The sequence below is a fragment of the Balearica regulorum genome, chromosome 1 (assembly GCF_011004875.1).
Source record: "Balearica regulorum gibbericeps isolate bBalReg1 chromosome 1, bBalReg1.pri, whole genome shotgun sequence".
Lineage (NCBI taxonomy): Eukaryota > Metazoa > Chordata > Aves > Gruiformes > Gruidae > Balearica > Balearica regulorum.
Window position 1 is genome coordinate 65394105 of NC_046184.1, and position 288358 is coordinate 65682462.

General features: G+C 40.4%; 3 protein-coding genes and 1 long non-coding RNA gene across 4 annotated transcripts; 3 read left to right on the top strand and 1 right to left on the bottom strand.

Moving 5' to 3' along the window:
• The first annotated feature begins 14626 nt into the window (after positions 1-14626).
• LOC142602280 (uncharacterized) lies at positions 14627-74903 on the top strand. Its single transcript, XR_012835950.1, has 4 exons — positions 14627-14971; positions 19738-19838; positions 73582-73704; positions 74572-74903. It is a non-coding gene; the product is annotated as an uncharacterized LOC142602280 (long non-coding RNA).
• Positions 74904-81030: 6127 nt separating this feature from the next.
• Positions 81031-108397, top strand: FAM180A (family with sequence similarity 180 member A). Its single transcript, XM_010306753.2, has 3 exons — positions 81031-81318; positions 104361-104461; positions 105486-108397. Exons 1-3 carry the CDS (start codon positions 81243-81245, stop codon positions 105825-105827), a joined length of 519 nt encoding a protein of 172 aa, XP_010305055.1. The 5' UTR covers positions 81031-81242; the 3' UTR covers positions 105828-108397.
• A 2156-nt stretch (positions 108398-110553) lies between these two features.
• SLC13A4 (solute carrier family 13 member 4) lies at positions 110554-136797 on the top strand. The gene is made up of 16 exons (XM_075755776.1): positions 110554-110652; positions 116295-116423; positions 120146-120282; positions 120835-121016; positions 121764-121818; positions 122754-122793; positions 123488-123565; positions 125122-125312; positions 126557-126676; positions 129529-129630; positions 130772-130873; positions 132034-132131; positions 133280-133410; positions 134197-134358; positions 135879-136016; positions 136660-136797. The coding sequence occupies exons 1-16, from the start codon at positions 110554-110556 to the stop codon at positions 136795-136797; spliced, it is 1902 nt and encodes a 633-aa protein (XP_075611891.1).
• Positions 136798-146095: 9298 nt separating this feature from the next.
• Positions 146096-153081, bottom strand: STMP1 (short transmembrane mitochondrial protein 1). Its single transcript, XM_075755782.1, has 3 exons — positions 152940-153081; positions 148749-148802; positions 146096-146564 (listed from the first exon to the last, which is right to left on the bottom strand). Exons 1-3 carry the CDS (start codon positions 152952-152954, stop codon positions 146484-146486), a joined length of 150 nt encoding a protein of 49 aa, XP_075611897.1. The 5' UTR covers positions 152955-153081; the 3' UTR covers positions 146096-146483.
• Positions 153082-288358: the final 135277 nt, after the last annotated feature.

The following is a 288358-nucleotide window of genomic DNA, read 5'->3' on the forward strand; positions in this document are numbered from 1 at the left end:
GAAAAGTTTAAAAAAACAAACAAAAAAACCCCCCAACCCCCAAAACCCCCTACAAATAGAAAACCCCCAAACATTGTATTGTTTTGATACAATAGCATCAAGAAGGTCTCCTTATCTCTATACCTGGTAGAGATGGTATCATCTTAAATGGTAGCATCTTAAAACCGCGTTCCCCAAAGTTACGTAACTACAGCAGAGAAACATAAGATACTAGGTCTCAAAGGTTTGTGTATTAGCAAACTGCTCTCTATTTTCCACGCTGTCTTCAGGCAGATGTTTCCACGTGGCATTCTTTCAATGGATAGCCAGGCCAGGTGTCCACATGAGGCCAGGTCTTCTCAAACTTTGATCTTTTCTATTCTGTTTCAGGGAGATGTAGTGCTTCCCTTTCTTCAGAAATATTAGGGGAAAATATTAGGGAGGGTGTTAAAAAGTTTCACTGTCTTCATCTGTGGCGTTCAGCTTTTGTAAAGCTAAAGTTGACCTTTGAGTTTTGTTCTTGCAACAAGTTATTTTTGCAGTAAAGGAACTCGGGCTGATACAGCATAGCTAAGCAATATTTTTTGGGAAAAAAATAATTTGGTTGATTTTTGGTTCTCCAACATATAAATAAACTAAGTCTGTGCATTCTTCAGTTTCATGCTTATTTAGCAAGTCACCCCTTGAAAACATTGGGCTTGACCTTGCCAATTATAATTTCCCTCTGTAAAGAGAGGATCAAAAGCAGGACATACAAGTCTAAGCACAGTTAACCTGTATAGTATAGCTGCCCAGGATATTGCTATGAAGTTGAAGAATTCTGAATTTGTCATGCTTGCATGCCAAGAAATGGTATTTGGCTGGAAAATAAAACGTGGTTAAACAGTGGAGCCAGTGGCAGGGAGGAATTTTAAAGAAACTGAAGACAAGAAGCTGAAAAAGCACACAAGATCACATGCAATGCCTGTGGCGATACTGTCAAAGTAGCTGCAGTTTGTAGGTGGTGATATCACTTTTTCATGACTTGTAACTCTTGTCACTGAGAGTAAATGTCCTTCCAGAACTAAGGATTGTAATGGGACTGCAGTCATTCAGCTGTATTCATTGTACCTGCTAAACAAGGAAGAAAAATGCAGGATTGAATGAAACTGAGTCTTGCTCAGACCACTGAGAACTAGGAACACAGAAATAAACGTGGTTGTCCTGGCTTTGGGAAAGGGTCCAAACCATTTATTTCTCTTTGATTATGAATTAATGAATTTTTTGGAGGAAATGACATTGGAAAGTGACAGCTGCAGAGAAGATCTCTAAAGTTAATAAATAAGAGGAGTAAAGCAGGAATTTTTTAGGGTTATTAGGGAGCATAGAAAATTATCAGGCAACACAAAGAGCAAAAAGTAGTGCATTGCAACAACACTTGGGAAAAGTACAGAATGGCAAAATATGGGCATTTTCATTTAGTTTTCTTTTTGTTTTACTTTAGTTGTGATTTTAAATACATGAAAGCTGAATTAGTGAATGTTGCAGCTTTGAAGTTCTTTGGCTCAGTATTTGCTTTCTAAATGGTGCCATTATTTAATCTTGAACTGTAAACCCACTATATTCTGCAGAGTTGAAATAACATTGTGAAATAGTGTTGCAAGAAGCACAGGAAAGCAGTTGTAATGTTTATTTCTGAAATAGACAAGCACAGTGGCCCTTCTAAAATGCAAAAGTCTGTAAATATTGGCAGTATGTGAGCAACAATTACCAATTTCCACAGGCTTTCTATACTTTCAGGGTCGTCTCTCTTCTCATTGGGAGTGACCAAGTTCCATTTATTTACTTATAGGTGGTTGGAAGTTGTGAAACTTTCTTCTGTTTTGATGTAGACTCCTTATACAGAAAAGTTTGAGAACCAGTCACTCAATCCAGTAAGCTTAATATAGAAATAACAAAGATAAATGTGTATTTCAACAAAATAAACAAGCACTGAACTCTTTCAATTTTGTAATAAGCAATCCCAACAAAGATTGGGAAGTAAGAATCTATTTGGCAGAAGGTTAGCTAATCCAGTGTGACAAAGCTTTGGGTTCTCCCGCTAGAGTCCTGTCCTTGCGGCAGCTCCTCGTCTTCTAGCTAGCAGTGGCAGGAGTGCCTGTGTAAGTCGGTTGCAAATGACTTCATTTTTCATAGCTGTCACCTCTAGATTTGCTTTAAGCACTGTTAAACAGCTTTTTAGTATATGATATTCCAGGCCTTGATTATTGAGCTTCTGTGAGCTACAGTGGAGAAGGAAGATGATCTCTATTCAAAGGGTAAGGTATTGGGGTCTGGTGTAAAGGATCCTTATGCAAGTGATGTGAGATAGTGGTGTGAGCTGTCGTGGCTTTTACAAGTGTGTTGCTGTCATTGCAGCAGTAGTGGGAGAATTACAGATATTCACAGCACAGAAAGACACAGTGGATTAGCCAGTAGATTATTGCTGTTCGTTGCTTTCCCCTGCTGAGAAGGATGTTCCAAATGATTAAGTGGCTGTCTCCAGATTCAGGAGAGCTGATTTCTTTGTGTGACAGATTTTGTTTGATCTTCGGACAAATAATTTATGCTGCAGTTTGATGGAACAGTTAAAGTAGCAAATGCTGCTGAAAAAGCAGATTTCCCCCCACCCACCCACCCACTCGTCTTGGGCTGAGCCCCAGCTTCTTTTCCTGCATTAGCACTAATGCTCACCTGGTCCTGAAGAGAGCTGAAACAGCAGAAAATGTACTCTAACAGCAATAACAAAAATATGATAAGCCTGAGACAATACTTTAGCTGTTCCTAGAGAGAAGTAGTAAATTTTTCTTTCTTAATTTCTAGCAGTGACAAAAATTGTACATAGCTATCTGTGGATTCATTGCATCTGGCATATTCCCCAGGCTTGCTAGGTCTTTCCAAAGTTTCTTGTAATCCTCACTGGTCACAAGAATCTAGAATAATCAGGGAGATATAGTCACCTTGCTGTTCACCTTTCCTTTCAGTTCATTAATACATGGGTTGAATGTCCTCGGTCTAGTCCTAAGGCTGGTCCCTAGGTCAGTCCAGTATTAACCTCTGTCAACAGTGAGAAATAGCTACTTATGTCTAATTCTCTCTTACTCAGGTTTTCAACTGTGCCGTGACTTTTCCCTGTGCTGGTTGCCAGGTTTCTTCAATAGCTTCTTGTGAAGGAGGTTGTAAAAAGTCTTTGGAAAGTTTAAATATTTTCTCTCTAGAAGTTTCTCTATTTAAAATCAAATGTATACGAGGGGTGGGAGAGGGCAATAGAGAACAAACAATGTAGGCAATTTTTTTTAGAAAGCAGATTCCCTTAACCATCAGTAATTATCTTGTAACTTTACCATCCTTCAGGGCTCTGGACTCTAACTTCAAAGGAAACAGAGGATGGAAGCATCCCTAACACATAAATAGACAGGCAATTAAAATCCAGCCAGGAGTTTTATTTTTCCCTAAAGTCCTTGTGAAGCATCCTGCTCTATAAACTGGTCTTTACAAGGGTAAACATATGCTTAGGGGAGTAATCGATTCCTTTTCTGAATGAATTAATCGATTCCCTGCCTCTTGTAACAAACAACAAATTACCAGCTACTGTTAAGGCAACCTCAATACATGACTTCATCTCCATCTAAACTAAGTTTGAACAGATCGTTAATAATGCAGGCCCAGGAACGGAGCATGAACTTTCATCTCGGCAATATTTTTCAGAAATCTATTGCAACTGAAAATCTAAGGTTTGCCAGCAGCCTAACAGTTCAAACAGCTTATGACAAGCCATCAGACTGTCATGTATTTCAATTATTTATCATCACTCTGTGAATATACTAGACAGTCCTTTAGAATTTCAATGAACACTTTCAATTATGTGTAATCTTTGTAGAGTTCACCACTACAGTGATAGCATGGGCAAACAGCTGAAAAAATATAATTAGTAATGCCTGGTTCTTATGCACCATTTTGCATGTGGGAGGTTTTGCAGAGGAAGCAGACACTTTGAGATAAAAGCATCATGGTCAAGGACAGAAATGGAAGAAAAATTCACGTCTCCAAATTCTCAGTCTGAAGCTCCACAGGAGCTTGCTGCTACCAAATTTATTTAATGCATTATGGGAGAGTCCAGAAGCCCCAGCCAAAGACTGCCGTCTCTCTTGTTCTGTAATACAAGGCAAACAGGTAAAAAGGCTGTAGCAAGTTAATGTTTTACATCTTCTGCTACTTCAAATGTCTCTGAGAGATCAAGAGTCTTGAATTTCAGTGACAGAAACTCTGAACATTCTTCACACAAATAGAGGAGAGCAGCAAGAATGATCAAAGGTCCAGAAAACAGACGTGGTAACAGACCTTCTGATACGTAAAACACTCTTGCAAAGAGGAAAGGAAGTTGACTTTCTCCATGTGGTAGACAAGATAAAATGGGTATAAGCTACAGCAAGGAGTCTCACATCAAGAAATAATGAACTTCTGGAGCTGATTTCTGCAGAAGTCTATGGAATCTCCATCAATAAATGCTTTTAAAAATGAAGGAATTTTTGTTGTTGCTGCTGTTCAGAAATTACTTACATAAACCTATGGGACAAGGTGAGGTCTAGATCACTGTTTCCAAACTCCTCCTAGGCCTGCAATTTTGTGAAGTTTCATCTACTTGAGAGGTATATATATTTAATACAGGTAAGTATATCTAAAAAACCATTTAAATACATGTCTAACAAAAATGCATATGAGGAATACATATTTATGCAATTTATATGGATTTAAACATTTTTAGTCATATTGAGAATGATTAGTTAGGTTATCTTTCTGGGTGATTTAAAAGATGAATTTGGATTTGGTGTCCTCTGAAACAGAGTCATTCAGTGTACTTCATAGGTGTTTTCACCAGATATTGTGCTCATTGAAGGCAACCTCTCTGTACAGCTTATTGAAAAATAATGGACTTTGGTAAAAATAACAAAGGCTTGAAACTCTAAAAAGAAAATTCTAAAAAAACTTTGGGGATTTTTTTCCTTTTTCAAAGTACACATCACCTGCAACTCTTTATTGATCCTAACACTGATTACTCTGCAGGATCCCACTGAGTCAGTGTGACAGCTTGGTCTATGAAAAAGAGATGGCAAATAGCCTGAAAAACATTTTTAAAATGGCTCCAAGAGCCATGTTGCATGTTGAACAGTGTCAAAATCACAAAGCTGTTCAAACAATCGAAGTCCAGTACTGATGCCTTACATAGGCACAGGCTACATGCTAGTGTAATTAATTCAGTTAAAAGTGTACTTTTTTCTCTTTATTTGCATTCACACCAGCTGTATTAGCACTCTAGTGTGAAAATAGTTTATAGCAGTACCGTTATAGTTCCATTCCCACTTAGAAATTATGTCTGCCATCACAAGTCCCTTTTCACTAGTTCAGTATTTAACTGCATCCACAGTACTAAGGTTGTGCTTCTGTAATTATACTGCTCTACATAGGGCTATTTTTTTTTTAATAGATTTAAGTTTCATTCATGATGTAGCATTGCTGATTAATGGAGCTTTAGTCCCAGGAAAATTGATTTTCTAAAAAAAGAAAATGCTTACCAACTGGCTTTAGAAATTTCCACCATTCATTTTAGTTAATTGAAATTATGAAAATTCTGCAGCTTCTTAATCAGAGATTTCTCTGCAGATTGCCACTTCTGGCAATGGTTCACAGCTGTATATGACTTCAGCAGATACAAATAAGATATATCAAGAAAAGTGTGTTTACAGGCCCCATTAATTTGAAATAACATGGCCTGGGGTATTGAAGTATACCTTGATAAACACATTTGAGTTGTAGTACACTTTTCCCTCTCTGCTATGAGGCTATTGTTCCCTGACTTCCAAAAATATCATTTCAGGATAATTTATCTTTTATTATTTGTTTGTGCTTAAGGTACAAATCCAATAATGTTATTGTCTTTTTATTTGTAACAAATGATGAGCAAATAAAAGAAAAACATCATGGTCTGCATGTGAACTTTAAATTTTTCAAATGTGAAACTAGATGATAATTTTAGTTGCAGGACATGTCTACATTACCAGGGCTACTAGTGTCCTATACTAGTAAAATGCTGCAAAAGTGAATACAGCTACAATAGGAAAGAGATCCTATCAGTCTAGCCATTGCCCTGAGGGCGGCTGAAAAAAAAAATCAAAAAAAATCTGGTATGGCAAGACTTACGTCAGCTTTGATGGCCAAATAGGTCCATGAGAGATCACATCCTGTCTGCTTGTAAAGCCGCATCTGTATCTGCTTGGAGGTTGGACTAGGTCTCCTGAGTGCCTTAGACCCATAGGATAATTCAGATTACATGTTGCATTTTGAGGGAATGCTAACATTTCATCCATTTATAGTTTGAATTCATACACACAGAAAAGAAATAATTAGTAGTATTCTTCCTGATTATCCTAGGTTTTTCTTCATATGTTGTAGGATGGTATACTTTCCCTGCAGGTCTTCAAGTCAAATGTAGGCTATAATCATGATTAGAGGACAATCCTACTGTTACAGCTGAGAAAGCAGTCCTTTGTAAATGGGCTACAATGGTGTAAATCGTGCTCAGTCAGTCAAACACGTGCTTCCAGTTTTAATCCAGGTTGTCCATTTTACAGGTCAAACGATCACAGCAATTACTTTTAATAGCACTTTGCAACTGTAAGTGGCCAGGACCCCACTGTAGTCTGCTTTTATAGCTCAGCTACTGAACAGGGCTTTTGCAAACCACAGTGGCTTGGCTGGCTGCAGTCACCTGCCTAATTCTGCAGAGTGACCAGACATTTGTTTAAGGGGTTTTACAATTTCTTTTCAAATATTATGTTCCAAGACCCATATAAAAATGTAAGAGGGGGCAAAAAAGGCAGAGGCAAAAGAGGCTTGGAAAAGCGTCTGTTTTTCCATGGTGCATGGGAAGATGGATGTGGACACTCTGTATCAGTGTTATCCAGGTACTCCCAGGAGAAGAGCAAATATACAGTGTACGCATTCTGGAGACTGGGGCTGCAAATTATTTGCAGAGTTATGCTGGGAATTAAAGCCAGTAACCCCAGAGGAACTGTAGGCGGCATGGGGAGCAAACAGGAGGTACCAGATGTCAGCGAGTAGTTGCAGAGCTATGATCTCACTGGGATCACAGGGATGTGCTGCAGTGGATGGGTACTGGCTTTTTAGGAAGAACAGACCAGCATGGTGAGACATTATCTTGCCTTTTATGTGAGAGCACCTTGGGAATGCATGCAGCTATACCACAGGATGGGTGATGAGCCAGTCAAGAGCTTATGGGTCACGATTAGAGATCAACATGGGCAATGTTGTGGTGGGTGTCTGCTGCAGCTTATCTGATCAGGAAGAAGTAGGTGAGGCCTTCTTCAGGAAGCTGGAAGAAACCTCGTGATTGAGACCTTGATCCTCGTGGGAGACTTCAGCAACCCCATTGTCTGCTGGAGGGACAAGGCAGCAGGCTGCAAGCAATCTAGGAAGTTTCTGGATATTTTGCTTCTTAAATAATAAAACAATATAAGAACTTGAAGAGCAACCATAAAAGTGGCTTCCTTGAACTATTCTGACATTATTAGGGAGAAAAAGATGAGCTGTGAAGAATCAGAAAGGTCATTTCTCCTGTACTTGCAACAAAATACCAGTTAATCCTTAACTTTATTGTGTTGCAAGCAAATCCACACTTCTTGTGCTATACTTACTAGGTTTTTATTAAGTTACAAAATAGAAATAATTACAGCTCTAGGAATGCCTGGAAACATGATAAAGCTTTGACTCTGCAAGACTTTTAACTGTACTTAATTTTAAGCTCGCTTGTCAACTGATAACACATAAAACACTTGTTTCAAAAGCTAACAGCATCATTGCTATAACATATTCCTTCCTAGAATAATGATCTTCTGTGCTGTACTTGCCTGTGACAACTGTAATTTTTTGATGTGATAAAATGCAGCTTTTTAGTGTACATGTTCCATGCCACACATGATACAAAGCGAGTTATCTGAATCATCTAGCTCTCCGTGTCATTTTTATTACAGATTTCTTCATTCTGAGGCTGACAAAGGATATGAGAATCAATGGAGAGACAGGGGAAAAAAAGAGAGGAAAAGAGAAAAATGGGAAACCAATTTCCCATAACCTGGGAAAAATGGTTATGAGGCTCTAGATATACACATAGAGTCTTCAGTGAGCTGAGAGCATTTTGGCCTTTGACAGCAGACCTGTAACTCAGTGGTTGATCTGTGTAAGAGAATATTTTTTCCAGTATTCTTGGTTTGGTATCTTGAGAAGTTATTTCATCATTTATTGAACTGTTCCATATATTCTCATGATGAATAGTTAATGCTGTGATATTAAATGTCTGATGGCTCTGAAATGAAAGTTCTCTCTTTCAGTTACTATGAGATATGCCCGTTTCATTTTTAGAGAGCCCTCTTAAAAACACAGACAGAAAATCTCTAGGTACCTTGTTTATCCCAAGCTAGGCTTTTTGCTTCCTGTTAGCTTGGACACACTTAGTTTGGTTTTGCAGAAGGCCTCTGGGGGGGCGCTGAAAGATGTCAAATAAGGCTGAAACTGAAGAAGGAACTTTCTGTACCTCCAGGGCAAAAATCTCACTTGGTTAACAGGCTTTAGGGGAAGATAAACTGTCCTACCTGCTGAATGGACATTTTTGATATAACTAAGATTAAAAGAACCAAATGAATTAAAAGAAACAAGTGGGGAGGGGGGGAAGGCAAGGGGAGAATTTAGAATACCTCAAAGCTTTTTGATTTCTTGCTTTTAAAAAGTTACAATATTGAAAAATCCATTATTATATTATTATTAATAATTATTATTTATTATTATTATTATTTCCCCAGGTGTTCCATTAATAATTTATATTCCTATAGGTGAAAGAAGTCTGGATTACTTCTCAAAATGTCTGAGAAATCTCATACCCATGGTTACCAAAATAAGGAAAACAAAAACTGACTTTAAGATTTTACTTTATTTCTACAACTCTGTTAGGTGTGGGGAAAAAACTACATGGGCTCTTTTAAAAACTTACATTTAAAGTAACTCATAGTTTGATCTGGAGAGGAATCTCTATATTTGCAGTGCCAGGTATTTTTCTATGCAAGGTGGATCTTGAGTTATCTTTTCATGAAGTTTCACCACTGCCATGGTTTTGAGTAAAAATATCTGACAATGAGTAAACTTTGTTAGGTTTGGATATTACATTTAAGTAATGTTCTCAAAAGCTGAATCTGACTTCAATCTTTACCTGAACTTACTGAGAACAATGTTGCTTGGTAACTTTTGGTTTCCAGGTATTTTTGGCTTGGCTAGAAATAGTGTAGCTTATTTTATATATATTTCAGCACTTCTTATTTCAGCCAGGACTAGAAATAAGCAGTGCAGGAACGACCAGCAATGATTAAAAAAGTTATTTAAAAATTAACCAGCTTCATTTTACTGTCTCCTTGCTTTGCTTTTTGGAATAGTGGATAAAGCTCCTTTTGAGCGTAGCCATTGTCATCAGTTACAATGTTAAATGTTTGTGAATGACTTAAAAGCCAGTTTCAAAACATTTTAGGTAACCTGGCTGTCCCTTTTCATGAGTCAGTCGTACCTAGGAGCTTCAGGATACGTCATGAAAGACTGAAATGGAAGGAGACAGAACTTTCAAAGGTAAAACCTTAAAATAGTCTTGTTTAGGGCTCCAGTATTCTCCTTTCCCTGCCCCAAGTTGTCTAGGCCTGCTCCCTTCTCTGGTCAGACATTGGTGCTTGTGTGACAGATGGAGGAGAAGACTATAAAGCTGCTGAGCATCTGAGCCTGTCAAAACTCTTGACTTTTGGGGGAAGATGCCAGGCAACACTGTTGGCTCCTGATGGCTGAGACACCAGGGCAGTTGTGAAGGAGTGGGTTGGACTGTGTGACTCGGGGCGACAGCTCCAAAATGGATCACGTGAAGCCTCTATGCAGGTGCAAAATGAATTATTTAAGTGCTATTATTAAAGTGGTTGCAGGCTAAGTATGGATTAGAGACAATACTTGGATCCAGCAAACAGGCATGATATTTAGATAATCACAGTCCCTAAACATAGCATTAAAGAACATTGTTAAAGTACTCAAAAATTAGGACAGATAAGGATTAAGGTGCAACTTGAATTCAGTTTCCTATTGCATTATTTTGTAGTTTTGCATAAAATAATTTGGATCATTTGGAGAATTAACAGCTCTCTAACACAAAGTCCTGTGCTAGGTCAGACAACCACAGGTGCATGATCTAGTTCAGGGTTGAGGTTTTTTTGCTTTTGATGTTTTTTATCTCATTTTAATTTGCAACAAACAGTTGCAAAGAGGGCTTTAGTCTTAGGAAAGACCTTCCCTTAAACAGCGTTTTGAATGACACCATTTATTTGTCTAGTGAAGATTTCAGGCAAGTACTGCACTTTTCAAAGACACAGACCCTCTGGCAGCATCTCAGCTCTGCAGCAGCTCTTTCCAGTCGCAGGTTCCACACTTTTCATGGCTGTCTGGGTGACAGTATGTGCCACATCCCACGTGAATCAGTGATGATAAGGAAAAGCAAGAGGGTGCTTCGCTGCACACTTTGTGTTGGACATCTGGAAGGTCCATGGCTGGGGAGCTATGTACTGGCTGCTGGAGAGCTCTAGTAATTTCATCGTGACTTATAGACCAGGAAAGTGAACCTCATTAAAGACCTGACCTGCAGATGAATACAAATCTTGTCTCTCATTACGAACGACATCTGTGAAATGCAGCTTTTCTTCCTAGCAGGAGAAGGAACACTCCAGCTCAATACTAATTCAGCAGCCCCATCCTGTCCTGTGGCGCACAGTGATCAATTGCTCATTCTTCTGCTGCTGTAAATGTAACATATCTTCCTCGAGCTGGGAAACACTTTAGTCTAATGTGTGGATTTAATTTTCCCATCATTCTTTCTGCTCTGTAGAATATGTGTCTGAGCTATGGCAAAGAAATTTAAATTTTTCCAGGAGGCTTTGGCTGGGAGGAATGATTGAGAAGTGGACAGCTGTAAAGAGCTCATAGCATTAATTGCTTAATGTCCTGTTCAAGTTATTCTTTCTGATGTTCTGTGACATGTAAGAATTATTTCCATGTTATGAAGTCAGAGGCTGGGTGCAACATGAAAACCCTATTCTCTCCTGATTCAGAATCTACCTCTGGTGGTGCTGGAAGATATTATGCACTGACTGGTATTAGTGGGGATTAGGTCAACCTATGACTGCCCCTTTTCCTGAAGGATAGCTGGTTCCTCCCTAACATGGATTTAGTAAATTATGAGTCACATTTGCCTGTTACTCTTTCTGGAGAAAGCTTTGATGTTTTTTAGAGAATGCCAAACAAGAAATTCTCTTCCATGTAAGTATAAAACTCAGTAATTTGGCTAGATGGGACCATTTAAAGTAAAAACAAAAATAGAGGTCAGTTAAAAAGCATAGAAAAGCAGTTCTACAGGTTGTCTTTTATGAAGACCAGCCAGAGCTAGCTTCTAAACTTAAGTTTCATTATTACTCAGTAGAGAGTTTGCACAGGCTTGCAGAGGGCAGCTTGACTTTCTGCAAGCCTGTCAAAATTATCATACATAGGGGAGTGGCCCCTTTTAAGAGAAAAAATGTCCTCAGCTTTAGAAGGGAAGCGTGCAGGTGGGGTTTCCTTTGTGGTCACATACCTCATTGCCTTGATCTAAAAATAACAAATGATAGCAGATTTTGTTGTAGTTGGCAACTTAATTCTCAAGTTCAGGCAATTTGCTTGTGCTTCAGAAGTGATGGGATGCACTTTGAACTGCATCACCTGGCATCTGTCTTGCAAACACATTCTCCCTCAGGGCTGGAAAGCTGGGCAGAAACTGAAAGCAAGGGTTAATTAGGAAAGAAAGGATAATTATCTGGGGTTTCCTTCCCCCCCCCCCGCTCTGTTGCAACCTTCACTGATCTATGGCTACTGTTAGTTCATTTCCCATTCTGCACAATACCTCTGTGCATTTCAAACGGCTTTGCCCATTGTCTCCCTGCTTAAATGAAACCCTGAGGATTCTTCAGCCTTTAAAGAAAATTACAAAAGCTTTTGCATATTGTGCAGTTACCTCTCCCATTCTTTTCCTAAAAAATGGATTCAGCACCTCCTTGGTAGGACACCAGAATTAGCATATCAATACCACAACATCTCTCTGTGGGAGTAAAGTTGTGTATGTAACATCTTGCTCCAAGGTTATACTTTTATAGGTGAAACCACATTAAAATGAGTTGTTTGCACTATTACCTTCAGGGGCTGTAAACAGTGAGTAGGTGGTTCATTCCTGTCCTGACTGCACAATCTGTTACAGGCATTAACAATTGTGATTTAGGTTGAGAGGTTTTAGAAGAGGCAACCTCATTGCCTCTCCAACACCCTACCCACTGCTGCTCCCCAGAGTCCTTTCACCTAAGACACCCTCTTCTGCACCTTTAACATTACCTGGAAACTGATATCCCTCTTCCAGCTTGGCCTTAAGCAGTGGGGCCCTAGCAATGACATCCTCATTTTCTACTCATTTTTTAGCATTTGCATCTTCCCTAATGAATGCTTTTCCTGGCATATATACAGGGTGTAGCTAGTGCATCCCTTCTAAGAATAAAAGTGTGTGTGTGTATATATATATATGTAACTTCAAAACCACATGTAATTCTGGGAAATATCTTAGGACAATGATATGACATTGATATAATGGTGTTTTTGAAGGTTAAATGTTCTAATTAAGGCCTGTCTCCAGTTCTGAATCAACTAACTTGCACTAGAAGTCAGAAATGTGTCTGTATTTTTCAGCTTGCATACCGGAAAAAAAATTAAGAACACTATTTTTTTGAAAGCTCTGATCCTGTTTATACACCTGCATATACTGCCAGAGTAGATAACACTCTTCTGATAAGACGTAGGTGAAACCAAACAACCAGTACAATAGAGACTAGCAACACCCAGAATCTGGTGAAAGAACAGTTTGCACCAAGCAGACCTCTCTCTCTAAGCTCTCCATCTCTAACCTCTAAGCCACAACTCTGCAGGGAGATCAGGACAAGCTGGGGAATTCCTATGTCAATAGCATTGCTGCAGACTAAAACCATGGACTAAATGAAAACACCTCACCTTCCATTTCTCTTCAAAATTGTTAAATTCAAAATCATAACAAGACTATCTCTTAGCAGGATTGCACTCCGCCCCTTCTCAGCTGATGTAGAAGCATTAGCTCTGTTTCTGACCTGGTTGGAAATTTCTGTGTCCCAGATCTTATTTTTTTCCTTTCTTAACGCACGCAGTTGATTTTAGAAAACATTTTACCCATCCCTTCAAACTGTACCTTTCAGAAAAGATTAGCCGTACTGATGACGTTTTAGTTTTTGTTGCTGATGAACTAACTGAAGGGAGTTTGGGTTGTGCGTGCCTAACCCTGAACAGCATGGTTCTCTCCTTTGTGTGTACGAGAGAATAGAAGCAGCTTGAGCGAGCCTGTTGCTGGATCAGGCTGCATATTTGGCCCGGCCATCTCTCTTGCTTGTGCCTCAGTTTCCTCATCTGTAAACTGGGAATAATTATTCCAACGTCCTCTTCACAGTACCTTAAAGAAAAGAATTACAGAGAGCTACTCAGCTCGAGCTCAACAGGGCCTGTGCAAGAAGTCTGGGCACCCAGTTCAGAGACCTGCTCTGGGAGCATCACGAAGTTACGTTTTGGTACCCCAAACTTTTTTCCAGGCCTAGATCTGCATGTCCTCAGGAGATCTTAGAGCCTTATCCACTTCAGTTGCTGTTGATTTGCTTGGTCATTCTTCTTCTTCCTTCTTTCTCTGCTAAGAACATGTAAAGATTAAAGTTCATTTATCCCTAAACATGTTTTCCCCCCTGCTTTGGTATTAACAGCTTCAGAGGATCCTCAGCCTCAGCAACATCCCACCACCACAGCTGCCGGACTTGCTGCCGCTGAAGGGAACCAGAACGTTCAAACCAACATACTTGGTTACAGCAGCTCCTGGGGGCTTTCCCGGAGGCAGAGGGACCCTGACTGCTGCTAGACATGGTTCAGGAGCAGAATGAGAGCATGGGTGTCCATGCACCTAAAAGTTTACAGCCTAACCAGGCAAATCAAATCACATGATGACAGAAGTATGCCAGCAGCCATCTCCAGATAGCAGACAGAGACACAGGAAAATAATGTGATTTGCCAAGGACAGAGCTATACAGTGATATACACAGAGCTGTATATCACTGTACCTCCTGGGGGAGAGCTGGGTATGTACAGAAGCCCATGTACGCTCTTTCTGGATGAACAGATACTTTGGATTTTGAAGTGGGTTTTTTCCTCCCCCAACCCTTCCCTTTCAGTCTCTTTACCCCTTTCATTCTTTTTTTCTCTTTATTTTTTTCCAGCCTGCTCTTCATATCTGTATATTTGATTATGTTCTCCAGGGATAACTGCTTCTTCTTCACTAAACACCTGCTGCTTTTTTTGTGAATAAGTGGAGGACAGAAATGCAGCAAGGCAGAAATGGAGGGAAGCCAGTGCCCAGAGAGTTACAGCCGAGTGCCCAAGGAGTGCCCTGGCGAGCCTTCTTGACTAGAAGACAGAACAGCATCGTTTTTTTCTTCATTTCAGAGAGAGGGAGGTGCGTGGGACTGCAAGTCTTCAAAGCCTATGGTCTGTGGTCCAAGAGCTAAAAACAGTCACAAACTTCTCCACCATCTGGATGAAAAATTACAGCTCATCTTGCTACTGTTTCTTCTTCAGCAGTAAGAAAAATAGTCATTTTTAATAGGGTTTATCTATTTAATTTTTTTCTCTGCCCATAACAGGAAAGAAGCTAAAAAACCACAGTGGGATCACAGAGTTAGACTAGCTACCAGATTAACAGTCCTGAGAAATGTTCACACAACTGCGTGATGTATCACTCAAATATGTAAGTAAGTTTTCTGTGGGGAGCTCTCAGACTCTGCCTCAGAGGAAGAGTTTTGCTTAAATAAGCACAGACCAGCTTTGTTGTTGCAATTTTATGGAGCTTGTCCCTTCAGGCTGCTAGTCCCAAAAGCTGTGCAAATCCTGGCCAGGCTCGCTGATGAGCTAGCAAATGTGTTCAGCTACAGACATTACCTTTCTAGCCCTGCCCAGCTCTGCTAGAGGCTGCCGCTGCCCTTTGCTAATAATAGAGCACTTGTATTTTTTCAGGGAAGGGACATAGGATGTCTGGGTTGTGCACAGTGAGGGCGATTCTCAAATGCATTTTTCATGGAACTAAATTATAGTAATCCAGCTTTTTGGCTTGCTTAGAAGTTAGTGCAGTCATGCTATGACAGTTGTGGTTCCTTTTCTTACCAAAAATACAATGCAAGTTGTCCCTTAAAATGACAATTCCTGCTTCTCTCCAGCAGCCCCCTTTCTGACAGAGAACAGTAGCATCATTTTGCCATTATTTTTGATAACTCTTCCACCTATGCCTATTTCTTTAAAACAGGGACTTGGAGATCTTCTGTGCCAGCATCAAGAACTAGATTCAAGGGTAGAATTCAAAATTTTAGATAAATTATCTTCAGAATATTTTAGAAGCAGATTCAGCTCAAGAGATCCAGAGAAAATAGGAAAAACTAGTCTTGTATTGAATAAAAAGGAGGATAAGGCATAAGAACAGCAGACAAGGTAGGAGCAGGAGAGAGGGAAGAGAAACTGGATGAAATCAGGATATAAAAGTTTATAAATCTATTTTAATGTAAAAAAAATGCCAAATCCTAAAATACAACACATTCCTGGCAATGGTTATATTTTTAAGAAGTTTGCCTTTTGGGGCAAAAGGGGTGGATATGCTGAGTGGCATTATTCTGCCCTTATACTCGAGATATCTCTTCTTCTACGCCCATTTCAAGCAAGAGCTATTACAAGCCACGCATAGGCGCACACACAAAAAAACTAGGAAAATGGAAGTAGGCATTATTTCAGACAATGAAAACAGAGCAAGTTTTGCATGCAGATGGCCGCCTTTGCAATCTGGCTTGCTTTCAACACATGTCAGCACGGCTATATATCTTTCTGAGTTACTGTGACAAGAGCTGAGAATGGATGGATGGCTGTTTTACTGCAGTTTTTGATAACAATTTTCGGAGATTAGGACTGTTTTGGAAAGACAAGTTTTAGAGTCTACTTTCAGTATGTGCTTGAGATTAGCAAGTAACTTTAGCTACTCCGATATCTCCTTCAAAGATGATAGAGGTTGAAGGAAAATCAGTCATAAAGGAGAACTGAATTTGGTTTCTTATCACATTGTGCTTGTTTAGGGAGGGCTTTTTCAGAGGTTTATCAGAGCCAACTTCATAGCATGCATTTCAAAAACGAGAAAGGACTGTGATCAAGGGAATAAACACACCGCTGAGCGACACATCTGCACCGGCATAGCATGTGGCCTCTTGCATTGGTTGGAAAGAAATAGGATCAGCAGGCAATAAAATAGGCAAATTGTCTTTGACTGTGCTTATACTAATTATTTGCATTTTAACTTTCTTTTTCTTCTAATTTTTTGTTCCCCTTGTTGGCTTGCTACTGTCCCAGATTTACCTTCTGATCTCAGTCATTAGTCTCCCTGCCCCAGTGGGAAGTCACTTCATTCAGCCAATGTGGTAAATGTGTGGCTGCTTTCACAGAAAAATTATAATGACTGCTGTTAGTATTAATCACTGTATTCTTGAATTAGTTTTGTAAGGCACTGTCTGGAGAAAGGAGAAGAATCATATGCATCTGACAAACTGCCATAATTCTAGCAAACTGCAAAGAGAAGGGCTGCTTAGCTTAGCACTGACTGGGGTCTCTTATTCCATTTAAGAATACATTTCTCTTCCTTCTGACATCCACATCTGCTTTATATGAAGTAAAATTATGCTTTCTGTCAAACTTGGGTCACATCTACTGAACCCAGTGGTAAATGAGGGAGTGAAACTATAAAAGATGTGTTCCTTAAACACTGCTGAGGAGGGAAAAGTTAGTGTGTCCATCAGCAGTTCCTATCTTTCTCTTGTGCTATTCACTAGTGGTACAGGAACTTCCCCAGGCCTCACCCTTTCAATAATTTAATTGTGTTGTAACTCTTTATGGTAGATAACCACAAAACAGGATTTTCAGGAAATCAAGATCGGTAGCGAGAGGCAGCATCTTTTACTAGCCTTGCTGATATATTTGGAAAAATCAGATGTGCTGTCAGGTTCTGAGATCCTGCAGGTGACTCTGTGCTTAAAAATGTTTTATATCTTCTCTGGAGAATGATGTTAGCTCTGCTCTAAGCCTCACTTTCTCTGGCTACCACAGCTACACCACCACTGCTATTAAAAAACACACAGAGGATCGTTCTTTCACTCCAGGCTTCCATAGGATAGAAAAATGATTAATTATTGTATGTCCCTTAAGATGTTGGGAGGGAAGAAGCAATGTTTTCTGTGTCAGTGGGCAACCCTTTCTCTCCAGCTGTTTTCTGCTGTTGTCCTTTGATCACTCCAATCCATCCTGCTTCACAGCAGTTGTGATACCTCAGTGCCAAAGTTGGGCACTGAATCCTCCCACTCGCTTCTGGATACAGCCCACACACAACCCACCATCAGACCAACAGTTTCTGCTCTGTTTAGACCAACAATTCAGACACACATTTCATAACCATTAACTTCTGGTATCAGCTTTTATAGATGTATAAAATAGCTTTCCTTCCCCCAGCATCCATATGCTGAACTGCCAGATTACACAGATGCCCTTTTTTAAAGTTCTAATTTGAGTTTAATTCTCATTAAATTAAAAATTAACAGCAAATTGAGAATTAAATCACTTATCTGTCTTAAGCAATGCTATGCTGCTATGCAAACCGTTTTGTAGGACTTTGACAAGTCGTTTTAAGGCTGGGTTTACCCTGGGTAGTGCCTGGTTGTGAATCTGTGAATCCTTGACCCAAAATTCAGTTTTCAGTTACACGGAACTAAACGCCCACATGGACTTTCAGAGGAATCTTTGTGCTTAACTTCTGCACCTTTGATCGTATACCTTAGGTTCTGAAGAGAAACAGAAGACAGGAGAGACAACAGAGGCTGGAGAAAGGCCCAAGGTCAAAGAGAAGGTGGGAGCCAGGGCAGAGCTGCCCCGTCTGAGCTCCAGCCATGTGCGCCACGTGCGGGTAGGGAGCTGCTTCCCTCCCTGGTATTTTCTAACAGTGATTTACTGTGGCTTTGCAAGCTGGCTGCCTGTGCTTCTGCAGGGTGGGGATATTTGAAAAGGAGAATACAGGATGGTGTATTTTTTTCACTGTAAGCTATAAGAATGGAGTTTTTTCTTGGATTTATTTTTATTCATGACAATTTTTCCAGGATGATGTTATATATTAAATGCAAATATTTATACTAATGCACTTTCATAGTTCCCCTTACACCAGGAAGATGAAGAACGTTTAAGAAATCTGTTAGGTGGCTGTGACTGTTAAGGGTTGCTACAGTGAATTGTAATATTCATTTAAATACCAGCAGCTTCCCATCTAAGACAGGCTGGCATCCTGACTTCACTGACCTGCTGTTCACACAAAAATCGATCAGTGTATGTGGGCCTTGCTATATTTGCACTTAACCTAGATACAGCTATGCTGCTGGAAGAGAAGTGTGACACAGCTTAAAATGATTTTGGTCAGTGCTATGCCAACCTATATCAGCATGCATATACATATAACTTCTTGATGTTTTGATCAGTGTGGTTATAGCTATTCCAGAGCAAAGAAATGGTACAAAAATCACACGCAAGCACAAATTTACCAAAGCCGATATTTGTAACGTGGGCCAAATTTTATTGACTTTAAACTGTGTTAATTAACAACAAACAAGCTAGCACATCTGCTCTATGTTTCATTTCTCTTTAGAAAGAAAGCACTCAAAAATCTCAGGTTTGGGTATGTCCCCATTTCTTGTGCTTGATTAGCTGCCCTGTGTGTGGACCCTGTGAGTTTTACAATCTATCACAGTAACAGCAATACAGGATGGCTTCATTCACACAAACATGAGTTTGTGTGAGCAGAGACTCTTTATTTCTTGGGCTTTCTTCAGTTTAAACATTCAAGTTTGTGCAGTTTTTAGCTGTGTTTGTATGTCTGAAGAAAAAGAAAGTAACATCTGTGAACAACACATTCTTTTGCTGACCTTGTCTTCATCCCAAGTTGAGGAGCTTTTTTACTGATTGGCCACCATATTTCCATGTCTGGATTAGACACATCAAGTTAGGGCAGAAGCCTCGTCCAGATCAAGACTATCTCCAGGTAGAGCCATCTGTTTTCAGTCTGTAAGATTTCAAAAGTTAAAATGGATTCATCTCTGAGTACTCCTTGGATGATGTTTCGTGGTAGCGTTATGAAAGTATGACTCAGAGCATGTAATTAATCCCTAAAACATTTCATTCTTTGACAAGTTTTGCAACAAATGAGACTTCACAATAATGATGAAATAATTTTATTTCCAAAATGGCAAAATGAGTTCAGCTGTAACATTTCTGCTGGGGCTATAGCAACATGGTTATTTCTGTGCTCAGGAAAAAAAAAATCCAATAAAGATGGATATATTCCACTTTAAAGCAAGGAAAGAATTGTGATATACAAGAATATCTGTGTCTATATATAAGTTTATTATAGACTTCTGTAGTTAAATTTCTTCATGATTTGTTAAACAGGGAGAAGAACTGGAAGATCTATTACCTTAATGATTACTTAATGGGAGAAGACTACTGAAGTTCTGGGACAGTGTTCACAGAATTATCTACACTGCTTGAAGGTAACTATCCATATTGCTTTTAAAGTCTGATTTATTGAATATAAGAATGTCAGTGCAGCATCAGAATAAAGATTAATTTAGGTAATTTGCTGTCTAGGGCCAGTAGCAGATGCACCAGTTTATGGTTTCATAATACGGCTTGAGCTGAGATAACAGCTTGCTACCGCCAAGAGGGAAAGGTCCTGCTCTTTCTTTTCTGCACCCCCAGCTCCTGGATTTGTAAACCCCACCTTGCCTATGCATTTCAGGTGCTCGTCCAGACACACAGTAAGCCAATTCACTGAAATGGCATGAAACTCACTTTAATAATAATAAAAAGAAGTGATTTTGTCTTTGGTGAGTTGAGCTGCCTTGCCTTATGATCAGTCATGTAGCAGAGCAGACAGAGGGTCACGTACTTGGGATCAGTGAATGTGGGAGGAGAGAGCAGGGAAGGCTGGATAGGAGGAGGAACGAAGGAAAGAACTAAGAAGGGCGGTAGGGGGGAGTCAAGCCTCCCACTTGTGTCAGCAGTGAGACGTTTATTTGGCTGAACCATGTATTTTTGCCTACTGGAAAATCCAGCTGATCTTCCCAGAGAAGCATTTACAGTGGGTGGAAGAGCTCTTTCCTGCATGGAAATAAACAATTTATCAACAAGTCTGTACAGGGTTGTGGCGTTTTGGTGGGGTTTTTTTCCACATGTGCATTATTTTACATTCATTGTCCTTGAGTTTCATCGGTAATTTTATTGCTTGGTCATTCAACATCATGCCATGTAAACCGCACTAGATCTTAGTATCCGGAAACTGTTGAAAACTTTGTCGTATCACTTTTTAGTCTTTTTCATGTTATTTATTTATATCTTGAAGAATACAGATCCCAGCACTGAACCTAGGAGGATCATGACAACAACTGCCTTTCCACTGTGAAAACTGACTGCATGTAGTTCAGTGCTCTTTTTCCTACTTTTCAAGCAGTTACCAGTCCTTGAGGGAATCTTTCCTTCCCAACTGAGAGGGCTGAAGGGCTTTCGATAAGGAGTATTGTTGCCACTTTTTTGGAAGGTGACAAGCTGACCACTTGAGCATTGATTCTGTCCATATGATGGATGACTTCCCTGAACAAAAGTCATGTTGATATATATATATATCATATTTACTATTCATTCTCTTCTTTGTTTCTATCACTACCTCTTATGGAGGTTAGGATTTTTTTCTGTTATTTTCACCAGAGGCAGAGAGCCTTTGTTAAAGATTGGTGCCATATTGCCACCTTTCCTTCCTCTAGCACTTTGTCCGTGCTAAGCTATAGATCACATGTCATGGCACTTCCATAGCTGAGGTACTTTAAACTCTTGAATAAATATCATCTGTTCCGGGTAGTTTTTCACTGTTAGGTTTCTCAATTTGTTCCAAGTTACCCAGTATTCATTCGTTGAGGCGCTTCTTTATAGTGAAGAATGTCTCCATTGTAGGAAGTTCATGGACGCTTTTATGGCCATTAGATACTTCTGAAAATCTCTGAGGTTCTTTCATAGCTTAGCAATATGTCCAATCAGAAACATTAAGTAAATAGTCACTGTAGTAGGCAAAAGAAATCCCCTGTGAATGCTGATAGGCAGCAGATAATTTGTGTGCATCTGTGAGATGAATATCTGAACATCCCAGCTGGAGAAAGATCTCAGAAACGGGGGAGATCAATAGAGACAAATGCCAGGGGTTGCCCAGGAACCTTGGCTGGTAACGCGGGAGACTGACAGCCGCAAGCAGCCGCGCAGCAGGAACCAGCCTGATGTGCAGCCTGACCTTCCCAGGCCAGGAGGGATCTCCCATCTGGGGACAGAAATTAAGACCTAGGGAAGATAGCGCTGGTGGGTCAGCAAGCGAGCATGTGAAATAATCAGGTAGGGTAAAAGATGCAATCTTGTTGGTTCTTAAATAGAAGTCAGCACCCAGATCCACTACGGGTTGTTGTTTGCTCCATCTCACTCATGACAGGCATGAGTCAGGCCCACTGTATCTTTTTTTTTTTCATTTATTCTATAACAGTAAGTGGAGGCTTCTTTTTGTCCTTTACATTTTGAGTCTTGAAATGAACTGTAATCATGTTTTCAACTGTTGCTTCTCAGTTAGAAATATAAGAAATCTACTATTATTTTGGGGAAATGTTGTATGTTCCCATATTTACCTGATTCTCATAACTGGAGAATAAATGAAAAGCTTCATTGTTATTCATGTTGCCATAAAAGCTGAAGAACTGTCAATACGAGACAAATAATACAACTATATATGCAGTCAGATCTGGCCCTATTATTATTTAAGCTGAAAGTGATTTCCTGGGGTAAGAGTACATTTAATTGATCTTCATTTTAAATTCATTATGTTTTATTCTGCGCAGTTAACTCTCAACTTGTAAGCCGAACTTATGTTTATTCTACTGCAAAACTAGTCTTTAGAAAAACAGTACTGCTTTTTCCTGACCTGAAATATCTAGCATAATAGAAGATAGCAGATAGAAGTTTAATATAGTAACCTGGTTTTTAATTAAGATTTCACTTTGTGGAATGTTTGCAAGAGTTCATTATCTTTTTCAAGTGCTGCCCATTAGATTACCTACTTAATGATATTTTTTAAAAAGTGCCTCTGAAATTTGTACCCCAAATGCTTATTTAGATATACAAGGCTACATGACATGGAAAAGCAATGAACATTTACCAGCTTCTGTTGCCTTTCAGACTTTTTTCTGTAACTCAAAGCACTTTTCTTGTATTTTAACAAACAGTTTTACCCAGTGCTGAAAGCAGGACTATTTCATTACTACCTCTAATCTAAGTCAGGTGCTGTCAATGCTCTGAGCTATTCAGCATGCCAATGAAGGTAGGTCACCTTCCTTAGACAGCTGGCTTCAGGGCAAGGAGTCTTCTACCCCAGAAGCCTTCACTTTGAGGTGCTGCTCCTGAGACTGATAGGTGCCTGACTTCCTTCTTAGATTAATGGTGAGTACCCAGACTCATAGGCAGTTTCACAGCATTAGCTATTATGTTCTGATAAAGCTAAACTGGAATGACGCTTTCATTTGTTAGTTAATTACCAGTATTTTCCTTTTTTTTTTTTTTTTCTTGGAACATTTTTGGGGTTTGATTCCTATTCACCTACAGAAACTGCATACTCGCTTGTTTATCTCCTAGTTTTCTTCCAGTCAGGAACACAATGACTAGCAGCCAGCATCATTCTAACAGTATTACAGATATCTCCAAACTTGATACCAAGCCATATATTAAGATTTTGAAATCAGAATTTTATAAGAATAGCATTCTTCAGTTTTTGGATTGAGATGTAATAAGAATCAATATCTGGGAGCTAAATCTAGGCAAGTTCAGGCTAGTGATAACATACTGAGTTTAATGGTGAGAATGATTGGTCATGGAAACAAATTATTTGCTGATTGGAGTGGATACCCTGCAAACTAAAAAAAATTCAAATCAAGGTTGCAGAGATTTTTGGAAGGACGTACTTGCTTCAACCTCAACAAAAACTATTACAGTAGAGAGTAATGGTAGGGATCAGATAATATTACCCCAGTTTTCTCTTTTGGTCTTAAAACTCTATTAATTTTATTTCTTGGACTAGAAAACTTTTCCTTCTGAATTATTTACCAGTTTACATTTTTATCATCTTTCTTCACATCTTCCCTAGTATAGTAAAAGAATAAGTAAGCAAAAGATTTTCTGGCGGGCAGAAAAAATCCACAACTTTCAAGTCACGGTCAGCTTCCCCTCTTCTTTCAATTCCTATTAGTCACTGATAAGGACAGATATATATTCCTTTCCCTCTCCCTAAGCAGGTGCTGAGCTCAGATATTCCACGTCTTATAGCTATCTCTGGAGATAACTGTTGTATGCCTAAGCACACAGTGGAAAGGACTGGATTTTTATTGTATTGAGTATTTTTCCTGCATAGCAGGATTGGTGGAAAGGGTAGCAAAACAAAGAAAATTAGTATGAACCCTAAGGTCGAAATAACATCACCCAGCAGACTGAACATCTTTGCTATAAGAGTTTTTTTCCTCTTCAGGTCTCTTTCAGTTGTGGGCAGGGATGCTGAAGTCCAAGTAATGGCTCTAGGACTTTTAACATACTCAGACAATTTTACCTCTGTGTCATTACTTTGAACCTATGGCTAGTTCAGTGATTCACTGAAGGAAATGCTTTTTACTAGGAACTGAACTGAAACTAGCATATACCCACCTCACACTGCCAGGTATCACAACGGGTTAGCTCCCTTACCTTTGATCTCTCCAAACACCCCCCAACTCTTGCTGTTCCATGGAAAGCTTTGCTTCAGACTGAAAAGTGATCTCTATAAGGGTTTACTTGAGTGTACAGGATACTGCTTCTGTACTTGTTTTGTGGGTGTTTTTGATACCATTAAATGCTCCCTTTTCCACTAATTTTATATTTACAGTGGTCAGCTCTTTGTCTTCCAGGTGTAAGGCAGCTCCTGGAAGGCAGCACACAGCATGGCAAACACCACCTTGACATGCTAGCTTGGTTCTAGCTCAGGCAAAGAGTCTAAGTTCCTACCAGGATTCTCTAAAGAACTGTGGTTTTCACTGGTTGGTGTCATTTGATTGACTCTAATTAAGGTTATATCCTAATATGTTCTTGTTTCAGCCAAGTTTTCCTGGTCAGAATGCAAGATTTAATAGGTTCAGTGTTAAGAATGTGCTGTCTCTCTTTTGGCCCAGGAGACTAATCAAAAGATGTGTCACACTACACTTCCAGTGGCAATAAATGTTTTTTCACATACTGAATAAAAAATGAGGAAGTGTGCATGTATGCATGTTTTCATGCAGGTGGTTTCTGACAGCCTGGGTCTCTAACCAGCTGTTTCTTCTGTTCCCTTCTTGTGGCTTTGCAGCAGACGTGTTATTCTGAAGAGTAAGATTTTGATGAGTGAAAATGGGAAGTCCCTAAATCATTGTTTTCCTGCAGCCTGCATGGCTGATTGGGGAGCGTGAGATGTGCATACTTGACATCTTAGTGTAAAGGGGTAGAACTAACCAATTTCTTGTCCACTGACAGCTGAAAACCTCTAGTCCCTTTCCTGCCTTCCTAGTCTATGCTTCTGATTGCAGGGGTCACTGCAAACTAGCTCCAACTGGTTGCTAACAGCTGTGCTGCTAATTACTTTACTGACCATCACAGATCACAGCAGATACCATTTTTGTTTGATTTTCTATCTCTCATTTACATTTCTCCATGTCCCTGCAGTGGGAATCAAAAATTTTCCCAATGTAAGAGGTGAATGCTTAGAATAAAAATGTATTTAATTGCAAAGGGAGGTTTGAAGGGAAACAAAGCGTGCTGCTCTCAGGCATGCTTTGGTGGTTCTTTTTGAATTACAGCCTAAAAGAAGGCATTTCTTCACCTATTTCTTCTGCAAAGCATCATAGTCAGAGGGCGGGATCACGGTGTGGCCTGGACTTGTCTGGTTTATACTGATTACTGCCTTCCATCTCCTAGAAAGCCAAATTTTATAGGGTTAAATAGCTATAAAATGAAATATTATAGGCTTGTTACAGGGACAAGTCCATGACTTATAGGAGGTGTATGGTATAAAAGCAGATATAAAACAAGATTATAACTTTAAGGCATTCATTCACTTGAATGGATCTGATTGAAGTACAGTAATGTCAGGGCTTGCACTAAACATGCCTTCACTGTGTTGTTAGCCCAAACACCACCTTAATTTTCTCCCCAGTTCTACTATCTACATAGAAAAATCTTGTACCAGTGAGTCAATACATGCTCCCCAGCGAGGCAGGGGGTGGCTACCCTCTAGGCTGCAGGTGGAAGCTATCTAGAAACCAGTTAGGAAGCAACAAGGACACAGTTCTTCAATGACCTTCCTACAAGTCCCCCAGAAACAATGATAGCCTTTCACCCAATTAATAAGTATTAGATCTATGTCTGGGGTTGTAGGAGCTTAATTCCGAAGTGCAAAGGCCAGCTACTCAGGAAGGGTTTTGCAAAGAGTATGTTTCTTGCCTGTATTCTACTACTGAGGGTGCTGGACATCTGTGCTAACACTGGTTGTAGATTTCTGCTTGAGATACCAGCCCCTTTCTAAAGCTTCTATTCTCTTCTCTAGAAGCATATAACTTAACTATTATCTAAATAAAATGACTGAGATATTTTGCAAAGGAAACTTTAAAAAGAAAAAAAAAGAACTACATGTATTAGTAAAAAACTGAAACTAATAGCTCAGAGTGGCAGCCACCCTCTTCTGGTATTCTGCAAGGCAAATTCCTTCCCAAACAAGAAAAAGGGACTATTGAGGAACCCAGCAGAGCCTCCTGCTATCTCCATGCTCTGCTGAAGTAAAGTTAAAATTTTCCAGAAGCACTAAAAAAGAAATTAAACTATGTTTCCTGAGAATGAGTGGGATTTCTTAACAAGACTGTTTAAACAACTTTAATTGCTCTGAGAAAGATGGTGATAAAAATTCTGGCAAAATTCATTGCTAAAAATGTTCTTAAAAGTATAACAAAACATAAGAATAATTTGTCTGGTTGTTAAATATGCTCGGACAGCTAACCCAGTCAGTGTGGGGCTCTAGGTAGTGTACAGAGGACCAGGCGTGGATTTGGGAAATGATACAACTCAGCTGCCTGGGCTGCTGTCACAGAATGAAGCGTGCTCCGGGAGAGCCACTTGTCCCTCCCCACTGATGGTTGTTGGTGACTAAGTGAGACCAGCCCACCTAGGTTTTGGAGAGCTGAGAGGCAGTCAAAATGACCCCTATCTTGACTTGTTCACAGGTAAATAAGACTTGTCCATTTCTGCACTGTTATTTGCAACTCTATGTATATTGGAAAGGCTTTATCAAAGTAGGGGAAATCGGAGTATGTGGATTTTGGATTGGTCAAAGTATCTCCTACAAGCTCATTCCAGGAGACAATATCAAAGGTTTACTAAAAATGCAGATATAACTTCCAGTCCCAATGGGCCTATTTTCAAGCACAGGAAGACTTTAAAGACAAAATTTTCATCTATATTTGTCTTTCTTTTAATCTAAATGTCTGCTACTGGACTCTGTCAGAAAAAGAATAGTGAGGTACACTGCCCGATGTGCTTGTACTTCCTGCTGATGTAGGTGAACCATGCAACGACCACAACTTTCTATGCTCTCTCCTTTTCTGCCTCACAGAAACAGTCACTGAAACCAGTCATTTGCTAGAACAGAAAAATGGGGAAATGATTGAGCTTTGAAGTGTCTGTCTGCTCTGCTTCCCCCTTGCTTTGTCATTCTACTAATTACAGGAGGAGTTCTGTGTAGGAGAGTCCATACCACCCACAAAAGAAAGCAGGGAAGTATATTGATTGCTGAATAGCATCTCTAGGGGCATGAGGACCAGTGGAGGAGCAGAGTCAACAACAAAATGATGATGGAGAGCACAGTCTTTCTCTCTTTAAATCTTGTTTTACTAGCTGCTTTAGCAAATATTGAACTTTAAATATGAAATATCCTATTGAAACCAATGTAGAATCCTGAAATGGGACCTTTGTCAACAGAGCTATTTACGTAAGAAAGCTTTCCAAAGAGTGCAAGTGAGTTACTGCATGCAGTAAAACAGATGAGCTGGTAGCTTCTGGCTCCCAGAGGGGAATAACTTACAATCACTGCATGAGTCATGGAGACAGGCAGATACAAATGGTCTTGTTAGTGCAAAGTAAAAAAAAAAAAAAAAAAAAAAAAAAAGTTCTGCTGTTGGAGATCAGCATTCCCATCAGGCCACCACCCTGCCATATCTTGTACACATTCCTAGCTCAAAGCAAATAAATAGGTCATTGGGGAACAATGGACTCCAAAGAATTACAAAACTGCAGTAAAGGGCATACACTGCCACACTACTGATTTTTCTCATTACCTTGAAAGACTCTGTTCAAAGGTTTGGATTTAGATTTAAATATACTATGTCTAATTCAAAGTAGAAATTCTACGGTAATGTAATCGCAGCCTTGTGAAGGGTTGCACATCCTTTCACACACAGCTGAGTGTGCAGAGCCATTCAGGCTAAGAATTGCTTGTTCTTTTTTTCTTGTTCTCTGAAAGGAAGTCTTTTTGACTTCTCAGAGTGAAGGCTAAGGTTCCTGTCAGGGTGGAGAGCAGAGAGAAGAAACAGGAAAAGACTGCTTAGAATATTCTTCTGTGAATTTGTTTCTGTAATCTGCATATACCTTTGACCTCCTGAGCTTCCAAAGGCAGAGCTTTCTACAGTGCAGTATGAGGGTCTTCCTTTTTCATACTGCCAAAAAAAATTTAAAAAAAATCAAAAAAATCATTTTAAAGATTGTGGAGATGTGTTTACTTATGGTAATGTTCATGCAGCTCTCCTGTTACATAGCAATGTTTAACAATGGATGGATTCAACTATTTGGACATGGCAAATGCTAAATAGTGAATCATTCTAGCTGGTTACCTGAGTTATGTATCTGTGAACATTTGAAATATAATGCATACAGAGAAGAGGAACTGATATGAAGTACAACAGTACAGTCACAGGCAGGGAAATAGGAGAAAGAAATCAGTAAAACAAAAGGAGTTATTTCTCCAGAGTGTTAGTTCCCAGAATCTTTGACTGTCAGCAGAAGTAGCCAGATGCTCCTACCTCTACTCTGTTTGCAGGTTACAAGGAGCATAGGGAAATGCTCCGGGCTAAAATCAGAAATAAGACAACAATAATGATAGTCCTGACACATACCTTCCAGGTGGCTTTTATGGGAACCAGTAGTTTATGAACATGAATAGCACTCAGTATCTTTCCTTCCTTCACCACTGCCTCTTCAACAGTGAGAGAACATGACTACTTTTTTCTCCCCTAATGAGAGGGAATCACATCAGCAGCTCTTCTAAGATAAGATATATGGTGGGTACATTGAAGTACTCACTGTGGTGTCACCAGAGCTATGGGTTTGTTTGGAGGAAGAGTCTACCTCAGGTCACTGAAATATCCATTTCTTTCTTACATTTTGTACATGGCATTCATATGCGCACCTATCGTATGGCTTGTGAGATGTTGCAGCATTACTTCTAAGTAAGGTTAAGAGGTACATCAGAAATACTTTAAGTTTATTCTCTGATGTTTGGTCTGACTATTTTGCAATTGCTGTAAGTAAAATTGTACAAATAACTAACAGATTACAACAGTATCTTAAACTAAGACATTGTGTTGCTCTTTTCAAGTTTCTCTTTTCCTTTGGCCGTTCACATTTCGGAACCTACAGACACAAAATGTCATCTCGTTCAAGAAAAGCAGAATGCTGCTTCTTTTTTTCAATTCTTCTGTTTTTCTGGGACAAGGAACCGACTCTGCAATCAGTCGGTAGCTAACAAAAGTAAGGTACAGTAACATAACAGAAACAGTCTCTTGTGCTGTGCAATTTACTGTGTAATCCTTTAAGTACCATACAGAATATCTCAGACAGGCTGGCTTGCATTCCCTCTCTTCCCATATATCATATTTGCCCTAGAAATGTTCTGAGATTTACTGTTATACCACTGATAATGAGAAATGAATTGTGAGCTTGACTTTTACAGACTTAATATCGCTGACATTTTTTTCTCTTCTTTATAATCCTTATTTCTTTAAGGGATTTGCATGATTTTTCATGCTCCTCAAAAAGTGTGTGGCACTTTGCTAAATGAAATAACCAGGGCTTCTGTCCCTGGTAATGGCAAAATAAAATTAAATAAAACAAACCCTGCAATTCTGGCCATCCTCAATGAAAGCTTTCTCTGTACCATTTTCATATGCTGTTCATGGAAGGTAGTAGAGAAGTGGCAGTCAAGAACCACAGCATCCTTAAGTATCCTTGACTGTCATTAAATTCCAGGGAAAAGTTTCTCCATGACTTTCTCTGGACCAATAAGCTTCCAGTCTCATTTTCATGTTCATTTGTCTTTGCTGAACTGGCTGTAAAGAGAGGTGGATTTTCAACACTTACTTCAGCCTGAGCCAGGCAGAGGTTACTGTCTCTTTGAAATCCTTCTGACAGACATGAATTCTAATCAGGCACGGATGATTTTTCATTCACTAAGGACTTGAACCAAAAAGTGAGAGGTGACAAAGCTCAATCTTGCTAATCTCTTTCCTTACTTTGCTAAACTTAATTAGCAATTGGTGATGCTGACCTTTTTTTTCCTTGACATCAGGAAAAGGATGGTCTTACTGAATTCATCCCTTCCAGCCTGATGAGTAGGCTTACACTTCCAGTAAAGTGTAGGATGCAGATAAGGACATGCATTCCCTCTGTAATGAGCAAACACAGGTGACCCCATTGACACCAACTGTGAGGTGGACAAAAACCAGCAATCGAAATGCTGAAGCAGAAACGACGCGATCGTTACACTTGTGCAGATCCTTCCCTGCACCTCAGGGAAAGGGGGGGAAAACTTTGCAGATAAATACAGAATTAAATTACATTCTGGATGTTATGGACTTTATTTTCTCAGGCATGTTTTCAAACCTAAATGGAATGTGTGCATTTTTACAAATGAACTAGTACAGAATTTGGCCTGGTCATGTGTGATGTGATGATTCCAGAAGAACAGCATACACTAACATGTCACGTGTTAGTGATATAAAGCCCTGCTGACCTATAACCAGGAACCGCTGGTGACAGAAGAAAGCTCTTGTGACACATGGTGTGCAAAATGTTAAAATGTAAACTTAGAATTGGAATTAGTCTGACTTTCTGAAAAAATTAATTAGAATAACACATAAAACTTGGTATTCTGAGCTAATCCTGTATTCATAAGAGATTTGCTCTCAAATAAACATAAAGATATTTCATTACCCTTCTCTTGGATGCCTGGCAGCTACCTAAAAGACCACATACATTTGCATTCAAGAGGAAGCAAAATGCCTCTCAAAGATGGAAATGAAGACACCAGGATAAGATCTTACTCTTTAAGGCAATAACCTGGAGAAACAATGTTTTTGCATGAGATTTGTATGTGAGTCCAGCACAGTTGATCTCCCTCTGCTCCCACTCCCTAAAAGATATAAAAGCAAGCTGAACCAGGAGATTAAGCTATATGCTGAGTATGAGTGTTAGTAGGTTTGGTTTTCTCCTTTAAATGTATCTCTAGCTTTGTAAATGAGAACATTGAGACTCTGACTTCATAGTGACAGCAAATCTAAATAAAGACTTGTTGCAGGCAAAAAAAAAAGAAAAAAAAAAAAGTCTAGCAGGCGAAAATAGTTTTTCTTTTTAATTCGAGCAATTAGAAAGCACTGCCCATTAAACTCCAACTTGTTTTGGTAGCTGATGTTGCTAGGACCCAGGAAAAGTCTTCCTGACAGGTTTTATTTGTAACCATTCTACCCAGGAGCAACGGAGACAAGGCTACCAATAGCTGCAAGAGTAACCCTTGTTGATGCATCATGTTTCTATCAGGTCCAGGCATCTTTTGTGGGTTTTCATTTAAGTTGTTTACAGCATAGACATCTATGGCTGGGCTTTTTATCTAAGTTCCCTGGAAGGCTGAGAGAGAGAAAAAGACACTGACTAATTCACTTAAACTCAAGGGGATGTTTAAGAAGATCAAGACTATTTGTCCACTAAAAATATCAGTTTCTGTCCAGCAAGTATAAAAAGAGTCCAGGTATCTAGATCTATGCAAAATTAATCCCACCCTTCATGTCAGCAGCTGTTGCATAAATGAATAGATCACAGTCATAGGAATAATCAGATCATGTCCCTCATATGCCCCCAAATACTCTTGTGGCAAAACAGTGAAAATATTATTCCATAGTACAAGTATCTCTCCACGTTTATGCCAAGAAGTCCCCATTTGCTGATGCAGCCATAAAACAGCTTGCTGCTGCTGCAGAGGAGGAAGTCAACAGTTGCTGGATGTTTGCTGGCTGCTACGTTCTTTACTTGTGGCAGCAAACCAAATGGAGCACATAAACCCAACAGGTTTTTTTTGCTTGGAGTCAAACTATGAAATGGTCCTATAAGTTGGGCTGTAGCCAACTCTTCTTCTCATGTCAGGTATCCAGGGAAGAAATCGGTCAGGCCTGTTTTGTCTTACCTATTCTCATCCTCCTGAGGGCTAAGGCATTTTTCTTTCATCATTCTCTTAGCCACCTTTCCTACCCTGCTAATGTGTTTGGTTTTTTTTTCCCCTCATATAAATATATTAATTTATGTCCTTTCTCAAACATAGCATCAGTATTATTAGCATAGAAATTATATCAAGAAGTATATGAAAAAGCCATTTCCCTTACCCTTTCCTTGCAATTATGATTTAACTGCTTCAATTAACAACAAAATCATTCCTTGCACACATCATTACCATTGAAAAGATTAAAATAGTCTGGCTATCAGAAAGAAAGAAAAAAACAACCCACACAAAGAGGAGTAACTTCTGCATGCACCCATCCAACCCAAATTCCAGCATGAGGCCTCTCCTTGTTAAGTCAAGTCTCAGGATGCTGTTTCCCTCCCTCTGCCCAGCCAGCCCTGGAGATGCTGAAGAAAGAGGAAGGAAAGGAAAAAAGAGGTAATTAAAAAATGAACAAAAAACTAGCAGTGGGAAAGCTCTCTACCTATGACCTGCTTCCAGGCAGGAAAATCAAGCAGTATCTAATCTGATTTCCAGAACAAGGGAAGAGTCTAGGAAGGGCCAATACTTTAGTGTCTGAGCCATTTTTTAGTTCAGCTGTCCCTGTGTTATTGCACGTAAGAATGTGTTATGATTTGCACTGGGGAGTGCTAATTTATTATCCCAAAGAATGTGTTGGACAGCTTCATTACACAGACAATAGATTATTTTAGCTGGTGCCTGCCTTTTGTGAGGCAAGTTTTAAGAGCAGTCTATTGCTTCCTGTACATTTGATGAAAATACATTTAGACTGTTTACTCTAAACACAGGTTTATTTGATAGGTTCTATGTCCTAATTATAACATTTCACTGCACAGAAAATTGAACTCAAGAAAGAGCTATTATCCGTGGATTGTTCAGTGCTTGGTACAGGGAGGTGACTTTCCTGATTGAGGCCTCACTGCTCTATTATGATACAAATTATGTTAGAGTAAGAAAAGTATTTGTCATTGATTATGAAGTTTAAGCTATTTTGTAAGCAATACATGATAGTTTGCATCATGTCTTACACAGCTATACAGAGCACAACTGCAATAGTACCTATCTTATGCATAATGCTATACATAAAAATCACTACACATGGAAAGCTGCCCAGCGGAAAAGGACCTGAGGGTGTTGGTTGACAGCCAGCTGAATATGAGCCAGCAGTGTGCCCAGGTGGCCAAGGCAGCCAACAGCATCCTGGCATGTATCAGGAATAGTGTGGCCAGCAGGACTAGGGAAGTGATCGTCCCCCTGTACTCGGCACTGGTGAGGCTGCACCTCGAGTACTGTGATCAGTTTTGGGCCCCTCACTACAAGAAGGACATTGAGGTGCTGGAGCGTATCTAAATGAAGGGCAACAAACAAAGTTGTTGAGGGGTCTACAGAACAGGTCTTACGAGGTGTGGCTGAGGGAACTGGAATTGTTTAGTCTGGAGAAAAGGAGGCTGAGGAGAGACCTTATCGCTCTCTAAAACTACCTGAAAGGAATCATAGAATGGTTTGGGTTGGAAGGGACCTCAAAGATCATTTAGTTCCAACCCCCCTGCCATGGGCAGGGACACCCTCCACTAGACCAGGTTGCCCAAAGCCTCATCCAACCTGGTCTTAAACACTTCCAGGGATGGGGCATCCACAACCTCCCTGGGCAACCTGTTCCAGTGCCTCACTACCCTCACAGTAAAGAATTTCTTTCTAACATCTAATCTAAATCAACCCTCCTTCAGCTTAAACCCATTACCCCTTGTCCTGTCACTACACTCCCTGATAAACAGTCCCTCACCATCTTTCCTGCAGGCCCCTTCAGGTACTGGTAAGCCACAATGAGACCTCCCTGGAGCCTTCTTTTCTCCAGGCTGAACAATCCCAACTCTCTCAGCCTGTCCTCATAGGAGAGGTGCTCCAGCCCTCCAATCAGCTTCATGACCCTCCTCTGGACTTGCTCCAACAGCAAAGGAGGTTGTAGCCAGGTGGGTGTCAGTCTCTTCTGCCAAGTATCAAGCAATAGGACAAGAGGAAATGGCCTAAAATTTGCACCAGGGGAGGTTTAGGTTGGATATTAGGAAAAATTTCTTCACTGAAAGGGTTGTCAAGCATTGGAACAGGCTGCCCCGGGAAGTGGTTGAGTCAACACCCTTGGAGGTATTTAAAACATGTGTAGATGTGGTGCTTAGGGACATGGTTTAGTTGTTGGACTGGCAATGTTAAGTTAACGGTTGGACTTTGTCATCTTAAAGGTCTTTTCCAACCAAAACGATTCTGTGATTCTGTGACTCTGTAAGGCACGCTTTTTTTCTTGAGGCTGCTGTGTCTTTGTGTGTACATCTACATTGCATTATAAACGCTCATTTGCTAAAATAACCCTAGGTATGTCATCCAGAGCTATGTCCTTGGCAATCTCATGTTACTGCTGAAAGCTCTGAGTCTGTTCTGGCAATCTTTGATTTCACTCTATGAGTTTCTCAACTGGCAGAGAGGTTTCTAGCTAGCTGGCAAATTAGCTCCAGCAGCACTAACCAGAAAACCCAGGCTGCACACAAAAGAGTCCTCAGGTCTGCACGTCTGACCTTCGCTGGCCCAAGTGAAAGCCACACAGGCTCCAGCTGTTGGGACTGTCTGCTGTGTCTCACATTCTGTCTGCCTCTTTTTCTCTTCTTTTTTTTTTTTTCTTAAAGGCAGCAAGTTAGTGCAAAGAGATGGAAATTTTCCCCTGACCTCATTTGGATATCAAGGCCAGCCCTCATAACCTCAGGGAATAGGCAAGTATGTGGGCTGAACATGCTGCTTGACACAATTTGTCTTTATGAAAACACTTGACGTGTCAAAAGTAAACACTTGCAAGAAACTGTTTGTGCCTTCTATAATTCGAACACTCAACTGGCCCTATTAAGTGCATTATTAAAAAACTTAAGTTGTCCCCCATTATTGCACACTGCTTTTTTTTTGTAACGTGTCTTTCTTACACTGTTGTCCCAGTGTAGTCACAAATCCTGAAGTATTAGGAAACTCAACTATTAATGTGTTGGGATAGGCTAGGCTGGAAAAGTCACAAGGCTGCTTAAAGTTGTTTGTAGCTTCTTTTGACTTGGAGGTTTGAGGGCTTCTTTTTTCAGCATATTGGTAACTTGACACCTTTTTCTGTATTTAGAATGGTTTTGGGAAATGAAGATGAGCCACAAAGCTGAAGTTGGAAGGTTGGTTTCTCTGCTTAACCATCATGACCAGATTTGTTTACTCTCTGGTGACTGCAGAGTCTCTTATTATGGGTGAGGTTGTGTACGTCAGAAAGGATGTGATTTACAATTTACATCCGAGAGTAAATAGGGATTACTTTAAAGGCAATAGCTGCACAATGCCGTGTTTCCATCACTCTGCAGGTTTAGTTATGTCAGACTGATGTAAGAAACAGACACATGAACTGGATCATTCAGAATTTAAGGTGATTGTTCATCACCAAAGTGGTGATAAACACCACTGATTATGATAAAAGAGCTTCAATATTTGTGCTTCAAGAGGAGGTAAAAATATTTTCCAAGAAGGTATTTCTAAGGGAATGATACATTTTCCCTGAATAATGCTTTGAATAATACTTCTATACAGCTGGTTGAGTTAAAGTTTTTTAAATGTCTTACCTTATATTTCTATATGAAAATTTATTAACTTTTTAAATACAACTTACGCTCCGAACTTCCTGGGTCTGAGGAGAACTACAACAATAGTACAATTTATTTCCCAGCTTTTGGGTACTAGCTCATACCTTCAGTTCTAAATGAAATGTTATTCCTTCATATTGGAGAATTTCAAAAAGCTTCCCTTCTAAGAGCAGAAGCCCTTGGATAAGGCAAAGTCGATGGTACACGGTGGCCAGTGAAGGTGAGTTCCCAGCAGTATCTCATCATGTGGGGAGTGCAAGGCAGGCGGTGGTGGAGCTGCTGTGTAATTTGCAGTTGCTTTATTGTGTGAGTAGGGTATGTGGTGGGGTGTGATAGCACAGTCATTTCAGGAGTAGCTGCAGAGCTGTAAGAAATGACCCCATCTCTGCTCTTTAGCCTCTCAACATGAAGTTCCTTCCTCCTTCACACAGAAGATTTGCAAATGTCTCTAATCCAATTCACTGCAAAGTCACCTGGGTTATGACTTGCCCTTGCTAGTAATCTACCTGCTACTACTCTGAAATGCAATAGGAGTCCTTGTGTGATCCTTCACAGCATCTCATAATCTCCAGCCTGGTAATGTCTTAAACCATTGTGTCTAGACACAAAAAAAACTCCATCAGTTGAGACTACAGTATATAAATGAGGTCAAAAGAGCCCATATCCCAGACAACTCTGTGCTTTAAAAACTTCACTGTTCCTACCATAGCTCTGACAGTTCTACTTTATGCAACCAAATACCAGTTACATGAAAATTTTGTGATAATGTTGCGAAAGCTGCCAGAGCTCTGAGATGAGCTTTTGTACTAGTAACAACGAACAACACTGACAATGAACAACACTTTCTTTCTGTTAGGGAAAAAGAGCAACTCAGCATGGGCAACTTTGGAAAGAACAAGCCTCCACTGTGCCTAGCTTGGAGCAATTAAAGGTGCTTATGAGCTCTCCCTGTCCTCACCTAGGAGACACATTCAACAAGAAGTTAATGTTCCTCTGCCACTTTTCTCTTAGTGCCTCTCTGGTTCTGTTCCATCTAGAAGACAGAGGGGAGACAGGAGTACAGGTGTACTCGCATGGTCTCAAAGGTCACCATATAATAGAGTAATGCTGTGTAAAGGGACAATGAAGTTTTGTTATAGAGAAATCTCAGTTTATCAACATATCAGCAACTGATTGACTACTAAATACTTCGTAGTAGTCTTACCTTCAGCCTCTGCAAGAGCTGAGGACAGAGCAGGTTGCATCTGAAGAAGTCATCAGCATGCCTGACACCTGGAGTAAGCACCTATCACCTGGAAATTTTTCTGTTTAATTCTATGGACTTGGAGTAAAAGGTTTTAAGCTGCTCCCAACATCTAATCATTTCTCATTCCCCAGTAGCAATACTTACCTTTAATCAAAAACAATGCTGTGCTCTGCAATGAAGACTAAGAGACACCACTAACCACAATATAAAATATTGCTTCCCTTAGAAGGTCAGATCGTTTAGACCTGGCATCCTCAGGCATTAATGTAACACTGCTACAAAGCAAAGCTTATATATACCCAGTTACTGGCAGAAGAAAATAGCTGGGAAATGTGCCTTCTTTCTCTCTCTGGCCCTTAAATGGACAAAAGCAACAGGGAAGGTGCAAGCAGCCTCTTGAGAGTGAGACCCGAAGAGCCATATGTGGCTTTAAAGTCAACAGGTGCTGCTGTGACAATTAGTGATGGACCAGCAGACCTGGGTTGCATGGTGCTGGCTTGCAGTTGGCTCAGGACAGTAACTGAAACTCCTGTGTCTTAATGAAGATGGCTGTGGTTCTCAGAGTCACTTGGTCTCTCTCTCCCATCTTCTTCTGTGTAACACTCTGGACCACCGTAGCCCATCTTTCTGAGCAGCTTCCTCCAAACTCCTGTGCCCCCAGCCCCAGCAACCTGCACCTCCGTGGGTGCAGACGTTCTCTCATCCTGCTTTCTGTCCCCAGATTCCTCCCCCTGAAGGCCCAGCAACGTTGAATCTGGGTCTTCCTACCTGTTTCCTCTTCCCATTAGCCCCACATAAGCACTTTGCTTCTGGGAATTTGGGAATTTTCAAGGTGGAGACAAGAGTGAGTAAAGGCAAGTTGGAAGTCTCCTGGAGCTTCTCACCTTCCTACTCTCCGCTGCCAGGGATTCATCTTGAGCTGTTCTTCCTTTACATCTCACGTGCCTACTTGCTGACTTTACCGTACTGATCCAGTCATCCAGCCCCCTAATCAAACACTTCCAATCTCTTTACAGGTAAACTCTCAGGAGGCTGAGTCTCTCTCTGGATTCCCCTCTGCCAATGTCTGTAAGGCAGGTTTTCCCTGCCTTTCTGCTGTCCCGCTCCTCTGACATGCATCTTGTTGAACACTGTGCCCTGTTACAAACTTGAGGTGATAGGGAAAAATGATGAAATAATAATTAAAATAAGAGAGTTTTGAATTCCTTCTTAAAATGGTTTGACATGCAAAGGCCTCCCATTATTTAACTATCTCGCAAGATAAATCCTGCAGAAATCCGCTCAAGCTGTATCCCAGCAAAACAAGCTGTATCCAGAGCAGTGCAGCACAGGCTGTAGGAGGGAGTATCACTGCATGCACAGGCTATCTATGGATTTCTTTGCAGCTGCTCACTCCAGCAGACTCTGGTTTTTTTTACCTCAGGGCAGGATGACGGGGCAGACTGCTGGACTGAAGATGTGTGACTGAGATATGAATTAGCTTATGTAGCATTTCCTGAATACTTTTCTTCAAGAAGCAGGCATCGTACGTTACAGCAAGATATCAGTCTGGTGTGAAAATGCACTCATGGTCTTCACCCTTTGTAGAAGAGGGAGTTTCCTTAACCAGGCTTGGAAACAGCAAGTGCAATAACGCAGTGCTCTTTTGCCCTCCCAAAAGAAAGAAAGAGTGGTGATTGTGTATCCTTCCCTTCTAATTTAAGCCCATTTTGTGAAATTACCATAATGACTTGGGTATGCTGGGCTGTGCCTGACGATTGTTTTCAATTCTACTGCCTTTAACTAACTGTGCTTCGGTCGTGGCTCAGCTGTGTGTACCTTTATTAGGAGGCTTACTGGATCTGTGGTGCAATTCATACCTACCTCAGCCTATTCACAATTTTATCTGTTTCTCAGTGCTGCTAGTTACATATTTATTTAATATCGGTGCAGTAGTGATTACTGCAGTTCAAATTCCTATGCACTTTTTGTCTTCTGTCAGTCTATCTGTCACTCATTTTTTAGGGAGGACAGTAGCAGAGGTTATAATCAAATTATTTTTAATGCTTACTGACAGCCAGATTGGATTCCATCTCCTTTTGGAAGCAGAAGCATAAAGGTTACAGTGAAACACTCTAGAAACAGACAGAAAAAGTCTTCCTCTGCCTTTGTAGCCCTAGTTGTGTGATCTTTTCTCTCTTTCCAGCAGATTCATAACCTAAATTGATACCTACAAAATCTCAGCTCTGAGCCATGGGAACCTCTCCTGCTACACTGGCTGAGACCTTACTTGAATGTATCCATTCTAATTTGTGGCTTTGTAGGGAGCCATCACTCTCAGAGCGCCAGAAATCCTTGTCTTTGTGAATAACAACACCTCAAATAACTCACATTTGATTTTCCCAGTGTTAGTTTGCTGCAGATCCTTAGCGCAACTTCTGCCTATGTTTGTACTTCATTGGCAGTTCACTAGTTTGTCTCCACCAGTACAGAGCTGTGTTTTATAGTCAGGGTAGGCTGAAGAACTTTGAGTAATCATTTCACAGCACTCTTAAATAATTTCAAATCACGTCAAATGATGAAAAATAATTTCAAATCATGTCAGACATTTTTAGTGCTTTCTTTCTGCAAGTAGTCTACCTAGCAAATTTTCCTGTAGGAATATTTCTAGTCTCAAAGCATTTTATGCATTTTTTTATTTAATTTTCAGCAGGGACAAAAAGATATATTTTTCCTATGAGATACTTAAAGTGGTAACTGATGTAAAATAAAATCTTCATAAAGACAGTTCTGTCTGTAGGTGCCATTTGAGTTAGTAGATGAATGTTGGTATTTGGTAGGGGAAGATGTGGTTTAAAACCAGCCTATTAATTTCTGCGGTAATTATACATTGACTTGTCTTCACCTCATGTTACTTCCCACAGTCCAGATAGATAAGAATGTTGTTTGGGTTTTGTTTTCTTCTCTTTCCTCCTGAAAAGAAGACCTTATATTCTCCTTCTAGAGTTGTCTGAGGCCATGCAGTAGGTCAACAGCAAAGCTAGAGGTTATTCTTCTGGAGCATCCACCAGATTTGCTCGAAGCACATCAAAACAGGCAGCTCCTCCTTTAAAGAGATCTTAATGTAATCTTCTGGCATTCAGTATAGTGTCCTGTTAGCCTAAACCCTGTGAAGATGGTGAACGTTGAATTCTTCAAATACAGGTTTTCTTACCTGCATGAGCATTAATGAGTAAATACGTATACTGACCAAGCACCCAGCAGGACGTGGTGCACTTTTGTGGTCTCCTGTGATGATAAGGAAGGGGTGTAATTCAGTTGCCTACGCATACATGCCTGTTGACATTTGAGGGTCCACAGGATGCCACTTGGCCTCCAGTGACCTCTCCGTAAGGGCATAGGTTTGTTTGTGCTCCCATGCCATATCTGCCACCCTTGGGATGATGCCTCCAATACCCTAGAGCATTGAAAGCATATGTCTAGTCCCAGTGTCCAGATTTGCAATGAGCTTTCTGGGAAGCAGATCAGGAACTGCCAAAAAAATCCATGCTTTCCAAAATCATGCAGCAAGCTGTATATGCTAGAGAGTGATCAAGTCATCAGTCAGTGGTAGATGGCCTCCCTGATTCCTGAAACCATAGTGACTGCTGATCACTATGGTCTTATGCGCAGGAGCAGCATGCTTATTTCAGGGAAATGCTGTCCGTGCTGGAAGTAATGACTCCACTTGATGATTTGCCAGATTGAGGCCAAAATACTCAACACCTTTGAGATTGCCATTGTCCTTGTGTAATCCAGGTGGTTGCTGATTAAATCAAGGGTCTATTGCAATTATAATAAAACCCCAAATCTCTGATTTTGCACAAGGAAAGGTGGGAGCTGAACAAATATATAATAAACAATGAGGAGTCAGGTTTGGGATTAATTGCTCAGTTTTAAGTATATCCTTGAAAATTCTGGCTTTCAATTCCAGGTTACACATGTCCAAGAAGTATAACTGTTGCCTGTCAACACCACAGAGCCAGAAGAAATCGTGTTTTCCCTCCTATCCTATTACTCAGCAAAGGGCTACTCATAACTGCCTAAAATAAATGTGACTTTATAACGTAGGGCCTTCACTATGCCTTGTCATCCATCTCTCTTTCTGGATTATTTCATTATTTCCTTTTCTGCCTTCCTTCTTCTTCCAGTGCTCTGATTTTAAGTGACAGTGTCTAAGACTACATATTCATGTAAAATGGAAAATGCTTCAGACTCTTCTCTTACTTACTTAAAGTGAATGAGAAAATGCAAAATTATCAAATTTAAAACAATTATCAGAAACAAAAGCCGTCACCAAGAAAAAACAAAAATTCCAAACCCAAACACTGCTAATAGTCTCTTGCTAGCAGCACCATTATTAATCTTTGACCACAGTGGCAGAGGAAGGCAAGTGGTATAAACTCTCATCAAGGAAACAGAACCGGAAAAATACAGCCCTGGAGGTCAGACCTTGACTATTCAAGAAGGGTGTCAGAGGCAAACTGCAGTAACAAGTCTCTTTGCTCTAGTGTGTGCTCTGCAGGAGAGCACGGAGCTTGACTTCAATTCCATTTAAAAACAAACAAAAAAATTGTTTCTCCAGAATTTAAGAGAAATTTCCTTTTCCATAGGAAATTTCACAATGTATTTCATTTTGATGTGTAACTTTGTATGCCGAAAATTTTAAAATTACCATGGAACAGAAGTATGGAGTTTTTTACCATTGTGAGTCATGAAGCATAAAGTTGTTCATTGCTGTTTTATTCTCAGGCACAAAACTGACCTGAGTTTCAGGAATGAGAAAGTTGCAGACAGGACATTGATATATTTTGATATCCCACCTTACAGCAGCAGAGAGAGATAAATTGCTATGTTACCCTGGATATTTCTAATATAAAAAAGCACAAAAAGCAACAATTTCAAAGCCCAGAGCAACTTTACCTTCTTCAGCACATGAGATATTCTCCCTTTCATAAGATTTCCACCATGGTTTCTGTAATATTGCTAAATTTTCCCCACTGGGACAGTAAAAGACTGGATTAGCATTTGGGTTGTGGTCTAGATTATTACATTAGGGATGTTACAATGCAGAGTATTTGCTGCTACACCAAAATTTTTTTTTTTTCTTTTCCTTTTTGGTTGACTTGGTTCTAGAAAGATAACTTGAAAAAAAACAGATGGAATATATTCTCAAATGTAAAACTTAATTTAACTTCACTATAATCCTAGTTAAGGCAGTTCTCAGACTGAGCATCCTATGGGAACAATAAGAAGCTATATGGAAATGCATATTCCTCAGCCTATAGAGGGAAAGAGAAATCAGAAATGTGTACTCTTTAAAGGTAAAATCCACAGAGAGAAGTATTAGCATTTACATTATTCCAGTGCCCTTTACTTGAGATCCAAATTTATCTTACTAAATTACGATCTTTAGGCAATCTATTCTCTCTGCAGGCCAGAAAGTGCTGGGGTTTATGCCCGGTACAACATTGTTTAGCCATCAAAGTTCACAACAGTGTCAAAAAGTGATGACATAGTTATTATTTGACACAATTTTAGTCATCTTCCTCTCAAAGTTGGAGTCACATTGGAAAAATCAGGATGGAACTTGGGTGTGGTCTGTTTCACTCAGTATCTAAATGCCAAATAATAAACTTTATATAATGTTAACTTTATGCAACTCAACCCAGCACAACTGGCTTTTGCAAAAAATTCTTGAAGGTACATATCAACACATCTTCCTTCCAGAGAAACATAGCATTAATTATAATTAACAACTATCAGTAATGTATCACAAAGAGATTGTGATATCACAAAGATATCACAAAAGACCACCACAAGGTGGTCTGGAGGTTGGCTTCCCCCATCTGCAGGGAAATTACCAGGTCCAATGTCATAGATACAATTGATTGCTGCAAGAATTGAAGCTCCCACTACCCAAGTGTGGGATGAAAGCCTACAACTCTGTGTTTGGCATCCCTGAGGGCAGACATTAACAGTTGCTCCTTTCACCCTGCTCCTCCTCTTGAACTTGCTGGCTCATTTTGCCCATTGTTTCCTCCACTGGAGCTCGCATCAGTGATTCATCAGGAGAGCCCCTAGCCCAGCTCTGCTTCCCTGGCCGTGGTGGGAACCAGCCCAGGGAGCTGATGCAGCCTCTCAGGTGGAGTTGAGCTGCCTCTCACAGTCACCTTGGATGGCCAAGGGTTCACTGGAAAGGCAGGCTGGTAACCAGGCAAAAGGTGCTATGGAAAAGTGTGTTTCTTCACAGCAGCGAATGCTGCCTACTGCAAAGACCAGTCTTGCTGCTGGCTCTCCTGTAGTATCATCTGAGTCCTGCACAGTCTTTCTTTCCTTGGGCTTGAGTAGGTACAGAAAGAAATCAGGAAGGAGACTGCCGTGCAGCAGGCAAGGACTAGCAGTGTGTGCAGAGCTGAAGTCACAGAATCATAGAGTTGTTTTGGTTGGAAAAGACCTTTAAGATCATCAAGTCCAACTATTACCCTAGCACTGCCAAGTCCATCACTAAACCTAAGTGGTCCCTAAACACCACATCTACGCATGTTTTAAATACCTCCAAGGGTGTTGACTCAACCACTTCCTGGGGCAGCCTGTTCCAATGCTTGACAACCCTTTCAGTGAAGAAATTTTTCTTAATATCCAACCTAAGCCTCCCCTGGTGCAACTTGAGGCTTTTTCCTCTTGTCCTATCACTTGTTACTTGGCAGATAAGACTGACACCCACCTGGCTACAACCTCCTTTCAGGTAGTTGTAGAGAGCGATAAGGTCTCTCCTTAGCCTCCTTTTCTCCAGACTAAACAACCCCAGTTCCCTCAGCTGCTCCTCATAAGACTTGTGCTCTACACCCTTCACCAGCTTCATTTGTTGCTCTTCTTTGGACATGCTCCAGCACCTCAATGTCCTTCTTGTAGTAAGGGGCCCAGAGCTGAACACAGTACTGAAGGTGCAGCCTCACCAGTGCCGAGTACAGGGGGACGATCACTTCCCTAGTCCTGCTGGCCACACTATTCCTGATACAAGCCAGGATGCTGTTGGCTGCCTTAGCCACCTGGGCACACTGCTGGCTCATATTCAGCTGGCTGTCAACCAACACCCTCAGGTCCTTTTCTGCTGGGCAGCTTTCCAGCCACTCTTCTGGCTCAGGTATCCTGAAGAAAAGGTTATGTTTGGTCTGTGAGTAAATGCATAAGCCAAAGCCTTGCAACAGAAGAAAGGCTGGAACAAAGACAGACATGAAATTATTTGGTCAGTTATAGTCACCCAACAACTTAAGACAAAAACACCAGCAGGAAAATCTATAAAACTCCAAGAAAATACAAGCAGTGAGTCAGAAGATGGCAATTTAGGAAGACCAAGGATTAGACTGTTCTATGGAACAATCAACAAAGGCCAATGCTTCCCTGTCCCATTGACTTCTGCCTGGCTGGTAGACTTGTGAGGGTGACAAAGTGATGCTGCATCTCTCTTAGGCTGCTCAACAATTATCATTCACCTCAAAAAAATATTCAGGGCTTGTATGGTGGTGGTTCATGCCTATATAAGTGCCAGAGACTATTAAAACCTGGATTGCTGACATCATCTTATCATGTAGCTTTGCGCACAATCAGTTGGTGACTTTGATACTGTCTTACATATTTGACCCTCGGTAGCAGAGGGTTTGAACAGCAGGGCTTTTTAATAGTCCTTGCTTTGGTTTTGCTCAGAAGGTCCTTTTTCTATCTCATTCACACACTGACTCCCTTTGCCTATAGATAGACTAGACTGTGAATCACAATTTCCATTCCAGAGGAATTGCTGATATTTTATCTTTTTTTTTTTTTAATAATAATATTTTGGAAAGTTGACATATTTTGTTTTCACATTTTTGACTGAAATGAATAGTGTTGATGTTCTCATATTAGAATGTTTGGTTTGCTGAAATCAGCTGAAACTTTATTTGAAGTCATTTCAAAATGAACGTACCTCTGCCAACGGTGCTGCAGGTCCTTGGCTTGCCACTTGCTTTGAGATGAAGCTGCAGTGACCTAGGGGAAATACAGGGTGGGATAAAGGAGCTTGGCCTGTAATGAAGCATGAGAAATAAGTCACATGAATTCTGACATAACAGGATTTGAAGTGTTCAAGTAGAACGTATTTCCGAATAGATGGTTATGCCCCATAGTCATTCTGTCTGGGATACAGGATCCACTGGCGTGAGAGAGGCAAAGGAATGGGACATTTCCACCCAGAGAGGAATTGTGCTGAGTCTCTAACAATGAAACTTGTTGCAGCAGGTTGGCGTGTGTTTTGTTCCAAAAGGCATCCGTAGCAAACTTCAAGGAAGAAAAGACAAGCTCATGGTGTGCAAGAAAAAAGAAAACAAAAACTATGGTACAAATAGCCTGCTTTTCAGCCTCTGTTATCAGTTCTGAGGGAAAAAAGGCTTGCAGACAGTGGGAGAGTAGCTGATTAGCTGACTGCTTCTCCCAGGTCCTTCTCCTCCAGCTACTGAATAGATTGATTCAATGTACTTACGCACTGGGTAGGGTGCTGAAACATTAGCTCGCTCTTTCTCTCTCTCCTTCCATCTGATTTGGTTACTATAATCCTAGGTAGCAATTGCATAGATTTATTAGTGTGTTTATGATGCTGCAAGCATATGATAGAAAATATTTCAGCTAAGTTAATAAGGTAGGCTAGCAGCTTATTTTATGATTATTTCTATTAAATTGATATCAGTGAGGTCTGTCTTTATTTTCTCTGTACAACAGAATGAAACTGTAATGCCATTTGCCACATATTAAAAACAGAGATATATGCTCAGCATATAAGGAGTGTGTACAGTAGAAGCATACCTTGCATTATGTTTAATTACATAATATAAGCACAGAGCTATGCAGGAAAAAAAAGGTTGAGGCATGCTGGTTGGATACCTTCATTACATAAAAAAAAAAATTAAAAAGCAACCAAACCAACCCTCTACCTAAACATCTTAAGACTTCTTTTTAAGACTTAAGATAGACTTTAAGATCTAAGATAGTTCTTTCTCACTCAATGTAATTGACTAGTTTTGTCAGGAAAAATTAGTCTTGAGACTAAAGGAGGGGGAAAATGGAATAAACTGTTTATGTAAGTAGAGGGGACGGGGGATGTAATAGCTCACTCTTGAGTACTGACACTGTTGCAGGGTTCTGTAATTGCTGTAACAGGGCTACTCAATGTGCCTGACTTTGGTTAATAACTTGTCCAGAACAGTGTCAAAGATTCACTATGAAACATTCAGATGATTGTTTTTCTCCCATTCCAAAGTGAAAAACAGTTTCTGAAAGTTCCTGTAGATGTTTTCATGTCACTAGCGCAATGCTTATTTTTGAAATTCTTAAAACTAAGCTGAGCCAGGGATTTCACGCTGTGAAGTTCCTTCCTTGGCCACAACCCCTAGGACATCTAAGTTGCCTAGCACCCGGTCCAAAAGTTTATCTATGATGATACATCATAAGTTTTCTTCATGGAGTGGTTCAGAGTATTAAGCCAGAAAGAAACAACTCCAACAGATGCTTCATAACAGAAACTAAAAGTAATTTCAAATCTATTTTTGTTTAAAGTAGAGCATACCTCTAAAACAAATTCCAGTCCTGTCAACCAAACTGTGCATAGATCATTGGTAAAAATATTGGATGACACCACCCTTCTGTGCAGGTTGTAACTAATTTGTCAGTAAGCCTCGAGTATGTCAAGTTTGCCACAAATTGGCCACATTTGCCACATTGCCACAAATGGGAAATAAGGGATAACTGGTGGCATGTTTTGCACCAAAAAAACCCCACCCTGAAACAAACAAACAAACAAAACCAAAAAAACCCCAACAAACCCAGAAACTAACTCGAAATTTTCTAGACATATTTTGATGAGAAACTCCCTTGTCTCTGCTCTTCTGTGCTCAGCACGGGTCTCAGAGTATTCACTTCATTGAACACCAGAAACGGTTTGCCTACAAGATGAAATGGTCACCAAGCTAAAGGGCACAGTTCCCAAAACGTGTTCCTCAAGCATTGCACAGTGAAGTTCAAACCTGTGGGAAGCCTACCTTGTGATGGTACGGACGCAGGTCCTCTGAAGCTGAGGAAAGGAAGCAATGGGAGGAGAACAGGAAGTTAGGACAGAAGACGAATTTCTCTAAGGCAATTAGCTGGGGCAAATCAACTAATTATGAGCAAAATAAAGCAATGGTCTCTACAAAGTAAATTAATTTGCTGTATTACTGTCATAGGCAGAAAGAATCACTCTACAAGTTTTAGCATGCACTGTACTGTTATCATAAGAAAAGTGTGCCATCTTGTGGGAAAATGCAGAAAATATCAAACCATGCTTTCACATACATTTTGCATACATTATGCAAAATGAAATGCAGGTGCCTCCATGAAGAAATGTTTGAGGCAGTATTCAGGATGTCACTATCGAAAGGGAAGTCTCCAGCCTGAACACTGAAGGACCAAAACCTTCAACAGACAAGTTCAACTTTCTAAAGACTTACATGGGCTTTGTAGTTCTAAGATTGAGAAAATAAACTCAACCAGGAAATTTATTACTGAAAAATGCCAGACTGGAAGACTTCTCCCAGCCAGCTGTGGACTTCTACAGCAGGCTAACTCTTACCCAATATAAATCAGGATAGCCCAGCTAACTCATACCATCCTAATCTGTGTGCTTTTGAAAAAGAATATGCAGGCTGATCAAAAGAAACAGAAATGAAAATTAAGGGAAAAGGAAAAAATCAGAAATACTTGCAGAACAAAACTTGTATCACCAGGGCCTCAGTCTCTGTGATTCTTGGCAAAGACTTCATATCCAAGAGAATCCAGTTATATTAGCAGTACAAAATGAAATCTAGACAATAGAAACAAATGTCATGGTCAGAGATCAAATGCTGTACAGCTAATCCTTGGATTACTTATATAGTTTGGAAAAGTGTTGCTTTTCAAACAGACATTTGGACGTATTACTGGTCTGCTGTTGCTCAGGAGTCCTGCTGTGAGAGGCATCACGAGGCAGAGAAGATGAGAGAAGAGCAACATGCATGTGTGAGGACAGGGCATAGAGGCAGAGAAGAAAGGTGGGGAAGTTGTCTTATACCAAAGAAAAGAACAGGTAGTAGAAATTTGTGAGAGACAAGGGCCATGGTGCACCCTTTCCGCCCCCAGCAGCTGGAGTAGAGGACTAGTGAGCGCTATCTCCTTTGGTGGAGCTCACCCACAGCCCTACTGGTGTAGAGGGAGCTCAAAGCCACCTCTGGGCCCCTCTGCTCACAGCTGGCTCAGCAACTGTGGCACACAGCTCCTAAAGTATGGGGTTAATGAGCTCTGTACAGCCCAAGCTGCTCAAGCTTCACAGCTGGGCTTACCCTTTGACAGGAAGAAGTGTCAGATGTGTCTCATTAGCTGCTCTGCTTTCCCGTAGCCATTTAAATAATGCAAAATATGGAAGAAAATTCCACTGACTTGAATACAAGAGAGAAAAAAACAAACAAAAACACAGGTTAGGACAAGATGCATTGCCATAAAATCATATTTGGGACACACATGCTTTAAATTTAAAAAAATGACTGAGAGATACTAGACAGTGGAATGAAAAAGGATATTATAAAAAGAAAAAAAGAAAAAAAGACTGTCAGAAATCTTAATAAGCAACAAAAAAGGAAGTCTGAAAACTTGTCTTTTTTGCTGCTTGGAAAGCTTCCTTTGCTAACAGTCCCTTCAGATATAACAGTGTCCAATGTAGCTGGGAGAAAATTTTTATTCTGGTTTGTTATTTTTATATTAAGAACATTAGTTACAAAATAAGGAGAACATCCAATGTGAAAACATCAGCAAGTTCATGTGATATGTCCAGAGTGTTGGCAGAATCTATTCTGAGTGAGAGCAGGCCCATGGAGTGGGGCAAGATTCACACCACCGAACTTTAAGCTCAGATGCCGAAGTATGGAGCTTGTTGCATTCTGTTCCCTGGAAGTGAATAACGAGAGAGTGGCTCCAGAGAGAGAAGTTAAGGACTTCGATGTCTGAAGTTTGGCAGGTTGAATCAGGACTTTGCTGTGGCCGTATTCACATTAGGAGTGTTTGGTTCAGGACACCAGACTATATCTAATCCAAAATAAAACTGCATGTAGTATAGTTACAGTGCCCCCAGCAATGTATTCTTCAACCTATTGATCTGCCCTGATTGTGCCAAACTATTCCTCATGTAAACATTAGCGTGTGTTTGCTGATGCAGCACTCAACAGAGAAAGTTAGCCTGGACAGAGTGCTGGCAAGACACAGTTATGCTGTCCCCAGGCTAACTCATGCAGAGATAGCTCAGAAGATATTTTTTGAGGAGCATCTCCTTTGCCTGGAATTCCTGGGAAGAGCAGGGAATGCCAAACATCAGTCACACTGTCCCCTCAACTTAGCCAAAGCAGTTGTCCAACACCCTGACTTGTGGCACGCAGGCTTACCCACTGGCTGACATGCAGGAAAAGCAGGGCCAGCGTTGGCAACAAGGCGACCCACAGCTGCAGCCTTTATGCTCAGGGCAACCGTGAAGGCTGTTGCTTTTGCTGGTGCAGGAGAATGTCAGCCTCTCGCAGCAACAAGTCCATCACAGCAGAGTGCAGCAGGGCTTTGGTAAAGCAGATGGAAGGGAAAATGAGCCACAAAGCTGGGATCTGGCCTTGAGAAGAGCGAGAGAAAAGTAGCAAGGAGTCAACATCAGCACTGTGTTCCTGTGGGCTTTTTTGCATGTAAAGATGGACTGTGTAAACATATGCTGATCACATCATCCATTGGTGAGCTTCACTTGGGAAGGCTCAGGCTTTTAGTGTTATTAATTAGGGCTTCTTATGATGACAGCATCAAGTCCAGTGAAGGAAAGGGGACTGTATTTGAATAAAGGTCTAATCAGATCAGTAGCAACTTCATATTCTCACTGCTGAATGGCCTCTTTGTCAATTCAACACAGATGTTTGATTGTATTCTGGTTTCTTGCTTTCTTTTTTTATGCAGAGACTAACTGGTGTCATAAAAAAAATTGCAATAACATTCTTGCATATTTACTCTAAATTCCTCCCAGTTCCTTTTGATCTTTCTAAAAATATAACTTACATGTGAGTTTTGACTAAGGAACATTTTTAATACCTGTAGTGCCTGAGTAAAACAGGACATTGTGATCATTCACTGAACTTGGGGAGTCCATGACAAGAAAGCTCTTTGGAGGCAGCAGGATATTTACAGGATGGGAACCCATCCTTCATGCCATTAGCATAAACTGTCATGGGCCAGTAGGTGATGTGCACTGCCTACACCACGTACCTCTTGTTCTTCTTTGTTTCTCCTGGCAATAGACATTCTACTGGCCCCTTTCCCAGTCCAAGCTATTCAACTTGAGACAGCTCCAAACCACAAAATTGGATCCAATTTTAATTTCCCAGAGCTTGGGATAAGGTTTTCATCCCGTATCTAGTTAGAAGGTTGCTTTTCACAACAAAATAATTTCTGTCAAATATCTAGAACATACAAAATGTTGCTGACAAGTCCACATATGACATTATTTCAATGATTTTCCTTTGTTTTTTCTTCCATCTAGCCCAGACTCCCAAGAAGAACTGACATATAACTCCACTGATACTTGCCTCCTCTGACCTCCAGCCGGATTTATTACTTAATTTCCTCAGGAGCCTTGGAAACTCCCATCCATATGATTTTTAACAGGCTCACTTCTAAGGTAGATCATCTCTCCTCCTTGCCCCATCTCTCTAGGAAATCTCCCCTCTACTCTTTCTAGTGACAAGTTCTGCTTGCATTCCAGGTTGCTTAAAAAAACCCCCCAAAACAGCTGCCGCTGTTTTACATAGGATGCACTGTATTTTCCTCCTTGCACACCCATGCAATGAGGTGGAGGAGGGAGGATATGAGGCCTTCCTCATAGCCTTGGTCACAGTGCAGGGAAGCCAGTTAAGGTCCCAGAGAGTGGGTAAAGGTGTGTCACTAATTCTCTTGGGCCAGTATGAGCCTAGAGCAACCACCAGGAGATGAAGGAAAGAAGTTATTGTATGGTTTAAAACCAGTTCCTGGAGGTTTTAGATCAGAACTCCAAAACCTTGGCTGGCAATTTTTCATGATTTTTGTTATTTTCCAGAAAGAAAAAGTAGGTGACCTTATTTCAGTTCCTAAAAGTTTTCGCAAGCCACAGCACATTGTGTAAGAAAGCTTTTCCCTGCTCTGCACTGGTGACAGCATCTGTTTTCTGAACCTGGATCTAGTTGGTGCTAGGCTGTGTTATGGATGAATCGCACAGGCAGTTTTCTGTCTCTGTCCTTAAAACCGCATTGTTTTTAAGAAGTAGCCCACAGTATTTTTTTTGGCTGGAGTTTGCCAGACTGTCTTGAGATTTTAGTTTAGCCAGATATTGCTATCATGATCAGTGAAATTTTTCACTGCATTTATTTCCCTCTGTAAAGAGAGCAAGCTCAGGGCCCGTGCATTTCTAAAGGTTGGATGTTTTGTAGGATTTGTGCTGAAAAATCTATGCTGGATTTATATGTCATATGGGCAATTTTATGATGCCTATATCCACACTTAAACCTCTGTGCTATTTAATGCTGTTCTGTGCAGTTCCCCAGACCTCCTCAGAGACCGTAGGTTATAATATTTCCTTTATGTTCTCCTATCAAGAGATACGCTCCCACCAGATTTCTTGCTTGCTGATTAGACCTTTTTCCTGTGGATCCATGTTTCTTCCACATGCTGGTTCTTTGAGCCACATCCATCTATAGATGCAGAAGGAAAAAAGACTGCACAGCAGTGCTGCAGCTTTTTCCCTACAAGGCCCTGAAATGATTAAAGCTAATGGGACAGCACTCTCCTTTGTCTCATCACCCCAGTGAATATGGATGTTTTCAAGTTTCCCCTTTCCATTTCTATAGCCTTTGTTAGAGGCTGAGGTTTGGCCAGGAGCTGGCATCTCAGGTATAGTTGAGCTCTAAGCCTTTTTGAGGGAGCAGCAAAGAAAAGTGCTGAAAGAGCAACTAAGAAGCAGCTACCAGAAGCATTGCTCTGAAGCACACACTGCAAAACTCTAAGAAATAAGGACACAAACAGGGAAACTCTGTGACCAAACACTGAGCAAGGTGTTTGTGATGGACAACTGTCCTTTAAAACCAGGCCAATCCCATATAGGTCCTCATTCATCACTCTTCCCATGCTTCCTGAGTGTTCAGGCCAGCCTGACTTATAAAAATAAATGCACGCCAAGCTGTGTGGTGCAGTCAACACACTGGAGGGAAGAGATGCCATCCAGAGTGACCTTGACAGGCTTGAGAGGTGGGCCCATGTGAACCATGTGAATTTCAACGAGGCCAAGTGCAAGATCTTGCACATATGTTGGCGCAATCCCAAGCACAACTACAGGCTGGGTGGAGAATGGATTGAAAGCAGCCCTGAGGAGAAGGACTTGGGGGTTTCGATTGGTGAGAAGCTCAACATGAGCTGGTAGTGTGTGCTTGCAGCCCAGAAAGCCAACCGTGTCCTGGGCTGCATCAAAAGAGGCATGACCAGCAGGTTGAGGGAGGTGATCCTGCCTCTCTACTCAGCTCTTGTGAGACCCCACCTGGAGTACTGCATCCAGCTCTGGGGCACCCAACATAAGAAGGACATGTAGCTCTTGGAGCGAGTCCAGAGGAGGGCCACGAAGCTGAGTGGAGAGCTGGAGCATCTCTCCTATGAGGACAGGCTGAGAGAGTTGGGGTTGTTCAGCCTGGAGAAAAGAAGGCTCCGGGAAGAACTTAGAGCAGCATTCCAGTAGCTAAAGGGGCCTACAGGAAATCTGGATTTCCCTAGGCTGTCTACAAGGACATGTAGTGATAGGACAAGGGGCAATGACCTTAAGCTGAAGTAGGGTAGATTTAAATGAGATATAAGGAAGAAATTCTTCCCTGTGAGGGCGGTGAGGCACTGGAACAGGTTGCCCAGAGAAGTTGTGAATGTCCCTTCCCTGGAAGTGTTCAAGGCCAGGTTGGATGGGGCTTTGGGCAACCTGGTCTAGTGGAGGGTGTCCCTGCCCATGGCAGGGTGGTGGAACTAGATGATCTTTAAGGTCCTTTCTAACCCAAACCACTCTATGATTCTATGATTCTAAGATTCTAAGATACTTAAACTGGAACTGACTTTAGTGGGAGTCTGGCCGAAGGAAGAACTTCCGAATTTGGCCCAAGGACTTTAAATAATGCAAGACAGCTTGGTCAGTTTCTCAACTTTTAGCTAGACAGTCTCTTTAGATTTAACCCAACTTCATCAAAAAGCCTTTCTCAGACTACTGAAAGGCCTGGTATTGGGAAATGGGACGACGAAAAAACACTTTGGGGATGCTCTCTCATCAAAATGATCAGTAATTGTGATACTGATTAGCAAATCTCTAGCAGAAACTAGAAGCAGTGTCCATCCTTGCATATATTTACAACTTGTTTAGACAAGACCCTGAGTCACCTGCTCTTGTAGCTGGCTCTGCTTTGAGCAGGTCAAACTAGGTAATCTCCAAGGATCTCCAACCTAAATTTTTCTGCAATTCTATGAATCTAGTGTTACAAGAAGGCTCTAGCACACTCTTAGTCATTCTTTAAATGTTATTTATGAATTTTAAAAGATGATCACTACACCATTTCAGAGCCTGTTCCAGGCTTCAGTACTTGTGTGATTTCAGGATTTTCCAGAGAGTCACTGAGTAAGATGATGCAGGGTACATGATGTACCTGCTCAAACTTCAGTGAGATGAAAGAAGATGTCAAATGTATGGGATACTAAATACTAGTTTCACATAACCATTTTTAATTTAACTAACATGGCCATATATAAAGCATGTGGTTTGAAGAATATGGTCATATTTAAAGGCCTTTCTGAGGCTTGCCTGGCTTCAGCTCTTCTGTGTACTCTTTTAGTTGTAAGAAATAGATGATAATAATTTCCCTGTTGCTTATTAACTTCACTCACTGTCCCTTTCACCAAAAATGAGACAAACAGTCATAAAAATTCTTTTGTTCACAGAGAGATGACATTATATCTTCTCACCCTAAGACATCCCTAAGCAAGTGTCCTGATCTTATAAATATTCCTTAATGTCTATGCATGTATAATTCCCCAATTTCAGTTGCAATGCCAATGTGCTGGATGTTCAGTCTGTGGGATCAAAGACTTGGGACAGTCGTGAGTTGTGTGACAAATGAGAAAGAGTGTCAAAACTGTTTACATGACTTCAGACTGAACTTGCTAAGTTATTTAGATATGTAAACATGCAGAGGAAGACCAAAGATATTTTTTGAAAGCCCCTCTATTGATTTGGAACAAGAACACAAGTTTTTAAAGGTCCAACTCTGCAAAAGTATGTTGATGTGTAAGGTGAAATTTAGGTACCTAAGTCCAAAACTTATGGCCTGATCATCTGCTACCTGTTAGAAGAAGCTCCAACAGTTTCCTGACAAGTAGGTGTTAAGGTACATACTGCACAGTGGATTTAATCAGTTCTTTCTGTTGAAGGAGTGATTTTGCTTGGAATAGCTGAACTATCCCAGGACTAGAGAAAGATAGCAAACATTATTCCCCCACTGAGTTAAAGGGGGCAAAGTGAATCCACTAAGTAAAAAACAGATTTCCTGCCTAAAAGAGCGAATGCTGAAATCTTTTGGTTACTTTATAAAGGAATAACTACCTCATCAAATTTGCCTTAGGACTAGTGTGAAAGTATAAGCACTCAGCTAGAAGAAACGAGTCTCCAGTTCCTAACCCCAGGACTATTTCTGCTTCTTTTAACTGATTAAAACCACAGTGTCCACCCCTCGGCTTTTGGCTGGGTGAGCAAGGCTCTTCTGCCTGTGTGAGGGGAAGGGCACAAGCCATCGATCTTCCTGTATCTCTGGACTGCTGTCATGCCTGGGGTATGATGGGGCTTTGCACCCAGGCCCAGAATAAATGCCTAGCTCATCCGCAATAGATCTGACTCTTCCCAGAAGCATTGCTCTTTGACATGCGTGCAATAAATCAGCAGTCCTCACTTTGAGGATTTATTTGTAAAAATGTTAACAAGTCTGTTTTTATTGTGTTTATAGTTTATTTATTGCTTTTCTATTTAGTTCCTGAGAGGGTGAAAGTGTTTATTTTCTCACAGCTTAGTGTCACTGAGAAAATGCTGTTGCAAACCTTATTAAAAGTCTTTTCATATCTTTCTGCCTCTATTTATAACAATACTTACTGTAGCAGTTAATAAGCCAATACCTACTTAATGTTAAGGGCTGCTTTTTATTGCTGCTTTTTAAGCTACAGCCAGGTTAGCAATCCACATTTAATATCCATTCTCTACTGTCCTGATCTCAGTAAGCAGAGAGAGAGAAACAACTGCTTTGGAGAACTGAGGTCCTTCATATGTTTTACAGACTTACACAGACTTGGTAATGAGCAGTTGTAACAATGGTGGGAAGCTGGGCTGCGTTTGGTTTGGGGGTTTTTTTGGTAATTGTTGGTGAGGTGCTATAAAGAAAGGTTGCAAGAGCTTATTATCAGTGAGCATTCACAAGGCAGGTTGCTGAGAAATGTGTGTGTGGGTTGGGTTTTTTTTTTTTTTTTTTTTGGTTGTTTGCTTTTAAGAGGAAGCAGATGTAAAGTTTAAATATTAATTTCCAGCCTAATCTGTGCCTGGCAGAGAGGTTTCAGGCTGCTGGCCTGGCTTATTACCCTGCTAGATGAAAGCTCACTGTTGCTCCTGTTCCCGGGAGAAGCAGGGAGAGCCACCCTATGTGCTCCACTGTCAGGGCAGTGCTGCATGGCCAACAGCACAGCAACCGGCACGGAGTGTGGCAGCTCTGGCACGGGGAATTCTTGGAACAGGGGTCCTTGGAGGTGGCACATTAAATCCTGTTAATGTTGCTTCTTGAAGAGCAGAGCGAGCTAAGCTCTCCTGTCCTGCTGCAGTTTAGACCAGTATCTGTATGCTGCAGGTGGGAGGGATGCTTTTGTAATCATGTGAAAACCCAGCAGTGAGAAGGAAAAATGTGACAAAGAATAATCCTCTGCTAAGGAGCTTGCAATTTAAATGCAAGCACATTGTTTCAGGATTTAAAGAGATTAGTGCAGTGTAACATGGACACTGGGCTGGCTAACTCTAGCCCTCCCTGCTCACGCTTCCTAGCCATCACCTCAGTTAAATGACCGTGTATGGAAGGGAGGCGTCACAATTTTGTCTTGTTCTCTAACAGGTCTGGGTGTTGCAGTCCTCGTATTATCGGTGGCAGTTACCTCGTCCGGTCCAGCACAGGCTGAGCAATGCATTTCTCTTCCCTCCAACAGCACTGCAACAGACTTTCAGTGGGCAAATGGCTTTCCCAAACAAAAACATTTAGAATGAGTCCCTTAAAACTAGGCAGTCTATATGCTTAGCTGATACCCAAGGATGTGCAATTTCCTGCTTTTTGGAGAACTCATCTCCTTCAGGCTACCTCTGGCCTACAACAGATCCAGGCAAATCTTCTGCCCTCCTCACCCGGCTCTTGACAAGACTCCTCAGCTTCACAGCCTTTTTGATGACTGATGTCAGTACTGGCAGAGCAGATGTCTCACTGCGGTTTGCTACCTGAAAATAGACTATTACCTTGCAATTATCCACACACACTCCCTCCACCAAGTTGCAGAGAGAGAACTTTTCCATAGCATTGCATTTTTCCAGCTGATGCCTTTCTCATCCTCCATTAAGGCAAAATGGTGTATTCACTCAAAAGCCTTTCCATCTTTTATAACTTTATAACCAAAACTGATGCACAATATTAAAAATTGTCACACTTGAGCTACTCCATAGTGACAATTCGCTTTTATAAATAGATCACATCAGTCTGTTGACTACAAGTTATATCATGTTTAGAGGATGGCTCTGCTTAGGTAAGAGCTTCAGTAACTCATAATATCCAAGAAGCTATTCTTACGTGAAGCATTAAGTACCATTTGTACGTGAGGCATAGAAGTATTCTTTTCAAGATGTGAAAATCAGAATATTATGTGTTCAGTTTCATTTACAACTCCATAGAAAAAAATCAAACCTTGCAAGAGTGTCTCTGTGCTCAATCTCTCCCCTCAATGTACATTTACATACTATTAATTGTATCTTTTTATATGAAGCAGTTATGGGTTATCTTTTCTGGATTGATTGCCTCAGCCAAAATAAATAATCTTCTTAAGTCCTTGTTCAAGTGTATTTCCAGCATTTTTTTCCACATACTGGGCTGTCAGAGTTTATTTGCTCTGTAACAGGTGGAGTCAGTGCTCTGCAGTTAGTTCCCTGTGAAATTAATTATTTTGAATTGGAGTGACCACTCAGGAAAATACAGCAATTTTTATTAACAGTGCTTCAATTGCAAGTGTGACTAGGTTCACTACATTATGATGTTTCGTAACTTAATTACCAGCGTGTGTATCAGCAGCACTTGAATGTCAGCTCACATCCTCAAGCAGGTGAGCAAGTCCTAGGAAAGGCCCCTCTGAGCTCAGGTCCCCACATGAGGTTCAGTGCAAATTAGTATTGCAGCAAAGACAAGCTCTCCATGAGGCACCAGTGCCATGAAGCTTGTCCAGCCCATTAATTTCAGTGTATTTGTCTGTGTCAGACAACAAGGCACTGATTATGACCTAATAAATAATTACTAAATGACTAAGTACTTTAATATATAGCAATACATGCATATATAGCAATATAGCAATTTATGTAACAATTAATACAGTGAATTACTTCTATATGTATATAATAAATTACTACGTACTAAAGGGTAAAAACAGAGATTAGGCTTCAGTTCTTTCATGCACAGAATGGAGATATTATATCTAGTTTCATGTAAAAGGCTTATATTGGACTTCCCAGCATAAAAGTCAAAAGGTAATTGCGTATGTTTGTATAATTACTTGAAATCAAGGACCTGTAAAGAACACAATTATTTCCAGCTTTGTAGTGCCTTCCAGCATTTTCAGTGCTATTTGAAGAGGACAGGCATAGCATATATAAACATTTTGATAGCCACTTCAAGATCACAAGAAGAGGTGCCCAATATTATTATTGCAATGGGGCTTACAGATGCTTGACAGCATGGAGCAGATGTTATATCTTCTTTCATTTCATTGCTTCATTTACTGAAACAAGAGTTTTATGAGAATTTGATATTGTTGTCATTGAACTTTCCTGCTGAAAACATTTCCTACCATGTTCATCATCACTATTGCTTTCAGTGGCACCTATGTATAAGGAAAAAGAAATCCTTTATTTGCGCGCTCTGTATACCGATCTTTTTTCCTGTTGTATTTCAACTTAATAAAAGACCCTTTAGAATGATCAGTAAATCATGCCTGTAAAATGTACTATCTGAAAGCAAAAACAGACCTGGAGTGCAGATGAGTCTTAAAAGAGGGAAAAAAGCACAAGTATTTTACAAAACAAACCAACCAACCAAAAAAACATATTTTGTTTTGAATCATGTCTTTTCATTCTACCACATCAAATGTGAAAACAGGAGGCCTGGGGCAGGGGTAACTGCTTTCCATTAAATGACAGAAAGGAAGGAGAACTAGAGAAGACACAACACTAGTGAAGGACAAATAACCACCTCCCTGTCACAGGAACGTCATTTGCAGATTATTTGCCATACAGCATCAATGTTTTATTCTAATTTGTTGTGGAGTTTGTGTCACAAAAATTTTCCCACTAAGATACTTCTTTAAGACAGCATTGTCTAGGGACTTGAATTACTTCAGAAAGTAATAAGATGTTTTTCAACAAATGGATTACAGGCTAAAATAAGAGTGGTTTTGAGGATAAAATTACATTTAATGCTTAAGCTTATCTAATGACTTCCTACCACTGAGATGGGAAGCTCTCCCTTGGTCTCCCCTGCCTCCTAAGCTGCCCACCCCCCCAGTCTCAGCCTCCTACTCTCAACCCCATGCCACACCAGGGGGGTTGCATGCCTGCTGGCCATGCAGAGATCTTGTTTGGCTCAGCAAAGGGTCCAGTAGGCACCAGAAGTGGCAGAAGAAGGGGAACAAGGTCACTCACTCAGACTCGCAGGAGTCAGTCTTCCCCCCATTTCAGCCTGGAGTGAACTGTTGGACTGACACAGCTATTCGTACTGTGTGACTTACGCTCAGGGTTATGATGCAGGAAATACTTAACCCTGCTGTGATTCAAGGTTCATATGAAAACAAGCAAGCCTTCTGATTTAAAAAGAAATAAATCACTTTAATCTCAGGCTATGAACTGTGGCAGTGATGGGAACATTCTCTCTTTGTTTCTGCATTTATGATGTTTCTTTTACATCACTATAAAAGAAATGTTAGGCTATCAACATGATAGTATGTGGCAGGCAACAAAAATAATCTCAGAACACAGAGGCACTATAGGGAAAAAATGGCTTCACATGAAACTGTCTATTACATCCTGGATTTCTGTCCAATTTTGCGGCGTCTGAGACACTCTTTAAGAGCGTCCACACTTAATGCTTTATCATAACCTACTCCTATCACAGCCTGAGAGGTCTGAATATGCTCTTCACCCCTGTGTGTTCAGCAATTACTGCTATCACTAAAAGGCAGCCATCCCAGACACGGAACACTAAGGCCATTTTGTTCCATTAAAAAAAAGGATCTGTTGAGTGGTTGGAAGGGATAGTAAAAGTTGCTCTCATGTAATAGTCCTACACAGTGCAGATAGCCTAGGAATGATTGTAATTAAAAGCAACTGATTTACCCTGTGGAAAATTATTAAAAAATTTTGTGCTTACCATCGGCCTTATGAATGCTGTCATGTACTATCATGCACTGTCATGAGGAGACTGCCTTCTTTAAATATCTCACAAGTTTGTGAGATATTTCCCATGTTTCAGAAGCCATGTTTCCCACATTTCAGAAGGATCCTTCTCAGAAACAAAATGTGAATCATTAGCTACTGAAGGTGTATCTTGATAAAAGGGGCATTTCCCATGCAGGAAGTATTTATCTAGGAAAGACAGTCATTTGTTCTTGTTTGTTCTCATGTGATTCCTCTATGATATAAATGTGTGTACAATCAAAAGATTTACCAACTACAGCAACAGCTAAAAAGTCAGAAAAATGGATGTGTAACCTGACAGTTTAGATACTCTAAGCTGGGTCTCTCCAAACCCCTGACCTAAAAAAATGAGATTGTAGAATCATAGGAAAATTCAGGCTGGATGGGATCTTGGGAGATCATCTAGTTAATTCCAAGGGCTCGTCTAGTTAAGTTTTAAATATCACCACAAATGGAGATACCCCAGCTTTTCTGGGCACCTCTTCCAGTACTGCACAACCCTTGGGAGATAACATTTTTCCTCGCTTCCTACCAGAATTTCCCTTGCTGCAATTTGTGTCTATGGCTGCTTTGTGGCCTCTCAATGAGCATCTCTGAGGTTGGCTCCATCGTCCCCTTAGCCTCCCTCTAGGTGGGGGAAGACCCATTTAGGTTTCTGTTCTACAGCCTGAACAAGACCAGTTTCCCCAGCCTTTCCCCCATCTCCTGTCCTTCAGCCCACTGACCTTCCTCTGGATTCTCTCCAGTTTACTGCATTCTCTTGTACTGGCATGCCTTGAAATGGGACACAGATTACATGTGGCCTCATGGGTACTGAGAAGGGAACAAACACTTCCCTCTACTTGTAGCTACTCTTCTGCTAATGCAGACCAATAAATAGTTCAGTGTGTATCTCATGTTTTTCTTTCCAACCATCTAAATTGGAGATTTCCTATTTGAGTTGAAGGCTGGTATTTCAGGCTTCTTTATACTGCCTTGAAGACTGCAGAAATGGTGTGAATTGGTTTTGTTTTATTTTCACATTAAGGGAAGCTGAATTCTCAGGAGAACATTAGACTCTGGCAGCTTGTGGATTAGGGGAAGGCATTAAACATCTCAGATATAACTATCAGAGCTGGCACCAAGAAACATCTGCTGCTGTAGATCTTGCAAAAGGGAAAAAAAAAAAGCACCTCAGAAGGAAAATGAAGTCATATATGTGGTTCGAAAGGTGTCATTCAGCCACCGGGGATGTGTGCTGGTTTTGGCTGGGATTGAGTTAGTTTTCTTCATAGTAGCTATCACGGGGCTATGGTTTGGATTTGTGCTGGAAACTGTGTTGTTAACCCAGAGATGTTTTCGTTACCGCTGAGCAGTGCTCACACAGAGCCAAGGCCTTTTCTGCTCCTCACCCCACCCCACCAGCAGGATGGCTGGGGGTGCACAAGGAGCTGGGAGGGGACACAGCTGGGACAGCTGACCCCAACTGACCCAAGGGATATTCCATACCATATGATGTCATGCTCAGCACGTAAAGCTGGGGGAAGAAGAAGGAAGCGTGGGACGTTCAGAGTGATGGCATTTGTCTTCCCAGGTAACCGTTAGGCGTGATGGAGCCCTGCTTTCCTGGGGATGGCTGAACACCTGCCTGCCCATGGAAAGTGGGGAATGAATTCCTTGGTTTGCTTTGCTTGCACGCAGCTTTTGCTTTACTTATTAAAAACTGTCTTTATCTCAACCCATGATTTTCTCACTTTTACTCTCCCGATTCTCTCCCCCATCCCGCTGTGGGGGGAGTGAGCGAGTGGCTGCGTGGTGCTGAGCTGCCGGCTGGGGCTCAACCACAACAGGATGCCATTTCATCCAAAACAATATTCTCTCCCAGGATGCTGGCCAATCAAGCTGATCCATGCAGGGGTGAGTGTCTCTGGATCCTGACACAAGCCCCTTTGCTGGGAAACCGAAGAACATAATGAGTCCCTAACTGTTAAAATTTCTCTTCACCCATTCTTTGGCCTACAAGTGATATTCTCTTTACTGAGAACTGCATCAAAATGCCAGTACTCACTAGGAAGATTGAATTAACAAATGGAAAGTGTAACATGAAGCTTGGTCTTCAGCCCAGTATAACAAAAGCTCTTCTCATCAATACAATGCCCCTTTTTCCTAGCTCAGAAGTGAACCATCTCAATTTTACACAGGCAGGTTTACTGCTTCTTACAAAGGATTTCAGAGCCTGAAAGGCAATAATAATGTAGTTTCACAATGACTTTTATGATGTAAATCAATACTGGATCATCTCTTCAACTGAGGCACAAAAGGATTAATGCTTGTCCTCCTCTTACCTGCCAGTATGCCACCTTTTTCATGCTCTAGCATACCTGCAAATCTTCATGCCGAGGTCGTTCTCCATAGTGGTCATAGCTCTATCTGTGGCTGTATTCATCCTGTCTTGCTGAAGAGTCCCAGGATAATGATGTAGTAAAGGCAACATGTCTGAAGTCAGGTCTGTGGTCCCAATCCAGAACCTTGATCACTACAAAATAACTATTCCTCCCCCAACTTGATAGGTAACCTCAGTACAGTTTATCTGTGTTAAATGTACACCTTTTTCATTGAGGATAGATTGCTACAAAGTTTTCTAAGCGAATTTTTTGGCTTTCAGTTAAACTTTTTGCTTATTGCAAAACACAAATTAAATTACCACAAAGTCCTAGTATACCAGAAATGCATGGTTAAATATCTCTCTGCTTAAATGGGGTTAGTAATTACAATGCAATAAGTAAAAAGAAAATGTAGGCTTTTTTGTGTGCATGCTACCCAATTATAAGAGCAGTTAATCAACTTGAGAGATTAAACATAAGGCATTTACAAAGTAAACAGTGCATGTGGAAGGGAGAAAAGCACCAAGTGCAATGCTTGCTGCCATTTCTGTACTGAACCATTTCTAAGCTTAACTTGTCTGTATTTGGGTCAGTAATCAAAGCAAACATTAAAACACCCAACAGCTAAATTGCCCAATAAACCAACATGAATTTGACCTTTTGCTTGCCTACAGGAGCTTGTGATTAAGACAAACCCCTCAACAGTTCCTTCCTGGAATTGCCCTGGGAGTCTTATTTAGACATCTGTTTTCTAGGAAGTCTTAGCAATCTTGGGTTAAAGATATTGGGCAATGCTCTTCTAAAAAAACTATGTGACTGTTTATCATTTTATTCTTTCCTGGGTGGCTTCAGATTAAAGCACTACAGTCGATAATGAGATACAGTTTCATGAAGTGAATTAATCTCATCTGCACCATCTGAAAGTACAGTAGTTATGGTTAAGGCCTGGTTTGCTTTGCACAGCCATAAAAACAGCACAAAGCTGGCATAAGATATTATTTATATGCAGTGGCAGAGCCAAAGGCACAGCGTATGAATTACTGTGAACAGTTTTTGAGGTACTGAGTTCATCCATTCACTGTACTGCTGTGAAGGGTACCTTACCTGTGCCCATTTGCTCATATGACTGTGCTCTGCATCTTGGTGTCTTTGGACTTTCATTTCAAATTACCACTCACAGGGCTATGTAAGTTCCAATTAAGCAGTGATTTTCCTAATTTTCAGGAAGGTTGAAAGCTTTTTCATGGTGATGCCTCTTTGGGTTGTATGAGATCTGATATGGCTGGAGGTATGCTGGTAGATGATCCTGTTATCTTTAGAGGTGCTTCATTTTGGCAAGAACTTCTAGTTATCTGGAGGATGTACAGAGAGGCTGTAACAATGAAAATGACTTTTGGAAGAAATTTAGAAGAGACTTGCCAAATTCATCATAAATTTGCATAATTTTACCAAGACAGGACACCTTCCCAAAGACGTAAGTCAACCACATCTTTGCTCAATGGAGCAAACATGGAAATGACTGCATACAAATTTTTGACTGGTTCTTTGCCATAGCTCAGTTTTCATGACTTTTCATGACAGTTCCTCTCAATGTTTTGGTAGAATGATTAAATTCCAGCACAAAGATGGCTGCTGTAGCATCGAAAGATGTCTTCTCCTGCCACTCAGTAGTTTGTCAGTATCTGTGGAGCCGTACAGGGAGCAGCGGTGAATACAGCAGGGATCTGTGGCTGTGTTTGCACGCTGGCATTTCATACAGCAGGCTGTAGCTAGAACACCTAATACTTGGTTGCACAGCAGTGTGGAGGGCATCCTAGAATATTTAGTGTTGCAGCAATGGGTACGTTTGACCCAACTGCAAAGCGCCATGAGTCAGCTGGAAATGCAATACTAGTCAATTAAGAATGGAAACACTTGAATATTATTTAAAGTTCAGTTTTCTTTGTAATGACTTACTTTTTAGCTAGTTTTTAGATGATTATTATTTCCTTTTATTTCAGAACATATTAAAGCTTCAAAGGCCTTTAAAAAATCTCATCTGTAGCCAAATCCACACTCTTTTTTTCCTGTTTTCGTCCAACCACAAGGAATGTAGGGTAATTTCTTGTCTCCTTTAAGTGTTTATAAAAGAAATCATACAAATCTACAAATTTAGCAGAACAGATTTTTTCTGGTCCAAATGTCAAAAATATAGATCATGTTTCATGACTAAGTAAGTATTTCAGATTAAGTCATTTCACATTTTAATTATGGTATTTATTAGAAATACTTTTTTAAAAGGTTTTTTGTGTTTTCAGAAAGCATGCTTATGGTGGTGTCCAAAATAATAATTCAAATAGCTTTTATTCTTTTCTCTTTTTTCCCCATGGTTTTAAACTGATGTCTTAAATCTTACTTAAGCTTTGAAACAGGAGAAACACAACTTATTCCTCCTATTTCAGTAAAAACCTATAAAAAGTCTTGGTACAAAAACTGAAACAAACTTTAAAGTAGTCCTAAAGTCTGGCACTATCAGAAGGTGAGAGATGCAGTATTCAGATGAAATGTGAACTTCAGCTCTATATATGCTTAAATTTGAAGTCCGACCTCTTTCTTCAATTTCATCAGGCTTTGAAAATTTCAGGAAAAAAAGTGGACCAAATGTTCATGACTTCCTTCTCCATTTTCGGGTAACTGGAAAGCAGATCTTTTTCTGACAGAGCAGAGACTTTGTTGACCAGACTCAGCTGTGCAGCACTTTGTGGCCCACTGCGCTGGGTTGTGAGGACAGGAGCAGCCACAGCCCCAAGGCCACCAGGCAGCCCCCTGGGCCAGCTGGGACCTCTGCCCACCTGTGGACAAGGTCCAGTCCCACTCCCTGTATCATTCCTTGGAGACAGGCAGCACAAGCCCTAGGAGTGAGGGGAAGAGGTTACAAAGGCTGTGGGTTCCTGCGTGAAGTTTCCTCCTCCTCCTCTAGTGTCACAAGGTTCAGGTCTCTACTGACCAAGGTCAGTAAAAAATCTTAGAAGCAGCTACTGAAGGTGGTACTCAGGTAGCAACACCAGCATTTCACCCTTTTTTGTAGCGGCCACCCGTCCCAGTGCAAAAATATTCAGGAAATATTTTCCCAGTGCAGTGCCTGCTCACTTGAGTCACACTATTTTCTTTTGCTTTTACAAATTTTTCACAATGTATATCAATTTCTTATTTCTTAACCTTTTTCAGGGCTGCTCCAAATATTGATCTGTACTCTGCAAATATTTTCTTTCTTCTGATTATATGTAGCAGTCACATATTTACAGAGACTGTTAGAAGGGGTTTTACCCTGTAGGCAGAAATTTAATCTTGTGATCAGTCATACAATGAAGTTTTTCTTTCAGAAAGCAGGAATTCTTTGCCTGCAATTGTGGGGCAAGGCATTTTAAATAAAAAAATAAATATATTAAAAAAAAATCAACAGCTGGCTTAAAAATAGACTTCCCAAACATATTACAGTGGTGTTTTCCTCGTCATGTCTTTGAAACATGCTTTATAACCACCTACACAGAAATAGCTCCAGGCCCAGGCTAATCATTATAAGACTCTAAAGAATATGAGATTAATTTTCTCAAGACAATTTAAACCAAGTACAATTCATATCAAACAGCAACATACCTTCCTAGCTAGCACAGACACCAAATATCAATGGTCTAATTTTCTCACCACAAACTGCTAATTAAAAAAAATTTCAAAATCTATGTAATGATCCCTTGTTACAAACAACAGTTAATTTAAATAGGATTCATAGCTTTCATGCAAAGTTTGGGATCCTGAAAATTTAATTTCCGTGTGGGAGGAGGAAACGTGCTTTTTTTTTCCCCTTGCCTAAATAAAACTTTCCTCGTTTTAAAAAAGGGGCCTTCAAACTACAGTGGAACTTCTTCCTGTGATGTCACAGACGACCTACAGCGGTGATAGCAGGAACACGTGCCGTGTGTTCCCTTTCCAGGTGTTACTGCATCTGCAGAGCCCCAGTGCACAGCTTGCTTCTTCAAAGAGCTGCTGTTTCTCCAGTAGAGCCTGTTTCTGCCACTGAAGAGTTGACACCTCTCCTTCCACCACTGTATACCCCAGTTGCACCAGCTGAGATGGGCCATGGTGTACCAGGACACAGCAGATGCTGATCCGTTTGTTTTGACTCCTGGGTGTGCAATTCTGTGTTAGCCTGAGATGGGTGTCAGCACCCCTCAGCAGCGCCCATGGTCCTAACTCCATGTCTGCTACAGTGGGGTAGTCTAGAGCACTTTCCCAGCTGGTTGCAGGAAAACTGTTCTGCCCTTTGTGGGGATGGGAGTGGAAAGTGAACTGTTGGGAAGAGGCTTGAGGGGCTGTAGATGTCCTTCTGCACTCATATAGGTTGGTCTGTCCCCTCAGAGCAAGGAGAGGGGATGCCTGCCTAAGCCCAAGGAGATCTCAGGGTATGACCACCATGGACAGAAATCCGCTAATCCAGATTAGAGTCTGCTCCATATTGAAGCCTGCTTTAACTGCGCAGAGGAGATTCGGGCTAAGACACAGCCACAAGCTAAATAAAACAGATTTTTCCTATCTCTGTCATGATGGTGAAAACTAATTTTAGAAGTATGTGCTCATTATGAGCCTGACCAAGAGCCCATTGGGCGTCTTCCTAATTAATTCAATAACTTTGGGTGGGGTCTTGGACATTTTGGTTACCTTTTTCTGCCAATGGGGTCAGCTGCTTTTCCTCTGTGGTGATGTGTGTGCATGTGGGACAGAGAGAGAAAGCATTGAGAAGGCATTGGCACATACGTCTTCACTGCCTCTCCTGGAATTCAGTAGTGCCACAGCAGACTATTTAGCAAGCCACAGGGAACCACGGAGAGTAGGCACTTGTGGATATTAGAATTAGGAGTAAACTAATGAGCGCATTTGGACAAGGAGGGAGGCAGAGTAAACAACCACAGGTAAACCACTCAAAGCCACAAACTTGGCATACAGCACTTGGCTCCCCAGTCTCCTCTGCTCCTGCCATTCCCCCTACCCCAGGGGCTGATACCAGGAGGAAGCCAGACAGTGGGTCACTATAAGAGGAGACTGTGGGACAAGGAGGTGGAGAGAGGTCAGAACAACAGGCAGAGCAACCATAGCTGCTGGAGAGAACATAAATCCTTCCCACTTTGTGGCTGCTAGTGGGTCAACACGATGACAGAAGCAATCTCTGCTTCAGCATCTGAATGTCCTGTCTCCTTTCCGGCAGTCAAACACCAAACATAAAGTTCTTTCCCATTCAGCTATCCATAAAGACCTAACGGCTCCGTTGCAAATATTATTCTGTGATTAAAATGGGACTCCTGAAATATGTACAGGCTCCTTGCCTGAGAGGGTGTTTCAGGACCAAGCCCTAGTTTACTAGTAGAAAATTAGAATAACGTCAGAGCTATTATCTCCCTGGGACACATGCTTGAACCCATTTATCTGCTCAGTTTCCTTCTGCTTTCCAACTAAAGACAGCAGGACATGCACATCCCCAGAGGGAGGGGGTGGAGGGAATAAAAGAGGTTATTGTCACAGAGACAGTAACCTGCAAGATCTGCAAAGCTCCCTCCATCTTTTCCCTTTGCTCTTCAAAGTTTCAGAAACTTAGCTCAGCTGTTGGTGTTTTCCATTAGGCTTACTGTCAAAATAAAAATAAAAAAGGGAAGATAGTGGCTGAAAGAGAGAGAGAGAGAGGAAGAGAAGGGATCAACCATCTTTATTTTATAATTTTAAAAAGGATTATGTTAAATTCCTTTTTTTTCTGCTTCCCAAGTTTGTTAATGTTTACATTTAATCTCAGTTTGGTACTTACCAGCATGTAGTTCAGCATAATCTGTCTCCTTCCCTCATTCTCCTGTTTAGACTAAAATATGACATAACCATCAGATCCCGCTCTTAAAGGTACAGGGTCACATTTCGCTGTTCCCTCAGTTACGCTGGCAACAGCCAGCATTATGTGAGGAGAGAGAGGCACCTTTTAGAAGGGAAATGTGTATAATTTTGGAACACTCCATGAATCTAGTCCTGTTGTTTTAGTCTAATGATGAAAAAGTTATACAGGTCACAAAAGGAGGTTACCCAATAATGACCTTAATAGTGATACAGACTCTACCTACTAGGGCGTACAAGTCGTCTCAAGAGGACTATGTCTGGACGTTTTTTCCTACTATTCTTTCAAGTGCTGTTTGGTTCTTAAACAACCTGCTAGCACAGGTTAGGTACAACACTGTTGTTCTCACTGTAGTGGTACCTACCTGTTTTCAGATAAAATTTGCCGCGCATGCTTTCACGTATCTAACCAGCCCTGCACCCCTTTGTTAGCACAGGGCATGAGCTCTATCCTGGAGGGGAACCAGCTCCAGGCCAGTGAGGCTAAGGGGTTCCCAGCTGCACCAGCCTGACCAGCTGAATGGCCAGGAAGACAGACCAGTTAGGGGCCCAGAGCTGTAACGAGGCTACAGGAGTAGAATGCTTAACACGTTGTGCTAAGATGAATTTTCTGTAATTTTTTTTCACAACTCCAGCCACGCTCTGCAGTTTGACTCAAACCTTTGCTTCCATGCTACAACTGCATGTGGATGTCAGGATGTTACCTTGTTGTGGCGTAACCCCAGCTGGCAACTGAGCACCACATGGCCGCTCGGTCGCTCCCCCCTCCCCCCGTGGGATTGAGGAGAGAATCAGAAGAGTAAGAGGGAGAAAACTTGTGGGTTGAGATAAGAACACTTTAATAATTGAAATTAAATAAAATATAATAATAACAACAAGAACAATAATAATATCTACAAATTGTAATGAAAAGGAAAATAACAAAAAGAGAGAGAAATAAAACCCAAAGAAGACGAGTGATACAAATGAAAACCAATTGCTCACCACCAAACGACTGAGTCTGTTCCTGAGCAGCAGCCCTCCGGCCAGATTTCACCCAAGTTTATATACTGAGCATGACGTCATATGGTATGGAATGGCCAGTTTGGGTCAGCTGTCCTGGCTGTGTCCCCTCCCAGCCTCCTCGCTGGCAGGGCAGTACAAGAAACTGAAAAGTCCTTGACTTGGTGTAAGCACTGCTCAGCAACAACTAAAACTTGTGTGTTATCCACATTATTCTCATTCCTAAATCCAAAACCCAGCACTATATCAGCTACTAGGAACAAAATTAATTCTATCCAAGGTGAAACCAAGACATAAATCTTCCACATTTCTTCTATTCTCTCTTCTCCCTTTTACTGTCTGCCCTGCAGCACTGCACCAGTGGGGTTATTCCCATTACACCTCTGCATGAGAGCACTGTAAGAGCTTTCTATCAGTTAATCCCACCATGCCAGTGGTGTTGCACACTATGTTGTCCTACTGTGGGCTCCTATGAGTGGGAACCTAGTTGAAACGGTGGGATGGGTCTGGTGTGGTTTTGCCCAGCTCCCATCGTACCTTCCTCTGACTCTGTCGATGGCACCTAGTCTCTGCAGCCTGGAGGCCCAATTCATTTATCTTTCCTGCACTCCAGATAGCAATACCACTGCACCCTCTCGATGCTGAGCTTTTCCAGGCAGATCCACGTTATTAGAGACATAAATTCTGTTTGATGAAACTTGGTATCTAAAGCCCGGTTTGAAGACAGGATGTCACAGCCATGTGAACACAGATGTATGAAAGACAGGCAGACAGATAGGCATCTTGTTTTCCATTAAACATTTGCATGTTTCTCCAAAAAAGATAATATAAACCCTGTATCTGTAAATAAAAACTTGCCACTGCTTTCTGTGGACCCTGACATAATGATCTGGCTCCCAGAGAAGCCGAACTGGAAGTATTTCTTCAACTGTTTGCATAATCCTTTTGAGCTTTGGGAGCTCAACTAAAAGAAGTACTAAATCCAAGCCATTCTTGGTTTGCATTTTAGTACCTAAACCTCATTTAATGAGGTTTATTAAGCCTTATCATATCTCCTGTTACAGCACAATTAATGCTGAGTGGAAACCAGGCTTCCTGCCCCGCAAAAGTTGTTCCATTGTCAAAAACGTTCTGTCTGTGTTAAAACAAATGCAACACCTTTCAGAGAAAGTGAGGTTCAACTTCATTCCTCTTTTGTTGTTAAAGGGGTTTTACTTTCTGTAAGTAATTACTCGTTAAGAAGAAGAGTGAGGAAGGCATTAACTAGGGTTATAACATTCTCATGGGATGTGGAGGATCCAAGCTGGGATCCCTGCCTCAGTTAATATTGGTTTGCTTGAAGGAAACGGAGTGTTTCTAATGGAGGAGCCTGAAGGACTCTCTCCTCATGTAGTCAATAGACAGATAAGGCTCTTGTCTTAGATGTGAGAGTTGAAAGGACTTGAATCCAAGCTGTCCATAATTTGTAGCAATGTACTGTAAGATTTCATTTACCCACTGAGGACTGGGTGCTCTCTCAAGTTTGACCAACAGTTCCCTCTGGGGTTTAGAAATGTTTCCTCCCAGAATTGGTACACACATTTTTCCATACCTCGGAAAATTTCAGTTTCATTTAACCAATGTTTTCCAAGAAGAAACATACTCATGACACTGTTCCCTACCACCTCTAGATTACCCGAATGTCATTGATTTTACTGTTTAGAAAAGGAAGACAGTACTTTCTCCCTCTCTTCTGCAGTGTGGCTATCATTACATGTAAACACCTCGCTTGTTTTAGCCACAGGTGATGTGCAAGAAATGGGACCGCTGTGGCCTCCATTACAGTTTTTGCTATTGTCTATTACAGAAACAGTTGGTTACAACGGTAACGACTCAAGCTCCAGTGAACTAAAGCAACTTAGCAATGGAGAATTGTTCAGCTTACAGACAGATACGAGGTAGGTCTCTCTCAGTGTGGCCAGCACCATTAGTTCACTGGAGGTTTGGTGCAACTCTGGAGCTAATTAGACTGTTCTCTTGGTCTCTTGGCACTTGATAGCCCAGGATGCAAGGAGCAGCTGATACAGCTTCTGACAAATGAGAAGTGCAAACATCAGAGAGGTAAGGTTGCTGCAGCGCAAGCGATTCTGTACTGCCATGCTTCGCAGGTACGAAAGATGGCTTTCCCTCTCACTGAGGAGCTGCTCTAAGCAGTACGCTCTCTCCCTCCATATGCATGCACAACACACATGCATATACGCTTATTCATATAGTTCTTCGAGGAAAAAAAGGAGGTGAGAATTTGCTGTCTTTTCCATTCCATTTGCTTTCAAGCTTTTGTGCCAAACTGAGGAAGGAAGAAAGCGAGAGCGCTTCAGAGAGAAGCCTGCCCACACCCTTCTCAGCAATGAGAAAGGTAATTTGGTTGTGTTGTCACCCGTGCACTGCGCCGTACACAGTCAAGAAATCTTGGCAGATAATAAGAGCACTACACTATTAATTTTGTTGGTTTGTGGGTGCTAGGCACAAGAGAGGCAGCCTGTTCTGGGAGGGATCAGAGAAATGCAGCAGGCAGCAGCACCACAAGCTAGATTTTTCCCCCGAGGCAACATGTCTGACACAATTGGCAGCTCATTTCTCCTGCCCTTGGATGTGAGCTGCTTCTGAATGCCTCCCTTGTCCTAGGGCTGGTACTCAGCTAAATGTGGGGCTGGTGCCAATGATTACAATTCCCATTAGCTGGAATATACATTAGCTCAGAGAGGTTGTGGACCTCTCCAGTGAGGGAATAGCCTGCTGTATGCATCCATTATTTTTTCTGGAGGAGAAGGAACTCTGTTGCGCGCCTATTATTCACTCACAGAATCCATTTGTTTGGTTTTCTTTGGGTTTTTTTAGGAAACTGGCACTACTGAAAAGAGTTTTATAAGGGCCCTGGGCCAATGTCGTCACCACACTGTAGCGTTTTAGGTTGTCAAGCAACGTGGCACTGGGCGGCTGCAGCCTGCTGGGGCTGAGGACATTCCCCAGCAGCAGGCAGCTCCTCGAGCCCAGCAGGATGGCTGGGAAGTTTGCCCCTGCCCCTGCCCCTGCCCCGCCACGTACGTACACACAGGGCGAGAGGATGCCCCGCGGGCCTGAGCCGAGAGACAGGGATCGCAGCTGGGAAGAAAGTCTCTTGGAAGCTGCAATGGTTCAAAGCAGCTGTGAGAGCTCTTTTGAATCCAGGGCATTACCCACGGTTGACGCTCACCTTTGCTCCTTTACCCTTGAATGAATCTGCCATCCTGGACAGATTTTAGCTATAAACATGAGTTGTTAAATCAATGAGCTGTCTCTCCTCTGGAAGCCTAAGATACAGTCTAGGGCTTTAAGATGCTATTCACAGTTTTTTATCAAGAAAAATCCTGGTTTGCAAGTGGGAAAAGTGTGTCTTGAACAATCATCCAACACTTCATGTGTTCAGGGTATTGATTACTACTTCAGTCTGTGCAGCCTAGGAGATTTAATTGGTTCTGACCTCCTTTACCTCTCCAACCTGTGTGTTATTTTCTGTGCTGTCAGTTAAACCGTGTGTCTCAGCTCTTACCATTATGATCAAGTTGCTATTTCACAAAAGGGAGCCAAGGAAAGGCCTGGAGAAGTGAGGAGCTACTATCTACTGCCGTTCTTGTGTGTCCTCACACCCTCCCACGACCGAAACAGATGTCTTGACTTTTAACTTGGGAAAGGTGGTCATTTTTTCATCTCCTAAGGCTGCTAAACAAATCTATGTGCTAAATATCTCTGTTGGTTAGGTCATTCGGGAATGAATCAGGATACGACCTGTTTGAATAAAATAAAGTGAAAATTCCTTTCTCTTCCTTCGTCTCTGTGGCTCACTACAATCAGAGGCACACTATGGTGGATTGAGTGAACACCTAAAGCACCCCAGGGCCTCAGCAGAGGTGAAGGCTCATGTGTGCTTGGTATGGCACAGACAGTCTTTGGCCAAAATATTTTATAGTCTAATAAGATAAACAGACGAGGTACAAGGGCAGCGTTGTCTTCCCTTTTCTGCTCACAGGGAACCAAGGCAGAGGAAAGTCAATGGTTTACTCAAAGTTTGCCTTTTGCCTGAAGCCTGTATCACACAGAGAAAGAAATGGAAAGGGCCCTGAATTCCTTTTGAAGACCTTTGCTACAAAGTTGTTCTCATATTTGAAAACTTTGCAGCTTCAGAAAATTATTAATTGCTTCTCTGGAGGTCTGACAGCCAAGTGTACTGGTACCATGGAAAAGTAACTCTTTTTGACCTGCACATTCTCAGTGGATCTGAGGTGTCAGGCACACATCAGGCTATCCCATTTTTTGAGGATGTTTTGACTCCCTGCATCCTCCATACCTGCAAAATGGTTTAAGGGGCTTATTTAGGCAACTAGAAATTAGCAAGATTTCATTTTGCAGCAGAAACGCAATTGCTTTGTGATTTCTCAATGTAAAAAAGCTTGATGGGGTGGGGAATGCTCATTTTGCAGTGGGGAATGTTCAGTCTACAGACTAGGGCATCTTAAGGTTCAGACTTTGCTTTGCAGGTCACCTGTGGCATCTCATTGATTTGCCCACATGGCTGCTCAAGGAGAAAGGAAGAGCTGGACCACTCCTCTGCTTCTGTCTGGGGGGAATGGATTGAGTTGTCTTCTCAGCTCACTCCTGTTGTAAGTCACCTGCACTCCCTTGAAGAGCCCCACCAGTGCTACACTGGAGTAAACAAGTGGGAATGTCAGTGTGTTAACTGGCAAAAGCAGTAGGTGGAAGAAGTTTTTAGAGCAGGAACAACTTGGACCTAACTTTCACATTGTGCTTCCCATTGCCTCAAGTTTTATCTCAGACCTTTTAAAACAGAGCCCAGCTCTGTTCAGTTCCTGTGCCTGTATGCTGATGCCAGAACCTCATCTGCATCTGGTGCTCATTCTTAATCCCTCCCCTCTTCTGTCATCCTCTTTGTGTGATCCATCATCATCCCACTCCCGTTTGACTCTTTACGTAATGCCACTGCATTACACCCCAACTACTATCACCACACAATCCATCTTTTCTGTGTCTCTAATCTCTTAGTTGTGTAACTATTAGCCAGAGCTTTTGCCTCTCTCTTTATCCCAGGACAATTTCTGTCCACAATTTCAACAAACTGATGAACCTAGGGTTATACTCTAAACCAAAACAGAAAAATCTGTAGAAAGCTCTGATCTGGCTTATCTTCATAATAACTTGTGGTAATGATTTTATGTTTATTATTTGGTGTTTCTCTTTGCTCCAGATATGGCATCAGTTTTTCTGGGTTTTGTATTCTCAAGCTATGTTTTTGTTTTGTTTTGGATTTAACATTTCATGGCTATATTTACTGAAGAGACTTTTTTTTCTGCTGTTCTGAGGATTTAATCATAAAACTCCCCCTGTGAATGTTCACTGCTGTCATTATTGATTTTCTAGACTGAAAGGCAGGAAATTCTCTGCATATCTGACCTTCCTTTATGATATTAGCAGTGATTTGTGACAGAAAATTCTTGTCTGCTTCATTTCAGACCTCATCCTACAGTAGCACTGCTAACAGCATTTTTTGTTGCTTAACTGCAAGTCATGGCCTTGGTGTTTGCATTGGCTTCGTGCCACTGGAGCTTACATTGGCTGCCAACAGGTTGCAAAAAAGCAGAACTGATGGAATCTTTGAAAAGTTTAATTTTCCAAAAGGGTTATGCTGCATTACCCAGCAAGGACTACACGCTTCTAAGCTGATATAAATCAGCACAGATTCTCTAAGGTAGGTGTAACTCTAGTGATTTACATCAGCAACTGCTCTAGCAGCCACAAGGAAAATTAACAGTCTGTACTTTATAAGGTGCAGCAAGAGAAAGATGTCAGACTCCCATCAGTGACTTTCTATGCCAGCTTCTGCTGACTACTGTATCTCCATGCTCCTTCCTCTGTGGGTTAGAGTGAGTAGCACCACCTTGACTGATGCTTGAGGAACTGAACAAAGAACCCCTTGCATATTGTCTTGAAAATTTTGGGGAAAAAACTGGCTTACTTATTTTTTATGTAGCACAACACATATTTGACCAAAGCAGCCTTACTAGCACATCAGTTTTATGAAGTCTTGTTTTAGGAGAGACCCTGGTTCAGCATTGCCAGGCTTAACTGTGAGACTGCTTAACTTTGCTCTGAGGTGTATTCACAGCCCCAGTTTCAGTGTTAGGCTTTCTCTACGGTGCCTGGGGAGAAAGTCTGATGTCTGAACATGATTTACATAATCCAGGCTGAAACACAGAGACTATCTAAGATAGTCAAGAGGAAATACCAAGGAGAAAGGGGCATATTAAATTTTGTGTTTCTTTGGAGCTTAAAGCTAGTGGGAGTTATTTGTCTCTGCTCAGGTTTTCATTGTTAACATGAATCCTCTCCTGACTTTTTATATCTAAACCAGGAGAGGGATCGCTTAGTTAATTAGTTAGTGTACTCGACTATGATCCAAGAACCTGGATTGAAATACCTCTTCTTCCTCAGGCAATTTGATCTTTCATCTTTTATATGAGCCTGGTGAATAATGAAATATCAATGGAATGCATCCTGCTCCCAAATAAAAAAATGGGTAGGTAGTAAGTCCTGCATCTCACGTGTGAATGCTGTGATCATGGTGAAAGAGTCATCCTCGCATTCCTTCTCTCTGCTACAAAGAATGTTTAATTACCTCCCACAGATAGTAACAGATTCAGCAATAGAGTTGAAAAGCTCCAACCCAGAAGATCCTGTAATTCAGGTCTTAGAGTCATCTCTTACGGTATGTATTCACATCTCCTCAGGCAGAGGAAGGATCCCAGCCAGGACACCTCATAAAGCAGGCAACTTCTCAAACAATCAAGTCACAGAGTAAAATATGGGCCCCATCTGCTTCCTGATTATGTGGAAAAAACCTGAAATGTGCAACATGGGTCTTGAGAAGGGGCATTTGCAGTCATATTTTTGTAAATATTAAGGTGAGTCTCAATATTTTGTTTGAAATATGAAATAGGATGTGAACGGATCGATGTTTTCAAGGTAGATCCAGTGATACAAGCATTTAAGGAGCCTCACAGGGGAAGCTTAGGCACACAAGGAATTCAGATATCTGCAAAGCTGCATGGGCAGAATTTAAATTTTCGTTATTTAAATGTAGATCTGTAAAGTATCAGCTCAGCATTTAAGTGCTCTTGTGAATGTGAGCTCAGGCAGCTAGATCAAGGTAGCAAAGGAGCTCTGGGGCAGAAGAACAACATAAAGATGCCTCAAAGTCCCTTCCAATTTACAACCCCATTGCACTGTCTGGCTGTGTAAAGTTCATCTTGGCTGCTGTTGCTTGGAAGCTCAGTGAGATTCTGCCATCCAAACTGTTGCTGCAGGAAGCTGCAACCTCAGTTGACGGGTCAGCAAAAGTCATTATGGATAATGAGGTTCAAATGCCAGTAGTCCAGTTTTGAAAGAACTTCTTTGCTTCTCCTGGGAGCTTGTGTACAGCTATTTTTTTTTCTGTCTTTGTGCTCCCAGTTATGAGGGTATTTCTTGGCCTCTTATGGAAGCTACTTTCACTTTTTGGTAGATGGCACTGGTGCTGTGTGAGCTGCTGCAGTGCCAGATCCGGGCCTTGTATTTTGGGCAGAAGAATGGATCAGCTCTTGGCTTCTATCCCCAGCTCTACCATCAATTCATTCAGTGAGTGAGTCACTTTATGTGTATGTCTCCATTTATCCATCTCCGTGGTGGGAAGGAGACCAATGTCTGTGTCATGCATCAGTCTTGTTCCACCGTGCTGGCATACCAGCAGGCAGATGCTGCACTGCCTGTGGTGCGGGGCAGGGCTCTGGCTGCAGACCAGAGTTTCTGGTTCAGAGGAACTTCCTCCCCCCCTCCTGCTTTCTAACTGAAACACGGCAAATCTAAAAAAGACATAATAAATCTGTCTATTTGATAGAAGATTTGCAAGGGACTATCACAGCGACTGAGGTGTCAGGGCAGACTGCAGCCTTACCTTGCATTTGGCAGCAGCTCATCCAAGCCAGAGCTGAACTGACATAATGAGCTGGTATTCTCCAGTGAAAAAGAGATTATTTTTCTTGAAAGACCCACAGGCTGCTGATCTTGGATCACCTGTTGCCTTGTTTCTGCTTCTATACTCTTTCTGGATTACAAGTTACTTCACACAATGAGCTACTAAAGAGGACACATAAGGGCATCTCATCTGAAGCACTGGTCACTCCAGAACATACCCTAGGAAATACAGGGTTTCTACACTCTCAGCCTGCTGAAGTTGTCCTTTCACCATGACAGCATCTGTGATGGGAAGGACGACAGCTTTGGGTACCACAACCAGCTCTCTGCTCTCACTGTGCATGGGCTGCAAAAAGGCAGCTGGCAGCCTCCCTCGTTCAGTCTTCACCCATTTCTCTCCTCCCTGTCCTATTTCCAGGTTTCTTAAAAAGACTGTGTGGGAGTAGCAGTATGTACAGTCACTCACTGACAGCACCAAGATGGAGGAATCAAATAGAAAAGCTGCTCCCTTGGTATCTAGTCATATTGCTGAGAGTTGCATAAATGTCCATTTTTCACCTCAAACATCCTGCCAGAGGCAGCAGTCAGTTACACCTTTCCTTTGCATGAAAGGTCTCACAGATACTGGGAGCACTGGACTACTTGCAGCTCCAGCACCTAAATTTATGAGAATTGGTAAAACATAAATATTCACCTTAACACGACTGTGACAGTGTCTAGCACTACACTGATTTAAGACCTAAATATTGACCAGCCAGCAGACCAGCTCTCAGCCTCCTGGCTTCAGCAGCATAGTACCCTCTCCTTCCAGACACATCTTCTGGATGAATTCTTCACTGTATAGCTCCTCTTCTTGATACTTCCAAAGCAACCTAGGAGTGTTTAATATTTATAGATAGTGAGGATTTCTACCCTCTTCAGCAAGCATTATAGTTGCAGTGATTTAAACCTCCAGCATAGGCAGAAACTGCCTTGAGCTGAAACTGAGCAACTATTTAATAAAATATAGTCTTGAGAAGAATGGAAGGTGTATAGTTGAAGTGCCCTGAGCATGCTTGAAAGATTTATTTCCTAGCTTCATCTGGAGGGCTCTTTAATAGGGAGGATATGACTCTCTGTGTATATACATCCATATGCGAGAGAAAAAGATCTACAGTTTTAAGGGGGGAAAGGGGCATTTATACTTCTTGAAGAGATGCCACAGGGAAAGCATTCTTTATTTGACATGGATCTGTTATATTTACAGCTGCAATTCCTGTAAGAAAGCAGATGTGAGTGCATCATTCACAGTCTTAAAGTTAAATTTGCCCTACAGTTGTGGTACATGCAGAGAGGCAGTCAAAGCTGGGATGCCTGAAGACTGCACTGAGGAGTGGGGCCTTGAGCCACAGGTGGGGAGAGTTTGTATTTGAGCTCAGATGAGGAAAAGGCTGCTAGAGAGGATTCTGTAGGCAGACTCAAGTTAAGGAGAAATAAATAATAATAATATAAAAATCATATACAATGTAGCTTCATAGTGACATCTGCTGGGACTGAAAAAGGAGAAATCAGTAACTGTTTCGTACTCTCATGTCCCTTTGACCTGTACGCCAGTCTTATCACACGTCTCTTCTGTCTCTCTCAGCTGCTGCTCCTCTGTTGCTCCTAGGGTGCTTGCTCCAGAGGCTGGAGGTGGAGGGGAAGATTAGGGACGGAAATTCCTGGGATTCTTCTCTCTCTTTCTAGGCTGGATATATTAAGCAGCGATAATGAAGAGCAGAGGAAGTGTCCCGTTGCTGGCAGCCAGGAGGCAGAGCCATCCTGCAGGGCTCTTTCTGCAAAATAGTTCTGATTCTGGTTTAGAGAGGGATGGAGGCTGTCTGGCCTCCTTCATCCTATCTTATTGGCTGCTGTTTCCTTAGATGAAAACAGTAAATGTGAAATGATACAGCACCTCGGAAGAGTTTCCATCCTCCTTCCCCAAATACCACTGAAAATTTGTTCCTTTGTTACCCCACAGGATTTTAAGTTTTCTCATCATTTTATTTCATTTCTCAAGCCTGCAATGCACTTCCTAAGTACTGCTTCTCCCTTGTCTCCCTGACTTTGAAACACCTTGTTCACAGACCCTGCTGACACTAAGATAATCATGCCAGGGTGGCTAGGCTGATGCAGTTAAGTTAATGAAGCCGTCTATACCCACTGTGTTTGCTTGCTAGACAGCTTTCACTAAGGCGGTTTACTAAATTAAAGTGTACTTCCTGAAGCCCTCCCTACGGGTTGAAGTCTTTCCAGTAGAAGTTGCACCACAACGTTTTTTTCCTCAGTGCTTGACAGATCATTATCCCCTTACTATGATGCAACTTGCACTTTCTTGATGCAAATCGTCTTGATGCACATCATCTCAGAATTGGCCATGCTGATGACTGGATCCACCTCCTCCAGAGAGCAACTTACCCTGTACTAAGTGATTTATCTGAGCTAAGTAGGAATAATCATCCTCTTGTGGCATCTCACTCTCTCTTCTCCTCTCTAGGGAATGTAAAACTAGTTTACTCCAGCTCCATAATTTCTAGACAGATCCATATGAGTGAGCCCACTCCTAGCTTTAAGCTTGCATTCAGACCCATCCCTAATATGTTATGGTATCAAGAAGAGCACGTAGCGAGAGAGTTAGCTTGAATTTTTGTCATCTCCTTGGCATGTAAAATACTGTCTTACATTCATGTGCTGTTCATGTGGGAGTAACCTGAGGCCATCTGAGCATAGGAAAATCTGTACATGCAGGAAAAGAAGTGGAGTTGCCTTAAGCAAGACAACCTTATTTGACCCTCCTCCTTCCTTTACAGCTGGTGTTACTGGAAGCTAGGACAAAGAAGAATGAGGGGACTGAGGCTAAGGCCAGACTTTGGCATGAGGCAGACAGGAGCTGAACAGGTTTTCTCCATGCCTTCCTGCCAGTGCCCATTAATCCTGAGCCACAGTGTCCTCTGTCATTCCAGCTCTTGGTCCTTTCCCTTAATTCTTCTATTTATACCTTCTGAGCTGGAGTCTCCTTTCTTATATGCCAGTTTTATACCAGTGTAAATTCTTGGATGTCTGTGGATTTATTCCTTGCTTACACTCAACTATAAAAGAAAAGAATTAAACTCATCACTTCTAGGCACCAAATGGATTATCCCCTATCCCTTGATTCTGCTAAATACTCCTTGTGTTCCTATTTTTCATTGGTCTGTTCCAAGACACAGCAACCTGCTGTTATTCCATTCCAGCACTGTATTCCCACAAAGCGTCCCCCGACGCTGCTGAATGAAGCTGTGCCAGGGACAGCACATACCTGCAGCTTCCTCCGTGCTGCATCGCTCTGGGATAAACGCTTCCAGTGTTGTCTTCCCCAGGGCCAGTGTCAGCAAGGAGATGTCTATCAGTAGCCTTTTTGTTCAGCATCGCCCCTCCACATTCAGCCTGGCTATTGAGGACTGTCCTTAGGATTGCTTAGTGTTACCCCGTAGTACCATCGGAGAGAGCCAGTTAAGGATTTGGACCTTCCTGTCCTCTGCACTGGGCAAACTGTGGAAAAGGCCAGGACTCGTCTTGCAGAACTGAAGTCTATGTGCAGCATTATATGTTCTTAATAAAAGAGTGATTATATGAATCACAGTAGCAAAATGTTCTTCCAGAGCACATGCCCCACTCCCTGACTTAAGCATCCGAGGGCAGCTGTACATCATTCCAGGGGAGGCTTTCGCCTTGGACACGGGTTAGCGTATAGCCCCCTGCATTACAAAGGAGTAGCTACAGAGCTAGGATTCAAGAGTGTCCTTTAATGAAGTTACTTGTGGCTGTTTATTGGACAAAAATAAATTCCAACTGGCCTATATAACAAATGAAACTCAACTACAAAAATGTAATGATATTTATTCGCACAGCTGCCAGCAAACTCACATGCACCATGAGTCATTCCAGATGTGGATAAAAACAAAGTCTGTCTGTGAAAGTAAGTTTCCTGATCCCGAGGAGACTTGGTTTGGGAGAGGAGCTGCACACTGACTTCAGCTGTACTCAGAAGAACAGACAGGTTCTCCTTCAAAGAGGGAGGGGGAGAGGAAGAGCCATTTATTTATTCCTGAAAAGAAAGGAGGTAGGAAATTGAAAAGCTAATATACAGCTAGACATACGTACTTTAAAGAGAAGGATGCTTTGGAAGATTTTGCTGCTGCTGCTGTTCTATTACAGTGCTCATGCCACTGTGACCCACAGATGGAGCAGAGGTAAGATTTAAACATGAAAAACTATTTAAGAGAAAACTTTGAGTTTGTAGATTTGGTCTGAAATTATGTGTCATTATACATATATATACATATATATACAATTTGTCCCTACCAACTCTGGAATTCTTTTTCTCCATTAAACAGGTCAGCTAAATAATTATATAGACAAATAGAAAAATAGACATGCATAAGTGCATAAAGGTGAAATGATAGATGTATTCTATTATAATACAAATACATATGAAATATCCCAAGAACCAAACCCACATTCTTTTCTCACTTTTTCCTTTCTTTCTTCTTCTCCTTTAACAAAATTTATAGGTCATGAAACCTTAAAGCAAAAGCCTTTGCAGTCACAGGTGGCATAATCTTCTGCTCCACCAGGCAGATACCCGGTAATAGCAAACACACAATGCCGGGATTGTGCAAGGTGCCTAGGATTGCCTACGACCCTACTCTGGCAGACTAGCACATACTACATAGAGAAAGCTACTTGTGGGGTTATCAGGCTTCAGCTGTCACTATAGCAATATATAGTTGTGACATATTTGTATTCGAGTGTGTGACAGTAACATATGAAATGGTTTGGGACTATTGGATTGCATAGGAGATGCTTGCTTAAAAGATAGTGATGATGTCCTTTCCCTTTTTTGTTTTATTCTCTCCTCCGGTATTTGGCATGGGTTCAGTAGCTGCTGGAAGTGGAGAAAGGAAACACCTCCCAAAAGATTTATTTGGTTCTGATACTGAAATTCACAGATATTTAAAGGAACCAGAGTCTGTTAAGAAATCAAGTATTCAGATGGCCCCCCTCCCCACCCCAATCTCCCATGTCTTCCTCATTATATCTGGTTCCTTTCTAGTCTGCTGTTTGGGTTTGGTTTTGATTTTGTAGGGAAATGAAGCAATGAAGAGCTATGCAATTCTGCTAAGGCTATATGAATGCTTAATTGTTCCTTACAGTTAGTGGAGGCTCACTGACAGGGCATTGACCTGGGACTCAGAATGGCAGGTTCTTTCCCTAGCATTTCCATCAGCCTCTTGGATGATACTGGATGAGTCATTATACCTGCATGTACCTTACTTTTATCTTACTGTATAATAGAGGTAATGACACCAATTGTCATCATAAAATCCCTTAATTCTGTAGATAAGAGTTTGTCTTTTCAGGATGATACATTAAAAAAAAAAAAAAAAAAAAAAAAAAAAAGGGGGGGAAAATAAAAATATAAGTGCATATATGAAAAAACCCAGCCTTACCTTTTGGAAGAATGAAGTCACCTTACCTATGAAATGAAAAAAAAGCAAAAAGAAAGGGGTTCATTTCCATGACATAATTACCACGTAATTTAAGGATGTTCGTCACTTTTGCTAACACACATTTTAATTAAACAACAACAACACAACCCTCAGAGGAATCCATGCAACTATTAAAGTCCAATTTTAATCATGAATATTTAAAAGAAAACTTCAGAACTCTATTCTGCCTTTTGGGAAAGCAGATTGTTTTCAAGCTGGAAGCTCTAAAGCTTGTTTTTGGAGACTTCAGAGGGAAGAGGAGATTCATTCCCTGTGGTGAGAAGGAGTTCAGGTCTCAGAAATACTGCATACCGAGATCTGCTGGGGAGGAAACCAGATTTCTTCTCCACAGCTTCTGGGACTATTCAGCTCCAAATATGTTTTAGAGGCATGACTCCTTCAACAATAGCTGCTCCGGAGAACCTTCACTCCCTTAAAGTATCTATGTGTCAGCCCAGCCAATCCCATCCTAATCTGCAGTATCTAGAGGGCCAAAGCACTGTCCTAATTTTTTTAATTCCTCAGAAACCTAAGAGGAAATTTAACTGAGTATGTAGGCATGACGCACCCTTCTGCACACTCAGAGCTCTTCCCTCCCTACCTCCCTCCCTACCTCCCTGTCTCTCTCCACAAACAACAACCGACTCTTGTCTGGGTTAAACCTCAGTCATTTAAATCTCATCCAAGTCCTGATCTGAGTTTTGCAATGGAAAAGCAAAGGCGGATCAGCATCTGGTCTGATGGAAATGAAAGACAGATCTGCATATCATTTCCATGTTGACTAGTAGTCCAGATTGTTTACAAAACAGTAGGACAAAGAGTCCTGCTTTAATTACCAGCAGTTGCTGTTTGCAGTAGAAATGAACAGTCAATATTGGATAAAACAAGGTCTAGCTTTTACCGCTTTTTTCACTAGGGGGCACTGGGGCAGGCTTGGATGCCCAGCCCTTGTAACCAAGTGTTTAAGCTTTGGATCAAGAAAAACAGTCAGACGTGAGGAAAGATGAACATACTTGTGCTGACTGGTGAGTGGGAACTCCAGACTGCCACCTCCCTTTTCCTTTTGCTTTTACGAGCATCAATAAATGGGGGAAAAAAAAGCATTTCTGGCAGGAAAACTGAGTGCTTTTTTGTTTTTACTCCCTCAGCCATTTGCGTTGAAAATCTCACATGCTCCTCAGCCTGTCTAGATCCAGCTGTGGACATCGGTCCAGAAGTCACAGGCAAAGCTTGGTCCCTAGGATGGACATGTTCAGAATAATAAAGAAAGCATCCTGAGTGGTGACAAAATGATTTGCTTGTCATCATCTCAGGTTTCCTTGAGCCTCTTGTAGGCTTAGGTGTATGATATTACCATCTCAGATTTCCTGAAGCACCTGCCTAGGGAGAAAAGGTAATGTTAGGTCTCTACTGAGTCATATTCCCTATGTGATGGTAAAGGTGAGGCCATATTAATTTCTAAAGGTCCCAGAAAAAGAGTTCCAGATCTTAAGAGATGTTTTTGCTGGAGAAACCATGAAACAAAATCCTGTTCTTTGACAACAAGAATAAACAAAAAACCCCATGCAGCTGTAGTAACTGGAGACGGTGTCACTGCTTGCCACCCAGCTGCTTTCATCAAACGGCTCTGACGAGTACCAATACATTGGAGAGCAGAAATTAGCTTCAGATCTGCATTAAAAGAATTGCCTGTTCCCTGAAGAGAAATCCTAAGGCAATCCTTATTAGCACGTTTCTTCTCAGCTGGCTGTAGTTTCTTTGCTGTAAGGGCTTCCTGATACAAATAAATAGCACACAAACAGTAGCATGCTTGCTGTGTGGTTGCTCGGGGAGTGAAGATGCAGTACAATTTCTTGTGGTTGTGGCTTCTTGGACAGTGGGGAAGTAGCTGCAGTGGTAAGTTCGCCCCTCAGTGGAGGCTGGAAAAGGAGATGTTGAAAGACACAAAATAAGAAGGTAAAACTCTTATATATTAGCACCACTGAGGTTTCATGCTTTTGGGGAATGGCTGTGCTGTGCTTTCCAGACCTAAAAAGCGGTATTACAGTCACATCCAGATCTATCTGGTCTACAGGCATTATTTTGTACCCAGTCTCTAGTGCTTGGTGAAAGTCACACGGTTGCTCCATAACACCAGGGGAACAGTTTGTTCTCTTTAGAGGCTTTCTGCAGAAGGAATTACGTGGAAGAACAGAAAGCCCATCCTTGATTTCCCCGCAACAGTGCAAACTTTCAGTATTTGCTCTAGTGTTGTGGCAACTGAGTTTGTGAGTTTGGTGGAGCAGCTGCTACATGAGCCACTTTTGCAGGCTGCTTCTGCTTGTGAGCTTTGCTACAGCAGCCTGGCAGCTCTCCGGTGCCAGGAGAGGGAGGACTATGAAGAGGAGAAAGAGACTGGCTGTTGCTAGAAAGCCAGCCAGTCCTTTTATAAGGAAGCAGTGTTTAACATATTCTATACTCTGGTGATCATTTGCTACATACCAGGTTGCTGATGAGCTTGCCATGTGGGCAAAGGATGAGTGCCGTGGAGATTAGGACATGCACTGCACCCCAACACCTTTTGACCTTATTTGCCTCTCTTCCCCCCCCCCCCCGCCCCGAACTCATATTGCATCCTTACAGCCAGGCACTCCCTTCTCAAGCAACTTCTGGGATTCCGCTGCTGACAGTAACATTTGTTTGACATTTTTGGCTTGGACAGCATGAGCAAATGGAATTACACAGCATGTAATTACAACACAAGTAGTGAAATACATATACACATATATGCCCAGTGGGCCTTGAGTATACCAGGATATGGTCTTGGCTTATTTAGGACATGCTGAGGTTTCCAAAGGTCTGGTCCAAGGGTAAAAAGAAATTACACCAGCTGGACCAGCTACAAGAACTTTAAAATGCAACATCTATTTAACTTCCTTTAATTTCCATAAAGTAATTTTTATTCAATTCTTAAGATATGTAGTGCACATAAAACAATGAAAGACATGAAATGGTATGAAACAGAGCCAATTGTGTAAAGAATGTTTCTTTTTATGGAGAAAATACAATATTTCCCTTTTCTGTGACTCCCATGTGATCACTTGGAAAATTGCCTCAACTGCCCCAACTTCCCTACTTGTTGGAACCATTCCAGTGATGTCACTGCAGCCGCAAAAGGCTTGATTGATCTGCTGCAGAGGTTTTTCCCACCTACCCTGAGCCTGTTCCATAAGTCTGTACCAATTCCTGGGAATGTATGTTTGTAGGCTGGAGTCTCCTGGTCTGGGGGTTTATTTGCCTGGTGCAAATTATTACTGCACCAAGAATCACAACTGTACCTGTAAAGAGAGGGAGGCACTGCCAGAAGGGAAGTCTGGGATTGAAATTCAGAGGAATTAGCTTTGCAGCTGGATATATACCTATGCTTTTACTTCCTGAATTCCTTTGCAAAGAGCTGTATAAGACACAAATGTAAATATTCATCATAGACCTAAAGATAATGCTTAAAAACCAAATTGTCCTACACTGTAAGTAGTAGGAAGGGGACACTAGAAGAATATTTTTTGCCCTTTAAGAAATGAAAAGAAAGCAAATACAAAAATATGTTTTCAAGCAAGTCTGGAAAATATTTGAGAATTAATGAGCTAAGGAGGCAACTAGGATGTCTGCATGGCACAATGATGCGTGGAGCAGAGATCAAGGAGCCAGGGCCAGGGCAAGGGACTCTAGCTGGTGTCCCAGCAGGGTGATAGTCACAGGCATGGCACGTGCCCAAGGGGATGAGCTCTGCCTTTCAACAGGGATCACCCTGATAGTGCCACACTGATATGGTCACCCTGCTTCTGGCTCTGACATCTCTGCCCTATGCTTTCCTGCATGGTGCAGACGTGGCCCTTCCGTTCCTCCTAGCAGATCTCTTGGGCATCAGCTGTGGTGGCAGTCTGAAACTACTAAACAAAGTGCTATTGCAGGAAGGGCAGGGAGAGGACTGAAGAAGGGGCTGAAAATGGATTAGTTATTAGTACCTGGAAAAGCCGCTTGGTGTTGTGAACAGTAGCTAGAATATAACAGTCTCTGAATGGATTTAACCTTCATAGGATAAATATCCAATAGGGTAGGGCTGCGACTGTAATCAAAATCCTTTCTAGCTTGTCCTAATTCCGCAAATGCTCCTTTAGGGGCAGACTTAATTAATTTAACCTGCATGGAGGATGATCCCTGAATCAGAATTCACAATGGATACCTGAAACTGAAAGACATACAAAGGATGCTTAAAAAAAAATCAAAGTTTATAATCTCTTCTAGGGCAGTGATGCTAAACTGTGATGAGATCAGAGGGAGGACAGATTATAGAAGCTTCCACATTTTAGTTTAGATCACAGATGAATATTGTACTCTATAAAAGCAGTCATGCTGTTAGCAGGAAAGATCTAAGTGATTCTGAGGCTCTTTTCACCACAGGAAGCAGCCAAAAAATGGCTAAAGCTTACAGCTCATACAGTCATAAACTGGTTGACAGACTCAAAAGTTAAAAAGAGAAAGGAGCTAGACATTTTTGAGGAAATCTGGGTAAGCAACAAGAGGAAGACACATGAGGTAAAGCTGTTTTCTCTTTGGTATGTGCTAGACTAAGTGAGACCTATGAGCTGAAAGTGGCACCAGTAGAATCTTCTCAGGGATCCCAGTTCCATCCCAGTACCAAGGACTGGCAAGTCAGTAAGACATTTGCTGCCACTTTGGTTGGTTTTTTAGGATTCCTGCATGCTGTAATGTCCCACATATTTGTCTCAGTCCCGGGTATAGAACTGTCATGGGATCTGCATCAGTTCACACAAGGGTCCTCATGTCCCAACCAAAGTCCAGCTCAGAAGTGCCTCCTGCCATTCAAATCCCTCCTTACACTTTCAGATGGAAACAGCTCCCTTCACTTTACCTTTCACAACCACCTCACGGCTCTTAATGCATGCTGTTAAGCCAATGTTCCCTTCCATAGGTGAAGCAACTCGGTTACGAATGAAGTAACTCACGTACACGTGCAGAGACTGTAGAGCGCTCTGTGAGTCCCGTCCTGATTATCTTTTACTCAATTTCTGGGCCCAGAGACCCCACTGGTACCTGGCATTATGCAAACACACAGAGTAAAAAAAAATCTTTCCTTCTCCAAAGAACTTTCAGTGTAATTAAGGAGAGGAAACATTAGCATCCCTTTTCATTGTGAGGCATGGGTAATTAAATCACTTGCCCCAGATCTCTTCAGGATGACTGTGTGCACATAGTCCTGTATGTTGTTAATAGTGGTGATTTTTTAAAATTCTGTTTCTGAAGCATAAAGTGCTTTTCTTGTTTTCTTGGAGTAAATCATGCCATATTCAGCAAGAGCATAATGTCTTCTCAGGCAGAAAGAAATCCTGTCAGAAGCATTGAATAGTACAATGTCATTGAAAGGAAAGTCAGCAGGTCTTAATGAACATCATCAGGCTGCAGAGGCTCTGATTACTCAGTGACAGGCAAGATGTAAATTGCTGAGGTAAAGCATTGAGTGGTGGAGCAATTAACTTTGCACGCAGTGCCTGTGCTCGGGTTCAAGGCAGGGCAGGACCCACGGGGTCAGCCTAGGATGCTGGAGGCGAGCGCTGGTGCTTGCCTGCGTGCACAGCCTGCACCCACCTTGAACGGGGCTCTGCAAAACCATGCACGCTCCCTCTGCATCCCGGTGGCCCTGCTGAAGGGAGCTGCATCCATCTGAGATGCAGAGAAGCTAGCTGGGTACATGGATGAGGCTGCAGCGAAACTGGGAGCTGTGTGAGCGTCTTGGTTCGAAGTCTGGCAAACCAGTCTGTTCCCTGCTTTAACTTCAAAAGCACCGAAATATGCAAACTGGCATCCACTGAAGTCAACGGGAATTTTTCCACTCTCAGGAGTGAGGCCACAATCTCGGTCATTCTCTGTAATTTGTTTTCCTGTAGTAACCTCGAGTGTTAAAAGTTCCCAGCCCAAACACATTATTTGTTGGTTAAAGTGTTTTTCAGCAAAATGGCACTGGCATGGGTGAAGCTGATGCAGGTCAGCTACATGGATAGCTGATGGTGGGAAGCAGAGGAGGAAATCTATCAAAGCATCACAAAAAGGGGAGAAAAAAAAAGCAACTTGAGGATAAGCTGCAAATAATACTTGTGGGGAGACACACAAGCAAAAGTCCCCAAGGAGACAGTCATCTATGGGATTTTCTCTCCCAGTGGAAGGAAAGAAAGCCAAGAAAGGGATCTTATATGCCTCTATTGTCCCCGTGTCTCTCATTACCCCCAAATCCTGTTTTATTTGGCTATTGCTGTGGCAGCTTTATGATATATCCCCCACAGCACACTTGCTCATACAGAGACATTAAAGTGAGTCTGCACCACAAGTCACAGGGCTCCTTTGCCTACTCCGTGGCTAACCCATAGTTGGTAACACTTTTTATCCCCCACTAAGGTGCTCCAGGCTGCAGCAATAACCTGGCTCCTCTTGTCTCGCTATCGCGGTGCTTGTGCCAGGGCAAGCTCAGTGCTGGGCTTCAGACTAAGAAGAATGTGAGGAGGAGAAGAGTGGAGTTAAATAAGCCTCCACTATTCCCAGTTTCCACAAACATTCCTTTCCTCTGGTGAAAGCATATGTGGGGCCCTTCCTGGCCCAGTTTGCCGGTTAGGTTTGGCAGCTCCCCAGTTCCCCTGAGATCGGCACGCATACCACTCGTCCTCTGGAAATTCCTCCCCGGCCACAGGGAAACAGGTCACCAGCCAGGAGCCAGGCTCCAAACTCACTGAGTCTCTCTCCGCTCAGGAGGAGCCAGGTGGGTAGCTGAAAAAAAGTTGCTGACAAAGGGAAAAATAAGTTGTTCAAAGCTCAGAGGTTATTTGGAAGGGCATGGGACAGTGGAAGGGCGATGCTGCGCTGCAGCCTCGTGTTGGAGACCCAAATGCACAAGGTCTTCTGCAATGCCTGCCTGACCCCCACCCCCCGGCATGGCACCGGGGGGAGCAGAACACTTTGGTTAGATTTTGCCTAGTTGTGAAGGGAGTAAACTGCACCAGACTGGATGTGCATATCTGGTGTGAGCCAGAACATCAGGATTTCATCATCTCCATCTATTTGGCAGGTGGTGGCATCCCCAAATGGAGCCGATGCATCTAATCTCTTTGCTGTCTTGGAAAGAGTACAGACTTTCCAATCTGGCAGGGCTTATTTGAGCTGCAGAGAGGGAGACAAGAGAGGCAAAGGCAAAAGGCAAAGATGCTGAGAAAGATTAGAGAAAAAGCTGGAGGCAAAAATGGAAGGAAGTAGTATGAATGAGAGGAAAAGAGGAAGGGAAAGCGTGGAGAGAGAGAAAATGTGATAAATGTGGATGGTAAATATTAAAGCACACATATATTTAAGATTAGGGTAGCATTCACTCCCTTATCAGCATGGGATGCATCCCCATTTGAACCCGCCCTTCAGAAGATGTTCCTCTGTCACAGCTGGTCTTCATCTCAGCCGTCTGCTTCTCAGGCTCTTGGGATGGATGCATTTCTCTGGAACTGGCGCTGCCTATTTCTCACGTAAGCAGGACTTGGGTTTGCTTCTGGTCCTCACCAGCCTCTCAGCACACCAGGACATTGAGATACACTAGTCTGGGCAGTTCACCACCAGTGACCGTATAAAAGTTAAAGTTACTGCTACTGAATCAGCAATATGTCAAGATATCTGCGCACATCTGGGGTTTTTTTGCCTGCCTTTGAGCTTTCTAAACTATGTAGGTATGAACTGGCTGCCCAAGAAACAGTCTGTTTTATTCCATGGAAGTTGCAAGAAACTTGCTCTTTTACAGGGCTATGAGGCTGCAGCATTTCCCATTAACACTGGTCCAGCTTTCCCATTAACACTGGTCCAGCTTTCCCATTAACACCATAATAACAATGCCACAAATCCCTGTTTTCCCTCATCAGTCCCTGAAGGAACGGATCAAGTTCTGCAAGCCTTCAGTTTCCCCCCTGGTTTTCATAATGCTCACAGCCATGACATTGTATTTTTGTTTATGCCTGGCTCTAAAAAGACACAAAGTAATTGTTTATTGAATTTATTCATTAAATGCAGATTTTATGTCTGAGGGAACTGTTCATGTTTTAAGCCCCCTCTTAAAATAAAAAGGCATTTAAGGCATGCCTCATTTTTATTTACCGCAATTGTTCATGGCTTGGCACTGAACAAACTCCATTTCCAGTTAAACACTACTTGTAGACATCCAAATATAGTGCAGCGTGTGTTAAGTGAAACCATTCATTTGTCATAGTTGCAGCAACTTCTGGTTTTCTGGTTTGCCATGCCAATTTGGCAGAAAGTTTTGGAAGGTAATAAGTCTAATGATAAAAACATATATACTGCTTGTTTTGTTGCTTTCTACCACCAGTAAACAGAGCTCAAAGGGGCTGACCTACCTGACTTATACTTAGCAAATCTAAAGCTCAGTTAGGTCCTCTCAAAGATACAAGGGTAGAAAAGACCCAAAGATTTTTTTCGCATTGGGGTGCCCTATCACAGGAATCAGATACGATTAGTTAGGCTCAAGTGGCGAAGGCCGGTGACTGAGTGCCGTGCTGGGCTCTCCAGCAGAAGGAGGGTGATAACACGGCCCTGCTTCCACGCAGGCTGCCTGGGAGAAGCCGGGGCAAAATAAACACAGGCAGCATGGTGTCTGAGCTCAGCTCAGAGGGCCCCAATTTTGATTAATGGACTACAGATACCAGTTTCCTCTGTCAACCATCAAGAACAGCCAAAACCTGTTTTCTGGCCCAGGCTTGGGGCTTTTACCTGCAGTATCTAACCCTCCCACCTTCCTGTACAAGCTCTCTGCCTCTCACGGTGCCCCGTCTCTCCCTAAAACCAGCCCTGCTGCACAGAGGGAAGACAGCAACTGCTTGGGTGAGGTCTGGGCCATGCTGCATGCAGTGGATGGGGGGAATCCTTCAGGAACACAGGGAGCGGAGAGGGGGATTTAGATGTTTAGCAATGCGACTGAGAAAGTCGAGGCAGTCACAAGCTGGCAGTCACACAGACTGGGGACTGTATTTCTCATGTTCACAGCAGGGAAATGCTGTGGGCTCCAGCTGATGAGGAAGTCTGTCTTTAAAGAGTCTGCCTGGTAAATAGCTAAGTGTTAGGGATACTGTAAGAAATTGTATTTCCCTAGAAAGACACTCCTTTCCTAGCCAGAAATTGTATTTAGGGAGCAGGCTGTTGGATATTTGCTGGGAATTTCTGGATGCCCTTCAAAACCTGAATGACTAACTGCGTGTGCCACAGATAGTCAATCCAGCATGCATCCAGTTATGTCACCCCTAATCTCTGTGCATGCTGCTCACAGCTAGCGTGGTCCAGCTGAGATGAACTCCAAAGCTGAACAACATGTGCATATACATCCTCCAAAGGAACAAATGGGGACTCTTAAGCAAAATATCACCATCAAGGCAAAGAGCTCAGTTTCTACTTGCACAAATTTCAGTGAGGTAAATGTAACCAACTCATCACATGTCTTAAATACTCTATACGTCTCCCTCCTTTCTGTTCACATGATAAAAGATGGAAGTGTGTGTCCTGTCTAGCTGGCTTTTCAGACACATCTATGATGTCCCCCAGAAGCTTTTCACTCCTGGTTGAATTCATGCTCCTAAACAAGACATAAACTGTCAAAGAAGCAAATGTATCTCTGGAACACAGAAGTTCCATCTCAATATGAGGAAAAACTTCTTTACTCTGAGGGTGACCGAGCACTGGAACAGGCTGCCCAGAGAGGTTGTGGAGTCTCCTTCTCTGGAGATATTCAACACCCGCCTGGATGCGATCCTGTGCAACCTGCTCTAGGTGATCCTGCTTTAGCAGCGGGGTTGGACTAGATGATCTCCAGAGGTCCCTTCCAACCCCTGCTGTTCTGTGACTCTGTGATCTCCGCTGACGCCTCTGTATATGAATGCTGCTGAACCCGAGGAGGGACCTCGCACCCCCTGAATGTCTGCCCGCTGAGGTGGAAAAGAGTGCTAGTCCTTCTCACTGCAGTTCAGCTGGGAACCACATATTGTAGTTTACTTACCTGTTTTCAAAACCCAGTACATTTCCTTATGGGTGCTTTTGTTAACAAAGTAGCGCATGCATTATTTAAACAAAATTATAAATCACCTTCTGTGTGTCCCTTTCACAACAAACTGGAGTGCTCACACCAGCCTCTCTCTGTAATCCAATGCAATGGGAAACAGCTTCTAACCCGGTGTGTCCGAGGAGCTCAGCCATGACAAGCTAGTTTGCATTCTGCTTTGTCCTTCATATCTGCGCACTGCTCAGAGGCCAAAGCAGAACTTAAAGATTACTGGGGATAGCATTTAAAAGTATAAATAGGGGGACAAGTAGTCCCTGCCCAATGCTAAATGTCAATCTACCCCTATAAATTGTTAGTTTGTTGGATTAGTGTGCTCCAGTATCTCAGACAATGATTACCTCTTACCTATAGACCAAAGACCAGTAATATCAATCACATGTTCATAGCCAGATGATCTATATAAGCTTATCTGGCAGATCATCATCACTACCAAGCTGAGGAAGAACTGTCATGAAGAATTATCACACAATGAAGTCTAATTTTTGCAAGGAGTGCTTCTCTAGGTACAAGACAACAGATGTCAGATTGACCAAAAGATTTTTCATTAGCAGTCTATAGTGACAGCCCATGGATTGTACACATGCTGGCAAAATCTTTTCTAAGTAAGCACATTTCATTATGCAAGCTTCAGAGTGTTTGAATTAGTAAGAAGAAAGCCTAAAGTCAAGTTTACAATGTGAGTATCACAGCAGTTTATCTAAAGTGCTTCTCCACAGTAATAATGTCTTCTTTACCAATCCCCAAGCACACAGGAGTCAAAGAATAAACTCCCATCTGGTTTCAGTCAGCAACATGCTAGAGGTTTTCACTGGAAGTCAAGTCTTCCTCCCTTTCTCCAAATTTATTCTTCCTAAGTTTAGAGCATGAGGTCATTAACATGTTTTCCTTAAACATGTACTTAGACTATTTTCCTGTAAGCCAAAATCTATTTTACAAGTTCAGCTCAAAAGACCCCAGGAGAAGAGAATGTGTGATATGGAAGAATAGCACTGACTCAAATAAACAGGACAAACTGGCAGGGTCCCTTTGGGCTGGGAGCCACTGAGAGATGACATCCATAGGGGCAGGATCTGCAGCAGCGAAAGATGTTGAGGTTTGAATTTCCATCAGTTTCAGGAGCAACTGTCAGGATTTTGTGCCTTTCAGCTCCCACTCCTCAGAAAACAAGATATTTGGGTTATTTTGTTGGCAGCAAGATTTCTGTAAGCCTGAATCTAACCACCTTCTCTTCCCTCCGATCCCAAGTGTGCCTTTCACAGCACAGGGCTCTCTGTCACCTGGCTGCCCACAGAGCAGCATCATGGGACTGGTGGTGCCAGCTCAGGTCATCCGAGGACCTTGTCCACAGTGTCCAGCTGCTTTTAGCAGTTTGCAATACTCAAGGTTCTGGCAGGGCTCTCTGTATTTAATGGTGAATCCAGTTGTACGTCTGTCTCAGCTTTATTTCAGCCATTTGTCAAAACTAAAAGATCTAGGAATAGTCAGATTTTAGGAGAGCATGAAATAACAAGGAACAGTGGAAAAGTGACAGCTTTGTAAAATGGAAATCCCATATGTGTGTTTGTGGAGTGGGGAAGGCAACTATAAAAATAAACCATTTTGCATTCATCCTTCAGAATTCTTTGCTATGTTTCCAGCAACATCACAAAGATTGTCTTGGCCCACCATTGCATCTGCACACATTGAAATCCACCGATTAGATTTTGTGGATGATTATATTTGAGTGCCATTAATTTTTTAATATTATTTTCATGCAGATGCAGAAATTAACATAATGGACCCCAGACATTCATGCAGGTGTGAACTTGACAGAATAGCTGCCTTCTCACAGTGACCCTCACTCACCACTCCAGGAGAGACATGTGCTTCTTACCCAGGGACACAGCACAGCTTTTCACTCCTCATGTTCTGCTCAGGTGGCAAAACAGCTGTACCAGTCCAGTTCAGAAACATACCTGAATCCATCTTCAGCTCTGAGTTTCTCAGACTTCTTGTCTTTATCATCACTCCTAGAAAACATACAGTCCTTTGAAAAGGCATTGTCTCCAGAAATAACTCATTTCCCCACAAAAAGGACCCAGTATCCCCCTGCTTTTTCCGTATTGGGCAAGGCTCATTTATAGACTTTCTCCATCCCGCACATATTCATGTCATTAAGAAAACCAGCAGCAGGTGCACTGACATTTGTAGCTCAATGAGCAGCTGGAAAGGCAGCTGGTGTTTCCCTGTTTTTGAAGAACAAGTGAAATCCCAAAGCAGAGGAAGCAGAAAACTGGCATTTGTGTATTCTCCTCCCAACAATTTATTTCAACTCGGATGGGGATTTGAAAGAAAGGGTGAGACAATTCTGGTTCTTTCTAATCTGAGGGAGAAGAAATGGTCAATATAATGTTTATACCTCCTCAGTTTTGAGCTGTGATATGATACTTAGTGAGTTTGAGGAATAGCTTGTTTTGCATGCATGCCACTAAATGTTGGTAAACAGTTCATACACAATTAAAATAATAAATACTTTCTATCAATACAATAACAGTTCCTAGATCCATCATCTAACACCTGAATTTATTTGTTAGTTGAAACTATTCACAGATGGCTTAAGTGAACAATTTCAGTGTCCCTATCATTTCTTCTGTTTTTATTCACCTCAGCTACTGCTCCACAATCTCAGTGGGACAGTTCCCATGGATAATTCACCACAGGACTATTCAGTCAGCAATAACAAGAATCCTTCATTATTTTTCTTAATCTGCAGATGATATTGCCATAGATTTTAAAATCAGAAGGTCCATGTATTTTTTCAGTTTGGCCTCCTGCACAGAATGTAACATGGTGTTCCTTTCATCAGATCCAGTGCATTGTGTTACATTAATGCATATTTTCTGAAAAGACAGACAGTTTGAACTGGAAGACTTCATGAGATGGAAATCTGCTAATTCTCTTGTTAGCATGTGGTAGGGCATTGCCATTCTCCCAGATAAAAAGGCAGGGTAATTTCAAAGAGAGCTCCTAAATCTGCATGGTATCGGCTGTTTAGAAAAAGCACATGGTCTTGTCCCTACTCTCTGAATAGACATTTTATGGAAGCAGTCAGTGACAGCAGTTAGTACTTGCAGTGAAGAATCTAAGTTGTCAGTCGCGATAATGAAATAAAATCCATACTGCTCCCTGCTAGGTCTGTGGTTCAAACTCGACCTTTGATTCCTTTCTCACCTTCCAGTCTTGGAATAAATTTTAGATATTCTTTGTACCAGTTGAATTTACTCTGTTAGAAGTTCAGCGGGATGTAAGCATGGAAGGTAAAGAAGTGTTTGGCAGATAGTGGTCCTGCAGCAGATCCTCACCTCTAGCAGGAGCAATGACTACACCTGTTGAGGTGGCCATTCACAGAAAGGAGCCCATGGGCTTGGTGTTTAGATCAAGGGTGTGTAGGCATGAGGAAGGGCTTCTGGTTTTCCTAACCAGCGCTGATGTCTATCCTTATATCATCTGAGAACTGGAATCATCACCAGATGTCCTAAGAGCAGTTGGACCACATTTGCACTGGGAATTTCTCACATGTAGGAGCACTGCTGGCGTAGCAGCTGTGATGAGGAGTGAGGCAGCTAAAATCTACCACTTTTTTTTTGTTTGTTTACTTTTTCTCTTCATTCATGACCAGACAGATCCCCAGCTTGGCTCAGTGTGTGGCCACAGAAAGGAGCGTTGGCCGAAAGGGAAGAGGGAGAGCCTGACTGGGGGCAGGCGCACCAGACTGCCCCTTGCAGCTGCAGCTGTAATTAGGTCAGCCTCAGCAAAACCCTAGCTCAGTCACCTTTGCCTGCCAGGAAACCAAAGAAGACCAAAGAAGTCTGACCGAGAAAGAATGTACAACAAAATGTAAAAAGGCCATTATTAACTACTGGATGCCTCTCCTCTGTGCTCAGTGTCTCAGCTCTGTGTAAATACATACCTGGGAGGTGGTGCAGGGCTCAAGCCCACTCCTTTGGGCTCTGTGATGCTAACGTAAAAAAAGCAGAGAACTGGAGAGAGAGATTTGGTTTTGAAGGTCTTACCTTTCATAGCAGCAGTGGCATGATGCATAGAGCTCTTGGAGCTGCTGGAGCTCTGTCCTTTCCCACAAAGCAGAGCTCTGATTTCCATTGCTCCAGCTCCATTGTTCAAAAGGAGAGTCATCTACTTCACTCTGCTTCTAGGGTCCTTCCTCGTGGCTCCACACCAAAACACCAATCCCTGGCTGTATTTCTTCCCTCCCTTACTCCCTTCCTTCTCTGCTCCTTCCTGGAAGAAATGGAAGTAGATTGGATCATCATTATATCCTTTCATTTGTTCATTTGTAAGAAAGATTTTCAAATGTGTTTAACTAGATTACTTTGTGCCTTCCCCTTGCACAAAGGCTGTTGCGAACGACACAGATAGGGAAGGAGAGGTGACCCTGCAATGAAGATAGGGATATAAAGCATTAGTTCATTTCCCAACTCTGCCTGAAATTTCTTGCATTACCAAAATTGCTTATTGCCTCTGTGTTAAACCTGTGGACCAGGGTTGATATTTCCTTTATTTATTGCTGCCCTTCACTCATATAGTGTTCACCATATCCCCAGTTCCTGGTAATATGGCAGCAAACTGAAGGATAATGATATATTTCACTTCTTCTTTCCTTCACTTCCTCTGCGTACATTTTTTCTCTCCAAACCTTCTGCAGCAATTTTACTCCAGCATGTTAAAGTCCTCTCTTGGCTGATGGCAACTTTTTTTGTGAGCATAAATAATTCCAGGTCAGGACCACCTCCTTATGACCAAGGGAAAAATAAATAACACAGCATACATTGCTCCAGGCTGGGAACAGGTGAAAATGCTGCATAATGGAAATTCCATCTGAGGGAATAAATTATCAGACCACTTTAGTTGGCTGATGCTAGTTGTATCTTTGAAACCATCTTACTGAAATCATAAAAGAAAAATATCCTCCACCTCTCACAAACACAGGCTCCAATGCACCATTTCCTTCTCTAGTGATATCCATTTCTGTAAACATAAGGAGTTTTCGGTCTTTCTAACACACCTTTACATTTCTTACTCATGCCAAGTAGTTAGAAAGGCTATTACCACTCTAGTTTTCATATAGAAACTCTGTTGCACAATAATGTAATGTAACACATCTCAGGACACTTATGAAGTGCAGAAGTGTAGGTTGGAGTGGGTTCTGTTTTATGGAATTGAGACACCCTTTCAGAATATGTGTGTTTCTTAAAAAGGAGATAAATTAGTAAAAGGTAATGTTGGAAAAACTGATTATGTGATGAACTAAGGAATTGAATGCAATCTGTTATTAATACTAAGTGTTTTAAACTGATTTTTTTTTTCTAAGAACAGTGTTGCCTGTTACCAACTTTTGTAGGAAGACCTACTTCCTATATCCTTATTGACAAAACTTAGAATTTCAGGATGGAGCTTTTTTCCTTTAACCATTCTTTTTATAACTAAAGAAGAAACAAATGTCTATTCTCACTTTTAGCCAACAGGCAGGAATAGAGACCATTGTCACTATTAATTTTAGTCTTAGGACTAAGAGAGCAAGGATATGGAGCTGAAAGTAAAAAGAGGCAAATTCTCTTGGTAGCTGCTTTTAAAAATGTGCTAGTTCATGTTGGTTTGTAATTAAAATGTCGTCTTCATCTCACTGCTGTGTGCTCCTAAGGGGCATTGGGATTTAATCTCCCAATAATGGAGGTTTAAATGTATTAAAGTTGGAATGTACAAGCCTTTGCATTGCACTTGTTGTCATGGGAGCTACTTGTGTGAGTAACTGCTATTCCAGATACAAGTTTCAGAAGCTTTTTCCCTTGTCTTTCTAGGGGTTTGTGCATGCTTCCCTTGTTTCTATTCCTCTTATTCTTGCTCCAGCTCCCTGCTCTTTCCATGTCAGCTGTGCTAAGGCAAAGTGTTCAATCATTTCTAATATATCAGTTTGATCGAGGAGGGCAAAGCGTCAGGAAGAGCAGAGAAGCTGTGCCTGAGCACACTCCGTTGCAGGGCTGGCCAGCCAAAGCTCAGGTTCTGCCCTGGCAGCGACTGCGGGCCCAGGGCAGTATAAACACCTTGCAGATGGTGAACATGCATCCTTCTGGGGAAGAGACAAGTGCAGGACCAGAAGTAAAGATGGATGGGATTACTGCACATAAAACCTTTTCAACATTTATTAACACTGCACTTTTTGTGATTTACGTTACTGCTTTCACTGCCCACCACATACCTCTCATAGACCATCACCACTTCACCCTGGAGGAAGCAATGCTTCTGGTACCAAGATCTGGTGCAGGCACAAAGCAGGTAGTTTCTCAGGGCAGCAAAATATTTAGTGACTTTGATTGACTGCAGGACAGGAATCTCACAGTTAGCTTAAGCAGTAAATTGGAGACAGTGAATCGTTACTCTAGCAATGGAGCAACTCAGCATACAGACCCACCAAAGAGCGATCTGACAGAAATAAAACTCTTCACATATAAAATATACTTCTGATCTGATTGTAAACCCTCATAAGCAAGGTGATCAAAGAGGAACATGAAACAAAAAGCCTTTATCAGGGGTATGCAAACTTTGAGATTCATGTCCTCTTCTCTTCTGCAGTGCATGGTCAAGGACAAATGTAGAGACTGACTTCAAACCGATGCTTCCCATACACTGTTAAAGAAAAGCCTCTTGTGAACATATGAGGCATTTGCCCTAGGCTCCAAAGCAACAATGACTTCCAGGAACTGCCCAGCAATCTCTTCAACAAAATAGGTTCAGCCAGCCCAGATCACTCATAATTTTTGCATGGCATTATAATGGCTGCTGTGTTCTGCCTATGCAATCACCTCGTGGGCAGTGGTGAGTTCATTTGCTTTGGAAAATGCTTGAATTCATCTCAAAGAATCATCATCTTTCAAAGAAGTCAGTGCTAGTGACAAGACCTGTTACCAGGTTATCAACAAATGTCTTCTCTTGACAGGAGCCTCTGGGTGTGCTGAGATCCATTTAGTGCAAATTCCAGGCAGGCAAACAAAAATGTCGTGACACAAGGAAGATTTCCAGCTCACTAGTGGAAAAAGCATATGCTTCAGGCTGACTAAAAGCAAGCTTGAAAGGGTTATGCATCTGGCCCAGAAGATGGCTTTTTTGACTCTTGTAGAAGCTGGCATAAAAACAGGCTGAGCATGGCCATGGATTTTTAAATTTGCTTTTCTAGCCATGTGATGTTTAGGCTAGGGAAAAACTCACGCCACTGGAGTATAGTTCAAATGCTCTGTTTTTCTGGGCTTGTTATAGGACAGAACAAAACAACAATAGTCAATGAATTTTAAAGAAAAAAAATTACATACTTTACCATGCCTTCATGAACAATAACCTATAAAGTTTTATATTTTTATTTCCTTTCATTTAGGGGGCAGTATGCATATTTGTTTTCATGCACAAATGCACTCACAGCACTGAACGACTATTTTGTAGTAATATCTCTTTTATTCCCTGATGTACCAATAAGATAAAGCCAAATAGGGAGAAATTGCTGTCATTATAATTTGGGATGCATTAACTTCTGGGTATTGAAGTCTAGGAGTCCTGACTTCAAAAGCTTTGGGCAGGAAAGGGAAACTTTTGCTGTGAGGGAACAAGCTGGATGTACTAAGGCGTGTTTGTGAGCTTGCAGTAAAAAGATGGTTGTGGTGGCCTGAGAGGGCATGGTTTTGCAGAGCCCTATTAATCCCTGCTACAACTGCTGGCAAACACATAAAGGAGTTTCAGAGATTGCTCTTCCTTCTTTGGCCCATTACTGAACAGGAGCTGCTGCTGCCCATGCAAACCCTCCCTGTCTTGCACTTCCAGAAATAGGGGACTGGTCCTGGGAAGCCAGTGGTGCCCAAAGAAATTATTTTCATTACTTTCTTTAGAGTCAAGCCCTAGTAATCTAAGACAGGAGGACACAACGGGCAGCTTGCTGACTCACTTGGGCTTACAGGACAACTCCAGCTGGGCCACTGCCTTTCCTACGCCAACAGGCAACTCTCCTTTGCTCTGCTTGCAGGGAGTCAGGAGTTTTGGCCCACAAGTCCTTCCACAGTTTCACTGTGTTCATGTCCTGGAGCCCCAGGGAGCTTATGTGCTTTGGAGCGATGGCCTGCGCCATGCTCTAGGCTTCAAACCTTTTCATAGGAGAAGAAAAAGGCATCGACGATGCACAGATAATTGAGCACTCCTACAGCTATGCTCTGTGCTTATTGAGCAAACACATCACAGGCAGCAATTGGGAAATCATGAGCAGGAACGTGCACTGGAAAGCAAAACTAAACATCTGTACCCTCACCAGTGAAACTGCACGGAAAACCTGGGAGAGGATTGCAAATGTTTATCACGTGACTAATGAGGTCCAGAAAATTCTGGCACGGTTCTTAAAAAAGATGAAAGCATCTTTAAAATAAAGCTATCATTGGCCTCAGATGTGCCATTATGTTTAAACTGTGAAGAATTTCTAAGCTGTCATGAGCTAAATAGTTAGAAGCAGGCCAAAAAGTTGGCAAACACTTCTGCAGCTTTTGTTTAAAAACCACAGTAATCTTTGAGGAGAAGCAGAGTTGAGTCAACAGAGCCGTAGGAGACTGGACAGACTCCGGCAGTGAGCAGTGCAGAAAGCAGAGGCTCGTGCACCACGTTTTGACGGGCACTTCTAGCTACCCTTAGGACTAGATTTGTTGGCTGCCCACCATCTTCAGGCATAAGCGGGGGTGTGCTCCAGGGCACAGGATGAGGCCGTTCGGGTCGGGCAGGTGCGCTGGGAGCGGGTGGCTGCGCTCAGGCACATTGCTCCCATCCACCTCCAGCCCTGAGGCCTCAGTGGGCAGCGAGGGAGGTCAGATCAGGGAGCACTCCTAAGGACCCTCTGAAGGACAGGTTTGGAAGAGGATGAGCCTGGCAGTACGCAGATATATAATAGGAAAAGTTTTCAGCAAGGATAATCTAAACCTTATTTTACCTACCTCATCTCTGGATCATAAGCTTTTTGTTACGTGACTGTTCAGCCCTTAGGACAGAAGCACCTACGTCTCAGTTGGAGATGTCTTGACCCATTTGTAAGAGAAGTAAAAACAATAAATCAATAGGAGTCTGTCCACTGACTTCAGAGATCACTGGGTTGGACTTTCTCTGTCAATACTGAATAGGGATCCCTCCTCCTCAGACATTCATAGCTACCGCCATTGAAGCGAATTAGCTGTAACATCACCATAAAATACCGCACATTGCTCTGCATCTTCCTATAATTGCTTGATAGCTTTACAGGGAACTCCCTTGGGGAAGAAAATAGTAAAGAGATGGTAAGTCACAGTAATACTCCTCTGCTGTTCTTTGATGCTGCCCAGCTAACTCATGTCAGAGGTGGAAGTAAATCCAGGAAGAAGTCAAGTCAGCAGAAAAGTTTTCAGTGGAATTTGTAATCACTAAATGCAGAAACCGGCTGCAAATCTTTCTCTGTCTCAGCTTTTGTGCTTAACTTACATGTGTGTTAAGTCACTGTAATGAAAATCAGAGAGTGTTTGCTCTAAATGCTTGTACGATCTCAGAGGAACTCATGAATTCATGGAGAGGACTGTGTAGGGAGTGATGGTAGAAGGATTTGACTACTGTGCAGGAAGAGAAAGAAAGGGAAGGACTGAAATAAAATGTGGATCAGGAAAATCGGATCACCATGACAAATACAAATGAGCTCTGAAAGAGTTTCTGAGTAGAGTCTCTAAGAATGGTAATGAAGTTTGATATGTTTTGGGAACAAGATAATGAGATCAGGGAGTCAGTGCTGTCTGGTACCTACAGAGGATGGCATGCTTCTGCCACGCATACAAAGTCCTTTCTCACATCATAGCAGCTGAGGCTCTTATCCCTTTGAAACTCCTAACCTAATCCATGTCATCCTGGGAACTGCTGGGTAGAAAAACCCAGCTGCTTTCTGAGGTGTTACCTGTGATTCAGCAAGTGAGTCAGTACTAAATCAATAACACAGCATTTATGTTTGTGCCAGTCCTTCACTGAGGCTTTTCTGGGTGAGTGGTGATGGGCTGAATCTGATGACTCCTAGCGCAGCTCCATGGTAGGAATCTGCACTTGGCCTGAAAGTTAAAAGCGATCAGTGTGATGACCATAATCATGACAGCACTGAAGCCAGATGCCACAGACACCTTTTCCATGGCTCAGGGAATATTTGAGACGTAAACCATCTGCATATGTAGAGGTGCTCTGCACTCTGAGGCTGTTTCCACTGAAAGGGCATCAAAAGCAGATAAAAATGAATCGTCATCATTATGGACTGGATTTCTGCCAGCTGCTTACTAATTAGAATTTTAATTGTCCAGTAATAAAAGTTTTAATTACTCAGCAATTAGTGCTTCAAGTCTGAAGTGCTTCACATGCACTTGATTGCATTCTGCAGTTGCCAAGAGTGAAAGATGGAATAGTTCCAGTGCGTCTACGCAAAGCTCTGAGCAAGAGGGGTGAACATCAGTGATGGAGCAGCAGCAGAAAATGAGTACGGCCCCAGTTGCCGATGAGCAGCCAGGCAAACACTCTTGCAGAGCAGTACCTGCAGGCAGCTTTCCCAAACTCACAATCTCCTCAGCTGGGCCAGATAAGATGCTCGGGTAGTAAAGGCATCATGCTGGGGAAAGGCTACTGGAGAGACCAAGTCCTTTTCAACACCTCTGCTCTTTTACTTGGGGCATTCATTCCTTCAGGCTTTTAGTCACATACCCTGCAAGTACTATTTGGTTATTTAAACAAGTTTTAATCTAAACTCACATGAATCCAATAGGAGTCACTTAGCTCTGTAGGTGTCTTACCAAAATGCCTGAAACCCATCGCTGCAGGATGCATTTACAGTTAGTAGTATCCAGCTGCAGTATGTTTATTTCAGTTCAACAACTATTTTACCTATACTATATTCCCTAGCTAATTCAAGGCCAAAATAACCTTAGCTGGGTCAAGCATGAATTACTTCATACCTAGTATTACCCCAATTAATTTTCCTTATACTGGATAGTAAAGGTCCTAATTAACACAATCTCTGAGGGCCTGGTTTCTTTCTCCTTGCATTATTTGAACTTAAATATCATTAACAAGTCAAACTTTATCAAAGTCAACACTTGGCAACAGCCCAGGAAACAGAACTGCATTTAGGCTTCAGAGTCTATGCCTTTCAAAAGGTGGCTTGGTTTTGTTGGGTTTTTTTGTTTTCCTTTCTTAACTGGTTTCAAAATTTATCTATTGATAAACAACAGTTAAAGTTGAGAAGTGAAGTTTATGAGGAAGTGCACTGATAGTCACATAAATACAGTTTTACAAAAACCCTTCCCATTCTTGAGTATAAGAAAAAATCCAACAAATCCAAACTATGGTTACCTAAACACCAACATCCAGATCGTATACATACAACATTAAACAAAACAGAGTTTTTCCCCTCCCCAGTAAGTCTTTGCAACAGGCAGTTCTTTGGTTGAATCTACTATTAAAAAGTGTTTCCTCTTTTCAGTGTTTGCTACCCTATGGAACCTCTCTTTTCCCATTTTTTATTTTCCAGCTATGCTCTTCCCAGCTGCTCAGCGATTCAAGAGGTCCTCAGCTGCCTTCCTTAATCCAGTGCTACAAAACTCGCTGGAAGATGTCGTCCTGCTTTATGAGGTTCAGTATATGGGAGCAGATGGTACCTTAAGCCCTAACCGAGACTGAGGTTACTCTCCATGCTGGGGTTATCCATTATCTGTCTTCATGTCACTTTTACTCATCCCAGCAGTAAACCCCTTGCTGACTATGTAATAGCTCACCAGAAGGGAGGGAACAGACATATATATGACAAACTCAGCTCTTTCAGCACTTAAACAGGCAGCAGTTGCCTGCAGTACCTCAAATGTGGGTTCTAGCTCACTGACAGGCAAAGTGAAAACCAGAGCAAATGGCTTTCCACTGAAAGCAGCTTTCTTCCAGAACAGTTACGTATTAACACCACAATGCATTTACATTCTTTGGTCTAAGTCTCAGTCCCAAATTTTTTGTTCAAATCATTAAAGCCACGAGTATCAGTCATTGCAAAGTAATGTCAAGGGCATGCCTGTTTCACTTCGGAATGATTGAGGTCCCCTCTTTCACAGCAGTGGAGACTGCAGATGTAAGGCACAGTCTGGAACAGTGTCATACAGTTAGCTAAGGGAAAGTGGCCCACCTGAAGCACATGTACAGGTCAAGTCTATCTATCCCACACCTTCAGAAACTGGGACTGGATGTCCAAACAGGGGAGATGGGCTGGGAAGCCACTGCCATGCTCTCTCACACAGACCTAAGCCATCACTACTATCCCTGGCAGGGTAAACGGCCTTTCCCAGCTGTGCTGCTGTCTCCATCTCTCTAATCCTTATGTGACACCAGCAGCAAACCATGTCTGTTTTGGACAACAGAAGACTACCTATTTTTCTCTTTTTCCTCTCTCCTTTCCCCATAGCCTGTCTATAATTTTGCCGGGTAGGTAACACAGGAGTCCAACATTCACATAGAGACTTTCTGGTCTGCCCCCCCTCCAGCCATTGCCACGAGAGTTTTGTCTCCATTTGACCTAAGTAAAGACCTAAGGACATGTTGTTAATTTACATTTACTCTGCCTAGAATCTCTTGGTGAAGATAAATAGCTTTCTGTGTTCTGATTTTGTACCAGTTTCTTTTAGCTGAGCTTGACATTGACAAAGTTCAGAGGATCTCCATCAAGGATGAGGAGCTTGCTTCACTGAGGAAGGCTGCTGAGTTTGACATCATTTGCAATGAGATTATCCCCAAGAGCATCACAGAGATCCGCAGGCTGAGTAGCAGGCTGTCTTCCTACCCACGGGTCCTCAAGAAAGAAGACTTTGAAAGGACAGTGCTGACCATGGTCTACACAGCCTACAGGGCTGCTCAGTCCCAGGGGCACCAGAAAGACGCTTGGGCTGAATCCTTTGTCAGTCTTTACAAAGCCCTGAAGCACGACTTGATGTTCCCATACAATGAAGAGCCATCATAGTGGGAGACTTGATGCAATGGCCACTCAGCCACCTCTTCTGGTTGATAAGGGACACACAGCACATCCACCACTTTATTCTATAAAGAGTTTAATAGCCTGCTTCATGAAATATTATTTGTTTTCTAGCTCCCTCTTGTGGAATCCACTTTATAGTTCCATGTTAAGTGGGGAAAAATTGTTATCTTCAGTCCTGGGAATTCCTTTTTTGTGCTGGCTTGGAGGCACACTCTGTGACAGGCAAAGAAGGGAATCTGGTGTACACCCCAACAGCTATGCCCTTGTTTTGTCCTGTGGGTTTCCTATAAAGAATATATAAGTATACTAGGCTTATGTTCACATACCTATGTGTATGTGCTGGAGAATCCTGCTTTCCTAGCTGAGGAAACAAGTTCATATTTTGGCTGACCAGTAAAAGAATATTATAATGAGATGCAAAGACCCTCTGTAAAAGAAAGGGGATTCATAACTGTCAGCCTTCAGAAATTATGCCAAATATATTCATTCCAAATATTCTTGCAAATAAGCACTATCTGATTCACTTCATTTGGCTGAGCCAGTTTTTAATCACAATAACATTTGCAGAAGACAAAGGGCATTGTGAACACCAGCAGCAAACAATGCCTGTGAACATATTCCCCACTTCCCAGAGCTGCCCTCCCAAACAATCTGCAATGATTCTATCATTGTTTGCACATGACTTTGTTTCTGCTCCTTGGTTTTTTGAAGGGGAGTCAAAGGCAAGACAAAGGCCCTGTTTAATTTAATGATGACACATTTTTCCTGGTTCTATCACTTGAACATAGGTCGTCCAACCCATGCTTCAGAATCACCCTGAGGCAAGGGAGGAAGGTGCATTAAAACATATCTGGTGCTGAATTTAATAGTGTGGCTCATTTTCAGTTTTGATGGTAAATTATATATTCACTTGTGTATATGTGTGTGTATGTTCATGGATGTGTGTGCACATAAGTGCTGAGTACATGGAAGAATCCTAAATTGTTCAGTCAGGGAAAAATTGCATCTGACCACTTAGCAGAAAAGGCCATTCACCAATCTAGTGGTGGGAATTATGACTTTGGGAGCAGTGGAAAAGCAGTACTTATTTACGGCAAAATTTTTTGTAGAAATATTGCAACTGATGATTATAAACTGCAAAAAAAATCATGGACAGAAAATGGACAGAAAAAGGAGATATATCTTGTCAGACAGATGACTAGCAATGAAAAATCTAACCTCTTCTAAAGCAAATCCCCTAATTTTTGTGAACAAGTTAAACAAACTCTGTTTTTCTATTGATATTAGAGGTGCTTCTACTTCCAGAGCATGGGAAAACAGCTGAACAATGTTTTCATCCTTTCATACGAGCACTCTCTATCACTTTGTTTGCATAGTATCTTAAGGAGACAGCCCCAAATCACAAATCCCTGAGGCTGTAAAAGAGTACTGGGGACACCAACCCCAGTTCTGAATCATGTTTATCTGCTTCTGCATCACTTGGGCAAAATGAATAAACTCTTCTGTGTCCCTTGACAGAGATGCTCCAAGGACTGGAGTTGAAAAAAATCCATCCAGCACCACTTTGTTGCAGCAAACAGCAAATAGTGCAAGCAGTCAGAGCACACCGGGTTTGGCAATCACCCGTGGGAATGTGAACCCACAGCAGCCTTAGGGGCAGGCTGGCAATGGCAAAAGCAGTTGGACAAAGGGCTTATAAAAGACAGTCATTCCAGTTTCTCCCAGTAGTTTCTATATGTACATGCATGAGCGTGCGTATTTGCATTTAGATGCACATATGTGTAGGTCCGCTTTTATACCTGAATATTGTTGGCCATCTTCAAAGCCTGGCTGGCATATGGCAAAGGAAACTGAAAATCTCAACCACAAAGCTATGAGCCACGAGTATCTCTGTCTCCTCTATTTGCACATACAGCTCAGCGCCCACAAAGCAGCCTTACGCTAAAGTCCATATGCCTTTTAAGCCTTCAGCATAAACACTGATGATCTGTTTGTGTTTTTTTACCCACACCATGCTTTATAAACACATGGAGGAGAAATGCCGTGGAGCATGCTCCTGCCTTTCCAGCTCTGCTTCTTCTTGGCTCCCTGAAGCACCACTTGCTGGAAGAGCCTGGAACCAGGGAAACTCATAAATCCCTTACAGCCAGTGACTCCAAGTTTGCAAAGATAACAAGAAAGAGCTCCACAGCATGTATTAATTAGTAGTAATCACCATCCAGAGAAATACCTCCCAGCCACTTTCCTGACCCCACAATAAGACTGTCCAGAAATCAGAGTTTACTCATTAATAAATATCCCATGGAAAAGAATTACAGATAGTTTTGAATATCCAATCATTCCCTGTGGCATACATACCTTCCTGTACCTTACAAATTCGTAATTGAAACCTTTACCTCCCTAACAGAAAATAAAGCCTTTCTGAGTTTCTTTCCCTCCTCCCATTACTATGTGTAGTGTAGGAAAAGAGATTTATTCCTTGGGAATGTGCTTGGACTGCCCAGGTTAATTTAACAGAGACTGTCAATGTAATAATAAAAATAATCTACGTAAAACTAATTGGTTTTGCAGTGTATTGATTTCAGCAGCAGATTTATTCTTTAGCAACTTGCAGCATGGGTAATTGGTTATCTCAGACTGTGAAACTCTTCATGGGAGCAACAGTACAGGAGAGAAAGTGGAGCAGCCCTTCCCTCTCACTGGCAGGAGGAAATAAATAAAAAAACAAAGGAATAAATAATTTCCTCCTTTTCCCAGAGTTCAAGTGGGAAGGAGCACTCTGCCTCAGAGCAGCTCTTTGGGCTTAGGGCAACTTCCCTCCTTCAGTATTGCTTAAGATGCTGGCGTAGGTTGCCTGCTTTTAAAGGAGGGAGAGAAGAAAGACTGTTAGCTCTCCCTTGCTCAGTTCACATCTCACTACTTCAGACTGAGACGTGTTTATGTTCTCTGATGGGATAAAGAGCCATTGCCTCTAAATGGCACCTTTTATATACCCTTCGATCTTATGGATCATAAAAAAGTAAAATAAGCCATAGATTTTTTTTTTTATTTAAAATAAAACATTTCTAAATTTTTTTTTAGTATCTTAGACATTGTTTTAGTTTCTCTGAAAGAGCTGACAAAACAGATACAAATTCCCTGGCTGTATTGGCCAACCCCAAATCTTCACATTAACTATATTTTTGCCTCCAGAACTATTTGTTAAATTTGCCTGAAGGGTCTCAAGGTGCTGTTGTTTGACGGAAGTTTCAAGGTATAGAAGCATCACACAGTCTTAGATACAATTATTAATTTCAGGAAGAATTCGTGCTGCACATCATATTCCTCTGCACATCTGCGTTTGCCCGTTCTCCAGGACTCAGTGTCCCAGAAGTATCCCAGTTCAGTCTGGGGAGCTCAGTTTGTGTCTGACTAGTGGAGTGTGGAGAAAAGATAGACAAGCAAGGTTTTGGGAGCATGGAAAACCCTAGTTGTGTGGCTTCTTATAAGATACAGGGCAAATGGATGTCCGTCTACAGGTCGTGCGTGCAACCAGCCAATGGATTCAGTCCTAAACCTCCAGTACACTCTGCCCCACAAAGAGCATTAATGATGAACAGAGTTGTAGAAATGTTTTTCCCCTGGAAGACTGGAGTAGAAAGCCTAAACATTCTCAATTTGAGTCTGAATCCTACCATTACTGAGGGCCCATAAAGCAATACAGAGATCACCCATGCCTTATGATTAAGTGATGTTCATGGATCAGGAAGGAAGAAACATGAAAGACAAAAGATATTGTCTAGAAAACAATGATTATTTCTTTATCATCAGTACTGGGACCCTGAAACAATAACAGACTGTTCAGCAACTAAAAAAGGTCTTTTTGTCCATTTGTGTGCATGACAGAAAGAGGAGGCTGTCGATTTTCTCAAATGTTCTGATTGGGTTTTGGATAATGGGTGGAGCAACTGCTACCTTCCATAGTCCTCATTGGTGAATTACAGTTGCATGAAGCTTTTTAACAAGTTTTATCTCAAAACCAAGTATAATCTGTGTTGGAATTGCCACCCCGTGAATTCCAAGCTCAGGGCAAAAGTAGGGTAAAGGTAGATACAAAGTAGAAGCTGAAACTATAGCAGAGACAAAATCTGGAGGAGCTGCAGATGGTTTAATATTTTTTAAGAAAGAATACCTGCAAACTTTATTTTTATGCGCTGAATGATAGATTTTTTTGTTTTAATAATTTTCCCACAGAAAAGAAACCTGTATTTAAGACATTCAGACTATCAAACAGGAGGAAAAGAAGCAGTCTGAAACATATTTCACCCGGTTAATGAAAGCAGGAATTACATTGCTGGATGATGGAACAAAAAAATCTTCCAAAACATGGGGATAAGAATGCAACACAGCAACATCTGTGATTCTGAATTAAAAAGAAAAATCGTCAAAAGATCACTATGCTCCAACTTGCAATCCTCTGCATGTTATGGTGTGGTAATAATTTGAATGTGCTGGTGATCCCTACTTAAACTGAATTTCTTTTTAATTGAAAAGAATAAACAAATTAAGAAAGCTATTTTAGGTGACTGGGTGGGTATAAGAAATGAGACAGTGAGAGACCTTTCAGGGAAATCTAAGCACAGGTGAAGGAAAACGTGGAGTCGAAGTTGGAGTATCTGAGAAACCAGAGAAGCAACCCAAGGAGAAGAAAGCCACCAGAAAATAAAGGAGTATGGCAATGATGAAGGAGATTCTCCGATCCAGAAATCTCCTGCTTGTTGTTCTCATTCCGCTTCTGCTGCTTCCTCTGCCACTTTTATACCCCAGCAGTGTAAGTACATTTTCATTTTCTTTTTAACAAAGCCTCTGAGTGCAGTAGGTAGTCATGCTGGATAAGTCTGCAGTGTGCAAAAAGAAATGCAAATACCTAAATCAGCATTGCTCTTAGAAAAACCAAGAACTCAGACTTGAAGGACTGGGAAGGTCACTGAGAAGTCATTGCAGTAAGAACCAGAAATACCTTGAGTCATGTCACAAGCAGAGCTGAAGAAACAGATGAAGCTTAATAAAGCACTACTTTAAAGCAGAAATGTTGTATCTCTTCTTTTCTGCAACAATGTGTGTGGAAGGGGCAACAAAGCAAAAATATCCAGGAAAATATTCTTTAAGAAGAGGTATTTACAGGGACTATTCTCAGTGTCTTTAGTTTTTAGTAAGTATGCATGGAGGGACTTTAAATTTAGTGTGAGTTTATAGGACAGCTGTTCAAGTGAGGCAGGAGCTAAGACTCAGTGATAGACATGTAAGACCATACGTGGCAATGACTGTTCTAAAGCAGGTGTAGGCACCTCTACTGAAACATTGCAGCCCTCAAAGTGGCTAATAAGTGATGGTTCAGAGACATGCACAACAATACAAAGGAGGGAATAGTCTGTGCTTAAAATGCAGACCAGGGAATGGGAGTGAATGCAGCTGCATTCCTGACACTGTTTTGGAGCTACTGAGTATCCTTGGCCATGTGGTTAGCTCTTCTCTATGTAGTTGTAAACCATAAAATAACGATGTTTTGCTACCTTATAGAGATGGTGATGTTTAACTTATTGAAAGCTGCAATGCATTAAAAATTCTGCAGCTGGTGCTTCCATAGTGCTAGACATAAATCTGGCCAAATGGTGCAGCAATTTTCATTCCTTCCTCTACCCTGCTAAAGATTAATTCTTCCTTCTAGTACCAGAGGATTTATGAATACTACCAATTTATCAAATAGAAATGCAAAGGATTAGAAATTGTATAGCAGTTTTCAAAAATAAAACTGTAGTATTTTGTTTGGAAAGAAAAAACAGGATTCGCAAAAAGGAAATGTTCCTCCACCACTGAACTGTATGTTGCACTTTGAATGAGTTTTCCTGCTCTGAACTTCAATGTGTATCTCGGCTGTCCTCTTATAGCAGTTTTCCACCTCTTCTCTCTCTCTCGGGAATGAATGACAGACAATTGTGCTCGTCTTCAGAGAACAGCAGGGCTCACCATTTCACAGAGGCTTGTTTTAAAAAAGGGTTTGTTTAATCTCCCCCAATGTCACTGGAAGGGCGACATAAGAACAGATACTCCCTGACATGCCCATATGGCACCATAACTGCAGCATGCTCTATGTCCCTTGAGAACCTCTCCTAGGAAACATGAAATTCACTGAACGTAAATTTGTCACTCATGTTTGTTCCCTACCGAATTGAGAGGCACAGGATGCAATAAGGAAACTCTTTAATAGCCAAGGGAATTGTAATAGCATCATATGGGTTCTGAACCAGAAGTTGACTGACAGTATTGCTGCAAGAATTGCTATTATACAGTACAAGCTCCTCTGTGCTGTTACTCTGCACCTCATGGTGTTGCTTTACTGCAAAGTGATATGGAAAGCCATCAGATGATCTTTTACATCCACTTTATATATACATGAATGACCACAGATGGTAAAGTATAGCTGTGAATCTGACCAGAGTTGGACAAATGTTTATAATGCTATTAAGAAAGCATTTACACCAAATATACTCAGGTGAAAATACACTATTCAAGTGGTTTAGTGTAGTATTTACTTGGTTACAACCCATTAACTATGATTACTTCTTAAGCCTGAAGATTAAATTTGTCACCTGCTGACTGACATATATTCTCATTTATCAGACAATTATATTAGTTTTCTGTCTTTCTTATAGAGATCAGCATTACCAGCTGGTTTACATTTGCATTTCTGCAAGGAATCACCTTGCAGCTTCTTTGGTGGTATCAGTACAACTCTGGAAATGTCAAAGGAGCATTGCGTGTATAGTGGCAAGAGCAATCAAAGGGAGCACGAGGACCCAGAACTGTTTGTAGATATTGTTTATGGGAATAATGTCCACAGCTTCTTTTCTGTTTTTTGTGACAAGAAATGGTTGGGTAAAAAATAAACCCGAGAAAATTTACTTGATTTTTTCTTCTCTTTCCAAAGTTTATATCTGAACTATGACTTGTACAGCAGGTTTGGGACACTCATAAGTGCTGTTCAGGTCATGACACATACAGAAAAAAAAAAATTGTGTGCTTTACAAACTGTGGGTCATTTTCATTCTGTCCTTATTTCCCTCATTGTTAACATTGTGACAGGGGAGGGAATTACAGTGTGATCCCATCAGTTCAAAGATGGTAGTCCAGAGGCTAGACTACCTCTTCTTTGCATGGCTTAACCACATGCATGCATGCAAGACATGCAATGCACGTTCTTAAGTGGGCAAATCTCCAACACGAGTTTATTCTTCTTTTTAATCACTCTGAGATCCTCAGATGTTTTAGTTACAAAAGTTTTATGCATGACTCTTATTGTGGAATTTTTAGCCATGGCTTCCTTTCAATTCCTCTTTCCTTTTTCTCTAAAGGACTAACTGAAGATAGGTGGTAGTCCCTCCAAGCGTCATCTGTTTTCTAAGGCCCTACTTCAAGCCCTGAGGTGGGCTTAACAGTAATTTTCAGCTGTACAACAAGAAGTGAGGAGGGTGAAACAATTAAAATTCTACAGCCACTACTTCAGTCCAGTACTTAGTAGCTCTAGTAACCATTAATTAAATATATAAAATCAGTTCAATTAAATAGAAGAGATTAATATGGTTTCTCTTGGAAACACACTGGTTTAAAGCACTGAGAAAATAAATGGAGAAAGTTGCTAGACAAGCTGATTAAGTTTTTAGTGGAGATTATCAAACTTGGCTTTCCTAGTACTTGCTACCCAGTTTTATACCATTTAAAAATGTACTTCTGGTTTTGTTTGTAAACTGATTACAGCCTAGTGTATAGGAAACACAAAGACTCAGTGCCCATCCCAGCTAGGTTTTGATAGAGATACAACTTCCCTTTGTCCTGTTCCATTTCCACTATCAGTCTACTTTATTGCTACACACAGAGGAGCAGTAGAAAATAACAATCTATTCTCAAAGAAATTAAAGAGAAGTATATTTTCTGGGTGAGAAAATAGTTTGGAATCAGGTTAGAATGAAATTAATTTTATGAATTTTAGCAAAACATATCTCTTGGGTCTTACATCTGTACTGCTTTAAAATAAAAATCAATGCTTTTTCATTAAAAGGCATTTTTCTCCTCATACAACTGCTGGATGTCATACAGATCCCATGCAAACATGGTAGTATTTTAGCAGAAACTAATGAGTTAAAAAAATAAAACCCCTGTCAAATAGTCACTAGGTCACAAAAATGACCCTATGCTCTGCTCTCTGTGGAATATTAACCGTGAGGTATAATGTAGTTAAAGGTGACTGAGCAGCAAGTTGGCTAATGTTTATAAGCCAATCCATAAGCTCCATGACTCTCATCTAAAATATTTTTTCTTCCTAGTAGACATTAAGAAAAATCTCCAATGCCTGTCATTTCACTTTTGAAATTATTTCCACTTCTAAGTCAAAATTATTTGTTTGGTTTTTTTTACTGAGTGATCCCTTGAAGTTATTACAAAAACACCAGTCTTTGGAGTTTCAAACAGTATAGCAATTCCATTTTATAAAATGCATGCTTCATAACCAGGAATATTTTTTAAAAAAACCTCTGATCTCACCCATTCTAAGCCAACCTTCTCTAGCCTCTCTTACAGTTATTTTCTTGGTAGCAATGAAGATATGACTGTAATACAATCTTTTATTGTAATACTTTGTTGTAGGGCCTGATCGTAGAAGACTAGAGAAACCTGAACTGGACAGCTAAAAACCTAAACCACTCTTCTATAATAGTTAAGGAAGAGAAACAAATATGCACATTTCTCTGTGGTTCAGAGTACTTGTCCACCATAAAGGAACAATCCAGAGCTAAATTTCTCCAATAGCCTTTCAGATAGTCTTTATAGTCTCTAAAGTAATTTGATTTTGTCTGATTCAAGGAAATTATTTTTCCTGATAACCTTGTTTCAGTTATTTTGGTGGCCCTGCTTACTTGAATCAGAACTGCTTAATGTTACAGTTCTCTGAAATAGGAGTCAGAGCAAGGCCTGGCAGCTAATTTAAACGCAAGCTTCTGAGTGAGTATAGCTGCAATTTTTAAGCAAGTAAAGGAAATGGCATATAACAATCTATCTTAACTTTTTCTCTGGGTTGTTTTCTGCCTGTTATTACTATAAGCTGTACTAAAAAAGAGAAACAGCTGACTGTGGTTCTTTGTTAGGGTTAATGTAAAAAGGACACGTATAAACATGAATTTCAATACAAGCTATTGACTCATTCCATTCAACCCACATTTCTGTATAGTCTTACTTTAGACTTTACCACTTTGTTCACAAAACTGATTGCAAAAAACAATGCAGTGTAATACACACTTACTGATTTGCACAAGGATCAGTGGGAACTGCTTGTGTGACTTCTTGAAAACTGCTTAGTTTGGGAGTCATCAATTCAGGAAACAAAAGTAATGAAATTAAATTTTAACACACTTAAATAGCATTTGTGAACAGTGGATCTTCTAAACAATAGCTGTTGTGAGCTGTGAATCCATACAGCTTGATAAGTTCATACAGAACATCCAGTAAATAATGAAGAACAGGTAGATTTATTGCTAGTGTGAATCAGTGCAGACATACTAGCTTCCATAGAACTGCCAGTTAGCCCCAGTACAGGATCTGGCTTCAAATTTGAGAAAAGGAAAGGAAAAACTTTTTCCTGAGGGTAGTTTCTGTAATTATTAGCAGGAAATATCCCCAGGTTTCTAAGCATAACAAACTGAGCCTAAGGAAAACTCCACTGAGTGCCATAAATAAAGACATATACGTCTAAAAAATGGTCCAGAAGACTAGATGTGTTTTCCTGTAAAAATATAGCACCTTTCTCCATCACATACCAGCTCTCCATGAATGCTCAGCACGATGTTGTCATGTCTTTCTCTACCAGAACCTTGGACAGCAGCAAATTTGTTTGATTAACTCTGTTAACCCATTGCCTCTAAGCCCTTCGGGGCTGTGGTCTTCTCTCAAGGGTGTGTAGAAATCACCTGAGAAAATGAAATCAACTGACAAAAAATTTAGGCTTGTACACTGTTTAAAAAAAGTAATCTTTCAGAGCATTTCCCAAAAGAGCCACAATGTGGCTTTATCCATGCTATGGCAAATATCAATGTTCTCGTCTGATCCTGAAAACTATGAGATGGCCATGTAGAAACATCAGCTCCACAGGCCCAATCTGAGGAGTCACGATTGAATGTTTGGTAAATATTGGATTATGAAATTCAAACAAATCTTTAAATGCACTTAGAACTATTATTTTGCTGATAAATGCATTTAACCCAATGCCTAGCCCCAGATTATGAGCAAAACCTTTCATTAGCATCATCTTCTGGAACTACCCTTTTAATGGTAGCCTAGATTCAGACCAAAACAGCTGCACCTTAGGAGGCTTCCACAGCAGGTGGTGTGGCAGTAACATGTAAACTCTGTGCTTTCTCCCTACAGGAAGCCTCGTGTGCCTACGTGCTGATCGTGACGGCTATATATTGGGTCTCTGAAGCAGTACCTCTTGGTGCAGCAGCCTTAGTTCCTGCTTTCCTATACCCACTTTTTGGAGTCATGAAGTCCAGTGAGGTCAGACTAGCGTGCACTTTTTTTATTATTTAATCTTCTTATTCTCAGTTAATTATTTGAATAAAACTAATCTTAGTGGACTAACAAGACTACGTTGTATGGGAAGAAGAAATGTACATCTTGTAATGTGTAGCTTAGACTGATGAGCTCTTTCTTGTACTGAAGACAAAGGAAAGACTATACTAGCCAAGAGGGGTGTTCATCCTGTCAGCTACTGTATCATCAATAATTCTCAAAACCTATTGCATCAAAGGATCTTACCTTTTCCTTCCTCCAAACCCATGTAAACAGCAGTTGCAGTTATGGGATAAACTATAAAGTTTCCTTCCAATTGTATTTGTTATAGATGTTGTACAAAGCAAGAGGCTACATATTCTAAAACCAGTTACCATTTACTGTATAAGACTAATGTTATCTTGATGAATGTCTAGTCCTTTTTCCAAGCCATGTGAATGTCTGGTCATTTCTCCAAGCTGTAACCTTAGTGCTGCCTTGTAGCCATGAGTTCTAAGGCAAAGAAGTAGCTGTATAAAAAACTCTCTATGATCAGTTCCCAATTTGCTTTCTTGAGGTTTTTCTTAATGTTACTTTCTTTCATGATATGCCAAGAACTTGTTTTATTTCATCTACAGCTTTTTTCCCCCTGTTTTTTTCTGTCTTTTTTGGGGTTGAAGGGGCGTCACACTTGATTTACAAGGACTAGAAATACAGATAAGAACACAAAAGAATATACAGCAACCATAAAATAGTTGAATTTCTAACACAATCTAGCACTGAGCATACCCATAAATGGATGGAGTCAAGCATAAACCAAGAGTTTTATGACCTGTCTTATTCCTCCCAGTGGTGTAATATCTCTGTAATGTAATCAGATACATTTCCATACCAACACAGTTAAATATTTTCAGGATTTTTTTTTTCCTAACATAAAGGTAAAGTAGTTACACATTTTCATTACAAAATTCTGCAGCATATTGGCGAAGGAAAATTTAAGAGCAGCCTGACAGAAATTCAATGTAATATCAAATTAAACAACAGTGAGACTACTGCAGAGGATGTATTATTTGTTTTAGGAACAGAAATAAACCCCTGTATTTTAAAATAAACAACTCAGATGATGCTGCAGTATTTCCAGTCTACTGTTCTGGAGTGTCAAAGAAATCCAGAGTTCTTGCCTAACAGTTTAAACTACAAAGAATTCACAGGGGCTCAAGAACATGAGCCAGTGTGTTGTATATGTTTATGTGTGTATTAATATTAGGATTCACTTGTTTCTCCAAAATGACTGTGAAAAGAATAAAGGAAAACAACAGATTCTTTGTGCTGCTGGCTTGATGGTTTCCTTTCATTCAGTTCAAGATCTTTTTTTAACAAAGTAGCAGGAAAATAAAGTTAATGAGAAAGAAACCAATGCAAGAAAGCCAAAAAAGTGCTATTTAAAAGTTCTGGCACACAACAATGATGGCCAAGTCTATTTAGGTCACCATGGGGATTTGTTAAATAAATGTAGTTAAATACTTAACTGGCTGCAGCTTTCACGAAATAACCTAAGTGTCATTCTTGCACTTTTATGGAGGATCATCAGTATAACTGAGGACAATGGAAAAATTGCTGCTTCTACTGATTTTAATTGTTTTTATTTGCTGGCACCTAGATTTGATTAGAGGAATAGTTTTAAACTGAAGAAACCATGTTTTTGGAAAAATATTCCAGCATCAGCTTCGGAAAGATTTCATCAGAATGAAATGAAAAATTTAGCCAGACTCTGAGCATCTTTATGTAACTTTTATTTTCATAGAATCATAGAATCATTAAGGTTGGAAAAGACCTCTAAGATCATCAAGTCCAACCATCAACCCAACACCACCATGCCTACTAAACCGTGTCCTGAAGTGCCATGTCTACACATTTTTTGAACACCTCCAGGGATGGTGACTCAACCACTTCCCTGGGCAGCCTGTTCCAATGCTTAACAACCCTTTCAGTGAAGAATATTTTCCTAATATCCAATCTAAACATCCCCTGGTGCAACTTGAGGCCGTTTTCCCTCATCCTATCGCTAGTCACTTGGGAGAAGAGACCAACACCCACCTGGCTACAACCTCCTTTCAGGTAGTTGTAGAGAGGGATGAGGTCTCCCCTCAGCCTCCTCTTCTCCAGGCTCAACAATTCCAGTTCCCTCAGCCGCTCCTCATAAGACCTGTTCTCAAGAGCTTTCACAAGCTTTGTTGCTCTTCTATGGACAAGCTCCAGCACCTCAATGTCCTTCTTGTAGTGAGGGGCCCAACACTGAACACAGAACTCGAGGTGTGACCTCACCAGTGCCAAGTACAGGGGAACGATCACTTCCCTAGTCCTGCTGGCCACACTATGTCTGATACAAGCCAGGATGCTGTTGGCTTTCTCGGCCACCTGGGCACATTGCTGGCTCATGTTCAGCTAGCTGTTGACCAGCACCCCCACATCCTTTTCTGCCAGGCAGCTTTCCAGCCACTCTTCCCCCAACCTGTAGCGTTGCATGTGGCTGTTGTGACCCAAGTGCAGAACTCAGCACTGAGTCTTGTTGAACCTCATACAATTGACCTCAGCCCATTGATCCAGCCTGTCCAGATCCCTCTGCAGAGCCTTTCTACCCTGGAGCAGATCAACACTCCTGCCCAATTTGGTGTCATCTGCAAACTTACTGAGGGCACACTCAATCCCCTTGTCCACATCATTGGTAAAGATATTAAACAAGACTGGCCCCAAGACCGAGCCCTGGGGAACACTGCTTGTGACCAGCCGCCAACTGAATTTGACTCTGTTCACCAGAACTCTCTGGGCTCAGCCATACAGCCAGTATTAAATTTTCTCACATTTTGTTTGCTTTCAGACAAGAAAGAGAACAAGAGTGTGTGCACACGTGTGTGTGTGTGTTTGTGTGTGAATGTTTTGGTTTGCTTCATTTGTTATTTTTGCAGTCACTTCACAGAACATTTCATATCTTAGCAAGCCCCACATTCAAGAATGCTGCTTTGGAGGACCATTCATGGTCTCTGAATCTTTTCCTGAGCCAGTTAATGATTTTTGCTCATCCCCTTTAGATTAAAGTCCTCTTTTTTGGACTTTTGCCCTATTTTCCTGATACAATGGAGATGGATTTCCATTGTGAAAAGTGAAAAGTTCTGGCACAGGGTCTGCGGATCATCAAAGCAATATCCCAATGTTTCTTTATTCATTCAGAGAGCATGTCTCATGGGACTTGCTTTCTGAAGCTGTAGGTTCTAGGGATGCCACATTTTGCCCAACAGTTGAACAAGACATAAGAAATACAGACAAGATAGACAACGATATCTCTAGAATCATAAAGCAGATGAAGTACGTGAATAAGCTGCCTTCAGTGCAGAGGTTTGTCTGTGGCTGTTTCAGTCTGGGCCTAGCTGAGTATGATTAACTGCAGGCAGTGAACAGCCTGCTGAAAGAAGTAAAATTTCTCTTGATCTCTTCAAAACTGAGAAAACTATTAACAAGTGAGTATAGAGCCTTGTTATTTATAAACACAACATGAAAGAGATTAAAGAGAACATTTTGATTTATGAATTCTTCATTTTCTCCAGCTCCCTCTCATTCTTTCTCTAGGGGGAAAAGATCTACAATACTATATTCTTCTCATTCAGCATGCTCTCTGTGTAGGGTAGTTACTGCTTTTTTAACTGACTGTTTCCCCTTTGCCCTTAATGCAGGTGGCTGCTGAATATTTCAAGAACACAACTTTGCTCCTCATGGGCGTGATTTGTGTGGCAGCTTCTGTGGAAAAGTGGAATCTCCACAAGCGAATTGCCCTGCGCATGGTCATGATGGCCGGAGCAAAGCCAGGCATGTGAGTGAACCTTTGACTTTGTGGTAGTCTGAGGTTGACAGCAGCATCTTGAAAGAGCAACAGCAACTCCAATTTTCCCATCCATGGGCAAAAGCTAGCTTAGTTTGGGACTCTTTTTCCTACCCACCTTTCCTTTCAGAGTTTGAAAGCTTAAAATTTTCTCATCCTTTCTCTGCCACCTCCTACTCCTTGGCTGTTTTCCCTTTGCTTTATGTTTTTTACTGATACTGATTTTAGTTTCTCTCTTCCTTCTTTGCCTGTTGTTTAGCAAACACAAAAGGACGCTTCAATCCTGGATAGGCTGAAAATTGCTGTTTCTCACATCACATGCTGATTTTCATGTGGAGCAGCAAACAGCTTCCAATGATACATTGTCTTATGACAGTTCTCAGCACAAGGTGGCATTTTATCTGTGCATGGCATGATATTTTGGCACCCACAAAAAGACAAAGACACCAAGTATTTATCCATTGACTAATGAAAATGTTAGGCAAGGAGGTCGTTAATATTTCTGAAAATGCCTCAAGAAGTTTTCCCTGTGTTGTACTCCAGGCTGCTGCTTTGCTTTATGTGTTGCACCACAGTGCTCTCCATGTGGCTTTCCAACACATCCACCACAGCCATGGTGATGCCAATCGTGGAGGCAGTGCTCCAGGAGCTAGTCAATGCTGAGGAGGAGCGCGAGGTCATCAGTACTGCAGGCAGCACCATTATTGAAGAAAACGAGCCAATAGGTATTTGTCAATATTGCCCATTATTTTCTCATTTGTTTATCACTGACCAGACTCGTTGATACACATTGTTCAAATACTATCAAGGTCAGAGCTGTCTGACTTGTACTGCCAAAGATGTTGGTCCGTAGTCTTTCTTTTTGTACTCTGAGATTTCTTTCAAAAAATGAAAGTTTCAGGATGTGATGGGAGAACTGGAGTTGGGAAACTATGTTGAATTAGGGCATGTACTGGACTTTGTGTGTCATAAACTCCTTGGTCATAGGATTTTAGAGTTGGAAGGAAACCTCTGAGAAGAAAGTCAAAGAAATGTAGAAGAGGCCCAGAAGTACGCTCTGTGACAATCTTATGCTTGCCCATTCTACCTCTGCTTTTCCAGGCTGCCCAGGTCAGAGCAAGTGCCACAAAAAAAAATCGATAAGAGCTCTAAGGTTTGTTTTGTTCATTCCTTCCCAGAAGGAAAGGATTTTGGAAGAAAAGAATCTCTCTTTTCTTTCAAGTCACAGATTCCAGGCTGAAAATTATGTCATCTAACCTTGCTTATTATGCATAGGTATGATAGTCTTTTAACTGCCCGAGGCACATGGTCGGGACAATATGACACAATAAAATGCTGCATAAGGGTCACAGAGTACCTGAGATGGTTTGGACAAGATTTTATTTGCAGTAGCTTCTCCAGGTTCAGTAGTGTGACCCAAGGGCTCAGCTCAGTTCTTACACCAAGAGCTGCTTTCTCTTCGTTCATTGCAGGTCTCACCGAAAAGCATGGCCAACCTTCACTGGAGCTTATCTTCATCAATGAGGAGTAAGAATGAACCCTGTACAACACGCCTGGAGATTTGAGCCCTACACAGGTTGCAATGAGATGAACCCAGGAGTAGAGCCAGGAAGGGCAAGCAGAAGCTTACAAGTGAATGTTTCAGATGTGACTGACAAGGAAGGCTTATATGAGAAATGGGATTAATGTAATGGTCTGGATCTCACTAAAGCTTCCCAGTGTTTTTTTTTTTTAACACTAGTGCCATTTTAGAGATGAGGAAAATGTTTCACAGGGTTTGAAAGATCTTCTGAAGTCTGTGTTTGTGCTGTATAAGAGAGTGCTGTCCACAGATACTTATTTCTGTTCCCCTGAAGGAACAGTGATGGAGAGGATCCAAGCACAGTACGGAGTGCCCACAGGACATATCCAGAGGGAAAACACTTACAGAGGATTCCTGAGGAAAGTCTGAACTGTCAAGACCAGTCAAGAGAGAGATGAGAGCAGGGGAACAGGGGAAGGGGGGACCAACAAAAACCACCCCTCCTTCTCCAAAGAATCTGTAAAATATTGTGTTGGGTTTAATGTGGTACAGGTAGGTGCTCAGAAACCGCATTGCAGAGGCTGGCGGAGGAAGAACTTGAGTAGAACAAGACAGCGGTAGTGCTGGATTGCCCGGTGATTCACTTCACTGTGAATGGAGTCCATTCCTAGAATGTAGTACATACTACCTAGAATACATATTTTGTCTTGCATGGAGGTGTAACCCCATTGCTACACTGCTAGAGATAGAGCTGTGAAATATAAGTCTTATGTATCTGGCCAAGACACCGCATAAGAGGTACTAACAAATGGTATTATTTACCACTAATTAGGCACTAATTCTCCTGCAGGTGTTGTCCCTCATACCCGTGATGTGTGCCTTTTGAGGGAGCTGGGTGAACAGGCATTTTTAAAGTATATTTTCCTTTCTTTGTTTTTAGTGCTACTACTACTGACTTCAGCTCCTTGATGCACTCAAAGGTATTGTAATAGGTAGTATCTTCTGAGCTAGACTGTCTTCTAATGGAGGAACCATCAGGGCAGAGTCCACACAGCTCTGCAACAAACTGCTGTTTCCTTTATTTCAAACAAGTAGTGGCTGTTGACAGAGAGTATGTGTTGCAGAATGTCCTGCTTTGTATTTAACCTATCAGCCTGCTTGCACAAATCAATTTGCAGAACATTAGCTCTGTAGCGTTTGTTGTACTTATCGCTGGAGATCTGGAGCTCCAGTCAGTAAACTAACAATTCCATATGGTTTCTAGCAAGTTCAGGTATGATCATTATTGTCCAGGTATTGCCAGCTTCTGCAGCGGAGACACCTCAGTTACTAGAAAAACCTCCACATATAAAAAGTCATAGCCTCTAGCAAGGGACCTGTTAGATTCTCCTACGTGGCAGATGGAGAAGATCTAAACTTATTATAACCTGACTTTTAAGATCACTTTAAAATAAAATCAGGATTGGTTGGGTTTTTTATAGATCTTATTTTTGTTTCGCAGTGTAAAGTTTACAGCTGAAATTTTAGTGTTTTGTTTTGTGGTGGGTGTTTTTGGTTGGTTGGTTTGTGGGGTTTTTTCAAAAGCCATGATCTTTACAAAGCATCGTAACTTCTAATCTAAGTGCCCATAGGAACAGAAGAAAGGCTAATCCAAAGGCATTTGCCTCCCTACAGAGTATGAATGGTGTGCACATGATAGCCAACCCTCTTGGAAGAATGAATTCTAAGAGCAATGGGCAGCACCTACCTCAGGTAAAGAGATGTTAGACCTGGAGAGTGAGGGAAAAGACAGATGTGAACATCACCTGCTCCTCACTGTTTCATATTTGTTCCTTGTAAGCTGTGTTACATGGAGTCGTTCTCCATCACCTTACAGTAGTCATGGCTTGGCACTTTGCTAGTTCTTGCTCCCATTTAGATGCCCCCAGCACAGGTGTGTTCAGAAGACCCTCCCCCAATGGCTAGGACAATTCATTTAGTTTTATATTTAGTAATGTGATCACAAGTTTCCTTTCTTATCTGGCTGTTCTACACACTTTATTTCTGCAAAGCCTCCTTGGAAAATAGCCCAACTCAAAAATAACAATCCCTAATACACAAAATCCTACTCAGAACTAAACCAGCAGACGGCATGGACCATTTAACTGTTCAGCCAGTTCATTAGGTAGTCTTAGTATCCACTTCCTTTTTGTCTTGCCAAATATTCACACTCAAAATTCTGCATTACATCAGTCCATTCCAGTATTTCCACTTCTCTTGAGTGGATCGAAGAAGTGATTGCTGTTTGGACTACAATTGCGTAGTATCTAAATGGCATAAGTTGATGCCCAGGAAAGATTAGGCTAAAATCAACACATGAATTTGCATTCACGGTTCAAAAGAATTGAGTATATGTTTCAAAAAAAAGGCTAATGAGCTGCTCCTGATACTTAATTTCCTCTTTTATCCATTTCCCATAGACTTTCAGTGGTTATTTTGTAACTAATACACTCGCTTCACTTTTAACCTACAGGGATTTTATCCAGGGTACACTCACAATGGTGATGAACCTATAGCATGACTGATTTTACTACATAAACCCCTGCTGTAGCAGAGAGGTTGGACTAGATGATCTCCAGAGATCCCTTCCAACCCCTACCATTCTGTGATTCTGTGATAAACCCAAAGCTATACTAATAAATTTAACAAATCTATCTGAACCACTTGCTCCCTTTTTCCTGATCCTAAGTTACAGCCTTGGGTTGCACATGGAGTGTCTTGAAGTACCGTACCTTTTTTTCCAGTACAAGAACTTGATTTACCAACATGGACACTTTCCTGCCACTGCTAAGAAAGCTTCTCTTTGGAGCAATATTTTCTTCCATATTCCCTTTGCCCAGCCGTATCTGAGACCCCTAGCACTCCATTCCTAATTAGAAGTCCTGAGCAAAAGTGCAAAATGTCCACTAAGTATTTGCCTGGTGGCTGCTCGTAATCCTCAAGGATTATGGATTCCTACTGCTGCAGTGCTGGCATCCTGCCCCTGCAGCCCACAAAGGCTTTTGGTATCCTGCTGAGATTCCAGTCTCAACTGGAGCTGGCCCAAACCATCGCCAGAAGTCTGATTACAGTTTGTCCTACATTTCTGCCACAGACCAGGCAATTTCAGGCCCCTGGACAGGTTTCTAGTTCTCATCCCTGTGAAGAAAAAACTGCCCCCTCTTACGCAAACCTGCTGTTTCTCTGAGACCAGTATCACCATGGCATTAGAGCAAGTTGGGCTTCTGTTCTGATCACCTGTTTTCTTCAGTGAATGTATCCTCTCACAGGCTCAGATACTGGTCCTGCCTCCTAAGCCCTCAGAACTGGGCCTGAGCACTAAGTACCGGTATCAGACCAGACATGACCACATGGTCTGTAAATGCCTCTCACTGAGCATCTCCTACGCAGCAACCATTGGAGGACTGACAACCATCATTGGGACCTCCACTAGCCTCATATTCTTAGAGCACTTCAACAAGTAAGTGATACTGTGGTTGTGTAAGAATGGTGGTTGGGTCCTTATCATCTCTGTGGCTTTCCACAGGGGTTATTTACTACCTCAAGGAACACCAATTTTGTTTCCTCCTCTACTTTAATGTTATTACTAATGGTTAATGGTTGAAAGGGGGAGCTTAATGCATATCCATGTCTTTCTCCCATGCAAAATAAAAATTCTTCAGCATGTAGTAATATTTAAGTTTCTTCAGCAACTTCTTTTGATTTTACAAACTGACTATCATGAATGCAGCAGGCACTCTGGAAAAGTAAACACTCAAGCCATGAAGATGTAGCAAAGAAGACAAACACTCACAAAAGAAGAAATGTTATAAAATCAGCTTCAAGTTGTTCTATGGATTTTTAGAAAGTGAGCTTTCATGGTAGAACCCAAAGGCATCACTAGTGGTATTTGGGCCGCTCAACATGTAGTACAAAAATAAACAAACTTAGAAATGTGGCCTTACACCTTTGCTTCAGAGAAGACGGGAAGCAGCTCTCTGATCAGCTATTTCATTTATCATATATGCTCAGTGCTCTCAAAGACATGAATACTACCTCTGTCAGAAGATTGGTGGTACTTCTCCTCATGCACAGATACATATCCAAGCTTAGACGTGATTCTGATCATCTGGTGCTGCCACTGCTGCCATGGTATCCTTAATTTCTCTCTCTGAAATGGCGGTAGCAAAGAAAACTAATTTCAGAACTAATTTTCATCCTTAACCCAAGGACTGGGATTTTGCAGAATTTCCAAAGATCTTGCTGTTATAACAGTTCCACAAAATGCACGTCGGACATCTTTGTCAGAGCCCAGCAGACTATAGTCATAAGATATACAAAGGGATTCTGGGTGAAATCATTCTTAAGTCTGCTGACACTAAAAAGAGCTTTAACAAAAACCACAGGCAGGGCCAGAATTTCACTCCTGGTAACTCTAAGGGGTTTTGAAGCTGGCTAAACAATCCAGACGATCTGATCTTAAAGGCGTGAAGTGCTATATGGCTCGTCTGTTGGTCAGGCATGGTCAATGACTGACATCATTTGGCAATTGGTTTAACTATGCATATGCAGGTAATGCAGCTGTTGCAACTACATGCTGACGCAATTTTTCTATTATGCCATGACAAATGTATATACATATATATGTGTATGCATCTATGCATATTGGAGGTGCCTGTCCCTTTACTGTTCTAACTTCCTGTGCATCCTTATTTTCCTTTACAGCCATTACCCAAATGCTGAAGTGGTGAATTTTGGAACCTGGTTTTTGTTCAGTTTCCCCATCTCCCTCATCATGTTGGTCCTGACTTGGTTCTGGATGCATTGGCTGTTCTTGGGTTGCAAGTGAGTGCTGGCTGTTCAAGATGCATAGATTACAAAAGCAGGGCATCTGTGGCTCCTCTAGAGCATGTGTCATAAAGATGCTTCCAGTTGCAAATGACAAAAACTAAGGCAGAACTTTCTTCTTCTTGCCAGAACAATTACCGGAGGAAATCTTACTGCTTAGCTGCACTGCAGAGACCACAGTGCACAGTATTGCTGCTTGAGAGTGAAGTGCATAGGTATTGCTGATGGAAATCCTTACTATGCATCCAACTGATTTTTTTACTCTCCTGACCATGAGGATCCCGTTGTGGACCAAAAATCTTGTCAAAAGTCCTTTTGGAACAGCTTAAAAGATGAATAGAAAAATAACTGCAGGTGAACAAGTTACTTTTCAGATCTGCCCCCAGCTCAATGAGATTAATGTAAGACCAATTAAAATTAAAGGTAAATAGACTCCATATATATTTCTCTTTAAAGAGGAAAGGACTCATAGCCTAAGACATGAATACCTTTTGATATCAGTAAGTCCCTTAGCCCCAAAACAAGAACAAGGCTCACTCTCCTAGTTCATTTATACCACGTATTCTCTTTGCAGAGGCACTCAGCAAAGTTAATGAAAATTGACTAAATGTGTGCATTTAGAGTGGATTAGTTAATCTGCATTAAATTATGGTGCAGACACATTTACTCAGAATGAAAGTGGCCTTAATTTGATTTAGTTTACTCTTAAAAGTAAGATGAACCAACATCATTAATTTATTTCACCTAAGACAATGAATAAAATGATAACGACTTCTGCTTGCTGCTGACCTTGACTAGATTTGAAGAGGTAATTTAGAGGTGAATGGCTCCATGTTCTTTTCTCAGTCAGTCTCTCCTGAGCCTTCTAGTTCCAAATTAAAAGGTTAAAATAAGTCTTTTTTTTTTTTTTTTTTTAAATCTAAGAGGAAACAGGCCCTAACATGACCCTCAATTACTTCCTTTTTTTTAAAAAAAAAGATAGAATTGAAATTCCACATTGCATCCAAGACCTCATGGTGACTAATGTTATTCTAAATAATACCAGAGACTGAAGCATTATTGACTTTTTGAGAAGTACTGTTTGATTCCAAGCCTCCTTAATCTCTGACTCCTGTTCAATGCAGTTCATTAAAGAACATATTATGTTAGGAGCTTGGCTACAATACTCTGCCTTCACATCTTCTTAAGCCTAGAAACACTTATAACATGTTGAAACAGCTGCCTAATGCCTGTGAATAAATGTTTACTGAATTCCTGTAATGTTTGTGTACTTTTTCTAGGAAGCCTGGTATCATCAATTTGTTCTGACTTGGCCCAGTTGGAACAGCATGTCAGCCTTGCTTTTAAGGCTCTAGACTAGGTCAAAGGGGAAGGATAACGGACCCACCAAATTATTTTTGCCAGCAAAGCAAAGCTAAGGGTAGAATTGTTACTATAGAACTGGCCATTATAAACTATATAGCTCTTTGCTTCCAGCAGCTGCATTACTACTGGTGGATTTTACTGGAGTCTAACAGCAACGTTTGCAAGGAAATTTAAATACTTTTAGGTGGAGGTCAGTGCTAAGTGCACTAAAACCAAGTGTCACATAGATCCCCATTTACAAGTGAAATGAAAAGCCGGTTTAAGACTTTTTGTTAAGTAGATAGGGCCTGCCTGCCTCTTGAGCTACACAAATTCCTTGAGAGTCTGGCCTTAACCAGATACGTGGAGGGAGATCGTAGTCCATGGTTTGGCCAGTGCTATGGCATGGATCTCTAGTGGGGTACCAGATGAGATAGTAAAATAGCAGGAACTATTGTGCTCCCATGGTATTTCAGTCACTGAAGTCCCGTTTTAGACTGGCTTAGCTGCAGAGGTTTCTCACCCCACCCCACACACCTCTGTGTGACAGAGGGTACAGCTGGAGCAGAAAAGCAGAGATCTGTGGCTCGAAGCACAACAAAGTAATGCTACTGGAAAGAATAAAAGGAAAAGGTTAAAGCGAGCTTGTAAGTGTCTTAATTCCAATTAGGAATGTCCAGGCTTTGTTATAGTATGAAGGCAAACTGAATAAACTAAGGACTTCACCTAATTTTCATACCAATGTATATCAGGTTTAACTATATTCAGCTATGAAATGTGCTTGTTCTTGTGAGTCTCTGGCAGAATTACAGACATATTTCACCAGGACAAAACCTTAGGCTGATTGCTTTGGCCTCTGTGGCAGAGGCAATTTGGTGCTACACTGATTGTGCCTGGTTTAGAAACAGCTAGTATCGGTAAAAGCAGACAGGTCGTGAAAGGTATTGAGTTCCTCAGCACAGCTTTTGCCCTTTACTTACAGTGAATCCTGAATATTCAAGTCAAACCTGGGCTCAAAAGCCAGACCGGGTCCCATATAGGTTGGATATCCCTGATCTGATTGGAAAGCATACAGTTCCCCCATTGAAAATCCTATTGATAGCTGGCCTCTGTCACAGTCTTTCCATGCGATGATTGAAGTTAGCCATACCCTTTGGGGGTTTCTGGCACCAGAAAAATCTGGCCACTTCCAGGTCTTTGAGGAAGCCTACACAAATGAAATCAGCCACAGCTTGGGTCAGCTCAGCGATACCAGTCAGTATTAGTCTGAGCAGCCTGGGGACCTTCCTACTATCTCTAACATTGATTCTCAGAAGATCTGGAAACTAGACTATGCAAAGATCACATGCAATCATTTCCCTTCCCATTGCCATCAGTCACATCTTCTCCCAACAGCCTCTAGCAACTGGAATTTTCAGTTTGCCTCATATTGCTGTTATTTTTTATGACTTTTTTTTTTTTCCAGTCAATGCCCTTGTCTAATTTTACTGTACTATCTACCTCAGTTTTAAAGAGACATGTTCTGTGAGCAAGAAGATGAAGACCAAACGGGAAGAAATGTCAGAGAGAAGAATTCAAGAAGAATACAAGAAACTGGGAAACGTCAGGTAAAATGAACCTGCCTTCCTCAGGAATTTGCCTCTCTAGGCAGGACCATCCTTTCATATTGCCCTCCCTGTTGCATTTGGCTCGTGTAGATTATTATTAAACTGTCAGCTCTTTCTCCTCCTTTCCAGGATAGGAGTAGAACTAAATGCAAAAATGAACTAAAATCAAAGACTTTGTTACAAGCATGCATTTATTTACTTATTTATTTATTTCTAAAGAAAAAGGAAATAAAAGGAAAAATTCAGGTTTATACCAGGGTCCAAAGGTTATCTGAGTCAAGGTTTGTGTCTACCTTTCAACTAAATCATTAAAGGCCCTCCCTTCCCAATTGAGGTGCATACTTATTTTGGTGGATAGAAGTTCACTGTTAGCAAAGGCTTTGCAGCAATGCCCCATGTGGTGAGATGTCCAGGCCTCTCAGTTGCCCATAATCTTTATTTACGGTGGCAAGAAATCTCTCTTGGAAAGATTATTTTGCAAGATTCTCATTTTTCAAAAGCGATACCTCATAAAATCCGTTCTTCCCAAAACATTTTTGTGTTGTTCAGCTGAAATTTTGACAGATCAGCTTGCTGAATATGATCAGCTCTGAATCTAGACTATTGTTCTGACTGTGCCTAAATATGAAACCATACTTAATTTAAATCTATCCTAAATTAAAACACAGTATCCTCAAGTGACCTTTAATCTTATATTTATTCCATGTGATTAAAATATTTGTGCTAATCTACATTGTCATTTGCTCTTTTACTTTCTACACTTTAAAAAAAATGCAATAGAAAGTGTTTACAGTGGAATAACAATATGAGTTTTACCTTGTTACCACATTTAATCAGGTAATAATGCAAATACAAAACAAGCATTTATAAATATTTTCCTTCAGGTCTTGCCCATGAATGATTGAATTGCAAACACAGACTGATATTTTTAGCCTATTTTTTACTGGGTTTAGATGGTTCTCAGCTGGGAGCCAAATGTAGAATTCTTTAATTCAAACTAATCTTCCTTTCTATTTTCCATATTTTCTTTACCCTTATTGTTGGCACCAATTTCTACATTCTTACTTCTGGAATTTTTTCTCGGGTTTTCACACAGACCTTGGATTGAATTTGTACCTTTTTTAATTTTATTTATTTCTAGCTATCCTGAGATGGTGACTGGGTTTTTCTTCATTCTGATGACCTTGCTTTGGTTTACTCGTGAACCTGGCTTTGTACCAGGATGGTCATCTTTTTTTGAGAAGTAAGTAAGTAAGTGAAATTCCCTAAACAACTGCAGAGGAATATGGCCTTGCATCTTCTGACTTTCCACAATAATTTTTGTCCATAAAACATCATCTGCCACTTTTAACAAGGTGGTGAAAAATGAAGTCCTTATTAAAAAATAAGGATTTTTGCTTTTTAAACTACATCTATTCATATGGCAGCAAATTTTATTCTTTCTTAGTAAGCAGAGTGAATTAACTAGAGAAAGTAAAAAAACCATATTTCAAATGTAATAAAAACAGGTGGGTCAGATTCTGAAGTTAAAACATTTTAGTGCATTCATAGAGAAGCTATCACTGGAATAGATTGCAACTATAATTCAAATTAAAACTTGGGGTTTTTTTTCTAATTTTGTTTTGAAAGAATAATTTTTGACAAAAAGTGTATTTTTGTGAAGACAAATTTTATCAAGAAAATGCCCATTTCAATTAAATATTACACAGAATGGTGACTGAAGCAAATAATTTTAAGTAATGTTGAAACAAATTATATTAAAAGTGACTATAATACACAATGCATATCAAAGAACAAGTGATTAGAACTTACATTTTCTTTAAGCTCCTGCTTAATAATAAGTAAATAATAAATAATAAAATAAATTAAATAATAACAAATTATTTTATTTTTTCTTCCTAATTTTGACAGAAAACCACTTTCTAATATTGGGGTTTCCTGAGGATTTCTGGAGTTCAGCACTCCTGAAAAAACTTTTTCATACTGAGTTTTAAACATTTAATTTAAAATCAATCTACAATTCATTTCTAAAGGATCACTTGAGTTTGGCTTTCCCCAGAATGCATTTACTTTTTCTTGCTTCCAGTAAACACACTATTTTGCTGTAACTCTGAGTTAATAGATTTGTAAACCAATAGGGATTGCTTTTTTTTTTTTTTTACTGGAATGTTAAAAATTGTCAAGCACTGATTGAAGTTGGCTACTGGAGTCAGTTGAATAAATGGGGGAAAAAAAATCAAATCTGTATCCTTGATATGCAGACATAGTTTTGTAGTGAATTTTTAGTAAGATTTCAGATGTGGAAATACAACCTCACCTACAACAATTTGCTTGGAGCCATGTACCTTGTTTGGAAATGTTTCTGTTAGTGTGCTTTTATGATAACCACTGTTCCTTTCCTAGGAAAGGTTACCGGACTGATGCCACTGTCTCTGTATTTCTTGGGTTTCTCCTTTTCCTCATTCCAGCAAAAAAGCCATGTTCTGGAAAAAGGGAAAAAGGTAAGGAGGATGCAGCAAGAAAGAGATCTGGCACATTTTCCAGTGCCTTTAATGATACTTTATTGTGCTCTGTAAAATTTTCCAAGAAAATATTTTTATTGTGGAAGTTCAGGGCTCAGTTTTTCTGCTGATACCAGCCCCTCCTACATCAAACCCCTGGGGTTTTGTTGCTTTAATTCATATTGTCTTGTCCAGCAGATTACAAACAGATCTTGCATCTGAGGCCACCATCTCTTCTGTGTTTACAGAGTTGTCAAAATTTAGCCCTGACTTTTATGAAAGGTTGAGATGGAGTCCATATAGAGAACTATAATGCAGATGTTTGCAAAATCGGTTGAAGATAAGCTCTAGTAAATAATTTGGTCATCACTTATACAGCAGAAATCATTGATCAAGTAAACATAAAAGAGGTCAGCAAATGTCAGACAAAGTTCCAAGTTTGGGCAATGCTTCTCTCACAGTCTTCTTGATAATAATAATAATGACTGTTATTTCACATTCCTGTTTAGATAGCACTCAGAGGTATTGATTAGTTTGCTGTGACAGGCTTTCAACACTCCCATATGAAAATAGAGTCTGCATAGAGTCTTACGTAGAGATTATAAATGTACATAGATATGTTTATTTTTTATACTGACATATATACAATATTTAGGAAAAATTACACTAACTCCTACTTCAAGAAAATACTTAGGCATCTAAAAAAATAATGTCCTCAGATAAAACCTAGGGACATAAATGCACTTTATCAAGCTTCATGGACTACTGAAGAGAGAAAATGCCCTTCTTTGAGAAAATAGTCCCACTGTAACTCCATCTTTGTAGTCTACAGATACATTGTGCATATACACAACAAAGTACACAGTCCCTCAAAAAGCTATAGAATTAAACAGATGGGTTTATAACTATTCACATCAACAGAGCAGCCAAGGGGAAATCAGGACATTTGGAATTAATATGCTGCATTTTCTGAGGCCGATCTAATCAGAGAAATAGGCTGTGTGTTTCTTCTTCACCTCTCTCATAAACAGTTCTCAAGATAACTCCCATGGATATTACATTATTCCTACCAGGGTGAAAAAAAAGTGAAGATCTTTGCAAAAACGCCAATGTAAAACTGGTCACACATTTGCTTTATTTTGATATAGGAGATGGTGAAAAGTCAACAGACATTAACACACTAGATCCCATCATTACCTGGAAGGACTTCCAGAAGACCATGCCCTGGGAAATTGTAGTGTTGGTCGGAGGAGGGTATGCCTTAGCAGCCGGATGCAAGGTACTGATTTAGATTTTATCCTCCTACCTAAAAAAAAACTATAAACCTGGACTTTTATCCCTTTGTATGCTCCCCAGTTTGGATTTACAATGTGGATACCTTCCAAGTTTGTACATAACCTAGTCCCTACTCCCTGCGCTCAATGGACAGCTATCTAGCTAACAAAAAGATGGCTAGGGCTCAAGTCAATTGTGTAAGCATCTGCCATTTCAGATGCTTTAGAATATCTAGATATTCCTGCAAGGCTGGCAGATGACAGGATCTGAGGGACACCTGACACTTTCTCAACTAACAGCTAACCAGAGGGGGGGACATCTCAGCTGCCACTGGATGCTCTTCTTTCGGCAACTGAGTCAAGCTCCTAGCGCTGACTGGACAAATCATACTCTAGGATCTACTGACTATATCTGCACTCAGTATAATTCATGAATACACATCTAGCTCTCCTACATGTAGAGAACTAAATCTGTGTATTTTACTCTCAAAATGAATTCTACCCAGACTGTGCAATCCTTCATCACCAATTTGCAATAGTCTGGTTCACATGCTGAAGAAAGAGGGATCAGCCTTGGTGCCTTTTTAATGTTATTAACTGCAAAATGTATCTCTTTGTTACTATGGACAACTATTTATTAGGCACTGCAGTGAAATCCAGGTTACTGAACAAAAGGAAATGCAGAAAGCATTGACCTTAACTTTGCTTATTTGCTGATGGGATTCTCTGATGCAAATTGCCCCAAAGAGAAGAAACTGTTTTACAAACTTGTGCTTCTGTCCTTTCCCCAGACCTCTGGCCTTTCTACATGGATTGGACGCCAAATGCTCTCCCTGAGCAGCCTTCCCTACTGGGCTGTAACTCTGCTGGCCTGCATTTTGGTGTCCCTGGTAACAGAGTTTGTTAGTAATCCAGCAACCATAACCATCTTTCTGCCTATTTTATGCAGCATGGTGAGTAAAAACAGTGACATTTTCAGTCTGTTCTTTCCTGACAGGCCTGTGGGAATGTTTCAGGACATCAGGGTATTGGCACTCTGATCACTTGAAACCCAGCCTTGGTTCCCCAAGCTACTGTTCTGTAGTCTTGCATTTAGGAAAAATAATAAACTCAGGCAATCAAAAACATATTTTAGCACCAATAAATTTATTCAATACATCTCAGACAAAGTGAAAACATAGATCCTGCACTGAGGATAGGCTAAGTACAAGAAAAGCTGACGATGCAATCAACAAGATAGGTGAAGTCCACATAAAGCTTGAGATACTCTTATCAATGATATTTTAAATGTGTTCTTCATTAGTTAGTGGTCACCCACTCAACACTTGTCAGAAAAGACTAAAGTACTGAATTTTACATCTGATTTAAATGTGTTCAAGGGGGTGATCTGGTAAGCATGCTATCGTCCAACATAGAAAGCAGACATGTTTGTAAGAGACAGAAAAAAAGAAAAAAAAAGTTACAAATTTCAATCTATATTGGAATAGCAGTTGCAGAAAACCATCTTATTTCTTTTCTTTTATGTAATGTGAAACTTTTCTTACCAAGAATGCAGGTCATTAATTGTGTTTACCTATTATAACAATTTTATGGGATTGTCCCAAAGTATGTTATGTGAACCGCTCTGAGACAATATGAAGATACAGTCAGATGAAAATAAATGATTATGTTAGTATGGCTTATGAGTTCAGATTTACCTCTGCTCCATGCAGAAAGAGACTCTCCTAAAGACAAATTTAGAGCAGTAATCTACTTTTAGTAGTCTGAACTGCCATCTTAAGGCAGTCTCTCTTTTTTGACTGCAAAAGTAACCTGGAGACACTTCACTCTCCAAAATGAAGTTAGCTTTGTGAATACCTTTCCTTTTCCCTCTGACACAAAATTAGACCATAGCAATGTAGATGAAAATGCAAAATTTCACCACCACTGAAGGCTGCAGTGGAAGAACAATTCTTTAGACCATTGTAAAGAGTATTCCATCATCACTGCTTTCTTGCCATGCAAGTTTGGACCACAAACAACTAGTTTTCTTAACCACTATTCAGGAGGACTTAACATGATGGTCTCAGTATCTTCAGCAACTCAAAGTAGTAAGTTCTTCATGTCAACCTGTTGTGACTTCTCTTGGATGAAGATGAAGTGGCAGTCAGTGTTAAGATCCAGAAGACACAACACAGAATGACACGGAGAACAAGTGGGAGGAAGAGTAACAGCAGCCTGATAGTAGCAATCTCCACCCTCCCTCAGTGTGAAATGTCTCAAGAGAAATCCCTGGAGTATGACCACCTCCAAATTATAGCACTACTCTAAGAAAAAAACCCAAAAAAGACTTCCACACTTAAGTTTAGAAACTAGGGAGGTAAGATTCACAGAATCTTATCTTCACATAAAGCAGAGAGGGTCCTCTCATCCTAACCGTGAGCAGTGGCTTTTACTGGTTAAGTGAAACACCTCCCTCCCTCTCTCCTTCCAGTCAGAAACCCTGCTTATCAACCCTTTATACACCCTGATTCCTGTCACCATGTGTATCTCATTTGCGGTGATGCTGCCAGTGGGTAATCCTCCAAATGCCATTGTCTTCAGTTATGGGCACTGCCAGATTAAAGATATGGTGAGTCTTGAGATTGGGTATATCCTCCTATCTTCATGCAACTTCAACACCTTGTCCCCACATCCAGCAGCCAACAATAATAATGATGATATTGGTGCTAATATAAAGTCATACTGATCCGCACTGCTGCAATGTGACTGAGCTGTCAGGTTAAGAACATCCACACATCTGCTGCAGGATGCATACTTTTCTCATCTTTGTTTTTTATGAATGCAATAGTCTAAAGAGCTATCAAAGAACAGAGTACACAATCCTTTACATTGACCTGTTAAAACAAGCACAGGAGAGCATGAGAATTTAGATTTATCACACAGCTCCACAGTAAGTCGTGTGGTTATTACCCTGCTATGTGTGGTATAACATCTCATTCTGATTATGTGATCGAGAAGTTCACATGACAAACTGAGCAGTTTTCCAATTAGCTGCATCAGCCTCTGACTATCACTCCTGAATACTCCCACAACGTCTACGTAATACTCATTGTGCTTTTTTTTTGGCTGTAGAAATCAGTACACGCAATTTATGTCTCTATATAATGTCGGAATACACACATACACACACCCTACTGTCTTTTTTTTTTCCATGTTAACTGGTTTTGATCAAGTTGTCATTGATTGTGCTCTGATGCATTTTGCTTTTGTAGGTGAAAGCTGGCCTAGGTGTAAACCTGATTGGCCTGGCTGTTGTCATGGTGGCAATCAACACTTGGGGAATTAGACTCTTCCAGCTGAATACTTTTCCAGAATGGGCAGCAGTCGGCAATGTCACTAGCCAAACATAACCTCCAGTGAAAAAAAAAAAGAATAAATAAAAAAAAAATAAAAAAAGAATAAAAAAAAAAGAAAAAAGTGCAAGACCAAAGCGAGTTGGGACAAAATATTAAATGTACATTGCACATATGAAAGAAAGGAGAAAACTTGTGTATACATAGAACCAGGATCCATAGCAAAATGAAGAAAACCCACAGGGAGGTCTTCTGTGCAAGCTTTTCAGTTCTGAAAATCAGTATGAGTTAAAAGGCGAGATTAGCTTTGTTCTATTGTTGCTTTCCCTGTGATACCATAACTCTGAAACAGCTCTCTTCCAAATTCTATGCCTATGGCTTTTTCATGCCCTAGAACAATTATGTAGGACTTGTAAAACAGGGGATATAGGACTCCAATGACAGAAGACAAGTATACATACACTGATGTACTCAGTAGTAGGATATTCGGTCCTATTATTGACTCCTTCAATGAATGAAGGGTGAGTCTTATTCCCAAACCCAGAGTTTTATATGCCTATTTCTTTTAAAGGCAAATTATGATTCTTTTGAGATGACTCATCACTGTGTTGGATAAACACTCTTTCCCACCTAACCCATATGGCCTGGACAGAAATACAGCTGCCAAACACCAGCTACAGCACTTCAAAGGGATAATAGAAACCACCAAATGGATAGGAAGGAGAAGTCTCCTGGGAAGCAGTGTTTGTTTTCCACAGCACTAGTATAAAGTTTCCAATACTGCTGTACTGGCAATCTCTGCTTTGGAAGGCAGAGCTTCAGAAACAGATAGAAAGTTTTGTTCAATACCTTCTTTCCTTATCAGTGTACTGCGGTGGGAGCTTTTTCGGCAGGGGAAGCTGTGACCAGCAAAGCCTTACCAGGCCAACATGCCCATTACTCTCCTCTCTCTTTGGCTGCTGTTTAGATAGTTACACAGTTATGATTACCCTGACAGAAAGTACAATCTCATCCAAGATGGCACTCAGCGCTGCTCCATGAGTAAGAAGGGAGGGGGCTGAAGTGGAGTGGTGCTGGTATATCTCCTCATCGTACGCATTCACTTTAACATCACACCCACCTGCTCTCTAGCAGCCCAGAGAACAGGAACTTCAGATGTAGGAAACCGTGACATAGAGTGGATAACTATCAAACCAAAAGGCCAATCTCTATATCGAATGTCCTGCTTTTCTGATTGGATCCCTGTGATACTCAGTAAACCTTGTCGTGTATTATGTCCTGGGTTTAATAATTTCTTTAATGTCAAAGCATTTAAGATGTATATTAGGATGATTGGATCTCATGTAATCACATTCTTTATATATATACTTTAATGATTTTTTTATGCTTCCCACTTATAATCTAGGCTGTCTAAATGTTAGTACGAATGTCTATTCTGCAAAAATAAAATGTCAATAAAATAAATTATTCACTACTGCATATTCTTGTGCTCAGTGAGAATATAAATAGGATATATTTCACCTCATAACCCACCAAGCCCTTAGGGATGTAGTGTTGAGACAGCAGAAGGTGTTGGTTTACTGCTTCTGTCAAAACAGAGGGATACCATAGACTTGTCTTGGAAATAAACAGATACAGTAAGAGGTCATAGGTTGGTAGAGGGGGAGCAAAATGGGAAAATCACAAAAGCATATTTTAGCCCTTGTACCAAAAGCAGGAGGCAGCATCCTTTAGCAAAACAATTGTTATTTACAGTCGTTCCTGTAAAGTTGGTTTTGAAAAACAAAGTGTTTCTGTGAATCAGTGGCTCAGTGCATCCCCATGCCATCCTAATCCATGAAACAAGACCTCAGCTTCACTTTTTCAACTCCTCTCACCTCCCCAATTTCTGCGTTCCCCCTATCCTGAGCTTGCTGCTCTGCTGCACCCCAGCATACAAATCCCATGCCTGCCTCCGGGATCCAGATCCTCCACACCACTCCAGCTCTCCTCCCTGGGTGTGTTCCTGCTCCCCAGCCAGCGGATGCTGCTGCGCAGACCCCGACATGGTGCTCAGAGCAGAGGCGCCCCGGCCTCCCTCCCGGCACGAGCTGCAGTCCCCCGGCAAGCTGCGCCCAGCACGGCAGCTGCTGAAGCAGGAGAGAGAGGTTGCAACCAACGTCTGTCCACTAACATGGGCAACTTTCTCCAGAACAAGCACTTCTGGGGGGGGGGGGGGGGGGGAGGGGGGGGGGATGTCTGCAGTGCCCAGGGTCCTGCCCCCACACACAGCAAGCAGGACATCTCTTTGTTCTCAGTCCCCAAAGTTACTTTCAACCATTCTCCCCCGGCAAGCAACTCTCCTTTCGGCTTGCTGTCTTCCCAAGGCTTTAGTCGCCCTGTGCCCTTTACTGCGCACTCATCTTTAATCCTTTTCACTTCACACTTCATCCACCATCATCTTCGAATTGCCTAGCTGCTCAGCAACAAATCACTCTCCACTCTCCTAATACTTAGTTCTTGGCTCAGCTCAGCTCCCATCAAGCCTTGCTATCCCACACCTTTCCCAGGGGATATGAACACGGGATATTCTTATTTGCAAGACAGAGGAGCAGCTGGCATGCCAATCAGCTTTAGGGAGATCTAGGATTACTCACAAATCAAACAGGGTAGCCACCAACACTCTTCAGTAATAACACCAATAGCACTAGTTAAATAGAAATTACTTGGTGCTATGTTGCACATCTCAAGGAATATTTCTTCAGAAACGTTTCCAAGAGTCTTTGGCATAGTTTGTGTCCCATGAGATTGGTGCAGAGAAATTTGGAGTGGACTTGGGTAAGGAGCTTCCCCAGCAGCCTTCCCTTCTGCATCGGGGCTCTCAGCAGACTTCCACGTCCACAGCTGCTGGCACTTGTCACTGCCACGTCCCACCAGGCATTTGCAGGAAGGCAGTGTGCTGTGCCGGCCCGTTTTCCCTATCAGACCAGTCAGTGCATGCACCACAGCCGGATTCTGCCTTTAGACATAATGTATGATTCCTTTCATTTCATTGAAGACATAAGAAAATACATGAGAAAGTATTTAGTGGCAGAATCTGAGCATCACAAAGGAAAATAGCAGCTGATGAACAACAAGCTTAGGGTTGGGCAAGCTGCATGGCTCATAGTGTGACAGCAATGGGTGCTGACTGCTGCTTTTTTTTTATTATTAAAATAAATGGCAAGTGGACAAACAATTGGGAAATTTTCACTGGTAATTTATAGCGTACTGTCAGATTTGCCTCCAGCAATAACCAAAGCTGAAGTATTTTGTTCAGAGGGGAGAGAAGCCTGATTTCAGATTAAGTAATTTCCAGATGCTTTCAACATTCAACACATACATCAAGTCCTAAAAACAAAAGTCCTGCTTTCAGCCCAGAATTTAAGATTCCTGCACAAAAAGTATAATCACATTAACTAGCAGGAGTATACTATTTTATCTTACAGTTTTATATTACCTTTTACTAGAATCCTATTAAGGCTACATATATTTTTTTTTACAGTGATATAAAACCTGAACAATTTAACTGAAGTTAACTGAGGTGATTTATACTGAGAAATTCTTCATTCTGTAGCTGATAGAGTATTGTTTTATTTCTCAGGAAAAAAAGCAGAACATGATAGCTGTACTTAATACTCGTACACTGGTTGTTCAATTCACTCTGGCTTGCAGAAAAGGTGAATAATATAATTTAAACCAGGCCCTTATATTTTTTTTTTTAGATCCATTGATTAGTATCTTACTACTTGAGTTGCATCTTTGAACCCAAAGTTGCAGCTGTCAGAGAAGAGCTCTAATCAGTGTGATGAAATGCTGTGGAATTCCTGTTTTCACACAGAAAACCAACAGCATGTTCCACTCCAGCATTTGGGCTCACAGGGTAGGAAAGTTACACACGTAGTTATGGTTTGAGTTGGTGAACTACAGGAATGGGGTATTTAGGTATTTTCCAGATGTACTAAAGACTAAAGTTGGAATCAACTTTGGCAGGAACATCTATTCTGAAGGCAATTTATGAAAATTGTTTTATTTTTCCAGAAAGTAAATTTGACCGTCTGTGATTAACGTATGTTTCAGGTGAAAAAGCAAATAACCTCCATAGCTATTTTATTGCAATACAAATTCAATAAAAATGATCTTGGCTTGGGACTTTGTAAAGTTAAAGTTTGCAAATACCACCAAGAAGTGTAACAAATAGAACTAAGTATCTCTTTCTTGTCCCTCTGAGGCAAAAATAAAAAGAGCTGCACAGGAAATTTTTCTATGGAGTTTACCAATGACATCTGCACTCCAATATCCACCATCACTTCCTAATATTCTAAATAATTCTGCATCACATACAGCAGATATTGATTTTTACATGCCAATACCAATTCACAATCATGTTTCTGCAAACACAGATATAATCTAGGCTTATGAAATCAACTCTTTATTAATTTTGAAAATTCCAATTTCTTCCTTTGCAACATTTCAATTTCGGCAGTAACCTAAGGGCCATCTATAATCTGGGCCCTTCAAAGCACATTTCCAGATGCTCTACATGTATAACAAATCTCTCCAAGAAAGCACAGATAGAGGAGTCATAACAGCTGGTGGTGCACACAGCCGCCGGAACCACAGGACAAAGGAGAACCACAAAGGAGAACCACAGTGGAAAAAATTTTGCCTTCACAAAGGCAATATATTTTTCAAGCAATATCACAACTCCCCACAACATCACCACTAAGAAATGTCCTGTGCTGCCAGATCACCACTACAGCTCATCAGAGTTCATCGGAACTGTGAGTTTACTCAACAGAATCACCGTGAAGAGCGACACATTAACAGGAGTCACGTATCTTTACCTGAATTCATAATAAAAGTTTCTGATGTAGATGATGCTGCCTAAAAACATAAAGAAAAAGAGTTGGATTCATTAAACTTTTCCCAGTCCTTGAGTAATTCCTCTGCAGTATAACCCATTTTTTACAGAAGGCAGCTGGAGGTACTAGTGATTTAACTGACTTGGATGGGGTTAGGAAAGCCAATGCCAGGGCCCTGAGTGCCTTAATGGCCACAGCCAGCCTCACCTGGGAGGCCTATAGAGGCGCTTCTTGCTACAAAATCAGGAGCCAAAGGCCTCTATAGGCATACCAGCTGCCAGAGGAAATCTAAAAGAAGTGCTGAGGGAGCTGGCCAGTGTCACTGTGAGGCCACTCTCTATTGTCTTTGAATGGTTGTAGTGATCCAGGGAGGCCCCTGAGGACTGGAAGAAAGCAAATGTCACTCCTATCTTCAAGAAAGAAGATTTGTGGAACCACAGGCTGGTCAGTCACACATCAATCCTTGGGAAGGTGATGGAGCAAATCCTCCCGGAAGCTGTTTCCAAATATATGAAGGAAAAGAAAGTGATGGATTGGGAGCCATCAGCATGAATTAATGAAGGGCAAATGATGCCTGACCAGCCTGGCACTTGTACTACAAAATAACTCACTTGGCGGATGAGAGGAGAACAATGTACGTTGTGTGGCAAGGCGTTTGATGTGGCCTTCCACAACAACCTCACAGACAAATTGAGGAAGCATGGACTAGGTAAGTGAACGGTAAGGTAGATCAAAAACTGGCTGAAGTGCTGCGCTTAAAGGGTTGTGGTCAGCACCGCAAAGTCCAGCTGGAGGCCAGTCTCTAGTGGTGTACCCCAAGGGAAAATACCATGGCCAATATTGAATTATTGAACACTGGCATATTTATTAACGGTCTGGGAAATAGAACAGAGTGCACTCTTGGTAAGTTTGGAGACAATATGAAACTGGGAGAAGTGGTTGATGCACAAGATGGCTGTGCTGTCATTCAAAAGGACCTTCACAGGCCAGAGAAATGGACTGACACAAATTTTATGAAATTCAACAAAGGGAGGTGCAAGGTCCCGTATTTGAGGTGGAATAATCCCCCACACCAGTACAAGCTGGAGCTGACCAGCTAGAAAGCAGCTTTGTACAAAAGGATCTGGGGGTCCTGGTAGACAAGTTGAACTTGAGTTAGGAATGTGCCCTTGAGGCAAAGAAGCTCAACAGCATCCTGAGCTGCACTAGGCAGAGCATCCTCTACAGGTCAAGAGAGGTGATCCTTCCCCTCTTGTTAGCCCTGGTAAAACACATCTGAACTGCTATATGCAGTTCTGGACTCCCCAGTACAAGAAGCATATGGGCATACTGAACCGAGTCCTGCCCAAGGGCCACAAAGGTCAAGGGATGGAGCACACATCATGAGACAAGGGGCTGTGGTTCCATGACATAAAATGGCACCACTGAGCATTCATGTTAGTGAAGTTCTGTGAGGTAAAACCACTGTCTTTATTTGAGCTGTGGTGCCCAGTAAGCTAATAATTAACTTTGCTATCTGGCATTTCATATATTCGTATTGGGAAAGTGCATTCATCCTGAGTCACCTGCTATGACAGCACTGCATCCAAAGTCCCTCTGAGCCTTCAGATGCAAGATCTGCATCAAGCAGTCATTACCCGTCTGTACTCTCTGCCCTCTGAAATATAAGGTTAACCTTTAGTATTGTCTAGGATAGTCTCAGGCTGAATCAGTTAGGTAAAGTGTGTTATACAGTAGTTGCAAAATAAACAAGAATTGTGTTATGTTATCCAACTCTCCAGCTTACTACATGGGACAAAAAAGACAGCTTGAGCTAAAATGTGTTGCAAACAGTGTGAAACACTTCAGAAGTCCTGTCATTAATATTAATGAGCATATATTGTTTCTATAGCACTACAGCTGTAGCTGGTTCACTTCAAAATCTGATAGGAAAAAAAATTGCAACATCTGCTTGGAATGCTCAGCTGAAAGTTTCAGCTCCAAATTATACTTTTAGAGTAACACAGGCCCTTTTGGCAACAAATATAGAGATTTTGAATATTATTTCCCTTCTTATCTCTGTGTAAAGAAAGGGAGGAACTTAAAGCACATTTGAGGAAAGAAATAATCCAATTTTAAACACTAACATAATTGTATATGACAGGCAAAGAAATACAAATGGGTTGGAGCCAGTCTTTTCCAATACTCTGCTCAAGAACACTAAACAAAGAACAGGGCGGGGGAGAAAGGGAAGCTGGGGGAAACAAAGTTCATCACCATTCATGAAAGCATTGAAACAGCTGTGTAGTGCCGTCTCACTCTATGGAAAAGTTTTTTTTGTGCAGAAGACAGTTACTTCAGTCTGGTCTGAAGTCTGTGAAAGCTAATCGAAACGCCTTTCAAATTCCAGAGTGTACGCTACTACTACACCAATAGCTAAATGTGGCTGTACTTTATATGTGAACTCCCTTCACCAAGCACATTCTTGGCATCTTTAACACATACTGCTACCATAATGTTTCTAACAACTAAATGTCAGGTGGTCAAAATAATTTCTCCCTGTTTTGAGTTTTTTGAGTGTTTACTATAGGGAGAGCTGGTAGCATAGCTACTTGGATTGTCTGTCTTGAGGTGGTTTTTAAACTTGCCAAATATTCATTAGCAAAGACTGAAAGCTTTTATGTCAGCTACACATTTCAGGGTAGACGGTAAAAGGAAGAATGGGAAGTTGCAGGTGAAATATTTCTTATAAATTTATATTATTTAAGAAAGAAAATCTTTAGATGAGAAATACTTTCCTCAATTGCAGGAATTCATTGTGGAAAAACTCTGCCATTACCAAACTTTGGAAAAGGAGGCAAAATTTTGGCATAAGGTATTCTGTAAATGTGTCCTTGCTGACTCAGTGAAATCTCCCGAGCTTGGAACCCATGCAGATGTATCTGAATGGGTTTGGGATAAAGGGTGAAAATTACACTGGGTACATGGGGAGTCCTGTACTTAAAAGCATTCAGGCTATGTTTATCTCAAGCAGTGCAGTCCACAGGGTCTACAGAGCCAAATAGTGTCCAAAGCTTGGGATATTTTCCCTCTGAAAGTCTCTAGGCCTGTTTCATGGACTAAACACCCATTAGAGATTAAAGCACATCTTCTGGTTTAGTCTCTTCTGAAAAGAATCCAGTCCACGTGCTCTACAGTTTTCCTGTGATGAGAACAAAAACATGGTAAAAGGATACGTCATTTTGAAGCCACACTCCTTATCCTACCTAAAACACTGATGGAGAAGCACTCTAGGTATCCTTTAATCAAGAGCCTGAAGGAGTGGAGGAGGTCTTTCTCTGTGCTTGTTCCTCCTACTTGTCGGTAGCAGTCCATCACCGGACATTGTTACTAAAAGCAAGGAGAATATCTTTCTGGTACCTATCCTTGAAATTAGCAATGAAAAGAAGGAAAATAATCCAATTTCAGTAGAGCTAAAAAGCTGATAAAAGCAGAGAGTCTATAGTAATTTTACTGTGATTGGTGTATTTAGTAGCAAAGATAGATAATTTGTCCTTCATGTTCTGCAAAAGACTGTCGAGGGGACTTAGTGATTTCAGTCACCTTACACAGTTGATAGGATTCTCCTATTTTACCGAAAAAAAAGTTAAATAATCTTAATTCAACAATCTATCAAATAAAACTTTGATCTATTCAAATAACTGCAATATTTTCTTCAGAATTTACAACAGAATAAAAAAAATGCAAAAAAATGGTGCAAAAAATGGTTTCCAAATGCAGACTTTGCTTTCCATTTCAACAGAAGAGGACAGTGCTGCATTTTCTCACACACTAGGGCTTTTAGTGGCAGCAATGGGTGAAGAGGAGTATACTGGACAGACAATAAGGGGGACAGCAGATAAATGGTTCTAATCCTAAGAAAATGCATGGTAGACAACTGAATCAAATGCAAAGGCAATGGGCTGAAGACCATGCACAGGAATGAGGAAGTAACGGGAATACCAGACATGTCTAGTCCTTACTCCACACCAAAAGGCAGTTAAAAAGCATACTTAGAACAATTACACAAACTGGACCATTATGTACATAGAGTGAATGGTTTGGATTCGCAACGTAACTGCCGACCTTCACGTGCCCCAGTTACCACTTATGGGACATAATTCTTCTCTTTCCTATCCTCCCAATCACTCCAGAGACATCATCAAGCAACCAAGCAGAAGGGAAAGAAGAATAAGAGACAATAATAGAAGAAACAACTAATTTGAAACCTAGGTTAAAGTTGATAGCCTTTTACCCTTTTTGAAATCAGCCATGTTGTTGCAAAGTCTACACTGGTGGAAGTGATCATTTAACATAATGGAAAAAGCAGGAGCTTCCCCTTTCCTCCAGATTCATAGTTTGACAAATGAACTTTCCTATCTCTGATAATGGAATAAGGATCTTAAGGACAGTGAAGTACTGCTGCTCACAACAAATGACAAGAAACCTGAAAGTTACTTCTTAATGCATTTAATTTCTTTTGCGATGTTCTAAGAACTAGGGTGTTACAAAGTGTGAGGTACGCATAGGAACAGGACCAAAAGGACTCCAGTTGGATCAGGTAAAAATAGGTTACAAAATATTAGGAAAAGCAATAATGACAAATACAAACGACCTTATCCAGTCACGTATCAGCTGCAAATCCAAATTCTGAAACCCTTGAAAATCAGTCCCAGGGAAAGTTCACGGCTGCTCTTTCAAAAGAAGGACATTCCATTCCAGTCCTAGAAGACTAAAAGTGGAGGAACATCCCATGCCAACCCTCTACTTGATCTTTGTTGCCTGAAAGGTAAATTGCATCCTTGATGCATGCACAGAGGTGATCTGGGTAACATTGCTCTCTTAGGACTTGTCGCTGGGAGGTTTCTTCTTAGCTTCCACATCCTTCTTAAAATCTTCAAGCTTCTTCGCAATGTTAGGAATCTTTAAAGACAAAAGCAAAAAACCAAACAAAACCCACACAAATTAAAAAAAAATCCTGAGTGACATGAGCAGGAAAGACAATACCATAAACACTGCAAGAAATTCTATTAAGTTTAAATTGGTTTCTAAAAGATACTTGCTTCCAGGATCTGTTACTTTGCACAGAGGTTAAAAACAAAGTAACATCAAACAAACAGCAGATGAAAGCACCTAACATGGGGCTTCAGGAAATATTTTAGGATGTTAAGACTAAAAGTCAGCCAGTGGTGACAGGAACAGGAGGGAGGAAAAGAGATCACTTCACAGGAAATTTAGTAAGACCAGTCTGGCTTCCCCACTGAAAGAGGACAAACCGCCAAAGACTAAGCTGATTTAAACTCTGGTGCACAGACTTTAATAATGACTTTTGGAGTGGAAATTAGATTGCACTATACTGGTCACAAAACAAGATAAAAGAGATGTTTAAGAGCAGCAACTATGGTCTCAAGAAATTTATGAAGAAATACTTCTCCTGGTCCATTTTGTGGGAACCAAATTCCCACTGGGGAATTCTACTGCATTGCAAATTGGTAACCTTTTGCAGTTTCACACTTGAATGAAAATTGAATTTACTGCTTGTCAATTTCAAACCTTCAGCTTTCTTTTGCAAATAGAAGCATTTTCATAAAGCAATCCAACAGTAAATTTCGGCAACTTAAAAAAAACCCCACCAACCCCGCAACTTTTAATTGCAGGGAACAGATTGTCTCATGAGTCTAGCTAAAACTGGGAATTGACAACATAGGATTTCACAAGCTAACTGATTAAATGAATGTAAAGCAAAGTTCCTACTGGCAGTTGTGAAAAAGATCATGGGCTTTTACATCATATGTAACCTGCCCACAGAGCAGAGTTAATCCAGACTGCAGGGCTCCCATTGGATGGTTTGAGTCTGATACTACAGTTTCTCTCTTACCTTCCCTTTCAAAGTTAAGCTCTGTCTGAGCAAATGAAATTAATAGCCCAGCCCTTAACACGCCTGACATTTAAGCTAAACCAAGAAAACTCCTCTGCTGCCAGCAGAACCCTCCATGTGCTTATACCTAAGCACATGTGGGTACAGCTGTAGAATTAGGACCTCATTATGACAAGTTTATCTTAGATGTCATCTAAACCAAATCATCTTCAAAACCAGCAATACAATTGCCATGTTCATACTGCAAGTCAATGTTACATTCCCAGGGAACCATTTCCTGCAAATCAAAAGCGTAAGTCCCCCTCTTGTGGCAATACTTTATTAGTGCTGCCAGAAAAGCACTATAACATGCTTACAACACATATTGATACACCCCAATATGTTCTTATGACTACATTTTCATAACACTGTAAAACATATTTTGGAAAGAAATACAAGCTTTTTATTAGTACCCTTATTGGAGTGACCAGACAGGAGGCATCACAAAAGTGTGCACATAAGCAAGAAGCAAAAAATAAGAATTCTGCTAGCAAGATGACTTCAGAACTGAAGACAAGAGAAAAGCAAAACATAAATGTCATCAGAGATTTGAGCCTCAACAGCTTTTTTTTTAAACTAGGCTAATACAGATTGCACAAGAAATGAAAAAAAAAAATGTTAAGTTTAATTTACTCCTCTAGCCTAAAAACAGCTAAGTGGCACTTTCTCACTGTGAGAAAAGAAGGAAAGAAAGATTGCAGGTCAATACACTGTTTGAAGTAGGAGCTGGTACTGAATTTTTAAAAAAAGCTGGCAAACCTTATTTTCTTTATTGATACAGAAGACAGAAATTTCAGATGCTCTGAAGGATTTTTAAGTAACAAACAGGTTACAGAACACTGTAAGCAGACAGGCTACCAGTCAGGAAACTAGTACTTTAATGCTGGTACAAGCCGTGAGCAGCTGCTAAACCTTCTCTTTTTCTCCTACCTCTATCTATGTAGAGGTCTGGTTACCATATCTGTGCTCTAGGGCCCCAACATCAGTTAAGGCTCAAGCATTACTCTACCACAGACAATACAGAGTTTTGGTTCCATTTACATTTGAGTTCATCTATAACTAAAGTCAGTAAGATCTGCATTCTGTTCAAATACAATAAAACATCAAAACAAAGACTGAATCAAATCCGATTGAGGGCCTTATATTTCAGTTCAGAATAGGTTCAACTCTGAGAATACAAGGATACTTACATCATAGTTCTGAGCCAGATACATCCCAACCACATTGCCAAGAGTAAAACCAAGCTAAATAGGAAGAAAGGGATAAAAGAATAGTTAACATCCTTCCATCAAAAGCATATTGGTTAAAATAATAATAACAAAAAAAAAAGGAATATTGCAAGTCACATGAAAACGAAAGTGTTTCAATTCCACTCCTACTTAATTTCTCACCTTTCTTCCAGAGAAGCACAATTTTACCCAGCTTCCTCACCAAGAAAACTTTACCATTACTTCCAAAACACAGCACAGTGTGTTTTCAATTTGGATCAGGCTATGATCATCTTTGTCTGCAAAATTTTTTGCACACCCACAAAGACAGTAACTCCTATAAAAGTGGAGGAGAGAGTAGCAGGGACCTACATCACATATCACCGATCTGTTGGTCCATGCCTGGAAAGCCTAAAGCAACACCCCAAGAAAAGGATGCTCAGTGCTCGGGAGGGACACATGTATGCAAAGACGTAACATAGTAATACACACTAACAAAAAAGTTCACAATCTCCAAAGTCAGAACAGAGGCTCTGACTCCAAAAAGATCCCACTCTCACCTTGAAAGGTTTAAGAATAGAGATCCCCCATAAACTTAAACTGATGTTAAATTGCTGCTTCTCTTCTGAACAACTAACAATCATGCACCTTCCAGACACTCTAGCTCCCAAGAGATTAGTTTTCAACCAAATCCACTCAGATCTAGGGGCTCCTCTAAGGCAGGAAAGGACTGTTGGTTGGAAGCAGGGCACAAGATCTTTTGACAACTGTGCAAACTCGTAGCTGCTGAAGGTTGTCTGTGAAAATGCACCCTGGAAGGAGAGGGAGAGCAAAACAGAAGCACAATTCCTAGCCTGGACCCTGCTTGCCAGCTGAGGAAAATCCTCAAGTGTCTCAACACTTTGTAAGGGAAAGAAATTCCCCTCTTCAAAGACACACGATGAAATTTTCATTCAGCAACTCCACAAGGTCCTACATTTTATTTTTATTGTTATGTTTCATAATAAGTACATCCTATACTACGAAAGCTCATTTGACTATTTTGGAAGGGGAGACTACTAATACTGTGCCTTCATTCATTGTCAGTAGGCAAATCACTCTATATAGGAGCTGAGGTCAATTCTTTTTAAGAAAATTATTACTGATCATGGTCACTACTGTCAAGAACATTTTAAGAAAATGTGCTGGTTTTGGCTGGGGTAGAGTTAATTTTCTTCATGGTAGCTAGCATGGGACTATGGTTTGGATTTGTGCTGAAAACAGCGTTGCTAACCCAGGGATGTTTTAGTTCCTGCTGAGCAGTGCTCACACAGAGCCAAGGCCTTTTCTGCTCCTCACCCCACCCCACCAGCAGGATGGCTGGGGGTGCACAAGGGGTTGGGAGGGGACACAGCCGGGACAGCTGACCCAAGTGATATTCCATACCATACGATGTATCCATATACAGCTGGGGGAAGAGGAAGGAAAGGAGGCAGCGGGACACACACACACACGTTCAGAGTGATGGCGTTTGTCTTCCCAGGTAACTGTTAGGCGTGATGGAGCCCTGCTTTCCTGGGGATGGCTGAACACCTGCCTGCCCATGGGAAGTGGGGAATGAATTCCTTGGTTTGCTCTGCTTGTGTGTGCAGCTTTTGCTTTACCTGTTAAACTGTCTTTATCTCAACCCACGAGTTTTCTCACTTTTACTCTTCTGATTCTCTTTCCCATCCCACTGTGGGGGGGAGCGAGCGGGCGGCTGCGTGGTGCTGAGCTGCCGGCTGGGGCTAAACCACGACAGAAAAATAAAACCACTGTTCACAATGACATCTTTCACATCACATACTGACTAGACATCTTTTCCATGCCTAAGGCAGGCTGCAGTACAACTCATCTTTTCAGTGATTCAAACTCTGTAAGCATCACCAGTGAAAAGGTAGCTACAGAAAACTAAAAATTGGTTGAAAGCTGTCAAATGAATCATGACCGAAAGTTACTTCAGTATTTTCTTAAACAGATTTGGTCTTATTCTTTATTATTACTTTTCAAGGAGCTTAGCATTAACAATTTAGGAAAAAGTAGAGGTTTTTTTGTGTGTACTGCACCGGTTATCATCTGCTCTTGTAGTTTTAATTATCAGTTAAAGTAGTACTCTGGGAGATATTGACAAACATTACATTGATGTAAAACCAGACTCTCAATGCAGAGTATCATTCTATCAGAGAATTTCCTTTTCTTTAGCACTGAGAATTCACTTGAAAACACAAACCAGGTCCTTGTTTATGAGCAGTTTTCTAGGCTTTCACTCTAGAACATTTCCGAAGATGGGACAACTATCATTCTGCTGTGTGATAAACCTTATTCGGTACAGATAGTACCAACATCAGTGCTCCCTTTAAATGTATGTCTTTATTGAAAAGTCTAGCACTGCATTCAAGAGCAATCCACCCAGTTATATTTATTTTTTTGACAATTCAAGCAGAGGGAAACATTTCACTTCAATTTATGTGGATAGCAAAAATATAGCCAATTAAAATGAGCATGTTTATTAAGGACAATATGGTTCATGAGAGTTCAGGGTCTTCCAATTTCTACCCAGCATTTCAAGTTGCATTTTAAAGAAATGTTTATTTTACACTTAACTCTGGATAGCAAAAATACAAGGTCTGGGAGATTATCCCTTTATCTCCCTGCTACAGCCCTAACAAGGGAGAGCAAGAGTCAAACACTCAATCTACACCCAAAGAGGGAAGAAACCCAGAATTAGTATGTCTTTTTTTTTTTTTTTTAAACTTCCAGGCACTAATCAAGAAGTCATAATTAATAATAGGTTTTTATCTACCAAATGCAACAAAAAAACATTAGCAGCAAGCAGTAGCGTTGATAAACATGGAAACTGAGTAGCTAAGGGTATTTACTCTTCCTGTGTGTTTTCAACAGAGTGGAGAGATAATACAAAAACAGCTAAAGAAATGGCTGAGGGTTTCATACTTGTTATTATATTTTATTTTGAAGTTGAGATAAGAAATAGGCCTTATTTATTCATTTCATAAAAACACGCAAGACAACTTACAATAGGCCATCTCTTCTTGCCCTGTATCAACACTTGCTATGAAATTTATTAGCCAGCTAGATTACTCTTCCCCCCATAAGAGATATAAGAATAACACTTATTGTTTGTACTTACTGGGACATATCTGAATACAACTAAAACCCTACAGCATCCCTCATATCACTAGCATGAGGCCGTTTCTGTGCTTTGCTACAGCAGCAACCAGCATCTTTTTGGTCTGACAATTTATTTCCACACTTGGCAGCAAAAATACCAGCATTGGTTAAGTATTTAATGAAGTGTAGCCAGGCATTTAACTTCACCCAGAAGAGTTTAGGGGAACATACAGAAAGACAGAAAGGAAAATTCAAATGAAAAAAAGATATTTAGTCTATTGATTCTGCTGTGGTAAGGGGATTTAATGAAAGGCAGTAATGAAACACGACCCCTTGCCTTAATTTCTACGTATAAAAATCCACATCTCTGTAAATTTTTAAGCGTCCACAGAATGGCAAGGACTGAACCCCCAGCTCTCACAAAAGGAGGGGGGTACACATGCTAACACAAAGGAATGGGAGCAGCAGGAGGGCATCACCGTGAGCAAGCAAAATCTGCTGAATCTCCAAGGCGAATTTGGAAAAAATTGTTGGGGGAAAAAAAAAAACCCCAACAACCAAACAAGGCAGGACCTACGTTTTCAGAGCAGTTTTAAGGCACTGTTCCGCGGGGGGGGGGGCAGGGTCAAACCCAGCAACACACGGGGCTGGGCAGCCACCAAGCGCCGTACCGAAAAGCGGGGCTGGGCGACGGGTCGGAAGGAGCCGGAGAAGGGAAACCGCCCGAGGCCGCACCCACAAGGATGCTGCGCTGCTGGAGAGCCCTAACTGGGCGCAGTCGCCGTGTGTAAGCAGCTTCACGGCCACGGGGGCGAGTCACGCCCGGGAGCAGGAGCACCCACGGCGCGCAGCGGAGAGCTGAGGGGAGAGGCCGCCGCCGGTTCCTCGGGCAGGGGACGGACTGTGTGACTGCACACAGCGACTTTCCTCCCCTCGCCAAGGAGCGGTGCAACCCCGCCGCCGTCCCCGCCCGCGTCGCTCCGCCCCGCCGCGAAATGGCTGCGCTGCCGCCCCGCGGAGCCTTACCAAGAACTGCAGCATGGCGCCGGCCTGCCTGCTTCCCTGCCTGACTGCCTGACGGGGAAGTCAGGCGGGCGGCGGAGGCTCCTCTTCCGGGTACCGGCCCGCCCTCATTGCCGCCGCCGTGGGGAGGGGTGCGCACGGCGCCGCCCGCACCACTTGGGCGGCCCCGCGGCCCACGCCCCACCAGGCCCCAAGCCTGGGACCCCCTGGAGGGAGGTACTTGGGCGGCTGCTCTCTGCCGCTTTTTGGGATAGGAAACCGCTCAAAGAGGGCGGTGAACCGTCTTTTAAGGCCTCCCTCCCGCTGCACAGGGAGCCTGCCGCTCCCGAGGGGTTCCACGGGAGTGCTTAGCAGTTAAATGAGAGTCCGAGTTTTTACACAAGATCGGGGGAACCCCGAGTTTTTACATCTAGATGCGGGTGAAATCCTGTATCATTTGGGTGTCCCCTACCTCAGTGCTTAGGTAATCTCAGCCTCCAACGCCGGAGAAGGCTGTGAGGAGAGGCTGGAGGAGCGGGACCTGTGCAGCTGCGCGGGGGGAGCTAACAGCCACCCCCGGGGCCTAGGAGGGGGTGTTGGTCAGGCGCAGCCACGTTCTTCATAGTTGTGCATGATGGGAGGGCGGGAGACAGCAGGACAAGGTGAAACCAGAGGAGTGGGCTGGATTTCAGGACTGTTTTGTCACTGATGGGATGCAGGCAGGCAGGTAGCTGGCCATGATTACCCAGAAAGTTTGTGCCATCTCCACCTAGGGAGGTTTTTCAAGACCCAGCTGGGTTAAACCCTGACCAACACGTTCTAAAGTCAGAGCTGGCCCTGCCCTGAGTGGGTGGTTGGACCAGGCACTTCCTGAGGTCCTCTCCCACCTGAGTCATCCTATGATCCCACAAGACCTTTCAGTAAACCTGTGTTCCATTTTTTTTTCTTCTTTTTTTTTTTTTCTTTTTCCCCCCACTAGCATGATTAGAAAATGAAGAGTAGTTTTCCTTTTGAAACACTCTGGGTTTAGTTTCTTTTAATGGCTACACTTAATTAATTGATATTTGGGCAGTAAATATCATTTGGGGAGATTTCTTCTGCTGAAAGACAGTAAGAGATTGGAGACTATTACAAATCTCTTTTTCACATACCATTTCAGATTAAAAACAAAATAAAATAAAACACCACAAAATAAAACACATGGCAATTGTGAAACTATTAGGCATCTCTACCCTGAAACCAAATTAACTGGAACTAACCCTCCATTCCCAGAAAACTCAAATGCTCCATTGTGGTGGGTTGACCCTGGCTGAGGGCCAGGTGCCCACCAGAGCCGGTCTATCAGTGCCCTCTTTCATTAGACAGGGGAGAAAAGGTACAATGGAAAAAAAAACTTACGGGTCGAGATAAGGACAGGGAGAGATCATTCTCTAATTATCATCACGAGCAAAACAGACCGAACTTAGAGAGGGAATTCATCTTATTTATTACTAAGCAAAACAGAGTAGAGGAATGAGAAATAAAACCAAATCTTAAAAACACCCCCCCACACCCCTCCCATCTTCCCGGACTCAACTTCACTCCCGGCTTCAACCTCCGCCCCCCCCCAGCGGCACAGGGGGACGGGGAGTGGGGGTTACAGTCAGTTCCTCACGCGGTGTTTCTGCCGCTTCTTCATCCTCAGGGGGAGGACTCATTGTTCCCCCGCTCCAGCGTGGGGTCCCTCTCACGGGAGACAGTCCTTCACGGCCTTCTCCAACGTGAGTCTCCTCCACGGGGTGCAGACCTTCAGGAGCAAACTGCTCCAGCATGGGTCCCCCGCGGGGTCACGAGTCCTGTCAGCAAACCTGCTCTGGCGTGGGCTCCTCTCTCCACGGATCCACAGGTCCTGCCAGGAGCTTGCTCCAGCGCGGGCTTCCCACGGGGCCACAGCCTCCTTCAGGTGTCTCCACCTGCTCCGGCGTGGGGTCCTCCACGGGCTGCAGGTGGCATCTCTACACCCCCTCATCCTCCCTCCATGGGCTGCAGGAGGACAGCCTGCTTCACCATGGTCTTCACCAGGGGCTGCAGGGGAATCTTGCTCCGGCGCCTGGAGCACCTCCTCCCCCTCCTTCTTCACTGACCTTGGTGTCTGCAGATGTTCTTACATCTTCTCACTCCTCTCTCTGGCTGCAAAAGCGCTCTCTAACTGTTTTTGTCTTTCTTAAATATGTTATCACAGAGGCGCTGATTGGCTTGGCCTTGGCCAGCGGCGGGTCCGTCTTGGAGCCGGCTGGCATTGGCTCTATCAGACACAGGGGAAGCTTCTAGCAGCTTCTCACAGAAGCCACCCCTGTAGCCCCCCCGCTACCAAAACCTTGCCACGCAAAACCAACACATCCATCTAATAGAAAACATGAAGCTTCCTGCCTTTCTGGGGCAGGGACCTTAGTGAGGTAAAGAAGTATCTTCTACCTACTTTACGAAAGGAAGCACAGAAAGATACCAAGTAACATTTTTTGGTCCTGGTGATACTGTTGTGGGAGCTGGATTTGAGACAACTTTCTCCTGAATGTCAGGCTATCCCAAAGCTGCTGTGTTCTGCTTCCCTCCCTGAGCCAGAGCCGACATCTGGAAATGGCATGCAGAGGTTTGGATGGATGTGGCACAAGAGCCAGAGTTGGGATTCCTTGCCTCCTGGAATGGGGCTCCCAGGAGTCTTGGAAATGAGCTTGGTTCTGGAAACAGAAACAAATCGACTGGTGGTACCTATTTTTGTAATGCTGAGGCCTTCTACACGTATGTAGGATCAGAGCGCTGAGATAATATTACAGACTCCTGCCTGAGCATGTCAGAAATCAGAAGAAGGAAACAAGGCTTTTAGTAGTAATAATGCCTCCACAGTGTCCCTACAGGGAGATACGGCTTTTCCTGTTTTCTGCTCATTAAAAATGTTGTTGTTATGCTTATATTATAATGAGTACAACATCTGCTAGACAGTCTTGGCTCAACAGTACTGTACACAGTTGTTTTCCTACATGCCATGAATTTCCTCTGTGACATTTAATGGGCAGCCAAAAATAATTTTTTCCTTTAAAGTAAATCCATTCCATTTACATCAGCCAATGCTGACTCATTTTGAGTTAGAGACTGTAAAGGGTGGGTATGGTGAATGGCATGTGTTATTGGAAGGAAGAGCTCAGTCTGGCAGCTATAAATGCAACTATCATGCTTTCATAGCTGGGAGAAAAAGAAAGAAAAAAAAAAAAAGAAAAGAAAAGAAACAGAAACAACCCTTCTTTTATTTTGAGCTTCCCCAAATATGCCTTCACTTCAGAGAATCTCATGAGCAGGCGGCACTTACTCCAGCCTGGGCCTTGGCTGTAACTTGGTTGGAGTGCATTTATTTGATCTTGAAGAAGAGAAGGAGTCAGGAAGAGACACACAAGACTCCCCATCTCCAACACCACTGATGCTATTCTGGGCAATGTTCAGGGGTGGAAGGAGTCCATTGTGCTACACGGCACCAGTTTTGTTTTGCCTGCTTGGATTTGTGTCAGTTACAGGGCCTGCTTTTCATTTGCTTTGCTTTTTTCATTCCCTGCTTGTATTATCCTCCCTGCCAGAGGACGATACAAGTCACAGTCCTTCTCGGGGACTGGGGTCTTCTTTAAGGTAGCTCTTGCAGCTTCTTCTCTTCTAGCTACCAGCTGTTGCCATAGAGATTCGTAACAGCATGTGGAGAATAAGGATGGGATGAGGAGCAGCAGCCCGAAGGGGAGTGCGTAGAGCTTGTGTGATACTGAGCTGGCTGCACTCTGCTGACTACCCCAGGAAAACCTGGGCTCAGGGAGACTGACAACTGATTTTGAGCATCCTTGCTTTAGCTCCTTCCACCTTGCCATCACACACATGTATTTTAGGAAATGCAGTCTTTTATGTGGGAAAACAGCAGGTCTGAATCCAGAAGTGTGAATATGTGCAGTGTAAAGAAGAATGCAAAAGTCATGGAGCACCAGTGATATCCCAGGAACTACTGCATGCATTCAGTCAAAACCAAAGCCAAAATGCTGAATATCAAGTATGATGAGTTCTTTAGTCAGCTGCAGACAAGGCATACAGATAGTCTGATAATTTTGTATGTGCAGGCAGGTGTTAAAGGCCACAGTGATAACTCATGTATATAATGAACATCTTTGAAAACAGATTGTCCCTCATAGCCAAGAATCTTGAAGAGTAAGCTACTTAAAATGAGTAAGGTTGGAAAACTCATCTTTCTAACTGAGATAGGGACAAAAAAGGTATAATTTTTAATACACTTGCTGCTGCTGAAGACTTTCTCAATGCTATCTACTTTACTCAGGTGCTCTGCAAGTATAGTCAAGCCCGTGAGGTAGGCAGAAAGCTTATATGTCAGGAAGTACTGGCTATTGTATATTATTCTCAATTGCTAAATCATATTTGAAAATACATTCATGTTGATTTAATATTGTTTTTAGCATGCATTTATCTATATACTCTGCTCTATGGAAAGTGAGAATCATTTTCTTAAAGGATAATATTTAATTTACCTGGTTTTTACAATGTTTGCTGGTGTATGAACATACCAGGACAAGACAGTTTTGTATGTTAGGCCCAGCAGAAAAAGAAAGTCGTTATGCCATTATATTATGGGAAATGCTAACAAAGAAGAGCTTATACTCTTATACCCACATAGATCTATGGGCCCGGACAGATTCTACCCCCAGGTGTCAAGAGAAGTGGCTGACATTGTTGGAGGGACACTGTCTAGAATATTTGAAAAGCCATGGAGATCAGGGGATATCCCTGATGACTGGAAGAGGGCAAATGTGATGATACCCATCTACAAGAAGAGCCCAAAAGAGGTACCAGAAAACTACAGACCCATTAGTCTTACTTCAGTCCCTGGGGAAATAATGGAACGAGTCCTCCTAGAAACTATTACAAACCAAATGAAGCAGGTGATTGGGAAAAGCCAGCATGGATTTACCAAAGGCAAATAATGCCTGACAAACCGGATCACCTTCTACGACAAACCAGCATTTTCTGTCTGCATGGGGAGAGCAGTGGATATTGCTTTCTTGGACTTCAGCAAAGCATTTGACACTGTTTCCCTCAGCCTTCTCCTGGACAAACAGGCAAGATATGGACTGGATAGGTGGTCTGTGAGATGGGTAGGAAATAGGCTCACAGGCCTGACTCAGAGGGTGGTAATCAATGGGTTTTGCAGGAAAGGCTGAAGCAGTTAGGTCTTTTCTGCCTGGAGAAGAGAAGGCTCAGGGGGTAGGTACCTCATCACGGTATTCCAGCACTTAACAGACAGCTACAAAGAGGATAGAGGTTCTCTCTTCACGTGGAGGCACATGGAAAAGACAAGGGACAATGGGTACAAGTTGCATGGTGAGAGGGTTCATCTCGACATAAGAAAGAAGTTTTTTTACAGTGAGAACAATCAATCACTGGAACAACCTTCCCAGGGAGGTGGTAGAGTCCCCATCACCAGAGGTTTTCAAGATGTGATTGCACAGGGTACCAGATAATCTCATCTAGGTTCCCTTTCCCACAAAATATTGGACCAGATGATCTTTTGAAGTCCCTTCCAACATGGGCTGTTCTATGATTCTATGACACTAAAAGTGATTTATGTCCCAGACTGTCTAGGTACTTTCTCCACAAACATTCGACCCAGTGAGCAGTCAAGCAGTGATCTTCTCCCTCTTCCTTCCAACTTGTTTTTTCTGTACAAGCAGTAAATATGTTATTATCTGACCTGAAAGTAGCAACAATGAAAGATTTGATGTGAATACTTGTGACAATTGTGTTGCAAGTGTTTGAGAGTTAATTTGAATAAAGCAGTAGTATTGATGATTCAGCCATGATGAGGATGTAAGCAAGACAAGGTTAGTAGGGAGGAATAGTTTTTTAGCAGTCTAACTGATATCACGAGGAAAAATTAGAAGTTGTTGGCCATAGAAGCCCTTTGTCAGATCTGACTATGATTTGAGTCACAGGATATAAACACTGATTAAAAATAAGTACTTCTTGTACCTTCACAGTAGCTAATATACAACTTTGAACATACGCCCTCAGGATGCATAAATTTAAGTGTCCTTTTAATACCACTCCTCACTTCCAATGTATAGCCGAAAAGGAGAGTGGAAATCAGATTTCCTTGAGCTAGAAATTCTGTAAAATAAACACCAGATGGAGCCAGAAAACCATATATTAAAATTTCTTTCTATGGTTTATTATGTTTAATCCTTAGATTTTGTTTTCAGTTCTGCTCATTTTCTTTTCTTTGCCTTAGTAAAATATCTTTTTATGTAATCTGTGATGTGGTTGAACAGTTTCTGAGGAGCTGTAATTATCCAGGACTTTATTGTCTTGCCGTGGAGACATGCACCATTTTTGTACACAATAGATACAGAATGTGTTTTACACATAATATGTACAGAGCAGTATGAAATCAGAAATCAGAATTGCAGGCAATCAGCTTATCAAAAGCTTATCAGAACTTACAGCCTTTCAGTTTGCATCTCCTCAAATCTTTTCTGGTGGAGGTGCAGTTTATTGTTAATTTAAACCTGTTGAAAACATCTGTTTCAAAATAGCTTCCACTCCCTCCTCTCTGCTCTTAGATGCTGTATACCAAAGATCCTCTGGAATTCTCAGAACAATAGCCTAGTGTATTTTTCACAGGAAAACAGAAGGAATCACTGACTCACCATGTGAGTGTGAAGTTGTTTAAGGCCAAGTTTTCAAATGTAGTTACTGACTAGAAGAGTTAGTTGTTTTATGGTGGCTCATATTGACCCTTTTAAAGTCTAACTTTTACACAGAGCATTGTGAGATTCAAAGATAATTCCTGACACCACAAAACAGACAGTTGGCCTAGTTCAATACAGAAAAAAACCCAAACAAAGAAACAAAAAAAGCCCACCCAAAAACCAAAATGAAGCTCTAACAAAAAAAAAAAAAAAGTGTCAAACCATTTTCTTTAGTAAAATGGGGGTTTTTTAGACAAAAATGTATGTGAAAGCATTAAAATCTTCCCTTTGTTAACTGTACACTTGAATCTGCCCAGCTCTGTGTGAGCGATTTATCAGGGGCAGAGAGAGCAGCCTAGCTCTTCCCATCAGCCCTCAGACAACCTGCACGTGTTTGCTCTTTGCTGCCCTGGTGCAATGGGCCATCACCAGAGCCACAGCTGGAACAGGGAGATTCTGTCAGACATCTCCCAGCCCAGGGGGCTCCAGAGTGAAGTCCAGAGCTCTCCCTGGTCCTAAAAGTTCTTTTTTACTGAAAAAAGGGAAGCTTTAGAGCACGAGGAGCATGAGTCCCAGAAGAATCAGAAGAAATAACCTACAGAAGGTGTCTGAGCAGGAGTGCTGAAGGGCAGCATGACTCGCAAGTTGGAGTTGATGGGGTCTGTCACAGTCCTGAGGTAACACAACAACTCAGGAATCTGGCCTAGCTTCACTGAAGATTGTTTCTGCATTTTCCAATAAAACGAGAAATTGGTCCTTATTCTCGTGACATGGTCTGATGTTTGGTGTCTTAATTTAACCTATGAACCTAAAAATCTAAGACTTGCTACTCTTTAGAGTAACCCCACAAGTTGCTTGGCACAAAGAGAGGACACAGAGGGACTTGAGAAATAGCTAGAAAACCCAAAATATCAGCTGAATTTTCTTTATGTGCAAAGTAATAATAATGAGATGCTCCTAAAACAAACCAACCACGTGAATTCAAAAAAAAATACTTTGGATGAAAAAAAAAAAAAAAAAAAGATAATTCAACCATACTTTTTTCTTGTAGATGCATGAAAATGAATTTCCTGACCAGTTCAGCTATTCATTCCACCCTAACATTGCAAGTTAATCCTGCATTTCCACAAAAGGACATCTACAAGCTCTATCTATGAATTTATCAAATACCTTGGAATTACATTACCCAGTGATACACATAGCCTACAGATGGTTCTAATTTATCTGCTTATATACCTGACTACATACCTCAGTGGCTCTGGTTTCCCCCATGTAAATGGCTCTACTTTATCCTTTTCTCTCCATTCCTTCAATACATATATATGTGTAGACAACTTATATTTTAACTTGGACTCACTTAGCTTTCAACCATTTCACCATGAGGTCAATCAGGCAGTGAAGCAGGTTGTCCAGAGAGGCTGTGCCACCTTAGACGTTTCCAAGACTCAACTGGATAAAGCCCTGAGAAACCTGGTCTAAGCTCAGAGCTGCTGCTTGGAAGTGCAGGTTGGACCAGAAACATTCTGAGGTCACTTCCCACTTGAATTATCCTAGCGTCTGATTTTACTATGCTTTCTGTTTATATTCAGTCATTCATTTTTCCTCCCTTTTAATGTCAGAAACAGATGTTTCAGTCTTACCAAAAATCATTAATTAACCGTCTACCCTGCCAGGCAAAGTATTAAACTATCCAGTAAAAGTTCCTCAAATCCAAAAGACTGATAGTTTTATATTTAGGCAAGGTAAAGGAGTATCTTGAATGCAAATGAGTCATGGTTTTAAGTTTTTACCCTGAAGCTACAAGATCTAGAAATGTTCTCTAAACAACTCCTCCCCTCGCCAACTGAGATGTTCCCATGATTGCATGCCCCTGGGACAAGGAATTCAAGAACACTGAAGACTGAGTCAAGCAAGAAATTTTTGAGCAATGATACTTTTCAGCTCTAGCTGCTGGGCTATGGCCTGACAAGGGCAGTAGGATGAGAAGGACCTTGATTCTCCTGTGATTCACAGAGGCACATAATTACATTAGCAGATAACAGAGGTGTAATGAATTCCTCTTTGTGCTAGACCTGCAGAGGGCATGAGCACCAGTCATGGAAACTTAGCTGGCTGTTTCAAGCTGTAGCTGTGCATGCAGCTGTGGGAGCTCCTTACCTTCTGGTTTAGGGACAATCGTCACAATCACATCAGATGTGAGACACTGGGAAAATAGCCCCTTCACTCATAGGATGACAGCAATCAGCAACATACCAATTTTCCAAAATTGCTTTTCAGAACAGCACTAGAGCTTTTTAAGAATTCAAGTCCTATCAGATGTGCAGGAAAATGAGCAAAGAAAAAAATGGTATTTATAGCTAAGCTTGCTTGCTGCTGTTAGGGCCCTGAGTGCACCAGCAGGCTCTACAGTCTCTACTGCCATCCCTGGGTTGTGAGACAGAGCTGGGAGAAACCTCACTGGGGGCCTCTGTGCCTTGGCTCTGAGGCTGCATGGGCACTCCAGTCCTTAGTTCTGTCCAAAGCAAGGCTGCAGCTGTCCTGGCCACTGTCACAGCCTGGATGCCTGGTCAGCCAGATCTCTGCCCCACTAGGGCCTGCTGGACCACCACCCTCTGTGCCTAGCATCCTCCCCACACCCACTGGGCAGCTCACCCCGCTGTTCCTGGAGCACCACTTTGTTCTCACTAACCAGAGTGCAATTGCTTACTCCTAATAAAGAAAACAGAATCATAGAATGGTTTGGGTTGGAAGGGAACTTAAAGATCATCTAGTTACAACCCCCCCTGCCATGGGCAGGGACATCCTCCACTAGACCACGTTGCCCAAAGCCCCATCCAACCTGGCCTTGAACACTTCCACAGATGAGGCATCTACAGCCTCTCTGGGCAACCTGTTCCAGTGCCTCACCACCCTCACAGTGAAGAATTTTTCCCTTATATCTCATTTAAATCTACCCTACTTCAGTTTAAAACTGTTACCCCTTGTTCTGTCACTACAGGCCCTGGTAAAAAGGCTTTCTCCAGCTTTCTTGTAGTCTCTTTTAGGTGCTAGAAGGCTGCTATAAGGTCTCCCCAGAGCCTTTTCTTCTTCTCCATGCTGAACAACCCCAAGTCTCTCAGCCTGTCCTCATAGGAGAGATGCTCCAGCCCTCTGATCAGCTTCGTGGCCCTCCTCTGGACTTGCTCCAACAGCTACATGTCCTTCTTATGTTGGGTGCCCCAGAGCTGGACGTAGTACTCCAGGTGGGGTCTCACAAGAGCGGAGTAGAGGGGCAGAATAACCTCCCTTGACCTGCTGTCACACTTCTTTTGATGCAGCCCAGGACACGGTTGGCTTTCTGGGCTGCAAGAGCACACTGCCAGCTCATGTTGAGCTTTAATAAATAAAAAATAAAGGAACTTGGATCAGCAACCTTTGTGGAAGAAAAGTCAGTGCCTTCAGAACAGCTGTAAAAAGAAGACATATGTGATATAATTAAAAGAATATAATTAGAATGTGTCTGGCAGAACACCTGAGCAATGACCTGAGATTTAAGTATAGCTACATCTTCTGAGTGTGAGTGGGGAGAATGTTTATGGCATTGGATGAGTGTTGCTCTCTCCAGTGAATACTCCTCGGTGTCATGTTCTTTGTCACAGCTGGCTCTCTGGCAGAAAAGCAAGCTCAAAAAAAGCTTTGGGGGTGAAGTCAAGAACTCACTATTCTCTTTAGTGCAGAAGATCTGCATGGTTTTTAAGGCAATGTTAAACAATACTGTAATTTGGCATAAATCTGAGCTGGGACTGGAAAGGGCAGTCCTTGTCCTCTCCCCCTTGGAGTGCTGAAAAACAGGTCCTACTTTAAAAAACAACCTTTCTCCTGCTTAGGTTAGTTCTTCACATGACTAAAAAGTGCCAGCAAAAAGCAGGCATCTGTAACAAGCAACTGTATTAGGAAAGCGTGTACCATCATTTTAGTGATAATATGGGTTTATTTCAAATCACTATAGGTTCTGAAGTTCTTAAGCATGCTTTCTGCTGCTAAGGTGTTGCTGGCTACTAAAACAATAAAACATCATAGTGGTATTAGCTGGTAGCTGAAGATACGTAAGCCTTGTTTCACACCTGTTCAAGAGTCATCCAGAGCTTCTGGAATTATGATATTGTTTATAAGTAAAATCCATGTAAATGAAACATCATACTGGAATTTCAGTGATGATCAGTAGATGGTGCTCTTTTCCCAAGGAAGACTTTAAGAAATATTTTCAAATTATCAAAAATATTATCAACTTCTTTCAATCTTTTTATCCCACAGTTAGGTAATATTTATTAAAAATTAAGTTTCAAATACTTTTTTCCTTCCAAAACTCACTCCATGACAGTCACTGGTTTAACTGACTCAGTTCATTAAACTTGGTGAAATAATCTAATTATGGCATTGCACTTTACTAAGCAGCTCTTCGGAAAGAATGAGATTATCTGTCCAGATTTTAATTAGCTTTCCTCTTTCTATCATAAGGTTGTTCTGCTTTTTATGGGGAAAAAAAAAAAACAAAAAACAAAAAACAAAAAAACCCCCAAACAACCCAATAACAAAAAAACCCAACAACCAACCCCCAAACAAAAAACTTAGTACTGTCAGGTATTATTTTCTTAGACATCATTTCTTCAATTTATTATAATAATCTGAATGAATGTAGAGATCAACTGTAGGGTCAGAATATTTCATCACCTGTTCTCCTTACAGTGGGAATATCAAAAGGAAGAGATTTTTTAGAAGTGCTCTCAAAGTCAATCAAAAACTCTTGTCTTGGAAAGACTTCCAGATTTGCACTGAGAGAAGTTCAGGTGACTTCATGGGACAACTCACAGAAGTCATGTTTTTGCAGGACTGTGGCTCTAAATATTCAATTAATCTCCGATGCAAGAAAATCAACAGTGATGCTTTCTGCTGAACCCTGTTTATATTTCCTTTTAGTCTTCAGTGAGAATGAAAAACCTGCACACATCACACAGAACTGAGAAACTCCACTTTCTTGATTACAGTTATTTGATATTCACTTTCTTTCTGTCTTTCTTTGATGACTGTTATACTCACTGGCAAGCAATCAGAGTTCAAATGCTTCCAGTTACCAAGTTACCATGAAATTTGGTGCTGGCACTTCCCAAGTTTCTGTCACTGGACAAGACAACCCAACTAAATCTGGGAAGCACAACTTCTATGAAGACTCCCTGCCTGCTGCACCTAGAAGCTCTGAGTCCTGCTACTGGGGAGTTATAGCCCCACAGCATCTCAAGACTTATCCTGCTTTGGGGTTTGGGCAAAGTATTTTAAAGGAGCACAGGGAGGATTTAGAGTTTCAGTTGCTAGTAAAATCCAAAAGACTCCAGATGCCTTTCTGAGTTGTTGGTCTTAACTATAGAAAAGCTTGAGTATTTAGTATAATGACTGGTCTCATTCTCATCAGTACGGTGTCTGAGAAAGCCAGCATCTCAGGCTAGCAAAAGGAAGGAAAGTAAAAACCACTTCAAGTGAAAAACTCAGACACTTCTTAAATCTCTGTAAGAAATACTTTTTTCCCAGTAGATTTTAATGTTTGACTGACAATCATTATTTTTATCCCATGGGATCTTCAAAAGCATCCTAACTATGAGGACATCTTGACCTCTTTTCCATAGCTGTCCAGTGTGTGCCAGGTCTCCTGTGACAACTGCCCTTACAGAATGGAAAATTTACAAGAATTTAATAAAAAATAAACAAAAAGTCTGGAACTCATATGTACAATTTTTTTCCTACAATGATTTTTTTAATCCTTTGAATAATTCTCTCTGAGCCAATGTGATGTTACACTGTGGTTTCAGACAACTAAAGTCAAGGATATTGTAGCTCTCTAGCTTAAGCAAAAATATTCATTTTTTGCCAGATTGATAAATGTAAGATCAACTCCCTGCTCCATACTTGCCTGCAATATGTCACTTAGAACAGACAATTTAGTTCTGTTTCAGTAACGGAGTGTTCCCTCTTTCATAGACTCATTTAGATGTGAAGAATGAGATCCTTTGCTTCAATAGCATAATTTTTTTAAGACGGACAAATAGATATGTCTCTGTTACACTTGGGAGCATTGTGGCTGCATAGGTTGTAAACTGTGTGGAGGAGGAAATATGATAGACTTAAAGGTCCAACTCCAACTCATGAAAAGCATTGGGCATTCAGGACCAAATTTACAAAGGGATTAATATACCTTGAAAGGTTACTGAAGTAACAAACGGAGATGATCCGGCTGACCTTAACTTCTCTCTGGTAGTGTTTCAAGAAACAGGAGGGCAAGCTCACGTTTTCCACAAACAGATATCGTTAGTTACAGTGTCGTATTTGTACACTATTAAAGTAACACACCATGTTCATTTATAAGTGTCATGTAAGCCTTATATAACATTGCACGTATTTTAACATGGTGTAAAAATCTAAATTAAATTAAGTAACACACTCTGATGATTCTGAATGGGAAGAATTTTCACTCCCAAGGAAGAATTTTATATTTATATATATATATATACACATATATATATAGATATATTTGTTTCAGATTGAAGCATCTGTTGCTGTTGATATTTAATTTCTGAATGGGAGAGGAATGAGTAAGCTCAGGGATTAATTGCTATGTGTATTTGATTCTGTGTTCTTGTGGGAGGCTCACAAAGGTGTCTTAAGAGCTTTGTGAAGTGCTATTGTGTTGTACAATGTGTACTAGTTCTTGCAAGTCCTTATCATAATGTTCCTGATCTCTGCAAACTATTGCAGGCCAAAACGAGCATATATATTTTCTGAACATATTCTCATTTATCACAGGAGAAAAAATAGAAAGACACAAGTGCTCCAGCTTCACCTAAAACACTTCATATTGGTCATGGTCTTCAACAACACGTGTTCTTAGTCTCATCCTGCATGGTAATTCTTACATACCAGTGCTTAGTATCTAAGTGGGTATTTGGGCCCAGCTTTTGTTTTGCTAATTTCACACTGCTTGTTTCAGGAGACCATGATAGGTCCTGCTGTTTTCTGGGCAGAGCTCCCTTCAGAATTCTGTTTACAAATGTCTTTTTGATGTTTTATTACACGGAAGCAAAAGTTCTTGTTCAGATACAAAGATCTGCACTTCTCGAGAGGCATTTTAATATATTGATGGTAGTTGCAAGTTCTTTTCACATTAATTCATGTCTTGCTACTTAGGTCAAAGCAAAGAGGTTCTGGCAACATCCATTTTAGAGTGAATATTAATAAACAATGTGATAGTTAATGAGCATGAGGATATAGACTTGAATAACAGGTATCAAATGCATGCTCCCGTTGCCTTAGTAACCATTCGTTCCCCACTGAGGATTTAACCCAATATTCAACGTAAACTTAACCCTCGACTATTCAGCTCTTTCCCTATTATAGCAAATGGAACATTTCCTAGAGCCTGAATAAAACTGGTGGAAGAAATGGTAGCTAATTTGTAAGATTAGAGCAGATCTTTGGCTCAGTTCACTGTTCACGTGTTAAATATCCTTAGGATAGGACACTTTCCCCTACCTTTTTTGTTTAAGAACCCTGCACATAAGGATCAAAAGCCTCATTAAAAATCACTTCATATCTGAGGATGAGTTTCTGTGGAAACCCACAGGTAACAAATATTGTTCTAAGGCTACTGATGTCGATTTAGCAAAGTGGTTAACAAAAAACAAGGATAACATTTTTTTTTCCTTCCTGACCCTTATTTGCACCAGATAGTTACTTGCATATATGATCCACTTAATCATCAAGAAGAAGGATGGCTAGATATATACCTCTTCCACTTTTTTAAGCATCCTTCTTCAGTATAACCTTCAACAAACACCAGTTATCTGCAGAAGAACAGAAAATTGCAAAACTACTGGCAAAAAGCAAAGACAGTGTTACAGTGAGAAAGTAACTCATGGATCTCCTTCTCCTTTCTGACATTTCCATATGGTGACTGCGGAACCAGGAATACTTTTCAGTTTATGCAGCATCCCCTCCTCTCATTCTCCTCTCAGCCAGATTTCCAGGGAAAGAAAATCCCAGCATGCAGGCCAAAAGGGGTCATGCCGGGTCTGGGAGGCTGGGGGACCAGGAGCCCAAGGCTGCAGTAGACACCATTGAGCACACCAGCCTCTCAGTGCAGGCACAGCCTAAGACAACTTAATGGTCCCTCTGTCCTCTCTCCATACACAGGGTGCCCAGGCAATTATCCTTGCAGCTCATTCCAAAAGCTAGCTCTAATTATTATGGTTCACATCTGCTGAAGCGTGAAGAGAATTAAGTCAAAGTTTAAAGGAAGAAACAAAGAAAGAACCCAAGTGTTAAGCTGCAGTTGGAGCTGCTTCTGTACTTAGGGAATTTTTCACGGTACACTGTAAGTCATATCTTAAAGATATAAAGGGAGAAAGGGAATTAAACTGCTCTCCCTTCATGTCTTCTTGAACTAGCCCCTAAAAGACCTGATATCGGATGAGCTCTGCAGAACTCAAATCTGCACTAAAAATGTGTGCTGGCATTGCTCGGGGATATGAGGAGGTGTGATCCCCCAGTGACAGACCTGTGCTAACAGAGAAACCTTGGTAAGAAGCAGTTATAGATAGGAAAGCTGCAGTTCAATGTGTCACAGGTTGCACTGTATGAAGTGCATCTGCTGGAGCCGTATTGCCGATAAAAGCAGTTTGCACTGGTATATCCCAGAGTCAGCGGAGCCTCACTAGACACTGTCCTCTTATTTAGATTTTATCAGATCCGTATCTTTTTTTCCTTTCAGAATCATGTTTTGGTGTTTCAAAAGTTTCATTTTCCTTCTGTCTAAAGCACTCAGAAGAGCACAGCTGTGTCGTGCCACATGGCCCTGTTAAGGCTGTTGATGTGCAGCAACATATAAAACAAGTTCATTTTAAATAGTCTATTGAGTTGATGGCCTGGACCCCAGGCAGGAATGCTTAAACACAGTTTCCAGAGAGCCTTGAGACTTCTTTACTGGGGGAAGGGTGCCTGCTGAGAAAAACAGTATGTAAGCATGAAATGAAAACTTACATGACTATGCAGGAGCAGAATTGCACAAAGGGAAGAAGCACAGTTGAAAAGACCTCTTTAATCCTAGTTCTCCCTAATTTTTCAGGGTAATATATAATTATTTTGCATGCAGTATATTATTTATGATGTGAATGCCTCAGGACAAGCTAAATGATTTTCAAAGTCCCACTCCAAATGAAAAGGCGCATAGAAACAGCAGAAAAAAAAGTCAATTATGTGAATAAGTCTTATTTGGAGAAACTACTTTGTTGCTGTTGTTCAGCAATTATCTTTGACTTTCATTCCATTTAAGCATTTTTCTCCCATCATTACCTCCATTCTCTCTGCTGGAGGGTCCCAGACAGTTTGCCCCAACCTTTTACCTCAATGTTTCTGCCTCCTTTGCTCCTTGGCACAGGTTAAAGCCTAAAACTCAGAAACCCTGAGAAGAGCATTTGCAGACTAGGCAAAATAAGCACATTCTTCCCTAGTATTCAAAGGAAGACGGTAAAATAGACACAACAGGCAAGGTGCCATTGCAATGCTTTCTTTGCACAGATGACAGTAATGGCTATGATGCTCCTTGTTCTTTTTGTGGTCCTTCATTTCTTTCTTCAAGCAGACCCATGTAACATTGCACTTAAAGTGGAAGCAGAAAAACCCATTCTGAGGAACCCACACAGTTGCAGTCATGAGCTCTGCAGTCTAGCAAAGCTCTTCAAAACATAAGCCTAAGACGTAAGCTCAAGAGCTTGTTGTGGTCAGGGGACACTTCCCAGTAGCCTATGAGTTTACAGAGAGATAGAAGCAGCAAGATTTGAATGTTTGGCTTTAGAAGCAGGGCTCTCATGCTGTGGAAGTGTCATGGATCAGGATGCTGAAGGATGTTCAACTCCTTGTACAGTTAGGAATGGCTTAGGTAGCAAGGGTGCTGAAGGGGCACCTACAACCTTATCTTAGGCTTGTATTCACACCCTCTCCTTTGCAATAGTCTCACCATCTGTTTGGTTTTGCAGTGACCTGGTTCAAAAATTAAACTAGGCAAAACCAAATCAGGGTTTCCTTCCAGGGCTAGTTTTCATTTGCTCTCATTCCTTGAACCATTTGGTTTTCTTCCCTGAACCAAGGCATAGGATCAGAAAGTTGGGAGTGTGCAGTGTGCAGCAGGAAGAGAAAGGTGGTGCCACATTAGAATGGCTTGAAACTATTGTGGAACTGCACGGGTAGGTACGGTTGCTCTCACCCTTAGCAGAAAACCAATCTATGTCCTACTTCTTTGATTCTCTGGTAAAATAATGGGATGGAGGGAGTAAAAAGTTGCATAATCAGCCTGATGAGTTCCTGCACCCTTCAACCCCACAATTACAAGATGCAGCTGATTACTGGATATAAAAAGCATTACATTTCTTGGAAAATTTGAGTATTGAAAAGAAGATCCATTTCATGCATGTATTCTCATCTCACTCTGCTTTTCATATCATGCAAGAAAGAGAAGTTATGCTGTTGTTAGTTTGTTAGTAGCAGAATTTCAAAATGGTTTTGTGTCTACAGACTGCACATCTGTTGGTTGTCAGGTATTATTCAGATTCCTTTGTGCTTTGAGAGAGATGTATGGCAACATTTAAAAAAATACCAAATTGCAGTAAAGCTTTGATGAGCATGAAAATCACTAGGCCAGACAGGCAGGTAGCTGTTCAGGGCCTGCTAGAGTAGGAGTGTGAAAAGGAATCAGTGAATAGGCTCTTAGATCTAGAGGAAGACTTTCTCTTCTCTCTTTTTTCCCCTTGTCTTTCTGAGCCTCAGAGGAAAAAACACTAACAGCATGAAAGTTAGCAATATTGGAAATGTTGTGTAGAAGGCAATGCTGAACGGTACAAATGCAGCTGACACAAATGCATTGAAAATTCCCGTTACAGATCCCCGAGTTCTCTGGGGCAATGAAACCTTTCTGTGTTCTCTGTGCGAGTGCTGTGACCTGATAAGACTTCTAAATTGTAACACAATGCCAATGGAAAGAAAAGATAAGTGCAGAGAAAAGCAACGTGCTGATGAGGAGGTAAAAACACTGCCAGTGACACAGGCTCTTCTTTTGAAATCAAGCTCATGGCTATTATTTTAACTAACTCACACTAGTAAACAATTTTCAGTCCATTAACATGAAATATTTTTCATCAGCAGGTGTCAATACACTTCACGATGAAGTCAGTATGATTGGCATCATTTTGCAAACAGGGAAACTGAGGCATAGAGAAGTAAAGAGTTTGATTCAAGGCCACTCATCTCTGACGGTATCACAGTGAATACAATCTGGGAATCTGAAGACTGAATCCAACATTTTCTGCAACATTATCTTATTTAAAGTGTATGTGTGTATTTGTACATATAGATGCACACACATATATACACAAACACATATACTAGCAAATATTTGGAAGTATAATTCCATATTATTCCATACTAGTAATCACCTTGTCAGGAGGTATTGAGCACAATTTATTAAAGAGGGTTCAGAATAATCTTATCTCTAATCACTTTCACCTTCGTAATCCATTAAAAGACACATCTCTGTTGTGCCTTCCATCTAATTTTTTTTTTCAAGAGGCCCTACTGATCTGACATTTATTGATCTGAGCTTGTCTTCCAAACTGCTAATTTGTTTATATGCTCCTAAATGCCTCTAACCATGTTTCTGCCAGTATTCTGGTAGAATCTGAAATAGGCTTTTTTTTGATAAACAAACATTGAACTGGTACAGTTTTTATAATAATATTTGATTACTGCTCATCATGTTTTTACAAAATACTTTAATATAGTAAAGGACAACACCAGCCCATAGGGACAATGGCTACTTTTGTAAATGCTGTAATTTATCCTTTCAGTGAACGCTTTTAAGTAAGCTGAAGTTAGCCTGCCTAAAATTGTCCCAAGGGAACAATATGATCTATTTTTTTATTCTTTCAAAGGTACATTCCCACTATCACAGACCCTGAAAATTAAAGTCAGTGGGCTCCTGGCAGTGGACGTGTTGGAGGTGGCAGATGACTACGTGAGTCTGGAGTAGGATATGGTTGCGGACCTGGCAGTAAGAGGCTGAGCCCACTTGAAGCCACTCAGTTTGCCCTCCTTGGCAGCCTGTTTTCCCTGGGGATCTGCTAAATCCCAGCTCAGTTCATTGCAGTCTGCCTGTCTGTACTCTCAAGACAAAAACCTCTTCATTTCCATTCTTAAGCAGTAACTTTTGCACTCACTGTCTGTCTGCAATCCATTTCAATGGCCTTATTACCATCCAGTGGCCAACATGAGAGTTTGCATCTCAGTGTCATGGTTTTTAACTCAGAAAACCCAGAAGAAAAGATGTAGCTCCAGAGAGAGAGATGAGTGTATTACCAGCAATTTAAATGGACCAGAATTTCCTCTCTCATCCATACCATCTTTGGATCTGATTGATTGCCTCTCCATTTTATGTCTTTGTAACACACTGTAATGTTACTCCCTGGCATATGCTTTGGATGCTTTAAAAGCAGAGGGAAGAGATGGAAAACTTGTTAACTATATAAGTGAAATTCTTCTCTTACTAGGAGCAAGCTAGTCAAGAAAGCACTCAAGCAGCTAAAACACCAAGGAACAGACATGTTCTCCTATTTCATGCACAGACTAAGCTGTGTTTCTGAGAACTGGAGAATGAAGTCTCTATGCAGAACCTGGGCACAGTAGGGAAGGTTCACAGGTGCCTATATCCTACAGCGCTGGCTTTGTGAAATTAACTCACGCAGTATAAGTTAATATCTGAGAGATGTTTATGGCATTTATTAAATTATATTTATAAAAGTATTCAAATACTTTCTTTCCCACCGTAGTGTTGCAGTTACTGAATCTGAACTAGAAAACTAATTCTGTAACTCTCTCAGCATGAAGTGAAATATGGAAATGGAGATACATCCATGAAGCTTCTTCTCATTTGCTTGTAACTCAGAATGGCCCCAGGAGCTGTAATAATGCAAAGGACATCTCAGGCTCAGAAAAGCAGAGAACATAAAGGTATCACCTCCTATGTACACAGTAATGTATATTTATCAAGCCTTTGGATATGATAGACCTGTTTTACCAGATTTTGCTATGGTCAAAATTTATCTAGACAATGCGTCATTTGTTCTTTTGGATAATCTCAGTATTTACTGAGGCTCCTGGGTGTCTGAGTGCACACGTGCTGGCTTACCTTCTGCCAATAATGGTTCATCTATAAAATACGTACTGCCAGTAAATGGATAAAAACAACTAGAGCCAAGAGCCTTGACCACAGAAAACTTCTCCTCATTACAACAAACTGGCTGAAGCCCCCAACAATTTCATTCATTACAGCTCTGGCCGATGCAGGCAGACCTTAACTTTATTCTATCAACCTTTGTTGATCCTCTCAGAACATGAGCTGTGGAGTAGTAGGTATCTTGCACTTTTCATTTAGAGTTGTTTTTCTTTCATGATTTTTTCTCTAGGTTTTTTCTTAAGACAAAATTAAAAGGCACATTTCAATCAACCAGGCTGATGTTGTCAAGCTCATGCATTGAATTCCCATGGGGGTGGGGGGGAAACAACAAAACTTTCTACTGAAAAGTGAAAAACAAAACTCTCTGCTCCAATTATGTTAATCAGGAATCTGTCTGGAGAATGGGAGTAAAGGGCTGAGTAGAATTAATGGAGGAGAAAAAAACAATTTAATTATTTATATTTGAGTCAACACACCTGACATCTTGCACTCCAGGGACCTTGCTGTCAATAAAAATATACCACCAAACACTATTAAAGCAGCATTTCCTCTTTCATAGGAGGCAGAAAATATATTAAAAGGTACGTCAGAATTATACAGTCATAGAAAATAGGGCTGGAAGGGACCTCTGTTAATCGTCACGATCATGTTGGCACCTCATGCCTAAAACATACCTGGCAGACATCTATAAAACCTCGAGCAGTGGACATCCCACAGCTTCTTTGGACTATCTATTCACTGTCCTTAGTACTAGTCCCTTGTGAGAAAGCACACGCTTTTACCTGGAGCCCTGTCCTTGTCTGCCAAACCCCAGCCTTTTGCAGGGAAGCTGGAAGCTCCTGTAGACTACTGGAGTTAGTCCTGTCAGTCTCTCTTGTTCCTTTATATGTAATAATAGCCTAGTCATATATGCCTGCTGACAGCTGTTGCTAAGCAGAGCCTAAAGAATAAGATATTTTCTCAGATTTTTGTTTCAGCTAGGTATAGATTCTGCCCGTTCACAAGTGTGGGTGCAAAAAGGGGAAACAGAAAATGAAGCTGAGAGAGGAGCAAACACAACACCTGTAAGATATTTGTATGGCCTTGTATCGGGGCATAAGTTCTGCCAATTTTCCTCTGAGTTGCATGGTGGGACTAATGAGAAGTGATGGCAAGTGGCATGAGGGTAAATATAGTTGATCAAGTGTGATAGGCCATGAAGCTTTCATGCACTGTTAATCAGAAATTTGGTTAAGTGCCTGTTTTCCCCTCCTTCTCAATACAGCAGTTGCCACCATGTGCCCTTACCACCAGGAGGGCAGGGACAGGAGTAGGAGTCTCCCGGGTGTACACGGCTTCAGTTGTGCTCTGAGCAATTTGTTTTCAAACACAATCAGAAATTTCTGGAATTGTGGGGTTTAGGTGCTTTTGGGTTTGTCTTTTTTTTTTTTTTTTTAAATTCTCTTTTCCATTACCTGTGGAGTACCCTGACAAGTACCAGCACATACTTCATACCACATTGTTTCCTCCATTTCATCTGGTACCTGGAACTTTGTAGCTGTGCACTGCATAAATCCAGACACTCTCCTTTTGATGCTTAGCTTCACATCATGTTGAAAAAAAATCTTTATTGATATTGAATGTCTAGCAGCCTCTGCTTTTCGAGTGTGATTTTCACAAACAATGGAATTACTTCCATAATTGTGTTCTTGGCTCTTGAAAATGTATCATCTGCTGTATATTTTTAGCACGAATTTACTTTCACCCAAAAACAGTTTAAAATATTTTACTGCTGAATTAGGATAATAATATGGTAGATTTTTAGCAGAAAATGAACCTACTTCTAATTAAAATGTTGTAGGCTTTTCAGAGAACTGATCTCTTTTCATAATGTTGGGAAAACCTACCATTTTATGTAACTGCAAACTCAGCCACAACTGGTAAAATAATAAGAATTCCATTTCTGCGTACTGTGCAGCAGGAAACAAGCGACTCCAACCAGTTTGTTTGCTTGACTGAGTAGACAGTTTTAAAAATGACATTGGCGGCTGTGAGCACAGAATCACATCCAGATCCAGTGCCCTTCCAAATGCAATCTCTTCTCAGCAAACATGCCCCGTAATGAAGACCCATCTCATATCAAAATCGCCAGGCAAGTCACAGAACATCCCTAGCATCGTGATAAGGACTCTGTTTTGTTCTCTTTGTTTACGCAAAATTTCCATGAGAGCCGAAGTGGTTTGGTTGTGAGTGCTTTCCGCTTTGCACAGTAGGTGGGTTTGCTGAGGGAGGGGAAGGGATTAAGCCTGCTGTGAGCGCTGCTCTGTGCGGGATGAAAGCCGCGGTTTTGGCTGTGCCTTAGTCCACCTCCATCCTCACTGCTGCCCCCACCCCTTACGGGCCAGCTGCAGCCAGCTTCACTGTCCAGCGAGGCTCATTGCCCAGGATGGTGATGCTAACACCGTATAAATAAGGTAATAATAGGTAGAATCAGCAGGCCGGGGGATGGAGAATGTCCCCCCTCCCTTTAAAGAGCATCTGCAGCTCTCATCTCATCCTCAGTCAGCAGGAAAACATCTCCCCTCCTGTTTCAATCTACTTTTAAACACATTGCATCGGTCAGGGGGAGTTTGGCCTCTTTAAGGGACAGAGAACAGGCAGAGAAGTGCCCACTCCTGAATCGATCTTTCTCTGTCGGAGGGTGCAAGATGCAATATGAGGCAAACTGGAGAGGCAGAAGGATGATTTTAGACAGCAGGCTCGCTGGGGTAATATATTTATCTATTTATCTATCATTTTAGGCTTTGTTTATAAAGAAACATGATGGCTATATCTGTAAATATTTTAAATACTTCAGTTGGTGGTAGGCGTGGGAAGGGGATCCAAACAGGGATTCTGGGCATTTTCCTTGCCGTTCTTTCTGACATGTCAGTTCAGAGCAGTTGGTAACATAGCGACAGGCTGCAGCACTTCATTATCATCACAATCTGCTACCTTTTTAATATAGTATCCGACATCTCAGTCAGACAGAGCGCTTCGTCCTTAAGCTGGCAGGAACTTTATGCCTTGCACTCGAGAACATCGCCTTGCTGGGTGTATGGACCAGGCAGGGCACACACTGTCTATGTTTATCTAGATATGTCAAAGCATGGCATTCAGCTGAAAGGCAAAAATATATAAATACAAATGGAAAATCACAAGCAAGAATGAAGCCATCCTTTGCAGTCTGGCAAAATCATTCCCTTGTTACGCAATTTCCAGCAAGAGGTCACGTAAATATCTTATTAAAGAGGAGAAAATCCAGACCTCACCTGAACTTTGGTAGCAGAGTCAAGGTACCCACTCGGGCAGGCACTTGTGTGGGCTGTGCCATGAGGTTGTAGGGGAGGTGCTGACCCCGAAAGCCATAGAATGGTGCAGCTGCAGGGACACAGGGCTGCCACTGCGCTAACGAGGAAGGAGGTGCAGGCAGGAGTGTACATTTGGGACCACAGTGCAGGTAAAAAGAGCTTGGGAAATTCTGATTTAAAGGAAATATCTCCGTGCCTAAGTCTTTTCCTCAGGTATATTAGAGCTTAATGATTTCAGGCCTGTCTTCTTGGCGTGGCTTTATGTGGCTCATCTTTTACATTCTGTTGTGTTCTGCCTACCTCCCCTTATTGGGAACCAGCAATCAGAACATCTAACTAAATGGCAGAAATGGGAAAGTGTAATAAATTCTCATGTTTATTTGAATCTCAGCATCTCAGCATCTCTAAGTATTATCAAAACTTTAATAAAATCAGACCTGGAATGTAGATGTTACTAATATTAATTTTCCAGATGGGTAAAGTGAGGCACAAACAGTTACTGGCCATGTACAGACTTTCCTACCTCTACTGGGTAGCACTGTGTGTCCCAAGAAGTCTGTGAAATTTGTGTATTACGTGGACGAGATGCTGCTCCACATGCACAAAAGTGATAGGATTTGGCTCCAAATAAGTAACCTAATTTCTAGATCAAAAAGGTCTGATTTTGTTGGATTTTGCTTTTCTGCTTTAATACCACTGACAAGCCTGATGTTTCCTGTTACAGTCAGCTGAGATTTCAGTCTGGGGTACCAGCATGACTGAGAAGAGAAGTCGAGCCTTGCCTGTGTTAGATGCTGAGCAGCAGAAGGGCTGCTGTACTTACCCCAGAAGTAGCTGCACAGGAGTACTGTGCGAAATCCTCATTGTCTGCAACGCCCTCTCTTAACCAGCTTGAAAGGCTAGGTAGGCTTTTGTTAATATTTCAGCAAAAATTATATCTTAAAAGAAACAAATCTTTGATCAAAGCCTAAAATCACCTTATTTGATCTAAGCTGATTTAAGAGATAGAAATAGAATAAGAGGATGATTTTCAGTACTCTCTGATTTATCTTGGCTGGAATAATTTTCCTCAATAATTCATGTACTACAACATCCATAATCTTTCTTTTATTAAGGCTAGACTATTTGCTTTAATGCTAGGTTTAAAATGCCACATAGGGTAACTCTAGGGATTCTGTGAACTGAATTGTTGACAACATTTTTCTCCTTTATAATTCTCTTAAACCACAGGGTGACTGTGAGAATAAAAGCCGTAGCCTTTAAGTTACACTGACACATAATGTTTAGAGCAGTGAAAAGAGAAAGGTAAAATCTTTTTTCTTATCAAGGAGAAGCAAGCATGTAAAACACAATCCTGATCTGTGTGCAGCATTCCACAACAATGGTTTAGGGAAAACTTTTCAAAGGTGTCCCAATAATTTAGGAACATTTGTCTTAATTTTTAAAAACCTCCAAGACCTGTGAAAGCATAATTTTCATTGCAAATCAGTGGGACTCAGCCTCCTCAGTCATTAAGACCTTCTGAAAAACTACTAAATTCTTGGGAGCCTGTTTTTCCCTCTAAAGCTCTCAATTGAAATTCAGGGGTTTTTTAATGTACTAAACTTCCTTAATATCAATACAAGTTTGCCTCAATCAGTCTTTTGAACTACTGAGTTGGGTATATGTGGGAAATATGTAGGATTCTATGTAATACCAAAATACTTTGAATTTATTGGAGCTTTGATTACCTTTAAAAATAAGACAATGGAATTGCTCTCTGCTGTTAAGAAAGGTCTGTCACGTGCAGCAAAAGTAACCCCTCTGCAAATACCTCTGTTACTGCACATAACTGTGTCTATCTTCAAATGAGCTAACACATGTAAGCAGCTTGTGCACCGCACTGCATGCCATGCTGCAATGCTGGGCAGCTGTGTCTTACACAAATCAGAGGGAGGTTTAGTCAAATCTTTGTACAATGCAGTTATTCTCTAGGTTTGCTAACACCATTGATAACTCGCATAAATGCTTCAAAATAGCCCAGAACAGTGAGGCAGGGAGTTAATCCCCTGTCCTTTCTCTATCTGAGCTCATTTCTGGAGCAGAAGACAATGAAAATTGGGGTCACGGAGGCTGGACACCTGGCTAAGGAATCAATCATCTTTTCAAAGCCTAACCTAAGGGCTTCATGAGGACATGACATATCCCCAAGCAAAATGGTGTTTAAAGTCCAACAAGATATCTGATTGCCAATTTAAAGAGTCACTTTTTTTGAAACACAATTTAAGCAATAGCTGTGGTAATGGGAATTGACCTTATTCACTGTCCTTAGGAAATGCTCACCATTGCTGGTATGTAGATGTTTGTGTTGCCAACATCCTCACTGATCACTGGAGTACATTAAAGCATGTGATATAGGCCAAGGCCAAGCAGTACTATATAGGTTAAGGCTTGCTTTTAACATAGCACATTAGTTTCACTGGCTTAGGAAATAGTAAGTTTTATTACATCTGTGACATCATGCTGATCTGGTTGCTAAACAGGGTCATCATGCATCACATGGGAAAGACCCGATTTGCTCACTGGGTTCGCTATTTGTGAATGATAGAGTAACAAGATAATCAGAGAGGCAGCTGACCATGCATTAATTGGTCCAGCATACCTCTTGCCCAGTGGAGGACTAGCAAACACCGACAGATAGCATTGTACTCTGAGAAGGACATCACACAGGGAATATGTAGCTGGGAGTCATCCTAATAGTGTTTCCAGATGTGTTGAACATGCTTCTCATAGCAATTGGAAGTCACCAGTGTGTTGGTGGTCTGATAAAGTCAGCAGTCAGCTAGAGACATGCAGGCAGGCAAATGAAGAGCCACTGAATTTATAGCTCACAGTCACTGGGGCTGCAAGACAGCTTGAGTCTGTTGTGCAAAACCAGGTCCTTACCACTTGTTACACTGCGTAACAGATGTTGGTTGACAGATATCACCAAAGGATATGGAACAAACACTCAGTTTTTAAGCAGCTGAGTAGCTTCAGTGCAAAGGCTGTTTTCTACAATTGTGCTTGTTTGGTATGAAGTGAAGGGGATTCTTCACCATTACAGCACTGAACTGTGTGATACTTTGCTAAGACCACTCTAGACTTTGCATCTCATTTTGTAACAGCTATTTCCATGACAATAAGAGCTTGCTGAGGCAGTCTGGATCTAAAAATAGTGCTGATCCTAATAGAGGAAAAGAATGGGATCTGAATGAAGAATTTGTTTTAATTCATTTTAACTTCTTTAATGTTTCATGTTATATTGATGTCTCAATTAAAAAGAGATTTCTGACAGTACTTCTCCCACCGTTCTGCAAAACATTACCTCCATTTTAGTAACAATAACTGAAAGAAAGAAATAATTACCTACTTTTATTTCTGAGGCAGCAGTTTCTCCTTCTGAAGTCCTTGTAATGAATCACCATTCTCTCTTCCTGTCCCAAACCAATTTGTTCATAATTGCTACTTTTGAATAAGAACATGTTTGAAGATTGCAGTTTTCAACTTCCAGGACAGGTCTTTAAAGTAGGGAGGCCAAACAAATGAGCACAAGTTCAAATGTTCTCCTGGGTTTTTGGTTTGGTTTGGTTTTGGTTGTTGGTTTTTTTGTTTTGTTTGGGTTTTTTTTACAAAAATAAGAGCTAAAATAACAGAATAGGCCAATAGTCGATGGAGCTCTAAAACTTTGCAAAAAGAACCAGAAGTTTCCCATCAGCAAACTGCCTAATTGTGAAACATTATACAGCTTCGTAAAAAAAGAACATCTGCCTAACTCCAAGTACTGATAATTTGTATTCTACAGGGGGAAAAGAAAAGACCTGTGCATCTCATAATTTGTTATCTGAGAAAATAGAGCCTGTCAGTTAAAGGAAAGGAAACTGCTATAGGTCATTTCTGGTACATTGCTGAGTCTATCCTTGATTCACAGCACAGCACTGAGCAAGGGACTTGATCTCTTTGCAGTCCAATTTATATAACTATTTAAAAGATGTAATGAAATCTATCTCACAAGGGGTTTTAAGCCTTGTTGCTTAGAAGATACCAGGACAGGACCAAGCACTAGAGGGATTTCAAAGTATAATTAGTACCCTAAGACTACTAGAAGTTTCAATGCTTAGGTGATTCTTAAGCAATTAACTCTGTAGGCTATTTTAAAGTGCCTAAATCCCCAAATTTCAATCTATCAAACACTGCTGAGCAGTCCTAATCTATGGTAGCACATAAAATAGATAAAGAAAGATAAAGATATAAAGATAAAGATGTGAAGATAAGGATACAGATGATAAAGATATAAAGATAAAGATAGGTAAAGGTAAATGTAAAGATAAAACCTGCAAACTCCCTTTTTTGGTTCTTCAAGTTATGTAGAGAGCAGTAAGCAAATTCCATATCATCCAAATTAGAAGTGATGAATCTGATTTTCCTCTTGACTGTATTTCTGAGATACTCTTTAATTTGTTCCAAGATGTTGATATTAGGAGTCTTGGATGTAAAGCAGGCATTTTGATAGTGCACCTGAATTAACTTGCTGTGAAAAAAAGATGATATTTTAAAAGTTCTCTATTATGTGTGACTAAAATTTTATTATACTGGAATATATTAATCTCTGCTGCTAATTGCTGACCTAAGTAAAGCCAATGGATAAAGTAAATACTCTCCTTTTGGGGTAAATTGATGGAGCAATTAAACATTTGGGTAGGCAGGGATACATGCAGCCTTACCCTAACATGAGGCACATGCCAGAGCAGCTGTCACTGAGGGTCCAGGGAGCCCAAACTCATCCAGCCCCATGTAAATTTGCATTTGGTTGTTCAGTTGGTGTGGTGGAGGCCACTGCCAGAAGCGCTGGGAAGCATAAGGCTGAGCAGAAGGTGAACAATATAGATGAGTGGGTTCTTGGGGGGCTGACTGCCAGGACCGGCACGGGGGTACAAACAGATTATGGAAGGTTGTGTGCATGTTTGTGCATGGCAAAAATGAGAGCAGCAAGTGTCAGCAACACTTTGAGAAAAAGCCAAGAGCCCTTGTTTCATTTTGCAAAAATACAGTTTTCTTTCTAAGATATTTTTTCCTGCTTGCTTTCTGGAAAATTTGACTTAAGGCATGTTATAGGAGGCAAGTGATAAACTTAGTGTTAACCAGTTTCTCCTTCTGTCAGTGTTTACATCTCAAAATTTCAAAGCTCTTCAGCTGTATCTTGATACAAGAGTTTCTTGCCCTTCCTGGGAAGATTTATTAAAAAAAAAAAATTGTAAAGAGTTTATACTAATGTTTAGATGAGTAATAAAGAAGCTGAACATTTATAATTTTTTTTTGTTCCTTTGCAGTTTAGGAACTTAGTGACAAATTAAGCCTTCTAGATAAAATGAAGCATGTCCCAATATATTCACAGCACTCTGAAGAATAAATGCAGGATTGTCATGAAAATCTTTGCATTTCAAAAGTACAAAATTTTTACTCGCTTCAAATTCAGATTGTCTGCAAAATTCAGGCCATCTCTTAAAATGTTCCCACTACAAAGAGTCTAAGGCTGGTTTTCAAATGAAACTAATGTTTGCCAAGCACGATATTTGAATCACCGTTGAGACTCATACTGTTACTTCTTACAGCTCTCACTGAGAGGGCTAAAGGCAGAGGATTTGTGGAGGTCTTCACTGAGAGAAAAACGAACAGTTATACACTGGAAACCTGTAATAAAAAAAAAAAAGAAAAAAAAAGAAGAAAAAAAAAAAAAAGCAAGCCTTAACTTTTTCAAGGAAGTTACCCCATGCATGAGGTCTTGTGTAATGCACCAAAGTACTGGAGGATGAATGAAACCAAAAAGTCAGCTCCTGTCGCTGCTCCCTTTGTATTCCTGTAGCCTCTTTTTTCCCCTTCTTATATGGTTTGGATTTTTTTTCTTGGAATGCCATTGTTAATATTTTATGCTAAAGTTTATGTTCTGCAAAATAAACCAGTTTCAATGTATGTTTGATTCCGTTCTATTAGAGCACTAATTTATGTTCCCATGTTATTTAACAGTCACCTAGTCTTGCAACATCACTCATGTTTGTTCCCCTCAGATATCTAACTGTTCTCCTCCGGAAAGATGCAAATCTTTCTCTTGCATTTTATTAAAATAAACAGAGGAGTAAGTTTCTTTGACCGCAAAATGAAAATGCACCAGAGGGGAACCTGGTTCCAAAAGGTGTCCTTCAAAGCATCTGAATCTGTCAGCAGGTCCAATCACCTGCGGCTCAATTTGCGAAACCTTTTCAGATGTTTTTTGAAATGTGAGAGTTATTATTTGAAAATGGATTTGTCAGATATTGTAGAAAGAGTCAGAGCACAGCAGTGTTATCAGAAGAATGGCTGGTGATCTTTCTGAACTCCCTGTCATCCTCACTGCACCTTCTTGATCACTTAATGTCATGCTCAGGTCCCACACTGTCCAATGGCAAGGAATAAAGTGTGGAGATTGTACTTTTTTTTTTTTCCTGGGATAGAATTAATTTTCTTTATAGCAGCTCATGTGATGCTGTGTTTTGGATTTGTGACCAAAACAGTGTTGATAACAGAGGGATGTTTTAGCTATTGCTGAGCAGTGCTTACACAGCATCAAGGCCTTCTGTTTCTCATGCTGCCGCACCAGCGAGTAGGCTGAGGGTGGGCAAGAAGTTGGGAGGGGACACTGCCGGGACAGCTGACCCCAACCGACTAAAAGGATATCCCATGCCATATGACATTGTGCACAGCAATAAAGATGGGAGAAAGAAAGAGGGGACATTCAGGTTATGGCATTTGTCTTCTCAAGTAACCATTACATGTGATGAAGCCCTGCTTTCCTGGTGATGGCCAAACAGTTGCCTGTCGATGGGAAGTAGTACATAAATTCCTTACTTTACTTTGTTTGCATGTGCCACTTTGCTTGACTGATTAAACTGTCTTTATTTCTCGCTTTTGCTCTTCCTATTCTCTCCCTCATCCCACTGACAGGGGAGCAGTGAGCGAGCGGCTGCATGGTGCTGAGCTGCCTCCCAGGATTAAACCACCACAGGCTTCTTTTACTACTGTGATCAGTTTCTAGTGCCAAAGCAGCAGTTTTATAAATGACAGCCTTCCCTGGCCATTTCCCATGACATATCCTAGATAAGAGTTGCTCATCAGCTAGTAGAACATTTGGCCACGTTAACAGCGTGACCTGTGTTTTGCAGTGATTACAGAACAGCCATCAGTCTCTGCAGCTGGCATTTCCAGTGTTCATTGTAGATGGCTTGTATCATCTAAGTAGGCAGCTTTGTATTGAGTGTTAGCCTCAGGAGGTGATCCATCAGCCTTGGAAAGGTGGCTGTGACCTCATACGCTGTAATTTGCATCAGCCTGAGAGAATGAGTATATGGGGAAGGCTGTTTGTATTCATCTGCTCTGCAAATCCTGCTGAAAGAAGAGTATGACCTGTGAATTTCTGAGAACTCACATTTGAAGAGATGTGTAAAATTTGAAGGAAAAAATGCATGTATATTTTCTGGTTTTGAAATGGGGAAAAACCCAGTGCAGTAAAATAATTGACAACAAGTGATCTAAAATGTCAAGTGCTTTGATTTCTATCAATTTAGGTTCCTTACAAATGCAAGGGGAGTTAATTCCAAAAATGCCTCTCTCAAATGTGATCAGTATAGCAGATTCAGGAGTCTTACAGTGGCAACACTTCAATTACGTAGCTGTGGCAGCAGAAGACAAAGCAGAAATGGCACTGTGCATAACTGCACAGTTTAAAACCTGTTGTTCCTAATGGATTTTCAGTCCCTATTGCTGTTACTATGAATGCTGAATCAGCAACAGGTAGAAGATGCAAAAGCCTACCTTGCTGAAGCAGAGTCGATAGCATGAGCTACTATACAACTTCCTGAGATAAATCTCAAACCCATAGTCCTGAGCAGAGGTCTCCTGTTACCTTGGTCAGGACAACTACTGGCAGCTGCCAAGAAAGCTGCAGGGTTGTTGGGGGTCCTTTTGACAAAGTTTTCCTTTTGGGGAAGATCATGATGGAATGTGTGGTTGAAACAAAGGAGGGACATCTACTGGAGGACAGAATTCCTACAACAGCAGGAATCTCACTGGAAACATGGCAGTTAGTTATAGTCTTAAACCCCAAGGAAATCTTGTCTATCTCTTGCAAATGCTCTGTTCTAGTCACCAGCTTTGCTTGCTTGCTTGTTTTTCGTGGAATTCTCATAAAGGTCTTGGGTTTATCCTAATGCGTTGTAGGCCATACTGCTGTGATCACGCAAAGTTTCTTTGGTAAGGATAACCGTTTTCCACATACAGCTAAGTATAAATATGTCTTTTAAATTCAGGAAAGTGCTTAGACATTTTTTAGGGCTATGAAGTGCTATGCTGGCATTTTTTTTGGATATGAATTACATGATGCTGAAAGCTGAGAAAAGGGTGAAATTTCATCAAGCCCTGGAGGTGCAAGACACGATTTGTTTCTCACGACTTTGATCTCTGGTCTTAGTATTTGTGGATAAGTACAAATAAGAAAGGTAAAACAAATTAAACTGAAAAGGGGAAGATTCAGCAACAAAAACTAAACTGAAAAGACCATGACCACGTTGGACAGAAGCCATATAGTGTCTGCTGTGATAAGTCTGGAGGGTGGGGAGGAACCTTTTTTCTGCCCTTATTGAAGTCTGTTCCTTCTGATGCTGCTGTGCCCAGCCGAAGTTGTTTCAGTGACTGCCACTGCTTGATTAATTTGTACTTTCCCCAAAAATATCATCCACAAAATACACTTTTCATGAAAAATCTAGGAACGTTAGTAACAAATGTGACTGCCAGTTTAACAGGGAGTTTTCCATGGCCTCTTTAAGGATTCAGTTCTAATCCAGGAGTTCTTGAAGATGACATTTTAGGCAAATGTCACTCAGCAGCTCATATTTCATGCAGTATTTAATATCTCTACTCAAAGGTTAAACCCACTGTTTAAAACAAACTATATTTTCCAACGTGTTGCAGTGCTAGGAATGGTGTGGAGTTGTACTATTTCAGGGGTGGCAGTTTCCCCCAGGGAAGCTACTTTTCCTTCAAAGAAACTGTCTCCCAAACCTCCCTACTTTTTCTATGAAGAGACCAGTGTATTCCCTTCACTGTACTACCAGACAATAGTTGATGGTTCAGAGGAAAAATAAGTATTTCTGTTCCCTCTATTGTCCCAGAGAGGAATGCAAGAAAGAACAGAAAGCAGCACACGACACCTAGAATGGCATTGAGGCAGGTCAGCCATGTCCTTGATAAGAAATTTGCTAAAGGCAGAAAAACTCGTAATAGGAATTTTTCAAAATGCATCAGGGCAGGGAGCCAACCAGAGAGTCAGCCAGGACAGAAAATTATCCAGGTGTAAAAGTAAACAAAAAACCTACATTTGTTGTTATGCCCCAGTTTTCACTTTGGAGAGGTTTAGAAAAGGGTCTTGCATTCAGGTACAAGCCTGAGAACCTTTTACGAAATGAAAGATCAGCAGAAGAGATATTTAGAACAAACGTACGTAATTAATAATAACTGCTAATATTATTTACTTAGGCATATTTCTTACTTTTAAAGTAAGGTTTTGTATCAGAAGACAGAGAATGTTAAGCCAATTTTTAAGAGAGATTTCAGAAAAATACAGCTCAGTAGATCTGATTTCTGCAGTAGGAAAACTGGTAGACATTATAATAAACCAGGAATAGTTTCCTATGTATAAGTACAAAACGCTGGGGGGAAAATCAACAAGTTCGTCATGCATCACGAATCTCTTAGATCCTTCGAAGCAGTCAAAAAGCAAGGGTTGAAAGGGCCCTGGTAAATACAACATTATTCAATTTCAATTCAATTATCGAATTTCCAAAAAGCTACTGCAAAGGTAAATAAATGGTTTACCATTGATATTTTTACTCAAGAATCTTTTCTAGAGCTTGTGCTATTCCACATATTCATAAATGATCTGAAAGAAGGGAAATTAGTGAGGTGATAAAATTTGCTGCTTACACAAAATTAGTTATCATAGTAGAAATTAAATCTGCCTGAAGTTTTCCCAGACAATCTGTGACACTGACTTACAGAGACATGAAATGAGACATGAAATTCAGTGTTAACAAATGCAAGGTAATATACATGCACAGAGAGAAAAAAAAAAAAAAAGTATAAATACTCATATAAGGATAAGTTTAGGGGGAAAAAAACATGTGATCAAGCATAATGCTTGGAAAATACCATAGTGCCATAGCAGAAAATGTTAGTATTGTATGTAGTGAATACTTGGTGTAGTTATTCAAGAAGGATACAGCAGGCATAAAAAAGGTGCAGAGAAGTTCAGCATGTACGATGAGACATTAAGAGAGGCTAAATATATAAGGATTTTTCAGCTTGGAAAGAAACAGTTGAAGGGAGATACAGCACTCAAAGAAGAAGAGCTAGGGCTGCTCTGATCTCTCTCCAAACTTAAACAGAAGGAAGTTCTTTCTGAAATGGTGCATTGGCAATTTTGGAAGTTGTTTCTCTAGAACATCATGGGAAAAAAGGTACTAGCACATTAAAAATTTAGACAAATCATCTAAATCCTGTAACTATTCATTTCCCCAAACAAGGCGAATATCCAGGAAGAACTACCCTCTCCATGCTTGATGCCATGTTCTTCCCTATGCATCTTCCAGCCACTGTCAGAGACAGAAAGCTGGCTGAGAAGAGCTGCATCAGGCTCTCATTCCTATTCCCACTCATCCCTGAATCCTTCTCGTGGGAATTGTTTTCTGAGGAGACTATAGAAATTCTGCAGTGTTTTGGGTTAGGGACTGCAATTCAGGGCAGCCTCCCTGTGTCCCTTGAGTGAAGTATAGGGTGAATCTCAGTCCTGTCCTGTTGGTACATGGCAGTGCAAAGGATGTCTTCATGGAAATCTGGTAAGAGCTTGCTGGAAGTTGCAGACTTCTTGTTCACCACAGCAGGACACTGTAGAAAATATGGCCTGAAGAAAACACCCCAAAACAACTCTCACCAAAGTTCTTTCCCATATTTTAACACAAAGAAGAGTTTTCTTTCCAATGTTGCATTAGAGACACAGTGATACTTGGTACTGATGAGAAGTTTATCAATGCCAAGAACAGGGAATTGTGGGGGAATAAAAGTTTATTTCTCACTTAAACTACTCATTATTTATGAAAACAGTTCCCTGAGAACACCTCTTTCAAAAAATTTCTACCAAGAAAACCTTTTGTTTCACAGCCTAACACCTTTGGAGGCTTACAAAGGTACTGAAGGACTCCAATAATCCACCCCAAATCTCAATTCTCTTTGTCACCTTTGTGCCCTTGATCCTATCATGCTCCAGCTTCTCATAATTAAACCTATCAGTCCGGCAAATATCCTGACAGGATCCGAGTGAGAGAAAAGGTAGCAGACATTGTGTGCTGAGGTGTTGCTAATGTGGGAACCATGGACAACAAGTTCGAACAATGAATTTGTGACAAGCAGAGGAAAAAACAATGCCAAACTGTTAAGGGGACTGGCTAGTTAACAGGACTGGCTAGAGCTACAAACTGCCTTTTGCATTTTTAGTTTGAATTTGTGTCAATATAGCATTACCATTGTTGGTGATAACTAAAATTGTTGCTAAGCATCTCAAGGACTGCATCAGGAACAAAATTAAGTTTAAACATATGGGGGTAGGGGTGATGAGGCTGGGGCGGGCAGGAAAGGCTTAAAAAAAGCTTGCCTTGCTACTTCCCGTGTCATTTTTTCTGCACAGAAAGAGATGACAGCCTTCACTTGTTTCATTCTGCCATCTTTTCATTAGTGCTAAATTTTCTTTCTAAAATCAGGCAGCAGCACCAGGAATGTTGTCTTTGATTAGACCAATTTTAAAGCTGAGCTTATTGTTAAGTACCTTGCTGAATCAGTGCCCAAGTTTTCAGCTCCTATTCTTGGCCTTCAAAAATACATAGAATTGCACTGTTAGATAAAAGCAAACAGATCTCTCAGGGAAGTGTGTATTTCTAGACTTGAGCTTTCTCTCTTTCCCTTACTAAAACAAAACAAAACAAAAAACTGCGTGCTACAAATCTATCTAGATTACTTTTTTTTCTTTCTTCTAAACAGTTGAATAGATTTTAAGCCATAAGCATTATCTATTCTGACTTACCACTTCATCTGACTCACTGAATTTCATCCAGACATTTCTGTTTTGAACCTAATAGTCTGTAAATGAACTAGAACTTTTCTCCTGGGTAGACATGCAATCAAGGAAAACATTGATTTTAAATTTATAGTGTATTGTTTTCAAAAAGTGTTTTCTCTGTATGTCTCTATTTAAAAATCTGACAACAAAGCATCTTAAAACAGTCTCAGGATGTCACACTGTCTGGAGAAAGAAATTTCTACAAAATACTCATCTGACAATAAGGAGTGATGCAGAATATTATATTAGTGAAAAAAACCCTCCAACTTTATATTCAGTTCTTGCTTCAAAATCCCTAGAATCATTTCTAAGTGAAGCAAACTTATTATCTTATTCCAGATCTACTTTAAATCTCAGAATTACATAATTGTGTCTTATTTGCAAGTGATATGAGAATGCTGTTGTGATGATACCTTTAGCCTCATGAAACAGTTTTATCTGCATTTTTTGGCATACAAGGGACAGCTTTCTCATGTAATTCACTAGAGTTATTTTTGTGGAGGAATAGAAAGATCCAAACCCAGGAATGGAACTAAAACAGAGTTCTCCATTCATTTCTAAAAAGCTCCTACTTCAGAAATGTTTATGTTAAAGTACATAAGACCTTCAGTTCTGGAGTTATGAAAACAGGGCAGTCTTTGTAGGACCAAACTGGGTTTTGTCATTGAAAAGCACATTGGACCAGTCAGGGGGAATTCACAAAGATCATGTAAAGCTCTTCTCTTACTGGGGTGCTGACTGTAAGGTTAGGTTACCCTAACTACTAATAGACCTAATGTACTGAAAATCAGCCAAATATAAAGAGAGTCCTTTAAATCCTGTCACACCCTACACACAAACAGGTGAGAGACTGAAAAACAGGGGCTGCCCTGCTCTCTCCTTACCCGTGTGGGCTTCTTCTGAGCGAGGTGATTCTCCCATGCAATCTCTGACTGTTTCTGGATCTATATTTTATCCATTGCATATTCAAAGTGATTGTATCAGACCACAGCATCCACACTATAGCATTCCTTTTGCTGTGAGTTGAATGAAATCACGGTCGAGTTAAACTGGTAGGTATCTATCTAAGAGTCCAGAGGAGGGCCACAAAGCTGATCAGAGGGATGGAGCACCTCTCCTGTGAGGACAGGCTGAGAGAGTTGGGGTTGTTCAGCCTGGAGAAAAGAAGGCTCTGGGGAGATCTAATTTTGACTTACCACTTTCTGAAGGGGGCCTACAGGAAAGATGGTGGGGGACTGTTTATCAGGGAGTATAGTGACAGGACAAGGGGTAATGGGTGTAAGCTGAAGGGAGAGTAGATTTAGATTAGATGCTAGGAAGAAATTCTTTACTGTGAGGGTGGTGAGGCACTGGAACAGGTTGTCCCAGAGAGGTTGTGGAGGCCCAATCCCAAGACCAGGTTGGATGAGGCTTTGGGCAATGTGGTCTAGTGGAGGGTGTCCCTGCCCATGGCAGGGCGGTTGGAACTGGATGATCTTTGAGGTCCCTTCCAACCCAAACCATTCTATGATTCTTTTTATCACGGAGTTCACAAGGATGCATTTGCTGTTCTGGCCAGCTCTAACACATGCAGAGGTTTCATAACAGTTGGAAGGCATGGAGGGGACATGAAAGAAGAAACAAGAGGTGCTGAGGTGAGGTGTGAAACCCGTTATCAGAGGTGGGGATGTTTCAACCATGCCTGGAGTATCAGAGGTGTTAAAATCAAAGATGTAAGTGTATTGTTTACTGTGTGAAAGCCCAAATATAGGAGAGCACAACGTATTTCAAAACTGTTTAAAGGAAGCCTGTGCGGTGTCAGCTTCTTCTCTGTCTAGGCTCTAGAGGTATCTTAGCAAAGGTCTCCATTTCATGCCAGAAATGTTAAGAAGCTTGTCCTGATGGCTCAGCTCTACAGGAGAGCAATCTTTGTTAGTGTAGCTCCCAGTGTCGTGCAGCTGCTTCCTGCTAGTCTGGCTAGAAATGTCAGACCACATAAAGATCTGAGAACAAAATAGCGGCAGACAGGTTTTCTCTCATCTGACTTTTCAATAGAGGCATTATTACATTTTAATATTTCCATCCATATTGCCTGCACTCAGAGCAGATAGTATACAATTTTATCACAAAGTACCTCCTCTCCGTCATATTTTCTACTACTGTAAACTCAGTAGGACACACAATATGCTTTACATTTTATACCTGAAGTAGCATTTTCTATTGTCTTCCACAACTCAACCTAAGAACTTTCAAAGGTTCATCCAAACAAGATGACTTATTTTTTTGCCTCCCACCTCTATCTCCCTCTGCCACGTTTCTCCTTTTTAAGCAAAAATATAAATAAAACAAATGTTTTTGTAACAAAGAGTCTGAATAAATAAGTTCCTCAGAGTTTAGCTGCCACCTTTCTGAAGGGCTTCTGATGATTAAATAATATTTGGCTTTATGCCTCTCATGATTCTTTTAAGTACATGAAAATAGAAATTATGCTGAAAATAATTTTATTTTCTTTTAAATTTCATGGGCTTTTAAAAGATAACCAGGAAGACTGATTAATTCACATATTTCTCCCCCACTGGCTGGAAGAACACCTTTGTAGGTATCATTTCATTTATATTTCCCCTATGTCTCCATAGAGTACGTACTTCCATGTTAGAATCTTTATTCCTATCTGTGAACTCTATATCAAGTTTACGAGTTTTAGACCCAGATAAGGACAATGAAGAATATGTCAGAAATATAGAAGGTTGCAAATATGGTGGAAGAAGAGTTGCCAAATTTCTTTTTTTTTTTTTTTTCATACTGTAGGAAATAATACAAAATAAAAAACTATAGTGACGTCTTTTGGTTGACAGTGTTGATTTTTTTTTTATCTGTTGGTTTCTATTCCTATCTAACCAGTCAGAAATTATTACAGAAAACAGAAGATGATAGTAATTTTCCAAATTATGATTACGTGAATGGCTAAGCCTGCTCCCTTGAAATGGAAAAAAAACCCCTGCAAGTTACAAAGTTCTTTTCAATGTCCTTGTTTTAACTCTCCCTGGATCGTTTTGTTCAGGCAACTTTTACCATGCGCTCAAGTGCTTCACACATAGCTTAAAAGACCAAAGAAGTAAGTTTTTAGCTAATACAAACAGCAAACAACTACACTTATCAAGCTACGAGTCTAAGCATTCCTATGCCCACAACCCCTAGTAAGAATCCCCGTGAGTGCTGGCAGGCCAGGCGGTGCCCGAGGACGGAGCAAAGGGTCAGCCTCCACTGCTCCCTGGAAGAGGCCGACCCTCGATATTGCTATTTCGCTCTCTTATGACTCCCTGTTTTTTCTTTTAGGGTTTTATGCACCAAGTCTTCATGTTGGTGTTTTTCTTCTTAGATCCTCAAGCTGCTGCGAGGTTGCAGTTTTAACTTCTTTATCTTGTCTGACTCTATGCACTTCCTCACATCTCTTTCTTGCAATAAAACTATTCACCCTGACATTTATCCCCAGGTTTTGTAGCCAGGCCGCATTGGAGCTAAGCCTTGGGCCACAGAGAGCCTCACTTAATAATGTCTTTCTATTGTCTGTGTTCATGTGCATTTAAACAGAGATGAGCACAGTGGTTGATCCCACTCTGAGCTATTGTTTCAAGGCACCTGTAGATGCAAGAAGATATTACATTTGTTTGTACATGGTTCAAATTACCAGCCAGCTTGAGTCCTGCTTCCTCATCTGATTCAATTTTGTCTGTACGTTTGGAGCACATGAGTTTTCCACTGAAACAGTGGGAGTACAAGCGATAACTTTATGCACATCCTCATTTTCCTTTTGTTGACTCAGGGGTTTAGCTTCCTACCCTACAGGGATTTTTGGATAACTCATTGTCAAGACAACTCTCAGCAGGATCAAGGCCTTGCATGAAAAACTGTGTTTGCCACAATGAATGCTTTAAAACAAAGCACAAACCCACCAGACAGTAGGTGGTAGTTCAGGTTGGTATCTGATGCCAGAACATTTCCACGGAAAAAGAAGCTGAGCCACAATTACTCTGTTCTGTGGAAATCATTAGGGGTTTTTTTGCTTCACACTGTTTGGTTTTCTTCATCTCTTTTTAATTATATTGAAATTATTGATGCGAATTAAAAAGCAAACAAAATTAGAAAAACTAGGAGGGAAGAACACTATACAGAAGAAACCATGCCAGTGTCTTCTAAACAGATAAAGGGGGTTGGAGATGCTGAACAGAGCAAAAAGAAGCCCCATGCCATAAATTATGTTGGCCGGTGATTTGGAACAGAGAGCATGCTTAATCCTGTGAGAGTGCAATACCTTGCATGATGTACAAGTGCCTCACAGACAGAAATTATTATCACCATTTATAATATAAATGACCATATCTGTGTAACAGGGTTCATTACTAGATAATACCTTATCTGGACTGAAAAATTAAATTGTACAACAATAGCGGCACAATAGTTCCCTTGACAATAGAGCTACACAGCTGCTAAACTGAAACTAGTCTCTGCAAGGACATTTAGAGTCCTCCAAAATGCAACATATCCTGTGCTTGCAAACCCGCTGGTCTATAGAATTCACTGTTTAGTATTTCTGTATGTGAGAAATGAATTTTTCTCATTCAAATTGTTGCATCTCTTCTTATATGTGGTTCCACTAGAAATCCTCTTTCCTTCAAAAATCCTGGGCTTTTTGAGCAATACAGCTGCCAGAGGATTCACAAACACTCTTAGAGGGATGATGAACTAATATTGGATTTACCTATTAAAGACAAGAGTGTCTGGGAAGCCACCGTCTTTGGTCACTTCAGACTCTCCTGAGAGCACCTTGAGGGAGCTTTGTGAAGCTGTGCAGACTCTTTCTCACGCTAAGCCCATAAGCCATATTCTATTGGCTGAAGCTTTTCCAATTTGTGAATGTCTTTGGCCATATTAAGAGGAATTTGAGAAGAGCTTACGGAGAATTAGAAATCCTTATTCAGAACCCAGTAGCTTAGCTGCTGGCTATTATTCTGTGCTGCTGCTTTTTCTAATGTCAATTTCAATGATTTTCATTTCAGAAAAATCATCTCAATAACACATTGGGAGCAGGAATAATACATGGAACTGTTTGGAGGCTACTGGCTCAATAAATAAATTTTCTGTCCAGCCCATCTATTCTGCTAGAATATTTTACAATTCTGAATATTTTTTCCTTCCCCCCCCCAAGAAAAGGAAAACCAGACATAGGTGAATATTATTTTGTGCTGAGGAGAAGCCTTATCTTCCTCTATAGGATTAAAGAATTCTTGCTACTTAGTATTTCCTGAGGTTGGAAATCTACCATAACACCACTATTGGTGTTCCAAGTATGGCTCAATTTTGTTTGGGTTACACCATTTAGGAGCTGGAGGATGACAACAGTTGAGCCTTTAAGATGCCAATATTTTCAACTGAGATCACTCTTTAGTACACAATCCTCTTCACCATATTAAGTGAGTGCCAATATTTGCACTTCTCCAAAGACAGATTTATTTAGGGTATTTGTTCAGTGAGCTATTTAAAAATAAATGTTATATAAAATAAGTTATTAAACTAAAATTATATCCCAGGGACATATATTTAAAGTAACCTAATTTTTAGACACTATACTTTATCCCAAATTCTTTCTGATTAAATTTATGCATGGAATTCACCCGCTGTGTGACTTTAAATTTCTCTTCTACAGTCACTGCAAAGAGAGAGATACTGGCAAAACATTGATTTAGTCCACCAAGGCCCTAAAGTTCTGCACAGCTTTAAATGTCTAAAATTACATGAGGCTAAACCAAGCCTTTGTTGGTTAGATAGACTGTCATGTCTAATTCCATGCAAACAGATTTTCTAGTTTCAAGATCACTTAAAGTTGGGTAAGGAGAGGTGAGCTTAGCTTCACCAAAACTTTCATGGCCAGTTCAGCACAGGCACAGCAGAGAGTTGGCAGAGTAACAGTTTTTTTATTAGGGCTGAAGGTTCACATTACAGTAGAAAAATCAAAGTCTGTTTCAACAAACACCTTATATAGAACTAGAAATCCAGTCAGGGAGTAAAAGAGAGTTGCAAAATTTGCATGGGAGGAGAACTGTTTCATGTGAAATGTCAGGATAAAACCCATGAGGTAAATATGTATATACTTAGAGTCATATTTTTATGCTGGGAAGTACTAATGACTGCCATCACTCATGAACCTAGTGAACAGCTAGAGAAAAACTGTTACATATTGCAAAATTCATATAGAAATGCTAATATCTAAATAATTCTAAGGAAATTATGGTTAAAACATCTTACAACTTTTCTATTTCCTTGTGTAATTGGTGCTTTTTAATGTTTTTTACTCTCAGGAGCCTCCCTAGAACTACATTGGAAGCATGAGGTCTCTAAATGTATCAGCTGCAGTAACTTACGCCTTTACAGCATTTGTTTCTCTAAAAAGATTAGGTATATCTGCCTGATCCACCGATTTTTTTTCTCCTACAAATGGGCTTGGGGAATCCAGAGATTTTCTCTTGTAGCTTGGTAAGTAGAAAGAAGTGAAATATGCTGAAAATTATCCTTATTTTTTTTCCTTCCAGACTTCATGTGAAACAGAGGGGCTAGATCTTCATCTTGTATCTAAAACCTTCATGTCACAAACACCTTTAAACTTCTCCATCCATGTGCTGTTCCCTCACCTGAACAAGAAACAGAACCATGAAAAAATGTTATTAATCTAGATCAGGTTTTCAGTTTGTATCACTGTCACAAGCCTTGAGCTGGCCCATGGGACAGAGGAGGAAAAGGCCATATGGACTCCTTCTTCTTGGGCCAGTTATAGTGTCCATAAAAGCTGTGGACTCATGTTCAGCCTTCAGCTGTGCACTGCTGGAAGGTACTGAATCAAAAACTGTATGTGGATGAAAAATTAGTTCCATCTTTGCCATGGGACAGTTGCTCTCTGTAATCTCCACTAAACATTTGTTATGGATAGGTGTCAGCTATTGTGTATGGAAATGTTTTGTTTCTACTCTTCCATTTCTTTTGATGCTGAATAGCATTAAGTATATTAACATACACTATAAAAACTCTGTTGGTATTTCCTAGATACAGAAAGCATTTACCAAGATCAGTATAGATGATTGCTACGCCAAGCTGCTTACTGATGTTTCTAGAAGGTCCTCCTACCTGAATCTCATACTGTTTCCTGACTGCTTCAATTGCTTCTTTGTGTTCTACCAAGCCATGGCTATGATGCCAGTTTATATAGTTCAGAGATAAATTAATGAAGGAGAATATATTCAACATCTTATGAAAGGAAGGAGTATAAGAGATACTAGCAGGATCAGAGAGAAAGAATCCAATGTTGTCCTAGGCTATATATATGAAAATCACACATCATTGAGCCACTACATTGGGAAGACAGTATTGGAAAAATTGGTACCCACTGTAAGAGGGACTCTGGCCATGATAAGAGTGCTGATGAACCTTGCCACTAACTAGACTACACATCATATGCAATCCAGAGACCCAGGAGCTGATCATGTCATAGGCGTTGGATCAACTGCATTCCTTGGGGAGATGCAAACTTTGGAAGGAACCATTTCCTTATAGCACTGAAAGATATGAAGTATATATAACTGGGGTTTATTTTGACAACTTTCATGTCTTCTTTCATGCTGAGACATTGTCCTATCAGAGGAGGTTTCTTTTTTCTTGCCCAGACACTGGTCAAAACAGTAGATGCACGAAAGAGTTCACAAATTTCCTGGATTTCTGTGTGAACACACAAGCCTTACGACCCGTTTTCTGAGATTCTGTGAAAAATCCCCTTTTTTCCTTGTTTGTTAGAATCTGTCTTAACCAGTCTTTTTCCTGTGAAACATAAATACCTACCAAAATAATAGAATCTCATAAATGAAGAAGAGTGTTCCAATTAAAGGTACTTTTTCTATTGAGTAATCAGATTGGAAAAGCACTTTTGTCATTCATCTAGGTCACACTTTTATTAATACTCCCACATCTTTTAACCAGCATAAGGTGTTGAATAAAAGGTGTGCTACACAAACAAGGAGAAGGGATTAATCTCCCCCTCCACCTGTTGTCTATGGCCCTGTTAATAAAATCCAGTTTGCAGCTTCCTGCACCACAGGAGCACACTGGTGATTACTGTTCAGCTTGTTGTCCACCAGGAATCCCAAACCCTTTTCTCCATAGCTTCTATTTACCTGGCCAGTCCCCAGTTTATTGTGTTGTATGGGGTTATTACAGTCCTGGTGCAGGACTTTGACTTGTCCTTGCTGAAATTCATGCGGTTTCTGTTGACACGTCTCCAGCTTGTGAAGGCCTCTCAGAACAGCAGCCCTACTCTCCAGTATGTCACCCACTCCCCCCATTTGCTCTTGTTTACCAGCCTGTTGGGTGGGTATTCGATGCTGCCAGTAATTAATGAAGAATTTAAACAGTATCAGTGCCAGTATCAATCACCAAGTAGTGCTACTGGTACCCAGCTGGATTTTCAACCTCTGGCCATTAGCCCTTCAGGCCAACAATCCAGCAATTTTCCATTCACCTTATACTCCATCTATCCTAAACATATCTCTTCAACTTAGCAACATGGAATACCATGCTGAGAATCTTCCTGGAGTCAAGTTAAACAACATCTACTGCTCTGTCTCCTTGTCTGTAGATCAAGTCATCTTCTCATGGAAAACAAATCAAGTTAATCAGTTGTGCTTTCTATTGCTAAATCCATCCTGGCTATTCCCAGTCACCTTCTTGTCCTTCATGTGCCTGAAAATGGTTTCCACAAAGATTTATTCCAGTGTCTTCCCAAAAACTGAGGTTAGATTCACCAGCCTGTAGCTCCCCAGGTTCTCCTTTTTGCTTTTCCTCTTGCATGTTTTCCTCCCTCAGAGTGAGGATAGATGCCTCAGACTCAATTTCACACCTTTCCTTTTCCTTTCCACTCCCTTAGAGTTGAATCAGACACACTCTTCATTCAACAGACCTGCAACTTGTGGTGAGAAAAATGTTCATTCACATGGACCTGTGTTCATAACAGTGGATCTGTGACATCCTGATGACAGAGAAGGCTAAAGTGATAAATAGCAGACGGTTGGTTTGGGATTTGGCCACTGCTTGCGTGTAATAATTCTGGTGAATCCTATTGCAGGCACTATTTTAGGCTTCCTTAGCTGTGGGATTTTTTTCTGTTATCACATACACTATTTCGCTTGGACATGAGAAATCTTTCGTTCAGATACAGTAAGACCCACCCTTTCTCACATGCTTATAAGAGGACTGCCTTAAATTTCCATAGGTATCTATATACAAAATTAATTCCATGGTACCCTCTGAGTTTCAAAGCATGAGGCATTTCAGTGAGCACAGTTGGTCCTATTAAACATGTTTGCACATACAGGTGATAATTTCATTCTGTGGAATATCTTGTTATACAAGAGATCAATTAAGGAGACTGTGTCTGCTGGAAACTCAATTAGGACTAATCAGTTTTATCCTACTAATCTCAGAAAGGAGTTTACTTGTACTGTCAATGGTAGGACCTGGACATATCATTTAAATTTCTTACCTTGTTAAGAAGAGGTTTAATCTTCCTATTTCCTTAGGTGTACCTTAAATATTTTATTTTGTCACATCCTATCTGGCAGTTTGCAGGATAAACAGTCATTCAGTTACGGATTCAAAGATTATTTCCATTTCATGTAAACCCTCTTACTTTCTAGCAACTTGCTCTACAGCAAAGGAACATCAAAAATCTGCCTTTTGTTAATTGCCTTTCCATATCATATCTGACGGTCTTCACCCAACTAGTTCAGACTGCTCTTTGAAAAGCAGAATCTCTCTTGTAGATAGTCTGAAGAATATTTAATGCTCAAAGAGGACCTTTAGTGAGTTTTGGTTCTCAGGCTCTTTCTGTGGAAATTGCTGCTGATTTAGCCACAGCTGGTCATGCTGCCCCAATACTTCCTGGACCTGTCAGAGTAGCAGCTACTGCTTCTTTCCCATCCGTACGCAGAGGATATTCCATCAAGTGGTGGCCACTGTGTCTTCCCTTTCTGCTGTGGGCGGGCTGGTCTCCAAGTGTGGCATCACTAGCTGGTCAGAGTCCTCCCGAAACCTCCATTGGGCAGAACCTCTTTTTGTCCCCAGTATTTAGTGAATGAACAAATTCCTTTCATCTCTGTGGGCAAGGGGTAAACTGGTGCAGAGTACTGAGCTTTATCAAGAAGGTATTTCAATACAATGTCCCCTTCGCTTTCTCTTTAAAAAGGATCTCATCCTCTGTAGGTCACTGTGGTGTGATGGGAAAGATCTCCTGTGTTTGTATTCCAGCCCACATGTGCAGATGGGTTCCTGAAAATAGTCTCTCAGATGCCATAAAAATGGGATGTGGCTTTCATTGCAGTCAATGTTTATATAGCTCCTAGCTGATTAGTGAGATTATTCAAAATGTAACAAATGAAAGGGGAACACAGGAGCAAAGGTGCAGCTAAAAGAAAACAAACAAAAGAAAATACCTTTAAAAGTCATAGAAATGGCAGCACAATTTGTCATAATCATTTTCTAAGAGAAATGACAAAGCACATGAAAAAGCCCTACACTGTTACTATAAAGACATTAAATAATTCTCTGTGAAGGAAATTACAGGTGTTTTCTATCTAATGGCAGTGCAGGTTATTGAAAATCACTGATGCTTCATTTACATTTTGAGACCTTGAAGTGTCAGGATGCTCTGTCTATTTGATTCACCTTTGCAAAGAAGGGAAAGAAGAGAGAAGTGTTACATTTCTGGCATTTTTATAGCTCAAATTATACTCTTCTGCAGTGAAAAATTCAAACTACTAATTATATTTGACCAAATTGATTCCTGTGACTTAGCAATGCCAGGCAGCAAAAAGGAGGACCTCTCACAAACCAGATCTGTATGGAAAAAGTCCTAGTCAAAACAATAGTCTGTCATTCCTCTTGCGAAAGGCACTCGTGCAAAAGATTAGATACGATTATGTGTGTTAATGATGAGAAATAAATGATGTCTCCACCTATCTACTCCTCCTGAGCTATGGAGTGGATCCTGTAATCACAGTGTACAACCAGGGAAATGAGGTGAAAGAAAATTGATGCTTGCAATGTAATGTGTGATGATATGGGGAGACTGAGGAACCCATTCCTAAGTACTGTTCCTCCTGAAAAAGCTGCTGCATCATCAGCTGGGACAGGAAGTACTTTGGAAACAACATAGCAGCACATTCATGAAGACTCTCAGCAGCCAGAAACATGGACTCTGTGCTTTCATAATCTAAACTTTGCTTGGTTTGGGGGTGTGTGTGTGGTGGGGTTGTTTTTTCGGGGGGTTGGGGTTTTGGGGGTTTTTTGTTTGGTTGGTTGGTTGTTGGGGTTTTTTTTTTCCCAACTGTTACAACTTGCCTATAAAGATTTGCTTTATTTATAAAAAGAGGTGAAAAATCTGTCTGGCATCCCAAGTGTCCTGAATCCTAAAATCATATTTAACTTAAGTTATATTACAACCATTTTTAAGTTATATATTGTAAACTATACAGTTCGTGGTGTCAAGACAATTTTTTTCCACTAAGGAAGGCCTTCAAAAAAACAAAGATGGCAGTGGAGAACATCTTTAACAAAAGTTAAGGAATTTAAGCCTGGATTCACTGCATTTAAGGCACTTAATTGAAGTGTCTAAATTTAGAGCTTAAGTTCTCTCTGTTCCCTGTAAAATTAGTGGAATGACAGAGACATTTCCAGAGACTGCATCAGGTCTGGGCTGATGTTTAAAGCTGGCTTTATTACTGTTGAGAGAACTTAGCATTACCAAGTTCCCAATATAAGTTTCTCAGGTAAATGCAATTGAGGCAGAGGAATTTGGCCTAATTATAATTATAAGAGCGAAGCTGTAAGGAATTGATAGACTGCCTCTCACACAAATGAGCTCATGTAATGGAAGGAATCTATAGGATTCTGTATACAACACAATACATTTGTCACCTCTGGAACAAACTATCGTGTGCTGTATATCAGCAGCTGGGAAGAAAAACTATAACGTGAGTCCCCAATGCGTGTAAGTCCCCAGCCTGGAAAGGACTGCAAGGTCTTTGAGGTTCTGACACACAATCAGTAGAAAGAACTTTAGTATTAAGTATCCATGGAAAGCAGCCATTCACAACTGAAATGAACGGAAAACAATTTCTTGAGAAGATGAAAACATAGGTTGTCTTGTCAAGGCCCTTCTATCCTACAGATCATCTATTTTAAGTACAAATAATAGATATGCAAATCACTAGTTCTCCAGACATGATCCATATAATATGTATACAGTCTTCTCGTCTTCTCCTTTGCGACTGCTAAACTGCTTTGGCAAACATGAAAGAAAAAAAACTAATTTGCTTTCCTAATAACATATGCTCACAGATGATACAGCCATAGTCCTGTTAAAAGATTCTGAATGAAAATACAGTCCTTCCTATTAGAAATATAGAGATGAAAAAGGAGGAGTCTATAGTATAGTATAGTATAGGGCATACTGTGGGAAAGTATGTCAAATTCTGTGTCTTCAGTGTCACTTAGTGTCACTCACCTATGTAAATATGATATATTTGGCCTGAATTTCTTTTGAATTATAAAGTGAAAAAATGTTAATAGTAGCTGATTTGCAGAATCCTGGCTGTCTTGTATTTCAAGCTCAGACTAGCTGAAAAATGCACTGAAATGCCATTGATGCAATTCTAATGGAGTTATTTCTGGAGTTGCTTCTAATTAGACTGATATTCTTATTTGCCATCTTTTCCCATTCTAGAAAACATGCAAACTAGTCCAAAACTGTTGTGTCCTATGCAGACCTGTATGTCTTATTAAGTCGTGGTTTAACTAAAGAGCTTCAGTAATGCTCATGAAATTCTATGTGAGATTCTAATTGTAACAGCAACCAAAAGAATCAGAGTTCACACAGATGTCTGGATTCAAAGAGTAACCTAAATAAATATCCTGGAGGCTACAGCAGCCCTGAAACAGCTTATATTCTATAGAAAGTAAATTATACCTTCAGCTGAAAACGTGAATGCATTAAAACATTGCCCAAATTTCAAACAGCTCCATTTACTGATTGCTGTGAGTAAGAGCAGAGTTTGGCCCTTCATTCATGTATTTATCTGCACTGTAGTAGCACCCAGTCATATCAGTGAAGGGTCAGTGCTCTGTTCTACAAACACAAGGAAAAGAAGGCCTTTGCTATAAAGAATTTATGAGGTATTTGTGTGATGTAATATGTGGATGCCATAGCAGCTAGGAAGAGAGAAAAGTGATAATAATATCTTTTAATGTAGTTCACATATTATCCTTATATGAGACATTGTCTGTCTCTGTTGGCCAGCTATGACACAGCTGCAAGCTTTCCGGTAGAAGGAGATCTGGATTTAAACATAGAAATTACATTAAACTTCTCATTCATAAGTATGAGGCAAGAGGGGAAGTAGCCTGTGTTTCCACGTCAGCCTGTCGGACTTGCTGAGGCTGCTGTGGGGGCATGAGAGCAGAACGTAGTTACTGGGATAGTGATGAGGTTCTTGGCTTTGGTTGTTGGACAGGCAGGGCTTAATTACTGATTGTAGTCCTTCACTTAGGGACAGACCCATGCAAAGGGCATGGAATAGAAAACCAGCAGAAAACTCTGCAGGGAGAATATATCCCTAAAACTGATGTTTTATCCCCAGATAACAACAGAAATAATTCCACATAAACAATTTTATTAGTACATATCTCCAGCCAATTCCTCACATAGCTTCTGCCCACCCTTGGATGGCTCCACAAGAGAAAAAGTGAGCATGCGTGACAAGCAAACGGATCAGAGATCGGGATGAAAAACAGAGCCAGGAACCTCTCCCACTGTACTTCCTGCAACCAGCTACCTCCCATTTTAATTAATTGAACACAACTGTGTTTTCTAATGTTCTTGAAGATAATAAGATCCCTTAGTTTCAGTTGCTGCTCTTGTAGCACCACAGGATCACTGCCTTGGAAACTGTAGGGCTTTACCATAAGTACAGTCAATGACAAAAGCAGCTTTAGTCTCAACCATCAGCACTCATAAGTAGGATTCAGGTCAAAGTCAGATCCTAGTGTAGCTTAGGAAAGAAGAATGTCCCCAGTGGAGCGATGATTTTTTTGAAACCAGACAAAGGACCCCCGAAAGTACAGTGCAAGTTTGTGAGCTATGCAGTTATGGAGAACAATCACGGAGAAACCGTTGCATCCTTCATGTTTCTCCTGCCTCTTTCCGGTCTGCTGGCCTTTAAAATCAGGGCTACATGTTTTTGCTGTGCTTTGGGATTCATCATCGTCTACTATTTGGATGTAACATCTTCTTTACTTTAATCCAATTGATATCAGTAGTACCAGAGAAAGGATTATGGGCACTACATTTTATATGATTTATAAAAATATTTCTCTTGTGCAATTATTTATTCTTTGAAATGTTAGCATTCACTTTTACCATTAGAGGGCTGTATTGTTTGTTACTTTTTCATCTGTTCCCTATTGTATACTTGTTTGTATCTGTCAAAAGCTACCTGTAATAACATAACCATAACACACCCAAGTGTTTCACCCAATAAATGGTATGTTTCTTGTTCGCTAGCAATATCAGGACTGCAGTAGAAAGAGGTAAAGCAATAAGTGTTCCATAAAATCCCTTGATTAACCTTAGAGGTTATTTCTGCTCCTGCTGGTTACTCAAAAGATGATTGGCCTGCTTTCTCAAGGGGAAACAGATAGAGCAGAATGTGAAATCTGAAAGGGAGGTCTCGGAGAGAAAATGCGTCCTCACTGAAGTCAGGGATAAACTATGCCACTGAACTGGGTTCAGGATTTCTCTTGCTTCTTTTCCCAATGCATTAAAAGTCAACAAGGAAAACTCCTACCACTAACTGAGGAGGTTAGGATGAAACTATTCGTAACCACATCTGTCTGTAACTTCCCAGTTTAGGATTTATTACCGCTTCCTGTCATACATTTGGGGTACTGACTGGGGTAGCCAGTGTCAGCTAAAGGCAAAATTTGAATGGGGAGAGGGAGAAAGGAGAGGGATTGCAACAGTTCATACTTTCTATAAAGAACAAATCATACTTTCTGCTTAGGAGCTTTTAGGTGCAATGAATTCATACATTCATGCATGAAAGATAAATATTTTTTATGAATTACAATTTTTTTATGCAAACCAGAAGTGTTCTGGCTAAATAATTCCTTAAGGGTTTTTTTATGGCAGTGGTTTATGCATAAACATTGTGATTGAGTTATCACTGTCTGACAGAGGGAAACGCTTTGCAAAGTGGACTTAGCAGAGATGTTCATTAGTTAGAAACTTCATATATACATATACAAATTAAGGTGAAGCAGACAGCACTTTCCAAAGTTACTTGAGTAATGCAGTACCAAATCCAACTCTGTACAACACCTGGTTATATCAAAAGACAAAACTATTTGATATTTGCCATTATAGTGAGCTCACTGGGCTTTGTTAACTGACTTATCTCATGCATCCGGATTAGAAAATGTCAAACCATTGACTGACTGTTCTTCTGAGCAGTCAGTACCAAAACAGCACTCCACTGTATTGCTGGGCTTCAGGGGACATTTTCAAAGACACAAATGACACACAGACACTGACTTTCATTATCTGGACTAGAAATTGTTTCAGAGGTTAAGGACATTAGGGGCCCTGACGCTATATATCAGGAGAAAATTCTATCAAAATACCTTGTTAGCCAGGGCACACACATGAAAGATTATCATAGCTCTTCATGAATAAAGCTACGTTCTCAATTCAGCAAATCTTTTAAAGACATGATTATGTCCCTTGATGTTCAGTAAGGCATTTTAGAAGAGCACAGTAGCCATCGAGAGGCACAAATGTTGGAAAAAACTGGAAATTCAAACCTTGATATTCCACATTAAAATAAAATAAAATAATAAAATAAAATATTAAAAAAAAAAAAAAACCAAAACAAACCAGTTGCTTAAAATACCAATATGTTTCATACAGTCAGTAGGAAAGTTTGGTCCTTAAAAGTGCTGGTCTGCTGGTTTTACATTCCAGTCAGGGTCCCTAACACATCTCTGCCCCTGACATTTGGACAAGTAACTATGTGTAGAAAAGGCATAGTAAGCATATGGATCTCCACTGAAGGCTTTGAGAAATGGCAGAAGAGAGGACACCAAGCTACCTGTTGTCCTCTCTGCTTCTTAATATTAGACTATGAAATAAGAAAAACAGCTTTCAGAAAAAGACACACAAATTTAATTTACCTTCCTAATATGTCTACCATGAGCCATAGTATTTAGTTTTATGCACACTAGCCACACAAAGTCATGGGGGATGACAACAGCCAAACAAATAAACAAACAAAAAAAAATCAAGGAATGTCCCTTTCATTTTTTGCCTAAAGACAAATTTATTTTTAATTTGCTTTTGACTGACAGTATATCAACATATGGATTAACTCCCTCTTGTCATCATTGGCAGGAATGTTAATGTGTCCTTTTAACACTTGTTGTATCACCACATTACAAACTATTTTTGAGAAAATCTTCATGAACAGTTGATGGAAAAATTCTGCCAGAATTCAGACACACAAATTAATGTTGATTAGTTTATTGTGACAAAACCCTCAACACTAACATTTCTAAACTAGTAGGAAAAAGACAAGAAGATTATTTTTTTATAAAAATCATGAACATTGTCATTGTCAGGAAAAACAAAATCAATATAGTACTGGTAAAATTCTTCTAATAATTACATCTACTTTTCTTTAATTTGTTTGCATTATCCTACGGCCTTCATCTTTGAATTTTAGCCACAGTTCAGGATCCCAGTGTGTCAAGTGCTGTAGGTAATGGTGCTGTGGACATATAAATCTGTTTTTTGCTCAGAGAGACTAGTACTAAACTATATGACAAAACAGATGGACAGAGACAGATGGGAGGAGTAAAGGAAAACAATGAGGCAACATTTGTGGGTGTGCTTGGCTTCTGATCTCCAGTACACCAAAAACCCAGCAACCTCCACTTTTGTGAGCACCATATCAAAGAATAATGGTGGTTTAAGTGGCGGTTTGAAAGGGAATAACACAGAATTCTATGGAAGACTGTAGGAAATAAAAGATGCCTGAATGTATGCAGTTCAGAATTTAACATGGGTGTGATGAAAGTTGGCCTCAAAGACCACCTGGAGGAGGGAAATAACAACTTGATACTGCAGTAAGACCTGAAGAGCTTGGAAAGTTAAAAAAAGTACTTTGTTTGGTGCAACACAGAAGGAGAGAGCAACTGCAAAGTGTGAGAGTCAAAGTGATGGACTAGGAAAATGACCTTAGCAGCAGCCTTCTACATGCGCACTGACAGAGCAAAACTGTCTTTGACAGGAACAGACAACATGATGCCACAGCAACTGAGTTGTAAGATGGCAAAGGTTTAAGAAATTTAAATGGACAATAAAACTGTCTTTGCAGTGCTCTGCAAGCTCACACCACAACTGAAAAAGAATCTGCCACGTTTAAAAATAGGTTTTACATGTCAATGTTAAAAAGCACTCTAAATTAAAGATTAAACCGAGATTACAAACCTAAAAGATAGATCACTTGCATCTGCAATGATGCAGAAAAGGGATTTCTCAGAGGTAAAAGACAAAGATGCATTTGTGAGGAAAAACATGCCAGGAAACACTTCTCTGTAGTGAAGGCAGTAAAAAGGGAAGATAAAAGAGCATAAGGAAGACAGGCTACACGGTGAGGTCATTGGAACAAGTAAAAGAATTAGGGAAAAGGCAGTCAAGAAACATCTGGTTTTAACAGCAAATGTTATAGTTTAAGAAGAGGAAACCAAAGCAATGCAAAGGCACTCTGGTCAGATTCCTCTTGGGAGGCTGAGAGGAGTATTTGTGGAACAAGTAAAATTCTGGCTGCAGTGGGGTGAGTCTTGAAGATAGTGACAAGGTGATTGATGGTTGGGGTGAGAAAATCCACTAAATGGAAGAAGAATTGTTAACTGGGGAACAAAGACAGAAAAGATGTAGTAAATGTTTTGTGGCATTTCTTCCATAAACACTCTGAGTGCAGAAATAAGACCCAGGGGAAAAGGCAATGGGGATGAACCAGGGTTTGATTCTAGCACAGACTACACTGGGGCAGAAAAGATTTAAGTATGAAAGAAAGCAAATTCTGACAACTAAATTAACAGAGGAAGGAGAATAGAAGGGAAATCAGGAAGAAGAGCAAACCTATACAAGGCTAAACTGCAAAGAGTGGGAGGAAAGATGGATGATGGCAGGAGACCAGTAGGTACCTACATGACCTTAGATGAGCTACTTGCTGAAGAAGATTTTTAGTAAAAAGTACCTAAACCAGAAATATACCCAGTGATTGCCAGTAACAAATGTCAAGGGGTCACTGAACAGAAGAGAGACACCTTCTAAACTACAGTCCTTCTGAACAAGACTTTCTGACAGGACAGTAGGCGAATATTACATAGTACATTTTTGCCTACAGGACAAGAGAGGGACTCAGTATGGTATGAAAGCCATGAGTCCCAAAATGCTGCAAAGGTCAAAAGTTAAGTTCAGAAAAACAATGAAAAAATCATCAGGAGGCCAGTATTAAGAGAAACACACAATGAGAAATGGAATAAAAGATAACTTTAGAAAAAAAGCAATTCTGTTCTCATCTATTGCAGTCTACATATAACATACAGAAAAGGAATATTTTAAGATTAAATATCCAAGACTAGTCTAGGCTGCCCTAGCAAGTGTTTGTCATCTTAGTATTTCTGCATCTCACATTCATTGCTCAAGAGTTTATATCTGGAATGAAATGTAACTCATAATGAACTAATGGCACCTGAGGTAGGTGTAAAAGTGATTCAAAAAGGAGAAGGCAGGGAAGGAAAACAGTGCTGCTCAAATTCCTTGGGGTGAGAATGTGTCTCCCCGTGTGTAATGACAGACTCTCACCTGTTGTATGTGGGAAGGGGTGGCAATCAGTATTTTCAGAAGTGAGCTCTACTTCTTCTCACCCCCCACCAAATTTGGCCACTATTCTTCACTGCCTGGGTGTTTTTAGAACCAATAGATGTCCACAGTTATTTCAAATTATTATAATATGTTTTCCATTGGTACTTGCCCACATTCAGGGTCACCTGCCATTATTGTCCCCCTTTTTTTCTAGTCCTGCATAACATATTTCACATCATTTTCTTGAATCATCATATGGAATTTGTGCAGCGCTCATAAATACTGGAAGTGAGAGTAAAACACATGTGGAAGTAGGTTAAAAGAGCTCAGCCTGACTGAAAATACTTCATAAATAGACATTTTATTCAAGATTCCTTAGACTAGTCACAATGCCTAAATCACTAATTTCTGGACATTTCCAAATACAATGAGCAGGAGAGGCTGATGCTTATTTCTGAAATAATTTCTTCAGACATTTGGTTAAATGTGATATCTGTTTTCTCTGACTTAGTATTACAGCACTTGAAAAATCTCATTCTCAATACCAATAGGAATTCTGCAGCCACACTTCACGGCCTGTCACCTAGGAAGGTTCTGTCTTCCCTAATTTTCACCATGCACAGTTAAATGTTCAATCTTTAAAATGATTTTCTAGACTCCTTCTATAATTTCTGGAAATAGAAAGATACCTTCCCTCCTCTGCTATGCCACAGAAATTGTACCTGGGGACTTCCAGAATATTAAGCTATTACTACATGATCAACTTGATAAAAGAATACCAAAAGTTTAGGTCTAGGACCTCCGTAATCTGTAGACAATCGTCGTGTTTTAATCCAGCAGGCAGCTAAAACAACCACACAGCCATTTGCTGACTGTCCCCCACCCCGTGGGATCAGGGAGAGAATTGAAAAGAAAAAGATAGAACTCATGGATTGAGATAAAGGCAGTTTAATATGTCAGAGAAGGAAGATAATAATTAATAATTAGTAATAGGAATAGATAGTAAAATATATAAAAACCAAGTGATGCACAGCACAATTGCTCACCACCTGCACCCGATGCTCTGCCAGTTTCTGAGCTGCTCCGCCTCCCAACCAACCCCCCAGTTATATACTGAACATGACGTCATATGGTATAGAATATCCCTTTGGCCAGTTTGGGTCAGCTGTCCTGGCTGTGTTCCCTCCCAGCTTCTTGGGTGCCCCCCACCTTCTTGTTGGCAGGGCAGTAAAAGCTCAAAAGTCCTCGACTGCTTGGCAACGACTAAAATATTAGTGTGTTATCATCATTCTCATCCTAAATCCAAAACCCAGCACTATACCAGCTGCTAGGAAGAAAATTAACTCTATCCCTGCCAAAACCAGGACAACAATGTAAGAGTGAGGAATGAGAGGAAGGTACCACAAAGAGAGCAGAGATAGTTTTTTTATTATTATTTTTCATTGTAATAGTTGGAAGCATTTTATGAAAGCATGCAATTCCCATTAACATTTCAGAGGTATCCTGATTAAACATATAATTTAAAAAACCCCACAAAATTAATTTTAGTGTTGCAGTCTTCTTAAAATTTAAAAAAATAAATAAATATAGAGATTGATCTGAAAGTCACTGTATAAACGCTCACAAAAGTTCTTACAAAAGAACTTTCATTTGGCCTTTCTGTCAGTTCTGTAGGAATTAATTTGGTCTTTCATTTCTTATCATGAAAATATATGGAATAATAGTTCTCAGCCCTCAGAATTACTGTACTAAGAAAATAATGAGTCGCGCTCTAAAATCATATGGACTACACAAAAGCAAACACATTTTCTTGCAGGTAATGTTAATGCAACCAGCTGTGCAAAAAATGAGAAAACTAGACAAAAGAGAAATATGGTTTTCTTCCAACTCAAAGCTCCGAGCCCCAGAAAATAAAAGTTAATTAATAAATAGTTTATAATAAAAAATAGTTCATAATAAAAACTAGTTTATGATAAAATATGTGTTCCCCTAGGCTTGCAAACTTTAACTGAAGTTTTGCTTTCCGTACAAATAGTATGAAACACCCTCTCAATTTACTGTCCAGCAGTGACTGGTAACAAGTGAATCAAGGCTCAGATTTATGTCTGAAGGCACCTTTAAAGCAGCATTAGAAGCATTATACAACCATTCGGTACTGCTTTCTTCAGTAACTTTTTCCCTTTTAAGCAAATGAACAAGCAGCACTACAATCAATAGAAGGAGAAAAAAATAGCAATGCGTACTAATCTAGCAATCGCAAGACGGAAAGCGTAGAATACGAACAGCAGCGAGGATCTAAGCCACCCAGCATTCTGCAAGTTTTACCTGCAGACCTAGCGATTAGAAACTGGAAATGCAAAGTTGGGGTTTTGAAGTCTGTAGTCACATGCCTCCTTGATTTTTCCGAAGCACTCAGAACCCAGCAGCTGCTGCTGAGATGCATGCCTACCAAAGCCACACTTTTTGTTTGTTATCCGGCCGTCCCCCATCCCAGTGCCAAGTTCTTAGCTACACTGGGAGTGACTTTGAAGCCCACAGTAGCGGTGGGCATTCAGAAATTTTGTAAATCAGATCAATGCTTAAATATAGTCTTCAAAGTCAAAATTAAAGCTGCAGGTTCCAATGTGTGTTGTGCGGCAACACAGAAGAGGAAAATGCTCAGTGCTGAAGAAATATCCGTAGCCCGTAGTGACTCACACTACAGAGTCGCTGTGCCAAACTGTCCAGTCCCCGTCACTGGAGCCACAGTCCTGGGGAGGAAGAAGAGTGGGGATGTGACTAGAGGTTAACTACAAAAAGTGATTAGCAGGAAGGATGTTTTGGGGAAACAAACCCTAAAGAATGAAAAGAAGATATTAATACATCTTAAATACCTAATTAGATACTTTTCAAGCACGTAAAGAGTGTCAGGCCTCTGTCAAGTGTCAGAGGGAATTTATTGACTGAAGGAGACATTGACGAAATGTTACATGTCTAGAACTAAGGAAAGGATGACAGATAATATAAACAAATGGAAAAGATTTTTTTCTTCTTTTAAGAAAAAATAAAATCAAGTGAATCCAAACATCTTGGAACACAGAACTAATAGAAAGTAGCAGAGAAGATGGGAAAATATTAGGTAAATTGTAAACCTGTTCTGAAATTTGAGACTGGAGAATACAAATCCATGGCATTAGCTAGGGAAAAGCCAGCTGGGAGAGAATGAAGAAAACACAGTAGGGTACCAAAACTTTGTACTATATATGCAAACCTGATGTTTAGTACACAGAAGAATCAGTTTGAGCCCTAATAAAATGTTTTAAGACAAAGTTTATAAACAGGGTGTTCTTGTATCCCAAGTAATCTTTTGGTGCATAGCAATTATTTAATTTAGAATTAAGTAAAGATCTTCCTGAGTGTCTAACAGATGATTGACCTGCATAGATAAAGAGTTTGAGGTTCAAGCCATACTTTTAAAATAGCAAATTTATAGCCAGTAAGGATATTCTTATTTACAGCAGGGAAGAAAAAGCTTCTCCTTGAAATTCTTAAGTTTCATTTATAGTCTCTGCAAGAAATTCTGTAAATGATCTTTTAAATACTTTTACTTAAAAACCCAAAAGCAAAATGTTTGGGGTTTGTGCCTTTGGGGTTTTTGTTTGTTTGTTTGTTTGTATTAAAAAAAACCCAAAACACAAAATAGAAATTGTTTTAAAAATGCAACTATTTCTTCTAATTTGAGACACGGTATAGTCTTCTCTGTATTATGTGAAACCTAAACCAAAGGTTGAATTCTACACTTCTGGATCAAGGAAGCTATTTGGCTGGTAGACTGGACTCTGAATTAAGAAAGATGTGCTATCTTTGCTTTCCTACCCTTTACAAAGTGATAGGAGACGAAGTGTTAACAGGAAAGTTCTTTTTTACCTACAGAAGGACAGAGGGCAGCCACTTACTGTTTTTTGAGAGCATCTATTTATTTATTTCAATGCCTTAGAACACTGCAACTATCCAAGGAATGCTAAAGGTCAATTCCATATTGATTATGTTGTATGATGGGGACAAACTGAATGTAATGCTTTCTGATGTGCTATGCTGAAAGCGCTGGTTCTGTGAAGATAAATGCCCACTGTGTTCGTTTCATGTTGCTTTCCTGCTTTCTACTTCAAGCAGTTTCTGGCTGCAGAAGTGACATAGATCTGTATCCATTACTAACTTGAAAATCTGATCTAAAGCTCTGTGAACCTGGAGGCAGTGCTCACTAAATTGGTATTAAAACCCATTCGAGGAATTACATAATCCTTTAAAGAACATTCCATTTGCCGATGACCTTTTCAGCATTGGAACTAGTTGTTTGTTTGGCAATGATTTTTGCTAGAATAATCTTCAATACTTACATGCACCCTTTATTTAGCAAGAACCCTGAATTTTTTCCCATAGCCCTGTCATATTACACTATGCTATACCAGGTAGATGGCTTTTATACAACCAATATCACTGAGACATATTGGATATATTGTTAGTCAACTATGAAAAGTTGTTTGTAGGTGCAGCTGATGATAACAGTGGTGTGCAGTGACAGTAAAATTATTTACTTATGAAACAGTTCCAGAAGCAATCTATTGGGCAGCAGCTTCAAACCCTCAAAAGTACATAGGGTCCTATCGATATTAAACCTGGCTAAAAAAAGATCAGATGCAACATGTCTGGGTGAGTGTGTGAAACACTGGCTTGTGCCAGGATGTTTTCAATGCTTTACATGTGATTCTGCAGCTTTTTTTCTGCTAGCCACGTCAAGGAAGCAGCCAGAGGAAATTAAGCGCGCACTAGGCTGAGCAGAGATACTGACCAAAGTGACATCTTGATCTCATCCTCCACTGATGGTTCCTCACCTTTGTCACCAAAAGAGTAAAAAGCTTATTAAAATAATTGCTAGCCTGTTTTTACCTGAGATGCTACAACAGCAAGGAATACTTTATTCCTTCTGAAATTGTCTGAAGGTCCCTGGCTGTGGGACTGTCCTTGCCAGAGGCGTCAGAATGAATCAAAAACCCGGCTACACTCAGAGTTCAGATCAAGACCTTTCTTTTTACAGGAACCTTTTAACAACAACAGAAGATAAAGCAGAAAGGGGGAAAAAAATGGATTCCAGTTATAGTTTAACTTTTTTTTTTTCCAACCTTGAGATCTTTACAACTGAAATTACTGACACACTGTAATGCATTTACATGGTGAGAAAGACCCAGTAACATAGAGTTTTTCAGAGGGTGTTATGAAAGACAGCAGATATGATATTGCAATTATACTAACAAAGTTAGTTTCTCCAAATATACAGGAATAATTGCTATGCATGTTTATAGCAGTCTAAAAAGAGAACTATGGTAGTCATTCTCTCAGACATGCTATGAGATCCTTTGAAAAAGGGACATAGACACCCATTACCAACCGCTGTGAATAAATCTGTAAGACCGTTTTCCAAGTGTGGAAGTCAAATTTATCTTGTTAAAATCTTCTTCTAGGTAATGTTATCAAGAGGTTGTCCTTAGCAGAGGGTTAGGGAATGAAATAATTTTTTGTGGCTGTTACTGCTCTAATATGAATTTTTTGAGCTGAAGGTTGAAATGGAAGCTTCTCAGCCTCGGAGTCAAAAGAATGCTTAATACAATGCTTTCAGACTTAAAAAGGCTTTGCTGACATTATCTTATTAATTCTTCCACTACTTTTTTCTTGGAAAGCCAAAAAAGAAAAAAACATCTGTGCATGGGAAGATAGTGTGTGCTGTGAAGGAGCACGAGGTGAACCAGGAGAAGGCGCTTTTGAAATACTGTTTGAGAGTGGCTCCCAACCTATTTTTCTCGCTCAGCCTTTCATTTAAATGAAAATCAATTAAATGAGTAACACTTAGTCCATAGGTAGTGTGTACAGCTTTAAATCCATTGATTTCTCTTAGGCTATAATGTTACATACATGTTGCAGTCAAATCTGTATTGCTCAAGTGTTTATCAAGTCCCTCATCATAGACTTCAGCTTGGTTCTAACCAAAAGTAATGTACTTGAAGTGCTTATACGAGAACCAATAAACTATGAAGATGGTCTTAAAAATTGCTGTTATTAGACTGTAAAACCACATTATAATGTTATCAGAGCTTCATTTAAATTTTCCGCATACATTTGGTAATATAAAATTTGGTTTTAAGATTGTTGGTTTTCCCCCATATTTTACAACCCTTTTTACAATGCTTTGTTGAGATTCACTTCAGAAAAATCCCTTTTTCCCTATCAAGGGATAGATCTGTATTAGTACGTCATTTCCATGTCAAAACAGTACTGCACAGGAATTACAAATTCAATTCCAATGGTTTAAAATAGTCTCCAAAGTGTAACTGGTTTATGTAAAAATGCCTAAATATACCTGAAGAAAATATAACAGTCAGGTGAAATAATGTCTTGACACATGGCAGTCATTACTGGTGGGTGCTGTGAAGCCGTTTGCACAAGCCCCATACTTGGAAGCCCTTTCTGTGGAAAAACCACAACCGTGTCCATTACCTATGGCACTAAGTGGGGTTTTTTGTTTGTTTGTTTGTTTTTGAGAGGGGTTGGAGGAAGGATTATATACCTTGACATCTCCTCTATTGTAAGAGAGCAAGGCAAACTTCAGCCCCTTCTGATACTTTCCTCAATGTCTTAAACCCTGCCAGCTATTTCTGACAGGATTTATTTTGCATAGAGGGAATAGATGGTTTGAATTTGTGGGAACTATAAAAAAAATCAAGTGGCTCGATACATTTCAATAGCAGGAGGAGATAGAAAGGCAGTTTCTGAATCATGACAAGTACTGGATGCCCTGGATCAAGGGTGCCCTGCCGTCTTCTCCTTTTCTCCACTGTCTTCCTCTCGCAAGCAGAGAAGGTCTTCCAACTCCGCCAGGCTCCTGTTCTGCACATCTTAAAACCTGAGAAGGACCACTAACTGGGACAAAAACTCTCCCCATTTTTCACCCCATCTAGTTTCAGGAAAGAGCTCTCTCCCCAATATCTAGATGAACACAGCAGGGAGGACCACGGTGACGGAGAATTGCCAGGGGCTGGCCAACACCAGGAGGAGGTACCTAGTGGAACAGGAGGCCACGGCGTTATTGCTGCCCCAAACCCTTTGAGAGCAAGCCAGTAAAAGATTGCTAAATACTGTTCTTGCTATTAGACAGTTCAGTGTGATAAAGATGTCTTGTTCTTTTTCATTTAGCAATACCAAGAATTTGTATCATGGAAATGATACTCCAAACAGGAAATTGAAGGTTCAGAATAATGAGAAGAATAGGATTTGGCCATTTATTTTTTCTGTGAAATAACCAAAGTGGTGAAGGTTGGGAAGGAAAAAAACAAACCAAAACCAAACAAGCCAGCAACAATATTTTAGCAATGCAGTAACCGAATTGAAAAATACATGAAGTAGCAAAGCTCATTTTCATAACAGAAGAACAAAAAGCAAGCAAAAATAAAAGGAAGTGAATCCCTGCTCACACAAAACAATGCCGTTTGACTATAACTGATCTATATTTCAAAGCAGCAGCAGAACCTCTGCTGTAACAATAAACTGAATAAAAGAGAACATTGGAGACAAGTAAGTTACTTAGAAAATTAGTCCTCACCCATTCTAAAGTGTTTTTCATTCTGCTTGGAATTCATTATGTGCAATGTCACTTATTATTGCGTACTCCTTCACAAGATAAAAAACATTTATTTCCATGTTTATGAAATGTCATTTTAATTTATTCTATTGCTCTCTTACAAGCTTTTTATTTTCTTACAACTGAAAAATTTCTTTTTCTCACTGATCTCTTTCTGCTACCTATTTCATTCAATATTCTTTTCTTCCAGTTAAATAAAGCAACGAGATTTACCAGGAAACAGAGGTGAAGTAGTCCTGGGGTTATAATTCCATATATCTCTAACTGGAACTACAGGGGACAAGACAAAATGTTTTCTGTCAATATCTGATGTTTTCTTTAGTTGGTATCATTGAGCTCTGACTTCAGGACTTGATCTTCAAATAAGGTAGCTCAACACATCTGGAAACTAGGTTGTTTTAATATCTGCTGTCTCTAGCGTACCAGCACAGTACAAAGAGATGGAAAAAGAAACTCAGTACCACTTATTCATCTCGGACTTGAACACTGTATTCTACCTGCAAACCTTATTTTTTTTTTCTGTCTTTTTATAGTTCAATGGCTTCACAGCTCTTCTTCCCATCCATTTTTACTGTAGTCATTCAATCAGTCATTTTCATCTATATTTTCTTCTGACAATTTCCAATACAAGTCTATGAATCTCCACGTGCAGGTTTGTCTTAACATTTAAATCAGTAAACTGGAGATTTGGCAAAAGATACATGAGAAGAAATGGTGGTAGGAATATCTCACCAGGCAACTGGTTGAGTGCAGCTCACTCCCCTGGCAGTGTGCTAGCTCAGCAGGACTAAGCAGAAGTAAGCAATTTCTTTAGGCTTTTAGGAATTAAGAGCATAGTCATTATGTTCTGTCAGAAATGCCTGTCTTTCTGGTTGCTTCTCTAAGGTGCCCTCACTTCAAAGAACCATTTGTCCAACACCCCATACATACATAGCTTTTGTGTGTCTTCGGCATCTGTGCTCAAACGTGGGCTCTGGCTGACAACGCCAAGCTGTTCATGACACCTCTTCAAAACAGTTTGTAGAAAGCAAAATGCCTGCATGAGCCAGCCTCTCTTTAAGCACAAATATTCCTGCTAGGGCAGCCCTTTGGCTTGCTCTGGACTAAAGCCAAATCCGAGCCAATGTGCATTGTGGCCAAACCAAGATTTTTACCTTGAATGAAAGCTTAGATTTATAAGTAAGCTATTAGTATAGATGTAGCCAGAAGTGGTAGACTCATACCACTTACGTAGAGAGACATACAAGTTTAATAACCAACTCCATTTACTGCTTGGTGAGCAGCTTAAAAAAAAATGTTTGAGAGACATGATGGTTTAAATTCTGACACAGTTAAATGCATAATGCTACTCTATCGAAACATTAGAGGGAAAATCTCCAAATCTTAATAAGCCAATTTCATGAAATTAATTTTGAAACAAAATTCTCCTAGTCATCAGTACTTTCATTATCGCTTATTCAAGATTAAGTGCTTTGATGCACAAAAAAACTTAATGCAGTTGTTTCAGCAACATATCCCTTAGAAAGGGAGAGGTCATCAAAGGCCTCTCTGGTAACTGCAGCCTTACAGTTACTTCTGCTATTAGGTGAACTTTGCTCAAATTATTGACTGATCTGGTTTTTGGTGTTACCTACTTCACAAGATGCTGACAATCAGTTTCTGCCAGATGTTCTTGGAATCAAAGCAGAAACATGAGCTGCAACTGTAGCAGACAGTTGGGACAAACACAGTCTGGGATTTATTGTATTTTTTTATTTTTTATATATATATATATAATGTATATGTGAACACATATATTCAATATCATAGTCTGACACCATGTGGTGTAAAACAATGGGCTAATCAACCATGCAGTACATGAAAGGCAAACTATTTACTTCATGATTTTGAAACTCATCACCAATACATGCCTTCAATCAAGCTGCTGAAAGGTTTTGTGAGATTTACTGTTCCTGTTTGTGCTAGATGATATTCCCATGGTCTGTGCTACTAAACTTCCAAGGTCATAGTCCCATTACTGAGTGAAGTGAGACCATATTCACAATTCTTAGACATTTGCCACTTCATCAGGCCACTGGATGGTCTGGACATAGTAACTTTTACATTCTATATCAATTATCCATTTCTAAATCTCAGGCAATTTTAGAGTGCTAATGAGCCATAGGTTATTTGTCTGGGGAGAAAAATTAAAAAAGAAATAGTCACAGAATCATAGAACGGTTTGGATTGGAAGGGACCTCAAAGATCATCTAGTTCCAACCCCCCTGCCATGGGCAGGGACACCCTCCACTAGACCAGGTTGCCCAAAGCCCCATCCAACCTGGCCTTGAACACTTCCAGGGATGGGGCATCCACAGCTTCTCTGGGCAACCTGTTCCAGTGCCCCACCACCCTCACCATAAAGAAATTCTTCCTAATATCTAATCTAAATCTACCCTCTTTCAGTTCAAAACCATTACCACTATACTCCCTGATAAATAGTCCCTCCCCATCTCTCCTGTAAGCCCTTTTTAAATACTAGAAGGCTGCTATAAGGTCTCCCTGGACCCTTCTCTAGGCTAAGCAACCCCAACTCTCTCAACCTGTCCTCAATATGAAGAAATAGAAAACATACAAGCATTTAAACTGTGTAGAGACAATTAAACTGTAGATGCAGGATCATCTATGAGCCAGTTATATTCACTACTATTCAGATCAGTGGTGTGCATTAGTATTTGCCACACAGGGGTTAATATACAAACAATCAGTTTTTCAGCTGCAAGAGACTTAATTAAACAGTTACAGTTGAGCAAAATACTTCAGTATAAATAGAGTCAATTGGTAATGTGGAGCTTTTTTGGTTGAAAAGTTCCCAGTAAGCAGCTTGTTAAGAAGGTACTTTAGGTCTAGGGCTGGAAGTCCTGGAGAGAAGAAATAAAAGGTGTGTAACCTGTACATAGTTGAGAGGTTGGATAGTAGGGGAGGGAAGTGAGCCCAGGCACCCAAGAGAAAGGAGATAAAAACATAGTGCTGTAAACAGTACATAGATAGCCGAGGATGAAGAAAAGGAAGCGTGTACAGTCCTTGCCACATGAGATTTTGGGAATACAAAACAGGAAAAGTGAGAGCGAGCTTGACCATGGGAAGGCTGAGAGGGCAGCCTGCAAAAGGAGGCACAGGGACATGAAGGGATCACAAGAGTCTGGCTATGCACTAAATTAAACCAGAAGAAAAGCTGTGACCTTTTCTGGAACTGTGGGGAAGTACAGACTATCTCTGGGCGTAAGCAGCTACAAATGGGAAACTGGCTAGACTATCTAGGCTGCCCTTAAATCTGGAAAGGTAAATCTGGGGAAGTCGGAGATACTTCAGACTGCTAGATGCTCTTTAAAATTCTGAGGTATGGCTCTGGGAGAGGCACTTTCCTGTTGAGAGCACGTTCATTGAGAATTGCAAGCAATCTCAAAGAGTGAACACAGAAGATCCTTGAGTGATGGTATTAGGTTGCTGTTGGTATCATTTCAATTTACAGCTGAAATGTATGCAGCTGCAAAATGGCAAATCCTAGTAAAACAAAAGCTCAAGACAAATGAAAGGCTTTAAAATTGCATTAACTTTGTAGTTTGAGGTCCTTCTTACAGGAAAGAGGCAAACAGTGTTCTCAATGTTTTGTATTTAAGGCACTAGAATTATGCTCAAGATAATAAAGGAAAATAATCAATACCTCTTATCAGAACTATATGCTCATACTAAGCTAGGACCATCTGCTTAGTAAGAGGGCAGATGTTTGTGAAAAAAGATAGGTAGATATAGCTGGTTTGTTAAATGGTAATGCTACCTCAGGAATTAATGGAATGCTGTTCAAATTATGAGGTGGTCTTTCAAGAGGAGAAGGTAAAGACAAGCATAGAGAATTATTTTTTTTGTGCATGTACCCTTTCTTCTCATGTCACTGAGTTTCTTACTGTTTTACTACAATGAAATAGGTCCTACTGTTCATAACTGCAATAGTCCTGATTTGTAAACTATTTATGTTTATTGACTGGATGTAAATAACAACATGAGAACTTCAAGAAGTTTTACTGACAAGTTATAGGCTATGGTATGTTTATAAAGGTGCATAATTTATTAACTAGATTATTGGTAGAAAACAGCCTTTTAAAGAGATCATTCAACCAAACAGTGAACAAGATGAAAGTTGCATTAAACATGGCTTAAGTAGTCTGGAAACATGGCTAGATTTTCATATTTTTCAAATTAGACTGATTTTTATTCACACACTTACTAACACTGATTTTTAGTGTTATAGCTCAGGAGGGGAAAAACATCAAACCATTTAGATTTACTGTCCTTACAGTAGAAACAAAATGTCGGGGTCTGGCTGTGATCAAAGTAAATGAATTTCTATTGTATTTCTGTTCTTTATGCTTTGCTAAGTGAATTTATTGCTTATAAAAGGTAACAGATTGACTGCCCTGTGAACAGAGGTCTTCCATTGATGATCTGAACAAATGTGACAGTGTGAGATGCCAGATGTTGTCTGGCTAATGTACCACTTTTCTGACCAGAGGGACCACCACAAGGGATCAAACAGAAGTTCAGTTGCAGTCCCTAGTTTATCTGCCCAGGCACTCGGTAATCCCAGAGCCGCTGTGCGTGCTGATGAATTTCTGTCAGGAACACAAATGAGACAATGCTTTACTGTCACCACAGGTTGCTGACCTGCTCCAAGACCTGAACCACTCAACAGAAATGGAAAATATATAGAGGGAGGTATATTTGTATGTGTACATATATCTGTTCATTATTTCATGTCTAAGTATTCATTTTCCCTTAGCCCCACTTTCAAAAGTGAGGAACAATGCAACTATAAAATATCCACTGGAACGAAATAAACACCACATTTTCAGGTTAAAATGAATCTGTGAAGACTCTAAATTACCATAAAAGTAACTTGTAGGTGAAAATTCTAACATGAACATTTGGAGAGTAAACATGGTTGAATTCACAACAGATTTCCCTGATTCGTTTCAATTTTATTGGACAAATATTTTTCCTAGTGAATATTGTAGAGTTTGTGTTTTACCTGTGAAATAAAGCTGCATAGAGATCAACTTTTGTTCAGTTTTAAATGGAAGATGAGTTCTCAGCTATAAGCTGGCATTCTTCTTGAATCTTATTAGGGCCGTTGACCATTCAAACTGCTAAGAATTTGAGATAATCTTTAGAATTATAGTTTTCTGGACTTATCCCACTGACAGCTACCAGGGCAAAACCCAGGGTCATTTGTCAAAGCAAGATTTAATCTCACTTCTTTCCACATCAGCTACAAGGAGGTAAGTCACTGAGGCTGAGAAATGCACTGAAAAAGAGAGATGTTTCACTAGGGAATTCGTACAGTTCCTCAATTTCAGAAAGAAATAAAAAAACCAAGTCAGTTTACCAGTGTTGTGACCAAAATGTCTTATTTTCATTATAAACTGGGTTTAAAATGAAAGCTAGTTGCAAATGTTGCATCTTCTAAATTAATTTTCTTGATTGGTAATCTTAATACAACAAGATGAGGAAAAGTGCTTTATGTAGGTTGCTGCAAGGAGACTCACAAATTAGTCTTCTGCAAACTGCTGTTCCTGGAAAGCCCTGTCCTGCTCTTACCAGGCACTTCTGTTCCTGTCATTGTATCCTTCTCAAGAAGGAGTCCTACAACTGCAGAAAAAAATTACAGGCTAAAGCAATATTGAAATTAATTGCTATGCACAAGGTTCATTCAACTAAATTGTTGCGAACTGTTTCTCCCATCCTTTAGTGGAAAAAGTTACTTTAAAGGAGAAAGAGCGACTTTCACCCAATCACAATATACACAGGACAGCTCGATGTTGAACGTCCATATAGAATGAGAGTAACAAAATTGTGAGACTCCTGTACTGTGACAAAAGACAAAGATCTCTATTTTTTTTCACCTTGATTTAGCATTTACTAGCAAGCTACTGTTACACCAAAGTAAAAACCCATAGGACCAGAGTAGTTGTGATGAATTAACATTAGACACTAATGGTTTCTACCTGTCTGGATGACTTCAAAAGCATCAGTCCCTGAGGTTATCAGGGATTGCAAGGTTCTGGCCTTCCTGGTATTTCCATGATGCTAATTGCTGTCATTAACAAGTTGCCTCCTCACCAGACATGCTTGTAAAGGACAAGGTTGTAGGATTGGTTTTTGGTTGATAAGTGTGCCATCTGCTTTCCTTTTACAGCCCCTAGTCAGATAGATTCATCAGTGCCACTTCAAAAGAAGTGCTGGAAGGGAGAAAAAAAAAAAAGGGGGGGGGGGGTTCTTTACCAGATGTTACCCAATATCTTATGATAGATCAAAAACCAGATAAATTGACGGTATTAGAAAATTGTTGCATTCTCACTATTCTTATGGTTACGTTTCAAAGAAATGTCTTCAATAATAGCTACAGGCATCAAAAAAACCAGACTGTCAGGCTAATTGTGTCAGCCTCATGTTAGAACAAGGACAGATTTGTGCATTTTTTAGCCATTTCAGCTTGTGGGGGTTGGGAGTCTGCTTACCTGTGCAGTGTCACTGTGCTGGGAAAGGCTCAGCAGTGTCCGAACACATCAGAGAAATAGCTGTGACTCAGCTGTGCTTCTCCTTTCAGTCCCATTTCCTTTACACTGTTGTAATTTCTTTTATCTGCGCTCCCCCAGCTACTCTTCACCGCGGGGGCAGTGGTTTCAGAGGGTTTCCCATTTCTCATCATCTCCCTCCTCAAGAGGCCGGAGGGGAGAGTGACAGATAAGCAGACTCTCCTCTCCTTGGCTGTGGTCTGAGCGTGGCTGAGGAGGGGAGAGGAGGGAGAAATGTTGCTTCTAAGCACTCTCGTGCAGGCCAGAGTATCGTTTGAATTTGCATCAGACAAACAGAACCTCAAATCACAAAGCAGACAAAATTTAAATCTGAAATTCTGCATAGGACTCAGGATTATCTGAAACAAAATGTCAGGCTACTGCGAAATCTGTGACTTTCTGCAGGCACCAAAGCTCCAGTGCAGGGACTGAGTGTCACTCCTGAACACAAGTAACGTTAACCACCTCGCACACAAAATCTTCGGGAAGTCAAGGGAAGGGCAGTGCAAACCCCTTCTCAGTTCTGACGTGGCCTGCTTATCAGGAGAGACTGGCCATGGCAGTTCAGGTAAGTCTTTTAAAGGAAGGAATTGAAGCTCCAGAACATCAAGGGAAAAGTTCAGGGTTATAAGTGTAGTAGTTGAATGTTAGCCACTAAACTGAGGTGATCGGGAGTAAAATGTCATCATTGGGAGGGTTTTTCACCCTTAACTTCCAAACTCTGCTGAGCAGTAAGGCGAGTAGAGAATATTGTTTATAAAAGCTATATTCCTGGTGGGTAAATTAGGGAGCAAGTGTGGATTCATATTCAAGTTTCACAACTGTTGAATTGTCGTTTAACTGAATATACACAGAATGAAAGTTCCCATGTTATGACGTTCACATCTGAGGTGTGCAGCTTAGACCTGAATTCAGATTTTCCTGACTTTGAAAGCTGCTTCAAAGTGCCCAGTTCAGTCATGGACCTGAGGGCTCCCCGCACCCTGCCCATGGCCCAGCGCCCCATTTCATCCCCCAGGGCCATCAGCCCCTGCCCCATTGACGCCACAGCAGGGCCAGTCTCCAGCTTCCAGCAGTCCTGCCCGGCCATGGGCCCCCCCCACGATATCCCTCTCCCCACAGGCCTACCCAACCATCTCATGGCCACATCTGACTGAGGGTGCCTCCAGTGCATGGTGCAGTGTAAAACACATGCCCATTCACAGTAATAAACCTCATCGTTTCTTACTGAGGATGGTAGAAACACAGTTTTCTTGCACGCAGTTTTCTGCTGGAGCAGAACGCCGTAAGGACATGAAGACGCTCATTAATTTGAGAGATCTAAATTGGTACAGTCCCGTTGAAATTTTATAGTGTTGAGTGTATCTTTTCCATGCACAAAAATATTGTGGAGACTGTACAAGGGACGCAAGGCACATAAATATACATGGATATGGCAAGAGGACTAATCGTGCTTCCTTGTTTAAAAAAAGCAAAAAAGAAAAAAGGTTGTCTTTCTATATGTTATAAATGGTAGCATGACTCCTTCCCACAGAAAGTTCACACCTTTTGGAAGTGTTGTGTGTAATCTTTAATGCTCTATTAAAGGTGAATTAATTTTAAAGGAACTAATTATTATTAAATGGTTGCCCTAGCAACACAAAGAGGGTTACCATAGTAGCCTCTTCTATGCAAATTGAAATATAGCCAGTCTAAAGCTTCATAGAACTGGGGATTTTAAAACCAAAGAAGAGATCACAAACTTCTTCCTTCACCTAATGAGCCACTGTCATTACATAAAATGTAAGCTAGATCATACCCTGAGATTCTTGGTGTTGTCTTATTGCAGCTGTAATAGGTTTTGTTTGCTTTTCCTCTTCACAGAAAGTTTGAGGAAGGAAATTATAAAAGGTTAAACTGCATGGTATCTGTGTAATTCACAATCTTGTCACATTTGCTCTGTGACAGATATGGGGGGATTCCAGTATCTGGGAAATAAGAAAGATTCCTGAGCTAATTTTTCCATGGGACAACGTAGAAATCATACATCTGTGTCCCCACATTATCCATCACACTGGGCCAGGGAAGGGAATGTCCCCTTATTTCTTTGCCTTCTGATAGAAACTTATAATCAGTAAATTATGTAGATACAGTTTGACAGCGTTCATATGGAGCTCCAGAACCCTCTTTGCATCAGGAAAGCATGGAGTATTTTTCACAGTATCACTGTGAGGTCAGTAAGTAATTTTGTCACTGGCAAGAGATGACTAAACCACTACAAAAAAATAGTGTGCCCAGTGGGTTGCAAATCCCCATTGGGTCCAAGTGTTGCCGTTTCTGTCACTGTATTTTATTCATGTCTCTTTCTCTGTTTCCTTCAGCTGAAGTCAGTAATAGTGCATGAATATTTGTGCCACTAGTCATTTGCAAAGACTTACAAAACAGAGCTAAACCATTTCCTGATCTCATGATAGTGCCACTGTTGTTGAATCAGATTTTAAAATAATTCTTCAACATTTAATGTTTTCCATAAAGCCACAGTATCCCAACTCAAAGGCTTATGCAAGAATAAGTGTTTCTTTGAAAGGGTGAAATGGGTTTCTAGTCCATCAGGTTATCAAGAAAAGCTTAAAAAAACCCTTCTGAACCCTACTGAGTGCTACATGCTCAACTCCTCCTCTCTCACTCCATGCCCCCTAGAGAATATTAAATTAATCCTAAATGCAATTGAATTAACACCAATAAGCCCTGGACAACTTCATGTCTTCCTAAGATAGTGTCATGCTTCCAGAAAGTCTGAATCCTTTTGTAAGAGTCCATATGGAAAAGCTGGAATTCTTATTTTCACTCCAATATCACAGTTAGCATCACAATATTAACTTCAAAATGAATCTCCATTTTTACATAAAATTTCACAGAAAAGTCACTTCTGAACAATGGCTTTTTTATTAGCCTGTCTCTAGCAAAATGGTAAAATTGGCTATGGAGTCCCAAGCTTTATGACTTTTATCAGCAAGGTTTCACTTCAAATGACGTTTTTCAGAGCCCACACTCATGCATCCATCCTCTCCCTCTGTAGCTGTCCGGCAATAGCTGCTGGGCACCCGCACTGGAAGCTGGTGAGGTCTCCACAGCGGGGAGGAGAAGGCAGCTCCCTCCCTGCGAAATTCCTGCTCCAGCTCCTCAGGCTGCCCCGACTGCTGCCCAGGTGGAGGGGTTTGTGCTCCCTCCATGTCTTACCCGAGTGCTTAATGTCTTCGGGGCAGCTGAGCTGCTGCTGTGACAGGAGTTGAACCCGTTCGGTTCCCAGGAGCAACTCTGCCTGCTCAGGCAATATCCACACCGGCAAGTGCCTGTTAAACTCTTCTTTCTGGGTGCCTCTTGCCTTGGTCAAAACCGGGGGCCGCTGATGATGGATTCCCATGAGAAATGGCCTTCTAACAGGATAGCAATGGTTTCTTCTTTATGTAGTGATGCTATGCTAACAAAGCTAAAATGGCACTAAATAGGTAAGTCTAATATTTATGCAGGAGGTACTATCCATTTAAATCTGCTGAAATCAGAAACTAAGCAAAAAGTACCTAATCATGGTTAATTAACAGAAAGGTTTGCCCTTAATATTTTTTACTGCATTTTAAGCTGACCGAACAATTCAGAATGAAGCAATTATAACTCATGTACCTTTTGTTTCCTGAAAAGAGCAGGAGCTTCCTTTAAACCCTCTGTTTTCTAAGAAAGAGTTACATATATCCACGTAATTAGTTCTTGGAAGATATGCAGAAGTTGGATAGATGATTTAGCACAAGAGATACTAGTGAATTAATGAATCCAGTTTGCATTATAAGGAATTACTATGAATTAGGACAGAAGTTAAACTTTAAGCATTTATGCCACTGACTTATTTCAAAGAGAACTTGATTTACTGTATGTGATGTAAAATGAATTGATTCCTGGAGGGACCTGTAAATTCTCCTCAATATGAAACTAGAATATGGATATATGATAGAAAGATGAGATTGAAAATACATTGCTGCCATCTTTTTCAGTTTGTTTATGGGATTTTTTTTTAAATACAACTGATAAAGTTTTTTAATCGTAGCATGTGTTTTATGAAGACATCACAAGTCAGAAAAAACTCCCAGTGGAGAAAAAAACAACCCCAGGCTGCTCTGCTGCTGTTATAGACTCGTATTCTCTTCAGCAGCTGCATATATAGCAAAGTCCATGTCCTCTGGGGAAAAAAAGATAAAATTCTTCTCCATACCTAAACTGAATGAATGTGATTCTGAGACAGACCTGTTAAAGTCCCCAGTGCTGAGGTGGAGCGGTGAAGATGATTTTCAGTCACTTCCGTGCACTGCCACTTCTGGGTTGCTCTGGTAGCTAGAGAGTTTCCATCTCTTTTCTTCCTCTTTATCCAGACATTCAGGCCTGCCTGACCTTACTGTTGTATCCACGAGCTCACCACAACGCCATTTCAACGGCGACGGTATCCTCAGCTACGGCTTTGCCCCACTGCACACCTCCTACCTGGCACAACACCTGGAGCAGAGCGTGAGAGGCACTCCTGCAAGCTTACCTCCCACACTGCCTGTGCTGCAGAGGTGACAGTCCTCAGTAAACAGTGTTTTTTGGAAGCCTCTGTGTGCTGCTTTAGCCTTTTTATGCATGCAAATAGGGCCAGGATGCAGCTGAGGACCTTGCTCAATAAATCAGACTGGAAGATTGACACAGTTTCTAACTAGCGTGGCATGTGCTAGAAATTGTTCATATACTCAAACATCAGACACTCAGACATGCTGATATGTGTCTGAAACGAAACTAAAGTGTCCAGAATCTCTTTTCTGTCTTTAAGTCTGACCTAGAAATTCATATGAAAAGTGAAAGTGCTGTCAGAGAGGTGATTAGGTGTTATATTTTGAATAAAAATTGAGAAGAGTTCTGCTCAGCAGAAATCTTTTCTCTGAGTTTTTAGAGGAACATGAGAATTGTCCTTGCAGAGTGCCAGGGTACGTCTACTGCCACTGATTACTGCTCTCCACTTTGCTGCAACTCAGGGTCAACTGCCAGTGTTTGAACCGTGAGTCAAATATCAAAGTTACAAGCAGTGATGTCTAGATTTAAGATTGAAAAGGCAATGCAGTCAATGTCTTTTCTCTTATTATTCTGGTTGTGGACACTTTATAATTCATGTATTCAAGCTTTACTCTGTAGCCAGGAGAGATAAAAACAAATTTTAAAACAAAAGCTAGTTCTTTTGTGAAAATCCTCAGGTTCATTTTTAAACCAAATGTTGGTAAACTTTAAGAAAAACAAAAAATTACTCTGATAGTGAAGATGAAAATTAAAGGGCTTTTTAACAGTTGAATTCACCAACCAAAAATTCAGAAGAATTGGAAATAATTATAAAACTCCTCTGAATTTGGAAGGCATTTCAGGTGACAAAAAAGGAAGAGTTCTTTTCTTTAAGAACTATAAAAATATTTGCTTGAAATATTAATTCAAATATTTAATGTCAATCTTTTAAAAACATTTTTTTGTTTTGGAAATTCTTGGCTAATGTATTGAAGACTGACTTTTCTTCTTGAAATATCAGTTTTTATATTAAAAAAAAGAAGCAAAAGCATATTAAAAGACTTACTAAATCAAAACATTTCAGTTAGATCAAACTGTTCTGGGTTGACCTAACTTTTAAATTTTAAACTTTTTTTTTTAAACTTTTAAATTTTTTAAATCATAAACTTCATTTCAATGCAAGATATTCTTACGTCTCAACCACTGAACTGAATGTTCACTGTTTGCCAGTTCTGTCTATGGTTAACTTGGAAGAGTAGATAATACTGAGTTCTGCCATAAAGGACATTATCATAGATATTCCTCTAATGTTTCCTAGTCTGCTTTGTCTGGAAAAGCAAAATTACATGGTTTCTGGCAGTGCTAGTTCAGGACAATATTTAAAAATGAAAGCACCTGAAAAAAATATAACAAAGCGGGATTTCTTTCTAGTCCTCAAAGAAGTATTGTTTTGGGGTTGGTTGATATGTTAAAGCTGCCACAGTTGGCTGTCCTTGCAATACCAATAAACATTTGTAAATGCACAGCGGTAGAAGGTATTATTAAAATACTGAGGTGCTGCTGTTGAAGACCAGGTTGTAATTTCAACTATATACTCAGTGATTCAATAGGGCTATTCACCATGATGTAATTGAGATAAAAATCTGGACCAGAACATTCATTAAATTATCACTTTGACTTATCTGATTCATTGCAAAACCCCCACGATTCTTTCATAGAGCTCATTCCTTTAAGGGCCTTACAGAAACATATAAATTAATTAGCTTCAAGTATGATAAATGAAAAGGAATAATGTGTGCCTGAATTAATTATGAAATTTTGTGAGGAATTATACCTTAAGTAGCTAAGGAATTAATGGTCTTGAAGTACAGGAGAGATTAGTAACTGTAAATGAATGAGCTTGGTGAATTCTGTAAAGAGGATAATCGTTTGCCTAAATCAAGACCCCTTTAGATTAAAGAAAGTTTTACATAATTTTTTAGTTTTTAATAATTTGTTTTCTCAGAGCTATTTGTGGCATTCTTTTTTTGCCCCCATATTTACCATTGTGTTGTAATGATTTATATTGCTTATACTGAATTTTCTGTCTTTAAAATGCTTGTAAAATCCATCAATGTAAATCTCAAAACAACTGTTGGGGAGGTAGGATGAAAATGTCATTAAATTCCATTTAGAATTAAGTTCCACCAATGCTTAATTTGTTTGGTTTCTGTCAATCCTGAAGGATTTCCCTGAAGCAGGGGAATTAAAAACAGATTAATTTTTTGGTGATAGGTAAGGTGAAAAAATAATTTGCAGACAGGCAAAATGCTTTGTTCTGGTTCTTAGAGTTCTTAAAGATATTAAATATTTTAGAATAAAGCTGAAGGAAAGAAAACTGCAAGTCATAGTCATTTCTATGTAGAAAATAATTTTAAAACAACAAAATTAATTTGAGGTTAATTTTTGTCAAAAACAAACAATTTTTTTAAATTGAAATGACCCCTTGGTTCACAAACCTGTCTTCACTCCAGTAAATTAATGACTGTCCTTTTTAATGTCTCTAGGCAACCTTTACCATTTCAGAATGTATGTATAAATATATACATATACATACATATACGTATACTTATAAGTATACTTTTTTCCCCTCTTAAAACACTTAATGTGAAAATGTCAGCTGGTTGTCTTAAGGATGAAACTTTTCTTTTTCCCCCGCAAAAGAATCTAAAGAAATCCTACTAAACATTATACTCTTAAAAATGCATAAACTAATCCAAACTGTAAAAACCCATAAAATCCTCATTTTCCATAGTGATTTGGCTGCTATCTCTTGTCTTTCTACACCTGGTCTAGGAAGATGTTTTTTAAACACAGCTTTCATCTCTGGTTTTTCAGAGGATGACGCACAGAGCTACCCCTCCCTCCTGAACCTGTTTCCTTTTATTCAAAAGAAAATTCCAGCCTGTCCTGCTAGGATGTTCATGCCCAACTATCAGGCATATATACAGATGTCTGGGATCCACCACCCTGAGGATTAGGTGAAATCACAATTAGGATGTGTGCCTACCACTGTCTTATGTGTCCTGTGCACCCTTCCCAGTGGACTCATTCTGGTTAGTCTGGGGTTTTTTAAAGGTATTTTTCTTAATATCTGGAAAGCAGCATCATTATCACTACCCTTGAAGTCCATAATCCACATCGGGTTTCTTCATCTGTCAGGATATAGGTCACATCTGGTTTGTTGGGCATAACCAAACACCCTACTCCAGGCTAGCAAGCATGCAAAACAGCACAGCCTGAGGGCAAGCGTTGTCCTCTTGGTCCTGTGCACAGCATTAACATGGGGAAAACAGTCACAGCTTCATGACTTCATCATCATTTCTGTCTGTCCCCTGGAGCAGCCAATGCCCTTGAATGGCTGCAACCATCCTGCTACCACAGAGGATGGTAAAACTCATGTGGCTTGGAAGCTGCAGTAGCTTTTTTCTTCCTTAGGCAGGACATACAGGATAGTGATGCCTGCCCTCTATGGCTGTATCAAGGAATAGTCATGCCATAGGAGACACACAAGACAACCACCCAGCCCAGATCTGCACACAGTAGGCCACGGATGCTCCGGGTCTCCCTGTCCTATACTCATCAGTTCCCTTTTATCCCTCTTGGTACAGGCTCCCATCCATGCTGCATTTCTCCTTGTTCTGCTGCCCTGGATCCCTCTGCCCATGCTGCACACTTCTCACCACCACATGTCTCGACGTCCTTCAACATCACAGATTTTTGCATGGTGTCTGTATAAAACTGAATTTTTATCATAGTGGCAAGATTTGCAGGGAAGTCAGGTCAACACGACTAAGTGCTATTTTACAATGAAATAAGGCAGTTTCCCCAGAAAGTTGCTTTTGACACAAAACCCCCCACGGTCCTATTCCACATTTAAGTAGGGATTCTTTGTAAGGATGTCAGGCAAGGTCCTGTAATTCACATTAACACCCACTCTATTCTCTACATTGCAATTTAGTGTAGGGCACATACCCTGTGAAGAGGCTTTCATAGCCCCCCATCAGGGCCTGAAGGTACCAAAAGGCAGTAACTGCAGGCTCACCTGCCCCCTCCTGCCCCCAGCCCCTGGCCTCAGGGGCTACCTCAGCCCCTCTCTCAGCTCTTCCATGGAGTGGTGGTCTCTATCTCCATCTCCTGGGTGGCCCCTGGTCCTAGCTCCCCCCTTGCTGTGTGTTGGGCTGTTGATGGACCCCTCAGTGAGAGCTTGGCTGGTGGGAGGTTGCCCTTGATTCACCCCCTCCTGAGGCATCCCCACATGCTGCTCCCTGGCACCTCCCATTCCTTGATTTTTTAGAGGTAAAGTAAAACAAGAGAGTTGACAAGGACGTAACCTTGATCAGTTTTAGCTTGCTTTCTGTTTAATTGCTCACCCAGATGTTTGAAAGCAGTCAAACCAGACCTCCTGAGGACTGCCCAGAAAGCCTGTTATTATCTCTCTGCTGTTTACCAATTGTACTCTCTTGACGTTGGTGACAGCTGAAATTAGTTAGGCAGGAATGACAGAAATATATTCTTGGAGACATCGCAAAAAGTTGGTTAAAGATAATACTTGAATGTTACTTCAGAAAGAAGTCAGCTATAGACACATCTGAAAAATATATGTAACCCTCCTTTTTTTTTTTTTTTTTTTTTTTTTTTTTTTCCCATATACCATCCTCATTTCAGGTTTCAGATTTTTTCCCAGAAGTAAATGACAGGTTTGATGGTAATTTCAAAGGGATTTCTATCTAGAGTCTTACTACTTAAAATCCTTATGACATCAGGGAAAGCAGTTTGCGTAACATTGAAGTCTTATCTAAAGATCACTGAGGGCTGTCAAAAAATTCAGATTATTTGACATCTTTTGGATCTTTTCCTCTATGTAAAGTGCTCTCCAGAGATGACAGTGCAGATCACAGTCCAGTTTATCCTATATTGTTGACTCTTTTTTTCTCACTCTTTTTCCTGAACAAAGGACTGGTTAAAAAAAAAAAAAAGGAAGGAAAAAAGAGAAAGAAGAAGCAATATTTATTCTCTACTTTATTCTTCTTTGCACATTTTATATTTAATTATGCACATTAGTAATTTCTCTGAATTTTACATTTTCTCTCACTCTTCCAAGGGATTTCACTCAAAGTCATTGCAATTGTAATTTCACTACAATTCAGTAAAAAAAAATCTGGCAATTCAAAGATCAAAACTCACTAGACTGGGTCAAACAATAGTACTTTCTGGTGTAGAAAACCTTTATGCTCCATCTTTCCACTAACCAACAGAACTTTCCCAAAAGTAGGATATGAAATTAGAAATGCCCTTTTTATTTGGCCTGCTCTTTAACAAAGCGTGTTTGTTTCACACGTAATGAAGCTGCACAATGCAGGAATGACTATTAGCTTGCTTTTGGAGAGGTAACCATGTGACTAATCCAACAAAATATTTCTGGTTTCTTCTGAATATTTCTATGTGGTTTGACCAAACCAGATATAGAAGCAGGTAAGTAAATGACCCTCCGATAGCTAAACAAAATTCAAATGGAGTTTGAGAGACCCTAAAAATTACATAATTATTGCAATGGGTGATTGTTTTTTTAAAATTTTCATCTAATTCAAAAGTACATAAACACAATACAGAGTCTAGATTCACAGATTCACAGATTGGTAGGGGTTGGAAGGGACGTCTAGAGATCTAGTCCAACCCCCCTGCTAGAGCAGGATGACCTAGAGCAGGTTGCACAGGATCACGTCCAGGCAGGTTTTGAATATCTCCAGAGAAGGAGACTCTACAACCTCTCTGGGCAACCTGTTCCAGTGCTCGGTCACTCTCAAAGTGAAGAAGTTTTTCTTCATATGCAGATGGAACCTCCTGTGCTCCAGTTTGTTCCCATTGCCCCTTGTCCTGTCACTGGGCACCATTGAGAAGAGGCTGGCCCCTTCCTCTATAGACATCCATCCTTTAGATATTTATAAGTGTTGATCAGATCCCCTCTCAGTCTTCTCTTCTCCAGGCTAAACAGACCCAGCTCTCTCAGCCTTTCCTCATACGAGAGATGCTCCAGTCCCTTAATCGTCTTTGTAGCTCTCTGCTGGACTATTAACAAAATACATAACAAAAGAGAGCTGTCTGAAAAGGCTGGGATGCTCAGACAGCATCAGGAAATGCTCTTTAGTGTTTAAACATTAAACCTGATCATGCAGATTCTCAGTTGTAGCTCCAGAAAGCAAGCACTGTGATTTCTGCTCTTTCTGAAGAAATTGTGGCATAGCAGATGCAAGAAAGTAGTTATGGGCTGTGTCTGTGAAAACAGCAGTGTCTTAAATCAAAGCAGCTTTGCACAATGTGATGCTGACCCTTATGGGTACCAACAGGTAGTTGTGGACACCTAAATAATTGCAAAACTCACTGAATGCTAAACTAGAGGAAAACCCATGAATGTTATGGCGCACAAATAGCTGTAGGGACACTCCCAAGCAACACACTCCATGATAGGTCACGTTAAGCTGAGTAAATCACAGAATCACAGAACGGTAGGGGTTGGAAGGGACCTCTGGAGATCATCTAGTCCAACGCCCCTGCTAAAGCAGGATGACCTAGAGCAGGTTGCACAGGATCGCATCCAGGCAGGTGTTGAATATCTCCAGAGAAGGAGACTCTGGCAAGTTTCACTCATTCCAAACCTATGAGCTAAACAATTAGCTGTGAGGTGTGTGGATGCCAAAAGTAGATAACTGACAATGAACTTCTGACTTGCTCCATACAGGCTGTGTGGTGCTTTTGGCACTGTGTGAGTGTGGAAAAGGGTCTGAAGGCAGCTCCTCCTTCTTTCCAAAATCCACACTCCAGCAGTCTGGTGCTGTTCCAATATCTGGACATGATAACTTGCAATGTGTTACTACCACATTTCAAGAAACAGGAGTGTTTAAGACCAGAAAGTACCAGTATAGCAGACTTGCTATTTCTGTTCCTCATCTTAGTGATACAATAGTGTGTGATCAAATGGATAAGGAGTCAACCTTACTCTAAGATACAGTAAAAAGTGTATACTTCATCATCTTATTTACTGACATATAAAGACTAAAAGCCTACAGGAACTAAAAATGTCCTTTTCTCATTACCTAAGTTGCTGCTACAAGAAGTAGAATATTATTGATCAGACAAAATCTCCAGAATATTACTCTGTCACTCAGTGAGTCAATTCTTTTTTGATTACATGTTTGTATTGTTTAAAAGATTTTTATCTCTCCTCAGACAAAACACATTTTCTCTTTGGGAATTTGGAAAGGAATACAAGCGGATCTACTAAGCTGAAGTAGATAGCACCTGTTTTGAAACATAGGTACAGATGTAATGTTTACGTGCAGTTTTACTGCAGTGTTTTCTTTCTCTCGAATGTATCAATTTATGCCCAGATGCAGTACTGAAGGTCCATCCTGAACCTCTCCCTTCCAGTGCAAATACTGAAAGGTTTGGTGCTTAAAACACACATGGTAACCCAACTGAAAAGAACTTATGCATTTGGAAGACTTTTTCTTCAAACTTCTTTTGTCAATGTGCTGTTCTATGAAGCAATTGTTAACAAGAAGAAAGTTGTAGTGACAGTAGTTGTAGATGTAGGAGCAGCTGTATAACACAAGGGAGGCTCCAGCTGAAGTTGAACCGTATTACACGTGCACGTGGCATCTGTGGGAGGTTGCTCTGCAGCTACGAGGGCAAAGAACTGGCTGAGGAATTGGAGGTGCTGAGGGAGCATCAGAAGCAGAATCCACATATTTTCTCCCTGCTTACTAAACCAGTACAAGAATAGTCACAAAAAAAGTTTGGACTGAACTTTGGAGTCATAAACCTGTGATTTTTAAATTGCCTGTGTCCCTCTAATTAAACATCAGACCATAGGGTTGTCCATGAAATAGGCTAGTACCCAGGCTAGATGGCACCCAGCTTTCAGGAGGATCAATAAAGAAAGAACTCATTAAAGAAAGGCAAATCCAGAAAATAATTGGCTGCACTACCACTTTATTTTACTTTGAAGTAGATGGGGAGGGGAAGAAGAGAAGGAAATGGAACTCATTTGTCTGTGAGTAGGTGGTTATTGAAAGATTGTTTAGATTATTTGATCTAAATTGCTTCAACATTTTGGCATATTTATTGTTCAAGGGAGACAGGAAATTTCAGACTTAAAATCATCACTGTACATTTCTGTCATTTATACAATGGCTAGTAGGACAGATCAAAAGAGCAATTGCATTTACATTAGGTGAGCAAACAAGGGTTTGTTAGACTGTTCTTATTAGGGTAAAAAATTGTAGTGAAAACTCTATTGGAGTAAAAGAAACAGAAGGAGAGGACCCAAAAGAAGCATAAGGAGATCCCTCAATGATAGAAACTGTCACAATGCTAAAGAACTGATTCCAGATAACACCAGCTGTGACCGAAAACAGAAAATTCAGAAGTGGGTACATGCTAATCTTTCACTCTGTTAGGCAAGTTATTTTGCAAGTGGTGTAAATTTGCTGATCACCATAATTGTTTAGACTTTCTTGCTATTGTTTAATGTATCCTTTTGTTATAAAATGGGTGAAATGGTAAAGCTGTGTTGAGATCAACTACAGCTAAAATATGTCTTACAACACAGTTTTTCTGTTACATTTTGCTTACAGCAATGCTGGCTCTTAAGGTAAAAAAAGCCCTTAACGCATTAACTGTTATGGGCTGGAACCAATTCTGTGGTGCAGAGGATGATATAAACACAAGGTGACAATGAGTGATAGAAGATTATACATCAGCAGGGAAATGTCTGGAAATCTTTTGACTGTTACATTTCATAATTTATTATTCATGTAATATTAAAAGCTTTATTCTTTCAAGATATACTGTTTTATGATTGGATCCTCTTGAAGCACTTTTTTCCTTTTTTTTCTTTTTCTTTTAATTAAAGCAAATTTTTAGATTCTTTACTGAACAGGCAATTTTCTCTCACTCTTTTTTTTTTTTTTTTTTTTTTTTGTCTTCTACCAGGCATTTAAATAGGTCTGGCATAAATAATCCATAGTAATCCAAATCCCTGCACTGCACTAAGCAGCAGCAACAGCCGCTGTCCTGTGAGTGCAATGAGGACAGAGGGCTCCGTAGACCTTCCTACACTCACTCTGAGGAAAGCAAGAGTTACAGTACTATAGGCTGCTTCCCATCTACTCACCAGCAAGTCACAGGGATGGTATAATCACTCCGCTTAATTTAGACACTAATTTCAGTTTCTCTCTGGAATGTCTCAACTTCAGCCTCTCTGAATTACCCTCCAGGGAATTTTAAGCTACATTCATGCACCTTGGTCCTGGGCAGCTTGAGGAGACTAGACTCCTTATTCAGGTACCTAATTTAGCCAAAGTTAAACACTGTGAATATCGCCTTATAACTACTAGGATTAGCCTTGTAAGCTTTAACTGACACCAGCAAGCTGTTAATCATCATTAAAATGGTGTTCCAAAATTGAACCTTTTTTCCACTAGAAGCTGCTATAATTCCTCCAGTTAATTTCTTTGTAAGATGATGGTACATCTCCAGTTTTAAGCATTTAAGACTGAAAATTTGTATCTGTCCAGCAAGTTCAGTCACTCAAATAAAATAGATCAGGACCAATATAAGTTTTGGTTTCACATAGAAGAAGAATCTCTTCTACTGAGAAGTCTTTGCAAACACAAACTAAAAATCTGTATAAACAGTTAAAAGGGTTACTACAAACCTTCATTAGATTATATTCTTTGGAAATCAAAAAACAGATCATCCATTGCTAGCATCACCTTCCCATTGCACACCACTTATTAGAATAAGGAAAGACAAACAAAAAGACCTTTCTCAGGAATTACATACCTTCAAGCCATGCAACAGGGGCAGCTTTCATTTCAAACCGGCAAGCTACAGCAGAGAGAGAAGAAAACTGGATTTCAGAATCAGTGATTGCAGTGAACCAGAAAAACACGTACAGTGTGTTGGTCGCAATCTGAGTATAAATGTTTTTCATTTCAAAACAAACAAGCAAACAACCAACCAAAGTCTAGAACATTATTATTCTGTGCCCAGATTTTGAGTAAGATAGAAATATTTTTCAGGTATTGAGTGGAAACCCATTTTCTGCACTGGTGTGGCAGTGCCAGAACTCTAAATCTGCTAGAAATCCTACCATAGAACAGTGATTCTTTACCCTTGTTTCTCCCTCAGCTTATCTTTTTTTTGTCTCTTGATGATTTCCTTGTGTGCCTGGTATAGGAAAGATTTCCAAGCAACCTGGCAATGAAAAATAACAGACTGTGTTCTGTGAAACACCTGACCATATTTTTGTATGACTGACCTGTTCTGTCTCTCTTTAACCTGTTTTCATAGGTGTGAAGTCTCCGGGCTTTTTTAATCAGATTATAAAAACTTGCTGATCTTATTTATAACAACATATTTTACATATATTCTTTAACAGCATTAACAGAGTAAGACATTTAATGGTTGAGAAAAGCTAGATGAGATCCAGTGCGAGAAGCAAGTTTGGAGTGAATTTTTATTGTTCAACGGCTATCCCCCATGTATGTAAAACAGAGCAGTGGCTCATCCTGTCACCATCTCCTTCTTGAAACATCACGTACCTATTGACCTTGATTCACTTACACTGGTATCCTGAATCAGGAAGGGGAAAATTCTACTTTCTGTAGCCTCAGGGAAGAACAGCAAATCAACGGATGGTGTATCCACAGGAAGGCTGCATATAGGTTTTGGGAAAGAACAGCCTTTAAACTCAGATTAACCAATTTATTGTACCTCTAAATGGAGCCTGTATCTGATGTGACACATTAAGGTAAGATGTTTCTCACAACACATGAAGTTACCACCCAGCACGCCGTTAACTAAAGTGCTCTGAATGACAATGCTGTCACAGTAGAGGTAAGATTATAAGAGTGCCACCAAGGGAAGGCTTTGGAGCTAAACTGTTGAGTGCTCCAGAGGTGAATAGAAGATCCTTCAGCTCTGGAACACTCTGTTACCACAGCAAAAATACAAACCATTTAAAGCAGGCTCTGAATATTTTCTAAATCATATTGAATTGCTAAAAAGCCTTTTCTTTAGCCTCCCGCAGCACTGAGCAGATTGATTTGACCACATTTTCCTTACATTAAAGAAAAGTACTCTTCATATCATGGCGTGGGTGAGTGTTTTCCCCTGTGTCTTAATACATCTTTCAGCTCCATCAGAAGTCCTTTCTTTTTTCTTTGGTCTGTCTTCAGCTGGGTGGGAGTGGGAGAACAGAAGGACAGCTCTGGGCTCAAATCCTTGGGGATCAAAACATGTGAGAAAGCATTTCTGTAGCTGTCATTTTCACAAGACATTTATCAGATATGTGGCTAAAATCTTGTAACAAGAAATAGCCCCCTCTCTGCCATGTAAGGAGAAATAGTGGTATTGACAGCAAAATTTAGTATTCAGAATCTAGTTAATTGATGGAAATAATTGTGACTTTCTTAAAGGTGAACAAACAGACAGCTCTACCCTTTTGCAGCAGCACAATTCCTTATTTATCCTCTACAGAGAAGGATCCCAGGCTCATTGGCTTTTTAGTTTTCCTCTCATTGACTGTAAAAGTCTCTGACAATACTCCCTTTTTATTCACTATCCAGTTTCCAAACTGGCCAGTGAATTATTACCCTTTCTGGGTGTATTCAGCATCTATATCCTTGCATTTATACAGAGGAGGAAAAATATGGTTACAGATGGTAGCAAAATTCTGATTTTATTCTACATAAGACTTGGGAGAAAATCCTAACTTTACTGCACAATTATATTCCATAGACCTTCTGTTTCAGTGATAGCAAGCTAATGAAACACATTCAGTATTGCTAATGCTTAACTAGTACACCTGCAGTCAGTCCAGAGTGTTTATAATTTATACCCGGTGGTCTTACCACATCCTGCAGCAGGCTACTGCTACCTTTGTTAATGGGTTCTTTGCTTCTCTCAACACCCTGCTTTTACTAACATAACGTCATTAATTCTATTACAGTGGAAGGATTTTTGCTGTTGTGAAACTAGTTTGCATGAAAACAGAGTAAGCCATGCTGTTTCCACATGAAGGTTTTATCCTTAAAGATAATACACTAAAGAACCTCAGATTACTCTTTCTTCATTGTTATGACTGCTCAGCATAGCCCCTATACAGAAAATTTTCTCCCTGTTCTCCCCCATATAGGTGTCTCTGGCCTGTCACACCTTAAAGGAACTAATTGCTAAGGATTCTATCTACATAAAATCTTTCCTTCTTTGCTCTCTGTCTGCTTTTCTGTACATTCTTCCTTCAGCTAGAAGTTATTTAGAACAGATACCATCCTTCTGAAATGCTTTAGGATGTACCAAAGCCCACTCCCTGGTAGGCAGACATAATTAGCAATGCTACCATTTTCGTTTTGCCAGGCACACCAAATTTTTTTGTATGCTTGTTAAGTACTTTAATAATGAAGCATTTAAGAAGTTCCTTTCAAATGTAAATTGTTTATAAGGGAAGCTTTAAAAATTTGTAATTTTTTATTTATTTCCCAACTGTCTTGAACTGCCATGTGATGTTCTTCTCCATGATACAATAAATCACAGTTCGTTCAAAGCCAGGAGTGCTTTGGGCAAACTCCAAGGGGGAGAGAACAAATACTGTACTGTCATGAAAATTTAAGGTAAATGAACAACAGTCCCATTTCTACATCATGCATATACTAACTGGCCCATCTGTAGTCACTGTACTGGGAATATAGCCACTGAATTTGGGAAACATCAGTTCATTTAAGCTGCCTCAGAAAGTTTTGAAAATGTGCCAGTCACTGAGATTTTTAAAAGGGCAAATATTGAGGTGTGGAGGCAATAGATGCAAAAGCACCATTGGGGGAGTTGGTAATGTACAAATACCTGCTGCCAGACTACTGGAAAAGTGAAATGACGTTTGATAACTGCTCTCATGATGATCAGTTTCAGGAGTATAAAGATTAGTCTCTAATCTTAAAAAATGTAGAATTTCTGTTGACACATGGAGGAATGAAGCTTGCAAGAGAAAAAAACCTGATGAAATATGTGTATTGGTTTTGCATGGCAAGGTTTTGGTAGCGGGGGGGGGCTACAGGGGTGGCGTCTGTGAGAAGCTGCTAGAAGCTTCCCCTGTGTCTGACAGAGCCAATGCCAGCCGGCTCCAAGACGGACCCGCCGCTGGCCAAGGCCAAGCCAATCAGCACCTCTGTGATAACATATTTAAGAAGGAAAAAAACAGTTAGAGGGAGCTTTTGCAGCCGGAGAGAGGAGTGAGAAGATGTAAGAACATCTGCAGACACCAAGGTCAGTGCAGAAGGAGGGGCAGGAGGTGCTCCAGGCGCCGGAGCAAGATTCCCCTGCAGCCCGTGGTGAAGACCATGGTGAAGCAGGCTGTCCCCCTGCAGCCCATGGAGGGAGGATGAGGGGGTGTAGAGATTCCACCTGCAGCCCGTGGAGGACCCCATGCCGGAGCAGGTGGAGACACCTGAAGGAGGCTGTGGCCCCGTGGGAAGCCCACACTGGAGCAAGCTCCGGGCAGGACCTGTGGATCCGTGGAGAGAGGAGCCCACGCCAGAGCAGGTTTGCTGACAGGACTTGTGACCCCGTGGGGGACCCACGCTGGAGCACTTTGCTCCTGAAGGTCTGCACCCCGTGGAGGAGACTCACGTTGGAGAAGGCCGTGAAGGACTGTCTCCCGTGAGAGGGACCCCACGCTGGAGCGGGGGAACGATGAGTCCTCCCCCTGAGGATGAAGAAGCGGCAGAAACACCGCGTGAGGAACTGACTGTAACCCCCACTCCCCGTCCCCCTGTGCCGCTCGGGGGGGGGTCGAGGTTGAAGCCGGGAGTGAAGTTGAGCCCGGGAAGATGGGAGGGGTGGGGGGAGGTATTTTAAGATTTGGTTTTATTTCTCATTCCTCTACTCTGTTTTGCTTAGTAATAAATAAGATGAATTCCCTCTCTAAGTTCAGTCTGTTTTGCTCGTGATGATAATTAGAGAATGATCTCTCCCTGTCCTTATCTCGACCCACAAGCTTTTAGTTATACCTTTTCTCCCCTGTCTAGAGAAGGAGGGGAGTGATAGAGCGGCTCTGGTGGGCACCTGGCCCCCAGCCAGGGTCAACCCACCACAATATGACCTTTCATGATCTAATTATACTCAAAACAACGTACACCCCGATCACTGAGAAAAAGAGAAGAGTAAAGAAAACAGAAGCAAACAACCTTTAAGTAAATTTCAGATCTGAAGTCAACTGTGTTGGAGAAGAATCTCCACCAAAAAAAAAAAAAAAAAGGATTTTGCAATAGTTAAAAGAACATAATCTGGATTAATGGGGCACAAAACCTGTGAGCGTTAACTGCCATTATTAACAATGGATGATTATCAGACTCCTCAGACTCCTCATGGCAATGGCTCCATGGATAAGGATAGACTTCATTCCTAAGAAATATTCCCCATGGCCCGGCAAAGAGACATTCAGATGGTAGAGCACAGGAAGGAGCCTAGGGGAAGTTTGCTTTTCTGCTCCAGGACTCTCCTGTACCTGATGAAGGCTCTGACAAGCTTTAAATCCCAGACTGTCCCTTCTCCTGTCCCACTCTTGAAGACTCCTGAACAGGAACCATCTTTTCCATATATGGATATGGACTAAAAATTTTGGCAAAGCATTTTACCAAACCCCTTCGTAGAAGTTACACACTTCTGTTTCCTTATAAGCAGATAACATCAAAACATACCAGAATGTGATTTTTCAATTGCTAACGCTAGCTTTTTTTTTTTTTTTTTAACTGGGTAGAAAGGAGAACTAATGGTCTTTTCACACCTTGTTTTATGCAGGTCATGCTAACGCGAGCTCTGTCCCACTTTGTACGCTGCCTGTAGCCTGAAAACAAAATGAGCTGTAGACTGAGTATATTCATAGTCCCTGAGGAATTCTTCTATTGATCAGAAAGTAACATCTCCTGATATCAGGCTTCTCTGCTTGAAATCTAACATGGAAAAGCTTTGTTTGCTATATGCAGATTCTATAGCTGTTGTTTTCTTTAGCAACAGAACATTTCGCCAACAATCACAGAAGGTATCACACACAACGTCTGTGCGCATTTTTAGGAACAACTGTAGCAAGTTTTTTATAATTTACACCTATTACATGATAGCCTGTTCAAAAGAGATGCTTCTTGGGAATAATTTTTCTTGGGAAAATCATTGTTTAAGTAAAATCATGGAAAGTGCTTGCTGTGACAGTATCTGATGTGCAGTCCTGCGGGTATGCAGCTTCTTTCAGAGCACTTTGCTGAGCAGCTGCCTAGAAAATGCAGGCATTGCATGGGTTGAAATCATACCCAAAAAATCACACAGAATAAGACTGAAAGAGAAGATGTGTAATCCATCCTCCTGACGTGAACTGTGCAACATCCATCTGTGCTCTTGTATGCTTATTAGTCTGACATTCCTCTGGCGATGGAGACTCCACAACCTTCCTGGACGGTCCAATCCACTACATTACTGTCTTAACTTTTTCCTGATGTCTAAGTTCCTTCAAATTTCTCTTTTTATTTTGAAAGAGTCTGACTATGAATCCTCATCTTTATTCAACATATTTCTTATAGTTTTTGAGTTTATGAAATAATTTGAACTGTCTTTGCCTTTGAAATCTGGATATCGGGAGGCTGCCAGAGTCCAGCTTGGAGGTCAAATGCCGGATGAAGTTTTTTTTTCTTTTACTACCACTTGCCGATGCTCCTCTGTGTCACATGAAAGCTGATAGAACTCTGGTCTCAAAATTTAAGTGAGTCACATGGGTCTTTACCTTGAATTTTCATTGAGAGAAAGAGTTATCTTTGGATGAGAGAAAAGGAGGTTATTTATGAAAGCTAATAAGGATGTTACATTTGCATAGTGAAGATCAGATCATTACTAGATGTCATTCCACACTGATGCTTCTCAGTCAGTTGTCTGGAAAACCTCAGAAGGTAGTCTACTAAGGACTGGAGCATGAGCCTAGCCACTACCCACAAAGGCAGATAGTGTCTGCATTTTCTTGACCATCAGCTAAAATCTCTGTTCTTTTACATTGCTGGACGATGAGTATTCAGCTGCCTGCAGCAGTTTTTAGCAGCACTTAGGTATATTAGCAACAGGGAGGCAGAGGAGAGGTCAGGAGGGCAGTTTTACATGCTCATACTGATGATGGTCATGCAATGTGTGGGGATCTTATGTGGACTATACCTTCATGGTCCCATTTCCACACCCAATATCTGTGCAAGGTGTTCACTGATTACACAGATGGTGGTAAAACCATAATTGTGTCATTCCCAGCCAAACTCTCCTTTTCTGTGCCCTGTCACTCCCCTTTTGGTGGAAAGTATTCTTTAAAATTAGTTTGGGGGTATTTTGCTGAGAAGGTTAGATGGTTTTTCATATGAGAAAGGTTGAGGAATGGTGTTCTGAGATGGTTTTGAGCAATCTACTGGATTCTGTAACTTCTGAATGACAGTTTAGGCAGGCAAATAATTGATCTGGGCTGAATTCTTCATAAGCCTGCCCTTTATGCAGATACGTGACCATTTCACAATACAATGTCAACAGCAGACGATCCCTTCTGTCAAACTTGCACATGGAAATGTGGACTGTCCATTTCCTCTGGTGACTGCACTGTTGGTCCTAGTAACAAAAACCTCTAGCAGGTATGTGGCTCATATGTCAGACACTATTTCCACCAACCTCCTATACCTGTGATATCCTCTCTCACAAGAGTGGAAGAAAGCCCAGGTAGATGTTACCACATATCTTTTTTTAAAGCAGACTGTCTGTCGTTGTTTTAGGGATGATCTTCTATAAATTGTTTTAAGGTAATGTAACAAGTCAGGCCTAAAGTCTAACAAACAATGTATTTTAGACATTCAAAATAATGGCAGCTTTCAGAAAACATGTCATAATTCTAAGAAAGGCTGGGAAATCCAGATATCATTTTGGTGCTTGCAAAAGTCTATTCTAGTACTGGTATGTAGATGCCTAAAAGAAGTCTACTAGATGTGCAGATGTTTCAATTATTTAGCAAAATTTAGCCTGCTGTTAATGCTTTTTCTTTTTTCTATTGCCTTATGTAACTGCATAGTAGTGTACAGTTCCACAAGTGCCCCAGGGCTTCTGGTTGAAAACCACTGATTTAAGACATGCACATACACATAAACTCTCAGAACCAATTTAATATACTTTAGATTACTGCAAGAATTTGGAAATACTTAATAATAATAATAATCATCATCATCCTCAGCTTCTTTTTGCCTTTTGAAAATTGGGATTTAGGCTGGACCGCAAGCTTCAGAATCACAGAAGTTTAAAATAAGTGAAAACAAAGAATAAGAACTCCTGTGGACCAACCAGAGCGCTGTGCTGAGATCAACTCAGCACAGAAAATTGTATTGAAGCAGAATATAAATATTAATAATAAGAAAACCTTTTGTCTTGAATGAAGATGTTATACTTACGAGGGGTTTGAATGCATTCTAGACCTGAATGAGAGAGTAGTTGTAGGTTAGATGGATTTTACCCCATCCCTTTCTTTCTCTTTTTTGAAGGCAAAATGAGGTGGTACAAATGAAGTTATTCCCTTAGAGTTTGTGCTGTGCAGTATATGCTAGCAAACCCTAGGCAAAAGGACAAATTATACCTTTTTTCTCACAGATAATAGGTATGCTGTTCACAAAGCATAGTTCATTCTATGATAAGGCCACGACTTCTTGAGATCTCTTCTGAATAATGGTAGAATGCTTTGTGAAGGGACAGGATAATTACTTTTAACATTTAAGAGAAGGCATACAAAGGAGTTGTTATATAATTTCCCCCAGATATCAGTGGGGCTGCTCTCTGATGAAGACTGGCTGAATTGGAACAATAATGGAAACAAACCATGCAATACTTCCTTACATGAAAAATCAGAGCTTCCTATTTCACACAGCTCTGTTCTTTTGGACAAGAAGCTGCACTGAAATACTTAATGGAAATGCAGTATACTTAAATTCTGCCAGATTTCTCCTGTGGCCCCTTCGCCTTTCTTTTCACAAAACAAGCAGAATGATCCTTAACGCAAAACTTTTGATGGACAGACTACAATTCAGTGTATGATTAAATTGGCTTTTTCTTCTTCTACTTTTGGATGTCTAACCCTCAGTACCTTAAAAAGGCTTAAATTTAAGCACCCAGCATATGCTAATGTGTTCAGGATTCTCACAGTCAGAAGTCTCTACATTAAAACCCTGAATCACAACCAATATAAACTGACATAACTCCAAAAACTTCAATAGATTTCTGGCTCTGGGGAAGAATGAAATGAGAATCCACTGTTATGCAATATGTATTGGAAGAATTCTTCTTATTCCATTCATGCAACTGAGGATCCAGTGCAAAGATAATTATAAAAACAATGAGAACAGCATTGTATTTTGTTCTCCAGGACCTTCTGATACTGAAAAAAAATTCTACATTTTATTTACTGAAACTCTGCATGTAAAACCAATCTTAGTTTGCACTAATCAAGCTAAATTCTCGTTTGGAGATATAGTTCTTCTCAGTGTTCTTATAATATTAGCAGCCAAATATTAACCTGCACCTAACATTTGTAATCTTAAATAAAAGGCAATATAGCAAATTATTTATTACAAAAAATCTCTTCAAAGGCATTGCTTTCATCATGTGATATCACTAGAACATACTATAAAATTATTCATCATCAAAAATTATCCTACAAGAACCCCCCTCCCCAACTTATATGTATGAACTGCATAATATGGTTAAAACCATATATTTTTGAGGTACCTACTTCCCACACAAGACTACAACAACAAATAAAAACACATTTCACAGCACCAAATAGATGTCATTCTATTCCTAGTCATAAATGTACTTTCTGCCTACAGAACATTCACACTGAGAATTTATGGAACTCTGATGTAATTGCTTTTAATCTGGGACTGTTAATTTTTTCCTGGGCCTTCTCCACATATTTAATAAACAGTGTTTAAAGTCAAAATTATTCTGATAAAAGCTGTTTGCATTTACTGAACCCAATAAATCTATGTGACCTGTGGTTGATGGATCTCTGAAAATTAATGTTTATAACAACAGATCCTCATTTTACATTTCCAGGCCTTCTGATTTTGGCCTGAATAAAGTAAAAGTTTTCCCATCTCATCTTTCTGTCCACTCACCATAATTCTGTAGGCTTTCTTACCATATACACGATTATATGTTCCTTCATCCATTTGTACTGTATTGCCAGAGCCAAGATAGAGAATAAATGTCTTTTATGTTTGTTCAGCCATCCATGAAGTCTGTGGCTCTTTACATCTCTATAAGCACAAAATGTTAATTCTACTGTCTTAGACCTGCACGTTTTTCTGGTAAATTCAACAGTGCCATCATAGGAGTGTACAGGAGCTACGCTGAGAGGTCATACTCAGGGTGATCGGTTTGCTGATTGCTTTAGGACAAACTTCTGGAGAACTTTGAAGATTAGGACCAAACTCTTGAATTTGATTTAGCATTTAATAATAATCCAGTGTAGAAAATAGAACAATTTTATACAGGTTTTATACAGGTTTCACCTGTATTTTGTGGTGAAAGAGGTTTTTCCACTTTTTTTACACTCTAGATGTTTTTTTTTCCAGCCACAGCAAGCAAAGAGAGTTCATGGAAGGGTGCACCACCACTTACTTTCCTTCAAGAATTCACATTTTGACTGTACAAGAGGTACGTCTGAGCTATCACGTAACTCCAGCCACCCTGAGCCAGCACCACCAAGCCGGGGCACCTGCCCTCAACAGTGCACCCATCCACCGATGGACGTGGGCAGAAGCTCACTTCTCAGAGCAGCATGGCTGCACTCACACAGAGTTTTTACCACACTGAAACTCCTGACTGGTTCCACACCAGGCTCTATAAGTAGGAGCTCTCAATGCCTGCACTCATTTTACTGCATGGGATAGATCTGTTCCGCATGACTTTATCCATACTTTGGTAATTACACATCTCAGATATGTACGATGTACTATTTATGTCCTAAAACCTAATGAGAGACCTGTCAAGTCACTGTTTAATTCTCCTGATCTCTCAAATTATTGAAAATTCATCAGACCACGGAAAAGTACAGTCAACCCCTCCATTCATATGATGTCTCTGTGTCAGATATACTTATTTTTGAATGCTGATGTATTTGTCCTGCTAAAAAGAACTATTTTTAAGGATTGTTTGTGTTAATATCCTGTATGAGCCATAAATCTGAATACTTTATTCTTTTATTTCATCCTTTAGAAACCTCCAATTTATTTTATTTTTGTAACTGAGTGAAAATTTTGTGGCTGCTTTTTACATTCATCGTGATGATTTAATAGGTATGTGCATTCACAGTGAATCAGAAAACTGTTATCCTTTCTTGTTCTTCCTCCTCATGACCAATAAATCATGTTCTTTTTTTTTTTTTTAATATCATTTACTTAAAACACCAGTGATTTTATGTATTTAGGAAGTGGGTTGAATTTTATGACACATAATCCTCAGTAAGCCTTATGTGTTACAGAATACTTCAGAGTGTGTGTTTGCATTGACTTTTTTATTTGGTGGCCGCTACCTCCAAAACCAATACACAGGGATACTCAATCTACTCCATGCAGTAAAGATGAAAGGTAAGGCATGTTAAATGAGATGAGATGTTTATCCTTGCAAAGCAAACATAATTATCATTGATCTCACAGGATATAACTTGAAGTTAGAATTTCATTTTGTGTTCAAGTATATAAACAAACCTTTCTGATTCTTTAAGCAGATTCGTGCTTTGGTTCCTTGCACCACATTTGGCATCATAAACCTGTGTTATTTTTAAGGTACTTCACGTGGCCTCCTGTCTGTTGAATATATTCTCCATGGGTGTTGTCTTTACACTGGTTCAAAGTAGACATCAAACCCTACCAAATCAAAAGGGCCAAATGATTAAGCACGAACTAAAGCAGTGAGAAATAAAACCCAGTAGCTGGGAGAAGCATAAATGTTTATTTAACTTGGAATGTGTGAGAATGATTTGGTTCTTTTCCAGAGTTTTTAAAATATTTGTCATTATATTGTATAATGAAGAAATCATTGGGGGTTTTATTACTGTAGAGTCACAGGTTTTTTGAATTTGAGTAGGAAGGAAAAGATGTGTGTATAGAATCGACATGTGGGAAAGTGGAGTTAATTGGTACGAGCACATACATACCTGTGCAAACAAGAACAGGGAAAGATGCAGCATGGGAATGGTCTTACTACGGTGACTGACATGTGTTGTAGGATTAAAGTGCACACAGCACATGGGCGTAGACAAAGTCTGAGAGGATAGAGACACTTCTGGCAGTCTAACCCAGCTCCCTGACAATGATAATTTCTTGAAATGTCTGTTCTGAAGTTCTGCCTCTTCTGGTTTTGCATACAAAAGGCAAGATAGTGCTACCATGAGTTTGGGACCCTAATGGAAGTCATTGTATTCTACGCATGTAGTTATAATAAAACATACTCAATTGTACAAGTCACACACTGCTTAATTATCTTTATGAATCAGAGCTTTAATCCGTTCCAATAAATCGGTAAGTCTGAAGGCCTGACTAATTTTTATTGTGTCTTTTTCAGCAGTCCCCATTATGGAAAAATCTACACTAATGAGAAAGTGACATTCTGTGCCTAGTGCCACCACAATGACATGGAGAATTATTACTGTCTGCCCTTTGGTGGGAGGCCCCTTTGGATTATTCCTGTTAAATACAGTGAAACAGAGCAGGGTCTTGGCTGACCTGGAGTCAGACATTCGCTACCTGGGGAGAACCATCCAGGCCATCTTCTTCTCTCAGCTCCGAGGGGTATGGCAGCCTCACAGCAACATGGTTGTCTTGACTACTGATATTATTATTATCATTGTTTTGACTGCACAAGAGGTACATCTGAGCTATCATGTAACTCCAGCCACCCTGAGCCAGCACCACCAAGTAGTAGTAGTAGTAGCAGTAGTAGCAGTAGTAGCAGTAGTAGTAGTAATAGTAGTTGTTTTGTAAGGAAGGGGATTCCAGAGCCCTCTCTCAAACTCCCTTTTTCCAGAAATTAACTGTGCTAATAGACAGGTATATTTTCTACTTTCTGATTTAAAACGTTTCTGAAAATTGATCCAGTTTGTTCTTCCCTTTGCGCAGTAGCCATATCGGAAAATAGGTTACACACAGACACTGCTCATCATCCAGATCTTTAAAATATCGTTCCTTCGAACTTCATTTTTAATCCACTGATTCTTCTTTTCGACTTTTTGATTTTTCCAAATGATCCCCAAAACTGTTTTCAAACCAGACATTATTCTAGGCAAAGCCTCATCTGAGTTTAATGACAAAGTTATCTTCTGTGCCTTGTAAATTGTGCTCTCTGTAAGATATCCCAGAATGAGACTTGGGAGTTTTTGTAACTGTTTCATGCTCATTATTCATATTTGGTTTGCAATTCATTATAATTTGCTGTACTTTTTCTGCAATACTGCCAATGAGTCCTGAGTTCCTGGTTTTGTAATTATGCATTTTGTTTGTCCTTCTTACAGACTTTACCCTTGTCTTTATCTAATTTTCTGTCCTTGATTTTAGACTATTTCTTCAACTTACTGAGATTACTTCAGAATCTGATCTTCAACTATATTTCCTTACCCAAACTGTATTTCCTAATTCTGTGAGCTGGTATCAGAAGCCTTACTAAAGTTAAGACAATACTGCATCTATGTTTATGTTCATACCAGTAACCATGCTAAAATGAATATTTGATTTGCTCGGAGAAGTTGCTTCTCAAACAAACTGCTCTTTTAATTACTTTTTACTCTCTCCTACATGCTTATAAATTATTATTTTTTAAACATTTAAGTCTATTTCCTTTTAATTAGGTTAATCTGAATCATCTTAATTCTCAGACTTTATCCCACTCTATATTATTTTTTTTAAATAAAACCCCCCTTTTCCCAGTTTTTTGGGCCCTCCTTCTCTTCCAATAACAACAACAACAATAACAACAATAAAATGCTAAGTTAAAAGTTTGTTTTAACTAGCCCACTCAATGATTTTCATCAGGCCCTGAAACCCTAAAATACACCCTACCATAAATTCTGTAATACACTGAAATTATCTATTCTTGTCTCCTACTCTGATCTGCACACCTGTGCATTGTTAATATAATTGCATTAAGCATCTGGTTCCATCTGAATCTCTTTGTGTAAAAATTGAATCAGGGAGTTCACTGAGAACATAAGCTTGCATCACTCGTTACTTAGTTTCCTGTTCTATTAAGTAATGAATCTGGTTTTATTTTTTCTTCCTTTCACTTTGGAAGTATCTGCAAAGCCTTTTATAGACCCTGCCGCTTATGGATCTTTTATTATTATCAAAGCTTTAATTGTCTTCTGGATCCTAAAACAAGGATTTCCTGATTTCCTGGCTCCCTCCTGCTTCCAGAGGTCCTCTACTTAATTATTAATACCCCCAGCTTTCTCCTCTCCTCATAAGTAAGGATAGCTTCAGCACAAGGAAATGTTTTGCTTCAGGTACAATTTGAAGAAGCCTGTGGAATTTCATGTAAAATGTGTAAATTGCACAAGCAGAATAAAGATCTTCCCAATACCTTTTTTGGGAGTGGGAGAAAAATAAGGGATATAGCAATGTGCGTTCAGTTTACTCCTCTTTGCAAGATGATCTGGCTCAGCAGTAAGGCAATGCACAAGACAAGTCACTTTTAAAGTATTTTAAAGTACATTGTCTTATTCTGGATAATTTTATTTTCTAAATTTTTATTATCTTTCCACACTTACAAGAATAAATGTCAACAAAAACAACGAAGATCCAATGTTGATTGTGGCATATATTATCCTCATATGGCTTGTTTGACATATATACAATTTTTGAGCTTTGTCTCTGCTTCTTTTGCTTGAGCTTTAGAATCAAAGCTTACCAAGTATGAATAATTTTAATACCTCAAAGACTGAGGGGAAAAAAATTCCCTATATCTCAGACTTTATCTTCACTTTTCAAGTTTCTTTCATGGCATGAGATGTGATCAATAGGGTATTGTTTAACCTGACTCAGTGTTATGACTTTGAGAATACTTCCCTGGCAGGCATGGGGCAGGAACATTTACGAGTTTAGGTAACCCTGAGAACTGTGGCATCAAAAGTTTTAACTCCTTGTTAGGGTACCTAAGTGAAATAAGCCAAAGGATAAAACCCCAGCCATGCATGTACCAAACTGTGCTCACAATAAAGTTCTGGAAGCATAAGAAAGGGATTTATCCTAACAAACATGTTAGATAAAGATGTCATCACTGTGTCTGTGACTCAATTAAGCTTAATTAACATGGAAATTCTTTTGCTTTCAAGAAGCCTTGAACAATGGAAACTTGCATTCAGGTTTCCTTCTTCTAGCACTGTTGTCTTTCCTTTCAAACTCTCCACAAGTACTTAACATTTCAGGACAGGGATTTTTCCTTTGTACTAGCATGTTTCTTAGCATTTTTCAATATCAATCAATAAATACAACAAATGCTTTTCATCTTTCCTTGGACATATTTGAGACAGTTTGTCTCAATTCTAATTTTGGCCTAGACATCTTATAAGTTTTCTCTCCTATTCCTCTGTGCGTGCATGTTTTCTCTCTCAGCTCTCCAGACTAGAAATGGCAGTTGTCATGACAACATAACACATTTACTGCTCTTGTATTCCTATGATTTTTCATTCTTTTTGATGGCAGCAGCTGACAGCCTTTTTTTTAGAAGCACAGGCATATAAACTTATTCTTTTACATTTTTTTTGCATGTAGATGATTGCAAAAAGCATGCGGTTAACTAAGCTATAATTCGATCTCTTCCAAAACACATCCAGGGAGAAGTTTTCCCACAGAGATCTAAAATGAATATTTTTGTATGGTATACCAAAAAACAGAGGAGATTCCATGTAAAAGATGATAGTTTACAGTTATAGTATAGATTGTTCAATGCACAGATAGATACATGAAGTTGCAATTTGCTGTGAGCTAGTACTTGTTCTGCAAACTCAGTTTGCACATGGAAATGCACATTCTGCACATATAATTGGACAATTTGGTGAAAAATGTCCTGTATGTAGTATTCTTGGAAACCTTCTGTACAAGAATTATTGCAGCTGAATTGCCAAACCTTCCATTCATTTTTAAATCGTGTTAGATTAAATTTTCTTTTTCTGCATGACCCTTTATTCTTCATCTTCTTTCATAGTCATGCTTTACTAATATTTCTAGAGAAAATTAGTTTATACGCTTCATTGCTACATTTTTCCTTCATTGATTAAATTACTAATTTCAGCTAAAATTTATATTCTTAATTATATCTGCATCACAATATTTCTAGGACCACTAATTGTTTTTTTTCCTGATGGCTGCAAAGTTTTGGTAGCCATAAGTAAAAAATGGGCAAAATTAAAAGAATGTGACCTGGTCAATTGTCTAACTCTTTTCAAATGTAATAAATAATGCTTGGGCTAGGAAAACAAAACTAAGGAAAATGCAGAAAATAATAATAATAACAATAACAATAATAATAATAATAAATCCTAACCATACCAAACCATCAAAATGGACACAACAGGGCTGCAGGAAAGACACAGTAGAAGAATGGATGTAGAATTCTCAGATAGCCACTAATCTGGCATTTCCAAACTTTGAAAGCCCTGTAACTTGAATCTTCCTTTAAAATACTGTTTGGTATGCAGCAAAGACTATATCCAGAATTTTTAGTGAAGGTCTTCCGGGTATTTTTTCCATTAATATTTTACCAAATGTATTTCCTTGCAAAAATATTCAGTAATACAGTTGTACACAAATATTGGAGAATATTTGCAGAAAGTAAAGATTATAATTATAATGAGTATCAATAAACCATCAATATTTTAGGAATGCAAAATTACCTGAGTAATTGAAATACAGAATAACAGTCATAATCAACTGATTGTGAATCAGGTACAGAAGAGGAATAATAAAGATACAATGCTAAGATTAGTACTCTTAGTTAACTAAGGCACTACAGAAAATTTCAATCTATTTAGGGATGATTCACAAAGAAGAAAAAGTGGCAAAAAGTCTCGTATGAGTTATTCATTACGAAGTATTGGCTGAGCATCTCAGGGAGTGGATATTTCCTTTCCCTGCAAACTTTGTCTCACTTATATCCTGTTAATGTCTTGATTGCTGCAATCACGCTCATTTGGTTCGATTGTTATGCTGAAGAAATGAAGTGGCTATCTCCCAGCACAGCCTGGAGAGCAGGCAAGCACAAAGTCTCTGTAATTTATTTACACCCTTGCACGGAAGTACCACAAATACGAAGCTGTCATCGTACCACATTTCCCAGAGGTTACTCTTCCCCTTTGGAGGCAGGTATACTAAAGCAGTTCAGCACTGAGCTGCAGGAGAAAAGGTGATGGATCGTGACAGGGTGACTTTTTTCTTTTTTTTTTAATGAATGTTCATTTTATCTTTTCCCCCTCCCAGACTGAGGGCCTCAGGGCAATTCTGAGCTCAGGTGTAGGATGATTTACATGTTAATGTGGCGCAAACAGGCAGAAGTCAGAACTATATTTATTCTGCTGTAACTGAAATGGCATAAATATGCCTGTCTTTCACTTCTGGGGTTCACTGGTTGCTATTCAGGGAATAAAGAAACAACAACAAAAACACCAAGACCAAACAGCGCAGGAAGTCTTCTTGTCGGCAAATGTATCCATGTCCCTGTCAGCCCCATGGAGTGTGCAGTGGAAGACAGCAGCAATATTTATTTATTTGTTTCTTTGCACAATGCAGAGAAGCAGCACTTAAGCAAAACTCCAGGTACCATGGCTACCAAGTAAAAATGTGCCATATAAAAACTAAATAGCTGATTATTTCTCACTTTTCCAAAGCCAAGAAAATAACGAAGTGTGGCCTAACCATCATTCACTCTCCTTGGCCACCACACGCGTCCTTATCTTTTATTATTCAGCAAGGTGAACTTCATAAAAATGGCTCAGTCGCCCGTGCTCAGAGCACAGCGCGGGAGGAAGCCACACGCGGCAGACTGGGTGGGTGCACAGCTGGAGCGCCCGCCATGGCTGAGAAACAGAACACAGCACAAGTGGTTGCCTGCCAGGCAGGTGATCTTCTAAGGGAGGTTAGAGCGGGGTTGTGCTCAGCCTCGTGCCTCCCACCCAGGGGCACCAGGGACTGGGGGGGGGGGGGGGGTGTCAAGGAGTTGATGTGGCTGTTGGCATGGAGCAGGGCATGCTGTGAGCCCCGGGTCACTGCGTGAAACTACATGAGACCGTAAGCGCACTAATGGGGACATGCCACGGGACACAGCCCCTTGCGCTGACCACAGCTGGGGGCAGTGGGTGGGGTCCCATGATGATGGGGGGCTGGCTGGGAGCTTGTGACCTCCTGTTGGACATGCAGTCATGGAAGGAGAGTGGGAGCTGGCAGCAGGAGAGGAGGGACAAGCTTTGGTGGAGGAGGCATCTGGGAGGCTGATCTGATCCGCGGGTAGGAGCCAGCAGGCAGAGGCACCCATCCACTGGCCAGATCTGCTGCTGCCCAAGGTTTGCTGCCTGCCTGGGATCTGGGTCCAGGATGTCATGGAGAAATTGCTGAGGGCTCGTCCAGCCCATGAACCCTCATCATCAATGACATTGGTGAAGGAAAACTTTAAGACATCAAGAATGACTATGGGGTTCTGCAGGGTAGAGGGAAAGAGATTTCTAGAGTGTGTTAAGGACAATTTGTGATGCAGGTAATGGATAAGATCAGGGAAGACTTTGCTCTCAAATAAGAATGAACTGATCTAAGATGTGAAGGCTGGTGGTAGTCTTGGCTGCATTGAACGTAATATAGGGGAGAGATCAACTGACCAAATGTCTGCTTTAGCATGAGCTGAATTGTGCTTTAGACTCCACTGACAGTATTCATGAGCTCCCCGTTGTCTCTGAGAAGAGGATAGACATCTAATTTGTTAGCAGACATACCTAATTTGAGAGGTTTGAGTCTGGAGCATAATCCCATCCCATACTTCAGTAATTATGAGACAGCACACCAGTTTTGAAAGTAATTGAGAATTTTAAAAATACTTACAGAAAAGAACATGTGTACATTTGTAAGAACTGCTCTTACGCATCATGAAATGCAGTTCATTTTCCACTTTCGTCACAGAGATCAGTTATAAATTCACTTAGAGTGTGATTCAGCTGCTTGCATATTGATGTCAAGTTCCATTTGAGCTGTGCAAGGATATATGTGTGGGGCTGGTTTGGTATAACGTACACCTGTGGGAGGTGCACACTCACCTGGAGCAGTAACTAGAGGCCGGGTAGCATCTCAAATGTCACTAAATGGCCACATTGGAGCAGCTGACCTGAGTCTTTATCTCCATAGATCAGGCTTTCTGTATAAAATGAAGGTGATAATCTATGAGTTTCTCAGTCATGTGATGATGTGAGGGTAAACCAATGTTTGCCAGATGACTGTCTGAATAGGTAGCTCAGTTGATGAAATGATCTGAAACATAACTTCTTCCTTTTTTAATTCATGTTTTTACATTTTGAATAGGTATGAATGGTTTCTGCACAAAACTGAAGCACCGTCATAACTTACAATTTTGTTAGAATACAAAAGTAATCTTTGCTCTTTGATAGGTTTCAGCTTTGACTGCCAAAACACCTGGCAAATTACAGTGAAGTAAAAATATGGGGAAAATGTGTCAGAGCTTTCCCAGGCAGCCTGCTCCTCCTGTGCAAGGGGCAAGCGCAAGCCCCCATACCACATTAAGCTGACTTCAGTCTTCAAAATTTGGCAAACATGGGACTTGTGTGATATGGACACCTTGTGCCTGGCTGTGCAAAAAGGAGTTTTACTGTCAGCAATCACCACCCTCTGCGGGTTTCAATTACTTGACAAGGAGCAAGGCAACTTGGTACTTGATCATTCTCTTGAAATTTTTAGAAGCCAGATGTCAGGGAACTGTACTTGAGCAGTCCTATTACAGTTCACTTTATATGTCAAATTCTAATTATGGGTCACATTATAGCATCTTTCAGAGGTTAATACCACTGCAGAGCATAATAAGAATATAAGTCAGCAGGTTATTAAAGGGATTCATAATATTTCATAAAAGCTTTTGCATGCAGGTTAGAAAATATGTTACCTCTGAGCCAATTTTTCTGCTGGTAAATTTAAGAAACACCACTGACCTCAGTGAAGATATACCGAGTCTCATTTGCTGATAATCTGTCTTTTCATTTGTCTGTTGGTGTGCTCAGAAACAAAGCAGCTGAGGACGACTGTGATGTGCACTTTGTTAACCAAGACACAAATGCAGTGGTAGCTAGGGGCTTTGTTTGCCTGTTAGTTTTAAATTTGTTTCCCAGAGGTAAAGCATTGCCATGGAAGATTTTAATTTCTGTGCTTTATGGGCTAGTTTTTCTTGTTTCTGTGAATAAGAAGGCCTTCTTCATGAAAATGTCGGCACACAAGTAAGCCAACTTGCATTTTTTGGTTTTGTTTTGATTCTTAGCAGTTAACAGGCAAAAAACTGTTCTCAACAGACTCTTGTTATAAGCTTGAGACATTCTGGAAGTAGAAACAGCAATGAATTTTATATGGCATGTTGAAATATTTTTGCATATGGAGGATTTCTGTTCTCTAAAATACTCAGGGCTTCTTCATGATTGCTCAATTTCTCATACCCTCTCTTTTTCAATTTATAGCAACAATTTCTCAGAAATCATTGATAGAAAAGTTTAGTTAAACAGACCTGTGACTTATTCACTGTTTCTTTTCTTTTTTTTTTTTCCAAATCAAAATGAAATTGCTTCCAGTGTTCCCAACTATAAAAACACTGTTCCTTTGCAAGCAGTCCTGTGGAAAAGAGATTGCTAATTACAAAACATAGGATGGAAACCTACTTATGGATTTGCCATAATTTCTATTAGTTTTTGCTTTACATTTTTTGAGATAGTCAGGTTCTAACTATTTTGGGAAGGTGACATTCTCTTAGAGGCTTTGTGGTGCCTGAGCACTACAGTACATTGAGGATATGTGCACTTAGGCATCATTTAACCTAAATTCAGCTATGAAAACATAGGTGATTAATGCAATCTAGTCATCCAGGCCCAGCTATAGTCAGGGCATACAGAAGTGCATTTGCAGAGCATAATACATCTGCTCTCAAGACAAGTGTTTAAAATAGTCAAAATGAATCACTCTTTGGAAGTACAGATCTCCTGCTATTGCCTAGCTGCCTTAACTCCTACTACAAAGACCTAATTTTTAAATGACTAAAGTTAGGGAGGTGACTTTTTAGTGACCATCTTGAGTCTGGAAATTCATCTGACTCCTTGCTATGTCTTTTGATAACTCTATACCCAGTAATCCTCCGTCTCCATAGTAAGATCAGATTCTTCAAAGCAAAAAGTTGCTTCTCTAAATTACACAGCTTTGATATAATAACAGTGTTACACCCAAGGCCAAGCTATTGTAGCACGATGGCTAACTGAGTATATTAGACATACTAACATGCACACATTAGGGTTGGGTCTGATCTCTAATGACGTCACTACAAATTTATTTACCACTCTTGATTGCAGCAGTTTCACTGGCACAACACAGGAGGGATGTGGTTAAGAATCAGATCTTTTATGTCTATTGTAATGCTAAATACCAAGGAAAAGTAGTAATCTATTTCAAATCCTCAGAATATTTTTAAAAGCATTTAAAAATATTCACAATCCATTTTTAGTTGCAAATTCTGATTTCAACTCTCTGTGTAAATCCACTAATTTCTCAGTACAGAGTATGACTGTAGATACTCCAGGCACATATGAAGGTGTGAATACTCAGTTATTGACTAGATGGGATTCATGACTCTGATTTCTTAGTTCAGTAGCTAGACTAAAGAAATGCACCCTAATTTTAGGGGTTTAGCCAACAACAACAACAGCAAAATCCCCTAAGACAAGCAATAGTTTTAGGTGGACATCTATAAACATGCAGAGCAGAATTACAGCCACCTCGGGTCAGAGTGGCTGAAGGCAGTTGCCACTACCACATGAGCAGGGATAAGGAAAAAATCCTGCTCACCATTCACAAAATCAGCTTTTCCTGATGTCCCCTGCTGCATTTGCTGTGTCTTCCCTCCCGCAGCCAGCAAGGTAGAGGCCCTGCTGCCAATAATTTCTTCCATTCCTTCTCCAAAAGCCATTCATCCAACAGGGTTCCAGTCAGAAAAATGCTGTTCAAGCTTGTAATTAAAGACTCTGCCATTATGCATATGCACAGGGGAGCTGAGTTAAGTTGCACGGCCTGCTTTCCATAGGCCCTGAGAAAACTGTGATCCTAATGATTACAGTGGGTAAAGAGCTGATTTCAGCCTGGATCCTGCTGTTAGGTTAATTAGCCTTCCAACCAAGGTATTGTGAGGTTGCTTTAAAAAAAAACAAACAAAAAAAACCAAACAAAAACCAAAGAACATCTGTCTGCAGTGGGCACACTTTTATGTACACTTTCACTCTTTTTGGTCCTGTTTCTATAATAATGCTGGCATGCCATTTTCAGATTCGTATTCTTAATACTTGTTTAGTTTCCAGGTGCTAGGGAGATATAAATTCCTGTCTTGCTTCATTTAGCTGGTTTGTTTGGGTGGGTTTTGTTTTGTTTTTAGGTAGGGCTGGTAGTAATTGGTTTCTAAGTTAAAGGAATAAAAGAAACTGTTAGCGAAACTGTTTTTTGTGTTTTCTGTGTATTGTATTGAAAAGAGAAGGCAATTATTCCACAGAGTTGAAAATTGGTTACACTGGGGTTTATTGAATGTTGACTGGCATCCTCACACATGATTTAAATATTGTTTTGTGTCATCTGTGTTACACAGCCAAGGGATCACAAATGGGGCTGGAGCAGAACTACAGCAGCATATTTTTTGCTGCTTATTGGCAGACTAAAACTGTGTTTATTCTCTTCTGAACAAAACCAATAGCTTTCAAAAGAAAGCATTCTCCTTTTCTTCTCTTTTCTCCCATTTCCCCTCTTCTTTCTTCTTTAAGTATTAAATTTAATTGTCTTTCTTTCAAGGGCAGGTTTGGGTTTTTTAACTTCATGGGAATTAAAATTTCATTAGCTACGTTTGAATGTAAAATAGTTGTAAGTATGAAAACTATCAAAATGTTTATAAAATATCAGGAAAAAAATTTCCACATCCAAAAAATTATCACCCTTTCTCACAAATTAACCCATGCTCTTTTGCTTTATTTGAAATCTTATATTTCATTCAATAAACAGGTATCTGAGGAAACAAAACCAAAACCAAAACTCATTGAATAGTAAGGCAGGGTCACTAAATAAAAACCCCTGGTCTAAACCCATCCTCTGGAGTGTGTAAGTATTTGGAGACCCAGGTAAAACAGGGACCTTGGAAGTCACTGGTTTATTCCTTTCAGCTACAATCATCATATACATGCCAATAAGCTTATTTGTATTTCTTATATGAAAAACCATTCCAGCTGTAAAGCTTAGTAGTAACCGACTCTGACAACCTTCACTCAAACAGCTAAAGGATCAACACAGAATTGCTAATGTTCAGTAGAGCTAACACTGAAAGATGAGTAAAATTTGCTAAAATTACCATCACTGGGAAATAGAATCTTTATTTTTTCCCAGAATATTTTCATGTAGCATTTTCTGATATGTAATTAGCTGTGTTAATGATCTCTAAATCCAGGGGTATTTCTCCCTCTGCCAGCTAATTATGGCACTCTAATTTTCGCTTCTGAGAGAGATATGGCTCCTGCTCAGTGTGTGGGGTCTTTTTTCGCCATGTCCTCTTCTCAGATTTGAAGCCTGTGAGGTTAAAGGAAGATTCTAATGACACCCTCCAGGGTAGCATCCTTTGAAGGCTAGGACCAAGAGCTTTGATTTCAGGTCACTCCCTATGTGGCTGTCTTTAAAGTTCATCTGAATTAACATTCCGTGATATTTTTGGCAGCTTTGACTGCCAGGAAAAATCATTACAGTGGAATAATAATGCAAATAAACTTTGCATAGTCCCATTAAATCATTAAATGCCACATTGTTCTGTAATGGGAGTGACATTTCATTATTTCTAAAGCATGAAATGTGTCTCTGTGTTCACTGCCAGTTTTATGGTATTAATACTGGTGACAGAATACAATAACACTGGAACAAGAAATGAAGGGGTCCTAGGGCTTATATGATGCCTGCAGATACCTGAAATGACTGAAAAATACAGAGGTAAAAGCATCATAAAAGAACTGTGCTGGGCTTTTTAGAGTGTGTTCGAACATTTGGTCCAGATTGTCAATGATATTCAATTTTTCTTTTATCCTCTTTCTGACAAAAGCAAAAGGAAAAGATTAGTCAGCTGTCATCTGGAGAATATCCTCCAACTTTTGGTTATGTTTTTTTTGTTGTTTTTTTTTCCCCTCCATATTTTTCTCCTCATAACCTTTATAAAGGTTGAAGAAACCTTTTGTAATGGTACTGCACGATGCACTTGAGTGTATAAGGCAATAAACCAAAGCAAACCAGAAAAAAACAATTTTACTTTTAAACAGAGCTCTCTGAAGTCAAGACGGCTTCTGAGAAGGCAAACTCTTAAGAGATATGAGCGCATTACTGTATTCTTTTAATGAATTGTTAAAATGTTTATTTAAAAGATAAAAAGAAAAAACAAGAATGATCTAAAGTACAACAAATGATTAAAAAAAAACAGCTTAGGAAAATTAGGGAGAAAATTTCACCATATATTAATAAATGGTATCTCCTAGGGGAGTAAGCAGAGAGCGCTTCGGAAATTATACCCATTCCTTCTCTGGCTGCTATGGGAATGCTTCTTTGAAGGAGCATTCCTGTATATGACCTTGAAGAACAGCCAGAGTTTAGATGACTCGAGCATTCATTCAATGGAATGAGACAGAATAAAGGAAAAAAGACCCTAGGTTCATCAGGGCATCTACTACAGTGTAAGCACAGCTATGCGGGTCAGGAGGGGCATTTCTGCTGACAGTTCATAGGATCGCTCAGGGATTTCACCTGGTATTTCCAGCTGTGGGCAGAAATACACTTTGCACTACCAGGGAGCACATCATTTCCCTCATGAAAGAAGCCCAGAACCTGCCTAGGTGGGAAGGCAGTGAGTTGGGGCAGCCAGTTCTCTGTCGAACATCTCTTTTGAAAACTTCAGCTGGAAGGTCTCTGGGTAATCATTAGCAAATCCCCTCCTTTGGCTGAGGTGCTTGGTTCCATTCAATTCCCTTGCCGCTAGTGTGTCTTTTCCCCACTTTGATTTGGGTTTATCTTTCTAGTGTTGGATCATGTCCCACACTATAGGTTTTCTTGGGGTATGATAATTTTTGCCCCCTCTTTTTTTTTTTTTTTTCATTTCTAAGGCACAACTTCCCCACAGCTGCATGTCATGGATCCCACAGCTTGTTATTAATAGCCTTTAATCCTACTGCCATACAGCCAGCTGACAGCCCGATATGATCAGTCCACGTTGCCGACGAAGAAAAGGTGCTCTGTAAACTTACTGAGCTGGCTGCATGTTTTAAACTGTTTACCTGCTTTTAAATGACAGCAAATAGTAAACATCCTTTGTACCCCTTGCAATTAGAAAAGGGAAAGCATTCACCTGATGTTAAGCATGACCAAATATTCTAACGTGAAGCTACATACCCTGGAGAGTCACTGAACAGGTAAGCTTGCTGACCTGTCCACTGACAGATACTTTCAGGGTCTGGAAGCTGTGGAGAAGATAATTTTCTGTTATTTTAGCTTATTCTTGCATTGAAGTTAGAAGATTGGAATCAAGACCTCTGAGAAATTCTAGTGTCCACCATGGGGAATTAAAATCCCTTTTTTTGCAAAAAAGGACAAACAAAAGAAAAAATGCTGAGTGTTTTTAAGGTAGAAATTGACCTGTCAAAGTTTGAGAACACCGGTCTTGCATTAGTCTGATAATAGCAGTCTCACTGCTCACAGCAATTGATGCAAATTGGAGTGAAAATAAGTGTTAAAGCAGTTTATGGTGCCTGCAATTCACTGACATTTCATGGACCACTTATCAGCCATCAAAATTGCATAAGCTTTAATTTTACCATGACTTCTGAAGTCTTGAAAGAAAAAGTCAATAGCTGTCTAATCCACTTGAGTTTGTGGGATGATGCTGAGTAGAATTTGGTAATAAGTCAAGAGATCCAGCTTTAAGCCACAGATCTGTGTTTCTGTGGTCACTTGACCTACATTTGTGCACTGAGACACAGAGACACTGTCCCAAAATCTTTGCTGACAGGAGAGCACAGAGACTTCAGTGAACCTTAGATTATTTGACTCTGGTCCTCAGCCTGCTTGCCCATTAGCCGTTCTGCAACATTGCCCACCCTGTCAGGCAAATGAATGAGAGGTTGCAAACACAGTCAGAAGTCGCACATCTGTTCTCACAAGACTGTTTTTCAAAACAAAATAGATAAGGGTGTCAGTAAAGAATAATAACCAAAGCATTTTTCATCTTCAAATTTCACAGCATTTTTAAAGCAAGCAAGCAAGCCCAAGTCTTCTGATTTCATTGTTGCTTAGTGTGATTCCATACCATGTGTCAAGGTACTTTCTCCTCTTATTCCTATCATGCCAATGTACTGAGTCATAAAGTTAATATAGCAACTGAACTGTTTCTAATCAGATATTAAGACCACTCAAAGCAATATATTTTAGCCATCTGAAAAGAAGACCTTCCTGAAGAATAATTCCTACTCATTCAAAGCTAGTTTTCTGTGAGAATTAAAAGAAGATTGATCCTGTCATGGTCCACAAAGTACCACACACTTTGGACTCAGGAGTGTACTTAGGTACTTCACCCTTGTATTTTCATGGTTGCTATGCTCCTATTACTCCTCCTCCACACTCCCTAATGTGAGATGACTGGTACGGTAGTGCAGTCACTGACCACCCTACATCCTCATAGTAAGGAAACTTTCACAATGCTCCTTGCTATAGCAGAAATTCAGCACGGTGTATGGCTGTGCTTGTATGTTCGATTCAACTGTCAGTCACAAACAGGGTCCTAAAATCCCACTGAATTTGTCTAATTCCCAAGGCTAAATGATTTCAGTACATGGTGTAAGTGTGAAGTCAAACTAACACCTTACGTCTCTGGTAGACTGCTACACTCTTAAATTAGGCAGAGGTTTTTCTCATAAATGGAATCAGTGATAGTGCTCTGTGCCGTGGAATTTCCAATGCAGTGCTGCAAAGAAACACGCACAGAAAATTACCTCAGTGATTAAAACTCAGCCAGTCGGAAGCCTTCGGGTTTGCAATATCATTCAAACTGACAGAATAAAAATGTTTGACCTGATCTGTCACATTACAGCACTCAGCATCTATTTATGACAGTCTGACTTCATCCCATCGGACAGCTTCTCGCGCTTGAAGAGCTGTTAGGAAGTCCTGCATAGTCTCTGTAGGTATTTAGCCTGTGGTGCTGGAAGAGTGGTTCTGAACCACAGACACAGCTCTTCATCTGAGAGAAAATTAAAAAAGAAAAGTAATGTGATGTTCACAGGAACATGGAAGCACCTCAAGTGCTTATGTCACGAAGCAAAAGTCTATTTTTAAGTGTAACTGAGATCCAGAAGTCCACTCCCTATTGCCTGTCTTTAGAAAATGGAACTTGGGGCTTTCAAAATGCTGACTGTAGGGAAATTAAGTCCCAAATCCTGCTTTGTCCGGTCACCCAAACTGTCACTTGCAATAAATATCTAGAGTTCAGGGGCAATATTCACTTAGGTACCTGGACGATGGTCTGAGGGAACCTTATCTTTTTTCTCTTCGGGTTACCACCTTGCCAAAAGCGCACACTTACGCCCATGAGGCCCCAAGGACAGCAGCGTCAGTCTGGTCCAGCATGTTTTTCACGGAACAAATAAATTTGTAATTGCCTTCCATCTTAGGAAATTACTGAACCAAACTCCCATTCCCCCCTACTCCATTGTTACATACCTGTCTCTTATTCAAAACTGATTTGTCAGCTCAGTTGTGCCTTAACACATGGAGAAGCTGGACTATGGGCTTCATCAGTTTCAAAATGCGCAAGAATGCTGTATTAAGGCTGCTGAGCCTTCTCAAACAGAGTTAATGTTGAATAAGTTGAAGGAGAAATCCTCCTGCTACTCTAGAAGAGCAGGAAAAAAAGTGTTGCTTTCATGGTCTTTGGAAGCATATCAAGATCTTTGGCACTTGTCACAATAATGCAAATTGCACCGGTATTAAAGTACGCAACTAGTAATTAGTTCAGTATTTTAATAGTATTTGGTGATATGTCTGACATATTGAGACCAGACATGTTTGTGTAAGAAACCACAGCAAGGTGCCTCCAATGGATAAGAAGCTTGGAAATGACCTGTCTGCAGGTCGTTGATTCATTCCTAGTAGTTTGCACTATGTGTCACCAAATTGGGTTCCTGGCTGTTTGGTAGCAGCTGTGAATGCGGTCACTGCAGCCTCACCCGTCCTCACTCGTAAGCAGAGGAGAGGTCTGCTCTGTCTCACAGCCCCTGGCCATCATCCACTTTGGGAGATGTCTCAGCACCCCAGTGACGTATGCAGCTGAGCTCAGCTGTGGGTTTTATCTGATCACCACTGTGCATAAAACTGAAGTATATACTTTTAAAGTGACTGTCTTTTTTTTTTTTTTTTTTTTTTTTTTCAGATCTGACTCATGCTTGGGAAAAAAAAAAAAGAAAAAAAGAAACATCCACCTATAAGCATCAGCTCCTCATCCAATAGGAGTTAGTTTGCGATTGACACTTTTTACTGCTGTCATGTTAGGACCAGAAATCATGGGCACAACAGCAGAGGATGTGGCCCACAGCTAAAATTGCAGTGACAGCCATCTTTTCTCTCAAATTTGAATTCTTTTAATAAACAAACCCTAAGCATGAACCACCAAAAATAGTGTGTATGAGTTCATGGTGCAATTGGAAAAATATCTACACTGTAGGAAGATAAAATGAATTATCTCTTCAAAATTCTATTTCAGATATAATCATGACAGCTGCTAAATTATCCATGAAAGACAGAAATAATTTCAATATGGTTCACAAACTGTAGTTCACATCCTTCTCAGTTTCCAAATAGTTGAATGGACTGTTCTTTTAGCTGATGTACAAAGGATAAATACAGCTTCATTCTCTATCTGTGCACCTGTGCTAATAAGGTGTTAGTCCTCCTAATCTACAAGTGCTGAGGTGGTGAACTGACACTCAGCACATTTGAAACTCACTTGAGAGAACTCAAGAACAAGGGTTCAGTGTGACCTCCAAGCAGATTAACTAATACTTGTCTGGTTTTGTTTTTCCATCCTAAGGAAAAAGAAAAAGAAGAAGAAGAAGAAAAAGAAAAAGAAGAAAGAGAGTTACATAACCTATGAAGCTGAAATAGAGATAGCTAGCAGCCCCACTGAGTTAGTCAATCGCATTGTTCCAAATCAGTCAGCCATATACTTACCTATGAGTTTTCAAAGCCTGCTTCTCATGAAAGGGATATTCTCTGCTCTCCACTTTTAGTCCCAGAGGAAAGATCTGAATTATGCCCATTCAGTGAATTCAGGATATGATAAATAAATAGTTAGAAAGCTCTGACATTTTATGCTGATCTTTCTCTTTCTAAGGACAAAGTAACCAGGTTTAAATGGTCTCTAGATATGAAATGACTGGGGAAGGACACAGTGTTTATATTAAGAAGTGGAGAGGCTAATTGACTACAGAGACTAAAACGTGAAGCCTTTAACAAATGGATTGCAGAAATTATATTCCTGACGATAGCTGCTTGGGATTTTATACCTGCCAGCCCAGCACATTTTCCTTTCTCCCTGGAGGAGATGTAAGCAGAAACGAATAGAGAATAAGTCTCTACCCAGCCATACAGAAGTAAGCCAGCACCTGAAACAAAGGTGAAAAGTAAGCCCACTTGGTTTCTTACTTGGTATCGCAAGGGCATACATCTGCATCTTTAGCACTTTCTACAGTTATATTGCTTCTTCTCAAACACAAATGTTTGCAAGTCATAATGCCTGGATACAAGCTCAAATACATTTAAAGACCTGGAGGGGAAGAGGAAGACTAAGAAGGACTGATTGTTGAGTGCCATTAACTTGTTTCAATCAGCCATACAGCTTGGATGTTAGTCTTAGTTCCAACACAATGCTATTTGAAAATCATCTTACTTTATTTCTTTAGTATTAGTCATCACTTGAGGTACAATTGTATGGGTGCATTGCATTTTACAGCTTTCTAGAAGATAGATCCCTACCCAGAGGACAGTACAGTACACTGGAATTTGTAAAAATTCAACTGCACACACAAGCGAAAAATAGAGTACACATAGCCTCTGAGGGCTGATTCACAAATAAGCTAAGCTAAAATGAGTGCTTAAGTAAAGAAGGGACATGAAGAGTGAAATTTTAAGAGTAAATGAAGACAGCAAAGAAGTGAGTGTGAAATTAAACTGAAGCAGAGCTGTATGTGACACTGGAATTTTGCTGAGCTTGGAAAGCAAGAATGGAGGGTTTAAATGTAATGCAGTAAGTCACTAGGCTTGATGAGGCACATTAAAGCAGACTTTTTGCAGTGCAGAGAAAAGTAATTATGTCCCTTCTGCCATGGGCTTTGAAGATTGAACTTCTGGAAAAACATTCCCATAGAGATGTCATTCTGGTTAGTCCAAAATAAAAACAAACATGCTGGCAGTCTTATTATCAGTTCACATTTTTTCAGGTCATCTGATTTTCTTTTTTTTTTTTTTTTTTAATTACCTTCTTTTTTAGCAAACATTCTGGGTTTCATAATATGGCATATCCAAACAAGATACTCACAGCTGTAGCTCTGAATGAGGTGGTCGTCCACTGCATTTCATACTAAGCTTGAGCCAAAAGTAAAAATAGTGCGTGAAGCACCGTGCCCATTTTTGTAATTGTGCCACATTTGTTGAGAAAACTTCTGCCTTGTAAATCTGATTCTAACTTGTGGTATGAGAGATTCAAATTTAAGTCCCATCTTTGCCTGACTTTCAGGATCTGAAATGAGTGCCTCTGCTTTACTCTTCAGGAATCCACAAAGTGTCAAAGTGGAGCAGCTCTTTTTCTTCTGCGGTGTCACCAACAGACGGTCTATCAAATATTTACAGTTCTAAACCAATTGAAGCTACTGCCAAATGCTTTTCTTGCTAAAATACCCTTTCTAATATATCATTGAACCATCTCTAAATCCAAGCACATAATTAACCCTTTGCTTTGGTACAATATGTCTGTTCAGTCCTTCAATCTTCTTTTAAGATGTGATATACATCCTAGCAGCAATGCGAAAGATTCAAAGGCTATGGTCCATTTACAGCACAGATTGCTTGTTATTTAATCTCTATCACTAAGACAACTGTCCTCCTGGAAATAAGGAAAATATGTTATCATTAAATCACAGTTTTATAGGCATGTTGTTAAATAATTGAACAGCCCGGCTGTCACAAAGGAATAATCATGTATAGATATGAAACTCTGTGTAACATTTTGTATCCAAATATTGAAGGAAGAAGTGAAGAGGAATAATTTTACTTGTTTTCATGATTAAAATTTCTGAGAGCCCATCATATGGTAGGACTGAAAAGCAGCAATTAACAATGCTTAAAGTGACAGAAGAAATTGTACTTAAAAACTCAAACAAATGAAACCATAAATCTGCGGTGTTGATAATGCACTTTTATATACATTTTACCAACAGTCCATGAATGCCACAGTTTAATGCATGATTTATAAAAGGCTGCCAATATGATGTCAGTATGTCTTGATACAATTTATTTCAAAGCTATGCGAAGACTAAATTGATAGTCATGATTGTGTTTTAAGTAATATTTTGGAAAAAAACCAAACTAACAATTCTACAACCGCATCACTCCCCTGAGATCTAAGCCACCAAACTTTCCTCCAATCTATCGTTTATGCATGCACAAACCTACATTTGCCACTAGTATGAAAATTAAGTTTTCTAGAGGCTGCTTCAACTGGTAGGTGGTACCAATACCTATTTTCTCTTCATTAATTCCTTATATTGTACATAACCACACTGTTGTCTTCCCTTGGAGGTCTACTTGTTCTTTTGCATTGCTTTCCTTGCAGCTTTGCCTGTCTGTTCTCTTACCTTTGTCTTATACAAACGAAATACATAGGTTTCAGTTTGGGAAAAAAGATTGCATGGATTGGATAGAATCTTAAGTTTACCTGTCATTTCATTTCTTCTGATTGTAAAAGTGATTAATCCACATGCAAAAAAGATGGAAAAACCCTGTCTGCCATTCTCATCCTGTCCTAGAAATAGGGCCCAACTGAGGTCAAATAAATTACACTAATGAAGAAGAGGAAGATCAAGCGTAGAGATGAAAAAATGGATTTCAAATGACTAAATTTCAAATAAATATGTCAGGTTTACACCATTTCTGTTCTGTAGACAAGATTTACTTTAAATGCAACAAGAAACCTACATACACTAGAAATTAAACTCTTGGTTATACTCATAGGGTTTCACCAGGCTTTTTCTCATGAGACCATGGACTTTAGAGCTGATCTCTCTTCTGAAAATACTCTGGTCACTGCTGTTGAAGGAATGGTGATTGAACAAGGACAAGAATAATTATCCTAAAATGTATAGCTCCAGCTAGAACTGTTACCTGTAGCTTAAAGCCAGCAATGTAGAGTTCATCTGGGGAGAAAGCAAGCATCTTTTGCAGAGCAGCTGAGATGGATAGGCTAATGCCACGAGTTTATTCAAGGAGTAGCCTCCTACACAGAGGCTATACTGAGATGACAGAATAGGAAACTTGCTTTGTTTTGTATTACTTATGCATTCTTGTGTTCCAAATAATAAAATGTCATCTAAGTCCAGAGCCTGAAATAAATTCAAAGAGGCATTGGTTCTTCTGTGGGCTAGTAACACAGTGCCCCAGCTTACAGTGTTAAGGCCAAAAATAAATTAAAAAAAAAAAGAAAAAAAAAAAGTTGGAGAACCCTGTAGTGGAGAATTATCTCGTTTTCTGAAATCTAAAAGTGGAAGTGGTAACAGAGAGTCCAAAGACGTTAAGATTAGAGGTCTGAATAGAGACACTTTTAGGAAGATTTTAGGAAGAATTTTAGGAAGATTCTTTTTTGGAAGAAGTCTGACCTCTGGGAAGAGCATGGGGGAAGGAATAGGCAGAAAAAGCCAGTTTGTTCTCCTCTGCATCCTAAGAAGTCAAACAGCTCCCATCTCATTTGCACACCAATTTCAATATGACTTTCCCACAAAGTTTTTGACAGCTTTATAAGACATATATAGATTAGAAAGGTAATGTCACTGCTTCAGCAATTATGCAGCATATATATATGTATATATCCACTTCTGCAGAAGCTGGTCCTGCTAAAAGTCATATTTTCTGTTTTAAAATGGAGTTGAACCATTTTGAAGTTGAAGAAGGCATTGTCTGCTCTGTAACAAGTACTTTCTGTGTCATCCTGATTTATCTCATCTGCCACATGCAACATTAATTTCAGCCCAAATGAAAGACTTTTTTTCTCACTGTTTTAATTAATTTTTTGATCTTTCATCTTAGCTATTTGTTTCAGGAGTTGGGGCTTTGCCCACAATTCTTTGAAGTGTCACTTCTGCTTATAAAACAGTATGTTTGATTCTTTTTTGCCCATGGGTCAAAATTTGGGGGGCAGGAGGTGTCTCCTCTCACCAATTTAGAAGTGCAATGTGTCAGTAGCTTATGGGGTTCATTTGCCTTTGGGCATTCATTCTCATCACCAACTATAAAGGCATTGCTGCATTGCTCATATGCTTGTTTATTTTTAGAAGGATATTGACAGCTTGAAAGCTCTTTGGGGGGAAATATATATCCAGGAAGCAACGTTAAATATGACTACATCCTTTCGCAAACTTCGCAAGTTTGCCATGGTTTTGGCACCTACACAGCTTGCTCAGGTATGCAGACAGCTATGGCTCTGCCAGTCCTTGGAAAAAGAGGTGGGAAATGTATTATTAATACTTTGGATATCTTTAGTTTCTGTTTAAATTCCTCCCTATCTGCCTGTGCCCCATGAGCAATTTCACATTGGCTAGTGAATACCATTGCCAGACATCTGAGCTAGGCTTTCTGGGTTATAGCCCTACTTTAAAAAAAATAAAATCACACACCAAAACTGGGTCTTACAAAAAGAAGATTTTTTTTTTTTTTTATCTGATGGCATAGGACATGACTTTCACAAACTTTCCCCTCCACCAGGCTCTTTTGGTCTTCAAACTGCAAAATTCTATTCTAAGAAAAATAGGTATATGGTGTTTAAGCTGAAAAACAATTGAAAATATTACATGTGTTTTTTTTTTTTTTTATAGCAGGGACAAGAAACAAGAGTTTAAAAAAGGGTTTCATTCCTGGTGTTCATTTTAACTTAGTCACAGAGTAGATCAAAAAGAAAACAATATCATTGTCAAATATTTTCTCTAATTTCTCAACTTATTTTGAGAGGAAAAAAAAAGTTGCTGGTCTTTTCTTAAACTGAATTTATGAGAAGACATTTTGAAGAAAATATCAAAAATGTTTCTTTGATTTGGCTGAGTTCTAGTCACTCATATCTGTATTAAATTACAGCAGTAGGATCACTACCAGAAGTTTATCCTCCTCCTTACCACAATACTTCCTCAGTTCAGCCAGCCATTTTCAGCTGGATGAATTAAAACCAACATCACTAACTTATTTGTGAAATCTCTGAAGAACATCAGGACTTTTCTCACTTGTATTTATGATCAGATAATTTATGTCTGTTTAGGAAGGCTGTAAGACAATGTGATAATGCTGACACTGGATGCCTCTGCCACCTCTACCTTCATAATCTTTGGCAATCAAGTAACTAAGGTGCCTACAAAACTAAATAAAATGTGTAATAGGGCTTCTCATGTATAAATCCACAAATAGCCGATAATAGCAAAAGAAAACCTGTTTATAAAGTTGTGCGGGAGCAGGGGGGAAAAAAACATTATGGAAAAGGACTTGCAGGATCTTCAATATTTGTAATCATACGGATGCAATACCAGTAAGGTTCGGTACAAAGGAAATTCCATTCAGGCAGTGAAGTGCAATGGAGTAGTAGTCCTCTTAGGCACTGATTTGGTAACCAACATGGAAATTATATGCTTTACTTCCATTAGACATACTTTCAAGCACAGCATGAAAAAATCACTGCCTGAAACATCCTTTTCTTTACAGTCTTTCAGCTCAGCTGAGTTTCTTTATTCACAGTAGTGTAAGTACTGCAGACAAGGCCACAGGCACTGCTCATTTCTGGGAACGTTCCTTCTTCTGGCAGCAACACTTCCATCTCTTATCCTAGACAACAAGAAAAAAATTGCTTGCATATAGAGAGGCATAAGTCAAGTCATACACCTATATTTCCCATTCAGTATTTGCCTGCTGCATCATATATTCCAGTTTTATAGCAAGTGTGCTACTATTAGAGGTTATTCAATGCTATGTACGTACTTTGAGAAATTAGAAGAAAAAAAATCAGAAGATTGAAGAGATTTTTTTTAAAAAGTTGAGTTTTTGACTGATATTTAAATATCAGTATTAAAAATTCTTGGGATTTGACTCATTAAAGAAAAAATCTACAGGCAAAGACATTACTCAGCCAAAAGGTTAGCAAGTACTATAGACCATTTCATAAAACTTAAAATGATCTACTGAAATATAAAGTTTTATAGGAAATGACCACATACTAAGATATTTTCTGTATTTTGCTACTACTGTTTGACATACCAAAGAGCTATGTGTTAAAAAAATCATTTAATGAAAATTGAGGGGGTTTATGCAAGTGAGGAAAATAGAGCTTTTCTCACAAAACATCTTGTGAAGTTTTAGACCACCCCTACACCCTGTTTTAAATATGTTTGCCCAGCGTGAATAGCACTTGAACAATTTATGTCAGCTGAATACACCACCAACATTTTGGGATCTAGGCTGCATACATGTGATTGGAAGGATTGTTTAAAAGACTTGGAGTTTTGTGATTTTGGATGAGCACTTTGTAAGTATTCCTCGTAATTGTAGGGGCAGGCAAGACTTTTTCCTACCCTTTCTTATCCTATTTCCTCTTGCTTCTGCTCTTTCCTCTAAATGAAATTATTTATCTGGGAAATTAACTAATATGTCTCTTCATATTCAATCTTCTATAATATGAAGTGGAAATTAGGTTCAGGACAGCTGACTTCCAATTGAGAGCTTTTTTTGCTGTGGTGTGATTCCCCCATAATGACTTTTTAGAAAAACGTTAGGCAGAGACAGCATACATCACATCACTGGAATTACTGTGAATGAGAAGAAACAGACTGCTGTATTAACAATAGGCATCCGCTTTTATACAATGATGAAGTATAACCAGTTTGTCACTAATCTTATCATCTGATAAGCCAGTTTTTAGGAATCAGAGGGAATATAAGCTCCCTCGTGCAGATCATATTCAAATAAATCAGTTGAACTTTAATATCCCTATTGCTTAATCACCATGTCATTATATTGTTGACAGATAAGGCTTTGAGTGATCATATCAGCTGTAAACAGCAGAATTGCCACAGATGGCAACAGGCACTTTGATTTCTTTGGTGCTTTGAGACCTTCTTGCTCGAGGGCTGCATTATGGGTTTCATTGTATGCATCTCTTCTATTGTTTTTTTACTTGGTAGAAAATCAAATTATTAACGGGATGAGAAAGGAGGGTCATTAGAGGACACGAAATGATTAAGGAACATATTTCTCCTAAGTGAGTTGTACTTTTAATTATAAAACAGCTAGTTCAAAAAGACCAGTGGCTTCTCTCTTTCATTTAACTGTATTATGATATTTGTGTAGTCTAGGAATACAATGCTCTGGGATACTCTGTACAGGTCATTTAACTCCTTTGAAGAGATGACAATAAAATGTATATATTCAATATGTACCTGAACAGTCTGTCCAGATTTTATCTTCCTTCTCCTTTTCAGTCACATGCTAGTATTTTTCGGAGCACAAAGATATGCTTCATTTACCTACGAAAAACACATGCCAGTTTTCAAAATATGCTTTCACTGTCACATAGTTTCATCTGCCTCACAATGTCCAGCAAAAAGATAGAAAGAGTCCCTTCCACTGGGCTTCTGGTAAGAGCCAGAGAGTAGACGACACATCAGCTAGGCATTTAAGACCAAATAGGTCTCTAATGGATGGTGTTACTTTTATGTATCGCTTAAACCTTGATTTTCAGAAGTCCTGATCAGGCTGGGGTACCAAAGAAGCCCCAGCAACTTCAGCAGTTCAGATCTCCCTGAGAAGCTCAAGATCATTGGCTTAAATTGAGCCCCCAAAGAGTGATGTGCCGCAAATCAGTGAACTCTTCAGAACGGCACTTTGTAAATTTGGATTATCAATTATGGATGATTAACATTGCAATTAAATAAGAAATTTTCTACATAAAAGCAGAAGCCAGAGCCTTGATGGTGGTTAGCATGAATGATTGTAGATAACCATTCGTGCAAATACTGTGTTTCTGGAAAGAACTTCAGTATACCATGAAGTCCCTTCCTTTGTCCTGAAAAGTGATCAGGTCTATCTGGGCCATGGCTGACAAATTATTCTTATCCTGTTCTATGAACTCTTAGAGTTTTAGCAACATTTCCATACCACCTCTTCCAGAGCTTCACTCTATTTATTTTGAGTATTTTCCCAATACCTAGTCTGATTACTATTTGTAGTAAATTCAGACCAATTTCTTCCAGTCCCATACCCAGCAAACAACTGATTTCTGTCCTCTTCCTAGCAGCCTCTTATATACTAGAAGACTACTAGAGAGTAAAATATTTGATGAATTAGAAGATGCATTTTGTCTAAACTTGCTGAAAATATCTCATAACCTTGCAGCTGGAAAGAAAACTAATCCAGATATTACCATTACTTGACCATAGTGTCCTGCTTCATAGCCAAATAGGTCACTACCATAGAAGAGAAGGAATGCTCATAAGAACTTCTAGTACATTTCTATGTATCTATTATATTTATACATACACACACATATATATTTAATATATATTTAAAATATTTTTATACACAACTATATATATTTAATATAAATATATTCAAGCTAAAAGAGGGTAGATTTAGATTAGATGTTGGAAAGAAATTCTTTACTGTGAGGGTGGTGAGGCACTGGAACAGAGAGGTGGTGGATGCCCCCTCCCTGGAAGTGTTCAAGGCCAGGTTGGATGAGGCTTTGGGCAACGTGGTCTAGTGGAGGGTGTCCCTGCCTGTAGCAGGGGGGTTGGAACTAGATGATCTTTGAGGTGCCTTCCAACCCAGGCCATTCTATGATTCTATGATTCTATATATGTACACTTTTAACATGGAACTTGCATGTTAATGCAAGCAGAGCAATGTAAAACCAGAGCAATATAAAAGTAACACTCAACAGAACTGACACGATATGTCAGATAAAATATCACCAGTGAATATTTTGTGAGATCTAAAAACTGAACAGGTTGGGAAATTCAGACTTAAACGTGATTCCATTAAAAACAAACAAGCACACAAAAAACAACTGGGAAAGCTCATATTCACATGTGATTTGAAGAAGAGAAGAGTGCACAGCATAGTTGACAGCATCTCATTTGCTGTTTTACAATGAGTGCATTGAAAAATTCATGCTGTATGTGTGCTACTGGGCCTGTTCTGGGAATATATTTTTAAGCTTCAGAAACTCACCAGAGAAAAATAATTTCCTCTTGTAGACAAATTATGAACTTTTCTGAATGGGTTTCCTGGCATCAAATTGCAGAGGGGGTGCAATTTAAAGCAAGATAATTTATTTGACTTAAATTGAATGCAACTCTATCCAGGGCTTTCCATGCAATAGAAGAAAAAAATCAGAAATCTGCCAGCCATCCAATCTAAGCATCTGTTTCCACTTCTTTCTTAGTAGGAGAGTTGGTTTAGGCACAATATTATTGGCTTATTATTATTGTATCACTTGAAATGTTAATTATAACAGCAGAAGTTGTATGAAGAAACTAGCCATAAGCTAATGAATAATTAAGCTCCTAGCACATAATATTTCCCTGCTGATGTTCATAGAGGAAAATACTGGTAAGAATAATAGTTTTGTGTATCAGGAAGTAAGTTGATCACTCCCAGGAGAAGCAAATGCACCTAGAGAAAGGAAAAGAGCAGCTCTTACCTGAGAAGGGAGAGCAAGTGTAGTGAAAGACGTGGGATCTAATCCCGACATAGACCGCAGTCCCTGTCAGCAGCAATTGCTGCCTATCCACCAGAGGACTAACCAATTCAGTCTGTACCTTGAGAAAAAAGTACTTGAAGATTCTGCAACATCATCACATTTCTGCTTTTTCCAGGGTTTCACTTCTTTTCTCCTTCTGAACCGAAACAGGATAGGATGACGAAGCCTGAAGAAATCTGGGAATTCAAAAGAAGATTGTTTCTAGCCAAATCATTTCACCACATCTCAACCAACTAGTACTAACAACCAGTTATATTTTAATTTATTCATATATTAGCTGCCCAGTCAGTGATTATTAGGTTACATCACATGCAATAATGTATATATTTTGAGAATTTCATTTAGACTATATTTGAAAAGACTGGCCACTTTTGACTAGGCTAGATGATATTGTTTCACCTCATTAGTAAATCTACTCGTTCTCTGACTTTGATGGTAAAGGTATGGCTCCAAATGTTATTGTAACTAACAAGTTAACTACAAGATTTTGCTACACATGATTAAATTTCATGTTCTTTCTCCACACATATCTACCAACCCCATTGCCTTCCCTGAGATCACAGGCTGTAGCTGCCTGAGAACTTGGCCTATGAGGTATAAACATGCACTGAACAGGAATGGGTTTGGGAGATTCTTTGTTTTCCTTTTACAAAATGTATGGTTGTCCTCTATAGGCCAAAATCTCCCAATTTTACTAAACAGACGTAAAGAACCAGCTTCTCTTTTGTCCTGGATAGCTACTTACACCAGGACTAAACAAACCTGAAGTGGGTAGGGGTAAACTACATTCACATTCACTCATTTTTATACCTACTTTACACTCACTTTGTGTATTTGTGTGGCTGTGTGCTAATGGAACAGGACATGCCTGATTATGTCCCAGCTCTGCAAACATGCAGGCTTTTCTGCAACTTCAACAGACTGCAATGTGGTTATCTGAAGTTAAATATATGTGCCACTCACTGGCTGCTGGCTTGATGCCTTAGATAGCTAAGAGTAATGGAAGTTGTCTAAAACCTACAATGTTCACCAATGGTAAATGTCGTTATGATTAGGTGAGCACTCTACTATAAATGGGCTTATTTCAAATACCTTTCAGGAATTTATTTGGTCATCTTTTTCCATTGCTTTCACACTATCATTGCAAGCATTACATTTGAGACTGGATAAAAAAAAAGTAAAATAGAAGGTGTTTATTCAAAGATATCAGAAAATAGACTTAAGGATGGTACTAAATAGAAACAAAACCATTCTTGTTCAGAAGTTCTCATATTTATAAAGCTGCTACTTTTCAGTTTTGCAAAGTTTTTAAAGAGTGCTTTAACTTGGTTAACGGCTTGGCCAACAGCAGTCTCTATAGAATACCAATTTGTTTTGCTTAAATGGCTTATAAACACCTGATTCCAACTTTAGAAACTAATTAGTGAGCTAGAGATTTTACATGAAATGGGCAATTTTTTGATATCCAAAACTGCGCTGAATCTAAATGCCAACATTTTTTCTAATTATGAAAAACACAAAGGGATGTCATAGGGTTAGAAAGCATATTGTGTCTTAAACTGAGATAAAATGACAGGCAGCGTATCATTCAGCAACATATTTGCTTATTTAATAACACCAGAAAAACTCATGATTAGTTCTATTTTCCAGAACTGAAGAGTTTAGGAATTAGGAAGGTAAAATGTTCTCACTAGGCTTTAATGAAAATGGTCTTGTAAAGATAATCCTGGACCAATGCCATTGCTCTCCCTTAAGTTTGAAGTGAGGGAAAGTAATTGAAGTCAGGTCCCTTCTTTTCACCGGGCTGCTGGTATCCTGCAGAGTAGGATTTGACCCTGGGGACCCACCATGGCACTCGTCCAAACCCTGGCCTGGGTGCTCACATCAGCCAGTAACTCCAGCCTGTCTCCTGCGTCCACCCTGCAAACATGCTGCTCCTCCTCAGGCTGGCTGGCAAGGGCCAGCAAAGCCCTCCACTAGAGTCACTGCTATGCAGTGCTCGGACCTGCTCCACCTTCATTTGGTTGCAAGCTCTTACCTATGTGGGGCTTTCCCTTCTCAAGGACTACTTTTCAGTTTGTCCTTCGGACTTTCTTTTGACACACTGTTGTGTCACCCATGCTTACATTTTTGTCATCAAATTGAGCAGTTGGTTCAGAAAAACTTTCCTCCATCTCAGAGAGTTAATTCCTTTCACAATCTTCTGACAGAACGACTTATGACCAATACTTGTTAAAAAAAGAAGTGTGCGGGAAAGAGTGTTGAAGATTTTTTTTTTTTTCTGTTAGGCCTGGCTAAAACAGCTATAGAAAAAAAAACCAAAAAAACCAAACAAAAAACAAACAACAAAACCAAACCCAAACAAAACAAAACAAAACCCAAGAAAACATCCAGAAGACAAACTGGGATGCTCTTTTATAATCCACAGCCTTTGCCCCTTACAACGGCTTCACATTTTCTGTGCTGAACAAAATCTGATACAGAACCTATACTGATTGTCTAAAGTCTGAATTTCAACTCATCAATGGTTTCACAGAAATACCATTCATTGGTGTTGGATCATCCGATCCTACTGACTCATTTTGTGGTGTAATTGAGAAGACTGCTTGTTAATACAAGAGAGAAGTAATTTTTATACAGCACTTCAGCCCTGATACACTGAGGACTTGTTTCAGAGCCCATTAGCGCCTATGGAAAATTTTTCATTGATTTTGAAAACTAAGATGGCTCAAGGATGCCAAGTCCAACTTTGACAGCTTTTGAGGTTTCAGGAAAAATAGTTTCTTGATGAGGCAAAACCAAAGTTCTCAGACAAAATGAAACTATATCAAAAAGCCTTTTTTCAGATTTCAAGGGGTTAGCTTTAAGCTTTCCTGTTCTTTCTTTCGCTCAACAGAAATGATCAGAGATCCCAGAGCCTCAGTCACTGCCCTTCTTAAACTTCATCAGAACTGACGAATCTCCTCAAGTTGCTTTGACTTTGGCAAACAACATAATATTGTGTAATTATTAAAATATTCTGGCTAGCTCAGCTTGATACTTTCTGCAGTGCAGCATTTCAGCACACATCATTCTCATGGGATTATCGTTAGCTCAATGCCCCTATCGGTCTCCCTAGGTGAGAGACATTATAAAGCTATGAATGAGGAAGCAGAAAAACATATGGAGAAGTGAAATGAAATTATCTCTGTGTGCAAAGGCTCTCATACTACCAAAATGCAACTTTAATAGAGGAAAGCTTTGTGTCCCTTCCATCAGTTCTTATTTAATATAAATAAATATAAATAATGTAAACATTCTCAGGAATTTTTAGCCCATGCCTTCCAGAAGCTGTCTGACCAACCACCTCTCCTGTGACTTAGAAAGGACATTTTTTCAGTGGGGATCAAAACAACCAGATGCCCTGGGAAGTTATTTTTTTTCATCTTCTTTATAGTCTAGTTGGACCAAAAAGCAGAAGAATTGGGGATACCAATACTCAGTATCTGAAAGGCAGGTTTTGCTTATCACAGCTTGTGGCCATTGTCCAGTGAGGATTAAAAAGCTTAAGAATCAGTTTTCAGAAACAAGAGACTTGAGATTTTCCTGGTGATTCTTGTGCCTTTAAGCGAAAAGGAGGCTTAATGATTTTGTACAATTCATTTCTATCATGGGGCAAATGAGAAAGAAGATTGCGAAGACTTTGCAGACTCCAGTGGGTAGACTAGGGGGAATCTATCTTGAGTTATGATTTATACTGTAGGAGTCCTGTAAGCCTGACACTAGATCTATCTGGAAACATACCTGATATATTACCTCATCTAAGCTTGTCGAGAGAAACCCAGCCCTGACTGCCTCCAGACACCAAGGTGTTCAAATCAAGGGAGAAAAAAATCAGAGATTGCTTTCGTAAAATATTTTTTATAATTTTAATAAAAATAACAACACCCAACTCAGCACAGGGCAGTACTTGTCTCTGAGACAGACATACCAATAAGAGGAGGAGATGGCATTGGAGAATTGCCAGGAACACAGTGAACTATATATATGTACAGAGGGGAATAAAGCAAATTTGTTTTCTTTCCTGTCAGTTTTATAGATGTGCATCTCAAAAAAGAGCATTGTATGATAGAAAGTTTTGTCAAGGAACTGAAAAAAGAGTGCTCTAGAAACCCTTTCAGTGTGTTGATAAGGGCATTGCTGTGAGGCGTTCCTTCACACCACAGAAATGTTCATTGCAACAGTTGGCACAATACTCCCAAGGTAATATTGAGCAGTTTGAACACTAGCAGCAAGTCAGCATCTTCTCTGTTTACATTCACCTATCATTCCACAAGTATCACATGCTTGCTTCTGAGCTATATATAAGCTTACTTCACTTCTTCTTTCAAGATGGGATAAGTGGCTGTTAGGCACAAAATACAACAGTGACTTATAAGAAATAAAATTAAGAAGGTTTACATAATCAGCTGAAATTGTCACTTGTGTTTCAGAACTTATTCTGCTTCTGGACAGGGTACGAAAGAAAGTGCCAGTCACTCCATGTAGGAATTTTAAATATGAAAGTGCTATTTCAAGTTTATTTGGAAGCTTTAACTGTGCTTTAGCTCTTTTAGGGACAAATTTCCATCAGGTACACAAGCTCATAAATCCCCTGATAGTGAAGCAAATCTGAACGTAGGATTATCTGTTCATTTTTCTTTATATAACCCCCTACAAATCATGCTGTAAAACAAAAGTACACATCTTCCCACAATCAGTTGAAGAAAGCATGACGATGTCATTCCTTTGTTCATACGCAGCAATCCACCTCGTGCAACCTCGAGGGCATGCCAGGCTATGGGGTACAATGTAACTGCCTCAGTATGTAAACAATATGGGAAAACCTGTTTGTTGGTGAAATCATGTTGTTATTGTTATAACAACACTAACGTAACAGTAATAGGAAGCAAAAAAGCCAAAGCATCTATTTATCATCTTATGTACATAGTCGTATGTGGAGAAAATGAAAGTAGGCCTACAGGCACCATATTTCTTATACATTAGTTCCTCTTTGTACTGTCAGTGACTGCACCTTCGCAAGGTTCTTACTTAAGAGCGGAGCAAACAAGGACATACAGTTTCTTTATTACCTTCTCAGTGGAACTTAACATCTAATTTTGACCTGAGAGCCACCACTGAGTGCTCAACATCGATCCATGCAGCATTTTGTCCTTGCTCTCTAGGGGAGGTCTGGAGACATAATGAACATGTTTTGCCCATAGACCGAGGGTGGCTGTGTTCAGCATAAGTCCCATCTCTGCCATTCCCGCTAAAGAAATGCCAAGGGAATGAATCCAGGGAAGCATGTGGTATCCTGCCAGCGATATCCCTCTTCACCTCTAACCTGGGGTGTCCATTTCCAAATCCATCCTAAGATCATGCCTTTGGGAAAACCAGCTCCTGAGGATCAGTGCAGAATGACATGTCTGCAAGTCTGATCTTGGCTTTGTTTTATTAATCCCCTCATACCTCTATAGTATTTAAATAAATAATATTCTGCATACTTTACACCAAAAAGGCCTTGTTTCCCCCAGAGCTCTGCTCAGCCCCCACAAGTTGTGCTCAACCTTGACAAAGCTCGCTCACGACAGAATGCTTCATCCTGCTCCACGATGAGACAGTTTCGTACTGACAATATTAGAGGTCCTGGCTGGAGAGAGCAGTTCCTTCTACAGGAACACACAAATTCATTTACAGCTTGCTGCAGATTAGTGAGTAGCTGAACTACTGCTATTTTCTGCTGAACTGCCAAAGTTCATTATAAGGTGCGTAAAGCTGGGCTGGTGTATTACAGCTGGCTTCAATTGAGTGAACTTAAAATTTACTGCTAAATTAACATCGATGCTTTTGAACATCTAAATCTCAATACCCAAACATCCGTTATCAAATGTCTGCACTTTTCTTAATATATTGTGTATTGCCTGTCTTTCTTACAACCCTTATTTTTCTGGCTTATTTATCAACTTCAACTTGTGATGCTTTTTAACTTTGCTGCTGTCCGAATTGTTGGTTGTTTGTTTTATTTTCCTCTGTGTTTCACAAATATTTATCATAGGTCATCAGCAGCCACAATGGGCACAGCATTCTGTGTGACTTCATAATGATAGGATTATTAGTAAGAAAAATCAGTCAGGGGTTTAGACAAACATTTTACATGAGTGATAGGGCTTTCTCACACTGATCTTTTAAAGTTGGCTCTGTAGTGATCATAGTAACAAGTGCAAGAAAAGCAAAATAAAGCCAAACACATATTTGCTCTTTAAGCTTTAATAGCATCTTAGCTGCTGTGTGATCTTTATTCCACCCAGGGATATAAAGTGCAGCTTGTATACAAAAAGCTGCCACCAGTGCCTGAGATGTATGAGCTTTGCAATGACACCCAGTGAGCAGTTCTACTTTTATTTTCAAGTGTTTGGTCTATGTATGAGTTATTAGAGGAATATATGTTACTTACTGTCTCATGGCTTGTATCGCAAGGATATAATAGACACTGCACTGTATCCAGCCAGCACTGTATCATTCCTGGGTAGGTTCCATTGGCTTTTTTAGACAGCAGCGCTAAACGTACCTTGATAACCTTGCCAGCAGTCAGGATTTTTCCCCTAATGGGAAACAGCAACCACTAGCTTGCAACTTGAAGGGTTGATCTGTTAGCCCATCACATTTTGAAATTTCCAAGTGTTTGTTTTCCAGCACCTGCCTCAATTCTGCACACAAGGGCTCTTCAACTGTGTATTGGAAGAAATCAGCTTAGATACAAATTAGGAGAAGGAAGGCTTCTGACTGCCTTGATCAGGCCATAGAGATGCTTCCCAAAGACCCATGTCCATCCCAGCAATCTCCCTCTGCTCTACCTGACTGAAGATGACAGCTTTCTAAATACTGGATCTCATCAGTGTCCCTCCAAACTCTGGTGGTAGCTCTGGTTTCTTATTTTCATCCTCTCTGTCCCCTGAGCTGGGTGCCTTTCTGCAGCTCTGAAGATAGTAAGCGACCTAGCACTCCCAGCCCAAATACCATGACCTCAGTGGGAAGGCAGATCACACAGCTTCTCTCGATGCATAATTTCTGCAATGCAGTCAGTCATCTTGATGAAATTAAGAGGATCAGGAAGAAGCAGTAAATATGTTTAAGATGCCCTCTGATTATGCTGACAGATTCTCAATGACATCTCAAAAGCTGGATGGGTCCTTCACCCTACCAGATTAGGGCCTACTAAGACATGAGAGGTTTACTGGTCACAAGTTATAGTTAACAGAATGGAAAATTGCTCAAAAATCACAAAATCTGTTAAATGGTGTTACTCACTTCAATATATTTCACTCAGGGTCACAGCTGAAGTGAATCAACCAGATTCACAATGATGAACCATAGTTTAGTGCAGGCTAATGTCACAGAAATCCAGATCCTATCTATTCAAGTACAAAGAAAAAAAAAAAGCACATCCATACTAAGACTTGCAATAAAGAGCACTACCTACTCAGTGCTAGAAAAATTTGTAAACTAAAGACACTGATATGTCTAAATTCAAGGTACAAACTATTTATTAGACAGCAGCAGTATTTGCTTTTCCCTGTAAATATCCTAAAATTATGCCACAAGAACTTCCCCTTACCTTCAGATTAGCCTAAATACTAGGGATAAGCAGTGGTCTCAACAAGTGTTTATGGTTTCCTTTAACATTTTCATATGAAGTCCACATGTGATATTTAAATAGCCTATTTTCATTTACAAGCAGCAGCTGTTTAACCTCATGCAGTCAGCAGGAACTCCCTTTCAACACTGCAATACTTCATTTATGTAAATTAGATGCATTAGGGGAAGCCCAGGAAGGCTGCATTATTCACATGTACTGAAGTGTTATGTATGAGCACTGAGAATGTTTTATTGCATCAAGATTGTAGTCTACAAAAAGAAATTAAAAATCCTTCTTAATGCTTAGAGAGAAGATCATAGGCACAAAGGAAAAGGCTGGCTGGGAAGAGTGTCAGAAACTCAGGATTACCGCCAGTTGAATCCTAAGCAGTTCTGGGCTTCCCACTTTCTTCCTGTGCTTTCACTTAATAGCTGCAGACCTGATTTTAAAGTCTTTTCAATTTTCCAAGATGAGTACAAGAAAGACATTGAGCTGTTGGAGCGAGTCCAGAGGAGGGCCACGAAGCTGATCAGAGAGATGGAGCATCTCTCCTATGAGGACAGGCTGAGAGAGTTGGGATTGTTCAGCCTGGAGGAAAGAAGGCTCGGCGGAGATCTAATTGTGGCTTCCAGTACCTGAAGGGGCCTACAGGAAAGATGGTGGGGGACTGTTTATCAGGGAGTGTAGTGACAGGACAAGGGGTAACGGGTTTAAGCTGAAGGAGGGTTGATTTAGATTAGATGTTAGAAAGAAATTCTTTACTGTTGGAGTGGTGAGGCACTGGAACAGGTTGCCCAGAGAAGCTGTGGATGCCCCATCCCTGGAAGTCTTGGCCAGGGTTGGATGGGGCTTTGGGCAACCTGGTCTAGTGGAGGGTGTCCCTGCCTGTGGCAGGGGGGTTGGAACTAGATGATCTTTGAAGTCCCTTCCAACCAAAACCATTCTATGATTCTATGATTTTTTTGTCCAAAAAGAATTTGGCAGTCCAGCCATAAATCCTCTCATTCGCCTGTTGTGTGACTTTGGTATCCCCAAAACCAAAAAGCAATAATCATCCACTCCCTATTCTGGCCTTGCACATAGAGTCACACCTGCTAGTAATTCTTGCACAGCCTTAGCAGAAGCTCTGAGTTTCTCAGCAGGTATAGTAACGTAGAGCCTCACACTTTGTGTCTCAGTGTACGCAACCAGCATTTGTCTAAAGATCTACTACAGCAACTACAATTCCAGTACAGCATTTGATATGACAGATCTGCTTTGATGTGTTGATTTTTTTTTCTTTATATGTGGTGGGTCATTACAATCATAAACATTTGAATGACCTTTTCACCACATGCTCTACAGTTCCTCTTTGAAGAGTAAATTCTAATGATGTTCTTTTAAGAGGAATCACCTAAGTGATATTAAACCTTTGAAGAAGCCTTCCCCTTTTTAAAGCACTGACTGATAACATCCCAATGTGATCTTTTTCCCTTCCTTTGAGAAGCCAGAGGTACCTGAAAAGGCAGTTGGGAAAGTGCATACAAAACAGGGAAGAAGAAAGAAAAAGTAGGATTCCATCTCTTACTAGCCCATGTAGATACATTTTAGGCAAAATAGTGCAGAAGTTTTCTGGTACAGCTGCAACACATTCCCTCGAGCAGGAAACCTACTGTCATTACAATTAATCTCATAATGTACAATACTAGGAATAATGTAAGACAGAGAGCTGAATAAGTACCATGCCACAATATAAGGAGCCTTATATGCAATCTTGCCAATGAGATACATATCCTGTAAATAATGTATTGATTTTGCCTAATAGAAGACCAGTGGAAAAAATCAAGCAGGAAAGCAGCAACTGGGTGTGGATAAATTGCTTCCATATGAACATAGTGGGAAGGAGGGGTGGGGGGATCCATGGCAACAGCTTCTTTCTGTACTGCATCTCCCAAAATTAGAAAACCATTATGCCAGTGCTGGGAACAGGTGAATCAAAAGCCATGAAAAAATACTTATAAAGCATTTTCATCTCTGGAAAAGAGGATGATGTAAAAGTCTGTTTTTCTGTAAAAAATACTTGTCCGTATCCCTAAGGTGAGGGAGTTGATCCTTGAGCTAAAGGAACACATTACTGTGCCCAGATCTTAGAGAGGGTCTGTTGGAAACCCAGACCTATCAAGATCACCATGTGTAGGCAACCACTGAGCTAAACATGTGAGTAGACAGTTTATTGCATAAAGATTGATTTTCTCTGAAAAGCCTTGGTTCTAAATAAACAATACTTGGCTTTAAGAAGGCTGTCTGGTCAGTTTATTAACAACATGTCACTGCTTCTGGAAGGAACAGAAGTGCAAAACAGCACTTAGGCTTGCGGAGACAATCTCAATTAGTGCTGGGCCATTGCAGCCCAGGGCTGTGTATCAGAGTGGGAGAGACACAGTGTTCCCCTCTGAGGAAAAACAACAGACCATGCACCAAGACCTTAGAAAGGAGATCAACAAGTATGAGAGGTGCACTTAGATTATTAATAATAATAGCAATTGCTTGCATCCCAATGTTATGCTTAGAAAAAAGATAGTATCTTTTGTCTATTGTGATAATATAATAGTCTCTTAATAGGTACCAAATGAGCCAATATTAACAAAGGAAATGCAAAGTAACAATAAATTGTTTAGTAGGAGTAATAAGAGCAAAACAAAAGAAAGGCCTGCTCTATTATTCAGCCAGATGGAGAAACAATAGCTGATGATGCTGGGAAGGTTGAAGCATTTAGTGCCATTTAATGGAGTCTTCACTCAAAGGGTTAGTGACCTAACATCAGCAAGAAATGTACAAAAGTTTTAGATGGAAGAGGAAAAGATCAGGATATGAAATATTCAGAGAAATCAGATGTTTATACATAAGTGAAACTGATAAAGTGCACCTTAAAATACAGAGGAACCTGGTTGAAGCAGCTGCCTTGGAGAACCTGAAGGAATGGTGCATTTACAGAAAACTGAGAAAGATCATGGAATCATGGAATACCAGGTTGGAAGGGACCTCAAGGATCATCTGGTCCAACCTTTCTTGGCAAAAGCACCATCTAGGCAAGATGGCCCAGCACCTCAAACAGCCAAATCTTAAAAGTGTCCAGTGTTGTGGAATCCACCACTTCCCTGGGGAGATTATTCCAATGGCTGATTGTTCTCATTCTGAAAAATTTTCCTCTTGTGTCCATCAGAATCTCCCCTGGAGTAATTTGCACCCATTACCTCTCATCTTTTCCATGTGACTCCTTGTAAAAAGGGAGTCTTCATCTTCTTTGTAGCCACCTTTTAAGTACTGAAACATGGTGGTAAGGTCTCCACTAGGACTTCTTTTCTCAAAGCTGAACAAACCTAGTTCTCTCATCCTTTCCTCATATGGCAGGCTTCCCAGTCCTTTGATCATCTTTGCAGCCCTTCTCTGGACCCTCTACAGCCTGTCCACATCTTTTTCATTGCGGGGACCAAAACTGAACACAGATGTACTGGTCTTCAAAAGTGGAAGAAAAATGACACAGGAAATTTCAGGTAACTCCCTACCCAGGAAAATGCTGGAACAAATAACCCATCTATCTAATTTTAAGCAGCTAGGAGAGATGCAATAGTCAAAATGCAGGTGTCAAGGGCAAATCTTCTCTACTCTTAGTTTTGTATGTAGGGGAAAAGGCTTTAAATGATGGGTAGCTTCACTTTAGTCTTTTGATGCTGTTTCACACAACATTCTTCACAAGCATATTAGAGAAACATCGTCTCAATGAAATTGTTAACAAATGGTGCTCAACTGGTCTGCAACCTGAGGGACAAGTCACCAGTGTTTGGCAGAGTGATGAATATATCAAACAACATTAACTAGGGCTCTCTCCTGGGTTAGGTAATGAAGAGGGAATGTCCCTGCTAAAATCTGTAAGCACAAAGCGGAGAGAGGAAGTAAATATCCACTTTCAGAAGATACAATTAAAATGAAAATGTATCTCCTGACAACAAGAAGCAAACAGGATGCTCTTCAATGGGGACAAGGGCAAAGACCTTCACTTTGGTGGAAATAATCAGCCACCTCAACTGAGGACTGGAAATCACTCCCCGATAGAAGAAGGTGGCTTATGGTCTCTAGTAGATCACTAACTGAGTATGACTTACTCAAGCTGCTAAGAAATAATGGCAGTCTGTATGGAGAAGTGGAAACATGAATGTGTCCTGGGTTCAGCTAGGATAGAGTTAATTTTCACAAGAAGCTGGGATGTGACACAGCCAGGACAGGTGACCCAATCTAGACAAAGGGGTATTCCATGGCATATGAGGTCATGCTCACCATAAAAGGGGTGTCGTGGTTTAGCCCCAGCTGGCAGCTGAGCACCAAGCCGCCGCTCACTCACACCCACCCCCACCCCCCCCCCCCCCCCCCCGGGATGGGGAGGAGGATGGGAAGACAAAGGCAAAGCCTCATGGGTTGAGATAAGGACAGTTTACTGGGACAGCAAAGGGAGAAGGAAATAACAACAACAGTACTTAACAGAATACACGCAACTGGTGATACACAACACAGTTTCTCACCCAAGGACCGGACAACTCAGACCGCACGCTCAGACCCCTCCCGAAGCCAGACCGTCCCCGAGCCACACGCCCTGGAGCCGCGCTGCCCCTCCCTGACTAGCCCCCCTTCTATGCTGAGCATGATGTCACATGGTATGGGATACCCCCTTTGGCTAGTTTGAGTCACCTGTCCTGGCTGTGTCCCATTCCATCTTCTGGTGAAAATTAATTCTATATCCCAGCCAAACCCAGTACAAGGGGGCTAGTCAGGGAGGGGCAGCTGGGAGCCGCTTCTGAAGGGTCTGAGTGTGAGTTGAGTGTCTGGTCGTAGTAGGGTCGGTAAATTGCTTTGTGTTATCACCCGATTTGTATATTCTAAGTACTGTTGTTATTTCCCTCTCCTTTCGCTGTCCCAATAAACTGTCCTTATCCCAACCCATGAATTTTACCTTTGTCTTCCAATTCTCCTCCCCATCCCACCAGGGGCAGGGATGAGCGAGTGGCCGTGTGGTGCTCAGCTGCTGTCTGGGGCTAAACCATGACAACACACAGAAGCAATCACACTGTTCCTTCTACTCATGCTCAGCTATAGAAGTATGCTAAGTCTGGGGCAGTGCACATCTGAAGAGATGTTGATTGAGCTGAGCAGGAAGAGGCCAGAAAAGATCAAAGAGAAGAATTACGAACCACCTGAAGACATCTGAAAGAAGTGTGATTCTTTATTTTAAACATGGGATGGTTCTATGGCAATATGCTAAAGGAAGCCAGGTTGACAAAGGTACTGAATATCCTTGAAGTACAGGAGAAGTAGGGAAAAGTCGGAAAGATTAGGCTACATTTTAAGGAACACTTCTAATAATGAAACACTAAGCTGTCTTAGGCAGTGATGGCGTCCGCAGCAGTGAAAATTTTTAAGGATATGTCAGGGGAAAAAAAAGTGTGTTAGGAGTGGGCTACTTAATCCTGTGCTGGAAAAAGGGGAAGTAACCCAAATGTAGACTCCAGTTCTATCTTCTCTGACCCCATGGTTTGAAAACCATAGCAGTTTTGTCCTGAAAAAGCCACCACTTTCTTCCCAAGCCAGAGGCAAGTGAATGACATGATCTACTTAGGCATTTCCTGCACACAGAAATGTTGCCAGAGGAATCATTGAGAAACCAAGCAGCAAGAGCAAGGAGCTTATCAAACTAGAAATGTTTTTTTGGAGAAACACAAATAGAACAAGGAGAAAGGATTCAAGGCCAGCATTGCACAAACCCATAAGACTTAGACCTTAGGCCCCAAATGTTCTGCAGGGACA

Bases quoted from the DNA above. Each gene is read 5' to 3' on its own strand.
- SLC13A4 (XM_075755776.1), top strand. From the start codon at position 110,554: ATGGCAATGATGAAGGAGATTCTCCGATCCAGAAATCTCCTGCTTGTT. The intron at 110,653-116,294 runs GTAAGTACATTT...TTCTCCCTACAG, and splicing joins CACTTTTATACCCCAGCAGT to GAAGCCTCGTGTGCCTACGT. The intron at 123,566-125,121 runs GTAAAGAGATGT...ATCCTCTCACAG, and splicing joins ATGGGCAGCACCTACCTCAG to GCTCAGATACTGGTCCTGCC.
- FAM180A (XM_010306753.2), top strand. From the start codon at position 81,243: ATGCTTTGGAAGATTTTGCTGCTGCTGCTGTTCTATTACAGTGCTCAT. The intron at 81,319-104,360 runs GTAAGATTTAAA...TTTATTTTCCAG, and splicing joins GACCCACAGATGGAGCAGAG to CTATGCTCTTCCCAGCTGCT. The intron at 104,462-105,485 runs GTTCAGTATATG...ATTTTGTACCAG, and splicing joins ATGTCGTCCTGCTTTATGAG to TTTCTTTTAGCTGAGCTTGA.
- STMP1 (XM_075755782.1), bottom strand. The intron at 146,565-148,748 runs GTAAGTATCCTT...TTGTCTTTAAAG, and splicing joins ATCTGGCTCAGAACTATGAT to ATTCCTAACATTGCGAAGAA.